Here is a 206,323-nt window from a genome sequence, read left to right as displayed (position 1 = left end):
AGACAGCTTAAAAGGGAAGTGCGTCAGTTTTGCTCTGAGAGACAATGCTCATTTAGACTTTGTGCTGTAATTCTCATGCGGGGGCTTCGACTCCGCTATAACTTATCCCCACCAATTTCTGAGCTTTGCACACAGGGAAGGAAATTGTTCTGGTTTGTAATAGAGCATCTTAGCGGTGTCCTCGCTGTGACTTTTCCATCCCGTTTGTGTTAATATTCCGCTGTCATTTCGCCGCGGTAAAAGGTCTGCAGAGTGTAATCCACTTACAGGTGTCTCTTCCTTGTTGTCAAGAGGAACAGACTAGGTTGAGGTGGAAGCTGTGGTTGTAAAGTGTGATTTCTCACTCGTGACTTGTGATTTCACACTGAGTGACATCTGCTGTAATCCAGCTGAAGTATGCAAAATTATTTTCAGCCTGCCACAGAGCCGGAATGAGGAACAACAACTAACAATCTCTGACACATTTAGCTTGTTGTAATCAACACTCAGAGACTCAAGATGATGAAAGGTGAAGGGAAGGTTTTTTTCCCTCCTGGAAACAGAGATGTCAGGGCCCAGCAGTTTATTGAATTCTCATTGAATTCGCCTTTAAAGAAAAAAAAAAAAAATCCTGGACAGCTGGTTGGCACGACCTGTCATCTATACCGCTGTCCTGGTGATTTATTATGGAGAGACTTCTCGGGTGGAGCTGCTTTTTGACATCGTGTCAGTGGCAGTGGCCAAAGGAAGGAAGGCTGAACCTTTAAGATATTGTTCCTTGTCTGTTTATGTCTCATTAAAAGACAATCTGTCCGTAAAGTTTACTGCTCTGAACTCTGGCCAACTATTTAACCCTGGTGTTGGGAGAGTAGGGACAGAAGTGTGCAGTGGTGAGAGCAAATGAGCTTAAAAATTGACATCACCGTAAAGCAAAGAGAAATAGCGAGTGCAGAAAGGAGACCAAAGGGGGAAATGAGGAGCGTTCAAACAATGTAGAAACACACAGGGGGTTGGCGTAGAGTAACCTGCTCCTCCTGTGTTGTCTGTACCACTTAGAGAAAGGCTGCTGATGACTGATTGAGGCCACAGCTGTTCAGGATAGTAACAAACAATGTCGGCTCTGACAAGATGGGACTTCCCTAACGAAGGCCACATCCTGTTTTCAGAGACCTAAGACGAGGAATTGCAACAATGCAGGAAGCGTGTCGGTGTACATGAAACTGAAAAAAAGCATTCGATTGGAATTCTCCTTTTGTTTTTCAGATCTGCGTACGCGGCCTGGTACTTGACATGGCCGACACACGACGCACCTGCTCTAATCCACACTGTCATCTCAAAGCGCGCCAACAGTCATCGGCAGCTAATTATGCTGTATGATTTTTTTTTATTGGATTGCTCTTCAGTGGGGATCTGATGTAATATATCAGTTTGTCTTCTGGGAACACCTCCCCATTGTTTAGCTTAATTACGGGACCGGCGTTTGATTGGCAGCGCTGCAAAGCGAGGGGCCAATATGTCAGCCGGTCGCCTTGTTTAGATAAGAGACGGAGTAAATGACGAATGAACCGAGTTCATTAGCTGCTAAATGAAAATGAATTGATGTTATGATGAGACAGTGAATGGGCTTGAGAGATGAAGACATAATAAATATCATGTTGGACCCCTCTCGCCCCTCACCTATAGACTCAGGCATCTCGGTAATAAATGTCACATACACTTAAAATCTCTACACACAATGCTGGTTTGTTTTAAGCTAGTTAGCGAGCTAATGAAGACGTAATTGAGTATAGCAGAAAGGAGACACTTGTTATTATCAGACAATGAGTAAATGAAGCAGAGATATGGCCTGTGCAGCGAGGCTATTATGGCCACGATGAGAGCAGCATGCGGAGCACGCAGTCTTCTGTCATCTGCCTGATGAGAGACTGGAGCAGCGCCTTTCCCTGGAGAGCTCCCCCAAGTGGTCCGGGCTAACAACGCTCTCCCAAGGAATTAGCAGGCTCAACTGCCCCACACACACGCACACACGCACACACACCCGACCGACACAGCACACACAAACACACACCCGACCGACACAGCACACACAAACACACACCATACTGAAGTGTGGAATTCAGACTGGGTCTTACGTAACTGAGGCCTGTCGCTGAGACTGGATCGAGGACTCGGATCACTGCTTCTTTTTATTCTTGAAGAACGGAAAACCTGAACCATAAAGGGAGCTGGTGGTGTCGACCCACACAGAGATACTGTGAATCCACTTAGTTCTAAACACTGATCTGATCTTCATCAGCAGTCTATGGCTTCGTTTTATAGCCATGCTGGCAGCTTCTCTCTCAGATGACGATGCCAATCTGTCAGATGGTTGCTTGGTCGTAGAGTGTCATGAAATGTATGTTAAGACATTCCTGGCCACCACAACATATCCCACTGACACGTTAAAACATCTGTCTTTAAGATTTGAGACTTGAGACTTTGCTTCCATAACATGCTTCTTTTATACTAGTGGAGAGAAAATGTGTTCAAATCTTAGAATTATATTCATTTACGCAAATTAGTGCTTATTAAATTAGACAGCCCCTAAGAAAAGTGTAATAGAAAGCTGCTCGGTGCAACTATTTGTGGCAATGTCCATCCATCCATTGTCTGTAACCACTTTATCCCTTTTTTGAGGTCGCAGGGTTTTTTGCCGGAGCCAATCCCAGCTGTCTCTGGGCGAGGGCAGGGTACTCCCTGGACAAGTCACTAGCTCATCGCAGGGCCCTCACTGATGGCAGAGGCTGCCAACTGCACATCAGGAGCAATTTGGAGTTCAGTATCTTGCTTAAGGACACTTTGACATGCAGGTCAGTTCAGCCCAGAGCTGGGATTTGAACCAGTGACCTTCCGATCACTAGCCGACCTGCTCTACCTGCTGAGCTACAGCCGCCCCTTTGTGGCAATGTTCATGTTTTAAACACTTCTTTATTGGACCTATGTGACCTCTCTATGTGAGCAGATTGTAACATGAAGTGAAAAATGAGACCCTCCCCTTCTCTATCAGTGGTCTATACAAACCTGGGGATGATTTCTTCAAGTTGTTTAATGCTGCTGAAGGATTGGATCACATTTTCTGCGACAGTCCAAAGGATTAGACTTCATAGACGCTCTCTTGTGCCTCATCTCAGTGCCTCTCTCTGCTCCGCTATCAGAGAGCAACAGTAGCTAATGCTCATTTCACAAGTGGCTAGTGCTCACGTCAGCTAATGGCTGGCTTCCGGCAAATCACAGAAGTTCCACAGAGCCCCTCTGTAAGTAATCAACCCCTTAAGTGGTCCCCTGACATCTCATTTGGTGACACCATGGGGTTGATGTTTGTGGTTGAAATGAAATGTCTCAACAACTGTTGGATCTGTTATCATTGTCATCATCATTCCAAGACCTTGGTATCTGTCCTTTCTGTTTACTGCTAATGTGCAAAACTAAGATGGTTAACGTGGTGAGCATTATAGCTGCTGAACATCAGCATGTTAGCGTCGCCATTGTGAGCGTGTTGGCATGCTGGTATTAGCGTTGAGCCTCACAGAGCCACAAGCACGGCTGTATCACTTTGGTGTTGTTTTGACGTGCTACACTTTAGTGATATTTGTAAGTTAATTGAAGTGTTTATCTTAATGATGCAAAATCAGCATTTCGTGTGTTTGTTAACTCATCATAATTAGGCATATTGGCCTATTTTTCCACTGTGTTAACAAAAACCACTGATGTAAACAAACCTTTCACAGCGTCAGAAAACATTAATAACTCATAACGCTCTGTGGATCTCAAAGTGAAACAGATCTACAATCCTTGACTCATTCAGGAGGAAATATAAATCACTGCTCACTCATTTTAAAGACATTAGTCCAATGGAAACATTTTATGGCTCACTTTTTTTTTTATGGAATTTTGAGGTTGCTGTGACGTAAATCCCAGTCTCTACCTATGGCCATGTCATTTCCTGTTTTGTTCTCCAGACTGCCCAGAACTCATTGTATGGAGCAGGAAACTAGTGGGATTATTTTCACAGGAGCTCATTCCCAAAGAATGTGACTCATTGAGCCTTCCCTGGACTTCAAATGAGCCATTACGTCACTGCTGACTGGAGATTTCTTGACACCACTTCACCCTTCCCCTTTTAACTCAGACAGGCAGTTTACAGGAATTCATTGCCAGAGCAGAGGCGAACAACATAAAATATATCAGAGAGCTCAAATGTAGTCATAACTATTTTGAATAATGTTCAATTTAAGCAGAGTAGACATGATGTGGATGCTTGCATGGAAGTGACAGTGAACATAGTTTGAGCAAATGCCATGGGCTACCTAGTGGGCAGGAATGTTTTTTATTGTAAAGTAGCAGTGAAGTAAGTTGTCAGTCACACAGGGAGGTCTCTCAGTGCGTCTGCACAGCTGTGAAGATGTTTCCAGTGTGTTAGAGCGGATAGAAACAAAAAAATGTGTTAAATTTTTAAGATCCAAGACAAGTTGAGAGTCTCCTGTGGTACCTGTGGAGTGCCTGGCTGTTGGATTTTCACGGGTGTGAATCATTTTTGTTATGTACCAGGCCGCCATGTTAGAAAAAGTGGACGCGTTATTATGAATACTGCTTTTCTTGCTAAGAGCAGCATCACTCTACCTCTGATTGGTTACCTTTGTTGGTTGAATTGGTGAGGTTTGGGCGTGCAGAGTAAGATTGGTTGGGGTTAGGGTAAGGATATCAGGGTGAGCTAATTAAAGGCAGAGTTTGGCCAATCAGAGGCAGAGTAGGGCCAATCAGAGGCAGAGTTTGGCCAATCAGAGGCAGAGTTTGGCCAATCAGAGGCAGAGTAGGGCTAATCAGAGGCAGAGTATGGCAGGTCTTGGCAAGAAAAACCTTGGGATCTACAATAATGCAGGGATATTTTGCGTCCAATTCCAATGTCCCCACCTAAGGCCTTAAACCCTGAGCCCTGATGGACTGAGCTAATGTCACCTAGTTACTGAGTCCACAAGTCCGCAAGTGGATGAAATGGAATGGGACAGAACTTTGTGACATTTGACTTTACCCTGTAGCTTTTGGAGTTTTTTTTAATTTTACGTTTTAAAACACACAGCCTTAAAATAACAGGAGAAACACTTTCGGTCAGAGGTTTCTGAAAGGATCCTGGGATAACATGTCAGATGTTGGTCTCCGAATAATATTTTTGCTGATGGACTAATGGAAGCATCCAGATTATAATGTTTTGGTGGTAACCCTGGTAACCCATGGTTACCCTGTGTTTAATGTTCATTGCTATAATTCCCCTTCGGCAAAGTAGGCAGAAATGCTCACATACGGAAAGTGGCCGTACCAGGCTTTAAAATGTCTTGCACAACGCAGTTGTTTGGCCGTCTTTAGACTCTTGCAGATTTACCAGGAAAACTTCAAAGTCTGTGAGTCTGTGAGTGAGGACGTTGGGGTTGGGCCAGAGAGAGCCTCACATGCACATGTGGACGTCCCATCTACCAAAACATAGATTGTTATTCTCTGCTCAGGACAGAGTAAATCCACTATGTCTTCATAAAGCACATTGTTATGTTTTGTTTGCTATATTAATATTTCATCTTTACAGCAGAGTCTGTAAAAATACATTTCTCTATAATTTGTTTGAACACTGAAGGCAGGTTGACCCGAATTTTGAGATCTGGTGGCATTCAATTCCATCAGCTTAACTACTGCATCTTTAATGAGAGTTTAGTAAAAGTTTTATGAGATCAAACATTCATTAAACTTTATGATTAAATATTAACTGTAGCCGGGTCTATTTGTGGGGAAATTGCTGCGCAAACATCAATTGAATTTGTCAGGAAACTCTGAGAATTCACTGCACAGGACTAACATTTAGGCATCACTGACAAATGAGTGTCTCTTCCTCTCGGGGTAAAAATAGGCTTAACTTCAAAGGATATTTCCAGTATTTCACAGAATTTTTTTCATGGTAAGCTCAGATATTAAGGTCAAAACTCGCACTGTATTTGATCTGAAAGATCTGTGAAAAGCCTGGTAGCCTGGCTTAGCACCCAAGATCAAATTGGTGCCACTGAAAGTCATTGTAATGTGATCTAAGTGATAAGCTACTTTCAGGAAGTCCTCTGGGAGCCCTCTGTAGTCTGCACTGGAGCAGCGCGGGCCAGCCAGTTCAGACACCAAAGGTCCACTGACGCAACCTTCCCCTGCCACCAGTAACCCACATCTGAGAAAGGCATTAGTGGACTGCCATCTGATGGTGAACTCCAGCTGATGCAACTCAGCGATAGCGCCGGCTCTGGCCTCGGCTGGGCGAGGAACGAATTTGCAAAAAAACAGCTCTGAATCTGCGCGATAATGTTGTGAATAATGAGAGCAGCCACAGAAGGACTGAAACATCCAAGAAGTTGTGAATCTTGCCATCAAAACTTGTTCTCCTGTCCCCGGCCATCAGAACCGGACCAACTACGAGAAGAAATTAGCCTTCAAGCTGCTTCTCATGGTAACAAGGCGTTCTGGACAGGAAACAGGATAGATTCTGTGTTCAGGCTTAAAATGTGCTTGTTTCCCGCTGTTGTTACTTTCCTCACACACACTGGGAGCATGCAGACTTTAGTCTCAGCAGCCTCAGTGGTATCTCCAGGCCATCCATCTTGCAGAGGGCAGATCATTATGTAGTCGACAGGCGGCTTTAGGCCGAGGGGCAGGTGGGACCGCTTGTACTGGATGAACTATAGGCTGCTACTGTTCTTTACAGGACCTCCATAAAAACCAAACCACCCCCCTTTACTGCTGAATAGTCCATTACACTTGTTCCGTTCTCACAACACACTGCTGCACACCAAAGCTGCATTTAAAAGGACCAGATCGGTGATATTTCATCTTTTTATTTTCAACAAACAAATCCCATTAAAAGACAAAAAAAAAAAAAAAAAAAGAACAGCACTGAATTTATCCTGCTAACAAGTGCTGCCTGTGTAGCCACAGCTTGCAGCATATGCCTCGGTGCCACAGGACTCCGTTGTCATCCAAAAACCATTAAAAGCACATAAAACAGCCATACCATTGGGTGATACTCCAGTTTATTTTGAAAAACAAAAAAAGAAAAAAAACAACAACTCAGCAGCATATTTCTCTGGACGGCTGCTCCGTGTTGGGCACGCGCCGCTGAGCATGCTGGGGGGATGTGGCTCCTCTGCTTTGCTAGTTTGACGAGCGAGGAGGCAAAAAAAGCTGCCTGGTGTTGGTTGTAATTAAAGAATATGTCACCCAGTGCACCAGTCAGCCTCTTGTTTGGCTCTTTTCTGTATTTGCAATGGTTTTTTGATGACAGTGAATTAAGTTAAGCACAGAGGCACGCGCTACAGCTGGCCGTAGCTTCATGGCGACGCTTGTTGGATGAATTCATTGATGGCGGTGGTTTGTTTGCGGGATTTATCGACAACAATGAAAAAAAAAAAAAAGATAAAATATGCTAAAATATGCCGGCCTCATCCTTTCAACACAGACGTTGTGTGATTTTTTTTTTTGTCGTCGGAGGAACAGAGCACTTGAGAACAACACTTACAAAGATGCTCTCTTGGATTGCGATGCTCTATCTATAATCATTTTGTAGAATGAAAAATATAAAAAAAACAACGTTATCAGCGCTGAAACTTCTTGGCCAGCACGCCGGCCGTAAAATGGATGTCATGCTCTGTATTCATGAGAGGCACAATAAGATACAGAAAGAATAGATATTTTTATTTTTGATTACTCCAGTTTGCGCGATTATAAATACATTCTATGGACATAAACATAGAAGTAACAGGGCATCTTTAGTAATCTGTACATTGACAATGAAATAAGAGAGATGCGTTTGGGCTCATAGAGCAGCGACTTCCAAGCTGCTAGTGACAAACGTGTTCCAGTGTATGGGTTTGATGCCACCATAAAAGCTCCATTGTTCGCAGCGAGGGGAAACCTGAAACATATGCCAGTGATTTGCCCGTGCTCTGTGGGCACAAAAGGAAACTGTCAAGGGTGCGTTTTTCACATGGAAATAATAGATTATTGATGTTTTGACAAAATGCAGAATGATTTCCCTTTGGAGAAAAACAGGCTATCTGAATTTAAACTACGCGAGTTTTTGGTTCAGTGACTGTTTCTACTCTGCTTCCCAATAAGTAATCTTAATTAGCTTCTTAGTCCGCAGAGAAACATAGTAAATCAAGGTAATTAGACCTTAAATGATAGGAAATGAGCGAGCAGTCCAGATTATGGCACTTGCAAAGTGGAAGAAAGAGAAAATGGGAAAGTCATGTCTCTGTGCAGCGGAGGTAGAGCTGCTCTGATTGCATTTTGTGTGAGGGAGGATGAAGGAAAAAAAAACTGCATGAAAGAGGAAGAAAAAAGACGAGTGAGACGCAGGAGGTGAGAATTGAGGGTGAGGGAGAGAGGAAATATAGGTAACAACATGTTTAAAGCGGGAGAAATAAAATTCTCTATATCCGCCAGATAAACACTCACGGACATTGACACACACACACACACACACACACACACACACCTGCAGCTCTCTCCCAACGGGTGGCACTGTGTAATTTGGCACATCCATTTTCTAGGCTGGGTTTGTCTTCAGTGCTGTTGAGGCAGTCACAAACCCCCATCGGGGTATTCCAGCCAATCCTTGAATGATGTCACTATCGAAACACACTCACTGAAGTGCAAACAAATCTCGACAGTAGAAAAGTGTCTGGCTCATAACTGTCCCATTTTTTTCTCCTACTGGTGGTAAGTCTTGTCACAGGAAGTTTGGGCTGACATCGTCGAGCCTTCAGGTGCCTGATTGCTGAAGGGAGTTTGACCCCGTTTTCTCTCTCTAGCCGCACCACACCACTGGTCTTCCCCTTTGGTCCGGCTCTTAATTATGTAGCTTTTGACAGGGCCATGTATCCCGAACCTTCTCCCCGAGGCCACCAGGACTACCCCTGCCAATACTCAGCGACATCTGCTCTGCTTAAACCGCATCTGGGAAAATTACATGGCGAAAAACAAGTTGCCCTCCCATGACATTTCTTCCCTTTGATAGTTCACTCTCAACTCCACTACTCAATTTTAGCCCAGTGCCACTGCAAAGTGTTTGTGCTGGAGCCAGTGGAAACTGACCTGCCACCACTGAAGACGGGTCAGACGAGGGGCTGTCTACTCTGATTCAGGTCCTGTTTTAGATGATCAATTCGCCCAAATTACTGAAAAACAAAAACCCCATAATTTGATGCAGCAGTCTTCCAGGTGTACATCTAGCACTTACTTTAAAATGTTCAGCAGTTTTCAGCAGCCTCTCATCAGCAAGTGGCCTTTAAAGGGTAACTCCACTAAATTTACACGTTCAAGTGTCTTGGGGAGTACTACTGCATATATGAAAACAAGTATTATAAAGCCTTTTGTGCTCAGTTGCTAAATTGCATTGTGGGTAATGTAGGTGGCAATTTTTGAAATGGAAGAAGAAAAAAAACGGCAACGTCTCTGGTTCTGCCGTACCGATTTTGATAATTTGTTATATATAACAGACCCTTGTTCAAAAGCTGGCTTGTACATTACCCACAATGCACCGTAACCACTAAGTGACATCACCAGAGATTCCTCTGAAGCCTCAAACAGTTTTTTTTCACACTTGCAGCAGTAACTCCCCAAGACCTGTAAACACACTTTAATGTGTATAATTGGTGGAGTTAAGCTTTCATGAATGGAATAGTGGACAAAATGTGTACTTTGTGGTGCTAACAGTATTAAAAAACACTTTTTTAGTTGATAACTTGAAAATTTGTAGCTCAGTCCCGCCCTACAAGCCGAAGCATCCTTGAGCAAGATGCTGAACCCCAACACTGCTCCTGATGTGCAGTTGGCACCTTCGTGGCAGCCACTGCCATCAGTAAGGGCCCTGCGATGAGCTGGCGTCTCATCCAGGGAGCACCCTGGCCTTCGCCCATAGAGCCACTGGATTTGGCCCCAGTATCCCCGCTCCACCTTGAAAAAGGTGGTATAAAAGCGGTAACATCACCCGCGACCCGCATGGATAAAGCGGAAGAAAACGAACGAACGAACGAACGAACTTGAAAATTTGTCCGCAAACGGTAGCATATTTAAACATCCAGCAGAAATGGAGCGACATGAGAATACATTTTGGAGTCATGTTACCGGCTATCTGGTGAAAGTCAGTCCAATTTTCGCTCATTTCATGCTAACCGCTCAATATTTTCACCAGACAGTCTCCAATTTGGTCTGTCGGCCACTGGCTGCTCAGTGAATAAGAACTTCTTGCAGTCCACAACTACCTGCTGCATCTTAAATCAACTCTGAGAGCAGTGAAACAAACCAAAAGTTGGACCAAAACAAGGCGCTACAATTTGCTAAAATGCTATGCAGAACTGAGGGGGACATCAGAGTGACAACTATCTGTGGGCAGTGATAGAATGTAACGGAGTACTTTTACTCAAGTACAACTCTGAGGTATTTGTTCTTTGCTTGAGAAATTCCATATCTGCTACTTAATACTTCTACTCCACAACAATCTGGGAGGCTAATATTGCACTTTTTACTCCACTGCATTTATTTGATTCGTGAGTTACTTTGCATGCTGCATCAGAACAAAAGTAGCGCATTTTTACATTAATTAATATTGACCAAAAAAAGAATCACTCATTCTGATAATCATAAAAATGCTAATTGGATCTGACAATCAGAAAGGCCAATAATCAATCAACTAAGAGTATACAGTCCAAACATACATGTAAATATGTGTATTACTTACTTTTACTTTTGATACTTGAGGAAATGTCAGTTAGATACTGAGGTACTATGCATGTGGATGACTTTCACTTTTACAAAGTCATATTTTTGAACTGTACATTTACTCAAGTTAGACTGTTGTTATTGCAGAACTGTCTGTGGGTTCATGAGCGAATGAACCACACATGAATGGTCATCTCAACCATGCTAGCAGAAAAACATTGATTAAAGCAGCTTTACAGAATACAGTTATACAATACGGAGACCTTGCAACAAACTGCTTTTTTCCCAAAGAATAGTCCCAAAAAACTCTTGATTGTGTTGCGTGGCTTATCCGGTCCAAGGACATGACGAGGAGTTCTTTTATTTTACTGAAAAGAGACGTCGCAATTTATTTATTCATTTTTTTTAAATGTCAGATTTCACAGCTGTGAGCACCACAAATAAGACTCTAATTCCTTCCACTGTACTGACGAGACCACAGAAAGAGACACATTTATGAAAAAACCTTGGAGAATAATATCAGAACTTTCTGAATGGTTTAATGCCAAAATAGGTCAGCTAAACTACATTTTTAAGCAATTTGGGTGAATCAAACATTTCCGGGAGACATTCCAACAGGAACGGCTCAGATCTATTTAAATATCTCAAAAATATTTTTTCTTATCAAAAATGCCGTCAACCCTACTATATCACGATATTTGTTCATAATATGCCAGAAAACAATGCACCACTGATATTATTGCTCCCGAAACAAGTCTGACTATTGACTGTTTAGTCTGCTCTGAGCGCAAGCACAGACGTTATTGGATGTTTCTGTGTGTGCAAGACGTCTTCAGGTAGAAACCAGCTGCTCGTGGCTGCGGCTCAGTTGAAGACGGTGGCTGATTGCGAGGTTGGTGCCGTATAAGGCAAGATGAGCGAAAACAAGATGACTCACATAGATCAGTCTCTGAGCAATTTCCCTCATATAACCCCTTCTCTCTCTCTTCTGCTTCTGGCAGGATCGGTGATGAGCTGACCAGACCGTGCGTCTCGCTCTGCTGCATCTCCAATCATTAAATACCAGGGAAACTTGTAATGATATACTTCATAAAAATGTCGAAGTCCATGTGCATGAAGTAAAAAAAGAAATGCAACAATGATGTTGGATCACTGGTCAGGTTGGATCACTACACTTTTCAGTAATGCAGGAGACAATCTGTGCCACGCCAAGACTCTTAATGAAATTTGTCAGTTTTAGTCGCTGAATCAATAACTCCAGTTTTCTCCCCGCAAATAACATAGTATAATAGGATGCAATGTGAGTACATCAAGGCAATCTTCTCACAATCTCCCATTGCTGCAGCACTACTTTGCATGAATTACAGTAAAATCTGGAGTTATGCACGCAGATAGGCCCCCAAGCTGCCTGTTTTTCTCAAAGGTTTCAACGAGAGAAGACGGAGAGAGGGAGGATGAGGATGAGGAGGAGGGGAGAGAGAGAGAGAGAGAGAGGAAGGGGGAGGCGGAGAGGAAGTCCTGGGGGGAGACTTGCACTTGCTGCAAGAATATTTCTTTTTTAAATCATTCAAGATGGAAATAATAAAAAAGTCATAAAAAAAGGGAGGAAAAGAACTTTGATCAAGAGAGGAAGAAAGTTTTGTGAAACTTCATATTCTTCATTTTTGACAGTTTTAATTTGGCACATGGCACAATCAGCATGTATGCATCTGGTATACATAAATAAATATTAAATATTTTATACATAAATATACATATAGAGCTCTTACAAAGACACCTAGAGCGGTCTTGGCTTAGGATGTTTCGAATGACGACAACAATACATACTGATTATTCGCGTTGGTGCTTTGTAGTCTGAACAGTGTTTTCATTGCTTTGTAAGTGGGAGCGATATCTCCATAGAAGCCCTATACATATATGTATGTATGCCCATATTTATATATATATTCGAAGAAATACAAGTGTGCACTGACGTAGGTTTATTCAGTGCAAACAGGCCACTGTCTGCTTTTGAAGAGGAACTCTTACAAAGTCAATGGAATCATGTCAGTTAGTTCAGTTGAATCTTTAGCTATTTTTTTTTTCTCTTACACGTAAAATAATAGATTTATTTTTGTAATCTTTAAGCAAAATTAGACATATATAACTTTTGAAAATAACAAAAGTGCTATTTCGCAAAGACAGACACCCAGAGACGCAGCAGAAACACTACTGGTGGTGAACCAAAATCAACAACATGAGAAAGTACTCAGCCCCCCCCCCCCCGCCCGAAAACCACATTGTAAGACCTACAAACAAAAAAACAGGTGCACGGACACACACACACACACACACACACACACACACACACACACACACACTCTCCCACACGCTCTCACTCGCGCTCACACACTCATTCGCTCACCACTCTTTGCTTTTGCAAGTTCCGACAATGTGTCTCTTCCTTCGCCTCAGCCTCATAACCGCGCTTTTGCACGCTAGGAACGAGAAGTCATTTTCACATGCACACAAACACACCGGTGCTCTAAGCAGCATGTGTACGTGCACACTTTGTGGAGATAATATCAGATAGCTTAACAGATAAATTGGCTGTAAAAGATGCACTTTTTTTCTTAACAAAACAATCACAGTAACATAGTATTTTATCTCCGCCTTCTCATCTCCCGGCAAGAGCTGTCCCAGACAAATTATTTCTATACGAGATAAAAAAAAAAAAAAAAAGATAATACCATTTTTGTGTCTGCTGTTGTGTTGGTACGCAACAGAAAGAAATAAAAATGAGCGGCCCAAACCGGGTTTAAAATCTCTACGTCTGCATATCCTCTAGGTTCCCATCCTGGATTCAGTCTCTCATCTTTGAGTCTCATCGGCTTGTAGCGCACTCCACTTGGAATAGTCTCAGGGAATGGAAATAATGACAAAATAAGAACAAGCTTTGTAAGGCATTGAAACGTAAAACAAAAACAAAGAAGCAATTAAAAACATTTTGCGAATATTGACGTAGAGGCCATTGTTCGAGATGCGTCTCCCGCAGGAAGGAGGGATGGGAAATAAAAAGCACTTCTCTTTGTTTTTGTTATGAATTCAAGAAAAAAAGTGTTGATATCTCCTCAGTCTGCTTAAAAAGGCTTTTAAAATGATTATTTTAGAAAAGAACACTGCAGAAAGACCCCCTCCCCCCGACCAGGAGTAGGGAAGCAGTTTGATTTTGGCAGCTCTGCACAACTTGACATCCATAGAGAGCTCTCAGCAACTCTCCTCGTAGTAAAAGTCTAGTTAAATCTCTTCACGTTTTAATCCCACTCATGCCCTTCCCCTCCCCTCCCCCTCGCAGCCCTCCCCCTCCCTGTGATATTTATAAAACACAATCCTCTCCGCCATTCGTTCATCCTCCTGCTCCTCCTCCTCCACCACTGCCGCCACCGCCTCCTCCTCCTCCGCCTGCGCTGGCTGCCCCTGGCCTCCTTAAAGCTATACGCGGGTGGTTGAGTGGGAGTGCGGCAGGCCGGTGGAGTTGAAGCCGGTTGTGAAAGTGTTGTAGGGGTGCAGGTTGGGCATGCCCACCAGGGAATTGGGGATCATGGTGATGGTGTTGGGGGTCATGAGGGGAATGTCGTCCGGAGAGCGCCGCAGAGTGAGCGTGTAGTCGGGCAGCGAGGCCAGGCGCAGGGCCCCCTCGTTGCTGTTCCCCGCCTCGCACTCATGGTGCGTCTGGTTCATCTGCAGCGACATGATCTCCTCCTCGGGCGCGTGGTGGCCAATGTCGTTGGAGGTGGTTTGGCGCTGTGGGCTGGGCTGCCCGTGGCCGGAGTCCTGCCGCCGCTTGTCCTTGCGGTAGTAGAGGGCTGCGAAAGCCAGCACATTGAGGAACAGCAGCGAGGCCCCCACAGCGATTGTGACGCTGAGCTCTGTTGAGTAATCCCGCGGGTTCTCCACCACCAGCGGTCCCGTCTCCTCGTCATCGCTCCAAGAGTCTTTGTCCTCGCTGTTGTACGCCGGGGACATGGGAGGCCGCTTGGTGTTGAATGGCCAGTTGGTTTTCCCGTTGGGCCTCTTGGTGGACAAGGTGTTCTGGGTGGTCTCTGGCGGGGGCACTTTGGTGGTGGTGGAGGTGTAGTGGAACATGTCGTGGAGGTTATACAGGTGGGGCACTAGGTGTTTCCAGAAGGCCACTTTGGTGGCGCGGTAGTGGTCGCGCACGCGTGGCTTCAGGCCGATGTGCAGGTACAGCTGGTCCTGGGGGTTGTACTTGGACCAGGCGACCTCCTCAAAGCGGTTGGCCTTGGTGTGGATGAACTTGGTGTCCTGGGGAACCGGTTTGTTGGGATCGCTGCAGACAGAGTGGAGACAGAGTGTTAAAAGAGATTCTAACACGGCATTTAATTATTCATGCGCTGACATTCATGTGGGGATAGGAAGCACAAAAAGACTAAAAAGAAAAACACAACAGTAGCAGTCGCAGCTCATATTTTGGCGTGAGAAGGGTTCGGATGCTGCAGGAGAATTCATTAATCTTATCCACAACAGCACGAGCACAGACCGACACACTGCAGTTAATAATTGATCTAGGTGTGTGTGGTGTGGCCTGTATCTGGTTCTCTGTAGCGGCATCGGCTGAAAGTGATTTCTCCTGTCAGTGTATTCTCCTCGTCCACCTACATTTTTATTTGCACAGCGAGATCTCCATGCAGCTCGCCCCATCTGTCTCCCCTCCCAGCCACCTCTCTGTGGGCATGATATGCCTGTCTGTCTCACCATCCCATCTCCTATCACCCCAGATGTTGTTCTTAATTCAGTTCTGATGCAGCCCACCCACAAAAAAACCAGGGCAGAGGCTTTTAAAGTAAACACATATGAATAAGTCAGCAGGCTTTAGGGCTCGCGTCAGGAGGCATCTTGTTGTTGATAATCCAATGCTGGTGGAGCCCCTCCGCTAATTGCTCTGGGAAGGCAGCACAGTGTGCATTGGCATCCAGCGTACTGATGCAAAGTGGACCATATTAATCAAGACACTAAGAGGAAACTGCAGCGCCACACGCATGTGTGCGTGTGTGTGTGTGTGTGTGTGTGAAAGTGCCTGGATATAAGGATGTTTGTGTGTGAGACTGAAAAGCGAGAAACAAAAGGCGTGTGTGTGAGACGGAGAGAAGGAGGGATATAAATTTAGATTCTGGATGCAGTTCCTCGTTTGATCTACAGAGTTCACTGTTCCACCTCTCAGTTTTCAACACGTTGCCTCAACACCGGATGGCCAACCATTTCAATTACAGTGAAGGTATTGATTTATTGAATGAATTAACATATAGCAATCTCCCACAGTCACACTCCTTGTTGCCGTACAATGTCAGGGGTGGGAGTTCTGCGGGCTCACGCTATTGCTCTCGGTCCTGATGAAATGACTTTCCGTGAAAGAACCTGGGGAACGGCGCCGCAGCCTCGAAAACGCAATAATTGATGTCGGTGTAGAAGAGTTAAAAACCGTGTTGTATCAAGGCGGCGACAACGCTGCGCGACATTTTCTCTAAATGTCACCAAATATCCCTTTGTGGTGTCCGATTGTGATGCCAGTGGTGGAGACAAAGTTCACATTTAGGGATGTGGCGCGCTACAGTGTTTTTCTGGCACCCGCTGAAAAAAAAAAAAAACTCCAAACACATGCCAAGAGAATTAAAAGCCGTGCCAGAAGAATTCACCCTCCATCCTCTCTACTGTTCGTTGCTCTGCTGTCAATTTTTCTTTTTCAGGTCAGTGCTTCTGGGAGAGGTGAGAGAGAGAGACAGAGAGAGAGAGAGAGAGAGAGAGAGAGAGAGAGAGAGAGAGAGAGAGAGAGAGAGAGGGTGAAGCAAATTGAGATGGCTGGAGCTGAATCCCTGGACTTGGGCCGGTGTCAGCAGAGCAGCCCGTAAATAACCTCTTTTATTAGGCCCGTAATGATCCCCAATGAATATTGACAGCCAGACTATGATGACTTTGTAGCTGAATATCAGTAATTAAGTTTCAAAGGAGTGGGTGGTGGAGGTAAGGTCATATTGATCTTCCCCCGTGCACAACATGCCAGAGAACAGGACGTCGATGGAGCAGCCAGAGATGTGGATGTCTGCAGCCTGCGTGCTGCATGAATCCTCCGGGCAAGCCTCGTGCGTGCAGGCACATTTCCCCCTCCCTCCTTCCCTCTCACACACGTATACAAGTACATACACGCACATGACAACAATGGCGGAGCTCGGAGCAATCTCAGTCTAATGGGAATTCCCAGCATTTCCATAACACCGCTCTCTCCAGGAGGGTCAATTTGTCGAGTCGTGATGGCGAAAAATATTGAAAAAGGTAACTTGGGATAAAACTCACAACACAATCGGCGTTGAGCGAGGGAGCGAGAGGGAGCGGTGGTGTCGAGTGGTTAGAAAAAAGCTCTTTGGTGTCTGGCTCGCTGGCTGGTTCAGTGCAAGTGAAGATGAATAATTTAAGGAACACAAAGAAATCAATGTGGCATCTTTAGTTAATTTGATTTGCCGCATTAGAGAACAACCGGCTGCCTTATCTAATTACACACACATATGCTCGGGTAATTGTTGCAAAGTCAATAGTAAACAGGCTACATTCCTTTGAACAATCTCTACCTCTGCTGCTCAACTTTAGGCTGCACGCTGGCTTTGAAGTGCCGCTCTGAGCTGTGGAGTCAGATGGAGCGATCTGAGCTCGGCGTGTTCGTGCTGCTCCATGCAGTGAGGGCTACTAGGTTAGCCTGTTTCTATTTGTACCCGGCTGCATGGGCGCCGTGTGATGCAATGGAGTCAGATCCACTTTATAATGTTTTCCTGAGCGCTCTGCTATTGTGTTTTCCATCTGAACATTGTAGAGTAGCGCTGTAATCGTTGCTGAAGTTTTCTGCAGGTGGTTCACCTGATACCACCTGTACAATATGATCCAACACAATGGTAGGATAAAGAACACAGAGGGAAGCTGATGACATACGCTTTTTTGTCGAAACAAACTATAGATATCGCATGGATGTCATTTTGTGTAGGGACAGACTGATTATTGGTTCAGACATTCAGCATCTTTGTGATTGTCTGTCGTCTTTTTTGTTGGATTACAGGTAAAATAAATGCCCTCATCATCTTCCTCTGAGGCCAAATAATATTAGAGCATTATAAAGCACATTTTCCAACCTAATTACATAGTAACTTAAGTTATTAAATAAAAGTAGTGGGTAAAAAGTACAGTATTTGAATCCAAAATGTGGTGGAGAGGAGAATTAAGTAGCAGTAAAAAGTACAAGTACTTTAAATATTCAGTACTTGAACAAATTAAACTTAGCTAGACCTTGATCACTGGTTCCCACCGAGAAATGTGATTGGTTAACTGGACATTTAGAACTAAAATCAGCATTAAGCGCACTTTACTCATCGCTCAAAATGTAATTCAGAAAATCGGAAGGTAAATGTTACAGAAAAATTATGAAATTCAATAAAAACTATTTCTGAACTTGAACTTGACTGCTGCATTCACAGAAGCTCTCCAACATACTTTTATAAGTGATTCAACGAAGTGAAATGTTTTAAATGTTTTATTTAATCAACTTTCTAAACAATGAATATCATTTATGGTGCTGTTAGACTGCTGCACGGCCCTGTTAATGCAGGTGTGTGCCTCCCTTGAGTGCAGCAAGCGAGTGAAGGGCAAACAGTTGAGTGACTGCAGTGTAAGTGTTGCTTTCGAAAGGCTGAACTCCAGCAAATGGACTGAATCAGAATATTTTGTTAGCTATTTAAAAAAAAAACATGTTTTGGGATTTTTTGGGAAAATCATTAACATCTATTTTTTCTTCAATACGTTTCGACTATTGGACTCTGGAGCTGTTGAAAATGTTTGGATCACAGGGAAACTGTTCAGCTTTGATGATACTAAACTCTTCCGCATCCTCCATCAGCTGTGCCGGTGAGCAGGCTGCACAACACCACTACAGGAGCTGTTTAATACATATGTTCAATCAGTTGCAGGCGTAGTAGCTAAATGGTACATGGAATAATCGTTGTTTTTTAGCAGACACGTTAGATTATGATAATATAATCTGAATCGGCCCTGAAGAAAATTTATTACTCAATCTCAGTCTTCAATTTCGTCTTCTCCGTGTATGTGTATGAGGATAAAATAACATGAAAAGCATAATATATGATTCTGTTTAAAACAACTGCAAAGCTGAGGAACAAAATATTGTTGTGTTCATATAGAGCTTGAAGCTTGTTCTACCTTAATCTCCACCGTGTGTGAACAGAGACATTTTGTTTTGGCTCTGTGCTCTTATTAGTTTGTATGTGGAACAATGTAATGACTATGAAGTCAGCTGAGACCAGTCACAGCTGAATACTCTGAGATACAGACAGAATTAAATAGGCTGGAAAGAGAGACTTGATGATCAGATAGGAACAGTCGGCTGATCTCAATGGGGCTCAAGACTTTTAGAAGTCACTGCACGGTGAGGAATTAACACCAGAGATTAAAAACAATGGGAACCCTTTTTTTTTTAAGTCTAAAGTCAAACACTTAAGTAAGGCTTAATGAAGGTAGCCTCATGACGGTTTAATGCATAAACTAAAGCAGGATGTATCATGAATTCCTGATTCTCACCATGACGAATTAATCAAGTTATTATAACTTGGATAGATCATCAGTTAAGAAATATTAATTCGCATTTGCCTCATATTATTAATTGATAAGCGACCAGATTGCCTGGATACCTCTTACATAAAAGGTTATTTCAGTACGTGCTCAGACTCAACACCGATGCTATTTTTGACACAATTACAATCCAGGGGGATGAAACGTGACCCAAGTCCAAATCTGTGATTCAGTATGTGGAAGATAATTTGGATTTTAGTGCATCTTCCTCTACCGTGCTGCACTCCATGAATATACAGCATAGACAAAACCCCCTCAAGTTGTAATCGTGTCAAAAGCACAACAGGGTCACGCAAAATTTTTTGTGTCCGGGGCCACATTTAATGTCCTCATCGTTTTTAGTGTCTAGGGTGGCGTCTCACCTCCTAACAGCTGTTTGAACACACTGTTTCGAGCGATTTCACAATTTACAACAAATGTATTAAAGGAGACGACATTTTACTGGCGGTGAACATGCCAAATGTTACAGATACAGTAAACAGTAAAGGCTGCTTCTTTGTCGCCTGTGGAAAAAATACCCAGATTCCCTGAATAATTGCTCAATTTTCAGAGTTGGGATACATTTTATGACCTTGTGAAACGCTGTCCACAATGCATTCTTTCCTTTTTGAGCCTACAAATGTTTTACATGAAGGTATTTCTTTCCTTGTGTAAAAAACCTGGTATCTGTTTGTTCCAGTGATGTATGTGTGTATCTGAGTATAAAGCAGGGCAGCGATATCCGGTCACAGGTGGTCACTGGAGACAAGTTAATACCAGGTTTGAGCTGACGGGCTTACAGCTGTCCACCTGTAATCGGATCACAAGAACAGACGGCAATACCAGGTCTGAATACCCTCATAGATACACGAAGCGTTTACAAATGCACGGTCCTGAAATCAAGAATTTTAGAAGAAAAACCCCAAATTTTATTTAGACTCACAGTAACTTGATCATTTGCTGTTTTTAGCATCAGGCAATACATGTCACATCCTGCATTGAATGATATATATGATTTGGATTATAAAGTGTTACCAAACAACTACTTATTGAACGTTACCTTAACCTGTCCAAAAACCTTTGACAAGCTAAAATAAAGGAGGAGGAGGGAGGGGTGATCCAAAAAAGGCTGTATTTCTTTTGCCTGTTCATTTATTCTGCCTGAGTAGCCTCGAATTAAAGCTGACAGTCGAACCTCTTGGTCATCGTATCATTTTACATTCAAACATTATAACAGCGCGGTGATAAAAACGCCGAACACTGCGTCCTTGTCCAAACACTTTCCGAGCTCGCTGTATGTGTTCAGCTCTACAGCAAACGCCTCGTCGCGACTTGTATGAACATCCCCGGCGTAATGTGATGTTTGTGGCCCTGTTGGGCTCTCACAGCTCCCCTGCATTAGCTGATAGCCTGCCTCCTATCAGACCTCCCACTTAATCCGGATGGTCATTGGAGCTGTGGCTGGACTCCCAGGCAGGGCAGAGGGATTATTACACCCATAAAAGCAGGCGTTTTAATGGCCTTTCAGATTTCCTCTGATGTGTTCATATGGCTGTGCTGCTATAAACCATCGCCTTCATCTCCTCCTCAACCCGCCCCCTCTTTCCTCCTCCCCTCATGATGACCTGCCGACCCCCGCTAACCTTGCCCTGCCAGGCGTGTTTAAGTGCTCCCTTGTGTTTGTATCCGTGATTGACTGTGAGTTTGTGTGTGTGTGTGTGTGTGTGCGCGCGCTTCATCTCCTGTCCGTCAGCCCGTGTACCTGTGTGTCTCAGTGTGTGTTGGCGCATTATGGCGTGATGACCTATGGGGCCAAACATGTGCGCTACTTGAACAGAAGACATGTCACATCTCACAAAGCAGTACATGCTTTGTCGCGGTGATGACAAGCCTCTCCAGGCTGATGAAAGACAAAGTGTTAAACTGCTCCTCTATAAGATGCTGTGCCCACTGGATGACAGACACGACTCTACCTACACATGTGACAGAGCGGGGCTCGAGCGCATTACCTATTCCGAGCCCTATCTGCGAGCACTGATGTAAAAGGTAGATAAGGGGGCAGAATGAATATCATTTTCTTTCTTTTTTTCATTTCCCATGTACCTCCTTCCCCTTTTCATCCTGATGTAATTTGAAGCGCTTGAATGATCATAGACCTAGCCATCACCAAATCTGAAAAGACACGTTTAGGTGCCCTAAGGCAGAAGACAAGAATCTATTTTCACTACACTCAAGGTCTCTGGATCCAGAGCTGAGTAGAGCTGCTCGCTATAAAACAAGGAACACGCATTAATTCCGCGGCACTGATGCTCCTTTTGCTAAGCTGCTAAAATATGCAAAGTTGAAGCCTTGTTGTTTTTTTTTTTCTTTCCTCCAGTTATTGTTGTTACTGTTGTGTAACACATTCATCCCCTGCAGTTGTTTATCCCCGTACCAGGTGACACAAAGTGAGCAGCTAATTGTCACTTTTAACTCCAACATATGGTTCCCGACACCTTTCCCTTTTTGTTCCGTGTAAATCTTTTATAAACGCACTCAATCTAATTTTGTTTGCCGACTTTGTCTTAAGGTTGGTGGGAGGGGGCAAAGTCCACACTGAGCAGGGCAAATTATCAGGCTGTGCTCTTTTTACCCTTCATGTGGTCTCATGCTGGGGCACGGGGCTGAGTGATGCGTGGTTCATATCTAATGGCAGCCTTCGGTTCAGCGGGCTAAGTGATGCAGGGCAAGGCGCTGTGACTTTGGGGCGTGCAGGAGTGTTGGAGGACACAGCTCTCGGACCACTCCTTATTATGGACGCTATTGATTTGTTTGATTAGATGAGTGGCAGGAAACAAAGCACCCCCCCGAACACATTCCCCACGCTCTCCCTCTTTTTTAACCGATTAGTAGCTTTCTCCCACCTCTGGACTGTTTTCAGTGTTTATCTCCCGTTTTAATCCGACAACCACTCACTCACGGACGTACACATGCAGATCCACTTCCTCCTTCCCCTCCTCCTCCTCCTCCTCCCCCGCCATCCTCCTCTCATTACATTCAGCGCACAGCATGGACACCGATCAATTGCATCCAAGCCCCTTAACAAGCCACGCGACTTCCTTACCTTCTCTAATGCAAATCAGGATATTGGCTACAAATCTCCTATCAAGTGAGTGCCTATTTAATGGAGTAGGTAGGTTGCTGTCCAGGCCCACAGTGGACAGCGTCCACAGACTCCTGGTGCAGGTTGAGTCGGCCCTTACAAAGGAAACTGAGGGGGAATAATCCGGAGAAAGGACAAGGAGGGGGGTAAGGGATGAGTGATGTAACTACGAGACAGCTGGGGTAGAAAAAAAAGGCTGAAGCGGTGCGTGAATGAGGTCAGACGGGAGAAACAGTTGATGTATATGTGCTATTAAACCTACAGAGGGGGGAGCTGTTCGATTGACAAGTGGGAAGAAGACAAAAAAAAAAACAGGCCGGGTTGTAAATCAAAGTGCTGGCTGTTAGATCACACCGTAGACACACTGTAGTTCTTCTATCTACATTTGTTTGGTCGGCAGCCGTTGTCACTAAAGATAAAGCAATCAATACTGCATATTTTAGCTCATGTTGCGAATGTAAAACATGAGTAGAAGTTCCTTTTTTTGGATAGAATAATGAGGGGGGGGGGAACGATGACAGAGGAGCAGCAGCGGAGGAGAATGACAGCGCTCTGCTCTTTAACTACCTTGCAAGACCCTGCGCAGCATGCGGCGCAGCTCACACGCGGAAATGAGCACCAGCCAGCAGGAAAACAAAACAAGAGCTGGGAAGATTGGACCAACGTATTTATAGCCTCTAATGATATATAATGATTGATCTTCGCTGGGCTTTTCATCATTCTGTCTTTTCTGAAGTGTCTTTTTCGGCCAGGATTTTTTTTGTATTTTGTTTGCTTGCATTTGAGGTCGGTGCGGGAGTATGTGGCAAGAAAGTTTTGGACGAACTGTTCAGAAGAAACTGTGTTATGTGAAAATGTTTCAATCGTCAACGGTTGGTAAATGGTCTTTCTATTTTATAGCGCTTTTCCAGTCTACCACTGACCGCTCAAAGCGCTTCACAATACTTGCCACATTCACCCATTAACACACTGACTGCAGGAGCAATTTGGGGTTCTGTATCTTGCTCAAGGACACTTCCACACACAGCTGGGGGGAGCCAGGATTCGAACCAGCGACCTTCAGATTACTGGACGAGCCGCTTTACCTCCTGAGCCACAGCCGTTAAAACGAACATTGCAGCCAGAAAAATTAACCCTGAGTGTAGTAAATCCCTGGCTTCTAAAACTCTGAGGAAAGAACAGCCTCATAGTATAAAACACACACAAACACACACACACACACACACTAAGAAGATTTGACAGCGTGCACTCTCTGTATGCTTTTATGCTTCACCGACTCTGATGGAGGAAACAAAAAAAAAAAAAGCGCATGGGCCCAGGATTTGCCCTGTAAAGATGACACATGAAAGCCGGGGACAGGAAGGGCTTTGGGGTGAGCGCTGCTATGATACACGCTGTTGACATGCAGCCCAAGTGTCTCAACATCGTGTCCCACGTGTTTCTATAGCCGATTTGGAGAGGGGGCATGAAGTGCAATCTGGGTCAGTTCATTACCAACATCTGGGAGGGGAGCGAGAGCTGCTTTACAGATATAGGAAAGACGGCTGTTGGACGGCCCACCAAGGCAAAGGGAATTCAACTGCGCCTTAATTAAAAGGATGCCCTCTTGAGCCAGATTGGGTTGGGTGGTGTTGAAGGAGAGATCTATATCCCCTAGTGAAGTCTAAATGAGGAGGATGAACTTAAGAATCTGTGGGAAATATCTCACATCCTCACCCCCCTCCCCCCCTCAGAGGAGTTGATGGTAGAATCCTTTACTTGGGCTGCGGTACAATTACCCTTTGGAGCATTTTTTATCATCCTAGCATCTAATCCCGGGATTTATACCATCTGAGTGCCTAATTTCGGTCTGCATGTAATCCTCCAGACTGGAGTTACACCAAGGCGACACAGCATAGGGCGGGTACTGGCCGTAATGTGGCGAGCCCAGATCTGCAATGTGTTAGGATTCTGTGTCAAACACAAACAAAACACTGACGATTTGTTAATCCTTTATTAAAGTATATTCCGGTGAGATTAGATATTTTATGTTTTACATCGTCAACTTAATTGGTTCTTTCTATTATCATTAATATTCTTTATATAAATTTGATGCCAAAACCTGTCTGGAATATTCCACAAGTGATAATATTATGATTGGGTATGAAAGGGGCATTCTTGAAAGACTCAGTTGCTCACAAGCAAGCAAGCATAACCTCTGAAAAGGATATTACTACACGGGCACTTTTGTAAAAACGTTGTCACTTACTTTGCAGATTATTGTGTTTTTATGTTTTACACCGTGTCCAAACCTTTTTGTAAACAAAGTTGTAGAACAGCCTAGCCTCTCACTGCTCTCCTACCAGTCTCAATCAATCAGTGACGCGGAAACCTACAAAACTGACACAGGGTCAGCAGTAAAGTGCAATTTGTTGTTCTCAACTTCTGCTGCTCGCCAGGGTGAAGGCCAGGTTACGGTTACGGCAGGCTCACTGCCCATGGCAGTGTGTTGAATCCAAGCGGTCGTAGGTAAAATGGGCAGGCTGTCGTCATCTATCAGAATTAATTTCAGCGACATTAAAAAGATCCAAGTAAAGAGTGATTCAGTACATAAGCAGCGTGCATTTTTACCTCTAGGCCCCAAACTTTTCTCATTAAAATTGAACACATCCTCTGTCAATTTTTTTTCTTGAAAGGACAAGTTAGAAAATCCATCTGTATCTACAAATTGCAGCTTTGTATGTGTTGACACAAGATGGCTGCCAGGCAGAGGAGACAGCTGTTTAGTCCAAGCATCACTGATGGACCTCGGTGCTTTCCTTGAGGAGCCAAAGCAGCAGTCCATCTGCACTCGTCTGCCATTAGCAGTTCAAGGCTGTAGCAGAGCCAGACGACTGGATGTAAATGCCACCTGATTAGACAGCAGATGATTTAGAGACAGATAAAAAAAACAGAACAAGATTTCAGACTGCTTCCAGTTCAGGATGGGATCAATACCTCTCTGGTAACGGGGATTTTCAAATTAAATTTCAGTTGTTAGAAATGATTACTAGTAGTCATACAAAACGGCCAGGCATAGAGATGGGCGGGGTGAAACTGAGCATTGTGGGGAGCGGGAGTCACCCAGGGCACGAGTGATCGACTCGGTCCACGCTGGGGGAATCGATACCGCTGAGGGCAAGAGTTTGATATGTCTGCCTGATAAGTCTCTGTGTCTTTTGGGCCTCAGAATAATAGAGCATAGATAGTATTTCCAGCCACACACACACACACACACACACACACACCAGTATACAGAAAGACGGGCGGCCATGCACACATACTCAACCCAAACACTCAGCCAAGCACAAAAAGCACAGCGCACACTCTGGGGGAACATTTAATCTTCCTCAGATTCAATATGTCTCAGGTTTTCAGACTGGGACGCAGGAAGTTCAGGCAAAAAACACCTCTGAAAAAATGTCTTTGTTGAAAAATGCCTTTTCTGTCCCATCCTATTCATTGCAGAGCTTCCTTTTATCCTGCAGCTTCTTTTCTGTAGCACTGAGGCCTTTTAACAGGACTCAGATAGGACTTCTCTCTGTGATTTTCTATTAATAAAAAAGTTTGTCAGTGTGTGATTGCTACTTTTAGTAATTGGTGAGTACTTATTGTTAAATACATTTGAAAGACACATGCGTAATATGTGTGGATCATGTCATGTTCCTTCTATTATTAGACCATAAGAAACAGATACTTGTCTGATCTATGCTGGGATTAGAGAGGGATACTGACAATTGGTGCTAATTGGTTCGGACTGGTTCGTGATTGGTTTGAATCATAATACCGTTAGGATCCTGCAGCACTCGGTACTCTCAATTGTTTGAACATCCTTCATTCATTCACTAACATTTTTAGTTTGCCTACTGTTAAATTACCTCGTTCCTGCCTTTAGCTGACTGCGAATAATGATGCGTTCCTTTGTGTTGAGCGTCAACCTCGTGGTTGTGTTTACACACATTTAACAGCTAATATCATGTGTATAACAGTCGTTGTGTGTAACAGGTGCGATATTAGCAATCCAATAGGATGAAATGCCCTATATTTACACTGTTTGACTTCCTGATACTCCAGCCAGTCATCTTCTTGTAACTTGAGTTAGCAACCTGCTTCAATGCCCAGAATAATGCAACAAGTTGACCTCAAGTCAAAGTAACACTCAATATTAGGCTGGGCTCAAAACAAGTACCAGCCCCAGGCCAAATGCTGGTAAAATATGAACATTGACTAGCAGCGGTGGTGTTTGAGGACGAAAAAGCAGGAGCGAAAAAAATAGGGCACCAGCAGGCATAAAGTATAAGTAAGTATCCAAACCTGCCATTGGTTAAAACCTAACAATACTACTAACAAGACACAGTCATTTTACTCACCCAGTCTTGGCAAAGTTGGTCCAGTAGGTCATGACCACAGCACTGAGCATGACATCATTCTTTGAGAAGTTACAGGGGAAAAGATCCGTCGGGCCAATCATAGGAATTCCAAATACGTAGGGCACCTCGTCCCCGTGGGCGGCGTCTGACCAGGCTGGCTTCATCAGGCTCTGGCAGTGGTGGTAGAAGGCGTAGAAGTAGGTAGGTGAGCCGTAACGAGCGTGAAGATCAGCTGTCACCACCGACGGCTCCACCCACTGGTGGTCGGTGAAGAGAGCCACCAGCGTCTTACGCCTGGTCTCTGGATTGTCTCTGTCTGCCCAGTCTGTGTACATGAACTTGATGGTCTCCCTCAGTGTGTCCTTGCCCTCAGGGTACCCGTACAGACTGTCCACAAAGTCTGATACGGAGAAGTCAAAGTCATTCCCAGACACGCCATCCTCTGAATCCACCACGTTCTCCACGAACCGCAACCCCTCGCCCTGGTTGACCCCCAGCATGATGTCGTAGTTGAGGAACTCACCCTGCTCCATCAGGATCTCGGGGTCGTCCGGGATGACATCGCCATCGATTACAGGTCCAAAGGCCACGTGGTACCTCGCTGGTTGTATGTCCTGCTCCACCAGCTCCCTGGAGCTCTTCTTCCTCAGACAGTCCACCATGTCTAGGGTGTCCAGGACGTTACAGCCCACCTTCTCCGCCAGGAGACGTGTATACTTGACCGGCTGGTAGTTCACCGCCCAGCTGGAGAGGGCTGACCCGCTCTGAATGATGGCTCTATGGAACAGACCTGCACAAGGACACAGGAGGAAGACATGATATTTAGTGTGTCACGATTACGGAGGATAATTCAGTTATGTGTTGTACTACATGAGAGTTTTTAATTTTGTTGCTGCCATGATCAAAAGGGGACTGTCAGCTGATAAGAATTACAATGGCCAGACAGAACAAGTCCTTGTTGCCACACGGAACAATAATGGAATCATGGCGGCGATAATGACTGTGCAGATGGCCTGGTCTCACAGACAGCTCGCAGACAGAGGAGGGAATCAGCGCTCTGTCTGTCATCTTCTCTTCTTCTATCCATCTCTATATTTTCTCTCGCTAATCATCTTTGTGTGTTTGTCACGGGCAGAAGGTGCCAATATGGCTAAAACTGGCAAAACCAGACTATACAATCCCTTTAACACACGCACTGCGACCCTGAACTTATCGAGGCAATCCCCGGAGGAGCTTTATATGAGAATGCAGATTTCTGAATCAGCTGAACCCCGACGTTATCCAGACTTTACCTGGCTACGTAGATACAGGTCATATAATATCCACATAATGATAGATATCACAATATAGCACATTTTCTGTAAAATTAGATGAACAAATTCGTAGGTGGTGAAGAAGATTAGTGTTGTTTTGAGCCTGTTGTGGGGACCGTTCTCTGGCACAACTTGCAAAATACAGTTTTCTGGTCCTTGTCGGGACCATTCCCAAACAATGTCCATGCAGAGGAAGTAGCCCCTCTTTTATGTACATCATGGATCCAGAGGGTCCAGAACTGATTCTCCGGAACTTGCTTCAGAAGTTCACATAAGAAAATAGCTTATCGTACCCAAAAATCCCTTTCCTTGTATGAAACAGAAAGAACCCAATGCACATGCCCCCCCTCCTGTTAATGTACTTATCAAGGTAGATTAAATTGGTTGAACCTCAAACACTGCAATTATAGACACAGATGTTTCCTTTTTTTTGCAGTCATTACACACACACACACACACACACACACACACACACACACACACACACACACACTCACAGTTAATCACACAGTACCTCTGCTTCAGTTAAAAGTCATCTATTTTACCTGAAAGATCACTAAATTCTACAGGAGTTGGTGGGTGGATTGCTATAAATAAAAATCCACTCCTACTCCCTACATTAGCAGAAGGAATGGAGCCGCACATATTCACCCGGCGATACAATGCAACATGGTGGTGCACAATAAAAGAGGGCCAAGCAGAACAGAACACCACGGTCTCCTGCTTGTAGCATCCAGAAATAGAGACAACAGACCATCTATTACGTGAATCTAAATAGGAGTTTGCCGTTCGTGTGTGGGTAAGCTTTAAAGGGGGTGGAGGGGGTTCAGAAACCCAGGCGAACAAATCTACAGTCCCATGGGGCGCTTTCACAAATCAAATTACATTTTTAGTTGCAGTGCAGAGGAAGGGAATATAAAATGACTTTTCACCACAAGGAACAGATCCCAAATAACAAACATCATTTCCTCAAAAATAATTGAATTGCGTCTCCTTTGAAAAATGTCTCCTGACAGACAGTAGAGTGAAGGTGACATGACATCCTCTCTGTCTTGGGTAGGCTACCGTCACATCACCGACGTTGCCTCGCAGTCTCCGTCTTGACAGCACCACTCATCCGTCCCCCTGATGCGGTTTTAGGAGTCACAATTGCTGTTTTTACGAATCTCAGGAAAAAAAAAAGAGCCGAAGCTCTCACAACTTGACCATGCTGCTTTATTGCTCGTGGCACTTCCGCTGCCGGAGTCAAGGAATACAACTGAACTTGTGATACTGAGAGCAAATGAAATGCTCTTGTTATGGCACGCATACACAAAAAATGTCATTAGACGATTTCACATTTAAGCCACAAAGACTAGCGGGGTAAATATACAGGCACGCAGACTCAAGTTTGTGATATTTCAGCATCAGTGTGGGTGGCTTTGTGTTTATGAGGTAAACAGCAGACTTAAGTGCCAGATATATCACTTTGGTAGTCTTAATCAGAGGCGGCGGGGGGCTTATTTCTTCTTGGCAAAGATGAAGTGTTTATTTACAGAGCTATTTACATTTATTTGTTCGCAAGTAGTAAGTAGAATTAATGTGTCTGGGTGAGTGAACTGTGAAATGTGTCTGTGGTAAGTGTGTGTACTGGTATAAGCCGCAGTTTGAACAAAGATTTGGGGTCTGTTAGCAGTAAAGATTTCAAATCATGTCTGAATTTATGTTTTTGATTTAACCTCAGTGGAGGAAAAAAAAAAAGACGTTTCTGCATCAGTTCTTCATGGCCCTGCCCTGTCGTTGCCCTTCAAGCTGTCCTGTGGCTGTGCGTCTCTGCAGGACGGAGGCCTGTGCCGTGTCCCAGGGAGCGGAAGCAGATGTCGAGGGTATCACCCACTTGAAAGCATTAGAGGGGCAGCCGCAAGATGAAAGATGGCCGCTTGGAAGCAGAGAGGGGGGGCTGGGGCTTAATCCTGCCATCCCCTCCTTTTCCCTTCCTCCTCCTCCTCCTCTTTCCCTCCCTTCCCCTCCCCTCACTCTTTTGTGGTATTGCCTCTCTTCACATCTCAACTCAGATTGCGCTGTGCAAACAGAGCCAGTCATGGTGCAGCGAGTCCGTCCTGAATCCCAAATGCCGCCAGCCACGCCACAGCCACTCTCTGAACGTCTTTGATCAGAAGTTGCTGAATGTAAAACGTTTGCCAGCGGAGCGGCTCCTTCGATTGCCAAGGAGATTTGACAGACATACGTATATCAAATCCTTTTGCCGTAATTGAGGAGAGCGGCTTGAATTCAACTAGGCTTGGTCTCCCTGTCTGTCTGCATAACTCGCAGATGGCCCACTGCTGAGGAGGCTGGAGCCAGGTCGACAACATTAGATTTATCTCCCGCTTTGGTTGATGAAAGGGAGGAAGAGTGACTGAGGCTTTACTATTGTTTGTCGAGAAACATATAAATCCAACGCACATGGGCTGTCACCGGACCGATAAATATGTATTAGAGCCGTGTGTGATGAGCCCCGCTGTGGTAGGAAGCTCACTGGGGAAGGTCAGAGAGAGAGAGGGGAGAGAGGAGCCCAGGCTCTATCACCCACTGAGGGAATCCACTAATTATCCACACTGGGAGGTGTACGTGTGTGTCTGCGTGCATGTGTGTGTGTGTGTGTGTGCACGTGTATTTGTGCTGACTTTGATTGATAAGACGCGGAGATGATGAATAGACCGACAGACGACAGGCTTCATCATGATGGGGGTTAACCATTTGTGGCATTTGTTTTGTCTTCAGTATCTACTCCGACGGCTAGTGCGCAGCAAACGATTACTCAACATCCCGGCGAATTAAACACAAAGGGCGTGATGCAACGCCATCAACACGTGTGTCACAATCCTATCTAGCATGTTTTACTTTGCAAAAAGCAACAGATAGCCCTGAAATTATCTGCCCGTGGTTGACATGCTAGAACCCGACACCCAAACTGTGAGCAGATCAATCAAACCATAGTGTTGCTGGCAGATTGAGGTCACGCTGAATTATGACTGGAGCTCCGAGGTAATCACTCATCGGGTCCCTGCTAAAATGCTGTTGCGTCGCTCTTCAGCCGCCTCTGTGCTGCGGTTTGCCGACCTCGACCGCGCTGCCCCCTCACTAGACACCCGTTAAATGGGCATGTGGTTCAGGCCCTGGATCGCTGGAGTGGCTTGTAGAGATAATTCACAGCTGATAGCAAATAAAAAAAAAAAGAAGAAGCTTGACCTTGGGGGTGTGATGACCACTGCATAGGTTAGAGAGCCACACTTGACACAAACCCACAGGCCTCAAACAAAACACACAGAAGTTTAGGCCGTGTTTTGACAACAGGAATATGGACGAGAGGCTCATATTAACGAGCCCAACGCTGCATCACTGGACAGAGAGTAGCATGACGTGGCCGCGCTTTGGATCACTGCTGATGTATTACGTGGCAACTTTGGGCATGTGTGAGCATTCATACCGTGTTAATGGACAAGGATGTTCTGTCGGCGGTGCTGCCAGTAAGCGCCATAAATGACTGTACTTTGTAATCTGGAACAGCTGGCAAAAATCACTGAAGCATCAGCAGTGAGTTTTATCAGCCTGGCCCTGAGATAAAAGCGACCGTAAAGTGCATCCTGCAAAACCACGACAACCTCAACAATGTCATCCAAATTTACAATGTGAAGAAGAATTAACAAAAGACAACAACGGCGTTGGCGCGACGTCTGTCGGGTGACCTTGAGAGTTTGGATTGGCTGAGTCTTATTTTATAGGTCAGTGATTCATTCTCTTAAATTGACTTTAAGAGCTAATAGGGGTGAAAAATATGTAAAGCAGCGCAAATCTTATCAGAATTCTTCTCAGACACATGAAAGCAATCGCAAGAGAGGAATAACTTGGCCACAGGGACGTGTCTTTCTCTCGTCCCCCCCCCCCCCATCTCTTAACTCCTACTAGATCTTGTACTTGCTTTTTTTTCGCCCTCGCCTTCAATCTTTCCTCCGCTCTGTTTTTCCGTCTCTCTCCATCTCACTCTCCCTGTCTCTTTTTCCGAGGGACCATGCTGAGTCCCTCCCTGCTGATTATTAGACATGAGCCTGCGTTCAGTGGAGCCTGAATCCTCTGAGCCATCTTACCTCCACCATCTACTCACTGTAAGCAAATCTCCAAAGACCTGAGGACTGAGCAGAGCCCCCTCTGTTGCAAACATTTCTTTCCGTCTACTGACAAACTAGGCTAGCACTCAGTTGGACACACTCAATAAATGTTGCTCTGCCTCTCTTGCTGCATTTCACTCAGGCTCGTCTTTTCTTTCCGTCTCTGTGCAGTTTTTTCTCCCTGCGTTCTTTCTTAACTCTCATCCCTTCCGGGAATGCACAATGTTTTTTTTTCCTCGATATGATGAAGATAGACAAAGTGGTTCAATCCCACCTGAAAGATTTAAAAACCAGCTGGAAGATGAATACTGGCAAAATTTGCCTAATTGTACATCCTTGGCCACTTCATAACGCAGGGTTAAAGCTGCTGTCTCCATGGCTACAGCCTACAGTACCACGGGCTGCATCCACTTAAACACAAGTGCCTCTGGTCTGATCATGCATTAGTCCATGGATAATTTCACATCGGTCTGGCAGCCCTGAAACAATACCTACATTGTGCTTTTTCTGTTCCATTACAGTTCCCGCCCAGCATGGAACTTGTCAACCCCTTAACGAATGATGCTGAAGGAATCAGGAAAATACACTTCCTTGATTCCCTCAGGTTACAGGGAGATACTGTAAGTTCAGGCATCCATGCAGTGTGTGTGTGTGTGTGTGTGTGTGAGAGAGCATGAGCATTAACCCAAGCAAGACTGCTATTTGCAGTACTTGTTTGCTTAAGTAATAGGAATGAAACATGACACAAAACGGCCCAAATGGGACTTACTACTTTGGATCTGTTGCATGCATGGTTTGTTTTTCTTGCTCTTTTTATGACTGCAACTGTTCTTGTTACCTGGCTTCACATGTTCCCTCTAAACCAGATTTACTCTGGAATGATTTCATAACAGATGATCCAACAGGACAGCTGCCAAAGAAAATGCATCTTCCTCCCAGAAACCAACTGTTTTGTTTTGCATGGATCAGGACACAAAAGCGAACGCTTGCCTAATTCCTACAAAACTTAAGTCTGTCTTACATCCCGGGAGGTGTTGTAGCAATAGTCAAGTGGAGTGCAGCGGGCTTTTAAAACAGAAGCATTGGCCTGCTCCTGTTTTCATCATGTCCATACAGAGGCAGTGTCTGAGGGGCCAGTGTTTTCATCTATCAGTGTGAGACATGCTTCATGCCAGCCCTATATAATGTTGTTTGAAGCTGTTGGTCTTCTGCTCCAGCCTCTGTAGAGACTGCCTGCTTGCCTGCAGGCTGTGGCTTAGGCCAGATAAAGAGTTTGATCCATGAGGGTGGATGGAGGGAAGGGAGGGAGTGGGAAAGCAGAACAGAGGAGAGACAGAAAAGAGGGTAAATGACAAAAAAAAAAAGCATGGGAGAGGAAGGAAAGGTGTGAGTGAAAGGAGAGCATAGGAAATGGGAAATAGCGGGAAGCAGAAAAGGAGGCGGCGAGGAGGATAAAAATGACCCCATTGACAGGCTGTACCCAGGTTCCAGGATCGATGTGCATCTGAGCCCGGCGAGTGTGATATCTCCTACTAATCACGACGTGACATCCACTGGTCAATACCGAACACTCCAGGCCTCATCATCACGCGCTGGCCTCCCTCCGTCTGCACGCACAGCTCAGCGGGGCCACTGCTCCTCCTTGAACTAATCAATTCAGCTGCTAATCACAGGCATGCACGCCACACCTGAGTCAAACAGTAATTGTAGACTAATTCACCAAATGTATTTTGGGATAGAAACGGGAGTGGGGTTTAATACATTGAGACATTTCAGATAAGCACTTGTTGTCATCCGCAGTAGAGAAGATTAAACCGCATTTTAAAACACGTCTCTGTGATTGTCTAAACTTTTTTTTCGCCGCGCCTGTGTTGTATTGTCCAATTTTCGAAATTGGATCGGCTCTCTTCGGTAGGATAACTCTGCTTTTTATTTGAAAATCCTATGTGATCCAGTTATGGTGCCTACAGACAGAAGCATAAGCGTAAATAGTCATGCACCCACTCACTTAATACTGGCTTAAAAAAACATCCTATGATGGCACTTAAATGAAGGCCGGGGCAGCTGTTAAGTACTTTGCTGCTGCCGCTGGTAAAGTGTGTGGATGTGTGTCTGATGGACGACGAACAATCACAGGGCACAGGTAGACTCTCTTTTCTTTATGTGGTTACGGACGAAGTTGAGGGAAAAGCTATGAAAAGAGACATTGGTATCAGGACAGAAAAGTTTCAACAAAAAAAGAAGAGGATCCTTCAGCAACTTTCTATTATTCTTGATCTGATATGCACTTAAACCAAGTCCTTTTCATTCAGCTGTTTCTGTATTTTCTGGGACATTATCTGTGCATTCTCATGACTACACTTGCTTGCAAGCACACCCACCGAATTGATTTCAGTCCTCCTCTTCTACTGCAGCCTCCGTGCCACACCAAGAGAAACAGAGAGCCTGCACGCTGAATTTTTCCATTTGCACCCATGCATGTGTCACTAATGCTGCAGCCTCTGAAAAGCAGAGAATACTATCTCCGTGTCCTTCTACTGCTAGCTCTCTTTGTGCTGTTGCATTCGGGGCGGTATCCAGCGAGCTCACTCCACACTACCACTGCAGTGCCTAGATTGGCCTGATAGCTGTGTATGCACAACAACAACACGCACTGTCAGCGAGCCTTGACTAGGCGTCGATGTGGAAATGGGAAGAATAATGAGTTATTACAGGGTTATCTGTGTGTATCTCCATGTCATGACTGTGTAAGCGGCTCTGCTAATCTCATTAGATGGGACAAGTTGTTAAAGATGTTTTCTGATTTCCTCTCTCTTCTCCAACTGCGTCCACAAATAGATTTCAGATCAGTACGCTGAGAGGAAATGATTAGTGCCTTTAGCTTCAGCAGAAACTGGTTTTCATGGGAGGACTGTGCGAGTGGCTGCTGTGTAGTAACAGTGCAAACATCTGACTCCTGTTGTTTCTAAATATATGCACCATGTTTTACACCCCATCTGCATTGTACAGCAGCCCCAAAGCCTGGTTCAGTTTTATATATGCAGCAGGCGGTGACAGGCAGAGACAAAGAGTGCACTCACTTCAAGGAAGCGCAGCTCCATAAGTACAAATCGGATGTAAAATATGTCTACCATGGGAGGGTCAAAGACATAAGTCACACACAAATATGACAATTCAGCCATGAAATGTGGAAGGATGGGAAGCTTCTATTCTTGGCGACATCTTGCCTGTGACAGCCAGATGGGATGGCTGAAACTCATTTTTGGGCCAAGGAAAGCCACGGAGAGGGCGCAGTTGCATTTGTGATAAATTATCGCAAGGGGTGTACACCCCCCTGGGGGGAATCAGAGGGATTCAGAGCAGAGAAGGAAAGAGAGTGACAGCGAGCGATGGAAAGGAGAGAGAGAGAGAGATATGCGGAGATAGGGAGAGAGAGAAAGAGAGAGAGAGAGAGAGAGAGATAGAGAGAGAGAGAGAGAGAGAGAGAGAGAGAGAGACCTCTGTCTGAGTGCCTATGTCTTGCAGAAACAAATTAGCTGTGAGCTGTAGGGGTACAGAAGGTGAAACTGAGATGGATACGCACATGCTGGCTAAAAGCATGAGGTGGGTGGAAGCTTACTGCTTACCCCGGCCCTTTTCACAGTCTTCCAGCACAGCAGATCACTAGCTTACACGCCTTTGAGTCTGGTTCAGAAAAGGATACGTCCCCGATTACATCTGATTGTAGCTTACAGACAAAGGCAAACAATGTGCATTGGGTCCATGCACACACACACACACACACACACACACACACACACACACACACACACACACACACACACACACACACACACACGCACACACACACATCCTAAACATGCAGGCTTAGCTGCACATGTGCATCCTCTAAATATCAATTGTTTCTCTAGGGAAGTCCAAATCCTACTCGAGCTGCTCGCAAAATACCTTCAGGCAACATGTAACATGTAATGTATGTACGCTATACAATCCACCCACATAAATGCTACCACACTCAAACACACGTGCACACACACACACACACACACACACATATAATTCAGGAAGCTCATTAGGCACCACACATGGAGCACCTAGTAGGCAGCAACCTTTTTTCTCTGACCAACATCAACAACTCTTTTAATCTAAACCACCATTAATGAAGCAGAACCAGAGGAGACGTTAGAAAAAAATACTCCCTTGGATGCGCTGCATTGTAATTATAGTGCTCTTCCCATTAGAAAGAGCCCCCCTGTTACCGATGCCTTTTAGGGTCAGTGGTCACACCAGCTGCAGCAGCAGCGGCGTCCGAGCCGATTAACTATTGTACCAGGCATGAGTGTGTCAGGCTGAGCGCTGGCTCCAGCAGCGTAAACATATTCTTCTAGCTGTGCCTATGTCACTCTGTGTGTTCCTCTCTCACAGCGTCTGACACCACTGTTCCCCTCCTCTGCCCATTGTGCCAGTAGCCCTGCAGCCACAAGCCACACAAGCTCTGTCTAATTCAAGGCGGCACACCATGCAAACAGCGGACCAAAATAGGATGGATATGTGTCGCCCTCGCCTCGCCCTCATTCCCGGGCACACATTAAAGATTGAGAGCGAAAACTCCGGGAATGGGATGGCGCTTCGGAACGTGACCCCGGCACCTGAATGCAGAATTACCTGCAAAGAGGAGAAGGTTGCTGTGTTTGTGCATTCATTGAGTGTGTGTGCGTGCATCCACTTCTCTGTGTGTGTGTGGCCCAGTGGAGATATGGCAGTCACAAAAGCCCATCCCTGGAGAGCATTGTGTCCGCCTTCAATGCCTCATGTTTCACACTGTAAACTCCCATTGAGTCAATTACTGCGTGAGTCTTTAGCCACCATTGCCACTTACTGTAAGTGGACGTCAAGACAATTGGGTTATGACATGTCCTGCTGTGTGTTCACTGGCAACAGGGGCTCCCTGAAAATCTACTCGCACAAATCAAGTCAACTGGAAACCCGAACAATTAAGAGCTATTTGTGGGTCTGAACTCGGCATTCAACCACCGAGCATCGATCGGCTGCGAAACTCATCCGAATCAATCCTCTCAAATGTGTTTTTTATTTTGATTAGAAATACAGGGAGGCGCTGAGATGTTGACTTTGGTAATGGAGATTAAAAATGTGTCGGCCAAAGTGTTCATCAAACTGCGATCCGTCATCTCCAGCCCCGCTGAAACAAAAGTGTGCTGACTACACATTTATCCGCGCCGCAAACTAGAAAATACATCTTAGCAAGACAAACAGACAGACATATGGATGAAGTGAGCGCCGGCATCTATTCTCATTGTGTCACATGCAGGGGAGGAAGGGGGGGGGGGGGGTCAAGGGAGGATAAGAGAGGAGGGGAAAGAAAAGAGAAGAGAAGAAGACTCTTAAAATTCCTCAGTGGGTGCTATTGTCCCTGGAGAGTATTCAAAGCATGCAAAGGCTCTCTGCATAGGAAAATGGCCCTCCGCATGCTAACTGTGACTTTGCATTCATTGTGAGGAATACACAGGCATCTCAATGCATTAGGTGACTCATGCAAACCATTTCATCTCCAATATGCGCTGTTCTCCGGCTCAATACAAAGGGCTGCCAAATGATTTGAGAGTGTGATTTGGTCGAATTAAATTTCTAACCGCCGACAGATTTTTATATGAGTTAGAGATATACCTCAGATTCATCACCAGAATCGAAGGGAATTGTTTTCCTGCTGATGTAGATTTGTCAGACGTATTCAGCAACAATTTGATTTCTATTGAATTCCAAGACAATGGGAAAAACCTAAAATGTCATTCTATGTGTTCATTGTGCTTTGGGCAGTTTTTATTTCACCTGACAGTTCAAGCCCATGCAGCGGCGAAATGGCTACATTCTGTGCTAGTCCGCGGCGCTTCGGATAGCTTGCGGAACAGTTTGCTCAAAGCATTTTCATTTAACTGTATTTTGCGCAGCTCTGCCACCCCTCTATAGGGTCATATTGGCTTATGATGCGCTGTAACTGTGAGTAAATATAAGCCCGTGTATTAGATTTGGGGCCTGAGATGAAATCTAATTTCTGTGAGCTATGTGAGAGAGATTGCTTGCTGATACACATCCAAGGCCACATCTGGCAGGCCCTATCAAATATACATGAACCTCAGGAGATCATGATATGGCTGCTCTCCCATTATTTCTTCTAGTGCACAACACATTCTTGTTCCTTGTACGGTGTTTGATGGTGACGCTGACATTTACTTTGATATTTACCAACTTCGTGCAGATCTACACGCCACGGCATCTGTCTTCTGCCTCGGCGTTCGCCAACCTCTTGGTAACCGTCTGATCTCATGAGGATACCATTTAAGAACTGAATATTGTAATGAAGGCAATAAAGCATGGAGATGACTTGGCTGATATTGAGAAGTGACAGTTAATTTGAGTCATTGGTGGAGCCAGCTGATAACAGATTGATAGTGTCACCAACCGTAATGGACAAGTAATTAATATCTACTGCACGGACTCCATTTGGAACACTAATTTATGATATTGAGTTTCAGGTGAAACAAAAAAAAGGGGAATGACAGAAAACATCTCAATGTCTGGCGCTGTGTCAACCTCATTTCAGTCCAGTCGGCCCTAATAACAAGGACTATATACATTCTCCTCTTACAGTGGCACTCCAGCCGTTTTCAATTTTGGCAAGTGCAGAATGCAGTGTATTTTTACCTCCGGTCCTTTCTGTCAAGCTCTGAAAAGGCCAAATGGGTAGTGGTGGACAGTTTCTTCAGCACCTCAATACCCAAAATTGTGTTGGCTGCTTACAGTGGAGTGGTGGTGCAGGGAGTAAAACGCAGAGTGACAGGCCGAGGTCCCGGCACAAGGGCAGAGAGCTGTGAGCTGAGCTGTGGCGAGGAGCAGCACGTCCCCGCCCTGGCAGCCTCATTCACTATTTATTTGTGGGTCTGTATATGTGTGCTTGTATATCTTTGTGTGGAAGAATTCCTACTTTAAACCCCTGGGTGAGGACAAGTCTGCTTTGTGAGGACATTTCTGCTTTGTGAGGACATTCAGGCCAGACCTTAAAAACTATCAAAGAGAGTTCATATTTGGTTTTGAGGATTGGGTATTTTAGTTGTGATTGCTAGGTTAAGGGCCTAGGGGATGTATTGTGTCGATGAGGTTCCTGAGAAGTAAAATTTTTGCTTTTACCAAGCATTGTGAGGACTTTCATGCTTTATGGGGACATTATGGCTTGTCCACAAAAGGTTGTTTGAAGGTTAAGATTTAGTCAGCTAAGGTTAGACAAAGATTTAGGTTAGGGTGAGGGTATTTAGGTTAGGCATGTAGTTCTGATGGTTAAGGTTGGGTTAACACACTAGGTTTAGTCTACGGAATGCATTATGTCAACAAGGGTCCTCACAAGTAGTGCAAGACAAACAAGCATATCTGTGTTTATGTGTGAGAAAGATAGCATGCTGCTAGCTAGCGTCACTCTCTTTGCTTATGTTGTGTGGGTCCTTGTGCACAAACACGTGTCTGCATTCTGGCGAACTTTGTGGAGCTGCGCGACTGCCTCACCGGGGCAAGAAAACCATTCAGTAGTTGCCTTTCTGCCTCAGCGCTCACACTTCTGATTATCAGTCTTTTACATTCAAACGCGGCTGTATTCAGCGGAGGAGAGAAAGTAAAATAGCAGAGAAGAAAACATCAGGCTCGTGTGAGCGAGTGCACAGGTTCCTTTTCTCATGTTTTGTCCTCTTTTCCATGGTAACATTCCTTTCACTGCAATCTGTCTGTTTCCATATCTTCCCCCATATTCTCCTCTCTCTGTTGTGTCTCCTCCTGCCAGTGCCAGTAGGCACACAGCTGTAGCCACAGAAAATCCCCCTGGAGTGGGTGAGTATGTGGACCTACATGCACACATGCCTCTGTGTGTGTTTACATGTGTGTGGAGCTGAGCTGAGCGTGGAGGGGAATATTTACGCAGGCCAACCTTTAACGGCAGTCAGTCCCACGGGCCTGGACCTGCCATAGCCAGGGCCGTGGGTGTGTTGTGTGTTCAGAATGTGCATGCTGTTGTTTGTGCGGTATCGATGCGAGTCTGCGGATATGAGTTATGTGTGCGTACGGGCGTGTGTGCGAGACCGAGTGCGCTCGTCTATCAGTTAGTCCGCATGCTGGCACGCTCCAGTTTCTCAATGTCAAGCTAACACATATTCAACAGCAACTAACGTCACAGCACTTGACACATATCTCACCCACAGACATTCTTTTCCTGCACACATTCAGAGTAGCATCGGTAAGCCTATTGCCAATACTATAGAATGTGTCAATGTCGGCTTCCATCAGCGCACAAAGAAGTGACTCACAGGTCGAAGCTGTAGCGCACAGATTAGAAACTTATACTTGACATTTTCCTGTGGCCCTCAAATTTCAAATATTAATACAAATGAATTACAAACCATTATTACAAGCTCTTTACCATGTCAAATATGTATCTCTACTGTCTCCCCCCTAACCATCTGGGGTTGGATATTACATTTTTCAGAATAAAAAAATACTTACATTTACTTTCCTTTTACCTGTTATGACTTCTTTTCGGGAATCATGTGATTATACACTAGTGTCCAAGGCACAGAAGACACCGGCATGTGTTTGTATTTGTGAAAGTAATTTCTTTGCAAATTCACATAGAAGACACTTTGACATGAGACAGTAGGGGAAAGACAGGTGCAAATAATACAATTAATGATTCCATTTAGCTGATTTGGCTTCTGAGTCCCCATATTGTGCACGCTCGCGCACCATCACAACTTACTGGGACACTTAAATATAACAGATCGATCGTTAATGTTACGAGTAACACCTGCGCCTTCTGCAAAAACGACAAGTTAAAAATTTCTGCTGTGGAAAGGGGCCGTCGTAGGTTGTTGATTTTCTCATTACTAAGATCTAGAACAGAGATGTTTGCTCATTTTGTTCTAGTTTTTGATGAACATGTACCAAGCTCTTTGATTACACAGTGGAAAATATTTAGAAATCGCTTTTATTTTCTATCTATACAAACAAAAACAACAAAAAAAAACAACCCTATTTGGCCTCTTGATGACATAATGTACAGTCGATTTTTTAACCAGCACTAAAAAGTTTGAGATACAATAAGGTCATTTTTCTTGGAATTGCCATGCTGGTGGTTACTGGCCTAAACACAAGAAAATGTTTTACTTTCAATTTATGTTTTAATCATATTGAATTTTTGTTTATGACACATCACACATTCAACCCCCTAAATTTTACTGACTGTCTTTCTCTCTCCCTCCCTCTCACTAGTGCAGAAAAGAACAGATGCAGTCAGGAAGTAAAATGCCTGGATCCCTTGGCTGCCATCAGTGCTGATGATTATATATAAGCATGCAAGAAAAAGTTTCTCTTTGATGAAAGTTTGTTCCTGACATTGGTAATAGCAAATATGACAAAAAGACAAAAAAATAAATAAACCAAGGTCGACCTATCAGCCTTTTCAACCAAAGTACAACGGATATCGATGGATCCATTTCCATGACAACCACGAAACTCCAGCTGTGTCTCAATTCAGGGGAAACATCCTTCGGAGGACTATATTTGAAGACCGAATGTATCACCACGGCGCAACAAGGCTGAGCCATTTCGAGATTTCCTTCAAATGCAGCCTTCACTCTTCGTGCCGCGAAGGTTCAAACTACAGGCGTTAATCTTCACTGGCCTCACAATTCAATACGATTATGATTCAGCTGTCAACGATTCGAAAAGCAAAATGATTCTCCATGCATCTCTCTGTGTAGGGCATCCTAAATGATCTATCTCACACGGCTACTTTTTCATCATTTAAATTCCCCTTTTATTCAGAAAGTTCAACAACAACAACATTTATTCATCTGCAGTGCCTTGAACGTTTGTTATAATCTACAATGACATTCTTTTCACAGAGCAGCTTTAAGATAAGGAATTTATTGACTCTGCTGAACATACCTTTCTGAGTTGGACGGCAAAGTGATTATTTATGGCTGCAGACGTTAGCTTCGTGTGAAAATGGCAAATGCGACGCAGAAGTCGCAGTCAGGGTGGGTCTCGTCCAGTTCGTGCTTCCCAGCGAGGACATAAAATACAACATGTGCCCCGAGATGTCTCTTTTTTCATCACTTGCAGATGATCTCTGCCTCCCTCCGACATCCCTCCTACACAAGTAATCAAGTACTGTTAGCCTAATGTCCACCCACAATCAAAGCATGGGAGCAACGTTGTGACTTAACTTTATTGTCCATCTGAGGCCAGACAATCAACAATCAGCATAAGCTGCCGACTCTCGATTATGCTCCGTCTCTGCAGCGATGCGTAAATCTTCCACTTCCACATTGCGATGCATCTCATAATCGAGAAATGTCCACACCTCTCGTTTCAACTGTTGCAATCTTCACATTTTTTCAACAATGGTCGACACACAGAGCGAAAAAGCAGCTGAATACACTTAAATATATGTATGGGGTTTCAAGTCTCTTAAATAGCTAACCAAACAATTATATCAACACAACATGGGACTTCAATACTGTAAAGGTTGTGAGGCAACAGGAGCAGTGGAGGTAAGATGGGGGGAGCTGGTGATGTATATAGACCAGACTGTCTCATTGAACACCGCTCAGTCGAGCCTTCGTTGTCTCAGAAGGCTACACCTTCCATCCGAATGTGAAAGCTCTGGGAAAAGCTAGTGAGCTGATCTTGAGTCAGGATAGTTTTGTCAAACAAGTAGGCTTAACAAAACTATGTATTTTAATTGATGTGGTTTAAATGTCAAAAATATGTTTAAAATAGAAGTCAGCAATATGGAAAAAAAAAATCCCCTATCCCAGTTTGTCTAATTTAAACTGTCATGTTGATATTTTTTGTGACAGAGTACATTGTCAAAGCTGACAAACCATTTAATAAAAAACAAAGCCTGACAGAAATGTCTGTTTTGGGCAAATCTAGCAAATTAAATACCTGATAAATGAAAGCACTTCATCATGTTAATGCAAAAATTACATCAAAATTCCGTTTGACAGAAACATTCCTGCTTATTGATTTGCAACGTTGCCCACAGTCAAATAACAGTATGACAGTTTGTCTCACAGTATAAATCATTACGTTCCCCAACAGCCATTCAAAGGATTCGAGGTATAAATCTGCCTATCGAGGGCTTTTAACGTTTATCAAAAGGCAAAAGGAAGCACTGTCTTGTCATTATCATGGATCCCTTATATTAGGCAATATGGTATTATTATTCACAGGTGTGAATATTATGTATTCTGTGTACACCATTCTGAGTTCATTTCCACATGACAGCGGCATCTTTAGTTGCTGTCATTGACAGTAAATAGCTCGGAGCATATCAGTTCTGCCACACACTGTCTCCCCCCCCATGTCGTCCTGCCACTGTGCACTGTTCCTGCATTTCTGCGAGGGGAACGTCGGCAACTGGCCTGTGCTGATTCAATGAAGTACTTCCATGGTAACATGTTTCCCTGTTTGAATTCTAATCAAACATTGGCCACCCTTTTTCAGCCAGGGATGTGTTTTTGGCTCTGATCTGTAGCTGTTCCCATGAACACCATCAGATATTCACAGTGCCATCTCTGATGTCGCAGCTTTCCCTCCTCCTTGCCAGCTTCATCAGTTTTGACACAGAGAAAAAGACGTGTGCTTTTGGGCTCCTGACAAATTACGCCAGCACAATCTACAGCGTTTGCATTATTAAACATCACACCGCTTGGGGGACATTTGCAAAAAATAAGAAAATAAATGAAAAATCCACACACCAAACTAACCCCTTCTCTTTCTCAGGGCTCACAGCAGAAGACATCATCTGTCTGTCCTCTGGGATTTTCGCTTGTTTCTTCCAGTGTCTCTGCAAGTGCTGAGCATGTTTTGGAATCACAGAGGCTGGTGGTCGTCTCAGAGGAAAAATCAGATACCCACACACCCAACGTCTTTCCCAGGAGGTCAGGGTGAGCGGTCAGGATGGGCTGGATAGGTAGTTGTTCCACAGAGGGAAGGTATTATTCCATACCGCTCTTTAATAGAGACCAGAGGGAGAGGAGGAGTAGCGGAGGCTGGTAGGGTTGAAGCGCAGTGGCGCTGTTTCCCATCGAGTCTCCCTCCTCTCTCCTAATGAGCATTCTATTAGCAGCTAGGGGACGGATTTAGGCAGTTAGGCATACGGAGAAGGCTGGCTAACAATGCAAGTGGTTAACTAAACAGCTGTTCTCTCGCTGCTGCCACCTCCCATCTCCGGCTAATGAAGCCCTCACCGATGAGCAGGAGTCCCGGGACATGCCTGAGAACAGCCACAGACATCCAGGCAGGGGATATCAGTCACTCACAGGCCTCATAAAGAAGCCTGTGCAGAGGATAGCTTCCCCGATACAACAACCAAGGCTCCAATTAGATAGTGGCTCTGAGGGGAACCCTAAGAATAGCACATCGGGCAAGTGCAGACAATTTTTTAGGAGCATTCTGTGCCGCTCTGTGTTTGGGAACTAAACACTCCCTTGCATTGATTCCTCCGAGTGGAAAACGGCCGAGGCCATGATGCCTTTTTTTTTTTTTTTATAATGGATGATAAACAGATCGCTGTAATGATTTTGGTGAAATGTTGCATTGCTACATTTCATTATCCTCTACAGCGTGAGTAGTGTTCACAGTGGTGCGCATCGATCAAGATTAGTGGCATGCCATATGGGTTTGTCAACATGTGAAATACTGCGGAGGATGCGTGCTCTCCAAACAGCCTTCACTTAAACAAGGAGAAATGTTTCAGGCGCGACACATATTTTCATTTTGTAAGAACTTGATACGGCATTATGTTTGGCTGGCAGAGAGCAGTGTTTGTTTAAGTTAAATATTGAGTCAGTCAGAGGCTTGACTGTCTTTCCAGGCCACCTTGAAATGTCACACAGTTGAAGATTTGTCCTGCACGTATTCTTTTAAAATCTTTTGAATAATCGCATTACGTGTCACAATAAAGGTCTGTTCCGAACCTGCATCAAAGCTTGAGCGGAAGAATCTGACAGTCTACACTTACATTTTGCAGCAATTAGCCAGGTGTGAAAGCTTAGGTGTGAGGTGTGAGTACAGTTCCTCGTACTCCGCAATTTCTTTTCTGCTCATTCTTTACACAACCACGTCTGCCAGTGTGTTGAATACTAAACTGCTCATCACGAACAGCTTTGAGGTAAAACTTTGCTTTTAGTGTTTGCTTTAATCTGCGAGTGTTAGCTCATGGATATCGCACTGTAAGAGTCGCATTGGGAGTTTTGTTTTACTCCTACATTCATGCTCTTACTTTTCATCTAACAGATAGGAGCCTCGCTGGTTTTCTGATCCGCTTCATTGCCGTGCTTTGTCAGCAAAGACGTTCTCAGCACTTCCTGCAGTTACTTCAGAATAAAAGCCTTCAGGGGGCAAAACCAATTTTGTAGGCAAAACAACTCCTCTTGTTGCTTGACTTGCTGCATATGTGCAGACTATCGTTCAGTTTTCTACTGGGACCAAAACACCTTGAGGCCTGACCAAAGGTATTAAATATTAAAACCTGACACCCAGATGAAGACTTATTTAGTGGTTATACCATCTTAAACATGTTTTGAGTGATGGTATGCTTCTGTTTATTGGAAGGTGGAAAGTGATCCAAAATAAAGGGATTAACTTTGGAAATCAACAGCTGCTTATAAAAACAGATAATTATTAAAAATGACATCATTCTTTCCAGGAAACTTCTGAGGAAATAATCTACCCAAAAAACTTAAGTGTTGGTGTGTTATCTCTCAACATTGGTTTAAATGTTTGTTTTACATGCTGCAAGTGCAAGTGCTCTGGTGGACGCTGATTTTTTTTTCTTTCTTTGTTTATTTCGTTGGGCTTGAAAAAGAAATGTATTTTTGACTGTAAAATGTTCTCCCACCAGGTCACAAAGAACCTTGATATTCCCAGATAAAAAAATACAAGGACATGACCTTGTATTTTTTTCAATAGTTTGCTAAGGCCTCTATTTGCCAAAATCTGAAATTCTTAGGTCCTGCACATGGAGGGCATTGAGGTGTCCTTTCAGATTGTTTTTTTGAGGGTTTTGTTTTGGTAAGCAGCTGCGGCAAGTGTTGAAGTTTAGCTTTAAGGTTAACCACTGTGGGCTCATCTGATAATATTGTTAAGGCAGTAACAGCTGGGTCTTGTCAGGACATTTCTTTGTAGGCAGATAATCGTGAGACCTCTACCTAACGAGGAAAAACAGTACACAAATCTCCAGCAGAAGAGATGCACAGGTTCATTATTGTTCCCGTATGACTCTACATGTCAGACAGCTTCTTACCCTTCCTTTGATGAGCCAGTTTGCAAATGGTGTGAATGATTCACTGTCACATGATTCAATGGGCTGTACAAGCTACAGCAACTGAGATTATATTCAATTTGTAGCATGCAGATGCTAATTTAATTCAAAGTCCAAGTTCCAAATTGCATTTTTGCCATTTTTATTCTTTAGCTTTCAGCCACAGGTAGCCTCTCTCTCCAGAGCATGTACGAACATTGTAACTTGATGTAGAAATAATCTCAAAGTGGTGAAATAGCGCACTGGTAATATTATTCCTCTGACAGTTGCGTTCGATTTGGTGAGTCCCTCTCTTTTATCACTGAAAAGGATCTATAGCTTATGCTACCTCTCTAAGCTAAAAATCTATTACAGCGTTGCGGGCCTGAGAGCAAAAGATTTAGTCTTTTTGTCAGGTTGCACATTGTTGGCCCTTTATAGTAGAGGTTTCTGCTTGTCAGCATGTTTGCTGAAGTTCCTCTCATTGGGGATTTCATTGTGCTCAGACTATGCAAATTTCACAGCTAAGGCTAATGCATTTGCACTGCCCAGAATTGAACATCTTGGTAGGAAGGATACAGCTTGTGACTGCACGTGGCCCTGTTCTTACACACTCGCACACACACACACACACACACACACACACACACACACACACACACACACACACACACACACACACACACACACAGACAGCTAAACACTTACAGCACATTATGTCAGTGATAGGGATCCAGATGGTATACATGAAATTCCTGTTCCTATATCACACTGTTACAGACTCGCACCAGTTTAGTCCCACAGCAAAGTAATTGGAGTGATGTTTTTCCTATGCGACACTTCTTATCACACATTGAAAAAACAATTTTCCTTCCAAATCATTCTGTCTGCGAGTACAAGAGTAGCAAGCGGGCTCTGTGTAAACAGAATGATATATTCCTGGATGCCTATAATCATGCAGTAAACAAGTTTTTTTCCTCTCTGTGCAGATGAAGCGTCTATGCCAAAATTAAGTGGGCGAAAGTCATACATTTCCTATTTCAAAATAATTTAGAAGTCTCAAAAAGAGTCTGACACACCTAGTAATGTTCCCTTCCTGCTGCAAAAATGTATATAAATCACATGTTATGCAAAGCGGTTAAATTGATGAGGAGTGCGACGGTGCTGTGAAGCGTGCCGCAGCTTCGTAGCAGCTCCACAGTACCCTTCTGTTATTCATGTGGAGGCATTGAGCACTCTTCTCTCGGCAGAGATAAACAGATGTATGGACACCGAAGGAGTGACCTAGCTAGCCGCAGAGGTGAGCTGTCAGCAACAACAAGCAAACACAGAGTGCTCGTGGTCATCACTAAAGGGCAAAGTTCAGCTAATTACACCGCGGTTGTTCATCTGGCCGACAAACGCGGAAACAACAGTCTATTTAACAACACATCCAGCCAGCCGAGTTGCCTCGTGTGGAATGCCTAATGAATGAACACTTACACAATCGGGAGTGTGGGAAAAAAAATGCAGCGGAGAAGACAAAAAAAAGAAAGAACAGTCAGTGCAGAAGCAAAGATGGATGGACATAATGAAATGTGAAAATAGCAAACGGGATAGGAGTGAGTGGTGGGAGAGAAACTGGGCCAATATGTGTTGAACAACAGGGAATGGAGGGGAGAAGGCGAGAGATGGAGAAGGTGTGAGAGGAGGAGGGAGGTCAGCAGAGATGTGGAGATGGGTGGAGGGGTAGGAGGAGGGGGGAGAGATGAGCCCCCAGTGCTCAGCTGTCAGTGCTTCCTCTGCAGGTGGGGCAGGAGGAGTGCCAAGTCCCTACTCTCCCACTCACACAGACACCCATGCATCACTCTATAATGGATGCTTTACACTGGTGCCAGAGAGAGAAAGACTGAGGGAGAGCGAGGGGGAGACATGGTGAGAAGACGAAAGAGAGACATGGGGGAGGGTGGGGAACTGGAAAAAGAAAGAAACTGCTATGAGGAACAGGGAAAAAGGGGGGCTGAAGAAAATGCCTCGGAGATTAAGGCGGCGAAAGTTGAGGCAGGGAATGCAGCAGGGAAACGGAAAGGCAGACAGACAGATACCTCCATCAAGTCATTAGACCAATCAAGAGAGGAAACAGACGAGACAGTCTGGGAGCAATATGATGCAGCTATTGGTTTAATTGATCTAAAGCCTAACATGATCAAAGAATGGCGGGGCACAGCCGGGAGCTGCAGCCCCCGATCCCCCATTCCACTGTCACTGTCCATTAGGAGGTGTATGAATGCGCCCTTGACAAAGATTTATCAAGAATGATTCATAGAGGGGATCTACCTGAACTAATGACTCGCCACCGTCTTCACTGGGGATTGCGGGTCATCAACAGATGACATATTCTGTAGTCGCCTCGTTCATCAGCTGCGATTAGATTCCAAAAGCAATCTCAGCCATGCATCAACAGATGGGTCTCATTGTATTTTCTCAGAGAATATTGCTGAGACAGCCCGTGTGTGCCACATGTCGCTCAAGCTGCCGAAGCCTATTCATACAGTTGTGGATCTGGGCCTGCAGGTATATGCAATGCTCTGAGCTATTACCTTGGTTGATGGAGGCATGGATTTACTAAAGTACTCAATTATCCCCTGCTTCTTTCTCTGACCTGCTGCTCGGCTCTTTAACACCTATAACTCCATGCTTTATAGGCTCAACTACCTGCTGCAAGCAGGGACAGACTGATGGCTGGACTACCTGAATGAACTGCCTCCACCGTTTTCAGGCCATTTGTCAATTCTTCATTCCTCCGCTCTCTTCTGGCTAGGGATAGGTAAAGCTGCCTGCCACTGATGGACAGCCCAACTGGATATTATTTTCCAGAGTGTTACCTCAAACCAGCTATCGGACCTCAGTGGAGTCATCTTTACCTTAATAGCCCCCCTCCCACCACGCATTATGCTGCAGAGTCCCCTTTTCTCTCCTGCTCAACTTAATTTTTCTCTTTGCAACGGTCAGTAGTGAAGAGAAAAAAAACCTATTTGCTGCCTGAATTAGGCCATTTCCAATTTTCTTGTGAGTTCTAAACAGAGAAATACCTCTTAGCTGCAGAACAATCCTCCATCTTTGTTTTGCGAAAAATAAAGCAATTTGGCTCTGCTATACAAAGTCAAATACATTGTCGTTCAAAAAGCGCCTGAAAAATGTTGCGTAGGCCACTTGTTAAAAGCAGTTTGCCTTCTCCGCACAATGACGGCCACACTATATGGCAGACAACAAAGCAGAGTAGTCAGCGTAAATAAATACAAGCATTCTCGCTCTGCAGAGATGGCATCCCCCTGGTTTAATTATCGCTCTTGTCAATCGAGGTAGAAGAATACGGCACCTGACAAGGCGCGTCCCCATTCTCTCATCTCGCATAGGCCTTTTTCACACCCTGAGATGCACAGACACCCTTCAGCAAACAGCCAAATCAGACCTGGAGATGCAGGCATTCTGTTGCCCCAAACACCCAGGTAACTTTACAGTGTCGACTTGCTGAATGCCTTTGACACCTCAGAAATGGGGCCTATTCAACTTCGACAATTGTCCCTGGTTTTTCTCAAGCACGAGGCATTTGCACAACAATGGCAGCTGCATCGTGTATGAATAACATCCCAGGGATGTGGTTTTGCAGCTATCTTTCCCGGTGACTCCAATTCATATTCCAACACTTGCAAGGTGCATTTATTTGATGCTGAAACTTCACAAGCGATGGATCCTGGCTCCTATGCCTGAGCCCACAGAAATGCAACTGACACTAAGCGTGGATGGATTGCACCTCTGGATCTGTACTGTGAGAGCTCAGCACAGGGACATTATGGAGTGGGGGTGTGCAGGCCTGAAGGCCATTCCACAAGAGAGCCTCCCATGGGTCTCATTCCAGAGAGGAAACCCACACATGTTATTTTCAAAAGGTCATAGCCGGATGTAACAGCACAGTTAAAGCGGTGATGTAGTGTAACACTCACACACTCTTCATCTATATGGCCCGTTGGCCTCCATCTTCACTCTGTAAGATAAGTTAATTTGGAGCAGCGTTTACATTAGCCTTAGATAACATGTCGATATCTTAAAATGCAGCAAATGAATGAGTACACAAGTTGTCCAGGCTCAGCAGTTCCTTATAATTCCCAGCAGCCTCACTACAATAGTGTTTGTGTTGTTCCCTCTGAGGACGACTACAGGCCTGCCTGTACATGGTAAATGATTGTCAGAGCAGAGGTTAGGTGCTCATGGCAACACAGCCTTTGAATCCCACGACGACAGCACTGTATCAGCGAGGATGACGGAGGCAGATTGATTCTAGGTCCAATAAACATTGTTGCCACTCTTCCTCTATAGGTCTGCACGTTAAATACATGCCAGAAACAGCACAGTAGTCATTTGCATTGATTTGTGCAGGGAAATCACCAGACGGCCAATACAGGACCTTGTTTTCTAACCTGCCATGTGGAGTCACTCACAAAGCTGTGAAACATTAAGGGATTGAAATATAATTACTATAATGATGGAGAATAAATCCTCACTCTATGTCAGATGTAGTCTGGAAAAGAAAGTCTGACATGTGTTAAGTGCTTAAACTGACAGTTTTTTAAAATAATGACTGAGGTGTTGAATGTATTCTTGATTAAGTGATTAATCATTGGTCTATCAAAGATAACAAAAAAATACAGACCAAAGACCAAGTTGACTTCCAACCAACAGTTCCAAACACACAAACATTAGATTTACTGTCATAGAAACAAACCAGCAAATGTGTTTATCTGGAACCAGTTTTTGCAGAGTGAAACGATTCATTGATTATCAGATGAGTTGCTAGTTGATTTTCTATCAAGTGACAACACCAGACAGCTCTACACCAATGCAAACACTTCACATAGTGCCTTAAAAAAACACATAAGGCTCACACTAACATGCCTTAAAACTAACAATGAATGAAACTATATGTAACAATAATAATACATTTATTTGTAAAGCGTTTAACAAAACCAGCATAACAAAGTGCTCCACAGCACACAAACTCAAAAACACAATAATAAAATACAAAGTAATAAAAGAGAAATAAAGCTAACAACAACGGATGACTTAAGCAATAAAAACACCGGAGATAAAATGTTTAAATGCAACAGGTACACTCAAAGAGAGTCGTGTACGACTTAAGTGCAGTGTTTAAAGATTTAAAGATTAAAGTACAGTGACAGTGCAGACACAGGAAGACCTTACAATCAAAATAGGTCTTTAAAAGTGATTTAAAACTGACTATTACCGTAGAGTACTATTACTATTAATGTACTGTTAAATCTACTGCATCAATACTATTTAAGAAACTGGGGAGACAACAACAGAACTGACCCAAACCCGAAAAACAGAGTGAAATACACACAAAATGTCTTCAGTTGTCAACTCCTGAACCCGCTCCATCAGATTTGCTATGTCTGATACTGTAACACGCATTCTTATAGTGAGTCGATTTGTTTAATGGAGGACATTTTTGATTAATTAAGCTTTTATTTTGCAAACTTATCAATATGACTTTATTCAGGGTGCAGCCCACGTCTATATTATGCAATATTCAGCATAAACCCATGATTTACTATGTTAGAAATCGTTATTCAATTGTATTTATTTTCCTACTAAATGTGACGAATATCACATAATTCATCAAATCAAGCTTAATATTCACTTTGTATTCCAAACAGTCCAAATGTATCCATCATATCATATTTTCATTATCTGTGTATAACATCAGTAATAAGAGTGACACCGTATTATGAGGATACTGTCACATTCATTAGGATGCGGGTGTCATTTTAGTTTAGGTTATTAAGGCTCTTTTCTGACAGCCATTTTGCCTCTACATGATTCATTGACCGGACATACTTGACTGTAAAGGACGTGGCGGCTTGTGTCCAACTGTAATCATTATCATCATCACAGTCCAGTCGCTCGAACGAAGGCTCTAGTTTCTCACCCAATCGGCTGAAGGAAATTGTACAGTGATGCATCAACTCCTATGACTACCGAGTGACATCCTCTCCACGGCTGCATGAATCATAAATTCCAGTGAGAAAATCCACAGCGTGTAGATTTCACTATGAAGAGCGGCCATCAACATAGTTAATATTTCAGATTTGATTGGAGAAAAATGTCCCGCCACGTCATTTGATTTTTCCAATCAACCTGATCCTCGATTTCTACACATCCCATGATGCACTCCTTCACTTAATCACCTTCGATGCTATCCTTTGCACCAAACGCATTCAAAAACTTGTTACCCTTTGCCAAAAAAGATGAGCACCTGTCACACTGCCCTCTTAATACTCATGGTCCAAGGGGTTTCAGTGTTTGCTTGGTGATGTCTTGCATTAAAAAGCCTTGGTAGTCATTGCACTGCTGTAATAAAACCCAAGCATTTAACATGCACATTTATGGTCCTCAATAACCCAGAAGTCTTAATAAAAATGAAAGCTGACATTGGCATGAAGGATCCTCCACACTAGCTGTCTTTAATGTCTAAGACGTTCCATTAAAAGGGGAGCACTTCCTCAGAAGCGGAGCTTTTATCCTGATTGCTTACAGGAAGAGAGGGAAAAAAATGAAACCAAACGACCTTCAGCGGCTCTACAACCAGCCCTTTCTTCATGTGCGCTCGGTGCATAGACTCGCCAGCGTCCACATACTATGCCGACAGCTGCTGTAGACACATGTGCACTGGTTTACAGCATGTTTTTGTGAAATAAGAAACAGATATATTGATTCCTTTCTACAGGGAGATAATATGCCCAAATACACATGTCTGAGTCACTGGCTACTTGGTATTCTGCTCATGTGCAGAGAAGCCAGTTGACTTTTTATATCATACTGATTATTAGGAGATAGGGAAAAAGCCACATCTACATGTTCAATTAGTGCCTGTGTGATGCCAGATAGATAATACAAGGGACTGGCTAATGTCCTTGCTTCTGAACTTCTTGAGCCGTTTTTCTGTTTGAAGCTGGAAAAAAAGAAGATGGGGACAGAGATTTTTCTCCGTGGGAACACAACTGTTGAGCTACATTTAATAAGCCGGTCAAAAACACTCTCCTGCCGAGAGAGAGCACACTTTTAATGACCATTCTGCTTCCAAAGTCTCAGATGTGCAGCTAGATTGCTCGCCACATAGCAGACAAGGGAGCAGCCATCTTATTAATAGCAACGCACCACACACGCTGCAGACTAGGGAGCAGACACCCAGAGAGGGAGCAAGGAAGAGAGATGCACACACTGGCACATGGAGAGAAAGCGTGTATCCCTCGCATGCTTTTACTGTCTGTGAAGGCAGGGAGACAGATGGGTGCAGTGAGGAGGAGATTAGATGGAGGAGGCAGGGCAGGGGCCGGGGTCTAAAAAATCCAGCCCTCACGAGAGGACGTCCAGGCCAGCCTCCACTCAGGCCAGAAGGCGCCGGGAGGGTGGGGGGGAGGGAGTTTGTGATGGATGTACCCTGTGGTGACTGGAGCCCTCGGCACGCCCACATGGAGACGACACCAAGGCCAGGCCAGAGGAGCAGGCAATCAAAGAGAGAGGCCGGAGGGCCGGGATGATATAGGAGGATCCAGCTTATTAAATAGGCTTCAGGAGGAGCATGGAGCATCTGAAGTAAGTTGTCACTCTGCCACCAACAGGCATAAAGGAGCCCCTGTTAGATGGAAAGTCTATGCACTGTAGGCAGTGATGACAGACTGTGTACAGTAAGAGTGGGAATACTGTCATTAAATACACCGACACACCAGGGAGCTCAAGAGCCAGTGTGTCATCGCAGATTTACTTTTTCTTTCTTTTCTCTTTTTTATTTTTTTTTTACCTGTGCCTCGTTATCCTGCATCGGAGCCGCAGGTGAAGGAGAATGTTTGTGCGTGCACGTAGACATGTGATCCTACGTGATGTTATCATAGCCTACCTCATTCGACTCGTGAATTCAAACACACCACATTCAATGTGACACCGCTACCTACTTTTCTGCAGATAAAGCAGCAATTTTTTGCCTGTGAGTGAAGGTGGGCAATCTGGCCAAACACAATATCACAATCTATTTAATAGCAAACATGATCCCCATTCTAAATTGCATTCTTTTCTCTCAATTTTGAAAGGTCAGGTTGGCTTTAGCCAGACTTAAACTAGCCAATACAATACCACAATAAATTTAGTTCTGGACAAAACTCGTGTAGCATTGTTTAAAATACCTCACCTAAGGCCTCAGGTGTTAAAATCCTCAGCATCACACAACATTAGAGAGTCTTCACAGATTCTATAATCTAATTTGGTTAGAATTTTCTTTACATGCAAACACAACAAGATTTTAAATCAATGGCGCATCCCACAGTAAAAGATGTTATTAAGATTATCGTGCCAGAGGGAACGATGCAGCACCTTACGTGTTCTCTTTCACGTGATCTCATGGGGCAGCAGATGTAAACGAAATGGAGACTAATGCTACAACTAAGTGTTAATAGCACTTTTCAGGGAGAAAAACAAAAAAAGAAGAAACTTGTCTGGATGAGAAAGTGGTTGGGGGGACGCGTTTAACATGTCAGTATAAGTATCTGTCAACAGCAGTATGCTAGCTAGTGTTAGCCTCAAGGACCATAATGTTCATCATTGCTCTCCAGCACCGTCAGGATGCCTTCCTCCTCAGCTGTTGTGAAACAACTCATGTAATGACCATTGTACACTTCCAGATTTACATCCTAAATATGAAACATACTTATCAGGGTGGCCGAGACAGATCTTTAAGCATTGAGGTCTAAAAGTGGATCTGTACACCCCTCAAATTACCATGTAATCTGGACCAAACATCTGCACCAACCAAGGGTCCAGACCAGATTGTCGAGAGGGGTGAATTGGAATCTGTGTGCCAAGCCTAAGGTAGAGCGTGTGAAGACATTCAATAATGAAAATTCAATAGTTGTGTGAAGTTTGGAAACAGAAGTGACATGACATGAAATCAGGGTGATTACTATAATTGTAAATTAATCTATCTATTATTGATTTTAGATGAATCGATCCCTTGCTCATCTTCAAATGTCTTGTTTTGTCACACATTAGAGAGTGTGAAAGTTTGTGATTTTTCTGTTACCTCAAATCTATTAATCGATTATCAAAACAGATTAATTTAACAGTTGACAACGAATTCATTAATCGTTGCAGTTCTACACTGAATCGGTAATCTCTACAGTACGCCAGAAAATTATATTGTGGACACTTTCAAGACCAATCAGGATCTAAACAATGTCAGATCACACATCGCTTGTTGACAGTCTTGTTTGGTGACTTGATTTCCATTCAGAGAGCGAAGTAAGAAACTAAATAAAAGGCGCACTTCCTCAGAAGCATCAGTCTGCTCATCTGGACAGGAAATAAGCACACAAATCCATCACTGAAGGCCACCTGAAGCCAGGTGTGCTCTTGCATCAGTGTGTAATTCATTTGATTATAGATTTTTACTTCCATTTTGCCCACTATTTTGATCCAGACCCTCTAAATCCTGTCTTGTTTATTGTGTTTTCCTGGCAACAAGGACATCCTACCAGTTTGCACTTCAGTGGTTAAGAGAGGAGGAGGAGAAGGAGGAGGAGGAGGAGGAGGGGGAGCAGCGGATGTTCTGAAAGCAGGTGCAAGAAGACATTTCTTCACTTGGATTTCCTGTCACATCCTGCAGCCCACTCCAGTCCTAAACTTTATATAATTACAACAATCTGTGCTCCGAGAGAGACTGTGTGAAATCTGATTGCCATTGGTAACATTCGCAGCAAGAGTCCCTGCGTGATAGAAGGCTTCCTGTTTCAATTTCCTAGGATCCCTCAAGTTTTACTGGCTCCTTTTTTTTTTCCATCCCATCAGTGGGGCATACATTTCCATTCAGGGGAAAAAACAGACCCGGTAATATCCAATTTACTAGGAGGCAGAGGAGATGGTTTCACTGGCAGTATAATAACATGCTACATGGAGCGTGGCATTATGGAGTATGAATAAAAAAGGCATTTACGGTAAAAATTCAATCCAAAAGCAGTCATCATTCATCAGAGGAAATCAAGGCAATTAGTAACACTTTAATGCAAATTGGAGAACGCAAAACACATCACAAATCCCTGCCACTGCGACGGGGACCGAAGGAAAAAGGAGCTCAAATGACCTCTTTCAGGTTCCTGCATGTTGGAGGGGTTTACTTTGCCTAGTGACGACAAGCAGGAATGTGTGTGTGTGTGTGTGTGTGTGTGTGTGTGTGTGTCAGTGTCAGTGTCAGTGGTGGGTTAGCTTTTCCTGACCACAGTCTTGCCTTGGACCGATCCTCCATTTAATGCAAGAGTGATTTCTTTAATGTAATTCACTCCCGTCTAATGTACACTAAAAGCCCCCGTGTTACATTTCCGACCACGTGTGTCAAAACGCGACATGTTTGTGGCTTGTTAATATGTTCACGAGCGGGTGGCGTGAGCGTGCCTGAATGTAAAGATTCCTTGTTTGGAATATCGCCGCCACAATGCACAAACCCATAAACATCGCTTACCCCTCAATATCCTGATAGCCTGTCATGTACACAACGCCGCTATCAATTAAATGCTAAAACAAACAGCCAGCTTTTAAAGGGACAGACACGTACGTGACTGAGTGTAACAATTCCAGGTTAAGAGTTGGATGATGCAGACTCTGCAGGGTGCAATTCTCCTCCTGCAAGAACTTGCCAAGGAGCAGCGAGGCTCCATCTTAATTCAATGATGCATTGGGGAAGCATGTGTATGGGGGCGGTGTTTATCGCATGTCCAGGTTAAAGTGGGAATGCTGCATTTAGGATTAAAGACATGGCCAACATGGGCAGTAAATCATCATGAAGTAGCACTAAGGTAGCCAGCAGATAAACAACATTGCTTACAGTGCTCATGTGTGTGTGTGTGTGTGTGTGTGTGTGTCATTTTGCATGACTGTGGCTGTCTCTGAAAAGCTCTCCCCTGGTACTCCACGTCCCTTTTTATCTTCCTTACAAAGACGCATATACCTACATGTTTATTTCTGACATGGAGAGAGATGCTAACAAAACAGGAGCAGCAGAGTACGTCAAGACCCACATGGGGTTCGAAAATCCACCGTGGAGTTTCAATTTCCGAACGGTATTGAACACCGTAATAATTGAAATGCAAACACCTGCTCCTTAAAGCATTTGTTATGCCGTATAGTACAGTAGAATACATTACTCAATAATTCGCTAGCTGCATCGCCGGTTTCTAATATCAAGCAGCCTACACACCGGCAGGCATGAGCTCCACAGCTGTACCACCCACCCACCCTCCCTCCCCCTCTCTCTCCCTCTCTCTCCCTGCTGTGCTGTACCTTCAGAGTGGTGGGAGAGGGTGAGCAGGCTAACGCAGGAGGCTCCGATGCCAGAACCGAACACAGTGATGCGATTGGAGTCTCCTCCGAAGAAGCCGATGTTCTCGCTGATCCACCTTAAAGCCTGGATCTGGTCCAGGAGCCCGTAGTTCCCTTTAGCAGCCTGGTCGCCCGTGCTGAGGAAGCCTGCAACACACAGAGAAAATTAAGAACCCAGAAATAAATCACATAATCGTACACACTTAAGGGCGCACTTGACCAAAATAAAAATGGACTGCAGCTTGGCAAGTGCACGGCTATCTATTTCCCATCTACGCCGGCAGAATAAAGGGTTATCTGCAATGGCTGACCCCACCCCGATTTGTCCAGAGGAACCATCACGCCAGGTGACAGCAGCGGTGAAATCATGACTTATTGGATGACACGGCTGTTGGTAAAATAGGAGCGCGTGTGACCACATGTCATCTGCACCTTATGGGAAATCAATGGCACGTCTCCCCGGGTGAACACCCATCATCAGATATATCGAGCAGTCCTGATGAAAACCTTACGAATCTATGAAAACTCGGCAGGCAGCGAGCGAGAGAGAGAGAGATATGATAATAAGATTGACAATAATTTTAATGCTTTAAAACCCTCCATATGGACAGCGACCTCATTCCATCCCCCTATCAGAGTGACCACCTTCCTCTGACATATTTTTATTCTCGCTCTAAACATTCACAAATAGGCACTTTCCATGCACATTCCCCTCCGTGTCTGTGTAATCTGCTGTATGATGTCTGAGTTGGACAGTGGGTCTCTCTCGGGTACATCAGAGCTCGTGTTAGCACACCACCCTCTCCCAGCTGCTCTCCGGGGCCTGAGCCCTGCTGAATGATGGGTAATCGAGAGGCGTGGGAGAAGATCAAAGGCAAGCAATCCCTGAAGTCCCCACGGTGGACTCAGTGTCCATCAAACCCCTGAGTGTACATGTGAGGTGACAGCTAGGAGACATCAGCAGCACGATCCCCCCCCCCCCCCCCACCTCTCTTTAGTGGCAACACCACCACACTTTTCACAAGCAATAAATGTGTTGGCGGTGGATGCTTACAAGCCTGCAGTGATGGTCCTTCAGCATTGTTTCTAACATCTATTTCATGGTCTATGCCTCCATATAATGATGAGCTCTGTGTGTTTAAGTCCTAAGGGTGGGAAAAAGAAATCGTTTATATATGAAGGAAAAAAACAAGATAAAAAGATCAAATCTGTGTTTTTTTGGACTCAGGTCAGCACAGCGATGCTCTCTTCAGATGAACACGGATTAGAAAGCAGCTGCTCCGGGCTCATTAGCCGTTTATGGTATGTGCGTACAAGAAGGACACATGTCTGCCAATCCCCATTCTCTCTTTGTGTGAATCAGAGACTGGAGGGCACAACCTCATACCCCACCCCCAACAGCACACCCGCCTCGCCCTGAGTGCCTGTTGGCAGCAACAAAGAGGGTGGGCAGGGGAAAGGCCAGGCCTGATCATCGATAGGAGAGAGGCGGCAGCACAGGAGGCAAAGCAGGAGACAAATGGATCAACAGATGGTCTCCTTCAGACGCATCCCTGAGGATGACAGAGCAGCAGGGCACATGCAGAGAGAGAGTGAAAGAGACAGGCAGAGGAACAGAGACGGACTCAGACAGAGAGAGGAGAGAGGAGGACTCTGATTCAAGAGCTTTTCCTTTTCCTTCTCTCTCGTGGCTCCTCCTCATGCTCCGTCATAACTAAAGGACAACAGCTTTTACAACCCTCTCCCGGGTGCCGTGGAGAGGGAGACAGAGCGAGGAGACGTGACTCTCCCAGAATAACCCCTCATTCTGTGAATTGGTTCACACTTCACCAAGTGTATGTCGGCTGGGTTACGAAATGTCAGCAGGCTGGCATGTGAAAGGATTCTGTGCGACTGTTAGCCTAATTGAAGAGATACAGTAAACATTATCCGTTTGGCATTGTAATATGAGGAATTACTAAATGACAAAAATGCAAATCACGAGAGCCGGATCCCCAGCTGGTGGAATAAAGCACTGCTCGATGCTCTGGTCTTTCGTGACTTCTTGTTTTAGCCGTGTTGATTCCTTTGTATCTATAAATGAAGCTGGTCATTAAAATGTAGAGGTGGAATGCAATATCTTAGACAACAAGACGCGCTGCAGGCACCATTTAAAAATACATCTACTATAGCTGCTGGTTATGTTTTAATTGGAAAGGTGACGGAAAGTATTTTCTTTGGAAAACAATTAAGATAGCAAAGTAATTGTTTTCATGTGTGGCAATTTCTATTTTTACATTTATAGCAGAGCGTTGTTTGTGCTCCGGAGGTATTTTTCTGCTTTATGGCTACTTCTTCACCTATAGTACGCAACACCCACCAGACTTTCAGCGTCTTCTGTTTGATTCACCCACATTTCCGAACCTCCTTACTCACACACACAAGATTTGGCCGTGGATTTCCAGATCTAGCAGATGATCACCGTCTCATCAGCGCTGCGTGGGCTGTGGCTGCACATGAGCCGTGATGTGCAGTGCACTATCTGTTCACAGCTAACTCCTACTCAGGACCTTGGGATTCTGGGCTGCAGCTCAGCGCTTCTGAACTGTTTGGTCAGGCTGGTTATGTGCTTGACTGCGCCACTCAACCCCCCGTTCAATTGAGATTTTTAATGCACACAAGGCGCCGCTTTACAATAAGCATTTAATCATAAACCTTAATCGCATTATATCCATCTTTGTATGGCTACTTGAATTCAAATTAATATGCAAATCCTCTTTTAAATGATCTGACCAATTAACTAACAAAAGGTATATGCAATTAGTGTCCCGAGTCATGTTAATTCAACAGATGTAAAATAATAATTAAACTGTAAATAGTTCTAGCTGATCTGCTAGTTTGAAAGTTAAGTGCACACAAATTCATTTGTACTAATTTAATTTTCTCTGTCGTGTTATTAATCTCGCCTCGTGACTTCCGTAACAAACTGTAGATTAAATGTACGATGTTTTATTCAATCCACTCTCAGTTAACTGAAGCAAAGCCCGAGCCTTATACCTGCAGGCTGACCACCGAAGTCGTACGAGGACAGCCTAATGCGTTTTTCTCTTAAAAAACAAGACATTGTTTTGTGTATCAAGCAAAAAACGCTTCAGTGGAAAATGTTTTGGTGACTTTAGACAAAGTGAAAATGCCCTGAAGTTGAGCGACACTGGAGAAAAGGAATAACATGAACTGACTGAACTTTGTTTAAAGGAGCCGTAAAAAACGAGACCTTCCCCGTCCCTCTCAGTTGCCTACACAAGCCTGTGGATGATTTGTTGAAGTTGTTTAATGCTGCTGGACCGTGGATTTTCTTTGTGCCTCATTTCAGTGCCTCTCTAGGCTATGCTAACAGAGGGCAACAGAAGCTAACTTAAGTAGATAACGTTTGGAAATGGAGTCCGCAAACACAAACTAACGAGCATTCCACAGGGCCACTTTAACACGGCCATCTCAAATCCTGTAAAGCCCAAATGTGAAATGAATTTAATAAGATCTGTTGAGAAAACGGCGTATATAAGCACCACATGCCAACAAGTAACATCCCAAATTGGCTCTGAACAATGATTGCCAGAAATTGAATTTAACCTGTCGTCACACGTCAGCTGGGTGAGACATGAGATTTGCATGAGAATTCACCACAAACGAACTGTATGAGTTAATAACAGTGATTCTGTGCTCTTTCTCTGCATGTTAGAGCTGTAATTTGTCCTGCCTGATTACATGATGTGTTTTTGTATCGTGTCTCAAAGCCGTTCTTCCTTGACAGTGATGTGGTGCACTTCAGCTCCATGAAGAACTGGTATTTTCTCCTTGTGGCAGCAGCGGAGTCAGAGAACCAGCGCTGATCGCAGCCGGAGTGGCAGTGATGGCTGTGGTCCGGGCGAGGTCACATCGCACCTGTCACCTTGCATCGTCCTTGCTGAACAAAAATGCTACAGTGTGTATGTACAACACCTCCCCCCCTACGAGGAACTTAGCCGACCTTGTCACCTTAACATGACCGGAGGGTCAGTTAATGTATACGGCCTGACAGCGTCGGCTCTCTGCAGTGTTTCGGCTTCAAGCGACTGTGCCGGAAGCAGAACATGAGCTGCAGACACTGATGTTCAAAGACCGGGAGATCACCACTCAAATCCAGCACTTTCCCCTTTTTCACACACCAGCCGTAATCACCTGAATGTCAGCGAGAGTGAGTTTATTTTTCCAAAAAATGCCAGCGCCAAGCGTGATGCCACATAATGCATTTCTTCGGCTTGATCGTATTTTATCAATAAGCAGGCACTGCTATCTCGGTCCACAGTGAGCGTCTCCGCTTCCCTCCTGAGCAGCGGCAGTGATTTCCTTTAGCCATGCCTCTCAGCATTGATATTGCTCTATTGATTATGATTTAAATGTCTGTTTTCTATACGGTGGGCTATAACTCACGATGTAGCGGAAAGAGGTGATGATAATGATCGCTCCGACCCCAGACATCTCTCTTAGCCCGGTCTCCCGGATAATGGAATGTGTGTAAAGTAATGGCGGAGGGCAAGAAGGGGGTGAGGAAGGGTGAGGGGGAGGGCAAAAGCTTGTTATTGAGCTGATGAGAGAGCTTACACAGGGACAGATGGAGGGAACGGATAGGGAGGAGTAGAGGAAAAGAGAGGAGGAGAAGGAGGATGGGAATAACAGCGGTGACGCAACTGAGGGAACTTTTTTTTTGGCTTTCTGCTGGATTCGTTCTCGCGTCTACTTTGCCTTTTCCCTGTTCCTTTCTCCTCCTCATCCTCTCTCTCTTTGGGGGTGCCGGTTAACAAGGCCGTCTGTGTCCAAACTCCTTTGGTACTCCCCCCCCCCTCCCTGTCTCCCTCTTGCCCTCTCCCTCTATCTTTTCTCCCCCTCTTCTCTTCTCTGGGGAAATAAAGGCCCACACAGTCGCAGCCTTGACAGCCTCCCCTAAGAATCCCTTCACTACAAAAGAGCTCCAACTTCCCCCCAGCCAGGCCCGGGCTGAAAGGGAGCCTCTGGGGGTGTGGATGAGAAGCCGAGGAGGGAAGAGGCCACCCTCCACACCAGCCACATAAAGGGCCTGTGTGTTAGGCTCACGATGAGCAAGGGACATACCCAGCGGTCCATCCTCTGCACAGGGAGTCATTCCCACAAGATTTTTTAGGGGTAAAGATTTTACGCTTGCTGAAAAGACTCCCTAACCCCCCCAAAAAAAAGAAAAGGGAAAAGAAAGGAAAAAAAAGAAAAAGGAACAAAGAGAGGGTGAAGGGAAGGGGGCAGGAGGGGGGCGTGGGCTTGGATGAAGGTGATTGCCACTTGGATCAGTGTACAGCTCCTGTTTACAGCTCGCTGCCCAATAGCATGGCCGGAGTGCAGTCTGATCTGAGGGCAGGGGAGCGAGAAGGATAGAGAAACAGAGGGAGAGAACGAGAGAGGGAGAAAGAGAAAGAGAGGAGGGCAGGCAAGCACAAGAAAGCCTCTTTATGGCGGACGGAACACTGAAGGCCATTTACCCAACACCACATCCTTGTTTCCAGTGAAAAAAAAAAGGAAAAAAACCCCCACACCTTTTGATTGTCAGCCCTGTAAATCACAAGTTCCATATGACTGAATACGACATGACAGCGGAATCAAACCAGAAAATGGTGGGAAAAAGGAATTTATGTATAAGCCCCTGGTTCCTGTTGGGCTCATTATGAATCAATAATTAAAGAAAATATCAGACCGCCTTGAATGACAGCAAAGTCATCTGATCTATCAGGGGCCTGGCCCTCGACACTCAGCAAAATCAAACTGAATGATAACACGCTCGCCCGTCTGAAGCTCTCTGCTGAAAACGTGAACAGACCAATGAACGGAAAACTTAATATTAGTCTCAGTTGCACACACACAAACACACACACACACACACACAAACACATGCACACACACACACACACATACACACACACACACACACATAGAAGGATGAACCAACACTGCTGAAAGGTGGCTGGATAGTCTGATGCATGATGCTAAAGATCATGCATACTGTGCTGCTATATACAGCCTGAGCCACTCAAATGGAAAATGTGGTTTGTGTGCAACAAAGCACTGACAGAAAAAAAGCAGCGAAATGTCAAGAGGGAAAAATCTTTGCTGCACAAACACCAAAAGCTCATCTGACACATATCTGAGCCCCTGAAACCCAGATCTCTTACAGACAGACAAGGGGCCTGTTGTAGCAGACAGGGATGAAAAACAGATACTGTAAAAGTCAGCGCTGGTGGGGCACGTGGCAGCTGTTGGTCGTCCTGCATGTGACTCCGGGGCCGCTTAATCTGATTGTGTGATGTGTCCCGGTGGCCAGGCGACACAATTCAAGGGCTCTGGCGAACAGCAGCTCTGGCAGCAACTACAAATGAGCAGTTTGCATATGTATGACCCCTGGCATCTGAACGCCACTCAATCAATCACACATCGGCTATGGCGGCTGTCGGCTTTGGGCTTCGCTTCTCTCCCACCCTCCTTTCCCTCCTTCGCCCATCTCTCCCTTCGCTCGATCTCCCTGTCATGCTTCCTGTCTTCCCCTGCTCTCAGTGTCTTTCTCTGTTTTCCGTCTAAGCCTCCCTTTTATTTTTCTTCTTCTCCCCCACGCACACACGCTATCACCTCCTCTCTTCTCCATATCGCTCGACATCTCCCCTCTCAGTGACTAGCGCAGACAGTGGATTCTCAAAGACAGCGAAATGCTTTTACATTAAGGGGGAGCTTTGCATCTCACAGCTGGTGCGGAGGCGGGCCTGCATGCACCCACAGAGGGAGAGGAAGAGGCTGGTGTTGGAGAGTCACAACTGTGAGGTTAAGCAGCACTTTGGTTCCACTTGGAAGAACATGCAACGTGGGAAGATATTTCATGAACAATTTGCCTTACTTAAGACTGATATTTAAAGGGTATATTCTTACAGTGCGTTCACCACCCTTTGTTCAAACAAAACAACACTGTACGCAGGGTGCTTTGTCTCATTTTTTTGGGGGCCTATGGCTGCACAAGTTCAAAGGCATGATGTGAAACATGACATTGAGCCCGGGTGATGTAATTTGAGGGCGTGGTGAGAAAATTTAACCACCATCCAGCTCTGGGAGGACGGGGCAGTGTGCAGCGATGAGCAGCGATACCGTGTAGGAGATCAGAGCCCAGCTTATCAAAGCACATCAGTGGAGCAGAGCAGGAGAGAAAGGTCATCATTTAGACGATCTTCAAAGCCAAACTCCTCAGGTTGAGTTGCTCTGATAGCTATGGCCATAATGAGCTTAGTTTTGGGTTGACCCCTTCCTCATGAGAACTTGTGAAATAAGCCCATTCTACAGCTTTTCTTCTCAATATCGTGAATCCTGTCTTCTTATATTCGTTCATTGGTGAAAAACCTTGCCAACTTCGGTTGTAAATCAACGGCAGCAATTTAAAGGAACATCTGTTTTCCTGAGGTTTCGCACCATAGAGTGCACTGTATGAGTGATGTTTCGTTTGTCTTCCGAAAGGGTATAATATTTTTGGCTACAAAACATTGCACAGCTGCCAGTGGGGTTGTGTTCTGATTTGGAGCTGGCTCCAGATTTACAAGAAGCAAGGATTTGTACGGAAACATGCCTTTGTGATTCTGCTGTGATATACTGAAAGCAAAGTTTGGACCTGCTCCACTTTCATTGAGAATGTCTGTAATGCATATGCCAGTGTTTGTGTACGCTTTACCAGACAATAATGAGTGCTCAAAAAAGGCAGGATGGCTCTGGTGATGTTCTATATTTTTCTTATTGTCAACAAATCTCATGAAAAAGCAGCGATAAATTGGTCCCACTGAAGTATTGTCTGTAGAGCCAAAGCCTGATGAAGCTTATTCCTCTGTGCCACGGCACTCCATTGTTGTCCAAAAACTATTAAAAACATAAATCAGTCGCTATGTTCCACTGGATGACAGGTTTTCTTCATCCTGATAAACACTGACACACCCTCCTGCTGACTTTGATACCAGTGCAACAAATCTGTGTCCGAATAAAGACCCCTCTGTAACATTTGCTAGAAAGTACATGTACTTGTGCCCAGTATTTACCGATTTGGTAACACTTTCTATGATGCCCATTCTTATAACGCATTATGATGCAATCATAATACGGTTATAATGAGGTTATAATGATTTATAATTGGTGTTATAATTACTTATACATGTTAATGATGTGTTATAATAACAATTATAAACAGATTATAATGTTTTTTTTAATAAAGTTTTATAAGGGTTCGAGCATCATAATGTATCATAAAGTATTATAACTAATCTCTCATGGACGCATTATAATCACTATTATTATACTTTATAACGTGATTATAATTTATCATAAGTGTTATGTCAAATAATGGCCATATGAGAGGGTATAATGCTTAAACAGTGGTTATAAACCATTATAAGCGGTCATTGGATGCCACCAGAGTGTCCTCACTTTATTTAAAGCATCCAATGACATTATGATGGTTGAACCCTTATAAAACATTATAAAAAAACATTATAATCTGTTTATAATTGTTATTATAACACATCATGAACATTTATAAGTAATTATAACATCAATTATAAATCATTATAACTTTATTATAACCGTATTATGATCGCATCATAATGCGTTATAAGAATGGGCTTCATAGAAAGTGTTACCAAAGAGGTACATCTTCAGGAGGAAATTACTGGGCTTTGGGTTAGGGCCACAGACAGGGATGTTGACAGTACTGACAGACAATACTACCAGATTTCTGGTTCTGGTCTTTTTATGGGATTTCTTGCAAAAATAAAAAATAAAAAATAAATAAAAAAGAGAAAAAGGAACAGAAATCATGAGCATCATCTTTCAAATTACTCAAAAGACAGCAATCATACAGCAAAATGTCATCAATGTAGAGCTAAAACAATTATTCGATGAGGTAATTAGTCCACCAGCAGAAAATACAGTCCCGAGCTGCATCTTCTAGTTTGTGAGGGTTTGCCCTGTCCCTTCTCCTTCAGAGCTTCCTGGCTGCAAAAATCACAAACTGGCATAGTTCGTGCACGGTTCAGGACAGGAGGGCTCTACAGCATGTGATTAAAACCACCCAGAAGATAATTTACAATTCTACATAGCATCAGTGATATCGGTGAAGTGAGATGTCCGCACAGACCCCAAAGGACACTAAAAGACGACACCCACCCCAGGCACAGTCTGTTCGCCCTGCTGCCATCTGGCAAAATATACAGAAGTATCTGCTAACGTGCCACCAGACGAAGGAAGAGCTTCATTCCCCAGGCTGTGAGACTCCTCAGTTTGTCTTCCACCACTCCACTCTATGAAATAATTTGCTTTGTTTTTGTTATTTCTGTGATGAAGCTTAAAGGGACTCAAACTCATTTTCATTTTGCAACCCTGGAATTGCAAAATGATAAATAAAGTTCATTTGCTGGATCTATGAAATTGCCAGACTGGCTGTTTGTATAAGATACAAATTACTGCTGTACCATCTAATTTTCTCTTTTTGTTTGTTAATAATGAAAAAATAAAATAAAAGATAAATAAATGAACCTTGAACCTTATTAAATAGAAAACTTAATCATTTCAAATTTGAGCCTGTTGGCTGGTGTATCACAATTTTCTCATGTTTTTCAAGCAATTAATCTTGAAAATAATTGGCAGATTAATTGACAGTGTGAATACGAGTTTGCAGTAAGTTGCGGCTCTGAATCGTTGCACAATGATTTACGTGGAGAAAATCCATCTAACATGACAAATCCTTTCAGGCTGCTGTGGCTCAGTGGTAGAGCCAGTGTGTTGTTACTGAAAGGTCGCTGGTTCGATTCCCTTGGTCTGCATGTTGAAGTGGGCAAGATACTGAACCCCAAACTGCTCCTGATGTGCTGGTCGGCACCTTACATGGCAGCCACCGCCATCAGTGTACGAATTACTGTAAGTCTGTTTGGACAAAAGCATTTGATAAATGTATTTTATGCTGCATATTGTAAGAATATTCCCCCATCTTAATCATAATGAATCAGCTAATGCTAGCAGCAAGCGCAACTCAGATGAAATATTAGCAACTGCTTAGTATTTATCTTTAAACTCAACACAATCACAAAGCTACTAATTTGATATGACGGGTGACAATTTACTACAGCCGAAATATAAATAACCTATGTAGGAAAGTGTTTCTTCTCTTCTCGAGTAATATGATGTCACATATATTATACGAATTTGAACCAAGATTCAATACAATCTGACAGAAGAGCTAGAATCAATAAACTCTTTACGCTACCCGATTCCACCAAAGAGCAAGGACGGTTTGTGTTTGGAACAATTAGGAAGTTTATGTGTGTGACTGGTCGGGGCCCTGGGCTTCAGCCATGTGTGGGGAGCGGGTGCGGGTGTGGGTGTGTGCGTAAGTGAAGAGGAGGGCTTCCAACAGAGCGTGTGCAAGTATTTGTTTGTTTGTGGGTGTGCATGTGTGGAGCCGCGGCAGTGTGCGAGTGCTCCGAGGAGGGGGGGAGGGGGGTGTGTATGCAGTGCAGTGAGGGAGGTATGGATATTAATCACCAGGAGGAGCATGGTTCTGTGGCGCCGGGCGGAGATGGATGGGGTGTGAGTGCAGTGATGTCACCCTGACAAATGGACCGGCCATGTTGGCTGAGACTCGCACATCGCCTCTCATTTCAATTAGTTCCTCACACAACAACCCACCTAACCCACAATCTGCAGGTTGCACACGCAAAAACACATACACTTTGGCCACGGATGCACCCCCCCCCCCCGGTGCCCCAGCCCATAGCACCGGCTTCTAACAAGAAGCACTGATCTGTAAGAATACAGTGGAGCTCCTTTAATTAATCTAACTCAATTATGACAGCACTTTTGCTTTCAATCCCAACAGCCACTCACTCATTACCATTCATATTATCAGCCAAGCGCACTGACTAGGTCTACGGCCAGCACACTCGCCAGTGGGAACTGGCAGAGAGTCTGGGTGTGTTTACGAACTAAAGACTGGGCACTGCCCGTGTGTTTTCCCACAATATCAATTTGATGAAGTGCCGGAACGATGGCAATGTGAGCTTTCGCTTGGGCCAATGGTAATAGCGTGCATTTACTCTCTGATGTGGAAAAAAAGGTATAAGGTCTGGACCAGCTATCACTGTGAGCAGCAGCACTGACAAACTGGGTTCTGCTATAAAAGTTCTGACCTCCGCACTAGCTGTTTGAGCTGTTTATAGCAGTGTTCTTAAAAGCCTGACACCGCTAACTAACTGAGCCAAGGCTGATTTTGAAGTATCTGTCACTTTGAAATGAAGTGTTCAACCCTGTTTTCAAAGGTCTGACGCCATTAACCGGAGGGAGTAAGCCTCGTTTCAAACTCCTGCCCATCTCCAGTGAACTTTGACACTGAGGACTTCCCCACACTGCAGACATTCCTCCTCCTAGCCCTCCACGTTAAAGTACCCCTCAATCACCATCTTACTTCTCCCAGGCCATCCTCCCTCCTCCTCCTCCTCCTACATCTGATGTCTTTCTATCTTTGCTGTGATTTCCTCCTCTTCTTCGAACCAGGAGGATGGTGCAAGAGGATAGCTTGGTGTAAGCAAGGGCAGGCTGGGCGATGTGAGGCTGAACTGGGGCTACGCGGTGCACAGTGGAGCGCTAAGTTAGGGATTTGATCGGAGCCTCCTGGGAGCTCCGGCTCCAGTTCCAGCTTAACATCAGTGGTGGGTATCTCTTTATCTGCCCATGAAAGCACCAGGAGGTTAATACCCATCCTATAGAGAGGAGTGAAAGGAGGTTTCCATTGTGCCACAGAATTAATTAGACTCTTCCACATGTACATTTAGCACATTAAAGCTACTTTCAAGGTTCCTCAAAATCTAAAGCGGGAGAAAAACAACAAAGCCTGTTTAAGTTCCGTAATTGCAGATGTTGACGCAGATGCGGCAGTCCTTCTGCGAAATGTGATCAAGAGCACATTATTATTCATTATACAATCAAAAGAAGACATATTACTGGAGTGCCACTTACTCCAAGAAGAGCAATCAAAGTGGGTGAATATGAATCAGTGGTTATGTGGTTTGTAGTCAACGCTCACCAACACTGAACATATTTGATATTTTGATACTGGCAGTTGGATGCCTCATAGAAAGTGAAACCGCCAGGTTTGTACGTATGCAGAATTTATTACCCCTCTACCTTGCAAGGAAGAGCTTGGCTTGCTTGGCTTCACATATTCCTTTGTTGATGAAACATGCCTGTTCTCTCACCCTGAGAACAGTGGGTAATGAAAAATGGATGGAAAGCTTTTGAAATAGTGTGTATGATTACCATAACACTTCTATAATAGAGGGAGTGTGCCTATCATGTATTGTTGCATGTTATACAAAGGCCATGCACTATACAAAAGACACTTGTACCCATGTCCTACAAAGGCTGACAATATTTGCTTTATTTTTCTTCCCTTTTTCAATTGATGCTGGAGTCCTGTCTCCAGTAGGAGTCTCCGTATTCGAACAGCTGAAGTGATTCCCTTTTCATTTCACTTCGCCATTCTTCCTTTTAATCTAGCAGCACTAAAGAACTGGGTTCTAGCAACAACAAAAAGGTTACATCTCGCTTTCCGTTTCATCTCGGCCTCCTGCGATCCCCTGGGAGGTCTCTCTGTGCTCGTCTGCACTGCTTGGCGATGGGGAGACTGTGCCAGGGCTCTGTTTGTTTGGCTTTCTTCCCCCCTCCTCATCGCGCTGAAATCTGCCTGACAGTTCGGCAGCATGGCTCAGGCCCCACAGGAGCTACCGTCAGATAAAATGTCACCGTGGCTTTGTTCCATGCGCCCTATAGGCTGGCCAGATGCACTGCGCACCTGAGAGCCCAACGGCCAAAGCACAGACAGAGCAGCTACCAGTCTTGTTCATTTTGCTGCACGAGCCGTGGCCACATTTTGTTAACTGCCTGCCTTTTATCTTCATTGACAAAATCAGCTCTGATGGACAATTGGATTAGAGGATTTAACCCTACAGTTACAAGATTAAACCACAAATAAATCATATATGGTTGACTGACAGCACTAATTCATCGTCCCTCCATGTTTGCAGGGAAATTTGACTGGATAAGAGCCCGCTATCCTCGCCATCATTTAACATAACAGCTCTCGAGCCTCATACTCTTGACATATACAGTCAGACCTGATCCATTTTCCTCTGAACGGCGGCAGCAGCAGCAGCACCGGCTCTTGTCTCTGAGCCTCAGATGACTCTTCTCACCGTTTCCCTAACGAGGCTCAAGCGAAAAAGCCGACTGGTCCTCTCACAGCCGAGCACTGGGGCGGTTTCCACTGTCAGTTCCTGTTAGCTCAGCCCTCCTCTGGCTCACGTTTCAGAAAACACACTCATCCCAAAGGAGCTCATCCGTGCTCCTTCACCCATCCCGACTCCCCCTCACCCCGCCCTCAATAAATGAATAAAAGAAGGAGCAGCTCTCGCAGGTAATGTGATTAAACACGACAACCCTGCTTTAAAGAGCGTGCTGACGGTGCAAAAATAAGACGGGACATTGTCGGAAGAAATTGTCGCCGTACTCGCACATGACCCCTCCCTCCTGCCCCGGCAGCTATACACTGGCCTTCTTCTCTATCAGCCGAGCATCGCCACATACTCCATTTTTCCAAGGACATCTCTGAATGTTATTAGATGAAAAATACTATGTGCTCCAGATTACCGGGATTGTCAGTCACCTAATTTGATGCTATCCCCACCAGATCTCTTCCCTTAATTGAGTTTCTTGTGCTTTATTTGGTAGCAGATGTTTATGAGTTAATATGTTTGAACCGTGGAGGCTGCACGCTGCATGAGCCTATGGGGCTTATCTAGGGCACATGCTCATACTTTTCAAAACAGACATAGTGTAAACAATAACATGAGCAAAAAGACATTTGTTATGCACCGAGGACATAAATGAGTGTAACCAATTTCTGGCAAATGTGCAGAGGGAATTGTATTAGCATTTTAGAGAAAAAAAAAAATAATACAAGGATTCAACTAGTAAATTCTCATGTTTTAGTTAACATGGTTGCTCTGTAATTGCAATGTTATCATCAAAGAAACTGAATCAATGTGGTGGTTGATTTCATTTATTCTGTGGTGTACATTTCCCCTGGTGAACACTCCTTCTCTTTCTGTGTTTATGTCACCGTCTTCCCCTCTCCCCCTCAGGCCTGAGAGAGCTGAGCAGAGCTGGGAAGGATGTATTGAACCACGACGTATGAATGGAGTGACAAGCCATCTCAGTCAGAGGGGAAACCACTCATTATACAGATTGCGTTGCGGTGTTTCTGCCTTGTCAAGGCCAATGTCACCTCTCCTCAGTCTGGCCGCAGCCTGAACGGGCATTGCTGCCTGTCTCCCTCCCCCGCCCCCCAGCCCCAGCACGCTAAATCTCAGAGCTGACACACTTTGTTGTTAGCTCTGTATCCTTCAGAGTCGGTTTGCCTTGAGGTAACGAAGGGTGGATTACTGACCCAACAACAATGCCAATAATGGGAGGGGAAACAGACATGTCCTAATGGAAGGAAGGATTCTGAATCTTATTAGTGGGACATCTTGTTTCAGACAATGCTCCAGTGGCCCCCTCTGGCTCCATGATAGCATCAGCAGCAAACAGCTAGCAGGTGCAGAACAGAAATAAAGCCAATTGTGTTGATCGAATCATCCCTCGTTCTGCCGCCCCGCATCTATTCCTTCACTTGAGTGTCCACTAACTGGCTGTGCTATGGATAATTCTCTGTAATGTCTATTAATGCTCTCTACGGTACTATCAAAGACATATGCTGATGACAATACTTTCCTCTTGTCTTTGATAGGTTAACTACGTTGCAATAGCTCCCATGTTGGGAGACAGGTGGTTAACTGCTCTTCCTGTCTCTAGCCTGGAATAAGTGGAGTGTGTCGGGGCTCACTGTCAGTAACAACCCTACCTGTGGCTGAAAACCCTGCAGCCTCGCTACCTGTAGCAGCCTGTGAGCTGGCGGCGGGTTTGTACCACACTGAGCTTCTGTGTTGAGCCTTATCTCTCCCCCAGCCCTGAGAACCCACCGTTCTGTCCTCAGGATTGGCGTGGGGAGCAGCCTTGAGTGGCAGACTCCCGCTCTAATTAAACCAGCTGAAGCATTAGTCCCGCTTGTGAGCAGTGTGAGAGTTTTCATAATTACCCGTGCAATTCATTCATTATTTAACTTAACGAGATAGCTCAGTGGCCAAACACACAGCGGATTCTCGGCCTAATTTGGGAAAGTGCCATAAAGATATTGCATACCTGAGGTTTTTTGCCCCAGCCACCTGCAAAAGCTTCTGGATGATGAGGGATCAGCAATAATGACTGAATATTTGGTCTTATTAACTTTAAAAAGTGTCAGCTGGTGATGTAGGCAAACACAGAAAAGCACTTTTATTGCAATGTCCATTAAGTTCAAATGAAATGTAAGTATGACCTTTCTAAGCTCCTTAATTCAGCTAAATTGGCTCCAGAGGAGGCTAATTTAGCCTTTACAACATGGGGGGAAGTGGGCATTAGAGCAGCGGTGCCACCAGCAAATGGCAGTGGACCCTGACTTGTTTGCACAGAGAAATGTGTTAGCGTTCTATCTCAAAAAGACTGGACTATCCCTGTTCTTCTTTTTCCCTCTAAACAATTTATTCTCACCCAATTGCTGGCATTACCATTATAATTTTTGACCAGAGTGGGATTGTTAGTAAATGTAAAAGGGGTTTACATTAAAATGCAAATGCAGCGCATTAAAGCACACAGTCAGCATTTTATAATCCTGTATGAAAAATGTTACCTCACAGGAAGGGCACGCATTTAGATGCCAGAACGAGGCTACCAAATCATACCGGGCTGTACTCAGAACTCGGCCTGCTCTGGCTGGGGGAGATAATTGATACACAATTCATGTCTAAAATGATGGGGGCGGATGATCAAGTTAGACTGGTGTGATACAACCCGGCAAAATTATTGAGTCAGTAGATAATCTGTTTTGATGCCGCCCTTATAACACTTATGATAATTCATATTCGCGCTCATACATAACAGCTGGAGACGCTGATCACAGGCTCAGCTTGACTCATCCTGCCCATGCCCAGTTCATATTTCACAAAGAAAAATATAAAGGTGAAACACCCCTCCGTGTATTCTCGCTGGCGGGAGAAAACCTTGTAAATCCGGAGCTCTGGTGGTGTTTCAAGTCAAAGAATTACACGCTTCCTGTATGAGTCAGGAACAACAGTGACACGCAACTTAGAATCTGAATTCAACTTACATGGTCTGACACTTTGAACAGTTAATATGATCTGTGTCATTGAATTTCTGCCACTCAGAGAGCTGTATCCATTTTAATCCCTGTCAAGCATTGTTAACTTGTTTACTGCTATATTAAGCAGCAGATCTGCTGCCTCACAGAGAAGTATATCGCCCGTGGCAATTTACTTCCAATGAAAGCATTAAGCTCACAGCAGTGTTACAGAAACAATGAATTAAATTACACATGTGTTCTTGTGCAGCGGGTACTGGTGTGGGCCTTGTATTTTTTTGATTTCATCAAATATTTATGGAAGTCTGAGGTCTATTTTCCTGGTAATATTACTCACATTGGTCCATGCTACTCTGCACATATGTGAAAAAATGGTCATGTTTACATTAGGCTTATCTTACTTGTGGCTGGGTTACTGCTCATGCATTTGTGTTTGCAGCACAGCTTGCTGTTGACTTAAGGACAACTGTCTTTGAGAGAGCAAGATTAGAATGTACAGTATAAAGTAAAAGCCTGCAAATCTACGACACTGTTGCAAGTGTAAACCAGTTCAAGCAAAGCGGCGTGCATGGTGTTTCCAGCGCGGGGATATCGCATCACGAATCAGACACAAGCCAGAGTAAAGCCATTTACTCACCCGCCACTGCCGGGAAAATAGAATAGTATTATGGGACTTGTAACTGTGCTCCAGTGACCCAGAAACACATATTTCTAATTGTTCTAGCTGGCCTCTGGGGCTTCCTTCACAAAGCTATGACCTCTTTACAATCAGACCACAGCGCACGGCCCATCAGGACCCAAAGGAGAGCCCGCCTGCATATGATCCCCTCAGGCATGGGAGCTCTCCCCTGAGCAGGCGACTCTAAATGCCACCTCCGTGCCTGCCTGCGAGTTTTATGTGGTTCTGTACACGCGCAAAACAAAACATCAAACACGCAAAGACACACGCGCACCCACGCACACAAAAAGTCAAACACCCCTCAGACAGCTCTATTTGTTCTCCCTATCCCCTTGAAAGTGCACCCGAGACCAAACGAAAGCGAGATGGACTGCGTGCGCCTTTTCAACCTTTCTCCTTCCTGGACAATCTAATAACATCAGACCGCGGTGATGCAGCAAGGTCGGCCACGGTCCAAGGTCACTCTCTCGGCTGAGGAGGTGCGCTCAGAGGAGGGGAGGCGGAGGGGGGCAGCCGCAAGCACACGGCCATTGAAGTGAGATCTGATCCCAGAACCATGAACCTCTCTGATTACAGTATAATACATTTATAATTGACAGTGATAAGGTCTGTGCCATTTCGAATGTTGCAAGTGTGCTGTTGATAATTAGTGACCCTAGAGAGCAGGCAGTTTGTTTTTTTTTTCACAGTACAGCGAGAAGCGGGTTCTTGTGATGAGATCCATGCTGACTCCGACAAAAATAAAAGCCACCTCAACAGCTGAGACACGAAAGAATTAGGCGCTTATCAACTACGATCTTATCAGCAGGCGAAGTATGATTTGGAAACAGAGCCACAACTTCTTTTTGCAACGCTGTTTGAACCTCTGAAACAATAATCTCTATACTTTGGAAAATATTATCCACTAGAGTCCTCTCTATCTGTTTTCTAGGGGACATGTCAGGGGCTAATTGTTAAGAATTGAGTTATTGAGCTGCATGCCCTTCTCTAGCCCCTGAAGGACTAACACCAATACAAATAGCTTCCAAACACTATTGGAATTCCACTGGAGTGCCCCTGACTTACCCCAGCCATAATATTGTTCTAATAATTGGAGCTCACAGGCCATCAAATATCATGCCGGTTTGTTCAATTGATTCAGACAGGCTAAAGGAGGGGAAAAAAAACATGCATTTGCAAAAAAAAAATATCACATTTGTAATTCGAATGGCATTCCTCTGCTCATTTTTTTTAATGATGGAAAATTTCTGTGAGGCGAAAGCATTTTGCAATTTGTCCTCTGGCTAACTTTTATGTAATACGGTGCGCAGGGCTGTTAGAGCTTTGACTAGACTACAAACAAGCACACATGCAAACAGTATGCACGGCTAAGCTGTATCATTTGGCTCCAAGTACAAAGTTGACTTTCCACCTCCCTTACAAATAGAAATGCACTGATGATAGCTGCACCCAAAAAAATGTAATTGGATAAATAATCACGTGATTTGATAGGATTCATTTTTATAGTGCTCCGTCCAAATGGAATAGTTGACAAAGCAGAAGTGGGTGTCAACCGCCTGTTTGCCACATTTTGGAGCCGTCGCTATGCCACTGAAACGATGAGAGCTATATCACAGCCCATCAGTAAAGGCGGCAGATTACTTTTTGCGGGAGACTGCTGACTTGACACGCAGCAGAATGAGGCTGAGTGAAGGCAAGTGGCAGAGCGGGATGATAATGAAAACAGTTGTGATAAAGATGTAATGGATGTGGGACCGGGCTGGAAACATTCATGAATAATATCACAGGGAAGGTGTGTGACGTGGATCGACTCGGTTTGATTACACACAGACAATCTGCACTTAAAAATGCATCCCTGCCAGACTCCTTTTTTTTCCTTCCACAGGCCGCTCTTATCACCTGTGAGCAGGACAGAAGCGGCAACGTGTCCTATCAAACAGTTGTCGTTCAGAAGTGTTTGAACATGTTTTAAAGCATTTCAAGTGCAAACGGAGTTTAATTAGAATGGCTGCTGATTAGCACTGCTGCGGATAATGACGAGTGTCCAAAGAATATCAACAGTGCCTCAGCCACAATGTGTGTGTGCGTGTGTGTCTGTGTGTGTGTGTGTGTCTCTCATCTGGCTGAGGCTCTGAACATCAAAGTCCAAAAAATGGAACAAACGCCGTTGTATGAAAGAAACTGTGACTGTTGTGGAGAGATGAGACTAATCAATAACACAAAAAATGTGCAGTTGATGGTTCATCTTGTTTTGCACTTTTGTGTTCTTTTCAAAGCACAGTGCAATTCTGTGCTGAAGCTGATGCACGTGGGTGTGCACAGTGGTAAAGAGGGATATATGCGCCTGTGAGATAAAATGAAGCAAGCGTGTTTTTCTGCTACTGTACTGCTGCATGTGTGAGAGACGCTTGTAACTGGGTAGAGAACGCACCATTTTTATATTTCACGTTTTTGTTGTCGTAGTTACACTAAAGGTGTACATTTTAATCATTAACTAGTTGCTCATTAGCAAGCATGTCAGTAGCATGTTGGCTCTTTATTGGTAAAAAAAAAAAAGAAGCATTATTAATGCCTTATTCCACATGACCATATTCTACTAGGCTGTTTACTTTTATCTTCTAATTACTGCTTATTGACACATGACTGCAGGGTGCAAATACAATTTTCATTTGTCGTGTTGATGTGCCTGAAATGTAGCAGGTTTGATGAAAAAAATGTAGCTCATAAAAAGCATCGTCTAACAAACACAAACTGGGTCCATGAACGTATTTTCTGTAGATTGTGTTGTCAGCATACAGCAGGGTTTTATGTACATGTTGCATGTTTCGCAGAACGTATTTTAACTTTCTGCTTCATTGCTTGGTATTTCCACTGTCTGTATTTAACAAGAAGAAACAGTAAGACTGTTAACATGTCTAGCAGGATTGCGAGTCATAAACAACACAGTGTGTCACCGCATTGTGAGACCCGAGATACAGGAAAAGGACAGGCCATCCTCAGTGATGTAAGACCTCCTTTATGTTGAAAATTGGATGTTACCGTGAGGACAGAGGTACAAGGTACCACCTTTGTGGACCATCCAATGCCCAGAGATCTTTCACACCTTCTAGTATAGCCTGGATGTGGGCAGGAGAGGAGACCTCTGAACAGATCATCATAGTTTATAAATGATGTTAAGGATACAGACATTTCATACACAAAACGTTCTATAATCCCTCAATAATATCTCAATATCTCAAGGTGGATTTATTTATTTCAGTGCGTCAAACACTTTCAACATCAGCACTTTGTTACTTTACTTTCTGAACAATTTAGGTTATCACAATTTCTTGTTACGTGTGTTGTAATTCAAAATTAGGAAAAACATCTGTCTGGACCTTTATTCCTGTTTACAATCATTGACTAAATGTGTCACGAAATTAAAAATTTATTATTAGGTGCTCCTAAATGATACACTGGCGCACCAAAAGATAAAGTGAAGTGCAGCAGTGCGTCCAGTGTCTGGGGCCCTGTGACGGTAAGTCGGTTAGTTGTTCTCCCTTAATAACACTCAATAAATATGGTCTATTCTTATGTAACAAGACACAAATCTAGTGTTAATAATGTCCGCATAAAACTATATTAAGTCTTTCTAACTCAGAATATATTCCCACAGAGAGGTTTTGCACATAACTAACTCAGAAGTTTGACATTTATTGACCTACACAGGTTTTATGAGTAAATTAGTTATGAGCGAGACCTCACTTTCCATAGTGGATCATATTCTGAGTCAGAAAGCCTTAATTTATATTTATCTGGATTCGACTTACACTTGGGTTCATGCAGGTTTGTGTTTGGTTACATAAGCACAGACCATATTTATTACATGTTATCAAGGGAGAGCGACTATTGTTCGGTACAACCACCTCAGGTCCATACCAAAGCATATTAAAATCGTGATTCATCATCAACGTATGAATTATGAATTGCTACATAACACAAAAAGCAGTAATTAGGAGGTAATTAGGGGAAAAATCTTAGCTACCTAGTTGTGGTAGAAAATGTGGTCATGTAGAATAAAGTGCTGGTAAGTGCTCAACAATGACCAATAAAGAGACAACATGCTTCTAATATGCATACTAATAAGCGGCGAGGTAAAAGTTAATACAGTGTGTGTACCCTCAAATAAAGTGTTACCAACAATTCTTTGCCGGTTTCTCTCTGCAGAAGCTACTTGCTCTAATTGCTGAATGTAAATGTGCTAACTAGCTCTGCATCCCTGCTCCACGCTCCCCGCTATACAATATACCCGAAAGGAAGCGTGAATAATAAAGACTTCAAATGACAAGCACGCAGCAGGGTTAATGATAAAGGTCAGCTTGCCAGCGTGCAGCCAGTGAGAGTAAAGGACAATTGGCATGGGGTCACAACTCGCACGGGCTCCAGGCCAATATACGGGACCGGGACTCGCAATCCTCCAGATCCAGATGAGAGCTGCTACTCCGCGGCGACCATTCCCTGAGCGGCTGCCATGTGCCACACACTTCACTGATGCTTTTATTAGCCTGCTACGTCGTGTTAGCGATGACAGAAACTAATACAGTTTGATATGGGGGGGGAAACACGGTGAGGCTCATATCTGTGTAAACAAAACAGGAACAGGCGAGACATCGGAATATGAGGGGAGGAATCTCAGTACAGTATACGCTAGTGAGGTTGTGGATCTTCAGTATTACACTCACATTGCAGAGGAAAGGCAGGATATTCAAGTGCAGCGGCTGTGCTATTGAAAAAATATCACGGGAAGAGACAGAGACAGTGCTCCAGAGGCCTGGCGTCGGCTTGACTGGCAGCTCCACAGAGAGAATGTCAGCCAACACCTGAAGCAACGCAACTCCAACAAGACATTCAGGATTTATCAACACATTTCACTGCTATTATTCATGAGACAACTGGCATTCGGCAGCACCTGACGCTCACATCAGTCTCGCTTGATATTTACAAGAATCCCTCAAACTTCATTCTGCCTGCGAGGTACAAAGCCGCTTTCTGTTCTATGGACTAATCTCAATTAAGCCCTGCTGTTGATTAGGTACCCTCACCCACAGATTTTTTGAAAATCAGTACAGAACCGACACTTTTAAAAAGGAAACGAAATCCAGCAGTGTTACGTCTGAATAAAAATCATTTTTTCATCCCTGGCTTTCTTTTTTGCCATTAAATTGAAGTATAATACTGTATTTAACTAGTCTAAATTGCTTTGTGCTTTTTTTTTATTCTTAATTAAAATTCAATACCTGCTTCCAGAAATATCATTTCATCTCTCATCATCGTACAGTCTTTTATTGAGATGCCGCCGTTTATAAAAATGTGTATCTGCGGTGAAAAAACCTTTTCAGTTCTTTTTGCTGGAGAGCCAGAATCTTGAAAAACACATTTAATCCTCTGATAAACATATCATAACAAATCAAATTAAGTGACACAAGCTAGAAAAAAAGCAGAGCTGTGCAACATGTGTGCAATAGCAATAGCTGATTTTCCCTGCATGCACTCGCACACACACGCACACGCTTTGTCCACACGCATGCACAAACCTCCCATCATTCAACTTGATTCCCTTTGCATGTTACGATTCCATTTAAATTAGGCCGCCTTCATTATTTTCAAGTTATTCACAGGCAAATCATGTCAGACTCGCTCTGTAAATATGTTATTTTCAAATGAATTGTTAGATATCAACCATCTGCACTAAGCTGCTTTTTAAAGCTTTAATTTCCTTTCCCCCCCTTGAGGCAGCTGTTGATACAGAACTTTCTTGTTATTGTTGTTGTTGTTTGCTTACATTAGTCTCACAACAAATCCATCCTCAGCAATCCGCTGATGAGAAGTTTTGAATTCTGGTCATGAGGCGGCAGCGGCAGGTCGGGATGAGATCCAGGTGCGCACGTGAGCTGCTGACAAAATCCAGGATTTTCTACTAAGTACTAAAAATGGACACTTTGGCAGATTTTTTTGAGTAATTTTAGGAACAAATGCTCTTACGCATAATCATTTCACAATCAAAAAATTTGAATATTCAAATGCATCAAGTACATTTTTCCGTGTCTCTTTCTGTGATCATAATTCATACAGATGTGGCGCCACCACAAGCCAAGCCCATGAATATCCCGACCGCTGTCCAGGGTGCTGAACTAGGTTCCTCTGTGACTGATTGGCTCCTTTTTGTCCACTTCACCTGCCAAGCCCATCATATATACCTTTGCTGTTCCAGATCCTTGTTGCTCTGTCCTGGAGACACCTATGCCAAGCTCCCTCAACTCCAGTCAGGTCTGCCTCATTAGGAGGGTTTTTCCGTCTCTGTGGCCACTTCAGTTAGTTTTTGCCTGTCCATGTTGGCAGTACATCGTCTTGCTTTGTGTTTGTTAGAGCGGAGAAAAGAAATTCAAAGTTTGTATGAAGTTTAGTTTTGAAAAATGACGCGTGGTGGCGTGTTCTCTGCACTTGGGTCCGGTTGAGCGACGTTAGACTGAAAACACACAGTAAGTTAAATTGACTTAACTCCCATTATGTAAATTGACTTGTACAAAGAAAAAAGCTTTCGAATGGCTTCTGATATGGCAGAAGCCAAATCATTTGTACATGGTAATTTTGAATTGTGCATCTTTTTCTACTTCCAGCAAACTCCTTCCCAAAATAGCCACCATTCTATTATAGTTCACACATTACTGATTGCTAAAGGAACGAGTTCTAACATTAAAGGTGCTATATGTAAATTCATTATCAAAATACATACATAGAATAAATAGGGGGCAGCATATCACCAGAGTTACTGCTAATTGTAGCTGCCATTAGCCAGTTAGCTCAGTTTGCCACGCAGCTACCGACTTGGACTGGGATCTCGGGGATTAGTGGAGTATTATTGCTTAAACTGCTAGCACAGGAGCTTTGGACCTGGACCGGTAGTGGCTAGCTGGATAGCATGCTAACTTCAGAAGCTACTTCTGCAATATAATACATATACCCCATTTCCACTGCTCAAAAATAACACTTAAACACGCTGAGATCAGGATATATTTTCGTGCAACTGGAATGTGTATACTTTGTATATACACCCAGGTAAATTGAAACTGCAGTAGACACATATTTTTATCACCTTGGCTTGGCTTTGATCTAAAAGTAAGACTCGGGTGAAGTGATGACACATTACCAACATCCAGTGGTGTTGCATAACTAAGGAAGTCATTTGGGATGTGGTCTATTCAAGGACGTTTTATTACTGGACACAGTGTTGGAGGTGGAGCCCCGTTTATTTCTATAATAGCTGTTCAGTAGTGTTTCAAAGCCAAAAAAGCTGGTCTTCCTTAAAAAATACCTGGATCGTCAACTGAGCTATATCTGTCAATACGTGATTTGTAGCAGGTGGAATTTTGTTGGAAAAGCGGCAACAGACATAATGTCAAAACTGCCATTTAGTTACATTCAGTTGATCATTTTAGGAATTTTTCATTTATGTTTTCAACCAGAAATTCTTACATATTGCAGACATTGTCTCTCAGCAGCAATGGTCTCTGGCAGAATGTTGCAGTTCAAGATGGAGGAGTCCAAAAACAAACACACTGTGTCTCCTACCCAGTAACCCACCCACCAGTGGTGGCTTTCAACAATGTGTTGCCTAAAGATATCCACATTCTAACCATAATGTGTCACCTATAACCACAATCCATCTCTTAACAACTCTAACATCTTGAACAGTTTTTAGTGGCTTTGTGCTTCTAATACGGATGCCAGGTCATTAAAATGTCTGTGTGGCTCTTGTTTGTGCCAACAAATAATCTATTTTGTCATTTACGTGCAGCTTCTTTATCCACATTTCCCCCCCCAAAAAATACAACTAATCGGCCTCACATAATGAAGCCTCCGAACAGGCACAGTCACCCCAAATGACTGCCAAAGTTACATAAGCATGAGGCAGTCAGGCAAAGGTAGCGCCCGCAGAATTCCTTGTATGCTGGCTTACTACAACAAAGCCCTTCCAGTGTGTTCTAATTCTCGACATTTCCCTCCAGAGTATCTCCTTCTTCATCGGCTTGAAAAGACTGTATGGGCAAAAAGAGATGGTGGAAAATCCCACTTGGATCAATTCTATTCCAATCAAGGCTCCTAAGTAGTGAGGGAGATGAAGTTGGACTAAGTTGGACCGCAGCCACGGCTCCGTTCACTAAAGACTGTAAGGATATACTGTGCCTCTGTTTCACGCCGCAGCAGAAATTTACTGCATTTTCTTCGTGGCGGTTTAGGAGAAATGCCCTCTCTCTCTTTTGATAGACCTCCTTGGGGTTACGACACCTTCAAAACCATATGACCCTACAAAATTAGCTCTCACAGGAGAAAGATGGTACTGGCTTGATGCGTAATATAACCTGTCATAGATATATTGCCACCAATTTGCTTACTGTCGGCCTTCTGTGGATACTTTGCTCTAAGCACAAGCAGCGTGCTGGATATCTGGCTCTGTATTCTGCTAAACTAACAGCACCTTTATCATTCTCGAAGCTCTGAGCAGTCACGATTCTCCCTGAATGGGCATAATTCTCACCTCTGTCCTATTTTAATAATACCAAACTCCTACTAGAGAGGTGTGATTAAAAGCATTGCAACCAGTCCCTGTTCACACGCTGTCCCTCCCCAACCTGCCTCTCTGTGATTGTGCAGTTCCACCCACTGTACCAATGCATCACACGGTGTTATTTTACCCTCCTCCCCTCCAGCTGTGCTGCCCACTTCAATCCATTACTCCAAAATGTCCACCTACCTTTGCTTAGCAATCTCCTTCACTATACCTCAAGTGCCACTCTTTACCGACCACACCTCCTGGGGTCATCACTAATCCAACCTCATCCCCCCACCCCCGCCACCGTTCTTCCCCTCCTTCTACTTTCACCTTGTCAATTCAACATCCTGCTCCCCTTACCCTCGGACTCCTGCCTCCCGCCTCTGTAAGCCCCTCTGCAGCAGCACTTCATGGTGGCATCTGTTGAGAGTGCCTCCCACACATACGAGGACTGCTGACCTTGGCGGTTAGGCTTGGCCGGTGCTATGATTAATGCTTCTACAAGGCAAGAAGCAAGTACCTCTACCTGCCTGGCCAATATATATCTCCTAAAACACATCATTCCTCTGTCAGGACATACCTGATGATGGACAAATCTTCACCTCTGTACTTCCTGTTGCCGTACTCTCTCGCTCTAATTCCCTCCCCCCCCCCTTCCTACCTGTCACAATGCTCATGAGAAGGCGTTACAAACACTGAAAAGAAAGGAGTTTTAGGTTCTCACGCTTCATTCCCCTTTTTCTCTGAATGATCAAACATGCCGCACTGGCCTCATCTGGAAGGTGTACATGCTGGCTTCCGTTCGATAAGGCTGTTGCCTGTACGTACTTTACCCCGAGTAAGAAGAAGCGCCTGTGTGTTTTTTTTGTTGTTTTTTTTAGCTGTGAAGTTAAAAATCCCTCAAGGACAAATGCACTAAGACGAAAAGCTGTGCTGCCATTAGGAGCCCCACACTCCCTCCTAGAGCAGAGTATAAAGAAAAACAAAGCATTCAAGCAATGAATCACCACAGATAGATCTATCAGGCGCCATAAACAAGAAGCCCAATAGGAGTTAGGAATAGGCTTAAGTTATAAAAAGTCTCAGAAATACAAATATTCACCTTCGGGTATACAATACATCTCGCCTGTGCCATCCGCTGAAAGAGTGATATTTGTTCAAAGGCTCCATACAGTGGTATGGACTGTTTTCATTTAATTGTTTTTCACTCTCTGTGTCAATATCTCAGCGGAGAAACAAAACAGTAATTTGCAGTTCCCATTACCCAGACTGCATTGTTTTTTATGTGGCATTTTGTGCCCTTCAATCTACTTTATTTTGGTATATTAAGTGACTTAGCATTATTCTACAATCTCGTCCATTGACTGCTTTACTAGTAGATGGAACTTCACAGATATGTCTAGATACATTAGATCAGTATTTATGTAGTGTAGTATGACCCAGAAAGTACCATAATACATCTAACGTACACATTCCAGAGTCGTGTATATTATATGGCTGAAATACTATGCAATGACACATTAAAATGTTGAGGGGACCTTCAATTTATATCCTTGAGAAACCAAGGTCACAGCGCAACTGCTGGGCCGTAAACCAGTCCGAACACGACTGAATATAGCGGGTCACCCAAAAGCCACCGTTGGTGTGAATACATTTTGGGATTTACTAGTACGGCTATTAAAGGGGCATCTGGCTCTGAAAGCAAAGGCGAAGGCTAGCCCGGGGATTCACACAAAACTGAAACGTCTATTTGTGCAAGTTAATAGGCTCTGCCACAAAAACCAAAGGTGAAAGAATAGCTTAATCACTGCATTGGCAACACCTGCCACTGTGCATGCATGGCATTATGAATCACCCACTGGGTACTTTATTTGAGGCTCACACTCAAATACACTCAATTTAAGGGCCACTTGACAATATGAAAAAAAAAAAAAAAAAAGTTTTGGCAGCGAGTGGCATACCTGGAAATTGCAGCTCTACCCCTGAATCAGTACTGGGTCAGACTGTGCTGAAGGTGGAAATGGAAAGGCCATCTCTTGTTGCTCAGCCACGCCAATGTCAGTGCGAGCGAGATAGCTGCTGTATAAATATTAGACTCCTGTCTTTGAGGAGCCACTCAAAATCTCAGCGCGCACGCCTCTAATTTTAGTGCGCCATAGACTGAATAGGAATAATGTTTACCAATGTTTAGGATGCAAATGAAAGCCTCACAAGAACACACGTCTTCCACATCACTAACAGTAAAGGTCAAACATCCATCAATAAAGCATCTCAACCACAAACAGTGACACTAGGCTGACATTTTCCCTTCAGTGAACCCGCTGTTCCATCTGCGCACTTCATATTGCCGTCTTTGGGTGAAGTGCTCTGTTTTTACATGAGACGCTGCCGAGGACCCCTTGACCAGATGAAAGCAATTGTTGGGTTAGCGCTTTGATGTCTTTCTAATGCATATTTACTGATTTGGGTGAAAGTGCTGCGATCATCTCAACATGTTTTTCATCTCAGGGCCGTGCTACAGCAAAAGCTTGTTTTGAATAGAGAAAAGCGCTACTGTACCATAGAAATTGATTTCTTAATGTCACAGTTTTCTGAAATGTCATGCTTATGAAATATAATGAGCTTTGTTCCTGTTTCCATTTGTTGTAGGATGAAAAAAGAAGGACAAACTCTCATTAAAAATGCATCAGCAATCTGAGCCGGAGTCACAGCAGTGAGGGGAAATTTGTTGTTCTACACTCAGTGTAGAACAACTTTACACAATGCTGCTATAAAAATCGCAGGTGTTGAGACCTTGAAGGAACAGTTTTTCAGAACCTCTTGAAGCTATTTCCCCTACAAGCCAGTCATGCGTCATAGCAATGGGATATACTGTATCTTTGCAAAACCTTTGCTGATTTGAATTGGCATGAGCAGAATTTTGAAATTGGACGCCATGAAAATAGAGAAATTAAAATATCCATAAAATCAGCCCGAGTCTTTAGACAGGTGAAACAAGGAAGCCTAATAGACTGCATTAATTCTGCTCCATCACTGTGTCCTTATTTCACTTTCTAATTTAGTAACTATGATTTCTTTAGCAGATCTAGCCACTGAGACCAAGTTAAAACAAAATTAATTCTCCACAGTTGTGAGCTCAAAAACGATCGGATGGTAATTATTTTTGTTGAATGTAAACATACAGTATCCAGTATGCATATCACGATGTTACCTGACCATATTAAAAAAAGGGAGAAAAAGCCAACATCATGTTTTGTAGATGCACTTTTGATAAACACACAATTGCTGCCAGTCAGTGCGTTTACATGACACTCAAGAAAACCGAATTACTGCGTTAGTCTGACTATGATCGGATTTTTAAGATGCATGTATACACCTTAGTCTGACTAAAATCGGACCGGATCGGATTTCTCATAGTCGAATCTACACGTAGATTATTCGATTGAAAGTCGCATTACTCCTGCATGTATACGTTTCCAGTGGATCGGATCGGATTTTGCGTTCTGCGCAGGCGCGAGATTTTTCCCTGGGGCCGTGAGCCGGAAGTAGATGGACGGCGGCGGCGACGTCTTTCCTCCGAAATCACCGCAAGAAAGAGCGCCATTGTGCATCTAGTTTGTGTAATTATCATGTACACCATATACGAAGTGTACAAAGATTTAGCTTCGTCTCGCTCTTCGTACGCCATCTTTCTTGAATGCCGAGGCAGCTGGTGACGTAAAGAGGTCAGCCGGAGGTGGCCCCGTTAACACTAGTTGAAATGGGCACATCGCCACCTAGCGTACCGGGGTATGACATGCTTTCGGCAGTAATTCGATTTTCTCACCGGCATGTCTACTCGGATAATTGCAGTTTTCCGATTGAGCAGCATAGTCGAACTATGGCTGTTATCTGACTAAGCTGTGCATGTAAACGCACTGACTGATAACCTCTGTGACAAAGACATTCCCTGCAATGGCTTCACATACAGTCCACAGTGGTTGTTCTTGGAATGTGAGCAGGTGGTTACAGGAAACACTGGGTTTGTTTCACACTGTGTGATACAGATGCAGGACCGTCATCAAGTAAACAGGGAAGATGACGTCAATACAATTAAAGAACATAAACACTGAATTGCATGCTCCCATAGTTTTCTTTGAATCTTATCCGAGGTTAGCTAATTTGAATGGCGGGCCCCACTTCTAGCATTGGAAACTAAATAAATAGAATTAAACACAGGGTATGATTTTATGAAAACATTATAGATTATAAATGTAACGACACCAGCCTGTTAAAGCCAACTGAATACCCCCCGCCTCACCCTACTCCGCAGTGGCGACTATAAATGTGAAAAATGTGAAAAGCCCTCTCTAGAGTCCGCATTTGGGCTCCATCTAAGGCAACAAAAAGATCTCTTAGTTTCAGGTGATTGGACTCTAATGAAAACATAATAATGAATATCATGTTCCATTTTTGCCAATGGATGCTCCTCAATCCTACACAGTGGACACACGTTTCAGTCTCTGGATATTGTTTTATGTCCGTCTAGTTTTAAAAAAACACCATGCTGTATGAGGGCCATGCTGTGAGGAAACCAGTTGGAGGTCCCAGATTTTGGACTTCCCCAACAGTGTGTGGAAACACAATTACTCTTGATTGGTTCCCCTCCCTCAACAACTGACTACATTTTTTTCAATCAGGGAGGTCTCCAGCATTTGAAATGACACGCTCTCTGGATGTGGTGGAGATTGCGCCGCCTGCCAATCAAAGCCCATTGACTGCAACCGAGAACCTATTTCCTCAAATGCTTAAGCCCTGTTAAAACCATCATACATGAAGACGACTCTAAATGTGGAAGTGCTGCTTGACATAAACTGCTCCACTATTTCAAGGTTTTCAAAGTATTATTTCCTTTCAGTTTTAATCAATACTTTTCAGGAGTTTTAAGCCGGCAAAGAAACATCTTCTCAGGGATGGTGACAAGCAGAGCACTGACAAACAATAGGCCCCGTCTCTGCCCTGTCTTGCAGAGCCAGACGTTTGTTGCAGTGTGTCTGGCAAGAGCGGCTTAAGAGTTAATTTCCTGGCAGTGATTTGTAGGGGAGCAGCATCAACAAGCTGCTGCAGACTGGAGCATGAAAACCATTACTTCAATCCCTCACTCCCTGACATTAATAGGATGAATAAATGTTTTTGTTCTCTGCTTAATTTGGATAAATTCATCCAAATGGCAATGAAAACAAGTAAATATCCATCTCAGCTCCCCTCCTGATAAAAGAAGACAAAGAGAACTCACTCTGCCTTCGCTTTTTCTTCCACCTACTGTTTGAGAATTCCTGTGCACGGCGCCAGGCTCATATATCAGATGATAACAGAAATGACTGAGACTGGGAACACTTACTGAGGGAGGCTCTTTATTTTAAGTCGATTCACCCTCGCCACACGGGTGGTTGTCATGTCGAATTTTATTTCCCAGTAACTCACAGAGTGATTTTTGTGATCCCAGACATCCGATGTGACAAATGAGACGCACCCAGATGGATTATATCCTGAACATGAACTTGCAGTAAAAAAAAAAAAAAAAGTTCTTTTCACACCCATCATTTGATAAAAGCGGTGCTGGAATACAATAAAATCCTGGAGGCAGGAGGAGCAGAGTAGTATAAGAATTACTTGCAACAGCGTATTTTTAAATTGCGTTTTTTGCCAAAAGGTTTACATAATTCATCCACCGCTGACGGTCATACAGTAGGTGCACTGAGCTGTAGTTTTTATCTGATCCTTGATCAGTTTGACCATGAAATGATCTGTGTGGGTGACAGAGCATTGATTTCTTTGACAGCCTGAGAAGAAATTACTACTTTTGTCTTGTCTGTAGTTCATGAATACAATTCATCCATGGGCAGGTTTCAAAATGAACTTTTTTTTGTCTGCAGGACAACTGTCTGGTGAATGTGAAATACTTACCACCTACTCAAATAGATTGTTATAGTGAAGCAAATCTAACAGCCGTCTGCATATTCTAGCTGATTCTGGCTGGTAACTGGCGCTAATGTTGAGTCCTGTCCATGTGTTTGTGTTAGCAGTCGTTAGTTTGCTAGCTTTTATTGCCAACTATTCATTTTCTAACTAAGCTGCTAAAGTGCACAAGTTATTCTTTTTCTAGTGTTTTTGGCAGCTTCTCGACTGGAAGACTGCTGACCCTGATTTGCACGTGGCCCAGAAAAACCATGGCAGATTGCAATCAGATTTGTGATCCTGCCAATGGGGAGGCGTTTATTTGTGGCTAAGTGTAAATGAAAGTGTATTAAATCGCATCTGGACTTTATCCTGGATATACGACACTTAAAACGACAAGTGCAAATGGTTTTAGACCACAAACAGGAAGTATCCAGATGACCCAAGATGACCTGTGTTACTTCTTAACCAGCATCCAGCACAGTACAGCGTCTGTGTGGGAAAAGCTCAGCAGTGCTTCAGCAGTGGAAAATTCACAAACTTGAATGTTGCTCTCTGATATTGTTCACAACTATCCTCCGTCCCAAAATCCCTGGTTGAATTGCCAACAGTCACCATTTTTACTTTAGGAGAGGGTCAGAGTCACTTACCAGACACAAAGTTACTATGGCAATAGAACAAATCAATGCTACATCACCTGCCACCTCTGTGCTGAGAGCGCTGCTTTCAGGTACACCCATACAGTAGGATGAGGTTATTTTGATTGGATCTAAAACTATTCTCTGGAAGGCGGACTGAGGTGACGGCCCGTAGTGGCACCATAAAATGGCTGCGATCAGAGAGATATGAGAGATAGACATCAAAGGTCACAAATAAACCCTGCTGGAGGTGAAAACTCCACAAGTACGGACTGTACTTGACCATTCTCCTTTTTGGAATCTCACCTTGGGTTTTGGCACAAGAAGCGGCCTTTGTTAATTTTTAATGCATTTGGAAACTAGTAATTAAGTCGCCCCCCCCAATGGACTGGGAAATTGACATGCTCTGGAGAGCCAGTGAGTAATTATATTTGTAAAGAGCAGTGATACAAGATACTCCCCTCTGACTGGGACTCATTACACATCATTAGAGAGGCGCGGCAACTAGGCACGCGCACCACGTGCACAGACCACAGACGCACACACACACAGCCCTGCACGTGCACGTGGGCTGACAAGTCACACACTTTGAGACACACACACAATGTCTCTTTCTCTCTCCTCGCGCGCACACACACACACACACACATACAGATCAATGAGCAGAAATCCAAACACTGTTTGTCATTGGTAAACAAACTCTGCTCTTCAGCTCACTGACCAGGAGCAGAGTGCGACAGCGAGTCCTAACAGGACGGCGTAAAAACTCCATCCTTCATCTCTCATCTGCTGATAATCATGCTGCGGTGGGTCAATATGTAATTAAAGATTTTATCTGATATAAATTCTCATTCATCTAAATAGTGAGAGAGATATGAAAGTTTCCAAATGGGGCCTCAGGAGAATCGTGGTCCACCCTTTGAAGCAATAATTACCATTACAGCAGCGTGGGGCTAAGAGCTGCAGGGGGATGATAGAACAGCACTAGAAACTTAGTGGACTCCTCTTTAATTGGCGCAGGAGTGGCAGCAAGTCGACACATCAGAGTCCCTGAATAGAATTTGTACAACTCTCCTCCATGTTACCTCTCCTTTCCACAGTAATCCTCCTCCTCTCTCTCTCTCTCTCTCTCTCTCTCTCTCTCTTTCTTCCCTCAGCATGTTTCTCTTTCTCTGTCTGCAAGTGTATTCTCAGTTTGTGTGTGCAGTGTAGGACGTGCGGCTGCTGTGCACACATGTTATAAAAACCAGGGGGGAAATATATAGACCATATCCACTGCGGCCTGTCTGCTGGAAAACACCAAACAAACACGGAATCCATATTTCATAAACACGACGAGCATCTTCTCCCAATAGCGTTTGTTCTTTTGACCGAATTGTTGAGAAGCTGGAATTAGTTTTACTCGAAAAATGGTGTACAAAATTAAATTAATGCCACAGATAAATAAAACATTCGTCGCTGACATTTACCAAGGTTCAACACCGTCCAATTTGTCGAAATTTGCAGCTGAAACTGTTTTTTCATTCCCCGCGTTAAGAATGCTTTCAGTACAGATTAGTTAGTGAGTGCTGTTGTTTGCCTAATAGTTTAGGCCTATTATTTCCGTGAGATGACTAAAATATTCAGATTGTTGTGTGTATTTCAAAGGTGTTTACTGCATTATTAATGCCACACTCGGATTGCACAGGGACGGTGGGAGAGCTATATTAGTGTCAGAAAGCGGGAGTTTGAGTTGCCTTGTCTGCTTTCACTTTAAACTCATTATCTCGTCTAATTCTCTCTGCCTCCATTATCCCCTCATCCCTTTAAGCAGCCTAATTAAAAGAGCTTTCATTTTTTCATTAATATTCATTTATCTATCTATTTATTTATTTATTTATTACGCATTTCGACACAAAACTGCTTCGGCATGCGTAGAATCTAAATTACTGATTTTCCTTTTTTTTGCATTATTCAAACGATCGGGAGCCTACTGCACAGCACTTGAGTCAAAAGTGGAGTATTTGCTCTCATCCAGCTGTCAGATGACCTGATGTTACACTGCAAGTACACAGCTTTCGACTGCGTGTGCAGCGGCTCATTTACAGGTTTTACTCGTGTCCAGCACAAACAGCTAATCTACTCCACTTAAGGCTGTCTAGACTAGATTAACACTGAAATTGACAGAGACAGCTATTTTCAATGAAGGAAAAAAAAAAAAAAAAGAAAATGCAAACAAAAATTAAAATAGAGACATGTAATTACGATTTCTCATGTACTGAGCGTCGCAATTCGCACTTTATGACTGAAAACCATCAGACAGCTTAGTGTTGATTGGCCCATCATGGTCTGATTTCTCTCTGGCCTTGGTTTCATTTGGTTTATACGAGTGTGTCTGTAATAACAGTTTAAAGCCGTACCGTGGGGAGATTATCAGACCATGCTACAGCAATGGACATTATCGCTCAACTACATGCATCACTTCTTCTCTTCTGCTCATTTCTCAGAATGGCTGCCGGGGAGCTCACCAAGAGAGCTGATTTGTGCACTGCGTGTGAGTGCGTGTGCATGTTTTTTAAGAGAGAGTACATGCGTGTGTGTACAAAACCGCATCTGTATGTGTCTCAGCGTGCACATGCTCATAGCACTTGTATGTGGCATTGGAGGGTGTGTGTGCATGCATGTAGAATGACATTTAGCGAAATGTGGCAGCGAGAGAAGAAACATCTGACTCATAATTGAAGTGCCATGAAAGAAATATGATCATGAATCTGTATAAAGCTTACGTGCTCAGCTTTAAACCAGCAGCAGGAGCAGGAGGCAGCGTGCTTAGCCAGTACTCCTGCCTACCTCACAACCCTAAAGGCTGATTACAACCCTCAAAAAAATACTCCACAAAAAATGACAGAGGCAAAAACACAGCGCATTCAAGGCGAGCGATCCTGATGACAAAATCGATAGGCCGTAGCGCTCTCATCTCCATCAAAAAGAGAGTCTCGGGATGAATGTAGTTGTGCCAGCGTGATTCAACCGCACCAGTCATCTCAATATCCTTGAGGATAAAGCACCGCCGCTCCTCACTCGTCCTCCTGCGCTTGAAGTGTGGAGGTCTCAGAGGAGCGAGGTGAGGACAGTCCGCCTCCGTAAGGCTGCTAATATTCTATATTTTTCTTGCCGTCAAACAAATGCCACAAAAAGACCAAATTGAACACAACACTAACAAGCGTGTGCGACCACAGCTGGATGTACTGTAGCTCAGTGGTCCCCAAACTTTTCGCCTTTCAAAACCAGTTGAAACAAAGTCACATCTAGTTATGAGATGCAGACTGTTTGAGTCAATGCAGCATTCACAGTCCTGCTGCTGCAATATTAGCTACAACACATTTATCTTGCTATTTATCTTGCTGTACATATTTTTACTATTCTTAGTATTCTAACTATTTTTTATACTTGTTTATATTTGATGTTTATATTTGATATTTGTCAACTAAGAACTGCTATCCATGTTTTGTTGTTTTTGAAACAATGACAATAAACATCTATTCTATTCTATTCTATTCTAAATGTCTACTAAAGCGAAAACTGTGTCACTTTTGAAAAAAGACTGATCATTCTTTCTTTTATAATTAAAACTTTATAAATTGTGAAAGAAACACTTGCTCAATTCACTTCACTCAAAGGTTTTGCTGCAATAATCTTGCTTGGTCTGGTGTGACCAGTAGTTCGCAGTGGCTAATGTCAGTAAACGTTAGACAGATATTGCACAGCACAGAGTCAATTTGTTGATTTTATGATTAAGAGTGGGCGATCTGGCAATTTTTATTGAGCGATTGATATTGAAGGCGCCCACAATCTATCTTTCAGGCAAACAGTAGAGATTGTGGTATTAAATTACCTCATACTTGTGTTTTCAAACTTTACACGGCCTCATTGACGGATCTGCGCTATATAAACATACCAATAGAGTGATGAGGCCAACTAGATGACTATGCTGGTGAGACGGATTACTTCACGTGGCTCTTTATTTAGAGACGTATTATAAATAATTGTCATGGTTTGAGTTTTTTGTTTTGTTGATTTCCTGTTTTATTTTGTAGTTGTATCCTCTTGTGTCTCGTTGTCACTCTCTTCTTCTTGCTCACTGGTGTTCCCAGTGTTGTGTTTCCCTCCTGTGTTCCTGGCCGCCCGACTCCCCGACACCTGTTTCTTATCAGCCTGGTTAGCTCTGCCCTGTTCCCAGTGTCTGTCCACTGGCAACTCATCCCCTAGTTAGTTTAGTTTGTATTTAAGCCTGTGTCGTCCTCGCATCTCCTGTGCGCCTCTGCCTGTTTCCCAGTCCTTGTGCGTTCCCTGTGTACCCTTTGGTTTTCTGGTTTGTCCTCAGTTTTCATATTACTTTTTGTATTTCCCGTTGCCTGCCTTTTGTTGCCTGCCATTTAATTGTTTGCACATTGATATTCAGGACATTGGATTTTGGATCTCTTACTTTGGACATTGGCTCATTAAGGCGTGCTTTTTGTTTTACTGCTGCCCGCCTGTGTGTCTCGTGTTGTGTCCTAATGGTACAAATAAGGAAATTCACAGGCTATTTAAAGTCTGGCTTGGGTCTAGAGGGCATTTCAAAATTAAGATAAAGAATGTGGATTGTGGATTAGATTGTGGCCAGATTGGTGGGGGTGTTACACCACATTTTTGCATCATTATTTTGCACTCACCTCAAGCTATTTAGCAAATATCCACTTTAATTTGCATCAGAAAACTGTCCCCTACGAATGCAATATTTACCTCTCTTTATCATATATGAATGTAGCCCTGTTTTTAAAGATTTACCCCCCAAATGCTTGGGGTCTGACTGAAATAGAATGAGTAATACTAAAGGTAGTGAGAGACAGATTTATAAATTGTTGGCTTGGGTGTTTGCATGGTGTTTGTTGACACGAGCAAACAAAAAGAACAACACTAGCCACGTCCGTTAGCAGCAGCCACCAGTGGTTCAAAATCTTGTTGCAAACAACATGAAAATTTGATTTTATATTCAAAGTGTTTGTAGCCGGTACACAACCACTCTAAATGTAAAAAAAATGTGCGAGTAGGGGGAAATCAGCTGTGTCAGAGAGACAGATGGAAAAGGTACAAAGCTTGGGTAGTGTGCTAACAAACTCCATTTTGTGTTGCTGCAGCTGTTTCCATGGAGCTCTCTCTGTCTTTCTCTGCCTCTCCGTTCCCTCCCTCTCTCCCTCTCTCTCACTCTCCCTCTCTCTCACACGCACATGCAAGTGTCTGAAAGAGGATTCAGCTGTGTGAGTCAATCTGCAACCAACCACAACTCGCGGAGAGAGAACCCCTCGTCCTCGTCGACAGACTCTTCTCTTCTGCTCTATCTCTCCAGCATCACGCCCATCTCATCATTTTTTTTCCAACCTCATTACAATAATTTCTTAATTTATTCTAAACCCCAGTCACAACAACAAACCCACATTCAGCGCACTCAATTAATGTGATTCTGATACACGAGCACCACATCAACAAGAAGCACGGGGCAGCAGCGTGAGTATTTACAGAGCGGTGCTTTTTCCTCATTTGGAGTGTATGTGGCAATCAGCGGTGCTCATTAGGCTACACCTAGCTGCCCTACAAAGATGGCCCAGAAAAAAATGTCCTTGAAGTAGGAGGTGAAGTAAAAAAGGAGAGAGAGCGAGAGAGAGAGAGAGGAAGGAAAAGATGCTTACCGAGGACTCCGACGCGGTAGTTGAGAGTGATAACGATGACATTTCCGTAGCTGGCCAGGACGCTTCCATCGATCATGTTGCCCGTCCCCTCCATGTAGGATCCTCCATGGATGTAGACCATCACAGGCTTGGCCCCAGTATCTCGTATGTCTGCAAGAGCGGCCATCATTAACACATTCACATTGTCGTCCAACCCAGTCCGATCAAGGGTCAGATACAGCACATGGTGGCCACAAACAGACAAGCTGACAGTCACCTCTCAGATACCAGCTGTAAGGACACTAAGTCTGCTGAGGCTACATTCTATCGTTTCTGCAAAAATGAATGTCTACTCATTATTACAGTAATTGGTCTTTTACTATAAACAGTAAGATGATTATCATATAAGCCCAAGCTATTAGGTTTGTATATGGTTTTGTGTTGCCTTCCAGGAGGCAGATGCGCTTCCCAATATAGACACTCAGGAAGCCATTAGGGAGAATAAAGAGAGAGGTACTCTGACACATCTCCTAACCAGGGAGAGGGCTAATCTGGTTTGACAGTGATAGGGAAAACGCATCGGCTAATTAAACAACGCTACCCCGTGCCTCCTTTTCAGACAGGCCTATCTCCGTGCAACAATTTATTTGCACGGTTCTGCTCGACCATCGCAGGCTGTTAAATTTGCACCTCAGTTTTGGAAAAACGTTGTTTATTCTTTTCCCAAATTGGGGGCTTGATACCCAGCTGGAGCAACACTCCAGCCAGATAAAGCACATCCAGAGGTAGAGGGGAGAAAAAAGAAGCCTCTGTCTGAGGAATAGACTGAATTACTGGCTGGCTAGCTAGAGCTGGGAGACAAGACAAGAAACTCTCTCTCATTTTCACTCCTGCTCCCCCCCGCATGCTGTGTAGCTTCTCGCCTTCCCCTCCCTCACTTTGTATCACTTTCACTCACAGACTCTCCCCTGTCTCTCCCTGTTTCTCTCCCGCCCTTCCCTCCATCTCTGTCCAACTCCCTGCCTCTCTCCTTTTTTTTTTTTCTTTCTTCTTCCCCCTTAAGCCCCGAGAGTGGTGAGAATGAGTGGGGGTGGGGGGGCAGAGAGAGTGAGAAAGACAGAGGGAGGGAGAGAGAGAGAGAGAGAGTGAGACACAAAGACCGACCGGAAGGAAGGAGGATATAAAAACAGAGAGAAAGAAGGAAATAAAAAGAAAATAACAAAGGAAAGACAAGAATTAAAACGTATAAATAAGGAATAAAACAAAGGAAAAATAAAAAGGGGAAGCAATGGACTCTAAAAGGGCGGTATTGTATTCTGGTTGCTATGGTGACTGGGAGCCAAAATTCAAAATCCTCAAGAACAGCTAATCGCAGACCACATCCTGCACGGCCCAATCTGCTTCCATCTGCAGGCTCTGCTCGTCGTTATGCACCCCATCACATTAGCATGCTCAACACCGAGGACAACTACTTAAATGCATTTTGTAGGGACACAGTTTTTTTTTTTTCCCGCAACCCCTATAGCGGAGCTCAGGCCTTGATTCACAGGTTTTTTTTTCTTTTTTTCTCCATTATTCCCTTGGTTATTCATGGCCCCGTTAGGTTTAAAAGCAAAGCAATAACTTGTATATGATTTGGCCTTATTTATGGCCTTCTTTATCTTGCTGGTATCTGAGAAGGCTACACAGTGAAATGTGATTTATAGCTGACACTTCTCTATGCACACACTTATCTTAGACAAGAGGAGGAGGGGATGCATGGGGTGAGAAAGCATGAGAGGTACAGTCAGAGAGGGAAAAGGAGGGGGAGAGGAGGAGGAGGAGGAGGAGGGGGGGGGAGAGAGGGGGAGAGTAACAGCAAAACGATATCCTGCACAAGCTACTCAAACGAATGGGCCACAGATACGAAGAGAAATGGCAGAGAGGAAGAAGGAACAGGGGGCAGAAATAAGAAAAAGAGATTAGTCATGTCAGTGTTATCAGTCACCTCTTTTGTTGATTCACATCGGGTATCCATGACAACAGTTAAAAATCCCCTTGGGAGAGCGATACAAGACACTGAAGCTCCACTTGTTCTAATCTATTCATTGACTTGATCTGACGTGGGAGGTGTCACACAGATGTGATATACAGTTCTCACTGACACTGTGATTTGTGTCAGAGGGAGAAAAATGCAACAGATACCAATTGGACGTCAGAAATAATAATCCTGTGCAGACACATTCCCGCCCATTGGGCCGCAGCACGGCACGGCACGACATGGAGGTAAAGAGGCGATCAGCTCTTTGTTAACCAATCAGATCAGAGCTTTTATCGGCCTAATCTGGCGAAAACAGGTGACTAAGTGGCTACCTCGGAAAAAAAAGCTGCGTGCTGATTCACTATTTCTCCGAGGCAAACACACCAAAACACATCAACACACATAGTTGTGGCATAAAAAAAATTGCACAGTAGCTCTGTGCTAGAGAGGGAACAGAGATAGGTTCATTAATGCACAGACATTTTTCAATAACGACTCCATGCACAACAAGTTGAAAATTTTAAAGAAAGACAAATAAAATCATGTTTTGAAGATGAACAAAAACATTTATATGCATGATGAAAGCTGATGTGCAATGAAGAGTGAGTCGGAGAGAAAAATAATTTATACAACACATCCTTTTTTCACAGATTCTCTCTCTCAGTCGCACAAGTGGGATCATGCATCTACTTTACCCAGCACTTATATGAGTAGCAAGTAACTGTATCACAGCGGAGGAAATAAATGAAATACTGCCAGTGAATGAGTAAATAAACTCTTCAGTTCCCATTCACCCTGGCTAAATCGAAGAAGTGACAGACCCACGTCCGAAGACATCACAGGGTTTGGATTTTAGCAGGGCCTGGATAGCACAACCTTTCAAAGGTGCATTACAGAGGCACTTGATTGGAGAGTCAGTGGGAGGCAAAACCTCGGGCCTGAGCTGTGTCTCTAAAAGTGTTGCTGCTGCAAGTAAAACCCACCAGGAGGGCTGGGAGAACTCATTCCGTCTTCCTCTATCTCACAACCCTCCCGCAGGTACCTCCATCTCCAACCTTTTTGTCCTTTGCCTCTAAGTCCATTGGAAACAGTCCGTCACATATCTGACATTAAGGGCCCCCAGAAGCGGCCTTGACAGTCCGGAGTGGGACAGGACAAAGGCGAGCGGAGATAAGTGTCGTGGCATTCACTGTGTCAACACTTGGTGAAACATGGTGGCTGTCAGCGGCTATCAGTGAGGTCTGAGGACGGGGGGGTGGTGGTGGGCTGGGTGGGGACGGGTGACAATGTCCTGATGTGGCAGGACATGACATCCACCCTACTGTAGAGCTCTTGTCAGGCCAAGCTTCACGCTTCACTCATGACAAGTCCATTACTGGCCATGTTCACATTTAGGGGACTGCATGTACTTCAACAGGGGAGCTCCTCGCAAAACAGCCAGTGTAATTACACCGAATTATATAGCAGCGTGTGCCGTTGTATAAGTCGCTGACCGTATCCTGAATGTTACCGAATGGCCACTTAATATTCCCTTTATGCCGAATGAAATGAAGCAGCACTGTATGAGACTCGGCCTCGGAGGGGAAATAGGGCTGAAACGAAGGAACACATGGTAACTAATTTTCTATTTTGGACTCACAGACGACAGTGGAAGGACAAAAAAAATAGCTGTTGCATAGCCGTTGCTATTTTAAGCCCGTGGACTTACATAGGCTGCGCATCATCGGGAGTGATGGGACACGCAGGAAAAGAGCACCTTATAGCCGGAGTGTGACAGACTCCAACGTGCTCTCCACAACACTTGACATTTGCTAGGGTAACCGAGGTGTGTCTTATGTATATAAAGGAATGCTGAGAATGGCACTGGGTATATGAAAAGCAGATGTGTGTGTGTGTGAAGAACTATGCGCCTCAGACTATGAATCTTGACATCACTACAGTAAATGTAATGGGAGGAATGACCTTTGTGTGAAGGTGACTTTTTGCTAGCTTGCCGGTGTGTTTGTGTGTTAAATATGATGTTGGCAACAGGGCGGAGAGCAGAGTGTATGAGGACAGAGAATAAAGAGACATCGGGGCTGGGTAAAATAAAGGGGAAGACACGGTAAGAAGCCTTCAAGGCTATTAGCCAAAGCCCCCTGCAGCCAGCCCTGGATCTAGATGAGAGGAGCGAGCGGCAAAGGTGCTGTCATCCCTAAGACTCACAGATAGCTGTTTGCTTCCGGAGTGAACCGAGGCTAACCCCTTTAGTCCTTGCTTTCCTCGGTACGAGCCACAAAAGCTGACATTATACTGTACAAACGCACTCAAGTGTTGACGACAGAAAAACCTATTTTTACTCTTTTTCCGTTATTTTTCAAGAGCAGTGCGTCTTTACATGTTTCTGACTTGCCAATTATTTTGTGCCACTCAAGAGTAAAGGACAAAGAAAAACATAGGGAGAGATGACAGAAATGGTCTGGCTCCTCCGTCCTTTGAAATGGCTCAAATGATGCCCTTGCGGATAAGCCATTAGCAGCAATGCTTATCTTGGAAGGAAGCTGAGCAGCAGCATTCCAAATATCTCTGCATAAATGGGCTTCAAGGGGCACGAGTCCTCAACCCCCGCGGCATCAGAGAGAATAGGATAGTGGCAGAATGGAGAGAATGGTGTGTGAACTGCCCCCACTGTCAATTCACCAGTCTCCAGCCCGCCCGCCCGCCCAAGCTGAGCCGAGGGCTTTGCCGGATGGGGATCCAGTCAGGCATGTGTGTGTGTGTGAAGAACTATGCGCCTCAGACTATGAATCTTGACATCACTACAGTAAATGTAATGGGAGGAATGACCTTTGTGTGAAGGTGACTTTTTGCTAGCTTGCCGGTGTGTTTGTGTGTTAAATATGATGTTGGCAACAGGGCGGAGAGCAGAGTGTATGAGGACAGAGAATAAAGAGACATCGGGGCTGGGTAAAATAAAGGGGAAGACACGGTAAGAAGCCTTCAAGGCTATTAGCCAAAGCCCCCTGCAGCCAGCCCTGGATCTAGATGAGAGGAGCGAGCGGCAAAGGTGCTGTCATCCCTAAGACTCACAGATAGCTGTTTGCTTCCGGAGTGAACCGAGGCTAACCCCTTTAGTCCTTGCTTTCCTCGGTACGAGCCACAAAAGCTGACATTATACTGTACAAACGCACTCAAGTGTTGACGACAGAAAAACCTATTTTTACTCTTTTTCCGTTATTTTTCAAGAGCAGTGCGTCTTTACATGTTTCTGACTTGCCAATTATTTTGTGCCACTCAAGAGTAAAGGACAAAGAAAAACATAGGGAGAGATGACAGAAATGGTCTGGCTCCTCCGTCCTTTGAAATGGCTCAAATGATGCCCTTGCGGATAAGCCATTAGCAGCAATGCTTATCTTGGAAGGAAGCTGAGCAGCAGCATTCCAAATATCTCTGCATAAATGGGCTTCAAGGGGCACGAGTCCTCAACCCCCGCGGCATCAGAGAGAATAGGATAGTGGCAGAATGGAGAGAATGGTGTGTGAACTGCCCCCACTGTCAATTCACCAGTCTCCAGCCCGCCCGCCCGCCCAAGCTGAGCCGAGGGCTTTGCCGGATGGGGATCCAGTCAGGCCTGTGCAATGGAATTAATGGTAATACCCAGGCAGGTGGAGCTCAGCTCTGCTCCCTGGCACAGCAACGATGGAGAGCTTCTCTGGGGGTGGGTGTGTGTGTGTGTGTGTGTTGTCGTCTTTGCTTCTAGAGCTTGGAAGCGAGCATTGAGTATGTGTACGAGGGCGTGCATGTATGCATGCTTCGCTGATTGATGGGTGTGGGTGTTTGAGCGTGTGCACACTCGCACCGGGTTGAAGCATTCCTCCTGATTAGAGCTAGAGTCTCAAAGTGCCAAATGACAGACACACACATGTATTTTTCATCAGCGGGAGAGGGGCTGAGGTGGCAGTGGTGCGAGACACTCCGGAGGTGGAGTGGGGACGGCTGCCGCTCTCTGCCCAACGCTGGGCACGGTACCTCGGCGCTGCTGCCATGTTCCACCTGGGAGATTCAGCTCCTACACAGCCTCACTTCCTCTATTTACATGCCCACCTTTATCTAACAACAGCATGTAGGTGATTGAAAAGCTCAGTTTTACAGTGCAGTAACAGCCTCTGTAAAATTGAGTCCTGATTGTGGGCCGATGTAAATCATGACGACTTGGCGTGCACCCTCATGTTGCTGGAGGGAGCGTTTGCGCAGAATTTGAATGCAGTTTGTGAGGTGCCAGGGGGTTGACTGCTTCTCAGATGGACAGGCAGACACACAAAGGGATGGACACAGACAGAAGACTAAGCAGACAGAGAAAGATGTATGGTGTATAAAATGGTCATTATATTCCCCGCTACATATTCAATTTTGCTTATCTCCCCATCGTAGTTGAAACTTTTAACTGGCTGTTCCGCAGCCTTTATATTACACATTTATATATTCCTATTTTTATTACATATGTTGCTTACATTTCTTTGGCAATGTGAGAAATCCTTTATTGTTCCAATAAAACGTAGTCGAATTAGAATTTAAGAGCGTGTCTGGAGGGTTATAGCAGGCAGGAGGGCGGCTCAAATATGGCAGAGGGGGGGATGGGAATCAGCCCACGACAGACAGACTGCCAACTGAGACAGCATGGTAATGTTGGGATGAACAGACTGAGAGATGGAGGGGGTTAGACAGAGGGACCGGGAAAGACAGCAGCTCTCTGGACTGAATGAGAATATGTGGATAAGAGGTGCATCAGCTAAAGAGGGAGACGGTGGGAGTTCTGCTCGTGTTCTGATTCTAGTTGCCCTTTAACTTGCATACAAATGTTTGATTTTCGGTGCTAATGCATGCGGGACATTTTCTGTAGGAGATTGCTATTACTGGCAATAACAGTGCAGCTACTTGCGAGAGCAGGGGCATGTAAGACAGCTTACAAGGACTTTTCAACCATCCTTCAGTGAGGACTGAAGCCTTTTTATCACAGAGGTAACAGCATCTCTGAGTGTCTCAGAACGCTGGTGTCATATGCCGGGGCCATTACACTTCAAAACAGACACATCCACCAGAACAATGAAAATCTTCTGGATCATATTTAGGGATTGATGGGCCGCTCTGTCACACATGCATTAGTTACAGTGCAGTGGCAGAGATACTGCAGGGACTGTATTGTGCTTCTACGGTGATGCTCCGCAAATAGCATTAGTTGCGCTCAGTAAAGAAAAGACTTGTCACATTTTCAGTGAGGCTAGTCTAGCACAACAGCTTGGAGACCAAGCCACTGTGTACGCATGCAAAGGCTTGCCAGACAAAGGGATCGGCACTTGTCAGCAATTTTGAACGGACTTAGGGCAACATACACTGACTGACACATGTGGGCTTGCTTGAGGGAACGACAAACATACACACACGCGCGCACGGACAGTCGAGCCGTAGACTGAAGGCAATTTGGCTTCAGTTGCAACAGCTCGCCGTGGGCTTGAATGAGAAACACCTGTGTGTGTCAAAGTGGTGCCATGGCAACACTTCCTGTTCTGTGATCAAGACCAGCATGAGGCTTCTTTTTGAAAGGAGAGCCCACTGGCAAAGAGGAAGGCATGCAAGTACAAACCCTTAAACATCTGGATAGATCCCTGGCCGGGCATCCTCAGCTGGCAAACACAATGACCCCCTGCAAAGCATTTCTTGTGCCGACATTCCAGAGAAATAAATGACAACTTGCTGGGACATCTGAGTTTCTTCTGCCAAATAGAATGTCCATATGCCGTAAACATGTGGTCCCAAACAGCTTCGTTCCAGGCATACGAATCGATCTTGTTCATAAATACACCCATAATGCACATAAATCCAATCTGTCCCAAACAAACAAACAGGGCATACATCGAGGGGCTCAACCTTGATACCCAACATCGTGCTTGCATCACCTGCCTTACTGTGGAGAAGAAAGGCAAGGGCGGGGCCATATCAAGGGTTTGATTTAGATTCAGAGACTTAAGCCGTTTCTGTTGCAGCACAAGCATCGTCTCTCACTCTAATCTCGGCCGAGATCCACCCTGAGCCAGGAATATCCCAAGATAAATATGGAAAGTGAACAATGCGATTGCTGAGCAGCAACTTCCCATCTTCTACACCTCTTGCCTCTAATCCTCTCCAGCAGCACTCCTGAACTGCCGCTCCTCATCTAAATCTGCTGGCAGACCTGGTGAACGGGCTGATATTACACTGCTGCTTCACTTTTCCTCTACCATTATCGCCACAAATACAGCTGCTGGCCACACCTTCAGAAGGGGCTCTCACCACTGCCTCTGCCCCTGTAATAACAGTCGCTTCATTGACGATGTGAGATATTAAAATGACTCAACCCAGGCTTGGTTATCTAGACAGCTACTAGATCCCATCTGACTCTGAAGCCAAACACTCCACTCATCTGCTGAATTCAGATGCTTGTGAAGAGGAGACCTCCCATTCACTCACTCCCACACACACTCTTATATTTCATCAAAGACAATGTTTTTCTACACATTGTAATGTCACAGGGGTGCTTGATGATTGCATTTGTAATTAGAAAAGAAAAATAAATTTAAAAAAACCCATAAATGTTTAGAAAACATAGACATATTCAGAAAAAAACTAAACAAAAAAAAGAAAACAACTCATGCACCATCTTTGTTCACCATGGAAATACCTTCGTCTTCATCACCGTCGTTATCCGATAAATCCTCGCCCTGTTTTTTTGCATGGGTCCCTGTTATTGAAGCAGGGAGAGACATAGAGAGGCACAGGGAAATTCAAAATAGCATGTTTGGCAACACACAGATGGAGAGAGAGGCAATGCAATAAAAAGCAGTCTGTGAGACCACATCTGTATGATAACAATGTTAACTTAAATACAAAATTCACATTAGACAATTTGTCAAGGGCCTTTCTTGTTAAAACAAAAGAGCACCGAATAAATGAAAACACAGTAGTTTACACAGAATTGCACTGACATACTGAGCATATTTTGGAGCAGAGTCATACACCACTGGCACTTTCAGAAAAAAAAAAACCTTTTTAGATTCATCTGGAAAATCCTCTGAATCCAATCCTATATGTTTGGGTAACAACACCATTAGCTTAAAGGATTGTTGTAAAAATGAACACTGACAACACGTTATTCCAAACGGTTTTAAACTGCATTTTGGAAATGACTTCTTCAGCAGGGTTTAGTGTGTTTAAACAATACTTTAATGACTTTCTATTCTCTCTGTAATATGTGCCTAACAACAACTTAAACAAGTTTAGGGGCCATAAAAGAGCAAATAAAATGATAATCACAAAAATGTGGTTGCTGCCGGGTTAAAGAATGTACAAATAAGCCAGCAGGAAACTGTTGAAAGAACATTTTACACTACAAGCGGGAGCACATGAAGGATTGCCTTCAACTTCCCCAGAGGTGGTGAGATTTAAATAAATCACATGACTGCGTATTTCGTGTATACTCAGTCATGTGTGCAGCTACTTCAGCTGGTCTCTTTGCCCTGAACAGTAGGTAATGTGCTGTTGTCCTTGTGTGACATGTTATAAACAGATATCTAGCCCTCGAGGGCACCTGTGTAAAGCGTACAAATATAGTGTACAAGCCCTATCTTGACCTACCAATTCAATTTGAGATTGAATTCCATATATTGTGATTTTTTCATGCAGCCTGCTACCAGCAGGGTCTAAGACTAATGGTAGTTAGTCATTTGCCCAATCCATTAATCCATCTTGTCAACAGTCCACCATTTTCTGGCAGGATTTTAAAGAATCATGAACATGTTGCTGAATCATTGACCTTTTATCTAGCACCACTTTCAGTTCAGATCTCCTCCTGAGCCATGCCTGATTCGGTAAATCTGTATGAATTGGTGAACTTGGACCTTTCCTTTGAAAATGAATTAATATCAAAATCTAATGGGCCGATTGTCACAGAGTTTACTGAAGCATTTATGATATAGGGAAGATGTGTAGCCTTTTCCACGGCAGAGGTGGGCCTGACACTTGCCTGAAGCAAACATCACCTTCACTAGCATCATACATTAATGCATTTCTATGAAATAAAACATGAAACTTTTAGGGAAAAACAGAGCAACAAACAAATGTCAGATATTTAATGAGCGTGGTTGTTGTTCAGGCCGTCATCTACTGACTAAATTAATCATGAGACAAGACATGTCAAGATCTGGGTGAATTGCCTCCATGGCTGAGCACCGCTACTGTAGAGAAGGCTTTTTAATAATGACTTTCCTCGTCAAATAAAGGTTAAATAAATATAACAAATGGTTGAACAATTTCCTGGGGGAAATTCTTGTTTCTTTCCACTTCAGTCGCTACACAATATTTCCTCTCTTGCCACCTGTAGACCTAATTAATACATTTTTCTTTAAGACAACTCTTGAATGATCAAAATGCCAACCTGCACATTAAATATTTGCTTAAGAGTTTTTAAAAGAAGTCAGAGAAATACATTATGATGCACATACAGCATGGACTCTGGAGTCAGAAACAATATAAAACTCTTCGGCATAGGCGCTTGTGAAACAGCTTTTATTTGCAAGAATGTGTGTCTGCATACCTCATCCACTGTTAACTAATAGATGCAATGTATTGAATAATGTAATGGGTTAATGGGTTGAGTGTCATGACATTTACTGAGTACATTCAAGCTCTTCAAAGTGGAGAAGCCTTTTGAATCTGTTGATTCCAGCGTCTACACAATGACCTTGTTCAGTCTGTCCATCACGCCGGTCGTAATGGTGCGTGATGAATAATGCAGTCTGCACGGGCCGCTAAACGATTTGCTATCTTTAGTCATGCAAACATAACCGTGTGACCACGACAACTTTGAGCTTATATGCATAATTTTTGTGTCACCCTGTTTGGCAATAAGTGGTTATTGGACTGATGTTGGGTTACAGAGAGTCATCGAAGTTGTTGTGGAGGGTTGTGCAAAAGTGGGAGCCGGCTTTCAGACTGAATTAGCCCTTCACTTTAAGCAATGAGGCTGCCAAACCCAGCGACCACAGTTCCAAGTCTCCTTTTGTGAAGCTACTGGATATTTTTGATGAGGGGCCATGGCCTTGCAACATTTGTAAGCATGACACCACTGAATATTTTTAAGGTGAAGTCAGCATAATTTCCAGCTGTGTCTGAGGCGACAAAAACACGATACTTTGGACGGGAAGTTGGGCCATCTGCAGCGTTGTTTTGCTGACAAAACCTGTATGTATCCCTCACCCTAATCAAGTGTTTGTTGTGCCTATACTTAACCAGAGCATACGCACAGTCAGAGAGAATTAGATATTTAAACCTAAATAATTGTACAGTCGCACACAAAGAACATCACAGCTCTAACTTCCCCCGCCTCTGTGGTTTCACATCGTGATTTGAATTAAATTGAATTGACTTGTCAAACCCCAAAAAATAAAAATAAATAAATAAATTGTGGAAATCTTTCATGTGGATATTTCTGGTTGAAGCGCTTTTTGTTTTGTAACACGTCCACTTCAATCCTTCATTCATCCATTTCAAAAACAACTCAGCTTAACAGCACACAAGGAGCTGCATTGATGGGGGCGTGTTAAAAATACCCCCCCAAAAAATAGACAATTCAGAACAGGGCTGGAGTGTTTGAGAATTACAGTCATGAGTTTTAAGTGTTATCAGACAACAGAACACTGCGCGGCGGTTTATATTATTACCAGACCAGATTTTACAACTCCGGATTGTTATCATGGTGGTAATCTTTCATCACTGCAATCACGGGAGAAAACAGCAGAAAAAAAGGGTTTGGCAAGTAAAGTACCTTTAAGATAGACGCATTTCATAGCGGCAGCCGCTCTCAGGAGGAGACTCCTCCTCGCGTGGGAAGTGACTGCCATTAAGTCATCAGATGTCGCGTCGCTCTCATGTAGGCTTCAAGGGAACCTACAAAACTGTTTTAGCTGAACGAAAGCCAGCAGCCAAACAAAAAGTGGTTGTCACCTGCTTCGGCAGCCGTCTTTATGGCTTGTTAGTGATTACACTTATTCTGGCGTTCACTGTGGTAAAACAGTGCAGTTATTGAGTGATACTTCTTCAGACAGCCATAGATTGGATGGCAGGTGTCGACAGGGAAGCTCTGTCACTTTGAATCCTGTTGTCTGTGAGCCTGTGTGTGCGTGTCAAATGCTGGATCTATAATAGGAACAACATGTGACATCTGCAGTGACTCAGCGATCGAGCCTATATTTGACCTTGAATCTTTTAAAGTGGCGCCGCAGCGAGAGGGTGTGAAATTAAGATGAAACTGAATCAACGTTTTTTCTTTTGCGTACAGCCGGCCTTCCGGGAGCAGACATTTGCATCACCGTCAAAACAGGCGGCATCAAGAATAACAGCTATTATTCATGTTCCCTGACAAGCTAAATAGAAACCTGTCGCATTCATCAAGTCAGGTTCAGGGAAACCGAATATGATGGTCTTATACTCGTTATATAAATTGTGTTAAAAACGAACATTTCAGCAGGACGGGATCGCAAACAAAAGACGGCCTAGTTGCCGGCTGCAGAGTTTTACATGAATAAACCCAAGTGTGCACACGTATGTACACACGTAGACACAGAGAGTGCTCTCAGACTCTGGGGACTTTCTCGACTGAATCCAGAATTCACTCAATACATCGTAGAAGGGCTAAATGTTAACTGCCTTTCCTTTGCTGGATAAAGGTTCGCTGACAATAGATGGGCCTCGGAGTTAAATATCAGAAAGGTCAGAATGCGGAAAGGGACTTAGTGAAATGTGAAATGTTGCAGCCCTGACAATTTAGAGCAGTTATATTCAGTCTCTAATCCTCAGGTGGCCGTTTTTCTTTTTCAGAGTGCCTGGATCTGTCTCTCCTCCCGTCTCCCTGCTCTCTCCCTATCTTTTTCTTGCTCTCTCTCTCTCTCTCTCTTCCTCTGGATGTCTATCTCCATCTCTCTCAATCTGTCTCCCAGTGTAGAAGTTAAGGAACAGCTTGGGAGGGACACATAAGAGAGAATGATGGAGAATGCAGCTAAAAGGTTAAGGAGGCTGTAATCCTGCAGTAAAGGACAGCCAAAACTCACACTGCGCTTCAGCTGTTCCCAAAATAAAAAAACAAATAAAAGGCGGCCAAGTTGTCTTCCTGCCTGTCTACAGCTCGATAATGGAAAGAGACATGTTTAACAGAGACCACAGGCTCCTGAGTACGGTGGTAAGCTAACACGCTGGGGTTTCTTACCTCTTCTCTTTATTCCTAATGATCCATTTATTTCTCATTTTAGGGGGAAAAGGAGTACTCTGCACAAATATCTTGCAAAATAATCAGGGCTCACCAGGCTTTAGGCTTCTCAATCTTCTGCCTGTCATTTCAGTAAGTGCTGCACAGTGCTGCTACATTACAAATTTCCAAAAGCCAGAATGATGCAGGTATGTAACCTTCTTCACCTCAACAACCGTGAGAACTAGAAGCACAATGACTGATTTCGCAATTTTTGGATCCTAGTTTAAGAAATTTTTAATTATCTTTTAGCTACAATGGAGCAATGTTTTAGGAATGCCTCTTCATTGGCAACGTGATTCAGATCCTGCAGATGGTTTCAGCCGTTTTACCGACTGACAGTCGTTGGTAGAACGGGTTGGGCGTTATATTAAAATGTTTTCAACTGGCCACCGTCGGCTAAAGAAAATAGCCATTGTTTATATATTTGTGCGTTTGGCTCATGCAGGGGCAAGGAATAGTCCCTTCTCCCTCCGCTGATGAGAGGACTATTTGTTCACCTGCCACTAGCAAACACACAGATAGGACTTTTCTTTTTAAGTCCAAAAAATAAACCAAATAAACATTATTCCACAAAAAAGTACAACTGTCCACCTTCTGAATTTAAATTTGTCTCTTTCACCAAAGTGACCAGACATTATTGCCTTGTTAACTTGTTGTTAAAGTACAACACAATTTGTCCAAACTCGAAAAAAACAAACAAACAGAGAAAGATGTGAATATATTCCGGTTCTATTGTTACACAATGTTTTACCTTGCTGCCTCTCTCTGTTGTTGCAGGCCTCTTTTTGCGCTTACCAGGTTAGCCCACTGATGAACACACAGCTGCTTAGCAGCAACTCTCGCTCTTTCATAGAAGGCATATCAATAAGTTAGCAAAATAACAAGTCAAAAATAGCCAAAAGAAAACAACTGGCGATGGACAAAACCAATCACAATGGCCGATATGTGTGTGATTGTCCAAGCCATAGTTGCAGTAACACACCAAGAAATGTGACAAAGCACAGAAAAACGCAGTGAAGGACAAGGAAAAGACGACTGAAAGCAAGACATGAATGTAAAGACTGCATGACTTGGAATATGAAAAAAAAACTAAACAAAACAAGATTCAGCTTTGCAATCGTTTTACCAGCTAAGATATCCACTCAAAATGTGTCTTAAACCAAAATAAACTCCACAGGGCGCCTTTCACCTCTTCATCGCAACCGCAGAATCAAAACCTCAAAATTTACAAAGTTGCCAATTATGTTGGCCTTAATTTTTAGAAAATGTGTATAAAATAAAATGAAATCACGAACGTTGTGGTGCAACCATAAAAGCACAGGCTGAATGATTATGTCCACTTAAAGAAATTTAAAGGGGGAATGGGGCTCAAGAGCTGTGGTCTAAGCTAACAGAGAAACCTGAAGCAACAAATAAATAGTGTTTTCCCCTTTAACAGAGCTTTGGGACTCCACAGGCTCTGTCTTCTGTTCCGTTTTAGTTTGGGGTAAACAAAGAACAGAACAGCGATACTGAGCCTTGGACTGACTGCTGAAGCTGGACAGCACAGCAGCAGGACGCCTCTGAATAGGAACTTCCTGCTCAGGCCGCGTCTTGCATCTCAAGTCAGTGTGAATGGAATCGGCCGCTGGCTGGTTACAGCCCCTTGCTCGCTGGGGTCGTCATCTGCACCAGGCAGATGATCATAGGAGATTATGGAAGTAATTTTCCATCAAACAAACTTGGGTATCTGCTTGTGTTCTCAAATGGCACAAGCCAATATTTGTTCTTGTCGTCTTGGAAAGTTTTTGTGCTGTCTGCTTGGTGTACAGATTTCCTCGGCAGCACTCAGGGAGTAGCCCCTCCTTCCCTGAGGCAGGGTTGAGTCGGCCAACCAACGGGATTACCATGGTGTGTTACTGTCTGCCACGGCCCAGACGCAGTCTAACCAGGATTGAGGCTCTTTTGCAGTTTTCACAGCTCTCAAGCATCTGGAGGTCATCTGGTAAGAGGAAAAATATGTCCAGTGTTTCTGCTGGGGTAGTTAATCTACAGGTTTGGCAACCGATTGGGCTGTTCAGTACTGGCACCAGGCTGTGTAACACATGGCAGCCTGCTGCCTGTGAGGGCTGCATAAGAATGATAGTTGAGTGGTCCAAATCAAGCCAAAACGTACAACAGATTTCGCTGCACTTATCTCAAATAGACTCATGATGAGGGCAGAATTTAGGAGTCGGGAAGGTTGATCTCAGAGCGTCTCTCGGAAGCTGTGTTATTCAGACAGAGACCAGTGTGAAGGAACTCCAAGGACAGGTTTCACAAGCGGGTTACAAGCAGTGAAAGAGACATGCTGTAAAACCCTGCAGAAAATAATGTGCATAGTGTATAAACAGGTGGCATGTAGCACAGTGAGTACACCTTATCACCACAGCTCTGCCTCAATCAGGATCTCATCCAAAGGATGCGATTTTACAGATCGCTTTTAAAGTTTGTCCATCAGCTTAACAATGTAAACCTCTTTTAAAGACAACAATTGACCTCATCAGGGTTTGTCCTCGTAAAATTGACCCATCTCCAGCCAATCTTGCACTATGAGGCAGGATAGTGCTTAGCTGTGCCCCTGCACATCATTACCCCTCTCTTCACTCCATTCACTCCGACTCAGAGCAGAGAAAATGACTGAGTGATATAACCACAGCTCCAGTGTCGGCAGCTCTGTCACCGCTCTGAGCTTCGTGTGTGTGTGTGTGTGCTATGTGGCCACTTCAGAGAGAGCAGCGGGCTAGGGTGCTGATCTTGCATATTCGACTACCTCCACATGACCTCGTGACTCCCTGCTCGGACATCCAGGTCATGCGGCGCTGCATTTGTCGAGAGAAAGAAAGGACAGCGATACTCTAGATGACGTTTCAGTCAGCATAAACATCAAATTGTTTCTGACCAAAGAGCAATGCTCTGTTGGCACAACAACTGTAGCTCTTAACAGCAACCAACCACAATGGCAAAAACAGAGGAAGATTCAACTTGAGCCTTCCGATATTTTTTGAATGAGTCCGTCTTTGATCGTCTTTCCAGGCACTTGCGCGTCTTTTTCAGGGCTTTCCTCTTGTTTAATGGAGGAGGATGGGCGGCATCTTTGATCACTAAACCAAGTGCTGCACAACGCCCAGTTGGATGCTAATGGCACAGGATCCATACAGGAGGATTTCTCCAAACCTAATTCTCCAGTTCTATATTCCAACCACCACTCTGCTCAATTATATTGCAGATTGTGTTCTCCATTTATTTTTACAGGCCTAGAATGTGCAACTCACATTATGCTAACCTCTTGTCTTGTAAAAAAAACAGAAGACTCTAATAAGATCACATCTGATGCATTTCACAGGATTCATGGACAATATATTTCTCTCACTTGACAGGCATCGCGATTGCAACAAAGGTGCTTCACGCTAGGTAAGAGGGTCATTTACTCTGCCTCTGTCACAACTGCATACTGTTGCTTGGCAACAATCACACAACCATTTCATCAAGAGTCAAATACCATAATTATTATTATTTATTTTTTTCTGAAAATAAATCACTCTTTCCTCCTGAGGAACCACATTCAAGGAGATACAGATTGTAAAATTGGTAGTGGAGGTGATATTAGTATTGAAAATGCCCAGGGTGTATGACTCGACTGCATTATACAGGTCTCTTTTGAAAGCTTTGCAAACATTTAATAGAAAACATATGACCCTGTCGGTATTAACAGTTTTACCTAACAGATCAAACTATTGAGAAGACGCAAATTAAAAATCTTTAATGAGGAAACTGATGAACTGTTAAGCGGTTTCCCAATTCGCTCTGAATCAGTCAAACAAGACTTTAACTTTGTATTGGAAACATTTAACCAAAACCAAAGTATGCTTCAGAGGTTGCTTTTTACATCGCCTAAGAGGGATAAATTGTGCTTCATTTGCACTGCTAATTCAACATAAGCCAAGATTAGTAGAAGCAGTTTAAAAAAAAGGTGCAATTGAAACTAAAGAGTTTCCAACGAGACTGAAAATACAACCTTTGTGTTTATAGCAACAGAGGAACCCTGCAACAAGCATCACTCTGCACAATAATGTGTCATAAAACCAACATATGAAACTTATGATAAACCATTTTCTCATTACCAAACATGGGGAAGATAATTGAAATCCAAGTGGAAGGGGAATATTAAAGAGATATTTCTGTGTATATTCCACAACTGGGACTAATTCAGAAGCAGAAGTGCCTGGAGGGCTAGTCTGTCTCTTACAAAATTGTTTTACCAAAGCAGAATGTACGAGTGCACTGAATGAGGCCAATAGCTGCCTGCTGCCTCCGTGGAAATCAGCAGCAGAGGTCTCCCAGCTGAAACTGAATCTTTACTGTGAGCGAGATATGCTCTGGATCACGGTCTTGAGGCAACTTGTCAGGTCCTCGTGCCTTCGGGCAGGCTCAGGAAATTAGCCCTCTGTTGTTACCAGCAGTGAGATTTAAGCTGCTGCTAATGAAATTGGACTGTGTTTCTCCGTGGCTGCGAGTTTGAGCATTTGCCACAAGGATGGATGGAAGCTGTTGTGCCAATGAAATACCCCACCAGCCCTTATTTGAACAATTGTGCATAATAAATGTAAGAGAAAGGTGGCCCTCCACTTTTTTTGTGTAAATTTAATCAACGGCTGAGGCTGCGGCGCTTTCAGGTGTCGCGTTTGACAAATACTTCCAATAAGCTGGTGTCTTAAGTGCTGTCAGAGCAGCCCGAGACATGACTAAAGTTCATTACATACCAAGTCAAATTTCATCTTCTGCTATTTCAAAGCAGCAGTCATGCCTCTGAATTAATCCACAGTTCTAGCAAAATGAAATAATTCCACACTTTAAACATGACAAGCCATACAGTAATGTCAAAATACAAATAAATAAATACATCCTATTCTTAGACATCACGATCTATTGCTTGACAAAGCATCATTATTTATTTAGGGACTTGTATTCTCACTTCTTCACACACTCTAATAGTAAAACTACACTTCCCCACACACACACACACACACACACACACACACACACACACACACACACAGACACACACTAACTTGTAGCACTCACTCATCTCATGTCAAGGTTGATCTGAGTCACAAGTCCCACGTTCATCCCAATTAGCACTTTGATTTGGGAGTTGATAGGTGGTGATATTGGCGGCTTTGGAAGGATGCACCCATCACTCTCCTCTCTCTTTCACTCTTTCAACTCCGTGTTGGCTTTTCTTTTTCCTTTATTCTTTTCTTTTTTTCTTTGTTTTTTTTTTTTACATACCTCCTTTTCTACACATTTTCTTGTTGGGTTTCCTGGCACATTCCTTGGATATTCTTTTGACTGTAAAATGAATGGAAAAACTACAAAATAACAGAGAGATCTGGAAAAGATCACCATGTGACATGCAACAACTCAAGACTGAGTCAGACCCCCCCCTCGTCACCCTCTTTCCCTCCTTCTCCTCCGCCTCCTCCTCCTCCTCCTCCTCCTCCTCCCACCCTCCCAGGCATCATCAACATCAAGAAACAACAGAGGACCTGTTGAGAAAGTAACTGGGGTGTTGCTGCAGAAATATTCCAAAATGGTGGAATGAATTTGCTGCATCCTGGGACACAGGAAGCCCATATTCACATGCACTTCTATTTAAGACCCATTACAGCCACACAGAAGGCAGAGAGGCCAGAAAGTTTTGCATTTCCCATTGTAATCTGATAAGTGAGAGTGTTATTTGACGTTGCCCATTTGATTCTCGGAGCACTTAACATTTCAAGCCCATTTTCCTGTGTGGGTCTCCTTCAAGTGGTGAAATAATGGGAGCCATTTAAAAGAGTCAACATCTAGAAATGTAAAATGTTCAGTCATGGTTGAGCCGAATCTGTGTTTGCCTTTTGCACAAAACCCACTTTCAGCTTTGTGCAAGGACAAACTGGATCAAACAAGGAGAGTAAAGGGTCTTACATAGTTCAGGCTGATGCCACAGGCCTCTCGTGTACCAGACAGAATATTTCACCAACCCTACAGTAGTAGATCATTCACTTATGAGACAGGCTACTAATCACTAATGGCTAATATCCCCAGAACAGTCAAGACAGTGAGGGTAGGAAGGTGCACCCAGTATTTCCAATCTGCTCCTTGTATGATTAGATTTTTGCTTCTTTTTTTATTCAGTCATATTAATAAGTCATTTAGTCATCAAAAGAGGAACCTCTAACAGGGACATGGAAGGGGAGAGTTGATGAAAAGACTAAATGAAAGATCAAGTCAAGATGGGAGGTTGAGATGGTGGACACGGACACAGCATGCGCCAGACAACAGGTCATGCTCCGCGCAAAAATACAGAGGTGACACAGAATCTTAAGAGTAAAGACAGAGCAAGAAGGAAGGCAGAGACAGAAGAGAGGAGGAGAGGTTTGGTTTCACCCTGCTTACTCGACACACTCACCATCCTCAGTTGGAACATAGATGTTTAGATAAAGACAATCCTCGTGTTGATCCTGTATGTACGTGGTAACTATATCCAGGTTGAAGGTGAACCATATTGGCATCATGATCTCCGGCACAGCGTTGTGAATATTTTGGGGACAAACAGGAGCAAAGTGAGTGGCGTTCTTGATCCCCGACCAGGAGGAAGGAGGCTCCGGGGGCATGAAGCGCTTTTCCCCGACCGGGGAGGCGGCGTACGGAACCCCCAGATACTGGTCCACCGGCCCCAGGATTTCACTCGGCAGAGGCACCCTCACCCCTCGGAGTTTCCCATACTGCGTGTTCACAGTGGGGTGGTAGTTCTGGCCTCTCAAGGCCGCAAAGCACCAACAAAAACTTAACACCCATAAAGACACGCTGAAATTGGTGCTACTGTGGGCACCGTGCCAGTTCTGCGAGGGGAGATGACTTCTCCTTGGAGAAAACCACATGGTCCTTGTGAGCTAGTGCAACTGCAAGTGACCAACATACAAGCCAGGGGCAGCCCCTCAGCAAACACACAGGCTTCCTGCTCAGCCCTGCAGTCCAGCCACCTGAGGGACAGTCATCAGCTGCGATACTAGAGCCTGCCGGCTTACAGACGAGGAGAAACAGTCGCGGTTACGCAGTTTCCTCTCCGCAGCGAGGTCCTTATTCACCGTCCTCTCTCTCTCTGCGCTCGTCAGATCTTCTATCCCGTGCTGCAAGAGAAGAAGACAGGAAAATTAATGATATTTCCCTGACAGCCCACCAGTTTGCTCCCATTTTTAGTCAGTCATTTTTATTGACTTGTGGAGGCCTTTTCTGTCATGACATAAAGCAGCTCACATAAACATGACAGAGCTCTTAGGGCTATCATCAATCCACATAATCAAGAACCTGCCTATGACTTGGATATTGCAATTAACTGTCCGGAAACTTGTCAAGATGCGGCTGACAGGACAAATGAAATGTGAAAGGTATCAACTGGTGTCAGGTAATTTTTCTGTTCTTCAGTGGCCAACATTTGACAATTACAGTGACCAAACTGTTACTGGGTTTGTCATTTTGTTTTAAGACAGACTTAAAAAACAAAAGCGTGAGCCAATATAAAACACTGAAAGAGTTTTGGTCACTGAGATCATTCCCTCAGTTTATACTGTCCCAGATACTGGTCAGAAGATTCTTCTAACAATGCAAGTAATGGAGCACAAACAGTGACTGTTTAAAATATGGACAGAGTGTGTGGGTCACAAAACTGAAGCCAATGCTGAAGTGCCTTAAACCTGCACTCTTTTGAATGGCCAGCAGGGGCAAATCCACTGGTTTGAAGAAGTCTGATTATACGTGAGCTTATGACAAAAAAATTATCCCACTAGATTTAGGGCACTATCTTGGTTCTTTAAAAAAGAAAAAAAAGTATTTCAAAATGTAGGTGAGTTTTCTGCAGTCAGGATTAGTCAAATTAAGTAGTTATCCTTCAAAGTAGCTGTCTTTTTGGTAAAGAATTGCCTCCTTAGACAAGGATGAACAGGAGTAATTACTGCAGAAAACAAAACCTGGTTCAATGTACATATTAACATACAACATTTCTTATATGACAGACTTAAAAAAAACAAACATATCCTTTAAAGAAGATAGACATATTTACAGGAGAACCACTGCCATAAACCCAACATTAAGAGTAATGCTCAGGAACATAGAAAACGTGAAATAAATCTCATGTCCTGCTTAATGTCATTCAGCATTTTTCCCTACATCTCCCACTGGTATACCAATGATTTAGAATTTAAATTTCATCTCCTTTGTTTGCTCTTACAAGAGATCACTTTTTGGGGATGAACAGAAGAAGGGCCAGAGGAGGATGTAGCTACGGGCCTCCAGTGACAGTGCTGTAAATGCTAATCTACAGTCCCAGGGTGAACCACGGCGCCAGTGAAAACACCTTCCCACACTGCCTGATCAATTTTCAATTTCTGTGGCTTAGGGTCCCCCTCAGCCTTGTGCGCCCACTGCAATGTTCGCTCTAATAACAATGGGAAAGAAAAGCCAGCATTTAGAGGAGGATATTGCATTCCAAAATGACTGTGTAAATGATTTATAATGTATCGGCAGCCGTTGGAGGGCCACTAACCACTGAGAAAAAGCAATCCTGACGTTCCTGGAGGTGCTGTTATTGCGAGGCAGCTATTCCTACTTTCTGTAGCTCTGGATCAGCAGAAAGTCTTCCAGTGAGAGCTGTACATGGAAGCCCAAAAACAAATACATACAGTACATGTTGTACGTATTTCAGATGATTCCGCATTCTCCAATAATTGTGGAAATAAATTGTGTGTGGTGGCAAAATTCTGCTCAGAGACTTGGGCACACCGAGCACCTGCTACGTGATAATACATGAAAAGCCATCCATATCCAATCAGGGGACTAAAAGGCATGCATTGCTGGGGGTGGAAAGGGCTGGCAAAGACTTTGAAATGCCGGAAAAGACATATTGACACAGTCCCTATCCTGTTCACCATAGACCACTGTAGCAGGAGGCTGAAACCTCGGCAGACATTACTGTCAGATCCCCACGTTTAAAGATGGTATGAACTACACTGTTAAAAATATTTCATTTCTTTTATGTTTGGATACAAGACAAGTACACCGCATCTAGCGAAGCCGAACATCATTTACAGGATTTATGGCCTGAGCTAGTGTGAAACACTTAGACATAGATGGACTTTTATATTGAACAAGAGAACACCTACAAATACCACAACCAGTAATATAATACACTCAGTTGTGTTTATTAGCTGCACCTAGCTAAAACTAATCCTGTTTAATGCAACAGCGCTGCAATAAATCTGAACTGCATGAAGGTTATACTGCAGAAAATGTTTCCGAAAGGTGTTAATTGAAATTATGCTCATCTTTGAGGCTCTAATTTGTTGTGCTGTTGCATTATATTACGCAACACTGAGAGGAGTATTCTCGCCACACCATTTATATCCACTCCATTTTCTAGCAATAAAATCGCTGTGGAGCCTACTTTTAGTATATAACTAAACATAGGAGACACCTTTGAGTATAATGCAATGCCTTTCAGCAGAATCACAAAATACAAACTACTATTACTACCACTACATCAAAATGATCATTAAATTGAATCTTTGAGACAGAACTTTAGTGAACTGGTTCCAAATGTAGAAAGCCTGTTAATCTTTACCATGGACAACCTTCTGTGACTCTCAGTTGGTGCAGCTGTTTTACAAAATGTCCGGCTCTTTATTCAAAAGCCTGCATACATAAAAACTTTAATGTAGACATCAACCGTGACTCCCAATATGCATATTGACGAGAAAAAAATCCACAGAGCTTAAAGCAACATTATGTAACTATTTTACCTTATAACCTGGTGGCACAGTGACTTGTAAATTCACAAGGCGTCTCTCTCAATCCCACTCTGTGCCCCGATCACTTTGTAACTGCACTATGTAACCTGCAGGTAGGATCTCCCAGGAACACTTTATGGCACTATGTCACACATACGAACTATATCACTGAAACTGCATCATATTTTCTGTCATTCCCTCTGATGTCCTCTGACTGCTCTACCTGAACCTTCTGTGATCAACAGAGTTTCCAGATGGACAGATAGCTTTTCTTTTGTTAAAAAAAAAAAAACACCTGCAAACTGCTGCTAACTGCAGCTGACATCTGACATTACTGTAAATCTGATAATACTGTTAGATAAACTTGGGAACACCTTTCTTTTTACAACAGTGGTATTGCACCCTAAAAACTGTGGGTGTCCTAAATAGCACAAGATACCAAGTTCTACATGACGTTGCTTTAAAATGACCACATTGAATTCACCGCTGTTTCTGCACAGCAGCCAAGGCTCTTAAATGTTGTAGATCTGTCCACCAAGACAAAAATTACAGATAAAACATGACTTCAAAGAAGCGAAGCTGAAGCAATTAAAACTTATGGACATCACATAATACTTCAGGATTATTTCATCATTTGGAGGAGCTCTGTGTTTCTCTGTCCAGTAACACTGAGGATACAGTTTAAAGAAAAAGTTAAAGGGGAACACGTTAATGGAAAAGAAACATATTGGCAGGTCTATAAATTTCATAAATGTAGGATTTATTGCAGAGCTTTAGTTTAACTAGGTGTACCTAATAAACCGGCAACTGAGTTTTAAAGTGTCATAAAAAACTCAAAAAGGCGCCTCGACTCTAAACTAAATTGATCACATTTATGATCCATTGTGTGTTCTGTTGGTAAAGACTTCCACATATTGATCCCCTGAACAGAGAAAAGGTGTCTGCCTGGAGGAGGGTTTCAAAAAGGCACCTTTCCCCAAAGATACAAGACTTTTTAACTGAACATGTAACTGAGGCCTTTTCTGTTTAGATCTGCACACAGAGCAGCAGAATATGCGTGATAACACTAATTCCAGTCGAGATAAAATACATCAGGTCAAACTTTTTAATCAGGACATTGCAAGGACATAGGACAGTGTGATGGAGTGTGTGTGTTTAGAGGACACGCAGCACAGAGGACTTCATCAGTCTCCCCCCTCCAACAGCATCTCAGAGGTCCTCTCTGCTTTGATCTCTCTACCTGCTGAAGCACTGCCAAGGGAGGAACGGCGAGGGAGAGAGAGAGATTGCATGAGTTCTCCCTCATCATCCCAGAAATATTGATCGTCTCATCACCGTGGCCTTGCAGCCCATAATAAATACAACTGGGGTGATGGAGGCGGGGGGAGGAGAAGAGGAGGAGGCGGAGGAGGAGGAGGAGGAGGAGGAGGTGCTGTGCTGAGTCTAAGGGAGGTTATTAGCCCTTAATGCAAGACGGCACTCCACCAAGTACACGCCGTTAAACACTCTCCTCCCCAACTCTCCGCTCTCTGATTGATAGGGCATGGTAAGTTTGGCCGGTCCAATCCTTGTTCATCAATATTCAAAAGCGTTCTGATGCTACAACATGGGATTTTGTCCCCATACGTCTACCATATTTAAATGGAAATACATAGACTTTATTCCTCTTTATTTTGGTCCGAGTCCACAGTCGGGTACACTTACTGTAGAAGACCCTTTGTTCTCCTACAGCGGTGAGATCTCTGCATTGCAATAAAAGTCTGAGCACAGAGCCAAATGTACTCCTACGCCCCGACATCCCTTAGAGAGAGGCTGAATGGACTCTGATAAAAAAGGAACCAATAAGAGTTCTGAGTAGACGGAGCTTCTGAATCTCCCCCACTCTGTTATTATAGTAGCTAGTTCCGCTACAAAGGCATTCAACAAAGCTGCATTAGTCCTCTGGAACATCTAACTTCAAATAAAGTGAGCCGTCCCGACCTGAGAGAGTGTAATCACTGATTACAAATGCCTTCTGGTGCTGTTACATTAAAACTGAGGCTGAATGTGCCGTTATGGAAACAATAAGAGACAGGCAACAAGACAGGAAGCAGGAGAAAGAAAACCTGTGTACTCTGGTGGTTACCTCAGCTGAACTCATTACAACGGGCGAGGCAACAGCTAAAACTTAATTTAGGGTCTTCACCTTCCCATTTGTGCTCTAGAGAGACACAAATCTACATCGGTGCGAATGCTCCATTTTGAGACAAGCTCTATTATGATAGGCCTGCTCTCCGGCCACCGCATTTCAGTTAATTGGAAAATATATCTGGAAATTGTCTGCTTAGATGTGTTTTTTTCTTTTCCTATAGGCAAACATGGGTTTCAATGCAGCAAAATCAATAATGAATGTACAAACATACTGCCAGTCTCCCCTCGCAGGCACGCGCTTTATATAAGCTCCTGGGCTTCACGAACAACAGCATGCCGTATTAAATCAAGGAGATTGGCATGTTTCAGAAACAACATTCACGAAATGTCAAAACCAAACCCGCCGCTTCACGAGGCTCCTGCTGGGAACCGGTGCCTCTGTAACAGTGAGGGATGAGGGCCCGCTCTCCTCTTTCTTCTGCTTTTTTTTCTTCAGACACACAGCCTGTGCAGTCATTATTACTTAGGAGATTTGGCATTAAATCAAGGACAAAGACGCAGCACATTCTGACTGCTAATCACCACGGTGAGGCTGACATATTTTAAAAGAAGCAAGAGGGAGATGGCGAAGGATGATGGCGCCGCTGCTGCTGCTGCTGTGGCCGCCTGCTAAGCTATGTGTCTCCACCCCTTCTCCCTGGCTGCTGGATAAATGCTGCCGCGAGTATCATTACCGGCCAAACAGCCAAGGAAACATGGGGAGGTGAGCTTGGCAGGCCAAATAAAGACAGATTCCAGGTGAGTGCATGTTGGGACGAGTTCTGTGGCTGCACTGCAAATAAATAATGGCCATTGTGTTAACAGCTGACAGTGCTTGAAACAACTGTTTGTTCTTGGTGACTCAAATGATAGGGACAGATTTGATCTAGAAGTCTTCGAGCTGCAAGTGGGGGCAGTGGAGCCATTCCTGAATCTATATTGCCTCTGTCTCTTGACTGGGTGTGCATGTCAGATAAGGTTTAGTCAGTAATACAGTGTGCGAAACAATATATTGGGGTACAGGTATATTAATCAAAGATAACTGATTCAATTAGATGGAAAGGGGCCGAGGAGGTTACATTTAAAAAATTGATAAAATAAAGAAATTTCCCCAACAGTTCATCATCCTAACTCCTATTGATCCGCTGTCGAGTCCCACCATTCACTCCTACTGAAAAAAAAAAACCTCAAAGTAGCTAATCACTCAAGAAGCCCACAGGGATTCTTCCAGAAACCGCAGGGGCAAGTATTGGGTCCGTCTCTAATCTAGCCGTATGTAAACACATTAAGGCTTTACACATGGCATACTCATTATCCACCCTCCCACAGATGCCGTTTGCAGGGTGGAATCTGTTCTCCTGACGACATGTTTTGTGTGCAATTTCTATCACCCTGCCAACGTAGCTCTTAAGTGCCGCTAACAAAAGAGCACAAGACTTCTGTCATGTCTTCAGAAATGAGGAAATCATTGACTATAAACAAGGAAAATCTAATTCAAATAGGGCAACTGTGTTTGTTATATATGTCTCACATTGCCCATTACAGACCAATTCCTATTGGATATCTATGTTGAAACCATAAACCATATCAGTCATGGGGAATTTTTTTGCATCACCAGCTGTGTGGCTCGATCGGTGGCAATGTTGGTCTGCTCACTTGGTCAGTAAAATATTCCGACACCTACAAACCGAATTACTGCGACGTCGCACAAACAACTGTCACTGGCTGTTGATTTGCATTGTGGAGTCTGTGTGACTGTAACCTTTAAAGATAAAGATATATACTTTTGATATATACTTGTGTGTACTGTGTTGTGCTGCTAGCATCTTTGATATCTACAGAGCATCTCAGACTATCTGTTAGTTACATGCATTTAAGATGTATGAGATGTATACACTTTGGAACACCATGAAAAAAGATGGAGGAGGTTTCTACTCTAAAGTTATTATAAACAAACATTGCGATTAATTTCCATTGTACAGATTCCGATAGCACTTTGTTCCCCTGAGGATTAACCCTACTGACTTTGGCTTCTTGGACTTTTCATCTGGCGCCACCATGAGGATGACCTTTATGGATTTTTGTGCAATATCTCTCCAACCAATACTGTGGACTGACATCAAATTTGGTCCATAAATTCATGGTCTCTTCAGGATGAATCACAGTAGCTTTGATGATCCACTGGCTTTTCATCTAGCGCCATCATCAGGTCAAACTTTCCGTTTGTCCAACACTTATAAGTACTTAAAAATGATGACATTCCCATCAGCCTTACTTGTACTTAAAATCAGATGGTAAAAATAGCAAATAGTCGACCCTGGCACTATCTGATTGGAGTAGATGCCAAAAATTGGACAAACCACTGCAGAACTGCAGTTGTTGCCTTTCTGCCTCTGTTTGTCTTGACATGCTAAGACACACAAATACATGCATAGAAGTTACTGTATATAATAGTTAGAATATCTCAGTCTAAATTTGCGTTAGTGTTCACGTTGCTGTTTTTTGTGTACATTGGTGTACACTCCAAATATTTTGACAAATTATACTTCAGCAATATTGTTCATCAAAGCTTCATACCCCAAAAAATCCCTTTAAATTAAACAGAAAAAATGTTATGCTACATGTACATCATGCAACTGCATAATGCCGTCTGAAAGAATCATTAGAAAATGTAATCAAAATCATAAGTAACTGACAAAAAGTGCCTGTTTGTCTAAGCTGCCCCTCTCTCTCCAAGATGGTAGACACACTCACATATGTGCTACTGAGATCGGGCAGCTAAGAAAAAATTGTGTTAGCATTACCATTGTTAGCATGCTGTCACATTTAGCTGAAAAAAGCTGAGTGTTTCAAATTCAGAATCCATTTTCTTTAGGTATATTATCGCACACGTGTGAGTGATCAGCTAAATCAAATATTGAAAAGATGGCTTTCTAAGTGTTGTGTTTCCCAGTTGTTGCTCGAATCATCCTACATCTGTGAAGATGCAACACATTTGATTGGACTTGGTGAGCATATGTGAAACATGATTGAATTCCTAGAGAGGATACACTCGAGCATACCAAGGAGAATTCGGCAGATATTTCCAGCAGCTCCTCTCATCTCCTCCACTGTGAGGACAGCACGTATAACATGGCAGCGCTAACATCAATTTTTGGCTTACAGTGAAAAGGAGGATGGATTTTTTAGCCTTCTGGGATGAATCCCTAATAAAATTCTGGCAAGTGTAAGGAACCTGAAGAGCACTGGCAATGGCAAGACGTATATAAAGCAAATCAAAGTTTATGACAATCACTTCAGATGTGAACGGCTGTGTATTCCTCCTGCTGCACCTCTCGTTCTAAATGCTGCTCCCCGCCAGTTATTAGAGTTACTGCCTGAGACGGAACCTCGCTTATATTTACAATGATTGATTAAAGTGTGAGATTAATGAAGGTATCATTTGGGATAAATAGGTTATTTCCTATTTAAACTCTGCATCGAATGCTTGATGTACATCATTTTAAATAATGTATCTAACAATATGTTGTGCACTGAACACTGATCCAAGTGGATCCGCGCTACCGGTGAACTGACATGGTGGGGGGGTGGGGAAAACATTTTTCTTAAAGCAGCTATTAACACTTTACAAACTTATAGAGTTGAACTGAGGGTTTGCTGTGAGTTAATTGAGGTCTGGCTGTTAATTACAACAGGGAGTGGATTTCTCACCATCAGAGTCCCAAGTTCATTGGCACTGCATTATAAAATCTTAGATGGATCACCTCCTTTGGCTAGTATTGACTCTTCTGCTCTGGGTTAAAGAGGCCATGCAGTTGTCCTTGGCCTGAATAACCATTTGCGCAGCCTTGTTCAATGCAGATACGCAACTAAGAGTAACCCACATTGGTGAGCAATTATTTAAAAAGTACAAAACACTTCCTCTGGGCCCGGAGACTAGTCCTCTCAATGACGTTATTTAACATTGTCTTTGTGATGAGCGGCATACAATATACATCTAAAGCTGGCAGTGTGTGGCTAATGTACGATGCTGTAATGTCCACAATTTGGTTGACATTTCCTTCTAGGGATAGAGAAAATTAATTCTTGTGATTGCAACATCTTTGCCACCCACAATCCCCCATTAGAGGAACTAAAACACAAACAGAAGTATCCTCATCCTCACCATACAAAGCCAGGCCTTTGAAGAGCTGATCATCCTGAGGACAACACTTAGCTATGCACCATTTCAAAAAGCAGTGAAGTCCTGCACAGAGTGCATGTAATTCACTACTTTCATCCACTGCATTTTGAATTATGTTTTTCTGCAGACACAGATTAAAAATGCAGATCAACTATTCCAGCAGAATGTGACATTAATGAATTCTTTTTTTTCTTCTTCTTCTTTTCAATAAAATGAAAGCTGTTGGGGCTTCACTGAAATGTAACAGCCTTCTGTGCGTGCACTTACAATATTATGTACTGTAAGTATGCTGAGAAAATGAATCTTCCCATGGCCTAATAAGCTAAATAACGGTTTTAATTTAAGGTAAGTAGGCTGCAGTTCTTTCACTGGAAACTGAAAGGTCAGCTTTATCATTCAGTGTGAAAGGGCTCCACAGAATCATATATATACCGAGCACTGACATGACCCAGATGCTGCCTGTAAAATTAATGAGCTAATAATGCATTGGGTGCCTTAGTATTTGCAGCAGTTACAGTAATATGCAAACACAAAGATAGTTCACGTTCTGGTAAAATATGGTGTAACACTGCTAGACTTAATGTAAGAAGGGGAAGCAATTCATTTGTTCTGATCTAAAAGTATCACAGCAAGTCTTTTCTGTGACTATGCTGCATCACATACTGCACTTCTGTGGCTTCACCTTTTCCCTTGAGGCACGTGCGTGATCTTTTAAAGCCGTGCTGAAATCGCACGCCTAAGAGTCCTTAATTGTGACTGATGATCAATTAAGCCGAGATGAATTTTGAGAAAATAACGCGTTAATGAACGCAGCAACGCCCCGCGCATTATTCTGATGTTTCCTCTCACAGACTTTCGGCTGCCTGGCTTCCAAGCAGAGTATTCGCAAATGCCAAAAGCACAGTGGTAGAGTGATGCTATTGACATGCAAATGCCTGGTAGTTGCAGAGAAGTGAGAGGTGCCAAAGTGTATTGTTGTGTGACAAGCAGGATTTCCGAATACATAGCTGAGAGCCGAGACGTACAGGAGCGCGCTTGACACAGCAAAACCCAGAGCATCTATTTTTCATACACACACACGCACCCACACGCACACTCACACACACACACACACACACACACACACACACACACACAGTCATAATGCATTCATGAGCATTATGGTGCAGGCCCTATTTACAGAGGGATTGCAGGGTTACTGTAGCCTAATGACAACAGATTAAATGCGGTCTGTCCACAGAGCATGATGCCTGGAGTTTTTTTATAGGAGCATAATTAAGTTTCAAACTGACCCGACAGTGATGTGCTTTTAAGTAAAGGTCAACAGTAAACAGCGATGTGAGCCACGCTTGATTACTATGTATATCACAACATCAAAAAAGATGCTTCTGCACTAATGAGGGGGTGACCTTCATCTTCAGTGTAAACAAAGACCAAACGAACACATGCTGCACCACATGGCCCCTATCAGCCCACTAATAAGAGGCGTTTAAGTAATTATTAATAGTGCTTTAATATTCAGGGGGACTATGCGACACACAATCTTTGACATTTCAGAGCAGATGAAGGAGGTGTATATCAGAGCTGGCCAATATATAAATATTATTATCATGACATTAAAACTTTATATCCATCATCAGCCTGTAACTCATACTGTTGTTGTCTTGTTAGTATTTTCATCTGGGTTGCTTTTGTTTTACCTGCTGTGAGTCACTGTTCACACACGGCATCATTGAAAATAAGGGGCCTCCCTCAATTAATTCCCAGAATGCTTGAATTATCATGTTGGATTTTAGATGTAGTTATATCATGATATAGCACAAGCGTTGCCTTTTTCCTGTTTTTAAAGTCTACATTTTGGTAAAGCGATATCGTTTTCTGAACCTACCAGCCCTAACCGCTTGGGACAAGTATAACCAGTTCTGATCTAATGTGATTTAGATATTTCCACCTCATGTTTGTGTATCACGAGGCACATTCACATGGGATAAGGGAAGTCTTTTTTATCAACTGACATTATCTTCTGGATGCGATGTCAAGGCTCTGTGTAAGTTCGACATTTGGACGCGAAACACATCATTAATATACTTAAAGATTTGTTTTGCCTACACTTTGCGTGTGTCAGAAGCATTAGTACGCACTTGCGGCTCTTTATATCAAGTCATATAAGTGGTGTAATGAGCGAGCAAAATAAATAACTGTTCTGTTGTTTGTGAACAGAAAATAAAAACAATCCCAGATCAAAAACATTGGGATTTGCACAGGACTGATATTTTCACAGAACATCTGCTTTTGGCAAACTATAGGCAGTGGTATTTTTACCTTTCTGATTATGGACCTGGTGGATCACATTAGATGAGATCACAGACATCCTCTGCAGTTATCACAAATGACTTGTAGTCCACAGGTAATATAGTCCTGTGTGAATAGGGCTTTAGTCATTCTGTCTGCATTACTGATGGCTATTTATCATAAATCTCATTGTGTTGGTAAGACAATAATACTGATGCTTTGGGATTGTAGGTCAGTGGGGAGTGGGGAAAGAGACCCAAGGTGACTCAAATATTTCAGATACTTTTCCGATATTTGATTTTGTCTCCCAGTCCTAGCATTTTTGAGGCGCTTTTAAAAAGATTCTAAAATAGGGAGAAATACATTGTGTATGATGATATAGCCTAAAAATATTGTAATATAATGTTAAGGTCACATCACCCAGTTCTATTGAATTGTAGTTAATTTACAGCAGTGGGAAAGCCTGAATAAAAAAATAAAAAATATATCATAAAAATATAATCCTTACTGCTTTCATTTCAGCTTAATAACAGAATAATCTACATTTAAAAACACGACAATCAGACATGCAAATGTGGTTTGCTCATTTGCATCTTAATTCATCACATTTGAGGCTCATTCAGTGCTGCAGCCAGGTGGATTTAGAGGAGATGTAGAGGGATTAGTGAGGTGATATCAATCATCACCTGAACCATCCGCTTATCCACAACCATGAAGGCCCCTGGCTGATTTCACCATTGATCTTGCTCAGGCTAACCTAACCTTAGCTTCATGGAATTCTGAAGCTTTGACAATAGCAAATTTCGTTTGAAAAATGTGATGATTTATTCTGGAATTTTAACATAATTCACAGAAATTCACAGGCTGGATTGGTTTAGCTCGGTTAAAAAAAAAGAAAAAAGCCTGAAAGACGTCCTGGAGGGAAAAGAAAGCAGCTGTTTTTCCTCCAGTGGTTCTTCCAGTCGTCTGTTTAGGAAAAGCAGCCGTCTTTCTCTGCTCATTGCCTTTCCACATTGATATTCTAGATATTATTAGTCAGGGCGGAGAATCCAGATGATGATGAGCTCCGAGGGACATTTTAAATGACAGTGCCCTTTCTTAAAGGAAGAGAGTAAACAAGAGAGGCGAGCAACACTGTCTCGTTACTAATACTCATCTGCATTCACTGAGAGAGTTTAACTGAGGGGCAAGGCCACGGAGACAGAATGTGACTTTCCAAATATAAAAGAGGGAGGAGGGAACGGTTGGGATTGGTTGTGCGGGGGGTGAGGCAAAGACATGCCTCAATATCACACATGGAGGAGGGAACACTGTCTCCTGACAACAGTCCTTTCGGCTCGCCCTGGCAGATGTGTCGACTCTCCATTCACTATTTCTAATCCTGTCTGAAAGCCTATCTTGAATGTCAGGCTTCTTCCTAAATTGGCTCGTGTTCTTAGTGATTGATTAAAGTACTGTAACCCAGCTTTATCAGACCGCCCTGAACTCTGTATTTCTGCCAAATCTATTAGGTAATGCATCCTATGTTATTGCACCGGTTGGTCTTTTCTCTTTTTTTTTTCTCCTCCCTCCCCCGCCTGTCTTTGAGAAACGCACAGATCCATTTACTATGACACAGAACAGTGAGTTGTACCTGGCTCTGTGAAAGCACAGCAGCCTCACGATAAAACAGGAGTAGCAGCATAAAGCTCACAACAGTTTACGACAGATGTGGTGCTGTAATTCAATAGGGCGTTATTTAGCAAAATTGAAAATGATTCCGAAAAACAGTGTGCACGGGGATATCCTTGAAACGCATTTCATATTCCTTCATGTCTAATGCCACGGTGGTGCTACCAGGAACACGTCGGCGTCCCCTGACATTGAGCTCACAATATGGCTATAATTCATGCGTTCTAATGCCATAATATCCCTCGTGCCATTGCACACAGAGGAGAGAGGAGAGGCTGCCCTGATATAACTGCTGACGCCTGAGTCCTAGACGTTGCACTTAGAGTGTCTCCTGCAGGACATTATTCAAACACAGGCACGACAAAGTCCACGAGACAAGAGTAGGCCACCATCGTACCGAACACTCACACACATCTTCAGACACTGCGGCTTACCGAGGGTACTCAAGGTCATGCGGCAAGGCGCCACACATACGGGATGTCACCGCTTACTAAAATCCTTGATATTTTATATCCTATGTGTACACACTGTGGTGAACTGCAGCGCCGGGTGCACGCAGAGGAATGAAAAGTAGTAGAGAAGACACTCTGCATACGGAACTCTGGGCATGAATTAAAATCCCATTTGTGTACTTTACACAGAGTAGAAGACCACATTAATGATTGCACGCTTCGAAGTAGGCCATGTCCAAACACTGCAGGCAGATTTGGCCTCCGGGTCTCTGCACTTCCTCAAAAACTGCACACAACACGCACCGAGAGCTACTACTGTATCTTCCTTCCTATTCTGTGCAAGCTTTGCACCAAAGAAGCCTCATAGCGAAAGACATGGCACACTGTAGATACTGTATGTGCGCTCTTTATGATCGTGAATCCAGACTCACACACACCGCGGCAACATTTGCAAATCAATTTTGCTCTTATAAACCGACTGCCTCTCTTCAACCTCCTTCCTGATGTTTTTGTCAGTGCAGCGGCTGTAAACATCCTCCCTGTTCCATGTTTCATTAGCAACCTGAGGGAGGGGAAAAAAAGGGTTTTCCTCAAACATCTGGATGCTAGCTAGCTTTAGTGGAAAGTCATATCAGATCAGATCCTGCTACATCAAATGCAACTTGAGGGCACATTATTTATTCATTTAGCTGCTGACATCCAAACCATGCCCTAAACGGTGACACTTTGAAAACTATTCCTCTGTGCCTGAACTGCACTGATATGAGAGCAACTAGCAGGGGCTCGCAGAGGGAAGAGAGTTTTATGTTCCTTTTACCAGGCATGAACAGATGAGACGGAACAACGAAGCCATTGTTGTTTTTTTAGTTGAAGAGGCTCGGCGCTTCTGAGAAAAAGCGAACGCAACAATGGAAAACGCCTGCATGCATGCTGTAAAATATCATGTGACTACAAGGCCTTCCCGCAATCCTCATACATACTAAAAGCAATGCCGCAAGAGCCAAAATGGCATGTCACCTATTACCAATATTTACCCCTGTGGTGAAGAGAGAGCCTGCCTTGTGTAAATACCGGCCTCTCTCCGAGTGTCTCAGTTTGTGCTTATGTGTAAGCGAGTGATTTGTATTGTCCTTTTCATGTTTGACAGTAAAAAAAAAAAAAGGTGAGATAAATCAAGCCAAAATTTTGCACTCAGCAGGAATCTGGCTTTTATTCAAAGCTTGCTTGTGTGACAGCAGCAAACCGCAATGCTTTAACTTTTCAGGAACAAAAGGATTTGTTATTACAACGAACGCTCCTTTGTATTGGTGTCTATGTTCACCACCGTAATCCATAAATCACGTTTTCATCTTGTGAATAACTAAAACAGTATCTGTATCCACACCCTGGGGATAAACCCTTAAGAGGAGCATGATGGTGAAGATTGCCCTCTAACTCCAGAGGATCAACATCAGCAAGTTGTTATGCAGACATACTCCACAGAGGCGATCCATATGTGATGGATACAAAGAAAAGGTTTTCTTCTGTGGAAGAGACGAGCTGCCTCTGTGCAGGATTAAGTGCTTTAGATCTAATGATGAGAGAGGGCCTGTTTTTATTTGTTTTCAAACAGGCATTTTGCTCTTGATGGAACAGCAACTGTGTTCCGTCTCCGGAGGCTACAAGTGCTCATCAAAGACCGGGCTTTGTCAAACAATCCATAAACTCTTAATGCCACATAGCACAAGATAGTTGCAAGACAAGTTCTGAGAAGGAGCAAAAAAAACAAAAGAAAAGAAAATCAATAAGAGACTATTTCTGCCAATTTACAATGTGATCATAGGACATAGCATTTCATATCATACACTTTTTACCCATTAAGGGAACAGCTCATGTTTTGGGAAGTTCGCCCCCTCCAGCTCAGGGTTCCTTGGTGGGATTCTCGCTCTTCCTATCAATATCAGCGGCAGAGGCTGCCAGAAGATTTGGTAGCTGTGGATGCCCGGGGCTGTAAATCTAGGCCAGGGGTTGTGTGGGATGCTTAGATAAATGGGTTGGGCTTTGTTTTATTGCAACACTGCATGTCTTAACTTTCTGTGTCTACCAGGGATTTAGAAAAATTTGCCACTGTCCTTGGGCCTCTCTCTGCAACAGCGGCTCTGAGTTGGGGTTGAGTCAGCCCTGGTGCCCTGAGATTACATAAATATCCTCTATGAGCCATTCACCACTATATCCATGCTGCCACTGTTTTGGTTTGCTTTTTTATCTTTAGCAGCATTTTGTTTTTTGTTGCGTGGGTGTAGGGTGGGAGTCTCAGATTAAAAGGGAAACTGAGGATCTTCATTTAACCCAATTTGACGAGTCCTTTCACACTGTGCCCGACAATTAAATGAAAAGAGTCAACATTTTCTCAATGGAGGATGTTTCTGCTCTCGTGTCCTCTGCTCGGGACCCCTTTCTCAATGGTAGTCGCCTATAAAGGTCTCTGCATGTGATGCAGCTGTTTGTCATTCATGTGCAACTGAGCATCTACGCGAAGGAGAAGTGGGCCACTGAGACACAAAGCAATATTAACCCCGAGGAAATGTGTCACATATCTGAATGTCTTTTGTGATAAGGTTTTTTCCCAATGTCTCCTCTCAAAAAGCACAGCGATAGACAAAGGCAAAGATACGGCTTATTAGGTCAGCTCTGGATTCCTTTTTAACACACTGATCATGGATCTGCTGGATAAATCACATGGGTATCATTAGAATCAACCCTGAGGAGCTTGCGGGTGCAAGCGTGCAAGTGTGTATGTGTGTGTATGCTGGCTAATGACTTTCCTTTAGGTATCTTTTCGACACCCAATCAAGGAAAAATGATGAGTAGCAATTTGGCAGGTCCTGAAATATATTTGAACATTTCTGATGCCGTTTGCACTGTAAGATACACAATACCTAGACTTCAATTATTGATTGTAGGTGTAGACTTATCAAGAAAAGGCTAACAAAAATCTGTATTCACAGTCCAGTTTGGTGAATTGTAATTCTTCAGCAGCAATAGCAAATAATGCCAGTCGACATCCCATTAGTTAACATACTGCACGGTGCCATCCGGGCTACCAGAAAGCCTGAACAATAAATGCTTATTGTCACCGCCTGCTTTGGAGTTTGGTCTCCTGTGGAATTTCAAATGCGTGAAATGTGTGTGAAGCAGGTTTGGATTGAAAGAGGATGTGATTAAAGAGAATAAGAGATGAGAATGCAAGTAAATTCTGGGGTGTCAGAAAACGTTGAATCATTTAGTAATTTCCTACATGGCAGGGAGATCTGCTTCAATCAAAAAAAAAAATATCGTTGCATAAAAGAGGGCGCGCAGGAAAAAAAACTCTGGGATACAATTCAGTGGCATTTGTATTCTGCTTGTTGTTTGCGTGTTGCTGTGGAAAAAAAAAAGGATAGTAAAGCCGTAGTTCGCCACAGCATGAATAAAACAAACTTGGCAGATTTTTTGTTTGACTGGCTTTCCCCGGCCCTGAGCTCACTTGTCAAAAGGCTTATCCAGGCTTACCTTTCTCCAACCTAACCATTTTCCTCTTGTTTCTTTTCAATCTCACCTCTTCCTTCTGTCCTTGCTGTTATCCTCTCTGATCCCCTCTCCATTCCTGCTACTCTCACAGAACTATTTCTATCCAACAGTATCATTTCACTCTTCTACTTTAAGACTGGACTGCCCACCACTATTATGTCATTCAGCACCTGCACTTCAGCCACGGCTGAAATCCACAGTGGGCGCAGGCCAAAAGGACCTACAGAGAGAGAAACTACATCTCTGGAGTCTCTTGTCCTAAATCTAACTTCCTGTTGTTGTGACTCGAGAGACAGGACACGTGTCCCATTGCACAACTTGACGAAACACATTTACAGTGGCACTTTACTTACTAAGCAACTCCTTCAATTGTCCACATTAAAGCCTTTACTGGTCTTTCCGAGTACCACTGCATATTTGAAAAAGTAGTATAAAGCATTTTGTGGCTGCTTAGGAAGATGCATCTAATCTGATAAACTGGCTCCAGTGATGTCACTCAGTGGCTTAATTGGATTGTGGGTAATGTAGACGCCAGGTTTTGAAAAACACCACCGTTTTCACGTTTGCAGTGGCACTGCTCAAGACGTGTAAACACACAAAAATGTGTTGAATGTGTAATGATATCCTTTAAGTAACAAGTAGGGGTGCCCCGATCGTGAAGCTGTCCGAGAGTCGATGTTCATGCTAATAACAATGTTTTTTTGGTTGTTGTTTGTTTTGTTTTTGTTGATATCAATTCCCTGTTTTGTTGCAAGGGAAACATGGACATTTTCAGTATAAAAAAATAACTGAATTAATTCAAAGGCATTCAACCCTTCATTCCACTGTCTTTGAAAGAGTACAAACTCGAGAATATAAACTTATGAAACAACCGTTATCCTAACATCGTCTGAAATGAAATTTTTGTTTTTGAAAAGTAACTGCTTCAAAAGCTGATTCCGCCTGCTCAACGACTACCTACTCAATGAGGAGATTGTTTCAGTGCTTACAAACCCTTCCAATCTGACGGCAGGAATGTCACAAGCCACTAGTTCATGAATGTGCCAGCAGAAGATTTATGTGAACCACCCGACAAACATTGGCCACTGCAAGAAGTGATAGCAGATAATCTTTTGTTGCTGCCCACATACAAAATATCTCAAAATGAACTTTCCTTATAACACTCTTACTTTTGTGTTAACGTGTTATTGATATGGCATTCCATCTCTCTCCCCTCTAAAGATTCATGTCACAACACTGCTGTTGAGTTTGCCGGGTAGCAAATACAAACCTTACTGACATTAGCTAATGTTTGCATTGCTCACTCTTGCTAGCTAGCACTGCAGGTTTTTTTTTTTTTTTTTTAACCACAAACTGGCAACTACTGTAACAAGACTCTCAATGTTGAAACTCAGATGCCATGTGATACCAATAGTGTTGTGCTGTTGACTCACTAACCTTGTTAGAAGCTGGAACGAACTGTCGGAATTTTTATACAGAGATAAACAAAGAAATCATTTTGGACCCGACAGACATTATAAATGAATGCATGGGAATGACGATGTTCTTAAGGAAAAGAGATACTTTTGTTCTGAACTTTCTAGAAGTTCTGTAGATGTATTTAATTATTTTTCTTAAAGATTTGTCTACATAAAAATGTTAGAAATATGACCTTTATGTTACAATTTAAATGTAGCACTTTTACTTGTAACAGAGTATTTTTACAGTGTGGTATGAGTACTTTTACATAAGTAAAGATTCTGCATACTTCCTCCACCACTGGACTCCACTGGGCTAATTTTAGGCCATGGAAATACAGTATATTAATAATCATGGTTGCATCCCACATAGTTGCAGCATTTTACAAATAATATGCGATTATGGATTTTGCAGCACATCATTTGGGCAGTTGTAGCAAAACCCTCAAATCTGTGCTACTTAAAGGATCAGAAAAGAGCCTGAAGGATCCATCTAGTCTTATGCGTTCGCCCACATCACCAAACTCCTCCGAAACAAAAACTTTTTCTAGATTTAAAAACAACAAGAAACTCATCAAAATCTCCAGCTCATCCCCTGATCCCACTGTTCCACTCGAACCATTGTCTTAGTGACCTACAGCCGCCAATTCATCACAGCTGCCATCTTGGGAGAGTAAGCCACAGAGCTATTTCTGTAATGACCCAGATTTTCAGGTGAATCTGGATCTGTATCAATGTAATGAGCTGCAGCGAGTCGAACTGAACATATTAGGTCAAATTAACTCTATTTAGCATCGATTTTAAAGCTGTCACAGAATATTTCAAATCAATAAGCTGAATGTCTTTATTATTGAAGCTGCAAGAGGGCTGCAAAGTGCGCATCTCACCTTTAAAACACAAACGATTGTTGAAAAAAGAAGAGAAAGGCAAAATTCGGCACTCTAATTTCCTTTCTTGGTAATTTTGTCAGATTAATATCAAGTCAATTTCCTGGAGTCTGTTCTTACACCGAGTAATGGCACGATGGTGGTATCATTGGAGGAAAGCTCTAATTGTGGAGGATGGCTCCTTTTGGGAGGAATATGGGCACAGATGGGCCCTGAGTTTGATGGAGGAATTTCTCTGTCCTCAAAGGCTATCGGGAAGCAATGCCAAGCTGGCAAGAGATATAAATAGACTACAGTCGGGAGCAGGTCTACATGTAAGCACCAAAATAAACCAATCCCAAAGCAGGCATCCTCCTAGAGGTAGAGGTTTTACAATGTCACTAAGGCACATTTTAGCAACTTCCACGCTGTAAATACCATCATTAAGAAAACAAACTGAATCCATTTGGCTCCTTACTATTTAATGATTCACGTACTGTTTGACTCATGTTTTCCACTGAGGTGACCAGCAACTAGAAGGGAACACAGTGGACATCCATCAAAGGGCTAACAGACAGGCATTCACTCACACTCACATTTCATACCTACGGGCAATTCGGAGTCTCCAGCCAACCTGATTTGCATTTACGTGGACCGTGGGAGGAAATCAGGAGAGACAGAGATGAAAACCACCAAGGACACCAAGGACATGTCCTCTTAGGGCTGCACAGTTAAGTGAAACAGTATTGCAATCGCATCATCCTAAATGCAATATCCAAATTTGTGTGATAAAGCAGCACGATGTAGTACTGTTTTGCTGCAGAGATTGCTCTCCGCATGCAAGAAAACATGTTTGTTCGGTATGGAGCCCGAAAAGACTGTCATGACTTCAATAGCTTTTCCAGTGAAAGAAAAAAATGTGATGCAAAAATGAGCACTCTCACCGATCATGCATCATGTTGCAATCAAGCCATTTGTAAAAAATTCTAGCAATACACTTTTATTTCCATATTGTACAGCCCAAATTTTCAGGGGAAACTAGGGGTTTTAATGACCCCCATAAATCATAAAAATGCAACGTTTAAGGCCAAAAGATAAAGCTAAAATGAAGGGGTTTAGTATCCTTCCACCAGAAATCTATCATTGGCATTATAAAGTAAGTTTTTAAGCTACATTTAAAAAAATAAAAATTAATGGGAAATATATACAAACACAGAAAATGCTGCAAGAAACATTAAAGCGAGAGGTTGGGGCTTCAGGGGGAAAATCTGGATTCATTATTAAGTATTTCTTAAGATTCTGGCTACAGAGCAAAAAAAATAAACAATACAGTCTACACTGGGACGAACCAAAGGCCTGTTTGCTGTGAAGCAGAAATGATCGAGCGCTCGCAATCCTATACATTTATACGTACACATAATATTTTATTTGGTCTCCAGGTTCCGCTGCAGCCACAGCAGCAGTGAAATGAGAAATAAAAGCTAAAATAAGCAGCAACGCCTCAGTCAGCCAGCACCGTGAACAAAACAACTCACATCCGCGCCTAATGCCTTCTCTGTGTACTACGAGTCATAGAAAGGTGAAAATGTGTGGCAGAGACTCAAAGTATATAAATAAACACCTCTACATTATTTAAAACTTGCCTTGAGAAAGAAGGAAGGAAAGAAGGAAGGAAGGAAGGAAGAAATGAGGGAAGTCAAAGAAAGAAAGAAAAAAAGAAAGAAAGACAGTCTACTTGTGGCGCAGGGTTTCTTTGAATATACGATGGCCAACCGGTGGCAGAGGAGAGTTTGTGTGTGCGTGTTTGATTATTCGTGTGTGTGTGTGTGGGAGAGAGAGGAAGGATCTCAATTAATCTCACGCATTACTGCAGTCATTTCCACTCTCTTCATCACCAGCAGCATGTGCTCGGTGAGATTTAAAATATTTAAATCTGTAATCTGTCAGCATTATGAGGTTAACACACACTCGCAGGACTAGTGTCCTATCCGTCACCGCTCTCTCTCCACTTCACACGGCCCCGCATATATCACAGGGGCCCGACATGGCCTTTTGTAGTTCTGGCTGGAAAAAGACTTTGTGGGCCAGCCGGCGTCTGTAATTTCTCAACAGCAGTACAGACATGCTGCTGGACCCTGGAGAAAAATTAAGCGAAACGCACGCAGCAGAGAAAAAAGAAAAAAAAAGCTGCGGCGCTGCAAAGCGCGAGGAAGCCTCTAATTGTTTCCCCAGTGTATGTGACCCAGAGACTCTGGAGGAGTTCTTCCTTGTTCTTTTACTACGGGTAAACCAGCATTCATTATTGATTTGGTGGCACAGACTCTTACACAACATGGTCTTATGAGTGGGCCTAAGTGTTTTGTCAGTTTGGTTTGCAGCTGCATTAGAGCCTCACTAACACACCCTCTTCCACCTTCCTTACACATCGTGCCATATTGTCCTAAAACTCTGAATTAATAACGGGGAATGAATAAATTCAATGGGATTAGAGCGTGAACGACAGTGACCCATAACAGTATGTGAATATTAGGTTGATGGAAGACACTCCAACGTAGCCCATTTAGCCAGCTCCATGTCATGTCTTCATAGGACAGGCTTTTACTAAGCTCCTTAAGAGCATGCCCCGGGGGATCTATGGTAGGCTGGAGGTACTGACTCAGGCCTTATCTCCACTAATTTACCCCATGAATTAGACGGAACCTCGCTTCTGTGTCCTGCCAGACCCACACAATACTCGCCTCCGTGTTAAGAAAATGAGGGGAGAAAGGGGCTTAGTGATTGCTTAGTCGGATAAGAAGCCAGAGGAATTGACAGGGGACAGGCACACTCTGCTACATCAACTTTACCTGGACAGAAATGTTCATCCGCCCGGATTTAAAAGTGTTGAGTCCCTGTCACTTGGCTGTATATTTTCAGGGTGGATTAAGTGGAGTAAAATGGAATTTGAATCATACGGATTAAGGTGAACTTTTCAACAAAACAAACGGGCAGGGCTTCACCCCCTGTCAGCCACAAAGTGAAGACAGAGTGACTGTTCCTTTGTTCATTTCACACTTACCTTTATTATTTTTTGACGGGCATTTTAAAATTCAAATGAGCTGGCAAGCTAAGAAACTCGGACTTCTCGAGCACAGAATGTGCAGGAGCACTGACATCTACAGATAAACCAGAGAGTTAGTTGTTTGTTGTGGATGTGGAAAACAAATCATCATTCATCGTCATAGTCTGCAAATAACTGTGACACCTGCTCAAAGTGAAATCAATGCGACGTAAACAAACGTGCACACGCTGCTTGTTATCTGCTTGCAAATTGATTCTAGCACGTCAGAGTTAAAAAGGTCACTTGTGTCCTTCGCATGTTCCACATGAACGAAATGAACTGAACTATCACAATCCGAGTTTATGCAAGTCTGAAGCACAGGGCTGCAACCCAGAGACTCCCTCCTCGCTATCATGACAGTCTCTCCCCCTCTCACCTCCTGCTGTTTCTCTCCATGTGATGCATTTTTAAAAAGTCTTCTTCTTCTTCAAAAAAGGAAAGCGGTAAAAAAACAAACAACAACAACAAAAAAACCCTCCTCATTGCTGCTGCACATTTGGTCACGTCGCTGGTTTTAACTCAGCGGGCTTCGGCCTCGGTCTGTGTATTATTGAGTGTAAATTGTCTCATTAATAAATAAATAATAAATGGATAACTTCTGGCAGACAGTGAGTGGAGACATACTGTGTGACATCTGCTTTGTAGTTAGGATGGCGATGTCCAAAAGAATCTTGTTTACTAAGCAGACATTGGTCTTTGGCAGGGAAACCTGTTAGTCAAGGGAGATGTTTTTGGGCCATGAACAATGTAAAATCTCTGTTAAATATGTTATGTGCAGTAGTCTTGAGGCGTCTCTTTGCGCCACAGGCCAAAAACCGTTTTGTTAGTCAAACAAAGACTCTTTCATCTTTTCACAGATTTAACAAATTCGTCTTATTCATTATTAAAAAAACAAATGTGACACGGGTGTATCTGGTGAATTGCAGCTCGTTTTGAGTTTTACTTTTTTTTCCCAGCAATTCTGTCACAAAAGGTGTGATTTAATGATTATGAAGGCGCATCCTCCTGAGCAAATATGAGGAGACAAGTTTATCCCCCTTCATTAGTCACTGTACATCTAAGTCTGTGGCCAGCCAGATTATCAAAGAGCTCAGTTGACACATCATGATGCACAGTTTGCTTCTCACCCCGTCCCTTTTCCCTGCACTGCCACTATTGTGAAGGACATTTAAAAACCTGAGGGACTTTCAATTATTTACATTTTAAGCTCGAATAGTGTAAAGATTTAATTCTCTCTCTGAATCAAACTCTTGTCCTGCACCAACAGAAGAAGTTTCTATCAAGTCTGTGAATCATGTGCCTGTCTGGTGAGACTTTGTGTCTTCTGTGACAGCGCCAATGCTATCCACTTGTTTACTTGGTAACGTGGTGCAAAACTAATGTGCATTAAATCCAAATTCTGCACAACTGCTCTTCTTTCATTTTGCGCGCATGACATTGCAAAGTTGTGCTGGAACAATGACAGGCTTTTCATTGGCTGTAGGATCGGTAGTGATGGGACGTATTTTTCGGAAGGTCAGAGGTATCCATTTGGGAAATTATTCAGCTCCTGCTCCTGCTGCTCCAAGACAACACGTCAAACACAATGAAGAATATTAGAAAACACAAATAACCTTCCGCAGCCCCTCTCATATGTGCAACAACGGACGAGCGCACGCGCTCACACACCTTCGTCCACGTGTCTGCTGGATGTGGGAGCAATAATGAGAGCATGCTGGAAGAGAAGCTGAAGGCTAAAGAACAAGAGGCCTCCCGGGCCAGAGACCAATGAGTGGCTCATCCATGTTAAGTCAGGCCAAGACAGACTCAGGTGTATTCACTTTAGGTCAGGACGAAGCCTCGCTGACCTTTGCAGCAGACAGGGAGTCTCATGGAGCTTTTCCTGAGCAGTCCTGAGACTCACCCGGTAAACAACAGACTCAATGCTGCACTTTGTGCTGCGCGCATGTGTGGCTGACAGTGATCACATGCCGAACACTTCCAATGCCCCATACACTTCCGGCCCTGTAAGCTTAGCATATGAACGAAATTCATCAGGCGGCATTCTTGGTCATTTTTTCAGCCAACAGCTGAAACAAGAAGCTCAGAGCAAAAAGCTTCAGAAACAAAGGGGTGAAGAGTGGGTATTAAAACAGCAGGGAAGTTGAAAAATAGCACTTAGCCGGACTGGAATACAAACACAGAAGAGCCTGAGCGCAGCAGCAGCAGCAGCAGCAGCATGCATAATCCTTCACGTGATATTGAAGACACACATGCAATATAAATGAACACAATATATCCCTGCAAATCAAATTCAATGACTCCTCATCAAATTTCATCTGGTGTTCTTTCTTTAAATGTGCTCGACTAAGAGTGGGAATTCTATGTGTCTTTGTTATTAGAACCCATTAAGAGCTTCTTTCATCAACAGTGTGGCGCGCATACCAAATAAAAGGCCGGGTCATTTCCTAAATGCTTGGGTTTTTGGAGAAACATTGCTTATTCAACTGATCACCATGACAACTCTTGCATTGACATTTTCACTCCCACTTCCTTTTTTTTTTTTTTCCCTTAACACTCACGGGTTGACTGCAACGAGGCTATCTATCTATCTGCGAGCTTCTGCCATGTGTCTGGGAATCTCAGATGGTAAAAGAAGTGGAGGCCTGCAGGATCATACTAGTGGTTTAAATTTAGCTCCTCTTCCTCCACAGGCGATGTCTGCTGTGTGGTTTTTCTACAGCTTTCAGAGGAATTATAAAAAAAAAAAAAAAAGATGTACAGAGAGGCTGTTTACTGGGGAAAATCTAGCAGAGTCATGGAATAAGAGCAGTGCCATCATGATAATGAACAGAGGTATTTTATAGGCTGTTACATCAGAGAAAGAGGGCATGGGAATAAAACCTATAAATAAAGGATCGCGATCGAAGTTCACTCGCTCTGTCATTCTGAATGACAGCGAGAAATGCCCTTAAGTACACACTCATTGAGCAATTAAGCATTCAATTTAAGCATGCCACCTATTCATCCATAAACGTCCAATCACATAAATTCAAAATTTAGGGAAATAAAAAAAAAGAAGAAGAGGGAAATGGGGATCCCCACGTATATGCATGAGGCAGATCATCCTGCCCCTCACCTCAACAGATGGAGGCACATAGCTGGCTGCGAACTGGTGGCAGCTCCCACTCCATTATGAAATCTTTGATCTGATGTCATCCCAGCCGATGTCATTCACTAATTCTTTGTTTAATTTCCGTTCAACTTTAGAGCGTCCAATTTCATTTGCCTAGAGCAATTCACCAGGCTATTACAAATAAATAAATAAATAAATAAATAAATGTTGTAACAGGGAGAGCAGAATGAGTGAGTGAGTGAGTGAGTGAGTGAGTGAGAGAGAGAGAGAGAGAGAGAGAGAGAGCTTGCGCGTCACTGCTCCATCACGCACACAAGATGTCTTTATGCTCAAGTAACAAGTGCCCCGAACAATTACGGCAAGCGTTTATTTTCTGCACTGACGTTCGCAGAGGTGTTGCCAACATGTGTGTCAGTGTGGGCAAAACACACACACACACACACAAACGCGCGCACACACATACACACACACACGCATGCACACACAGTTAATCCAGCATCCACAGACAGACTCGGGGTAGTCTGTTCAAGTCGTAAAATCACCAATGCGTTTTGGAAGTAGACGTGCTTCGTGTTTTTTTTTTTTTTTTTTTTTTTTTTACATTGCTGCAGCCTTACCAAACCCCGTTATTTATCTTAACAGGAGAAAAAAAAACAAAAAAAACACGCAAGTCGTATAATTTGAGTCCAAGTGGCCCGACGTGCCCACCGCATCCCCCCTCCTCCTGATTCACTCACCGCGCAGACAGCCTTCAAGATTTCTCCCCTCAGCTGCTCACCAAGTATCATGAAATGACTCACCTGCCTTGTCGAGACGTAAATCCCCCCATGCCTTGATGTTGTTTTGTAAAAGGAGAGGAAGAAGAACAAGAAAAAGAAAAAAGGAAAAAATTTTAAAAAAAGCCGGGACAATGTTTCACTGTTTCGGGGGGTCTTCACTTGCAGTCGGGTGAATGCGTGTACTCCAAATATCCTGTGTTTCGTTAATGACCTTCCTGTGAACAGACAGCGGCTCTCATCATCATCCTCCTGGCTCCGCTGGCATTTTGGAATGCCCGTGGTGTTTGTAGGGTGTTTTTTTTTCTCCTCCACAGGGAAGCTCTCCTCCTTAGTCCTCCTGGTGCGTTTGGATGCTTCTACCTTGGACTCTTCGGCTCAACACGAGCTTTCGCGGGAGCGCGCGGCGCGTGCCCGGCCTGGCTGTTCGGGAGCGCCGATTCGGAGATGGAGAGGAGAGTTACTAAGGTAACCAAGGGCACACGCATCACACATGAGGAGGAGCGCGGGGTTTGTGCGCCTCCAGACTCCGCTCTGCCCCTCTGCGCTTGTTTATATTCCAGAAAAAGCACATTTTCTCCCTCCTATTAAAGGCATCATTCATACAAGGACGAGCTGCTCCAGCAGGGCTATTCCCTAAATTCTCAGAGTTAATACATCTGCTAGGAATTTTCCCTTTCATAAATGAAGATTAAAATCTGCTAAAGACACGCTATTTACAAAAGATAAACTGTTAAGAGCACAGAGGAGGACTTTTATTAAGCAGGAAGAAAATTAATGAACGGAAGAAAAAAAGTTCCATAAAAGCTGAACAGGCTATAGAAGCCTAATAAACTACAAGATACTTTCTTTTGCAGGGAAGTGGTTATCTTGCATTTCTCACTCAGAAAATTAACTCAGCCTGAAGCTGTTTTACAACCTCGATCCAATGGTCGTAATTGCAAACCCGATAAAGAAATAGTGAGAAAATATAAGAGGTGGTGGGTGTCAATATCAGTCCTCTTTAAAAAAATATGTCCTGGACTTGTTTATGAAGGTGAGAGAAAACATGAATCAAACTGATTAAAAAGTTCACTTCAAATAAATGTGCCTGCGAGGGGATAATTAGAGGGTTCAAGCATGTTATGTTTCCATAATTATAATTATGCAAATGTAAAATAGGGCTTTCACTTGACCACGCTTCCAGATGAGTTGTGTGAGGAAGTGTGGCTACCTATGTGACAGCTGCTGAGTATGACTTGGATCTGGATCTTTGTTCTTTAATGTTAACAGTTCTCCTATGTTTGTGGCTGAGGATTTACAGTGTGTTTTTTAGAGACGTAACCATCTCCGCGTTACGGCTCTACGTGTTTTTGGACCTACAGTTGCCATACGATGCTGCCCAACAGTGTATCCCTGAGTCTCCCACAGCTGTTGACATTTTTAAATCTTGGTCGAAAGCCCACTTCTTCTCCTTGGCCTTTAAATCCAATCGAGATCAATACGGCATCATCATCCTTGCTTTGACTTTCTGTGTCGTCCTCTATTGTCCTTTATGTGTATATTAAATTTCATCCATTTACAGAAGGTGCGTTGCACTGTGGTCAACATTGTTTGGTTCACATCTCCTTTATGAATAGAGTAAGCTTGTGAATTTGACTTTTAAATTTCCCTTATCGTTACAAGGTGGTCTCTATCAAGATCAAGCCAAAATGAAGCTCTTAATACATTAAAATGCATGCTTTTGTGGTCTAACCACATAGTTTAACTACCAACTATTTATAAAATATACCCAGGACAATACATGATAATATTTAGCCGGTGCAGGTCTAAATAGGGGCAAGGTCGCGATAAACAATTAGAGCCACAACACAGCAGCCACTCATCACATGTCGTGTTTGGAAACCGAAACCATGGCACTCAGGGGAGAAAACACTTACTAATATCAAGTGTATGGTGTTAACAGTGTCACAACTCATGAGTGATGGGGCTGATGCTATATAGCCTCTATTGTTTACTGACATTCAACACTCACAGTGCATGGATACCAGGCATCAGACACCATACAGACATCTTGTGACAAGCAAATATTTCAAGAGTATCTAACAGTCGTCTCCAGTGTCTAATGTTGTGGGGCACGGAAGCAACACATGGGGTGTTCAGCAGTGTTACAAGTGGGTACGAGCCAGTCATTCATACACACAAGGACAGCTTCTCTCTCAAGGAGAGTGTCAACTCAGTCACAAACAGATGCATGTCGTGCCCGAGGCAAGTGGATGGGTTAGTTCAAAAGCATGGCGGAGAATAATATTTACGCCTTAGGAGTCGGCGTGAGCATCACCATGTCAGAATGCAGGTGTGCCAGCTCTCCATTCACTGTCCCACAGCCCCTCTCTGACAAATACAGAAGCCTGGTATTTCAAAATATCAGGAGGTTTAACACACCGAACAGTGTCTAAATAAATGTTTTTATTCAGTTTATATGTGTTGCTCATAAAACTCAAACTGCCTTGCACACTTCTGCCATCACATACACCACTTATCAAGAGAACGGTGACATGTGAGGATCAGAAACAATAATCTCACTGATTATGTTCAATCAATCTATAGAGAAATGAAGTCCCTCCTCTTCTGGTGGACCACACTGGGTCCTTATTTCAGGAAAATAGTACGTACAGTAACGACTGGTTTGAACCCGTTTGAATTGCTCCATGAATTATACACATATAATATTTGTCAATTTGAAAGATGGTTTTGCAACTTGAGACAGTCACAGTTTGTCATAAAACTAATTATGTGACATCATCTCGTTCAAACGCTCATCAAATAACCATAACTAAAACCTTGTAGAGCCGTTCCTGTACATTAACTTGCTAATAAAACAGTAACTCTAATTTTGCATGACTGCAGCTGTCAACATGGGCAGATGTATTGTGATATTCACCTTTTTAATGCTCTTTCTGTGCCAGGGTGAAAGCCCTGTTGGAGCTGGTGACATATATTGAGCAATACAGGTTAGTTAACTGAGCGGTTTCACACCAAACTGAATAATACCCAACTGTCTTTCAAACTATCAACAACCCGTCACTTTCTTGACTTGCAAAATTCTTTTAAATCGACAAACATCTTAAGTGTAATCCATGGCACAATTCTAATAGGATCAAAACCGGCCAAACTGATACCGATCCGATATAAGGTACCATGGGACGCTAAAAGGGCGCAGGACTTTGCCTCTCTACATTGAGAGGGTAAAACGTTTAAGAAATGACTGCAAAAACAATCAGGGAGAAATACTGAATATTTAAAAATGATTTAGTCTCTTGGTAGAATGATGTGAATCTACTTTAAAGTACTTCAATCCCACGATAATTCACAAACAGTGTACAAAACAGTAATTTACTGCCAGGAAAATCATTGCGTTTGGTTCCATGTTTGGACGATGATTTAATAGAATTTACAGCTTGTTTTTTTTTTTTTGTTTTTGTTTTTTTTAGGGACAGAGGCCATTAACAAACTATAAAATGTAAATGAGTTGGAATTACCTGAGACCTAAATGGCAAACCAGAAAGACCAGTCGTCTTGCCAGATGTTGAAAAGAACATTAAAATGACATGTGTTAAAAATGACAATGCAGAATACAGGATGTACAGAGCAGAGGGAAAGGCAGAACCCAGAGGGTGAAAAAAAAAAAAACATACATGGTTCAAATAAAGCTCCGATCTGTCAAATACTGTACAGTCAAGATTAAGGAGAAAATGTCAAGCTGGAGATACAAGAAGTCAAAGATAAATAAAGAAGACAGGCCAGGAGGACAAAAAAGAGTCAGCAGAACAGTGAAGAGGAAACCTGACACTGTAGTGACCACAACTGTATGTCGATACACAATCATTTTGGCTGCACTCGAAAGGAAAGCATTTAGTGTTAAGAAGGTGTTAAAGATTATCAATTCCACCTAATACGGTCGTCTTAAGGGGAACTTGCACTTTCACTGGGCTCTAAAGAGAAAAAAAGAATATCTGGGCAACAATCTGATGTCTAGTAAGAGTCTGATACTTCCCACAAGCCACTTCTTAGAAAAACAAACCCTGGAACTGATATCTTTCAAGAACGTCCATAACTTGATAACTTAACTCAATAGAATCATCTAAATCTGGTATATTATAGTTCATTTTGTCCGCATATAAACTTGAAGCTGTCCAGCCTTTTTACTTAGCCGACAACTGACCTGATCTGCCGTGCATGTAGCTTTGCAATAATTATTCTATCTTCTCCCTTGTTTAACTGTTATAGTTGTTCTCCTACGTAACCTAGTCATGTAGTTTCCTCACCTGCTGATATCATATTTTTTTACAAAGGGGATCAATAACTCAATCTGCTAATGCTGCATGTAATTATTATATTCCTCTTTCATGTAAACAGCCGTCAAGTCGAAAAATTCAGGCAGAGATGACTGTTGGGATCGCAGCGTCTGGTTAAGTGGAACCTAAAGTGGACATCTGGGGGTTTACTATGAGTCGAGTTTGACTGAGCCAGGCTTTTTGTGTGTGTGTGTGTGTGTGTATGTGTGTGTGTGTGTGTGTGAGCTGGTTTGACAAAACCTAAAATCCCGGTCAACTTGCTTTGTAAACTCAGGTTTTCTTCTCGGATCTGTTCTTTTAAAAAGAGGCGTTTAGTGCGTCATTTGACTTCTTCAATGCGGAATGCAAGGGAACTACCCTCTACCTCCAATAAAGAACATGAAAACGTTATTACAGCAAAAAGCAACACTGTTGCTGCAGAAAATGACTAATTATGTAAATTGTTAAGTTAACACATTCATTTCACCACTCAGCGCGCTCTCACTGCCGATGATTTATTTCTGAGATGGCACCAGCACATTCTGAGCTCTTAAACTTGATACATTTGAACATTACTCCAGAATTATATTTAGGTCCGACACTGTCACATAATGAAGGAAATCACAGTGAAATTAGTTGAATATTGGATTGAATATTATCTGTGATGAAAACAAATATATGTTCTGTTCAGTTTGACAGTTCAGCTGTAATATACCGGCAGTGTAAAACGGAGATTGGCAAAGCGGAAAGGTCATAATGAGGGTTGAAGGTATTATACCTCATTTCATGTGCAATTAAAACGTCATATGCTAATGATTAATAATGTACTGAACTTTTAATGTGTGTGCATGTATGTTACAGAAGGCTTTTTTTATGGCCAGTATGGACAAAAGATCAGGGAACACTACAAACATATTCAGTAATTTGGTAAGAGCAAAAACGACGGTGAGTAAAGTCAAGCAATATCATTCCTCAGATTTTCTACTGCAAAAACATAAACAAAACACATTGCAATACGTAAAGTATAGCTGTTATCACGCGACTTTTTCTTGTGGCATGTAACGGTGCGGCGTATTACCTTATGACTAGTGATCATAGAATGACACTATTTTCCAAGTAAAGTTAAAGATGCATTTAAGTCAATTTCAAACCAAATTTCAAATCATAACCTGGTTCTGGATAAGGTTATTAGGTCTGCAGCATAAATTACTACAGTGATCTACCAAGGTTAAAAGACAGCCACCCTCGAGAGGCAGAAAACTCCAGATTTAGGCTCAACATACCTCGCTAACTCGCTGGTCTCGCTTTGTAGTGCGCCCTCTGGTGGTAAAACCCAGGAACAATGAAACAAAACCCCACTGAGATATTTTTAATCAACAAAAACATGAGCACTGTGTTGCAAATTCTTCAGCCTGCAGAGAGCTGTCCATCATTAGGGCACAGTGGGCACAACACAGCCATCAGCTGCCTCCTCAGTGAACCAATCACTTTTGAGAAAATATGAAAAACTTGTTAGCAGCATGTTTTATAGTAAGAGTGGGCCTGTTCATCCGACATTTATTACATCCCTGATGAATTATCATGGAAAAGCAAAGTGATTCCAATGCTGTATTTTACAATGCCCAGTGCACTAGGCTTCTTGTCACTTTAATGTGAGTGCAGTGCCTTCATCCATATCAGAGTCGTGCAGGGATTATGAAAGTTTCTCTAGAGAACAGGTTGGCTAGAACACAGGCTTTTTTTCCTATTTTTTGATCTCTGCTCTACCTGACTTAACTCGACTGGATGGTTAGTGTTATGGCCTTTCATTACACCAAAATAAAATGAGATTGACCAAAATGTACCTGGCTAATTAATCTCATTAATGTCAGTTTATTAGACTGTTGATTAGATTCTCTTTGTGTTAAGTTATGCTTGTGATTAGTCATTCTTTCCCTTTTTTTTGTATTTTACCCCCTCTGCTGAGACTACACTTGTGTTATTGTGTTGCATTTAGGCCTGCGGGGACTTTATGCTAAATTTAATCTGCTAATCAAGCAGTGGAGCTGTGCCTTGTGCCTGGGTCTTGTGACGCCTGTGGCTCTCAGTAAAACATGCTTCTGTGTCTGCGTCTCTCCACATTACTGACATTTATTTTATATTGTTAGCCGTGGCATGCTTGCCTTCATAGGGCTGGTAAATGTATATGTATTCATTCACAACAATTCAGAAAATGACTTTCACGGTAAATTGTAAAAAAAAAAAAAAAAAAAGGAAAGAAAGAAAAAAAAAGAAGAAAAGATATAATACATGGTTTAAATAAATGGACAGTAGCCTCTGGTGTGTCTGTGGTTTCAATTCTGAGAAACTCCTTTATTCCCAGAAGCTCGTAATTTACTTCAGCTTGTAATAAAATCATTAAAACTGATATCTTGTGTGAAATGATTAATATGTTTGATAAGCAGTCACATAATGAGAAGGATAATGCAGCTTCAAATTGCTAGTGATCACAGATAAAGCCCTCGGCTCGTGCTGTTGTGTGGTCAGGTGCTCTCAAAGGACTTGGACAAATGCGTTCTCTAAAACACAGTAATACATTTGGGATCCCCGAAGACGAAGAGAGGCTGTATGTGTGTGGAGAAGAAAGCACTGAAGAGAGACGGAACACATCTACAATTTATACACACTTTGAATGCTCAAACAAGTGATCATGACCTGATCATCGCTGTTCAGTGCTGAATGTAGAGTTCATTTATTTTCACATTTGTAGCCTGTAGTTTGTGAGGAAAAATGAATCCATCGCCCAATACTTCCCCGGGAGGGTGCAGTCACACCATCTCGTCTTATCTGCACATGTGATTTCTCTGATCACAAATGTAAGACAGAAATTATTAAAACAAGACAATACAAGCCGTGTGCAGATAGAGCACGGACGGATCCTCTGACCCATGACTTTGTCAACGAATGGGAAAATTCACTTTTAATGATGATGGCAATATAGCAATGAAATCCTCACTTCAAGCTATGTTGACCGAGAAAGTGCAAAGTCCAACACCAGAGATGTTAAGGAAGACCTACAGGCTATTTCAACCTGGATTTCTAGTCTCAGCCTCTGGGTTGCCTGCACAAAAACCCAAATATTTGTCTTCACTTGAATTGAAAGCTAGCTACATTTCCAACATCAAAGGTGGCACCCCTAAATAAGAGTGCAGAGCATGTTGTGGATGAGGATACTTTTTACCGTGGTTTGGCTAACTTTGATATTCAGCCATATCTAAGCGAGACAGAACAGCCGAAGAAGTGCAGGAGACAGAGGCCGGGGCTGGCATTATACCTGGAGCTGTGCGAGGGGATACAACCTGTGAGGATGAAAGTCTTAAAAGTGTTATTGGTAACATTTAGCAACTATATGTGACATTCCATCTCCCCACTATCGTTTATTCTGCACCTTTCTGCAAGATCTGTGGATGTATGTATCTTTTTTAAATGATTCGTCTACATAACAATACTATCAATATGACCTTTAATTCAGTCTCATGGAAACGTGACAGAACTGTCCCTACAACGACTGTAAAACTGGGTGAATACGCGCATGCTCTTTCTCAATGAGATTAACAGTATAAGCTCAGAGACAGACCCACGCTGGCTGTCAGTGAATTTTGCCATGTTGTATGTTTTTTTCACTGTTTCTTTTGTAGGTTAGCCTGTTAAAATTGGAGTTAGCATGGATGATCATGATGGACCAATGCTGTGATATTGAGAGACAGTCAAGATGAACTGTTTGAACGACGAGTTTAAACAAGTTGAACGCTGGTAACTTTGTTATTCATGTTGCTTTTTTGTACTTTATATTGCAGTGCGAGCTCAGCTCACATTCGCTTTGTTGTTATACAGAAGCCTATTCTGCTCCTCACCAGTATGTGTGTGCGTGTTGCCTGCTGTGTGTAAATTTACTTGATAGACGTGTCCTGAAGATAACGATGTCGCTAAGTATGAAAAGAAACAGTCAGGCTGCAGGAATTAATTTGCTTGGCAACATTGTGTAACTTTGATTAGCAACCGGCAACTAGCTCGTTCAGTGAGCATGGGCGTTAGAAGCTCGCTAACTGTGTTTTCACTTTGACATTAAAGTGTTTTTATTGTTGAGCCGTGTCAAAAAAGGCACATTGTCCAAGGCCGGTGAATACGTTTTATGGGCAGGTATAATCTCACACATAAATTCCTGTATGCATCAATACAGGTATTTATAAATATTCACCAGTCACCTTTTTCTTTTTTTAAATCAGGAGCAGCTATTCAATTTACTCAAAGGCACCATAATAATAACAAAAAGAAGAACAACAATACAACAAAAACTTTAATGTACTATAATACTCAAATGCACAATCACAACTCACACATGTACACACGGTGTGCAATTTTGGGATCAAGCATTGAACAGACATACGGACGAGAATTGGACTTTGGTGATACTTCGTAGTTGACAGATTGTATTTCTAGTTAAACCTGTTAAAGATTAATCAGGATCTCCTGATCTGTTCTGAGTGATTTCATCGGATATCTGTAACAGATGTCTCATGCAAAGCATTACACAGTTCTCACGTGGGCTCTATAAAATACCGCCTGCTTTATTTTGCAGTAATTTGCAGCCTGTTTATCATACATCACCCCAGAGAGCAACACTGTAATCCCTGTCGGAGCTTGACTAGTTGACTCAGCACCTTTCAGGCCCTTCAACCTTAGGTTTGCAGATCGAATATTAAAATTAGAAAGTGAAACGGTGGCAGATGTAAGGCAGTTCATTTTACTTCCTTATCTCACTGAGGGATTATGCCAGCTGTATATACAGACAACTACCAAAATAAGATTTCTACTTTAACACGCAATTGTCTTGCCCTCTTTGTAAGGCTGAAAATGTGATAGTGATGACCTTGTGATTTATTACTTTCTCATTCAGTTTGATGTTTATTGACATCAGTGGGTTAAGGGGGCACAGAGCACATACAGACACACAAATCTCTGCACTTATTAAAAATGTTTAGGATCTATTAACAGTCAAGCAGGGCAAGTAGATGATTTGAAATATGGTGATGGTGCAGCTCAAAATCCATAGGGTCAAAAAGAAGCACAAACACTGATGGCTCAGTGAATCAAATGTGATGCAGAGATGGCTGTTTTTTCCCTTTAAAACTGCATAAAGGAGTCTGCTTTGCAAGTCAGACAATTTAGCTTTTCGCTCCTTTCAGGGAATCTTGATGGTGCCGCAATACTTTCATGCTTTTACTCACAGTTCATGTCCACAGTCAACTCACGTTAATCCCCCTGTAAATTGTACATACCCTTTCATCATTTCTCCTCGTAAACGTCCATTTTCAGCTTGGTTGAACTGCTCTTTGTGGTTTCAGAGCACATTTATGATATTTTGAGGCGCTCGCCCCTCGCAGTGATTGGGTCTCAGGCAGAGGCTGATTACAGCATCCGAACATCAAGCACTTTCCCAGGTAGCCTCGAAAATCAGGGAACTCTCCCCGGGACCCAAATAGTCGAGGAAACAAAGAGTTTTAATCAAGCAGTTGATGCATGCGCTTAATACTAATGTTTTCATCAGACACACTTTTCCCTGCTTTACTACTACACTGTATTTATTAGGACACGCTTTTCTGTACAATAATCTTAAAGGCATTATCATGGAAAAGGGTTAGTCACAGCATGTGTCACTGCCCAGGGTGGGAGAAGGGATTTAGGGATATTTTTGTGCCAAGCGCTCAGGGCTCTGCTGATTTCCCTTACACTAGTCTTTTAAAAAGCTAAATCTAACATGCAAAATCTATTGTGCACAGATGATTTCACCGTCTCCTGTACCCATTACCATATCTGCTACATATAATTACGGAAAAACAAAGCAGTGGAGGTACCCAGGACTGTGCAAATTGGAAATATGAAATTTTTATGTGTAAAATGTTCTCGGTGTGATCATGATGAAGTAAATAGTTGCCAGTTGCAAAAGCTCCAATCTTACTGTTTGCTATCAGTCTGTTTATGCTGAAGTGATACTTGACTAAACTGTGCAATAGGCAAAAAGCAGCTAGACAAGAGCTTGGCTCTCATGCTCAGATTTCCATATTTATTGCCTGAAATCCTGCAGGGAGTTCAACTGAATGCCAATCGTAGAGCTGACTCACTGAAACAAATATGCATCTGCAGCCGGCACACCACAACACAGACCCCATACTGTATGATTGATTAAAATCTACCTTTTCAAGCTAAATGTTATGGTATAAATAGCTCACTGTGTCAGCACTGAAGCTGTGATAAAACCCATTGACTGCTGTTCTGTTTGTGTTATAATGACAACAACAACAACAATAATGATCTCTATCTACAGCAGGGCGGCCCAAAGTCGGGCCCGCCGGCCAAAGTTGGCAATAAGGTTCAATTTGTCAGATAATTCAAAGAAAGAACATTATTAAAACATTATTTTTTGTTTATATAAATCTTTTTATGCCATTTTTTTGTGAGAGAAAAATGCATTTAGGATTGAGTCTTTTTCCTAATAAAGGTTAAGGTTCATTTATTATAATTTACAATAACAGGGTTGTAAAACAAAACTGTGTTTAGTCCCTTTATGCACCCTAACTGAAAAAAGAAACACAGAAAAACCACAAACTATTTAATTGAGTGGAGTGCAGAGAATGACTTTAGGAGTCTCGCAGCCTGAGGAAAGAAGCTGCTCCATAGTCTGCTGGTATGGCAACGGATAATTCTCTATCTTTAGCCAGATGGCAGCAGGGTGAACCGACTGTGGTTGGGGTGGATGTTGTCTGATGCATCCTGAGCACGGTGGGCAGAATTTCACTTTGCACAGGAAGCCAGTCAATTAAAGTAGATTGGGATCCTAGTGCCATTTTGCATTTCAATAAAACAATACCATATGTGTCTACCATTAGGTTTCAGCTGTGGCCCCCCCTGATCAACAGAGAAGAGCAAGGGTCTGCTTGTGAAGGGGTCCCTGACGGTTTTCAGACCAGGGACCTGTCAAATATTTTGACTAGTGGTTTTGACTGTTTGAAGTTCTGTTGCATATCAAACTGTGCCTACAATACCATGTAGGGCATCCTGTATAGTGTGTATAGTGCTACATTTAAACAAGTCATTAGCAGTTGTATTTCTGCGGTGGTTTCTGAGGTGGAGGGTATGTCAGAGTCTCGTGTTTGATAAGTCACAAAACAATCCATTGAATGATTGGGATAAACATATGGATAACTGGCCAATATGTTACAGTACTACATAATTAGCTGACTAGTTCGATGTTATGGATAGGTGTTTCACAGAGATTGATTGTACGCTTTAGATTAGCTTGCTTACATGACTGCATGAGGAACAATGGGTAGACTTTCATCAATGTGTAAGTTAAATGTTTTTGTCACGTTTTGCAAATTTATCTTCACCAATTATGTTTTGGATTCATGTTTATGTGTATTTTCAAACGCATTTAAATATTATCATACAATATTTTGGTGCTTCCCCTGCAGGCACTACAAGGCCCCTCTGTTAATAACCCAGGGTATAAAGAACTTTACAAAACCGTTGAAAAAAATACATAAAATACAGTTTTATCAAAAACAGATGATAAAACAGATCCAGTAATTGAAGACAAAATAAATGGAAAAACTATACTCTCACATAAAAGCAAGTTTTGGGAAAAGATTTACAGAGTCTTATTTCCTCAGGCAGATGGTCCAAATAAGATCAATGTTTGTGGTTTAAGACGTGAGTTCATTGGAACAGTGGCTCCACACCCGGAGGTAACAGGAGATACAGAATTGAGTGGTTGCAGGATGAATAACAAGAGATAGAATCTGAAACATAACATATTTATGCTACACATAGTTCAACTTTTTGACTTCCTTATATTTCCTTTTTTTTCCTTATATAATTTACTGAATAATGTTGCTTTTTGGGAATCTAAAAAGGAGATATAATGTCTTTGTCTGAACTGGGCCCAGTTTGTTTTAAGGGGTCACACACCAAAAAGTATGGAAACCAAAAAAACAAACTGTCCTCAAGTGTCCTGATCTACATGTGTAAATAGTTCTGCTTCTGTGCCATCTAATATATAACCACTTTACCTGACTAGAAAAACAAAGAAAGCTGCAGAACGAAAAGGAGGAGGGGGGACGGTGCATGTTGTAAATCAAATAGCAGTGGGAAAAAAAAGGAAAACTAACAGACCTGCTGAACCATCGTCAGGGATGGAAGCACCAACATACTTACAGTACATCCTCAAAGCAAACTTAGTTCCACCTTCAACACTGCATGAAGGGCATGTCAAGTCCCTCTTTTTTCTACATACCTGCAGACACAGAAGGCAAATGCATGCGACACACACACCTCAAAGCACAGAAATGTCTAATTCCTTCTGATGCAAATGTATGCATGGCCATTGTGAACTACGAGTCAATTACAGAATAATGCCATGCTTATTCTGAGGGGGATGAAGGTGGAGGCACCTTGACACATTAGTATGCCAATGTGTTTAAAGGCCAATTTCACCCTGCATGCCTCTGGAACAAAACCCCTCAAAGAATTTGCATTTCAACAGAATATCACTTTTCCCTGCCTGTTTCTGAATCTGTGTCCCAATGGTGCTCCTATTTCACATTTCCTAGCCTCGGTGCATAATCACTTTTGTGTCAAATTGTCTTCATTGAGTTGTAATAAGCAGAAAAAGATGCCAGTGGAAAAAGTCTTTTTTTTTTTTTTTTTTTTTCAATCACACTTCCTGGAATTTTGCTGAGCCTTGGTGTTCTCGTCTCTGGTGGGGATTTCCTGGAATGTACAATGTGTTTTATTTTCTGTTAATGCGTAACATTCCTCGTTAAACAGAAGATAACAGGAATTGAATTAGCGGTGTTCATCTCTGTGCGGAGTTAAATGTAGGTTTGCTCACATTGCGCAAGGAATTATTGTAAAACTCAATCATATGTTTTACACCATTTGAAATATTTTTTTCAACTCCCCTCATATAAGTGGGCAAATTACAGCATCGTATCCTCTGTGTGGTCCCTCCATCCCCCTCCTTTATCATTGGTAGTAATGACAGCTTTACAGAGGGAACTAATTAGCAGGGTTTGTCCTGTCAGTGCTGTCACCAGGATAGCATAAGCAAGGTCTAACAGGTGGAGAAGAAAGCTTACTTCCTCTTCATTGATCCTTCACACTTTTGCTCTCTCGACTACTTTGTGTTTTTAAATCGTTTGCTCATTTAAATGGCCTGCCTGCTAAAGAGAAGCAAGGTGTTATCATCCTTTGAGCTCGTAAATGCAATTAACGGCACAATAAACATGTACAAATATACTGCTGCCTGTGTGTGCCGACAGATCCACTGAAGAACTCTGTGGTGAGATATTAACTGAATAGCAGATTGGATTCTTCCTGGGACTTTGAATCCGTAATATGGTTTTGAAATGAAACGAAAGAAATCTAAACATTTCAAAGGCTGCATTCAGAAACGTTTTGAAATTGTATGCCGTGTGCATGTCAAGCAATTCTATTGAAAACACGGCGCTTGCCAGAGCAGAAAAAAACATTTCCAAAAGACAATTTCTCACTTTGAAATGTTTCTTGCCTGGAGCATACAATAAATGAGGCTCCGGTGAGCAGGCAATAACTTTTGTCAACAGTACACTAAATGTTATGAGCTGTAGATGTGCAGCATGTAGTTTTAACAATATCCTATGAAACAAGCACATGAAATGCCTTTGTGCTGACAATAATGCAGCATACCAGGTACACAAAGAAGTTAAGGTAAAGACACTTATTCAAGGCACTGTTGTTTTTGTAAATTAGCTTGTGTTGCACCTGGCACACAATGTGGTTTTCATGTTTATCTCCATTTGCTTTGCTTTGTGAATATAAAAAAAAAAAAATGACATGTGAACTATATGCCAAATATTAAATTAAAGAGGCTGTCACAATGAAATCATTGACTGTGCTGAGGTGCACTCTACACCCAGCAGGAAAAGGAGCACTGTGAGTGCAGACTTTTACAAGGCTGGTGAAAAAAGCATTAAAGCACAAATCAAAAGAAGAGGAGCATGTCAATTATTTATCAAAGTGAGGGAAAAAAAATCACAAGGGCAGATGCGTAAACAAACGTAAGGTTCTACAGCGTGGCGCTGGAAACAGAGAAGAAGAAGAAGGGACGAAAAGAGGCCAAGGGCCAGCATCTACAGCCTCGCACGAACAGTAAAAACATCTAGAATATGTTCGTTGTTCTGACACAAAATCAAACTTCAAGTCATCCTGCAACCCGGTTAGAATTATTCATCTTCCCTTTTGTTTGTTTAACCACACACTCCTGCCAAAAGCATTAGTGTTCCTGCATGTGTATACAGATTTAAGTGTTCTTTGTGACCCGTAAAAGCTGCAGGGTGTGGAGGACCAGCAGCAACAGGAGCATTGTTTATTCGCAGTAAAAGGTCAGCGTCTGCACATTTACAATGTCTCTGGTATTTACCTCAATTTGTAAACATGTAAGCGTATGTGCAGGAGCAGTCAAACTTGATTGCGTCTCCTATAATTCACGCAAAACCCTATACAGCCCCGTGTTTGCATCCATTAATAGCACAAACGCTGACATTTGATCAGGATCCCTATAAGAATTATTATCTATTTGGTCTCGATGTCTACAAGAGGAAGAAAAAAAAAGAACCGAGTGACCAAATCATTGAACCGTGAACTTGGTTAGCATCGCCTTTGCAGGTCCATTTATCACCCCTGATACTGTGATATTAGGAGTCCTGGAGAGGCTGGATATAAGCAGCAGACATACAGCTCCTCCTCTCGCTGCTTCCACTGAGAACAGAAGCCTGATTCTCCCACCTGCAAAGCCTCCATCTGCTCCCACTACACGGCACAACAACAAAAAGCTCCGTAACCCAATACACAAGCCAAGCCAACCTTGACTGTAATACCCTATGACAGTTTGTATTTGACACAGGCATATCCGCTTGATGCTTTGCAGTTATTTTCTCGGGCCACAATTGTCTCTAGAATAAATGCATTCGATGGTGCTCTAAGATATTTTTCTGTCTTTCCAAATTACACTCTGCCCCCCTTGTTCTATATCGCGCCTCAACTCTTCGAGCCGGTGGTCTGCAGTGCATCAGTAAGAGATGGTGCGGCACCAAGAGAGCTGGAGGAGAGAGGGCGAGTGTAGGTTTCGGTGCGGTATTAGTTATTCATGTGTGTCTGCCGTAAAGACCAAAAAACCTTCCCCAAGATCCCACAATAAAGCACTCGTGTGGTTAAAAAGCAGCAACGCAGACCCCAACAACCTCTGGAAGAGGAGATTTATAGGACCTCCATGAAGGGAATCTTCCAGAGGTGATGGAGGAATGAGGGCACTTTAAATCCCATTACTGTGTGATCAAAAGTTGTTTCTCACTCCAGATTATCCGGTGAGGGCACAGTGGGATCCTGCAAAGACGAAACCTGAAATCCTGAGAGGTAAGGTATCGGCGGGTAACAATGGCAAGAGCGTGTGGAGCACATATTTCCCTTCATTAAGCGATAAATAATGCAGGGGAATCATATGAATAATTTTCTCCCTAATGGATATTGCATGCTGAGAAAGGATTTCCAGTTCCACTTTTGAAAAATTTAGCATGTGAAATGATGCGTCGCTATGTGACAAAGTGATTTTTCGGGGCAAGAAGAGAGTAGCGCAAATGCATCAGAAAGCTTTCGGTTATAGAAAAAAAAGGAAAGAAAAGTGAGACTGAGGAGGGAGAATGAGAGAGAGAGATAGAGGCTGGGACTTTTCCCATTGAGTTCGACAGCATCAAATTACTTACCCTGTCAGGCCTCGCCTCAGATATGCTGGTAAACACCAAAATGTTTTATCTAATTGTTAAGCATTAGGGGTGCTATTAATCATTTCTATACTGCTCCACTTCTCCTTTACACTGGGAAGACTAGAACACGGCACAAGTGAAACTCATTCAAACACTTCATATAGCTCTTGCTGGACATATCTTTAAATCTTTTAAATCTTAAATCTTAAATTTTGTATTGATTTGTTAGTGACAGTGTGGTTCAAAAAGCTAAAGCTGGTGAATGACCGTGAAAGAGCAATACCGTGAACTCTCCTGATCTGGAGGGTGCCACCAGTTTCATAAGACGATCCTGTACTCCTAAAATTCCAGGCTGAGTCTTTGATTAAAAATCAATACGGAAAAAGCTGAACATATGGCTGTAGAGTGTGGAAATTGCATTTCCCATCTGTCTGAATATAGGATTCCTCATATGTTTTTCTCTTCATCAAAACTCTTAGCTGACATATCACAGATTGCATGTCCACTGGAAATGCAGCCTGTCACCGCCGTATGGGGTAGGAAGCATGACAACCTATGGAAATTCAAATAGCATATCGGATAAGGGATGCGGGCTCTTTCATAACGCCGTGATCGGTTGGATGGATGAGTTTTAACATCACAATAAAATGCCCCTTCTTGCTGTCAAAGTGTTTCATAACTTGCAGTGACACATCTGTAAAGATATGAAGGAAGCTGCAGGAGCATATGACGGATAACAAAGCTCGGGCAGAAAGGATGTGGACTTCTTTCAGGCTTTTTTTTCGCCCTTTTGTGATGCTACCTGCATCCAGCAGCATCACATACGATATGCATATGTTATCAAAGTAAAAATCTGGCATGAAACTTTAATGAACAGAGGAGCAGGGGGAGCGGTGCAAAAAGAGAGGCTGATTTGCTGAAGGCAGTGTGGAATTGTTTTAGCGAAGCGTAGCGGACAAGAAGCAGGAAACCTGGGAGAAGCGAACAATCGCTATAGGCATTTGCATTTCACATGTGAATGTAAGAGCCACCGCTGCAATTATACATACCACTGAGTAAGGACATGGCTGCAATCCACAAAGAAAATTTCCATGCTTTGAACAGAGCCACAGCTTGCCTGGGGACTCTGCAGCTCAGGTGGCGAGCATGGTTAATCCACCATTTGGGAGAACTTGTAAGCTTTAGCCTACGTGGTCAGCAGCTAAACGTTACTTTCCCATCACTAGATGCTATCTGATTGGTTGTCCTTGGACTGTAGTCTCTTTAATCTTCTTTTAATTGCAGCACACTTCCCCTAGTGAGCTACATTCCTCTCTTTTTTTTTTAAGATAAGCAGCACAAGAAGAATCCAGCACCGATTGGGAAAACTGTCCTGGAGCATCAGTAAAGTTTGACCCCCGCCTACATGCAACCTATTTTGAAATCAGATTGCCCCCCGATTTACCTCCACACACCAGACAGCATTAGTCCGCACCAGTGCTGGAGTTGCTAGGCAACTGAAGACACTTGCTGCAGACTGAAATGTTTCTTTGATTCAAGGAAAGATCTTATATAATGCCTTACAGGGGAGAATTTTGTTTTATAATTGCATGAAAATGGTCCTAGTAATTAGAATTAATTTGATGTTATGTTAGTTGGCACAACATGCTGAATAACAGCAGGATTTGACTCCACATGAAACGTGTATTTCCTTTCAAGTTTATCGCTTTACATAAACAAGTTTTGCTGGAATGATTAGTATTGTAAAAACAAATCTCATAGATAGTGCACACACACTTCATACTGTTTAACTGAATATTGTATTAACCACGCGAGTAATTAACATACAAAGTAAGTATGACATGTTAACATAAGCAAATTGAAAATACATTGCATGAGTTGGGTAGATTTTGCCAGCGTTTAAGGTCAGAGAAAAATCAAAGCTTTGTGAGGACGTCAAAGCACGGTCAGAACAATGAGCCTCTCCATCTCCTGTATTCCCACATATTCAAACTGTGTGAAATTGATTTGATACACAAGCAGTCACTCGTTGTCATCGCTTGTGTCAAAAAAAAATTGCTGCAGTGCTGCACTGCACCAGTTATCCACTATGCAAAACACAAGACTATTTCAGTAATATGTTAATTGCGGTTCATCTAGTTAACATAATATGTGGGTAGTCTGAGACAACGGTAATTACCATTTTTCTATATGCCTCTCCGTGCTGCGGAGGCCTCTGGGAAATTACCGGGGTTAGAGGTCGAGTGGTGGGCGCTCCATGCTGTGGGTGACCTAGAGAAGCTTCCTGGAAATGAAGGCAAACAGGCTGCAGGGAAACACGTAACTTGTATGTGCTTGGATTATCTAAGTCATGAGTGAAGAAGCTCATAAATATGCATGTTCATTATCCAGTGCTGCATCCCTCTCACTGCATCTATCATGAAGATTAATGAATATTACTCAGTCATTCATGACTTACTGGAAGCAGCAGTTTCAAATGTGAGCGGAGAGCACCATCTACTGACCGCAGGCGGTATTCAGCAGCAGAGTTGTCTTTTATTCATCATACAGGCTCTTTTATGAATGTTTTTAGAAACATTTACTGTTGCTTTAATACTAGTTTTTAGCTGCTTTTTCTTTTTTGATCATTCTTATGGCCTAAAAGTAATGAAGTCTATTTTGATCACAGTTAAATTAAGTTAATTGGGCTCAAACCTTAAATATACCAGAAACACATGTAAAATTGATGCGATTGTAAAAAAAAGATCAGTAAACAAAGTGGCTTTTCTGAATTGTTTAAACCCAATATTTATGATCGAACAACTGTAGTGTTGAGGTAAATGCAGCCTAGCAGTTCACCACTAGATGTCATTGCATAACCGTGGGCCAAGCATTTTCAGTTGCATGACTTGAAAATCTTATGGATGTAAATCATGAATAAATAATAATGTTGTCCTGCTGCATACGAAACACTATGACTCAGACATATTGATCCCAGATATGCAAGCGGTAATATAGGTCTGGCTGAGACTTGGAAGGAGATGAATTTACAGTCTGACCTACATTCACCACACAGGAAGCATGCGCGCACACACACACACACACACACACACACACACATTCATAAAAAATGACACAACAAAACAACACCTTGTGTTTACTTGCTCTTTGATATACTGCTATTTATTTGCTGTCTGCTTGTTTTTCTACTTCAACATTTATCCACCAGAGTGACATTGATGGAAATCACTCACGTTAATGGGAAACAACAGAAACACACTGCAGTCTGAGTTCTTTCAGGTTGCATATCAAACATACAGTCCAAGCACATCATAAAAAGCTTGACTACATCATATTCTTATCAATTAGAGCTGAATCACTTCGGTTTCTCCAGACGTCAGGTTATTGTGCTGCTCATCTGTCTTGCTGACAGATTTCTTTCCCTTGTAGTGGTTGGTGGGGTTGCGCTGCAGCAGTAGCAGACACTGCTTCCTCAGCTCCTTATTCATGCAGAGCAGGATTATGGGGTTGGACAGTAAAGGCAGGTCCAGCAGAAAATCTCTGACCGTCTCCAGACACACAGACTGGTGCTCCATCAGTGCAAACACAGCACCTACATTACATAAAGTATGGTATAAGAATGGTTAGTGATGATTTCACTGCCTTTAAATTATACAGTCAGTTAATATTTTGATACAAACACAAATAAGTCCTCTAATTTATGGGTAATACTTCATGGTAAGTAGGTGGTATAAGTATATTTGAAATTACCTCAACAACAATTACCTAAAAATGTACTGAAAATTACCAGAATAATGATTAACTTAATAATAATATTCAGCTATTTTCCAACAAATGATTAAATAATGAGCTGGGAATTTGTGTCAATGAAGATTAAGATCAGTTTTTGTTTTTATTCTTCTGCGGTTCATGTCATTTTAACATCCTACTAGATTCGATCTAACTTCCCCTCGGCATGCCACAACACTGAAGTGAGTTGTTGCATCTTACTTTCCAACTCATATCTGCCAAACTTCACCTTCATGTAACCATTTACAGTCTCATCAATTCAACAATCAACAATAGGCAATAAAGGAATATAACTTTTAAACTGGGAGGTAAGTCACTTGAATATTTTATTAAGCAGTACAAATTTTTGGTAATTTGCAATTCATGGTTGTTAACACTTCAGCAAAATTATTCCAAAGTTAGACTGATCTGCTGAAAAGACCGAACTGGTGAAAATATAAGTGGTTTATATCCTGACCTGATGAAATCAGGGAAAAAGTAGTTGGAAATAAACTGCAACAATTCACTTAAATCTAGTGGTCTGCTGAGGAGAATTTAGACAGAAACTAGCTGGAAGTTGAGCCAGCATGATCAGTGTAGGTTAAGTAGTAACCAGTATGAAGTTTCTTGAACACTTATTATAAAATAGTTGAATATTATTTTTTAAATCATGTTCGGGTAATGTTCTTACTGTTTCTCATTGTGGGAATTTGGGGGTTATTTCATACACATTTCAAACATGTCACTTACTACTTACCAACCATGATATTTTGCACACCTGTACTATAACTATACAGGTGACTATAACTATATTTATCAGTAGTCATGTTTTGAACAAGGAATTCTCAAGTTACTTCAACTAATCATATCATATCATCATCTGTTATGTATTTATTTTTGTACAAAACCGGTCAGTTCAACATGGTAATTTATACACTAATTCTTGGAATTGTGTTGATATGGAGTACACTGTTCATCTGGTTTCAAAGAGAATCCTTCCTAAAGTGATTACAATGTGGAACGTTCAAAAGTTTACTAAAGCTGATATGAGATTTCAGCAGTCTGAGATGGTAAGATTAGTATCCCTAAGTTACACACTTTGGTACCTAATTTCCTTTTAATGCTTTCATGGAAGCTGCCTTCTTGCTGAGCTACAATTTAAACTACTTCTCATTAGCTGAGGCTGAATTTCAGGGGAAGTGCTGAGGATTTTCTCCCCCATCCCTTTGGAATCGCATTAAAAAAAGGATCGATTCACAGCCGGCACATACAGAAATTACTAATAATTAAAGATAAACATGGGCATGTGAATGTTGTTTCACTAAAATGTGAACCTATTCCCTAAAGTCAAACTTGTGAAGTAACATTTACTTACCAGGTATATGTGCTGTGAAAGTAATGAGAGATATGAGGCTGAACACTTTGGCCAGTTGCACGTTGACTCTCTGGCTCCTGTGCAGCAGCTTAGCGCTCTGGACGATGGTGTGCAGAACGTGAGTGTAGAAGTACAGGTTTAACGGCAGAAACACAACAGTCTTCACTAGCAGAAAGACCCTCATGAATTCATCATTAATGAAGGAAAAGCAAGTGAGGTTGACAGGATCCAGGTGATCCACATGGCTGCCCAGTACCTGCAGGGTCAGATCCTTCAGCCCCACAGGAAGGAGAGGAAACAGGAGCTGCAGGGCCAGGAACACCCTGCTGTTTACCAGGTGCCTGCAGCCACACACCACTGTCAGGTAAATAGAGAAGGTAATAAAGGAGACGTAGTGGAAGGAAGCGGAGCTTGTCAGCTGTTTGGCGCTAACCATGACTTCACACAGGCGGGAGCCCAGCAGCCAGCGGCCATGCTGCTTCCAGTAAATGGTCATGGGCCACAGGCTCAGGTTGACGAGGTTGCAGCTGGTGCTTCCGAGGATGAACATTGCCACATTGCTCCTTATCTTGCTTCGCCGGCTGAGCAGACAGGCCACCAGGGAAACCAGGATGAAGATGTTTAAGCCGAAGCCAGGAACCAGGAGCAGGACTTTTGAGGAGGCGCAAAGATTCAGGTAGACAGACACAGCGCACAGGGAAGATGATGTCTGATTCATGGCAAAGAGGTAATCAAGGTACTTGTGACTCCGACGGTAGAAGGGAGGACTGATTTCCCTCTGCTTTACAAAATACTATAAGAGATAAGCCTGTAATACTCTTGGGTGACGAGACCAGAAGTATGGTTGTGAAACATGTGAAATGAGGACTCATCCCTCCATGACGTAAACATGTTTTCTTGCTCAGCCTTACCTCTACATCCAATCACCTTGACTTTTGCTGCCTCTGAAGTTTATTGTTTCTAAGACTTTCACCCAGTGGACCTAATTACAAAGGATTGGGTTCATAATCCCCTTCCTCTAGTTATAAGCCTCTAATAAAACTGAAAATCTTTAGCTACTGCGTACCAACTTGACGAGCGAATGGGACGTGACCTTAAATTCCTCCTCTTCTGTCCCACTGATTTTACAGAGCTTTCCTCTGCTTTTATCAGATGTAGCCTTTGATGACTGACCGCAAATCTCCTTTAATTTTTGTTTTATTTTTGTATTTTCTGCTTCTCCGACCTCAGAGGGCATTTATGTTTTTATGTTCATCACCATTCCTCATGCTCACTCTTTACGCCATACAAGGGGGGCTGTTGCAAGAGACTCAGATATGAATTCATGCTTCAGTCATAATATTTTGTCCATGAAATATCAAGGTTTGTTAATTCTAGTTTCCAATTTATTATCTTGTGATCAACACGTCATTATTCAGCAGCTTCCTCCCGCTCTACCAGTGCGGAAATAGTCCAAATGAGAGCGCAAAAGGTATTTGTTTACTTCTTCTGAGCTTTATTAATGTGACACAGTCTGGTTGATTAAGTAGCTAACTACTCACATTACCTATGCGCAACATATGAAAATGGCCTCCAATACATGAGCAGTGAGCAATTTAAATGTGTGCTTCAGTGTTGGTTTAACAGCACTTGCACTTCATGATTTCCTCTGTGGGCAGGTGTATATTCACCTTAACTATGCATACTCTGGCAGACTCACACACAGGTGGAGGGTAATACATAATGCTAATTAAAACAGTTTGTGCAAATTTTTATTTTTACGACATGTAATTCCTTATCTGGATGTAGGATTAGTCCTTTAAAGCCATGTTAGGGGCATGTTAGCAGTCTATGGGCCATTTGAGTGCAAACTGATAATTAAACTACTGGCTCGATTTCTACAGACATGCATGGTCACCGGAGGATGAATTTAGAAAACCAAATGACACCCCTGACACTAGAGTTGGGAGCATTCCAAAATCCATATTGGGTCCACCAAGGATGCTCATGCTGTAGGAGGTGTCAACATTAGTGCTCTGTGTTCGGGCAAGTTGGATGCATCATGCAGTTAGCCAACCAGGTAAGTGAAAAATAAATGTAAAGTCTAATGTAACGTATCTGAAAATGACCTCTGTACTGCATGCCTGTTCAACTAGACTTTTAGGATGGCCAGATTTGATAAACCTGTGCTAAAAGCTTGGTATATAAATGTGTTCAAACAATCTACTCTTGACTTTGTTCTCTCTGCTTTGTTTAGTAGTTTGTACAATTGAAAAGAAACATTATGCAAGAGACAGGCAGGTGGTGTGTTTACCGACGGGGAAACTATGCCTTACAAGCCCATGTATCAGCTCGGCCGCTGGCTGTTTGTTTTTACAGTACAAACCCTTGATCACTCCTCAAATAAAGAAAGCCTGAATGAGAATCATAAGACTTTCTGGCTGGGTGTGAACCCAAATACAGTTCATCAACATCAACTGACACAGGACTTTTCACCACTAAACCAAAGTTCAGTTTCAGCCTTGTGTATATAATACCCACAGCATGGTTATGTTTATGATAAGATTATTCAAGAACAAAAGAGTTCTCGTATCAGCATCGGTATCAACAGCTATCCAAACACAGGTATTAGAAACTGATCGGAACTGAAAGAAAAGTAGATTGATGCACAGGTAATTCCTGTCAGCCTCGGTTGCACCTACCCGTTAGCCATAGTTAGTGTAGTACTGTAACATGCTAACTGAGAAGGTGAACCAGATGTGCCTGCTGTCTGAACATAGCCTGTGTCTTCTTTTGATGTAAAAGGACTTTGTCAGTTTAGACACACTCAAAATATGTTCTGTAAGAAGTTATCCTCCGTCCTTGCTAATCCTTGAGTTGTTGAAGTGGCATGTAGATCAGTTGACAGATCTGATATTTTTGTCCACTTATCATTGAGGACTAGTATCTTTTGTGGACCTCTGTGCTCCATATTTAAAAGTTTCAGTGCTTTTTGGATCTCATCAGGGTTTGTTTGTTTGTTTGGCTTTGCTGCCTGAGTGATTTCAGCAGGCGATCTGGCATAATTGGTCAGTGGGAACCGGCCTGTCTAATGCATCAAAGGGCCACTGTGTTGTTTACACGGCATCTAATCAGGCTGCAGGAGAGATGTGATCACTGGGCAGAGAGAGCTGGACACTGCTGAAACTTCATATCGTATTGCATGACATGTGGATACACACTGAAGACACACTATGATGAATTCCACTTGTTAAACCAACACTGTGATATCACTCGCTTTGCTTTTTAGTCACTTTTTCTCAAACTTAAAGCCTAGTTGGATTTAAAGTAAGTACTAAAATAGTATTGAGGGGGAGGACGGATGGCAGTGGTCCTGGAGTGTTATTCAGACTTGTATGTAAATGGTAAATGCGCTCAGTTTATGTCCCTGATGGATTCAGCTTCCTGCCCCTCCAGCGGTGGGTGCTCTGAAGACTGACAGACAGGCAGACAACAGCGAGAGGTGCGGTTCTGGGAATTGATTGAAAATCAGAGATGCTTGCAGGAGCAGTTTGATCTAAACAGACTGCAGAGCAAGGGGTAGGAGTGATAGAAAAAGGAGATTGAAGAATAGAGACAAACAGAGAGAGAGAGAGGGAGTGCTGTCAGTCAGTCGTGAGAAGAGATCAGCCTCAAGGTGACAACGCCTTCCATGAGATGGTTTTCCACCGAGGGTAATGGAGCTTGGGTCTTGTCTCACAAAAAGCAATTTATAGCTAAGCCAACTGAGGTCTGAGCGATACAGACTTTCTCCAAGTGTCAAATATTTTCTGCAACAAATTGTGCTGAGTCAGGCCGGTAGATTTCTACCTGAGGCCCATAACACTCTCTGCTGAAAACATGCCGCTTGTGAAAGAAGTTTAGGTTGTTAGAAGCTTCATAGATGCATGAAACACATTCTTCAGGATGTTCTTCTTGAAGTCAGTATATCCACCAAGCTCTAACAATCACTTTTCCTCAGGATATTCATTTCTAGAGATGCACAATATGGATTTTTTTTTTGTCAATACAATAAAGATGGATGAGTTAATACTCCATAGTACTACTAAAATGTACTGCAAACTGCTATCATTGTGTCTTCCTGTGAAACTATAAACAGAAGGGCCACACCAGCAACATGTTTGGCTCGCTACTGAGTCTACACGGCTCTACCCAGGTGCAGCAGTTTCATATCGAGAGTGCCAAAACAGCGTGCTGCGAGTCCTCTGTGTTTTTATTGGCAGATCACAAAACAACTTTAAAGGGCCGTCTGCACCTAGAACATTCACTTTAATAATGACTATACTGATAATGATGTGAGCATCCACACCAGGGTAACATTCTGTAAGCAGTAGCACTGAACAGCACTGTACACCACAGCTGGGTTAACAAATGAGCTACCTGTTACTTATGTACATTACACAGAAAAAACAGAGAGGAAAACCACAGAAGGATATGGTTTAGGAGAATCCAACGCTCAGAAGAGCTGTTATCTTTAAAAGATTAATGCTATCCCTATTTTTGAGTCAACATCAATTGTCCTGCCAATCATTCTAAAGGACGTCAAAGCAAACTTCAGAGACCCGATCAGCGGCAAAGACTGTTTGGCACTTTTCTAAAGTGCAATTAGGTTGTTTTTTTTGTGTCATGTGCAGCCTAATATGTGCTATGTAGGCAATTAAAAAGTTGTTTAAATAACCAGGACTGGCTACTAGAGTAGACCATGTAAAAAGAGTTTCCTAAATGCCATCAATTAGCTTATAAATAAAAGAAGTTGGCTGTAGCTCAGTGGGTAGAGCTGGTTGACTGGTGATCAGAAGATCACTGGTTCAAATCCCAGCTCCCCAGGGCGGGACTGAGCTACAAGTCGAAGTATCCTTGAGCAAGATACTGAACCCCGAAGTTGCTCCTGATGTGCAGTTGGCACCTTGTGAAGGCAGCCACTGCCATCAGTAAGGGTCCTGCGATGAGCTGGCGACTCGTCCAGGGTGTACCCTGGCCTACGCCCATAGAGTAAGACTGGATTTGGCCCCAGTAAGCCCCGCAACCCCTTAGGGGGGAAAAAAGCGGCAACATCCCGCGACCCTCATGGATAAGCGGAAAGAAAACGGAACGGAATAAAAGAAGTTGGCTACAAGGACCAATATTATAAGCACCCCTACAACATCATTTTATAGGAAAAGTGATGGCTCTGTAAATATAGATGGATTCTGATTTGCTGTCAGTGTTTCGGTCATTAATCAAATCGCTCAGAAAGTGATCCCAAAGATATTGTTCATCACTGTCATTGTCATCATTGAGTTCAAAAGATTTCTTGACAATCTCTTTATAGTTATATTTATCATTCATGGTGTGGAAAGCCCTTAAAGGTGCATAGCGCCACAATACTCATTAAGTAATTTAAAGCAGTTTGGCCCAGTGTTATCAGCTCTATTCACTTGCTATAATTTCATGATAAGCCAATAGCCGATAATATAAATGCCATATAATTCATCAGCCCGATATGAATCATGTATCACTAATCATTTCCCCTTCATTAATCACTAGCAGAGAGGCTACAGGCATACAGTAGTACTGCTGTGTTCAAAAGTTGCAGTTAATAATAATTATGTTAATATAGCCAGAGTGCTCTTGAGTAATTCATTTTTACCCTAAATCAACCCAAAAGATTCAGATCCTAAAGGGCAAAACAGGCTGTCAGAAACAAACTATGCATTTCTAACTTAAAAAAAAACTAGCACTGTATGCATTAAGTGCAATCTGGTGTGGCTTGAATGATGAAGCTAATTTTGATGAGAAGACTATCATCCTGCACCTTACGACTGAGTGGTGCTGAGCCAACAAATCCTGATGAGGGTTACAACTGGGCTCTTTCCAAATTTTTGTTTGGATGAAATCCCAAAAATATGGCTGGCCTGGCTGAATAGGGTTTAATGTTGATTCCAGGGAAATGAAGAGACTTGCAGTGCGAAATCTCTCAAGCATACACACCGCTTTCCAAATCACAGACTTCATTCTTTGATCTCCGTGCCAATTTCCTCATTTTTTTTGTTTTGAATACAGAAGATGTCGAATGAGATCTCGATCAAGCAGAAGAGGGTAGTGAACTTTCAAGAAACATCTGATAGACAAAAAAGTGAACTTATTTTGAAGTGAGTGGACTGCATCATACAATTCAGATTTGTATGCCTGAGAGATACACAAAACTGAATTGTGGATAAAGTACCTACATTAAGATCCCAAAAGTTTTCTTTCTATGCACTGGAGCCAGATAAATGATCTCTTGTCCCAATAGAAAAACCAATTATTAGAGAGAAGACTTTTTTTTACCAGATTAAGTGATGTGTATTGATGCTGTAGCAAACTGTAGATTTCACTGTTGGTTGAACTATCAGGTAACTGAAGCAGATTCACTGCGGCACAGTTCTCATTCGACCTTCAGTCTCATTTCATCAGCATCTCTATAGTCGCCCAAGTCTGGCGTGTCTTATAGATTCAGGCCCCAGGGTGTTTGCCTGTGTGGGCTAGCACTAAAACCTGTGGAAATGCTCAAGGACAAAGGCAGGTAGACTGAAACCAAGACCTCTAACACATTTTAATAATCATCTCTCAAGCGCATAAGGTGTGGATAGAGAATTTGTGTGGCATGAAGATCAGGTCGAAGACAAACGGGGAGCATCGGGATAAACTCTCCTCTGATTAAACCATCATCTCTGATTTGAGTCGGCCCCCAGCAATTGTTACGGTTACTGTATACTGTGGGAGCAGAATGCTGTGTGCTTAATGGCACTTAATGCAGCTGTAATGGGAAAACGATCACATTGGGCATGTCATGGTGTAAAGCCTCCTTTCAAAGCAAGGGAGTACATCAAGGGAATGGACTCTCCAGCTTTGTGTTTGTAATGTTTTAGGGTTTGTCTGAGATAGGAGCTGTGCAACTTGATATTCTGAGTTTCTGATATTTTAATATTTTAGTTTCAAGTCCTCATATGATATAGAATGGATTGATTGTCATTTCCTCCCAAAATTGCCTGAGGCATACAACTGTTCCAACTAATTGAGTGGAAAGTTTTCTTTTCCATCAACCCTCCTGGTTAAGTTTAGACATCTCAAGCTTTGTGGTAAAGTTTAAGACAACACAGTCATTGTTCCAAATACCCGTTGTTAACACTTGGTCGGAAATGGGATGGAAAGCGCATCTAATCAAATTCACACGCATTGTTGACCAAACCATCAACCCTGACCGCCTACACAAGAGTTTTGTGGTGGGGTACAAATTACATTGGACTTATGCATTTGTCACTGAATGTAAACACATGTCAGCAACCCACATTTGCTGGTTTTCCGGAGAAGTCCCCTTCCTGGAACTGAATTTGAACGTTATATCTTTTCTACCAATATTAAGTCTCAATTCCAAAGAAAAAAAAAAAGCTGTATCTTGAAAGCAACACCATTCCTCTTGAAGCTTTGATTTCAAACTCAAATAAATGAGAGCTTTCAGTTTGTGGCAACATGAGGAGACTTTGAAAGAGCAGTTGAAGAACAGTTCAAACCTCCCCTTCCTCAAGTAAATCAAAACAAAGAAAACATGTCACAATACTGGCCGATTGTTTAAAGGAACTCTGTGGAACTGATGGAAGTCTTTAGTCTATGTGAACAGACCTAATTCCTAAACGTTAGCTGCTGCTGCTGCTACAGTACGTGTGTGGGTACGCATAAGGGCTGGCTCACGTATATTGCATAAGTTGCAATATGCACATGAACGATGAGAGCAGTGTTGCACCAGTATAGGGATGCAACAGGGTCTTAAATCAGTAAGCACCTCAGTGGCAGCAGGGACAACAGTGGGACAACAAGCTAACTTGTTCCATCCAGATGTCGCCTCTAGTAACACATGTGGTGTATAGTAGGGGTGGTTAATCAGCCCAATTTCCCGATTCGATTCGATTCCAATTATTGAAGTCTCGATTCGATTACAAATCAATTTTCGATTATTAACGATTATCGATTCGATTTTCCATTTAACATCAGTCAGCTGCTGAATTATTTTACTTCTCTTTTGAGTAACACCTCAAAGCACCTTCAATATTGTATAGTGTAACTGTAATATCCAAATTATTATTTTCTACTTTGTTTTAAATGTAGTCTTTCACTGTTAAAAGAAAGTTGCCAAGCTCAGCAGCCGGACTCATGTTAGAAGCATTGTTGGTGACGAGAACCAGGGCGTGTTTCTCTATTCCCCACTCGTCTGCCATTGCTTTTAGAAACTCACACATATTTGCTATCATCCATAGCTCTCGTCTGAAGTACGTAGGACATTAGCTTCCATTAACTGCTGACATAATGAGCTGTAACGGTCACATATGAGACTGTAGCTCTGGATGTCCAGGCATGCAGGTTATTGCTACCCTGTGAGCAGAGTTGAGGGACTCTTGCACGGAAAGCTTTGTTTCCTTGTAAAGATTTGGAATCAATTTAAGTGTGAAAAAGCCCCAGGATGGAATAACATATCTTGGCTCCAGACTGTGGACCATGTAGCGGAAGCCAGTAAGAGGAGGACACCAGTTTGTATTACAATTTAAAAATCGATCTTTGGAAATTTAATAATCAATTAATAATCGTCAATATTATAATCGCGATTAAGTTTTTCCACTATTGTGGAATGTTTTTTTTTATGTGTTTTTCTTGGTGGCAGTGTAGAGAGTGTAAATGTTTGGGGCCCCGGAGGATATGGGAAAAGGGGCCCCAAATGGCCACTTATATTAACACCTTTTCTCAACTATAAACTCCTTAAATATCCCATAAATGTATTGATGATCACTGGTCTTATAGTAAGGGTTATTTAAAATTTGACAATGTTGACGTTTTTAGCTTTTAATTGTTCTAGCTTTTAAAGTTAGTTATATGCGAAGATTCTACTAATGTGAACATGGGCAATAAAAAAATATTGGACATTTACAGTTTATTTTGAACATATTGGTGATGACGGCTGGTTGGAGGAGACCCCTGGAAATTTTTGCCTTGGGCCGCAACATACTCTATAATCGCCACTGCTAACAAGTGAATCCCTGCCGAGTCATCTCCCACAGTTGCTCACTGAAGATCTGGCGAGTGCAGAGGCCACAGTAAATGATTCACATTTTTTCATACTTATCAAACCATTCATTGACCTCTCGTGCCCTGCACTGATGCATTTGCACTCCTTATGATTCTCCAGTAATTTATTCAGGTTCTTCCTTTTATTTGTTACCATGGTTAATTTAACTGACATCCAGCTGGACAAGGCCATGGGTGTAATGCAGCGGTCTCTCAAAGTTCCTTAAATTTTAGATGATGTGTGGAATATTTGAACTCCAATGCTACAGTTGCTACAGTCTCGCTAATTCTATTCAGTGGTAATAATTGACATATTTAATCTATCTTGACTACCATCTGACAGATTTGTTTTTCAGTAAATACAACATGTCAGTGATAAATTGTAACTATAACAAAGTAATTTTTCAAGTGGATCCAGCAGCCGTGATTTGTGTCTCGTGTAAACAGCTCTGATAAATGCACTCCGCTGTGTTTGTCATCCTTTTGCTCAATCATTTTCATGCTTAAATGAAGCAATTTGTTTCTCACAGCGCAATCTGTTGTAGTTGATTATCCAAGCTGGTGATGTCCACCTCGATAAAAATAGAAAACCAGTCTAGCCACCCACTTCTAATGCCAACAGGACCACAGCAGCTTTTGTTTCTGTTGAGGGTCTGGACTGATTGCAAGGAGTGACTTCTGTGGAAGAATGTGAGAAAACAGAACTTTAATTACTGTAATGAATCTTTCTGGAGAGGTATTGAAAGTGTGGCATTTGTGTGGCCTCAGCGAGAACTCATTCTGGCTTCCAGCACTGTGGTCATTCATCATCAAAGGAGCAATACAGTGCGTGGTGGCGAGTATGATAAGAAACATGGAAAGAGAGATACGGGGGCATCAAAGAGGGAGGGTTTGTGTGGAAACTACAGAATCTAAGATGTTAAAAAAAACTGTTGTCTCCTTTGTAAAAAAAAGAATATATATTTAATATAATATACAAATATACTGCAAATTACAATAATAAGTACTGTGACAAATACTATAAATCTAAAAGATGCCTGGAAGCTCCAGAGGCTGAGGGCACTCCAACAGAAACAATTGGTTCTTTAATAAACTTTTTTGGCCACTCAGAAACACAATTCAATCTTTCATGTATTTGCAAATAACTGATGGATTCAATTAGTGTGTAATTCAATCTTGTAGCAACACTGGTTTGAATTCTGCCCAAGCTCCTTATATCTTGAAACGTTTGTAATATATATGCAAATGTATTTTCTGACACAATTCTACAAGCAAATTAAGAGTGCTAGTTTCTCATAATGGCCAATCAATTCCTCATTTAGAATATTCATTTTGGCAGCAAGCAAAAAGCCTCACCCTCGCTCAGAGTGGAAACTCTTCTGCTGAGTGATGCTTTTGCACCTGTAATTTCTCAGGGAGAAATCAAATGTGCACCACTTTTGGTTTCTAATTCGCTGCTTCCGTTTAATAAGCTTTTGCTGACAAATATCTTTGTGCTATTGAGCAGATGCACTTTACCGAACAATGTTCAATACTGGCAATTGTAATCACCAAAAGCGTTTGCACTCCAAGACAATTTGTAGTCAAGAACAGAAGCATTTTTGTTACCAGCCACTGAACCAACTCATTGCTACTGTACCTTGTGAAGTGTCAAAGTAGTTAGAATATAAAAGGAAATAACCTGCCATGTATAATTTATGAGATGGGTCTTTGCAAAATTGTATTGCTCTTGTTTTTCTTTTGACTGCCTGCCTCAGTGTGTGAAAGGATTCCTGTGTGTGTTTGTGTACATGTTGGCATGCTCATATGTGTTTGTTGTTTATAGACAATTGAATATTATTGCCATAATGTTCAATCTTACTGTATTTGTCAGTGTACTACAAGGGCGAGACTATCACTGGCTGTCTACTCAGAACGAGACCTCAGAGAAATATGATGTGTTAAAATCCAAATCTGAAGGATGCAGTAAACGTATTATCAATGGAGTTGTGTCCTATTTTTTTTAGGTAACAGAGCTAATAAAGCTAATGCAGCTAACAGCTAAACACCCAGCAGGACTGAGAGTTTACAAGAAATAAAATTACTTAAAGGGATATTCCGGTGTAAATTTAATCCATGGTCTAAATCACAGTGAAACTGTGTTACACTCCCTCTCGAGAGATCAAGTTAGCAGACCGCTAATTTATGGAGTTTTATCAACCTCAGAAACGACCGCACGACAACAATACACTGCAGTAAATGGATCCAAATATAAACCACCGCCAAAAAGCCACAAATAATGCTCAGAACAGCACCAAACTTCAGCAACAGTACAAAAAGGGTCTCAGCACATAGTCTGGGGCATCTAACCTCTGCTAGCTTAGCTAGGGAAGCTATTGGGATGCTAAAAACAGACTTCAACTCTCCTCCATCAGCTTCCGGGTCAGGGAAGTCCCGACGCGATGATTACCGAATGCGATTAGAAATGCTCAATTCCGTCCTTTTCCCTGTCCGCTCTCGATAATAACTGTTATAAACTGGCAGGTAAGACACATATGAACTTTGATTGCTTTTCCATGGAGTCATAATCATACATTTTCATCCATGAGCCGTGGAACTCTACTGCACTTGGTATTCGACTCGTCGGGACTTCCCGTCAACAGGAAGCTGCTGCAGAAGAGTGGTAAATTTAGTCAGCTTTTCAGTAGAAATCCAGCTAAGCTAGCGGAGGTTAGATGCCTTGGACTATGTGCTGAGACCCTATTTGTACTGTTGCTGAAGTTTGGTGCTGTTCTGAGCATTATTTGTGGCTTTTTGGTGGTGGTTTATATTTGGACCCATTTACTGCAATGTATTGTTGTCGTGCTGTCGTTTCTGAGGTTGATAAAACTCCGTAAATAAGCGGTCTGCTGGCTTGATCTCTCGAGAGGGGGTGTAACACAGTTTCACGGTGATTTAGACCATGGATTAAATTTACACCGGAATATCCCTTTAAGTACTAACAGTTTAGCGTTTAAAGTAGTAGTAGTAGTTCAATCCTGATACCATAAAGGACATTAACAGGGAAAGAAACATTTGATTTTTGGGACTGTTTATATTCACCTTGTGATGATTGGTTAAAAGAGTTTTTTTTGGGATGGTTTTGGGAAAGTGATGAAAAAAGTTCCTCATATCTAGAAGGCCCTATACTCTATTCTCATTGTGACTTCGACCAATCCTTCAGGTTTCTAAATTGAGATGAATGAGGATCAAACAAGTTGTGTATACATTTCTACATACTTCAAACTTAAAATTCACATTAGCACTTACTGCTTGTTAATGGTTCTAACCTGTCTTTGACCTGACATAATTTGGATGCAGCACAGATGTGTACATGTCAATTTGGTGTCTGCCTGTGTGCCTGAATTTTGCAACAGCACATGCAGCTGTCCTTTTGTGACTCACTTCTGTGGGCACAACAAAACGTAATTACTCTGATGAACACTGAATGGCTGAGTGGTTTCCTGAGATCACAGATCTGGAGAATCATGAACCCACACCAAGCTATTTATTTCACTTCGATGCAGAGGTAAAGGCAGAAGAGGTGAGAGACCTGAAGTACTGACCCCAAACATTATTGCCTCCATGGTGCTGTACCCTATTATAAAACCTGTTCTGTCTTGAATTATGAAATGGTTGTATTACTACAGTGCCAGGGCTGTTATTAGAAATCAATCTACAGTAGACAGGCCTAACATTACTAGTGTTTGACACATAATTGAGGCATTAAAGTGCTCTTTATAACATGGATAAACCAAACACAGCAGGTCATTTAAAATAGTATGTACATACAACTACACTCTAATATAGATGTAAAATGCTGTATTAAACCAAAGCGTAGCCCAGTTTAAATGGACTGCTTTTATAATGTGACAATGATGTATCAACCGAGCTTTAATCAACTGAACCACTCATGCTGATAAGCACAAGTTGGACATTTACCCCGTCTCCGACCACTAGGTGGCACTAGTCTCCCAATCTGAGGTATGTAAAGCTTCGAGAGAGGCAGAAAAGCATAACCACCTACCTGCAATTCACATTTACATGTCTAATAACACAGAGGTGCCTTCTCATGGAATGAAACTGCATGAAAGCTGAGAAGAGCATTTCCCACCCACAGTTGGAATACCAGTCTGCCCAATATACATTTTACATCAAATAGCCTCTCTTCAGCAAAATGATGGAATACAGGTTCAACATTACACACAGATGCATCTATCTAAATGCAGAATATATTGCTGCACATGTGACTGAATGACTTTGGTGCACTCTAGCAAGTACATGTCATGCAGTGCCCTTTCCAATGCTGAGACCAGAGAACAAAACGCAAAACCTCATGACATACTTTTTTTGAAAAAGGAAAAGTGAGAAAGGTCATGTGCTGGTGCTGAAAGATATCTGTGTTTCATTGATGTCAGCTGGCAATTCATTCTCATGGTAATGTCCATGTCCTTGATTCAGACAGCAGCTATACTTGAATGATAATGCGCTGATGGGTTTGAGCCTCAGTCTGCCATGAAACGAGCATGACAGAGTGATGGGAATGGAAACGTGCGTGAAGCCGCCGTGCGCCTCCCCATTACACACCAACCAATCTGTCCTCTTTAGACGTAAATGAAAATAACAGGGACTATTCTGAAATGGATCCCCCCTTTGTCAACCCTGTTATTCCCAAGACCCTTTCCCACAATTTCACCATTTTCTTGACACATATTCATCTCTCATTCTATCCTTGATAGAATGCTTCCTTTTCACTGGATTGCAAAGAAAAGTCATTGAGATTGACACAGCATTGTGCGTGCCTGTCAGCTATACTGTATCCTCACTCTAGGTCACACACACACACACACACACGCACGCACAGAGGCACGCATGCGTGCGAACACACACACACACACACACACACACACACACACACACTAAAGGTCCATTGTGCTACTCTGAGCAGGAGAATACTGATTACAGCAGAACACACAAGATTGTCCTTCAATCTTCATGGTCAATAACAAAGCTTTGTCCTTTTAAACTTGTTGTCCTGACATCTGCCTACAACTTAAAGTATAAGCCCACACAGGATGTCCGCCATTTCAAATCAGCTCCACCATTTTTTACACATATATGTCCGGGGCCTCATTGCCAAAAAAAATCTTTATTGTTTGTCTGAACAAGATAGGACCCAGACACTAAACCAACATCAAAAAAAAAAGTGGCAACCAAGGCTGACAGTTGCGGCACTTTTGGCTAAAGAGCTACACTTGAACACACCATTAAGACTACAGCTGATGGCCAACTGTGTGAGAGGAAATACTTCACCATACCACCAGGTAGCAGTCTTTATTTGTCATTCAAAAAGGGAAAGAAGACGCATTCAGACAACAGATATACAAACCGTTAAAATTATACAGTGTTTTTGACACCACTCTTGCTAAAAAATATAAAAAGCTGTAAATGGCGAAGATGCATATTTGACAAAACGGGCGAAATCACGGATACTACATTGACAGGCTCAAGGGGCTTTCCCTTTCCTTATTTTGCTTAGTTGAACAGCCAATTTCTCTCACCAACGGACTCTGCCAATGATTCTACACATTTTATTGTCTAAAAAGCTGCCAACTACTACCAACGATGTGGGACACAACGCAACGATTGCGGCCAGAGACGCTCACCGATGTGCCAAGTTACTGGCTGAGGGCCAACAGTCAGCCTGGAACATTAGAGGATTTATACCCATCAATACATGGTAAAATTAAAGCTAAAAGGCTAACGCCAATATTCTCCAACAGGCTAACATCAGCGATAGCCCCTCGAGAAGGCTAATGACAATGTTAGCATATCCAACAGGCTGACATCCGTGTTGGCCTCTCCGGCAGTTATGATATTAGTTTAGCCTTTCACTCATAACATTTTGGGCTTTATGTTATTCCCATCTGTATTGCCATACAGACCTAGGAACAGAGGTGCTGCCATTTTTGTCTGTTGTTTTGAATTTAGGAAAGGGTCTAGGCCATTTTAAGTTAAACTCTAAAAATTATGTTGGTTCTTAATTCCTAAAGATAACATTAGGTATGCGTTAGGAAACGTGTCTTTAATACCACAAAATGTCATCTTAGACTGGGCCTATAATGATGCCCAAAATTACTAGTTACGGCTCGAGGTGCGTCGTCTTCTGTGGCTTCTGCAGCTGTGGCAAGTTACAAGTTTACCATGATGATATCATCAGGGTTGGGCTTGGAGAGTATATATCAAAACAGGCATTCAGTGTTTTAAACTCGGGGACTGATAGTTAACCAAGCAAGGACGAAAATATTCAACTATTCTCAATATTCATTACAAAAATCTGTCTCTTTCTAGTCCCTCAACTCGATGGGAGTTAGTTTAACTCTACTTCACATGAGATGGTGTGATTCTGTGACAGCATCTTATCATCACATCAAACATCATATTTTTTGACACAAGTTATTTATAGTAATGTGTTCTGTGTGACAAAATATATGATGGCTTCGATTTTTCAAAGTAGTGACACTATTAAACTCAGGGCATGCTTCTCGCTCCACTTGTTTGAATCTTAGCAGTACCTCCTATAGACCCTGGGTGTGTGTGCTGCAGATGTGTGATTGATTTGTAACTACAGGGACACAGATTGATGGGCAGACAGGTACTAGGCCGCCAGCTCGCTCTGAGGGGGAACGTGCAGGAAGGATGTGGCTTATTATGGCAACGTGGCTGTTAACCGTGTCATTCAGGAGAGCATTCAAGCCCAAACAAAACACAACAGTCAACAGCGACAAGGTTAAGGAGTATCCCGCCCCTTAATATACGTGATGATATAATTTAGAAAGTGCTTGACCTGAGCTGTGTACTACACAAAAATCTTGGCAAATGTAGAAGTAAAATCTGCAATACACAAATCCACATACTATCTTTTATAAGTATGAAAAAATACAGTATGATTGCAATTGTCTTTTACCAACATGTGTGAGTGTGTGTATGAGTGTGTATATATTTGTGTATGTCTCTGTGCATGACTGTGGGGGTGGGAGGGTTGGGTTCTTTTAATTTTCTTCTCCTGATTTTATTTGATGTTTCTCTTTTTCTGCTGTCTGTACATCTCTGTAAGGCACTTTGCGATAATTTTATGTATGAAAAGCGCCATATAAATAAAGGTTGATTTGATTTGATTTGAACATAGCAGCAGAGTATAAAGGGTGGAAAGGGAGATGGCGCTGACTGATTTACATGCAGGAACAATATGAGCAATCACACGGACTTAATTGGACTTCAAGAAGAGCATATCAAGGTTAAGATTGTCATTACTGACAGATTCTTACTAACAAATTAGGCTAACCTTAGCCTATGCAATAATCAACTGATGGTTGTATTCCAATCGACTATTTTAATTACATTTCTAGATTTATTGTGTTAATGATATACTTAATTATTAAGTTGCTGGTTTTTATCATCATGTGGACTGACCTCACCAAGGAGACATTTTCCATTATGCTCCCTGGGCTTACCATGATGTTTTATTAGTATTCAGGTAATATCCACTCATGTAGATCATTCATGCAAATATATATTAATATAACTTCATATCCTGGCTTGGCTTTATGAGATTTCCTTAAGAAGAAATAGTTTGCCTTTGAAAGGCAGCAATAATTGCTTTTGGCACTGATGTAAACAATGGTGTGTACCATATGAGGTGACATGATTTCACGTGAAACCTGGCCAAAATTTGCTCAATTAAATTTGGATTCAGGCGAAGGTAGTTCAAGGACTTGAGTTGGCACAGATTTACCAGGCCCCCCAGGCAAGACAAAATCCCACAGTAACTCAACATATGTTGATGCATTTCTAAAGTAAAGAAAGTAATATACAGCACCACTGCAAAGAATGAGTAATGACTGATCCCTTCCGCTCCTGCAGGCCCTCTTCATCTGCAGTTTAATGGACCACCTGACAATTTCAACCTTCTGTAGTTTGGGAAACACTGCCCCTGTCTGATAGGGAAGTGATTTATTGTTTACCTTTACATTGGTTTTGATGAACACAACACAACATTAGAGGAATGCCCAAATAACAGATTTAACAGAAAAAGTATAAAAGACAGAATTACATTACCAATGATTTTCTGATTAATTTAATATATTCTCGAACTATAACAAGACAAAGAGTCAGTCAACAGTGGATTACAATTTGCTGTGTGTGATCCCCCCTTTCTCTCATCCCGTTTCCTGTCTATGCTCGACTGTACTTTCACAAAAAGGCCATAAAAAAGGCCAAATAAAGATTTGAAAACATGTTATATCCAATATAGGTCTAGGTGGTATGGCCCTGAAATAATATGAATATATTTTCAGGCCATATTCATGCTTTGCATTGCACTTGCTGATGTTTGGCTTGGATGCAGCTGCTTGGCCATGGAAACCCATTCCATGAAGCTCTCTACGCACTGTTCTTGAGCTAATCTGAAGGCCACTTGAAGTTTGGAGGTCTGTAGCATTTGACTCTGCAGAACATCGGTGACCTCTGCGCACTATGCGCCTCAGCATCCGCTGACCCCACTCCGTCATTTTACATGGCCTACCACTTCGTGGCTGAGTTGCTGTCGTTCCCAATCGCTTCCACTTTGTTATAATATCACTGACAGTTGACTGTGGAATATTTAGGAGCGAGGAAATTTGGACTTGTTGCACTGGTGGCATCCTATCACAGTACCACGCTGGAATTCACTGAGCTCCTGAAAGCAACCCATTCTTTCACAAATGTTTGTACAGTCTGCATGCCTAGGTGCTTGCTTTTATACACCTGTGGCCATAGAAGTGATTGGAACACCTGATTTCAATTATTTGGACAGGTGAGTGAATACTTTTGGCAATATAGTGTATGTTAAACACCTCAATATTTTAAAATCTCCTTTAGCACTTCATAAACGTAAAGAATCAGTGACAAAACGATATATCTCAGTATTTTTGACCAAATAGACCCTACATTGATATCAATAATGCAACAATATTGTATGGATGACTATTGGTACCTTCCCAAAATATTAAAATTATTAGATATCCGATCAATAATCATCAGTAATGTGGATACATAATGAAGCCCAATTGGGTAAAGGCAAGCATTAGAACAAGAAGGTCTGGTAGGTTCAGAAAATTGCATCAATATACTGCAATGCAACCTTTAAAACCAGGAAAAAGACAACACTTATGCCATATCATAATATAATGATATCCGATATCTAAGTCAATATGTCGTCTCATATCACATTAACGATATATATCCTATATATTGTTCAATCCTAACCCAATAATAATTTTAAGGCCTAGTAGTGATGAAGAAAAGAATTGTTAGGGTTGCAGCAATATAACTTTTCCGAGGTATACCATGGTATCAAAGTAGACGATTATCAAACAGTGTACATTTGGTTGTCGACAGAAATATTTCATTTTTATATCAAGATGATTTATGTCCGGACACAATATTTTGTTGATTTATAATCAGGTACTTTTTAAAAAACTTAATAAATCTGTTTTATTTAAATTAAGGGTCACTGTAAATTATTATAATGCCTGTGCAGACCATGATACTGTGAGAACTGTGATATTTTCTGAGTTGGTTATTGTACCGTTCCAAACCACGTTAATTAACTTTGTAAGAAGATGACACAGGCTGACATTTGTTGTGTTATTGAAGGAACATCAAGCTGGCCTGATTGATATTTACTGGCACATAATATAGTCTGTGCTAAAGGTATGTTTTTTTTTACGTAAGTATGGAAAGACACTGCAGAGATGCTAAAAGCCTTTACATAGTCTGACCTTTAAATGCTCAAGGCTGAAGTTAGTGATGTTGCGTGGGTTTTGGTAGGTGAAATGCAGACAGAATGCTCCAATCTTAGCTTTGTCCAGGAGGACAGAGGCGGGGGAGTTAACTCTGCCTGGTTTGGAGAAAAGGCTGCAGGGCAAAAGTGATTAATCCTCCCTCTTCGCTCCATTTCTGTCTCTGTCCCTCTGAATGTCTGCAGTAATTCCCCCTATGATAAATTCTTTCTCATGTTTTCAAAAACTGACCATGTTGCTACAATTTTCTGACCACAAGAGGGTTTTGTATCCACGGACAGAGGGATTCCCAAAGAAATGTCCAAAAACTTCTAATTTATCAAAGTTACAGGCATTTTAGTTGCTATATACTTTTTTTTTTTTTTAACACAAACATTTGCTTACCAACTTCTGCAAAGCTGCTGATGTGGGTAAAAAAAAGTGGAATTGAAGTAACTTACCCACTTAATAACATGGTTGCATCAGTAGACTTTGGAAAAGTTTACGACCCACACATGTGGAGTGTTGCCTTTGGCTACTTGTGGCATATAAACATACATAACAGATGTAAAACGTATGGACGTGGTATATTTAACACATAGCAGATATAAATCACATGGGCAACAGACATATCAGTCAACAATGTCAGAAAATTAAGCCAAATCAAAAATAAATCAAAGAAATAAAAGTGTGACTGGCCAACAGGGATATGCAGCTATATTATACATTACAGTCTAAGTTTTGGGAATTCAAATAGTGAACAGCATTTTTGACAGACCTTGATTTCCTTAGTGGTCCTTGAAGTACTATATTACCTGCCTAAGGCGAACTATACAAGTTTGAGAAAAGAGGACATGTCATCAGTTTTTTCATGATGTGGGCTGCATACCAATTTGTGAACTACGAGACACAGAAGTGATCAAAAAGGATGTTTTATCAGACATTCATATTCCAAGAGACACTGTACGTAGTGTATCATCAGTCTGAGGGATGATATTAGATCCACAAATGTTTAATGATTTGTGTGAGAGGTACAGGTAACTTACTGTTTAATAAAAAAAAACATCACAAAATGACACTGACATGATTACAATTATAGACCAAATAATTCTTGTAATATATTACACTGTATTATCTCTCCACTGTATGCTGAACAAGCTCTTGAAATTCTGAAGACGAAATAAAAGCTTCATCGCCTGCAGCGAATGAGCATAGACTCTCACAGCGCTGGCTCTTCTCATCTAAACACAGCATCATGGCTGACTGCCCATCGCCTTTTCACCGGGCACGCCAACGGAGAGGTGCGCCCATGTGTAGATGGTTGCAAGTGGGGCGTGGGTTGGTGGGACTGTTGGGGGTTGGGGGATGGAGGATGTCCCATGAACCTATTAATAGCTTTCTGACAAAGCACCTCGGGGAGATATCACACGCTCTGCTGGCCTCCTGCATAGAGAATCCTCTGAGTGGCTCTCCAGAGATTCAGGCATTCCTTACGGACACACAGGATACACAACCCAGATGAAGGGCATCATACGGTATGTGAGGAGAGCAAGTTGAGTGCACCTGAGTGCATTTCATGGCAAGTTTGAACGTATGACTTTGCAGACATATACTGTAAGCACATACATTTGAAGAGGCCAAAGCCAAAGAGCTTAAGTACTTTGATGAAGACATTTTGAAAGGTCCAAGAATTTTAAGCCATGCTAGTGGCTCTGTGACGCTGTGCACACCGACTTAGAGCGAAATTCTAACATCAGCATGCTAACAGGCTCGCGATGACAATGCTGATTTGCTGATGTTAGCAGGTATAATATTTTGTTCACTATCTTAGGTTCGCTCATAAGCATGTTAACATATATTAATTAGCACCAAACGGGAAATACTCTGAGGCTAAAAGGAATGTTATTAGTTTCCCAGGTATTTGGTCATAGACCAACTTGAAATTTCAACCCATAAAGGTGCTTTGAAGAAAAAAAGTGGTAAGATCCCTAGAGTTTTCACAAGGGAAATATCTGTAAAAGTTTGAATTGCAATCAATCAGGTAGTTGAAATATGTAATTCTGAAACATTTATCTTAACCTCGTGGTTGTGTTCAAGGAAACTTCAGGGGAACACCAAAGTCAACAGCAGTCATTTTCTTTCTGTCAGTCCACACAGGAGATGTGAAGACATTAATTAAGTGAAATGTTGAATAGCTTTCCCAAATGTCCTGACAAGCCATCAAATAGTTTTTGGTAATATTTCTCTACAAACCATAAATTACAACCTCATAGTGGCTCTATGTCAAGCTATTACAATTATTACAATTCATACTCTGGGGACCAGGGATATCTGTACAACATTTCATGTCAGTTAATCCAATAGTTGTCAGTTTCAGTCCCCACTAAAATGGTGGACCCACTGAACAGCTGACGGACTGATAATACTCTGATAACATGGCTAAAAACTGTATTCTATGGTCAGATACAATATAGCTTACATATAAATATGTTGTGAAGCTATGTGTTATGTAATACTGAACAAGGCATTGCAATTTTTGTGGCTTTACATGAGTTACACTTAAAAATAAAATAAAGAAGCAAAGACAAGCAAAGGTTAAAAAAAAGGAATAAACAGGGTGACAAAAATGCATTGAATTTGCAAGTGGGCTGTTGGACTGCTCTTTAATGATCATAGGACAGATAACCTAACTAGATTTTAGTGAGTCAAGGACATCTTCATTAGCATTCAGATCCCCCCTCATCAATGTAGAACGTGTTGATGAGTTTGACCTGGGGCCTGTAGATGCCAACGATTTCCTTCATTTCTCAGGGAAAAGCAGTCTCAAGTCTCTGGAGTCCGGAAAGAAAGTTGCTGTATGGCTCCTCCATTATTAATACATCTAAGAGGAAAATTCTGTCTTCAAGCTTGTACAGTGAGGTAAAGTTTGCCAAATTATGCCCACTTGAAATTCAATGAATAACTTATGGCTTCATCAATATCCGAACTGCTGAGGACCTTCTATTTCTTTGCAAAAGAAGAGTTGTCAAAGCAAATAAAAGACATTAGCCATTAAATGTTTAAAATATTTAAGGGGAATCAGGGTAATTGCACAAATACCTCTTCCATCGTATATCATATGAAGATCGGCTGAATGGGATGTTTTTGTGGAGAGAGGAAATGAGTCTTGGCTAGGCACGATGACTCAAAGTCGACAGAGGACTCAACCTTTAACTGCTCTTTAATGAACTGCTTATAACTTGAACTCTGTCATGACCCCTACTTAATACGCTCATAAATTTGAATAGACAACCATCTTTTACTATTATGACCCATTAGAGAAGCTTAACAATAGCAGTGTGACTATCAGAATAATAGCTCAGCCTGATTCTACTATATTTATCTTATCATTGTGAAAATGCATTGGAGCACCCACGCCTGTAACAATAGCCCTATCAATAAAAAGCTCCTCATGGTTTTACTAGTCTATCAATATAGCTGTACGTAATGTTGATAGTGTTGGAGTGTCGCTCAAGTGTTTGGGACTGATTGGACATTAATTTGATACAACACAGACAGCTTCTAATAAATCATCCATTATATTATCATTGTAAAGTAGCTCTGGAGTGGCCTTGTAAACTCTAAGCCCTGATTCGGGGCTCAGACCATCTGGCCTGTGTGTCTTGCCTGTCAGCTCAGCAGAAACCTGGGGATAACTAGGAGCAATCAGAGGGCACAGAGCCTCGGACTGCCACTGTGGCTTACACCATGCATGGGACTTTTAGCAAGACAGGTGTACACACTCGCAGGCAGCAGCTGGTCATCATGGAAATTGTTCGCTACTATGGTAAAGGTATGCTAATTGCTCATATTTCACGTTTTCTCGCACTGCCATCACCAGTCATCATCCTTTACTGTGCTTCCTGTCTGCAGCTTTTAAGCTATCAACATGAGTTTGTGTGAACAGAGATGTAGAGGCATAAAGAGAAGCATAACAGAACATGTCAACAAAGAAGTGATGATTTCAGATTTCATAGGGAGGCAATTATAAACTAGACATTACTTGAATCACTGCATAGCATAGACTGCAGCACTCCAATCAGCCTGATTGACTCTCACAAGTGTTCAGCGTAGACCAGTGGTTTCTTTTGCATTAATTAAGGATCTTAAAGAAAACTGTGCTTTGTTTTTTTGAAATTACTCCCTTTAAGTTTGAGATGACAAACACTAACATCTGCTGTTTGCTAAATATGATAGGACCAGGTTGTATCTTAGCAACAAAACACTTGACATTGAGCACAGGTCCTGAGTAGCTGACTTGCTGAACTCCAGAAACACACTTCAAGACATTAAAGATGTTTTAAGAAAAAAAGAAAATGCAAAAGTTGAAAAGGTTTTCAAAAACCAGGTATGTCATTTTGGCTTTGTTTTAGTACGCTGTAACCACAAACATACAAACAAACAACTCCTGTGGTGTCCCGAAAATTAGGTCAATATTAATATAATGTACTTTTTAAATTTCCGTTATTGTCATTTTCTTTTTTATTAAAATCAACAACAGTAGGAGATGCAATATAAGGGGGCAGCATCTTTCAGTCAGCTGCAGCCGACAGACTGTGCTCTCTGCTTGCATGACCTCAAATTTAAACATGAATAATTCAAATCCGCTCAAGTAGAAGTAGCAATACAGATGTTACATTCCAAAGAACCAATTCTGTCTGTTTTTCATGTCTAAAAGAATCTTTGTGATCAAAATTGTTTCTTGTTATGGAAACATGGCGCTGGTTGTTGGCTTCAGTAATGAAAAATGATCTAATTTTGTCCATCTCCTGAAGTTGCTGAAGCATCAGCTCCTGTACATGCTGCGGTTGAGTATAAATACAATCTGTACTCAATCAGTCATCCCCTGGAGCCTCAACCAACACTGCTCAGGTTGTGCTGAGCATCTCTGGGCCTGGAGCCAGAGCTCTCTAGACACAACATTGACAGACAGCTCCAAACAATGCCACCCTGCACGGCAGCTGCCATACACTAGCCAAAATCCCAGTATAGTGAAGTCAAAGCCCATTAGATGTCATCCTCAGTACCTAGAGGATATGACTGACAAAAAAGTGCACAAAATGTTTGGTCTACAGTATATCAAGTTTATCAGAGCAGTTTTTGATTCTTTTGGACCAAGCCTAAGTCTAAAGTGAAGAAAGAGAACTCCAAGTCTTCCTCCTTTGGTAAAATGCACAAAATAACCACATACTTTGAGGTTAACAGTTATACATGGAACATCCTTTATCAAGTGATGAATGACTGAATGTATTTATGTATGTTTCAAGTAATTTTCTGAGAACAGTGAAAGCAAATGTTTGAATATGTTTAATGATGCAAAAAGCCCTGTGGTGTGTTTCTGTTGGTTTGGAGCACTGCAGTGTGTTTATCATTGCTCCTGGGTTTACACCCCAACACATCAACTCCTAGTTCATCCTGCACACCCTTAAAAATAAACAAGCTTGAAACCCATCAAGGCCTATGGCGCATGTGTGCATATTAACTTCATGGCTCATTTAGAGACTGGTAGAGGAAGACAACATGAGTAGAAAATATTTTATTCATTATTATTTGTAATAATATTTGTAAGTCTTGATGGTATCAGATTTTGGCAACATAGGCATTACATGTTAGAAGAATCGATTCATTTTTGCGCAGTTATAACAGTCACTTCCGGGTAGACAACTGGTGGTGGATTTGCTTTGCGAAGACCTGTTCATTCCTGTTGTTATTTTCAGCGATGACTGAAACATTAAAAAATATAAGGTAAAACACAGCTAATGAGCTAATTTCTCTAACCGAAATGTAGAGATGATGCCAGCTGATTCACATGCGACCATTTCTTTTTAGGCAATGGAAACATTGGCATGCCCATCACCATTATAATATCAATTTTTCATGCACTGTTCATAACGTCAAAACTGCATGTACAGCAACTTCTGGATATTTACGGCTCTGGGCTACCAGATCTGATCAATGTTGTGGCTCAAAGTCCAGCAAGCCCAAGTCTCAAGTCTCCAGCTGTGGCCTGAATTATATTGTACATAGATGCAAAAAACAAAAGAAAAAACAGTAGTTGATACGGCGAACTGGCTGAATGATTGCAGGTTTCTGTTCATGCCCTGGTTGTAGCTGTCAGTCCTCTCATGATGGAGATTATGCAGGGATTTCTTACTATCATAGACCTATGAGTCTTTTCTACACTCATTATCATTATTATCATGGTAATAAAGCAATTAAAATGTAAAATAGTGGAATTTAATCATAGATGTGTGAGGCAATGTAGAATGCAATGTCAGAAGTAATGTCTCTAGATTAACCACGCGACAGCCCTCAGGTCACAAGTCAAAATCAGACTCACTTTCCCTCAACATCCCACCACCACCCCCCCTTCTCTCTCTGTCTCTCTTTTCTTTTTCAGTAATGTGTTGACACATTGTGAATTGATGAAGATCTTCAAGCCCGGGGGCTTCAATTGTGCCCATAGATTATTCTTCCTTACTCCTGGTCAATATTTAGTTAATCCAGCATGAAATTATATTTTGTCGAAGATGAAAAAAGAGAGCGCTTGTCATCATTTTTGAATGTTTGTGCCATCAAAATGTAAGGCTTTATAGATAAATACTTGCTCACAGCAGGGTTGGGTTTACTTTATTTCATAGCTGTCACAAGGCATTATGCACCCTTCCATCACCAAAGGGGTTGTGGTAAAACTAATAGATCAACAGTATCTAACATTTAAGGGACTACGCCATCCAATACTCCCATCTATTTAACAATTTAGTCTTCATTTTATGGTAACTGTTTAATTGTTATTGCTAGAATAAATACTAGAAGTAGTAGTGGTCATAGAAATAGTTAAACACATATCATAAAAATATTCCAGAAAAACAAACACGTAGAAGAAGTCTTGTACATTAATGTTTATGCAAATGAAAACTACAAGTTGTCCTTAATGTTGATGAAACAAACAGGCTTCTTATATGAGAATTTGATGAGTGTTTCTCTGTATCCAGGGTCAATCCTTGAGTCCATGCAGTCATGAGCAGAGCTTCAACACTCCAAGTGATTATATAATGCCACTACTTCAGACACATTTTTGACACTGGTTGCACTGGTGCACTAATGATACATTTTAATTTAACAGGGAGAAAGTTGAGAACATGCTTTTCTTGATCTAAATCCAAATCAAAAGTAACTGCGATAACCTAAATTGTAAATAATCTGCTAAATTTCAGGTGCACCTGTGCAAACAATACAAATGTTTAGTCACACTCTGAAGCCCTGTATGCTATCCAATATTTTACGCAACATTCGTCATATAAGCATTAATGAACACAAGTATATTAATCATTTCTATAATATCTGGTATCAGTCAAGTAAAACAGTACAGCTAAGTGTGTCTCTCCTGGGACTCGCACAGTTTTAAACCTAGGTTTTGCAGCCTGTATAAATCATCTGATAAGCTTCAACAAACAGCCTGGAGAAGTGCCACGTGCCATCTTCTCTATTATCATTCTTTCCACCACAACAACTAGCCACAGACAGGAGAACAAGAAGGGGCTTCTCAGTGCTTGCTGTAACCCTTTGTCTTTTAATAACTAACAACCAAAGTCTGCACATCCATTCCAGAGTATTCCAGCAATCTAGCTGGTGACACAGCACAATAGCGAAGTGGCAAGTGATAAATGGCAGGACTTTGCTGGACCCTATAGTCTACCATCTCTCCAGTGCATCAGTTGAAGCTTGTACACATCCAGAGGTGCTGTAGGTTTTTCTTATTTTTAGAGGTTGAAATGAATGTTAATAAACACCTCACCTGAGCACACTCACCAATCCTGTTTAACATGTAGTGATTAGGCAAGCTTAGCTGGTTAAGCCTAATCCTCAGCGCCGTAATCCTTACTGTATTTCAGCATATCAAACATTTAATTTCCAGCATAGTGCACCAGTTGTTGTGCAGAAACAGAATATGCACTGGAAATGATATTTAACAGCAAGAATTTATATCATTATTAGCTGCTGTTGGCACAATAAGCTCATAGTCAGTATATTCTGCATGTTTAGTTGTCTTCACAATGTGTTGACTGAAATCATTTAACTTTTTCACTGTCCTCTCTCCAATGTAAAAGCAAATGTAGCCACATCAATAAGTAATTACAGCCTTTTTTTGCCGCTACGCTACAGGGTCCCTGAAGAAAAATGAACAAGAAGAAACACTTCAGTGAATGATTGTGAATAATATCTTCCAAGGTACATTAAAATTGTAGAAAATACACTTTAAATTTACTATCACATGGAATTTTCTCAAAACATGAACAACCTGAACCCTTTAATCAAGTATAAGAAACCTACATACACAGCTGGCTTTGTTGAGGGAAGCGAGGATAGAAGTATGAAGTCTCAAGCCCACAGCTCCTATACCAATCAAACCAACACTTACTGTGTGGCACCTACAGCACACACCACACTTACTTATAGCTACAGTTGTACTCAGTCCACAGGACTGTGATTCAAATGCCAGTCTCATCTCCAAACAGCCAATAAAAGAGCTGATCCTGCTGCTTTTCATGTTTCCATTCAGCAGCACCAAAACTCTATTGTAGTAAACCAGCAATCGCAGTTTAATGGGTCCTGCTGGCTTGAACTCCAAACTTCAAAAACAGTATTTTACTGCCAATCACACATTAATGGAACAGATGGCTCGTTCTGACATAAAACAGCCATTCAATAGTTCAAAAACAGAATTAACTCAGGCTGGGGGAATATTTTGCATGAAGTGACCTGCTCCGCTGCACAGAAAGTCATACAGGAAAAAGTGAGAAAACTATTGCTTCAGAAGGGGTATAAAGTATTTCATTAGACTGTGCTGCTTTGAGAGAATTTTTTTGAGCATGTAGGTTGAGTAAGTATTAAGGACATATGGGGTTTTCAGTATGCCATTATCTAAACTGCAATGCCACTGACTTTAATCCTGCATTTTTCCAAAAATCTAATTTTTTCAACTAAACATTTTTGTCTCAACTCCTTCCCACTTCATCCATTGTCCCTGCTTAGCTTAGGAGGCTGTTTTGGCACATCTAACTGTTGCCTACACTGTATTAGAGTCACTGCCAATTTCCTTTTCTGTGTCTGCGTCTTTGTTCCATTCTGGTTTGCTTATGCCAAGACTAAGACCCCCATGACATTGCAGCACATGCCCTTTAATATACTATGTCTTTGTGCCAATCGTGCTTGCTGAGCCGCTTCTTATGGGTTCATTTCTATTAAAAGAATAGCTGCTATTCTTAGTGGCCCTATGCAGTGCATGCAATGCAGGGAAGACTTCTCTCTGCAGTTGCACATCTGTTCATCAAGCTACGTGTCTGTCCCTTCAAGTAGAAACCGAAAGTCAATCCAATAAATCAAACGACAGTGGCTTAGCTCTCATTAATCTGTCTTGGAAATGCAAAGTAGTTAAAAAGTGCATGCCAACATGCATGTCATGAAATATTACCAATCTTTTTTGTCAAAGCAGATTAGTTCAACTCACGTACCAAGCTATCTAGGGAGGCCATCTTTCATTGTCTTTGATTCTACAATCTGAGCTTTGAAGATAGACATCAGTAATAGACCAACACGCAATCATTTTACACCAAGTTCTTGAACCCTTATCAGAGGAAGAGAGTGTCGTAATAAATCTCAAATTCATTTCAAAGAAATTACATCCCTCAGTATTACCTACTAAGAAATTAAGTCATGCTAAGTGAGGGTTGGTGTTCCCAAAGTGTATCCAACCTTGGTTTAAAATTATCCTGGATTTATGGGGATGAATATTAAATTTGGCCTGACCTCGCCTTGATAGAAGGAGGAAGTGAAGTAGCTTAGAGACACACAGTGATAGATGTAAGATCAATGACGTAAACTCTAAAGGACTGCGATATTCAGGTAGTGCTAAAGAAAGGGAGGAGTACACTGCACACTGCAGTGCTCTGTGCTTAGTACAGCTTACTGACATTGTGATTGTTTCTGGTTCTTGTGTGGCGGTGAAGGTCTATAGCGATTAGAGGACAGTAATAACAATGGTGTTCTGTTACTTCATCGTGGGAGAGATGGAAACACGGCTCCAGTCACTGGGAGAGCTTCTCTCCACTGCAAGGGCCAAAGCAATACGCAGTACCTTCACCAACTGAGCATAAGAAACCATTAACATAAATATATCTCGTAGCCTGCCTTTATGAAATGAACTATTGCCTGAAACATCTGCATGTTGTTTACTGGAAAGTAAACCATCTATAGTGTGTACGCTTTATGTCTGATCGTATTTTTCATGAATATGTACTGGGGGGAAAACTTTGTATGGAAACAATAACATTCTATCACGCTAAATGCTACATGCTTAACATTCAGCTTGCTCCCATCTAAGACTTAGCATTGATGTTAACTTTTGAGAAGATGGCAGAGGAAGGGCTTAAAACAATCAAAGTTATCAATTATATTCACACTACTATAATACACAGCGTTTTTTGATGTGAGTGGCAGGAAAACGAATGCTTTTAAGTTGAAACAATGCAATCTCTCCCTTCTTTGATGTGAACATGTCACAAAGCAGGTAGTCAAAGTAGACAATGAAGTGGGTGAACAACACTAAAACCATTTAAAAAGCCAAAATGTGATAACACTTCAGTCACAGCTATTCAAAGCTTTGGAACTACAAATTAAGTGTTTCATAGTGTTCAAAGAACATGCTTTAATTACTTAATCGGTCAGCGTTTGAAGATTGCCTTAGCTTTCAGTGTGTGTTTGAGAGCATTGCACCTGGCAAACTAGAGCTGCATTAAGTTGATGTAATTCACTACATAATTGTTGTGATGACAAAAATCAGGAAGAAAAGGTCTTGGAAATAGCTTGAGCCAACTTTTAAAAGGGCCCTGTTGAGGTCTCATTTAAACAAGCTAAAGTTATGATTACATTCAGTGTTAACACGTATCCATGAGGTCTAACAAATGTGTCACAGGCATTTCTTCCTCAAAACATTGCCAGGCAGGTTTGAAAGTATTCTAAAGTCATCACTGTAGAGTAGAACTCGCTCCAGGGACATCAATCTGTCCATTTTCAGAAAGTACAAGTGTTGGAAGAAGGTTTGCTCAATGGGTTGACGATTGTGGTTTCAATTGACATTTTTTAATTCATTTTGTTCTCAACAAATAATACAAATGTACGTCAGTAAACATTTTCAACTTTTTATATTCTGGGATTTGAGTATTGCATTAGATCATATTGTGATTTTGATAATATATTGAACTCTGCAGCTCTATCTTAAATCAATGCTAATAAGCTTCGGGTCTTCTCAGTTGATGTGTGTGTGTGTTAGTCAAATTGTACCCAAGAAAGCTTTCCATGCTTTCCCTCCTCAACAATACAAAGGACACTTTTGTGTCTTTCTCTGTCTGCGATACTGAAATAGAAGTTAAAAAGCTCAATTATTTTAATTTATTATTATTACTACTATCATTATACTATATAGTTGTGTCTATGACATGTCAGAAAATAGTAAAAAATATCATTTATAATTCTCCAGACCCTAAATTGAGGTCTTGAACTAACCAAAACACTCCAAAACAAAAATATTCAGTTAGGTTTCATATAACATATGAAACCTAACTGAATACATTATGACATAGAAATGCAGAAAATCCTCATTTATTTTAATCAAACTGATTATTCAACTTTTCATTTCAGCTCCAAATAACAGAAACAACTATTTTTTATTCTTTCAGAATTCCTCTATGACACTGAACTGAATGTCTTTGAGACAAGACATCGGAGGACATCATCTTGTGTTTTGAGAAACACTGATCAATTTTTTTACCATCATCTGACATTTCAGAGACCCAACAACTAATTGACAAATCAAGGCAATAATCAACAGTGTAATTAACAAGGAGATTGCAGCCCTAGCTCCAACATGGAAATCAATATTTAAACCTGGAATTTTAACACAGTTGACCAAAGTAAAAAGGTTCCTGAAAATAAAATCAAACCCTCATCATCAGGGGCACACGCACACATTCTTTGCAGTTGCTGGGTAGTCCTAGTTCTTCTTTTATTCTTCATCAACATGACAACATTACAGCCAAACACATCACATCAGACCATTCGTCTTCACTTTTCATCTCCATCAAACAAGACCGATCCAGAGAAGAACATGACAATATAACTCCTCCCCGAGGCTAGTTGGGCAGTGAATGAGGAGCTGAAGCAGCTGCTGATGACACAAAACTGCTCAGCAACTGGGCCACCCAGACTGCATATCACAGATTTATAATGAATTCCAAAAAAACTCCTAAATCACATTTCCAAAGTTTGATGTTCATGCCATGCCCTGGGTTGAAGAAGTGGCTGTTGATGCCAAGTCAACCCTTGATTTACCACACTGTAATTTCTTCAAATAAACCCTCCCAGCCATTGTCCAGAGAACAACGTTCATCTACTTTGATCATTGAATTGCACTTCTCTCACCACCCACCTATTTCCACACACACCCAAACACACGCACTCGTTCAGCGCGATCGCAGCCCGTTGATTCCCAGAAGACAGAATGCAATTTCCTGCACCACGCTTCCAGGTGTTTCGAAGATACAGCCAAGAAAAAATACCTGTCTGACCAGCTCTGCAATTTTATGAGTAGTGCCACGATGCCTGGCCTGGTGTGTTGACGGCACTTTGAAAAATCAATATTAAACCATGGTTTCAATAATCTTTCAATATATGTCAAACAAAGATGCCTAATTTCAGTTAGGTTAAAATGCACAGTATGTCATTTCTGCCACGAGGGGTAAACAAAATAAAAGACGTAAGTAACATGGGATCATGGGAGTTCTTTTCTTTGTTGTCAAATGACTACCACTGCTGATAAAAATCAATTCGAATGACTAAGTAGAAGTATCAACAGATGAGGTGATGTTTTGATCACGTTAGAATTAGTAACATTCGCCAACTTCTCTCCTCACTCTCTGACTCTTTCACGGAAGTAGCCACCAAATAATTGCACTGTTACATTGAATACATTTGAAGATTCCTCTGGGTTTGAACTTTGTTAGAAATATTTGGGTTAATGTGGGTATACAAATAGGGTTGGGTAGTTTTCCGGTTTTGCTTGTCCAGTCTGGTGTATGAGCTTGAACCGGTTTGATCCCAACCAACTAAACTGGCATTTGCCAGGTGTAACATTAAGGGGAGAGAACTAGCAGCGAGTGGATAGTTAGCAGGACCTTGGGGATCACTGATCAGCTCAGCTCCACAGGACTGTGGTGCTGCTACATTCTCATTCATGGGCTCTCACTATGATCCTCTTGAAAGCGACTGAGTCTCATGCAACATCTAGTAGTTAAATTTGTATTACCATGTGATCCAGTCTTTGGCCATTTATCGAACCAGTTTGAAAATGTTTAAATTGGCCCAACTCTTAACAACTCAATAGAAAATATCACGATAAACTTGACATTGCCAGACAATTTTTGGTGGAAATGTTTTGTAGCTTTTAACCTTGATCTGTAGCATTTTTTGTTTTCAAAGTATGAAAATTAAATCCAGAGGCAGAAAAGTTCCTGCAAGGGGAGCTGATGAACATGTTTTAGTTTTTCGCCGGCTAATTCCTTACATAATAGTTGACCACTTTTGATTGGTTTATTTTTGTAAAAGGACACTGATACCACTGGGCGGCACACAAGGGCTTGCAGCTGAACACTCCCTCACCCCAGTGCCAGCCAGTCCTCCTCCCCCCCACTAAGGCTTAATACTCATTCTTAGAGGAACACTGCGGCTCTTAGTGCCCAAGAAGCCAGGCAAGTGTGGGGGTGCACTGCAGCACAGAAGGCTGACTTCAACAATAGTGACTCAGATTTCCCTCTATTATCTTTGAGGAGGGACGAAAAAATTTTTCGGGCTTTTTTCTTTGACATTGGAACTCCATTGACATTGAAACTCTGTAGCAGTGGATATATTTAATAATAATTTGACAGCTGAATTAAATTCACTTGATAAATGTTACCTTCATTATATCTTAGCATATTTGAAAAAAGAGTTGGGAACATTCTTTTTAATATTACATTGTTGCCATTCTGTACTTGTGCTACTGTATTTGTGTGTGTCGGTTCACGTATTTGGATCCACCTTTATCTGTCTGTCTCTGCTATCAAATCAAAAATCATATTGCCTCTCCTTCTAGACATTAAGTTGCCTGTGCAGTTTGCTGCTAAAAGATGTCTTCTAGCTTGGAGGTTAATCTGGGATTTGTGCGGCTATATGAATCAGCATTAAGACCCTGACACTGACATAATAGCGGGGTTGCATTCTCAGACACAGTTTAACGGAGTAATGGAGATCTCATTGCTGATGTCCACGGTGGCCGTCTAGAGGAGGCCAGATTGCTGCAGTACATAGTCTGCTGTCCTCATCAGTCCTGCCATCAGGCTGGGCTGTTGGAGCTGACCCCCATCAGATATCAGCCACAGACCTCCTTCTCTGTCCCCCTGACCCTTTAGCATCACCACAATAATGTGGAAAGAAGCGAGGAGAGGAGGTAACAGGCATTTTAGGTTTTGACTCTACTGCCAAAGAAAGATTTAAAGAGTAGTGCAGATAGAAATGTACAATTATACCAAAGAAATTGCAAAGTGATTTACTTGGACACCGAACATTTTGGCTTTGTGATATATAGAAGTTCCTCTTTCCGTGTTTCAAATGTATCATCTCCACTGCTCCTGTGATAAGACTTAGCAGTCGTGTAGAAAGAGCAATATATGTTTGATCAAATCATACCAAGATATACAGCACTTTGCGGTAAGTATCTGGAAGAAACTCCACTTAATTTGACCAACAGATGTGACTGCAAAAGTGTCTCTGGGTGGGAGAGCTCAAACTCAATATTAATGCTGCGGTGGTTCAGTAGGAGAGTGCAATGTGGGAGGTGCAGCGATTTTCATTTCCAGAATCAATTCAGTCAGCAGCACAGCGGAGAGATCATGAACTTGTGGACAATTATCCCACAGATGACAAGAAGAGTCCAATCATGGCGAGGTAATGGTGCTTCGTTTTCATTCTCTGTGAAAAACCTCAAAATAAAAGCTATAATTACTCTGAAGCAATTACAGCCTAGTAGCACCTTGTTTTCCTGAATGGTCTCAAAATTTACCGTGGAGGTTAAACTGGACATTTGCCCTCTTGTATTTATTTGTCGTTTCTGCTAAACGATGTGAATCATTGCAATGGGGGAACTAAAGCACAGGTTTTAATCAAACCCCAGATACATAGCTCACTATGACACAAAACGGTCCAAAGGCAGAGGCGTTGGAAATCGAACTTGGATGTTATATTCGTATTTTAATGTTTTTGAGTGTTTAGGTCTACATTTCGGTTAAATTGTTATCAGATGACAGCAGATGGGTTACGAGATTGAATTATTACCAATGTGTTCCACCTTTGCTGCTCTCCACACAAACTGTTTACCTGACTGCAACTAAAGCCTGCTCACACAAGATTGGTCAGTACCAGGAGGACTTCAAAGACTGCCTACAGATTCGGTATTCATTTGCAGAGAGATATTCTTATACAGTTTGTTATATTACATAATTCCAGAACCAACCATAAAAATTCAACAGCTACATTATTCATTTCACATTTATTTCAATCACCAAATTACCTTGAGCAAGATTTACCCTTAAGAGACGCCTAGTAAGAATGAATCATACCATAAAAAGTCAACTGTAATTTAAAAAAAAAAGAAGAGGGATTCACTTTGTAGACCAGTGGACATCACCCAGGAAGTTGTTAGAAGTGACAGCCAATGCCCCTAGCTTTAATTATCTCACAACACCGGGCATGAGCATTACACCAATTATCTTTCTTCGGGCATCCACTGGGAAGAAACGTTACCCATGGCAGGTTCTCTATAGGGGATGCTTTGGCAGCTGCACATCTAATTACACCTATGGGGAGAATCTCTTGGATATCAGTATGGTCCAATTTATGCTCATACTGGGCAATTAACAGCCCCTGTATGCCCATGGCAATGACTGAGCATTTAGTTTTATTAAAAGTACTTAATGTACATGTGTCATGTTTAGACATGTATTCTACCTCTTATGAGAGGATTTCTGTGGACAAGTGTGACTGATGCATATGTGGCTTAACCTCCTCTCAACCATGTACTCTGCATGTAGTGTTTAATTGCATGAATATTTCATCAGTTACTGCAAGTCCTTTCACATGGTGTATCAGCAAGATGGCAACTTTTTAGATACCCGCCTGAATAATTCATTACAACACACGATTTTGTGCTATCCGGTTCCATGCAGTGCTTGGATATTTGAAAGACAGATCAGGAGGTATTAATACTTCATGTTTTCCATTCTATCAATGAAGCTGATATTTTTTGGCTGTTTCTCTGTAAGAGGAAAAAACAAAGCCCAACCAAACAAAGACACACATTCATGCAAATGCTAAAGTGTGTGGGCCCAGCATAGGCATTCACTCTCCAAAGGTCAGTAGAAGATCTGTCTGTTCAAATTGCCTATTTGGACAAAACAAAAACAACGTGTAAAATGAGAAACATACTATTTCACATTTCAATACACCAGATGTAGAGATGCGAGTTTTCAGATTAGCCATATACAATGTTTTCGATATTTTGCTTCATTCAAAGTAATCAGAGATTAAATTTTCAAAAGGTCAGATGGAACAGCACAGCCCTCGGCAAACTTGAGGCACACCCTTTCAGGAGGGTCTATCTTCAATAATGTATGAATGCTTGCTGTTTCATTAAAATATATTCCAATTCAGCCATGTCTTTGATGAATATCTCATTACTGAGATAACCCTTTTATGCAAATAAAATGTCAGTGTTTTGACTGTTTTTTGGACAGAATTCAGAGTGAAATGATTCAGTTCCCATTTTTCAGCTGGGCGGCTTTGAGAGCGAGTGCACCCCACAGTCAGCCTGCTCCTTATAAAACAGGATGGCACTTCGGAGCTGTTTCAGCATTACTAATGATTATTCTGCGCTTTGTCATGCACTTGATGCAAGATTGGAACAGTCACTAACTCATAATAAAGCTCATACATAATAAATGTCTGTTATTCTCGGAAATAATGGATGATTGTCTAACTGCAGCTACTGCAAGTCAATAGAGTTGAGAAAGTGATCATCTTCATGGATGCTTTTTATTTTTTGGTTATCAAGCAGCGTTTATCAATATATTACTAACTTCTCAAAGTCTATGCAACACGTCCCTGAGGCTATTGATGTTTACCATTTCTTCAAAAAAATATTTTCCAGAGTACTTTGCTTTAGGTCCAATGGTATTTCAGTTTACCCATATGGATAAGCCTCATTTTTATTTAGCCTTTCAGCTGCCATGCTTGGATGAATGGAAAGAAAAGCCTCTGGGAACTCAGAATACAAATGAGACTGAAAATGCTTCAACACATGGCATGTCAGAAATGATAAGTTTTTTAATATTTTCCCAACCTTCCTGTCTCCTGGTGCCCTCTTAGTCTTCAGATTACTGACAGGCCACTTCATATTTTCAGATCTAGAGCGCGAGCGAGGTTACAAGCCTCATCCATGGCAGATGACCACAGGTGACATCCCTTTGATAGAGAGGGTCAAGGTCTCACCTGTACCCCCCTACCCTCACCACTTGGCAGCATGCCTTTTTCAGGAGCAGACTTGAGTGTTTTTTCACACTCCTGTCTTGTGCGCATGACTGCTGACACTAAGGCCACTGGCCCTTACTTGTTTGTTTTTAAAGCAGCTGCCAGAGTTAAGTGAACTCTAACTAGTGAATAAACATAGAAGTAGATGCAGATGCTGTAGACATTCCAAGCAAATATCAACATAAAGCAAACAACAGATGTTATCATAAATGGAAAGTTGCTGACAAATGTATATCTTTGATTAAATTGTGCATCCACTAAAAAATATTATCACATGTTTAACCCTGAGACATGTGTTAACCTCAAGTTCTTCCAAGTAACTTTCTCGACTCGTCAACAAGGAAGTGAAATGCAAACTATACAATACCTGATTGCTTCACGGTCAATTAAGACTTAGAGGGAAGGCCGATGAGATCAATGCCGTTCTTCCACAGGATTTATTGGAGAATTAAGACATTTTAGGAAATGTCCAACATCTCCAACCATTAAAACTTTTAGGGCTTGTGTGGGAGACTGTGTGTAAATAAAAGAGGGCAATAATAAGCTCCCTAGTCCTGATAATTGCAGTCAATTTAGCTATGAGTAGATGTGAGGGTGAATGGAGCTGGTGTTATCTACATGGGACCAGCCTGTGATAGTAACGCAGAGTCCCAGGGTCCTGGGAGACTAATAACACAGTCGGATTACTGAGCGCTCACTCTGCTTGCACCAAGGACATTTGCCAATAACAACTTTATCTGCCTCCTCCATGCGCCTTGGGTTCTGGCATTTGTAACTGCTGGAAATTAAGAATCGCTTTGTTTTGTCTCCAAGCTGGGGATTGCTGACTGTGGCTGTAATCAAGAAAAAAAAAAGATTCTTTCAAAACCCTTTTTGATAAAAACCTCGAGCAATTTCATCATGTCACTGTCATTTTGCCATGTCCTTATCAGTTGATTAATCAGTTGTCAGCTGAAGACACCCATTTGAGGTTTCAGAAGATTTTTTATGTGACGACGGTCGTCCGCATCGTTCACAGGGATGTCATTATTACACCAACGCGTAACTTATTAATGGGGCTGACAAAAGCCGAAAAATCTTGATTTCCATACATATAGCAAAGCCATTTTGACCTCCATCATTGTATGCTTGTGTCTGGTAACATTTCCACCTCTCTTCAAAATCCCCCATGATAATCTACAGCATGTGGTTATGATGTGATGTGATACATTTTTCTGCAGCAACAAACAACAGAGCCCCTAATGTGAGCTGAAACAAATAGCTGACTTCTTGATTTGTTGATCAACAGAAAATTCTCCAGCTATTTTGATAATTGGCTAACTGTTTCAGTCATTTCCAGGCAAAAATTCTTAAATATTTAGTGCTTCCAGCTGTACGATCATAAGTCTATCTTGCTTATATCATATATTTTCTGTCGTGGAACGTGGTACCTTACATTAAGTACTACACTTATGAACAAATTCAATAGAAATGTCAAGTTATTTAACATTTGTACTTTATGCTATATTATACTTCTACTCAACTACATCTCAAAGGCAAGGCAAATCCTTTTCCTTTTTACTCCACTGACACATTTAGTTACTGTATACTTTTCAGATTTCGATTCTTCATCCCCTTCTTATCGAGCAAAAATCATGTACCTCCAGATGTGTTGATTTTAAATGTCTGTGATGAACTGAAGGATGAAGTGTTCCTTAATGGCTTGAGAACATTTTCCAATTAAAAACCCTTTTGGATTAGCTGTCAAATGCATTAGCACAACAGACAGTGATGCTGCAAACACAGATGATCTTAGAATACAATGCAGTGCTGTAGATTAAACTCCCAAACAGTATATAAATTATCTCCACTTAAACTTCTACAGTAGTAAAATGAAACATACACATTAATCAGCAGTTATAACCCCAGAGCATCAGATATCAAACACTGACTGAGACCATTTTGCAGCACAGTGAGTTGACTTTTGATACCCTAAGTCCATTACTCTAATAACATATGCAAACTTTTACTTTAAGGGACAATTTGTAATTTAGCCAGAATTTTAGACACATTCAAAAAATGAACTTAATTCATCAACAGAATGTAAATGTGAGGAGACGACAGTGTTGCCATTATGTTAGAGATGTCTATACAGTATACTGTGTTGCAGAGATCAAGTTACCTTGCTAACCAGCTAGCCGCAAACTGCCCTGTCTCATAACGCGAGCCAGCTAAGAGCAGCAGTTGTCAGTTACCCTGAAATGATATGCTGCCCCCCTGTGTTTTGGGAGCTTTATTTGAATTCTGGCCATATTTTACAAAAGTGAGGTTTTACAGTGAGGTTTTGAATGCAGGACTTTTACATGTAGTGGAGTATGTTTACAGTATGAAATTAGGATTAAACTTGAATAAAGGGTACTGTATACTTTGGGACAAATCAAAGACTTTAAAATATATTTTTCACTGCATTTTCTTATATGTTATTGATACTGATTCATTTATTAATCAATTAGTCAAGAAAACAATAATCAGTTTTATCAACAGCAGCCCTAGCAACCATTTCACAAATTCAGCACACACATTTCCATCATGCTGTCTCAAACTTATGAATAATGTAAAAATGCAGTCGACTCTGACAGCTATACACTTGAATTGAAATAAACACAATAAGAATTCAAAATGAAAATATGGCAATAACTTGATTTCCTGTGAAATACATGAATATAATAATTCTTTACTCTCTAAGACAGAGGTCACCAACCTTTTCGAGATTGTGAGCTACCTCAGTAAAATGGAGTAATATGGAGGGCTACATGTTTGCTCAGTTTACCGTTAAATCATGAATATTATGTCTTTAATAGGCTACATGTTTTAGGAGACAGACTAGATTTAAGGTGCCCAGCGGGCGACCCATATGCTCAATGCGGGATGCCAGGAGCTTGCGGGCACCGTGTTCGTTACCCCCTGCTCTAAAAGCTTATCTATTGTCCACTTTCTGCTTCTCATCAGGACACATTACATACTGGTGCCTAAGAATAAGTGAGGTAAACATGCAGATGTTCCCCCTTTAATATGTGCCATTGTGCCACACTGCACAGTATGAAAAAATGTTGCCCCTCTTCCCTGAAACGGGCCAGATGCTCCTGATGCGGCTGCACCGTAGGGAGCACCTGACATTAACACAGTGCTCTTCAGGGCTGTGTTTAATATGTAGAGGAGCCCTTTTCTCTTTAAGCAGACAGAACCCTCATTGGTGTGCCTCACCGTCTCACTAGCTTGAAGAGATGATTTCAAACACTGACCCCTATCCGGCACGCCTGAGGTGATGAAGTAAATTGCAGACAGAGATTTTTTGAAATGCTGTCGGTCAGGTTTAAAATTGTTTAAACACACTCATCCCTCTCATGTCAATTGTTGGTGAAGAGTTCAAACCGTGTACTCAGCCTTGTTCCTCCCAGGCTGAGCTCAGCTCATGACTTAATTGCTGCCTAGGGCTCATTTTTCCTTGCTAAGAGATATCAAAAGGGATCTCAATGGACGGGTCCCAGATTTCCCCCCTCAATTAGTTTCCATAGAAACCATAGAAATGCAGGTGCTGCTGTACCTCATTTTTTTCTGGGAACTTTCTCCTTTAATAGTCTTAAGGAGAATCAAACCATTCTAATCTCTAACCTGTCAAACTTTTATCAAAGAACACACACGCTCATAACACAAACACACTCCAGGCTGAATGGTATTTTACAGAATTTGGTTTTGCTGGCTTTTATTTGGTCTTAATCAACATTAGGTGCCACGTGTCAGAGATGGTAGTTTATCACTCCGATTACAGCTGCAGATAAGGGTGATTATTTATCCATTAATCTGCCAATCACTTTCAGAAAGGATTAGTTGCTTGGTCTAGACAATTTCAAAGAATTGGTAAAATAAAACTCATGATTGCATTTTTTTTGTTTTCAGTGAATTAAAGTCCTCAGATGTCTTGTTTTGCCCACAACCCAAAGACATTTATTTTACCATAATAGAGGACTAAAGAAACCACACAAAAATATCCAACTAATTCCCAGCCTCCATCATACCTTGCAGAAATTATATACACTGCTTCCAGCGCATCCTGTCACTAGAACCAACGTTTTCCATTGTAACTAGACGCTAATCCTCCTAGAGTGATTGGTACAGCACAAATTAAATGAAAATCATAAAAATCTAGGTAGGCATTATTACTTATCCCACTTACGATACTAATACAGTGTTGGAGATGGAGCCCTATTCTTTCCTATGAAAGCTGCTCAGAGGCACAGGAAGCCCCCAAAAAGTGCTCAACTTCCCATGTAAGAATTACCGGATGTTCCTTGTTGTGGAGCCCATAGAGTGGCCGCATTAGAGACTTCCAGCCGTTGAGCCAGCTAACTTCCTGTCTAGCACAAGGCTAACTTGAAGAGGAATAAAATGATTTAATCCTGCAGTGCTTAGAGATTTCCCAAATGTTAGCAGAGGGTTTGCAAGGGTGATAACGCTAAAAAAAAATGTATCCACAGATTTACAGCCCTTTCTTTCATGATGGGGGCTTATAGGAAAAAGTCTTTTGGGCCCTAGTGTATCACTTACACGGTTCAGCCACAATGAAAACTGTCTTCAAAGCCTGGCACTCTTCCTGGGGGCGTGTTCTCAAGCCTTGAAAGTGTTGCCGCTGCATCAGTTTTTATTATAGTTTGCTACTTATTGTAGTTATGCCGAGAACCAAAACCACCCCAAAACACCCCAGTGACCTCCCTAGGAAACTCATGAATACACTTTTGAGAAGCTGGAATCAGAGAATTTGGACAATTTTATTTCATTTCTTCAAATAACTGATAATGATTAATCAATGATTGAAATAGTTGGCAATGAATCGATTAATCAAGTAATCTATGCATCTTAAACAGCTGTATAGTGGATATGTCTTCGCAGTTGCAAATTATTTAGCAGTGAAATGTTGGAGTAGAATTCAATTAAGCCACGATACTTACAGTTTTCCCAAAAGGCACTTTGCTAATTTGCAGTTAGTCCGACTTGTCATAAATGACTTTAAGGCTGTGCTAGATGTGAGCTCAGTGTGTGGTTAGGATTCCTCATCACTGCCTGAATAAGTTCCTTTCAATTAAAGTGACATAAACCTGTCTCAGAGATGAAGAAGAACCTGAGAATATGCCAGTGAATAAAAGTGCAGAAGGTTCACACAGTAAAGCATACGCAGCACTTTTCTTTGTCACACACTGAACAGGCAGCACAGTGACAATTGGAGCTTTTTGTCATGTTTGATATTAAACTTGTGGGCACAGATTTCATAGTAAGGCCATTTGTTAGACTACAGACCACTTTCAGCACTATATAAATAGCAACACAGGGCAGAGCTTCACAAATTAAGAGTAGGCACTTTTATACCATGTATGATATGAATGTTTGCACCTGCCCTCAAACAAACCACCTGTCACCTCATGGCAGTCTGGTGTACTTTGCAGCCCAGAATTTATTATTCAC

At 42.4% G+C, this 206,323-nt stretch overlaps 1 protein-coding gene and 1 long non-coding RNA gene across 4 annotated transcripts; both read right to left on the bottom strand.

Moving 5' to 3' along the window:
- Nucleotides 1-12,413: 12,413 nt before the first annotated feature.
- On the bottom strand, nt 12,414-143,356 carry nlgn3a (neuroligin 3a). Of its 3 annotated transcripts, XM_030396429.1 has the most exons (8): nt 142,909-143,356; nt 115,882-116,602; nt 114,720-114,779; nt 104,790-104,849; nt 96,097-96,246; nt 58,161-58,346; nt 26,953-27,742; nt 12,414-15,091 (listed from the first exon to the last, which is right to left on the bottom strand). In XM_030396429.1, exons 2-8 carry the CDS (start codon nt 116,351-116,353, stop codon nt 14,233-14,235), a joined length of 2,577 nt encoding a protein of 858 aa, XP_030252289.1. In that variant the 5' UTR covers nt 116,354-116,602; nt 142,909-143,356; the 3' UTR covers nt 12,414-14,232. The 3 variants fall into 3 exon arrangements, with proteins under 3 accessions (XP_030252289.1, XP_030252290.1, XP_030252291.1); XM_030396430.1 differs by lacking the exon at nt 114,720-114,779; XM_030396431.1 differs by lacking the exons at nt 104,790-104,849; nt 114,720-114,779 and having other exon boundaries at nt 142,909-143,353.
- On the bottom strand, nt 97,120-101,635 carry LOC115568815 (uncharacterized). The gene is made up of 2 exons (XR_003981442.1): nt 100,863-101,635; nt 97,120-99,997 (listed from the first exon to the last, which is right to left on the bottom strand). It is a non-coding gene; the product is annotated as an uncharacterized LOC115568815 (long non-coding RNA).
- Nucleotides 143,357-206,323: the final 62,967 nt, after the last annotated feature.

The sequence above is a fragment of the Sparus aurata genome, chromosome 18 (genome assembly GCF_900880675.1).
Source record: "Sparus aurata chromosome 18, fSpaAur1.1, whole genome shotgun sequence".
In the NCBI taxonomy this organism is placed as follows: Eukaryota; Metazoa; Chordata; class Actinopteri; order Spariformes; family Sparidae; genus Sparus; species Sparus aurata.
This window is presented reverse-complemented; position numbering and strand designations above follow the sequence as displayed.

Coding starts and splice junctions, on each gene's coding strand:
- nlgn3a (XM_030396429.1), bottom strand. CDS start 116,353: ATGTGGTTTTCTCCAAGGAGAAGTCATCTCCCCTCGCAGAACTGGCAC. Junction 104,850..114,719: donor GAAAATGTGTAGAAAAGGAG/GTATGTAAAAAA, acceptor CTTCAATAACAG/GGACCCATGCAAAAAAACAG. Junction 15,092..26,952: donor ACCAACTTTGCCAAGACTGG/GTGAGTAAAATG, acceptor CTCTGTCTGCAG/CGATCCCAACAAACCGGTTC.